The 288,358-nt window shown below is 47.6% G+C and overlaps 2 protein-coding genes and 1 pseudogene across 2 annotated transcripts in view; 1 reads left to right on the top strand and 2 right to left on the bottom strand.

The window, feature by feature from the left end:
- LOC140399244 (hemicentin-1-like) overlaps window positions 1–54,872 on the bottom strand; it is a 492,970-nt gene extending 438,098 nt beyond the window's left edge. Inside the window, 2 exon segments of the mRNA XM_072488667.1 lie at window positions 22,229–22,299; window positions 54,582–54,872. Coding sequence (XP_072344768.1) covers window positions 22,229–22,299; window positions 54,582–54,819 — 309 coding nt within the window. The 5' untranslated portion in view covers window positions 54,820–54,872.
- LOC140398846 (ornithine decarboxylase antizyme 2-like) lies at window positions 2,804–4,470 on the top strand (annotated as a pseudogene).
- A 29,227-nt stretch (window positions 54,873–84,099) lies between the features above and the next one.
- LOC140399243 (neuronal calcium sensor 1) lies at window positions 84,100–277,955 on the bottom strand. The gene is made up of 9 exons (XM_072488666.1): window positions 277,852–277,955; window positions 269,602–270,379; window positions 206,478–206,502; window positions 100,932–101,070; window positions 97,707–97,785; window positions 96,357–96,445; window positions 95,212–95,289; window positions 94,410–94,533; window positions 84,100–92,655 (listed from the first exon to the last, which is right to left on the bottom strand). Exons 2-8 carry the CDS (start codon window positions 269,663–269,665, stop codon window positions 94,435–94,437), a joined length of 573 nt encoding a protein of 190 aa, XP_072344767.1. The 5' UTR covers window positions 269,666–270,379; window positions 277,852–277,955; the 3' UTR covers window positions 84,100–92,655; window positions 94,410–94,434.
- Window positions 277,956–288,358: the final 10,403 nt, after the last annotated feature.

The raw sequence follows: 288,358 nt of genomic DNA, 5'->3' as shown, positions 1-288,358 counted from the left end.
CCCCCCCCCCCCCCCATTGAGCACCCTCTCTCCCCATTGAGTGCCTTTCATTCCTTAAACATTCACTCCCTCCATCATTGACGAACTGTGGCAGCAATGTGTGTATCATCCACATGGTGCACTCCAGTAGCTCACCAGGGCACTTTTAACAGCACCTTCCAAACAAGCAACCTCGACCACTCAGGAGGACAAGGACAGCAGATGCATGGGAACATCTGCAAGTTCCCCTGTTATGGTTTTTGTTGTAGCCGCAAAGAGAAAGAATCAGAGGTGATGCACGTCGAGCTCGTATAACACAGTGCAAGGGGGTTATTGACAAGATGCTGCTCGAACAGGAACAATGGTGAACTCCGCAAAAGATCGCGAAACGTTCGGATGATGTCATTGCACTACACCAGCCAATAGTGTTACTCTGTTACATAAAACCCCTCCCTCTTTAATCTTTTAGTGTCCCCGGAATTTTTGCTTAATCAAATACTTGAACACAGATCCAACACATTTTTCCATAACTAACATTGTTATGTTACAGATACATGTGTACATCAGCAAGACAGTCCCTTGCGTGGACATCTGTCTCGTTTTGACAGAACACAACATTCAGGAACTTGGCTCTTATGGGTACTAGGAGTGTCTTCCTGTTCACTGGTCAGTGTTACATCTGGTGAAAGCAACTCAAGAACTGTCTCTGGGTGTGTGGGTGATTCTGTCGTAACAAATTCTGTAATTTTGGCAGTTGTAGTCCTCAAGTCGTGCATAATAATCTAATAATAATATTTATTATTGTCACGAGCAGGTTTACTTAACACTGCAATGAAGTTACTATGAAAATCCCCCAGTTGCCACACTCCGGCGCCTGTTCGGGTACACAGAGGGAGAATTCAGAATGTCCAATTCACCTAACAAGCACGTCTTTCGGGACTTGTGGGAGGAAACCGGAGCACCCGGAGGAAAACCACGCAGACACAGGGAGAACATGCGGACTCCACGCAGATACTGACCGAAGCGGGAATCGAATCTGGGACCCTGAAGCTGTGAGGCAGCAGTGCTAACCACTGTGCTATCGTGCCGCCCTTGTCACTATCCGTACTCTCTGTGGTGAAAACATCTGGTGCAGATTCTGTACTCTCGCTACGTGCAGCCGATAATTGGTCAGTGTGCCGACGCCAAATTCGTTCTTTGTCAGATTGTACAATATATGCAATCGGATCCGTTTTGGCCAATACAATTGAGTCTATTTTTCTGCTGAAGTGTAATTTGTCTTTGGTCAAAGACTCTGCTTTTGGAATGTTGTTCCCTTCTAGCCACTTGCATCTGATGTTGTTGCCTGACTGACCATCTCTGAAGTTGAAGGGGGGAGGCAAAAGGTCGAACTTCTTCCACCTTAGGTTGAATAGCACAGGGTATGAACGCTCTTTCAAGTAATTCAGCATGCTGTCGACCTTTATCTTGAGTTTCACTTTGACCTCAATCATGGGTCCAAGTGACTCCTCAAATACCTTCGCACACTTTCTCAAAAGTGGTTAAAGATCATTCATAGAATCAGCAAGTTAGTTCACGAAGGCCCGGTTTGGCTTAATCTTCCTTAAGCAAGATCTCCTGAACAATGCTGAAAAGTTTCCTTGAACAATGTGAAGAGGCAACTCCACTTTCCCTTCAGCGGCACGATCACCTCGGTCTATATCCCCAAGTCCACATCAGATGGTTGCAATGACAGATACTTAAATTACTGACGGTATATCGATTCAGATATAAGTGATACTGCAGCAGTTCTATCCACTTCCACCTTACTAGGGGTTCGCATTTAATTTTAGATAGACCCTTGTACTGCTAGAATCCTGGGCTTAAATTCCTTCCACTGACTTGACACTTTGGTACTTGGTGATTCTTCATTTGGATCACTTAATGGTAAACTCGTCCTGTATCCTGTAGACTGTGCCGTATTTTCCTTGTTACATGGCACGGGGGTGGCACAGTGGTAAGCACTGTTGCCTCACAATGCCAGGGCCCCAGGTTCAATTCCGGCTTCGGGTGACTGTCTGCGTGGAGTTTGCACGTTCTCCCTGTGTCTGTTGTGGGTTTCCGCTGGGAGTTCCGGTTTCCTCCCACAGTCCAAAGATATGCAGGTTAAGCGGATTGGCCATACTAAATTGCCCCTTAATGTCCAAAAGGTTACATGGGGTTACTGGGTTAAGGGAATGTGTTGGGGTCTTGGGCCAAGATGCTCGTTCAGAGGATCGGTGCAGACTCGATGGGTCAAATGGCGTCCTTCTGTATTGTAGGGATTCTATGAACAGACGTTCTATGAACTTCTTTTGTGATGATGAAGGTTGACGTGACAACACGCCTTGGCAATGTGACCAACTTTACCACAATATTTGCATTTGTTCTCCTCGCTCCAGCCATCTCTAGCCACATGTCCACTTGGTTGCAGCGATGGTGTGGTAGTTTCTTGGTGAAGCTGCTTCTCACAGACTCCATCTTACGGACTATAACTCGAATTCCAATCAGCGAAGCTTCTCTCGCAGCAAGTTCCATTGATGCTGCGATTTCTATCGCAAACCTTAGGGTAAATGCAACTTCAGTCAGCAATTTCACTTCAGGACAATGTTCTTTGGCAAATTGAGGGATAGCCTTAAAGATACCAACACACCAATTATTGCAAATAACACCTAGAAATCCCCAAATGGAGGAAAACGGCAATTGCACAATTATGAGGAAGATGTTATTTTTTTTTACAATTACTGTTACAGTCAAATTTTCAAGGAACGGCTGAAGGTTCTGGAAGGTGGAGAGGCCACTGGCAGCATAACCCACCCAGCGAGCGGGCTCCGTCTGCGGCCGGATGGTGAGAAGCTCTGTCGAATGGATACTCAACAGCCACTACTTCGGAAAAGAAAGAGACAAAAGCCCAGCTTCCGCCATGATAAATACCCAGGAGAGTAGTATTCCTGCTTTGAGTGGTACATCTCAGCAACAGTACTGCAGGCACCTCATTCCAATGCCTCTGTGGTGCTCCTGATGCACCTCATCCGTCAGTGAAGATCCCGGGTGGGCGAGGAAATGGGAGGGATCACACTCTTACAGCTTTCTTACGCACAGATGAGTAGCTAACTAGCTCCCGGCAAATGGAAAGCAACATACTTCCATTTTCAATACAAATTAACAGACTCCAAGGTCTCCAAATGGGATGCAGTTTTCTCCAATAAGAATGTCTTTGTGGAAATTCCTGATGGTGTTTTGGCAGAAGGAAGCAAAGAAGGATTAACTGCGCTGTTAGAATTTGCTGAGGAGAAGATGCAGGGGGAATATTGTTATGGGCCAGGGTTTAGAGAACCCCAAAGTGTATCATGGAGTTCACCTGACCCACAACTTTTAATAGATTGTGGTATGGGGAGCACACGGCCCACTCTACAGGTGTGGTACAGCAGAAATGGAAAAGTATATTTCAAAGCAAAACAATGTTTATTCTGTGAACTCAAGTTAACCTTTTTAAAACATACAGTGAACATCTTAGCAACCATTAATTCAAATACATCCCCCAAAGAATACAACACTAAGTATTGCTTAATAACTTCCCAAACATCATTCAGAAGACTTTAAAAAAATCTTTAAACAGAAGCACATCAGGTTAAAGTCACTACTGCGAGCAGTTATTAGTTTTAAATCACCAAAGGATCGATTTACATTCTTTAGATTAGAGAGGGAGACTCTAATACACTTTCTGGCTGTGACTGCACCTATCCAGCTCTGAAAGTGAAACTAAAACACACCCTACAGCCTAAAACAAAAGTAAAAAGCTGACAGACAGCCCAGCTCCACCCACTCTCTGACATCACTGCAGTAATAAACACCCATTTCTTAAAGGTACTCTCACTACAGATACTTATATGCACACCCATTTATAAACACCCATTTCTTAAAGGTACTCTCAAATAACAATGCGTATTTGTCTGCTTCTACAAGAACAGAGAGGATCGAGCTTCCGAGGACGTTTAGCTTCATGGGCTTTGAGATTGTGAGACCAGGCCATCCCTCGGTTCCAGCTCGGCCTGATGTCCTGTTCATGGGGTACTCTATTGATCAGTCATTGTCTGAGGAGAAGTAGTCAGCCACATTGTGGAACACTTTATTCTTTCCCACTTTTTATCGTAGCACTATTGGGAGAGGGTTGTCCTTAGTATAAAATGCTGTGTAATGCCATAGCTATGGCTTGTAAAAGGTGCAGATTTTCGTTGTATTTTGCGTCAGCAAACTTTGATCATCTTGCCTAGATGTTCTGTAGGCAATCTGGGCTGAATTCAGCTTGGATTGATACGGAGCAGGAATAGTTTGTCTCAAATTACAAAATTGTCAAGATTTTCTTTTGTCATTTGTTTCTTGAACTGTGTGACTATAGTCATTGCTGTTTACAGAAAATGTTTGAAAGCCTGTGAATTCTTTTCACATACAGTGGTTTTTATGTACCTTCTAGAAAGCTGTTTAAAAAAAAAGTATTTCAAATTTAAAAAAAATAAAATTTGCAAGGAACTGATTGGAATAATTAGTCTTAATTTGATATCATTTCCTTAAGTGATTTTAAATCATATTGCACCAAGTATTTAAACATTTTCTTCCTAATTACCATCCGTTTTTAACATTTTCTCCGAAGGCATTAAATAATAACAGGAAGTATATATTTATCCCTTCCCCCGATATGAACTTTACAATCCTAAGTGGCGATGAGGTCAGAGTCCAGGAGGAACCATTTTGATGTTGCTCACAAAAGTCACCCACACTGCAGCAGTATTCCATTGGCTGTGGTGCGCTTATGGATGCCACGAGGTCATGAGAGGCGCTATCTCAATGCAATCTCTTTGTTCCTTTATTTGCTTTCGGATATCCCCACCCCAAAGTAGCTCAACTCTGCTTCACGGCATGGACTGGGACAACGGTGGGAATGTTACCACCCGCCTCAGAGCACCAACTTCGCAGCACCATTTACTTAACTCAACCCCTCTCCGATTAAACCCGGCAGTGGACTGAGCCCTCAGGAGTGATAGCTCTCCATCAGCAAAGACATGGTCACAAAATGTATTGACTTCCCGAGAAAGGTGAACGATATTTCAGCCGGTGGTTCAGGATCTTTCCCATCCCGTCAACCACTTGGGGAACAGAAATATTTCCGCGGAGCCTGTTCAAATGCTACACCGTCAACACGGGTTCCTGGGACGGATTTGCCAACTGTGTTTTCTTACCCCTGAACTCTAAGGGCTCGGTGAGACATGTAGCTCAGACTCAACTCATTGATGGAATCCCAGGTGTTGACAGTCTGCCAGGCATCCTATTGGGGCACCAATAGTTTGTGGCAACTCACCATCTCCTGAAGATAGTACTTTCATAACACTCTTGTAATTGTTGGGGGATATAACATTCTGATTGAAGTTCCCCTGTGGGCTTGACTGGTGGGTGCACCACTTAGTGCAGAATTCAGCAACACGGATGACCATAAAACGGCGAGCGGAAGTAGGCCATTCGGCCCATCAGGTCTGCTCCGCCATTCAATGAGATCATGACTGATCCGATGTGATAATCCTCAACTCCACATTCCAGCCTTACCCCCATAACCCTCGATTTCCTTACTGATTAAGAATCCGTGATTAGATCCTCAAGATATGCTGAGTTATTTGACCTCAATTACAGCACGGATGCTGTAAGTGGCCTCGGTATCCCTGGATTAGTGAAGGAATAGGAAATCACTCAGAATATTACATGTTGCTGAACCTTGCTGCAGGTCAGGGATTCAGGAAAATAAATCAATCACAGGCGTATTTACAAATGAATGTAGCTGCAAAATCACAGCCACTACTCACGATGCACAAAGGTTTGTTCCACGACAGGAGACTTCCATTTGGGATAACATCTGCACCTCCTCTATTTCAGAGGTCCACGAACCAAATTCCGAGTGGGCTATGTAAACCGTGGCAAAACATCTGCAGTCACACACTTCGGCCAACATGTTGCTTAAAGACATTTAGAGTACCCAATTCATTTTTTCCAATTAGGGTCCAATTTAGCATGGCCAATCCACCTACCCTGCACATCTTTGGGTTGTGGGGGCGAGACCCACGCAAACACGGGCAAAGACATTTACCCAGGTACTCTGTCGTATTGAAACCAACAAGAAACCAGAGGCTGAATTCTCCGCACCCCGACGGCGAAATCGCAGCCGGCACAGGTGGCGGAGAATGCATGTTCCCGCAAGAAATCGGGCCCGGTTCACCGATTCTGCAGGCCCCGAAAAGCGGTGAACTCGGGGAGTACGCCGTGCCACCTGGGACCTACCTGGGGCCATTGCCAGAGGCCCACTCAGCTATTCTCCGCCCCCCGACCGACCAAAGTCCCAGCGGCGTGCAACTAATGTGCTCCAGCCAGTCGGGATACTCGAGTGGCGGTTGCGGACTCGGCCCACGGCCGCCCTGGTCGGGATGGGCCGATTGGAGGCTGGGGGGGGGGGGGGGCTTTATAGGCGGCCGGGGAATGCCTGTGCGGGGGTTGAGGGTCGGGCACTCGGCCAATCGGGGGGTTTCTTTTGTGGGTCTAGCTCCGCAGTCAGAGTCCGCCGTGAAGCACGGCGCGGACGCTGGAGGCCGTCGCCGTGCGCTTCTGCGGCCTCTGACCTGGACGTGCGGGGCCGCATCTGCAGCAAAAACTGCAAGATCTACTCCAGGTCCCTGCTAGCCCCCTGCAGGGCTATGAATTTGTGTCCCTTTGATGCCAGGTTTTCTGGCGTAAAACTCTACCGTTTTGATGCTGGCATGGGGACGTAGTCGCAATAATGAAGAATCCAGCCCCACATGACGGATTCTGATGAAACAGTCGTAATTTTATTAATCAAATATCTAAAGTATGCAAATTCGTTGAACACTGACTCCAATACTTCTGTCTATTTGCCCAAGACCTTTCCAGTAATACTTCCCGTATTCTGCACAAACTTGGACGATTCTGGCCAAGTTGGCAGGCTGTAGAAGTTTGTCACTCTCTCTGCAACAGCCGACTCTCTAGTTAGAGTGTCTGTCAGTCTTGGATGGAGATTTCTTGGTCAATGGAATGGATGAGAGAGAGAGATTCAAGGTCAGCCTCCAGAATATATATATACGTTGCTGGTATTTTCTAGAAAGTTCTGTCGTGTCCTCCAATCCAGGTGCAGCCCTTAATTGGTTTCGATCTGTCCCGGAACGTTGCCCTTTTCTTCCGCCCAGGTGCCGTTATGTCCGGAGAGAGGGTCCAGATGCAAATGCCTCCTTTGTCTCTGCTAACATTATGTATGTCCTGTGCCCCATCAGAGCATGTCCGTTATGATGCTTCCAGTCAGCACCTGATTGCTGAGGTCAAGTGGGGCTGGGCTCTGTCTGGTTTTGCAAGACTGTGTACTTCAGCAGACTTCGGGCAAGTCTGCTTTTATATCCCATCATCCACCTTGGTTGGCCAACTTTTAGGCTAAATGTCCTGGCAGCCATTTGGCTTCAGCTACATTGTGTACAATGTTACCTGGATGACATTCCCATCACCAGCTCAAGTGAACAAGAGCACTTGAAGAACTTGGAACTTGCACTGGAATGTCTACAAAATCAAAAAGTGTGATTCTTTTCAAGACATCCACAAACTACTTGGGTCTCATCATTGGTAAAGATGGCTTGCATAAGGAATCGAAAAGATAACAGAAATCTTGGAAGCACCACGTCCTCAAAATGTGACGCAACTGAGGTCCCTTAGACTTGAAGCCCTTATACACTTTATTATGTGTCAAACAGGCCTGACACTGGACAAAATAATTAGAATTAAGCTCAGCTCTCACTATTGTACTGATGTCATCATTAATTAACAGCGCACTTCCAATGGCAGCCATGGAGTAGTAGGTCGCACATTTAATAGCTCCCGGCTGTAACGGACTTTTGGATCTTTTTCCCCTGTTTTGAGATGGGCCAAGAAAGAATGGAGCAGCAAGTGGGAGAGCTGTGAGTTGCGCATCTATCAGGACCTGGGAGCGGAATTGGCCTAGAGGCGAGCTGGGTTCAATCGGGCAAAATCGACCCTCTTTAAGGAGGGGGTGAAGTTCGGGATGCTGTACCCAGCCCACCTGTGGGTCACACATGAGGAACGGGACTTCTACTTTGAAACGCCAGATGAAGTATGGACCTTTATTAAAGAAATGAAGCTGGAGGCGAATTAAAAGACACTTAAGCCTTGGAGAAGTACTGTGGTGGCGATTTGTGGTGCTGGATTGTATAAATTTAAGAAGCTCTATGTGAGATAATGGGCTGTGTTGATGGTTCAAGATTGCTTTGTCTTGCAGGGACCTTGTTAGAGGCGGGGCAGGGGCTTTGAATTTGGTTCTGCTTTTTGGGTGACTATTTTTCTAAAGTGACTGTTTCTTTGCTGTTTTGCTGATGTTTGTTTACTGGGGAATGTGATGCTTTTAAAATGTTTATTCATGTGGGGGGGTAGAGATGAAAAAACAGGGAGACAGACTGCTTGGTGCCAGGGGCCGGAGCTACCGAGTCAGCATGGGTCAGCTGACTCTCGGAAGCGCAGTGGGGGGTGAGCAGGTGTTAATCTGGAGCTTGACTTCGGGGATTGGGTTTCTAGTGTTGTTGCTAGGGAGGGTGAGCTGCTTTGCTGACAGGGGAGGAACTGTTACTAGGGGACAAATGGGAGGTCGGGAATGCCAGCAGCCAAGTGGGGACTCGAGGAAGTGGAGGGCGCGAGCTCAAGGTTGGCCTAAAAAGGGTGATGGCTAGTCGGCAGGGGGGGGTTGGAAGCCCCCCGTCCAGGCTGATCACATGGAACGTGAGAGGACTGAATGGGCCGGTCAAGAGGGCTCACGTATTCGCGCATTTGAGGAAGCTGAAGGCGGAAGTGGCAATGCTACAAGAGACACACCTAAAGGTTACAGACCAGATGGGATTGAGGAAGGGGTGGGTCAGCCAAGTGTTCCACTCAGGACTGGATTCGAAGTAGCGATCTTGATCAGCAAACGAGTGGCATTCGCGGCGGGGAGAATCGTGTCAGACAAGGGGGAGGTACATAATGGTGAGTGGGAAGCTGGAAGGGGTGAGGTTGGTACTTGTGAACATATATGCTCCGAATTGGAACGACGTGGAATTTATGAGGTGGGTGTTAGGTAAGATCCCAGACTTAGAGTCACATAACCTGATCATGGGAGGGGACTTCAACTCAGTCATTGATCCGGAATTGGACCAGTCAATATCCAGGACAGGGAGGCCGGCTGCGACAAAGGAATTGAATGGTTTTATGGAACAGATGGGGGAAGCAGACCCATGGAGGTTTGCACGGCCGAGGACAAAGGAGTTTTCCTTTTTTTCACATGTCCACAAGGTATACTCTCGCATTGACTTTTTTGTTCTGAGCAGGGTGCTAATACCGGGGGTGGTGGATACGGAGTACTCGACAATTACAGTGTCAGATCATGCCCCGCATTGGGTGGATCTACGGGTTAGTGTGGAGAGAGGGCAACGCCCGCAGTGGAGACTGGAAGTGGGGTTTTTAGCGGACAAAGCGATCTGTGGGCGGGTTAACAAGTCCATCCAGAATTACCTGGAAACAAATGATACGGGGGAGGTCTCTGCAGCGACGGTCTGGGAAGCTTTGAAGGCAGTGGTCAGAGGGGAATTTATCTCGATACGGGCCCACAGAGAAACGGTGGAACGGGCTCAGAGGGATAGGTTAGTGGAGGAGATATTCCAGGTGGACAGGAGATACTCGGAGGCCCTGGACACGGGGCTACTGAGGGAGCGGCGGAGGTTACCGGTGGAGTTTGGGCTGTTGACCACAGGGAAAGCAGTGGAACAGTTGAGGAAGGCAAGGGGGGTGATCTATCAGTATGGGGAAAAGGCAAGCAGAATGTTGGCCACCAGCTCAGGAAAAGAGAGGCAGCCAGGGAGATAGGGAGAGTAAAGAGTAGAGATGGTAATACTGTCCTGGACCCAGCAGGGGTGAACGAGGTGTTTAAGGACTTTTATAGTACATTATATGAGTCGCAACCCCTGGCTGGGGTGGAGGGGATGAGGCAATTTCTGGATCAGTTGAGGTTCCCGAGGGTGGAGGAGGACCTGGTGGAGGGGCTGGGAGCCTCAATGGAAATAATCAAGGGGCTGGAGGGCATGCAGTTGGGCAAGGCCCCGGGGCCTGACGGCTACCCAGTGGGATTCTAGAAGACGTTTTCAGAGATATTCAGCCCACTGCTGGTGAGGACATTTAACGAAGCAAGAGAGAAGGGAGTCCTCCCCCAACAATGTCGCAGGCCTCGATTTCATTGATCCTGAAACGGGAGAAGGATCCGGAGCAATGCGGGTCATACAGGCCGATTTCTCGACTGAAGGTGGACGCCAAACTGCTGGCTAAGATACTGGCCACAAGGATAGAGGATTGTGTCCCAGGGGTGATAGGGGAAGACCAGACGGGATTTGTAAAGGGCAGGCAACTCAAGGCCAATGTTCAACGGCTTCTAAATGTTATTATGATGCCCTCAGAAGGAGAGGAGGTAGAGGTGGTGGTAGCGATGGATGCAGAGAAGGCTTTTGATCGGGTGGAGTGGAATTACCTGTGGGAGGCGCTGGGAAGGTTTGGGTTTGGTGAGGACTCTATTGACTGGGTGCGGTTGCTCTATCAGGCACCAGTAGCGAGTGTGCGTCCGAACCAGCTGAGGTTGGGGTACTTTAAACTACACCAAGGGACGAGGCAAGGTTGCCCCCTCTCCACGTTACTGTTTACTCTGGCCATAGAGCCATTGGCCATGACGTTAAGAGCCGTTAGGAACTGGAGAGGGCTGGTTCGGGGTGGGTGGAGCACCGGGTCTCGCTTCACGCAGATGACCTGCTCTTGTACATTTCGGACCCGATGGAGGGGATGGGGGAAGTAATGTGAATCTTGGGGGAATTTGGCAATTTTTCGGGGTATAAATTGAACATGGGGAATAGCAAGATGTTTGCGATCCAGGCAAGAGGACAGGAGAAGAGGCTGGGAGAGCTGCCGCTTAGAATGGTAGGGAAGAGCTTTCGGTATCAAGGTGGCCCGAGAATGGGAGGCACTGCACAAGTTAAACCTATCCTGGTTGGTAGAACAAATGGAAGGGGACTTTAAGAGATGGGACATGCTCCCGTTATCACTGGCGAGGAGGGTACAGACCGTGAAAATGACGGTCCTCCCCAGATTTCTGTTTGACTTTCAGTGCCTCCCATCTTCAGCCCTCAGGCCTTTTTCAAGCGGGTGAATAAGATTATTTCGGGCTTTGTGTGGGCGAGTAAAATCCCGCGAGTGAAGAGAGTGTGGCTGGAGCGCAGTCGGGGGGAGGGTGGGTTGGCGCTGCCGAACTTCTGCAATTACTACTGGGCGGCTAATATAGCCATGATTAGGAAGTGGGTAGTGGGGGAGGGGTCGGCATGGGAGCAGATGGAGGCAGCGTCAGGTAAAGACACAAGTTTGGGAGCATTGGTAACGGCACCTCTGCCATTCTCGCCGGCTCGATACTCCACAAGTCCGGTGGTAGTGGCGGCTCTGAGGATCTGGGGGCAATGGAGAAGATATAAGAGAGGGGAAGGAGCATCGATTTGGACCCCGATTTATAATAATCACAGGTTTGTACCGGGTAGGCTAGATGGCGGGTTCCGGAGTTGGCAGAGGGCAAGAATTGGAAGGATGGGGGATCTATTTCTAGACGGGAGCTTTCCCAGCTTGAAAGCTTTGGAGGATAAATTTAAATTGCCAGCAGGGAATGGCTTTAGGTATTTGCAGGTGCGAGACTTCCTAGGAAAACAGGTGGCAGCTTTTCCGCTGCTGCCGCCACAGTGGATACAGGATAACGTAGGTTCCAGTACCTGGGTGGGAGAGGGGAAGGTATCGGATATTTACCAGGAGCTTTCGGAGGTGGAGGAAACTCCGGTGGAGGAGCTTACGGGCAAGTGGGAGGACGAGCTCGGAGGAGAGATAGAGGCGGGTCTCTGGGCAGATGCCCTAAGCAGGGTCAATACCTCCTCATCATGTGCCAGCCTCAGCCTGATACAATTTAAAGTAGTCCACAGGGCACACATGAGCACGTTTTTCAGGGTAGAAATAGGTGTGCGAGGTGCGCGGGAAGCACAGCAAACCATGTCCACCTGTTTTGGGCATGCCCGAAGCTTGGAGGGTTTTGCTCAGGCAATGTCCACGGTACTAAAAACACGGGTGGTGCCGAGTCCAGTGGTAGCGATCTTTGGAGTGTCGGAAGAGCCCGGAGTTCAGGGAGCAAAAGAGGCCGACGTCCTGGCCTTTGCCTCCTTGGTAGCCCGGGTACGGATCTTGTTAATGTGGACGGACTGGAAGCCCCCGAGTGTAGAGACCTGGGTTAGTGACATGGCTGGGTTTCTCAGTCTCGAGAAAATAAAGTTCGCCTTAAGAGGGTCAATGTTAGGGTTCACCGGGAGGCGGCAGCCGTTCGTCAACTTCCTTGGGGAAAATTAAAATGTCAGCAGATGCAGTATTCCGGGGGGGGGGGGGGGCGGGGGGGGGTGTTATATGGTTGAGGTGTGTGAAGATTGGGCTGGGGGGGGGAAATGTTTATTTTACCATGTTGATGTCATTGTTTATGTTACTGTTATAAACATTTTCAAATACCTCAGTAAAATATTATTTTCTTTAAAAATGAATTAACAGCGCTACCCTTTCTCCTTCTCCCAGCTTCCTATCCTTCCAAAACATTGAGTACCCTTGAATATTCAGATTCCCGCCTTGGTCACCTTGCAGCCACATAGTTATCAGGTCACACATATTTATTTCCATTCGGGCTGTCAATTCATCAATTCTGGTATGACTACTACCTGCATTCAGATACAAAGCCTTCAATTCCATTTTCTTACTATTTGTGCCAACTCTGGCCTTATCTGTGATACACTCTTAAATGTGTACATCCTGACCCTTCCTGCCAAGCTCCCATTACCATTACCCTTATCACTACCATGTTCGATTACCTTAGCCTTGTCTTTTAATCCAGCATATCTTCTCTCATGTGATCCCTCCCCCTCACACTATTCAGTTTAAAGTCCTCTCTACCACTCCAATATACAACTGGGCAGATCACTGGTCCAAGTGGGTTTCAGGTGAAGCCCATCCCAACAGCACGGCTTCCAACTTTCTCCGTACTGGTGCGAGTGCCTCGTGAATCAAAACCCATTTCTTCCCCCAATCAATCTTTGAGTCACACATTCAACTCCCTAATCTCACCAATTACTATCCTATGCCAATTTCCTCACGGGTCGATGCAGGTTTTTTAATTTGGCCCCTCGTTGCTCATATTCCCCAAGCCGAACCTCATTCTTAGTCCTATCTTTGTCATTGGTACCGACGTGAACCACGACCTCTGCATCTTCCCTCGTGCACTGCAGGTTCCTGTCCAGCCCTGAAACGCTGGTACTGGGCAGGAAACACAGCCTCCTGGACTCTTGCTCTCGGCTACAGAGAACTGTATCCCCCCCCCAGTCTATACTGTCCCCAATATATTCCTATTAACCCCCCCCCCCCGCCTATTTGAATGCTTTCCTGTACCATGGAACCATTTGCGTTTACTCATCCAATCCGCAGTCCCCATTCTCATCCATCCAAACTGCAGGATTGTAGAATCTGATGAACAATTGCAAGGGGCGTGTGGGGCTCCACTCTTCCTGATCCCCTTACCTGACTGACTTGCAGTCACACCCTGCTGTCCTCCCTTACCAAATCAGAAGACCCTAGCCTAAGAGGTGCAACTGCATTCTGGATAAAAGTATCCAGGTAACTAACCCCCTCCCCGATGCGTTGCAATGTCCACATCTCCGCCTCCAGCTCGCTGACTCCGAGTCAAAACTCCTCGATCCTTCTGCACTGTAAATTCTATGATAATCTATGATTAATCTAGGACAAAGGTTCGGCACAACATCGTGGGCCGAAGGGCCTGTTCTGTGCTGTATTTTTCTATGTTCTATAGTATTCCTTCCTTTCTCGATATCTTGCTATCGGTACTGAAGGTGACACTAACGTGATGATTCCAACTCTTCCGAGTTCAGACTCTTACACCGAGCATCTCATAGTGCTTAAATCAGATTGGTTAAAGAGACACGCCATTGCTTGACCTGTTGACACTGGTCCCAGGTCACCCATGGAGGGCAGTGTGCCATTTCCATCGCAAGTGTGAATTCTCCCAGAAATTAAACAGTCTGTTGAACATACAGGGGTTGTTATTCATCGCAGGTTATATTAGGTTCAAGCCCATGGCTGGGATTTGCATATTATAGAACGATTACGAAGGGGGAGTTGCAAGTGGACAGGGTGGTGAAGAAGGCATTCACCATGCTAGGTTTTATTGGTCACAATATTGAATACAGGAGTTGGGACGTCTTGTTGATGGTGTACAAGACTTTGGTAAGACCACACTTGGAATACTGTGCTCAGTTCTGGTCACCCTATTCTAGGAAGGATATTGTTAAACTAGAAAGAGCGCAGAAGAGATTTACGAGGATGCTACCAGGACTTGATGGTCTGAGTTAGAAGGAGAGGCTGGGACTTTTTTCCCTGGAGCGTAGAAGGCTTAGCGGTGATCGTATAGAGGTCTATAAAATAATGAGGAGCATAGGTAAAGGTAGATAGTCAACCTCTTTTCCCAAAAGTAGAGAAGTCTAGAACTAGAGGGCATAGGTTTAAGAGGGGACAGGTACAAAAGAGACAAGAGGGGAAGTTTTTTCCACAGAGGGTGGTGAGCATCTGGAACGAGCTGCCAGAGAGGCGGGTACATTTTCTGTCTTTAAAAAGGTTAGACAGGGCCAGCACGGTGGCGCAGTGGTAGCACTGCAGTCTCACGGCGCCGAGGTCCCAGGTTCGATCCCGGCCCTGGGTCCCTGTCCGTGTGGAGTTTGCACATTCTCCCTGTGTTTGCGTAGGTTTCGCCCCCTCAACCCAAAGATGTGCAGGCTAGGTGGATTGGCCAGGCTAAATTGTCCCTTAATGGGAAAAAATTAATTGGGTACTCTAAATTTTAAAAAGTTAGACAGTTACATGGGCAGGCGGTGTATAGAGAGATATGGGCCAAATGTGGCAAGTAGGACTAGCTTAGTGATAGAAACTGGGCAGCATGGACAAGCTGGGCCGAAGGGCCTGTTTCCATGCTGTAAACATCTGGGACTCGATGAACACACGTCAGCCCCTTCTCTCCATCATGGCTGGAACGTAACGCTTTTTTATTTTAATTATCCCACCCATTTCTAGGGGTTTGTATTTCATTCTTTCCTCTGAATCTTTGCAGTGTGAAGTTCTTGGCTGCTAACAGGATGAAGCAAGGAAATCTCCCTGTGCTGTGGTCCCATTATAGTGAAAATAGAATTCAGCCTCTTTCAGAAATGACTCCACCACATGTTGAGAATTTATTGCAGCTGTGTGGTTTGGGAGTCAATGTACAATAATGAAATTACTTAAAAATGTTCCCTGTACAGGAAAAAAGCAAGTATGAGCCAGCCTGTAATGTTATTTCCTAACTTTTAAAACAAATGTACAACTCATCCCTTTGATATGTAGCAGCCTTTCCCGAAACTTCAGTTTGTTAGGTTTGACTTGGATTTCCCTTGCATACTCGAGCCAGGGGGCAGCTCTTCAGCACAGAGTCCAGACTCGGAAGGTCAACCAGGTGAGGCCATCGTAACCGAGCCCTTTCCTGTCCTCGCCCACTATCCACAGGCGTCGCTGACATGTCATTAGGAATGGGAACCCTGGCTGCTGATTTCTCCTCCAGGTCCCCTGTGACCCTCTCTCACACAGAGATTAACTAACGCAGCATGGGCCAGGGTTTGAACCGAGATCCTTCTCCTCTGTGCCACGGCAGCCACTGCAGTTACTGAATTAACTACTGCAGCAGAAATTCACAGTCAACGGAAAGACCCTAAGGAGCAGAATGCTCCCCCCACCCCCCCCAGCCCTTCCCCCAGCCCTTCCCCCATTCCCCCCCCCCACCCCTTCCCCCAGCCCTTCCCCCATTCCCCCCCCCCCCCCCCCCCCACCCCTTCCCCCAGCCCTCCACAGGCTGCTCCTGCTGCTACCTGTGTTACACGAGGTTACAAAGACAGAGAGGGACAGTAATTGTCTGCTGCCACTGCCTGTATATCCCCTCGTCATCCCTTCCCCAGCATCAGCCCCAGTCCTTGGCGAAATGAAAAGGCAGCAAACAAGCACGATGAGCAGAGCTGGCGATTCCCTCAGGCAGCCTTCTGTCTTCGGAAACAATAGTCTGCGCCAGGTTGATCAACAGTTTGTTAAACATTACCTGGTGTTGCGTGAGAGCCCCTCTCTGGCATGGCCTGGGGGCCCCCTCTCTGGCATGGCCTAGGGGCCCGCTCTCTGGCATGGCACAGGGAGCCCCGCTCTGGCATGGCCTCGGGGCTCCCTCTCTGGCATGGCCTGGGGGCCCCATCTCTGGCATGGCCTGGGGGCCCCATCTCTGGCATGGCCTGGGGGCCCCCTCTCTGGCATGGTCTGGGGGCCCCGTCTCTGGCATGGCCTAGGGGCCCCCTCTCTGGCATGGCACAGGGAGCCCCGCTCTGGCATGGCCTGGGGGCTCCCTCTCTGGCATGGCCTGGGGGCCCCATCTCTGGCATGGCCTGGGGGCCCCATCTCGGGCATGGCCTGGGGGCCCCCTCTCTGGCATGGCCTGGGGACCCCCTCTCTGGCATGGCCTGGGGACCCCCTCTCTGGCATGGCCTGGGGGCCCCCTCTCTGGCATGGCCTGGGGGCCCCCTCTCTGGCATGGTGCGGGGCCCCCTCTCTGGCATGGCCTGGGGGCCCCCTCTCTGGCATGGCCTGGGGGCCCCCTCTCTGGCATGGCCTGGGGGCCCCCTCTCTGGCATGGCCTGGGGGCCCCCTCTCTGGCATGGCCTGGAGGCCCCCTCTCTGGCATGGCCTGGAGGCCCCCTCTCTGGCATGGTGCCGGGCCCCTCTCTGGCATGGCCTGGAGACCCCCTCTCTGGCATGGCACAGGGAGCCCCACTCTGGCATGGCCTGGAGGCCCCCTCTCTGGCATGGCCTGGAGACCCCCTCTCTGGCATGGCCTGGAGGCCCCCTCTCTGGCATGGCTGGGGCCCCCTCTCTGGCATGGCTGGGGCCCCCTCTCTGGCATGGCCTGGAGGCCCCCTCTCTGGCATGGCACAGGGAGCCCCTCTCTGGCATGGCCTGGAGGCCCCCTCTCTGGCATGGTCTGGAGGCCCCCTCTCTGGCATGGCCTGGAGGCCCCCTCTCTGGCATGGCCTGGAGACCCCCTCTCTGGCATGGCACAGGGAGCCCCTCTCTGGCATGGCCTGGAGACCCCCTCTCTGGCATGGCACAGGGAGCCCCTCTCTGGCATGGCCTGGAGGCCCCCTCTCTGGCATGGCCTGGAGGCCCCCTCTCTGGCATGGCCTGGAGGCCCCCTCTCTGGCATGGCCTGGAGGCCCCCTCTCTGGCATGGCCTGGAGGCCCCCTCTCTGGCATGGCCTGGAGGCCCCTCTCTGGCATGGCCTGGAGGCCCCCTCTCTGGCATGGCCTGGAGACCCCCTCTCTGGCATGGCCTGGAGGCCCCCTCTCTGGCATGGCCTGGAGGCCCCCTCTCTGGCATGGCACAGGGAGCCCCTCTCTGGCATGGCCTGGAGGCCCCCTCTCTGGCATGGTCTGGAGGCCCCCTCTCTGGCATGACCTGGAGGCCCCCTCTCTGGCATGGCCTGGAGGCCCCCTCTCTGGCATGGCCTGGAGGCCCCCTCTCTGGCATGGCCTGGAGGCCCCCTCTCTGGCATGGCCTGGGGGGCCCCACTCTGGCATCGCACAGGGAGCCCCGTATTGCAGTCTCTCCCACTGTCCCAACAAAACGTCAACCTTCCGAGGGCCTGGCCTTTGGCAGCTCCCTCCCAGTTGTTGTGTCTATCATCTTCATATCACTCGCAGGTAGAGGTGATAAATAGATCTCAGGCCAGATGCTGACGTATTAAATTGGAGGCAAATCCTTTTCTTATTAGTCGGTTTATTCACAGAGTGCAGCATTAGATTTCACTCCTACCTACCAACACCCTGTTTCCCAGCAGTTCCTCTTTATACTTATTAAAAAATAAAACAATAATCAAGAAACTAAACAAAAACGACACGGGGTAACAATCCCTGGTGGGGTACGATAACTTAAATAAAGCGTCAAAAGGAAACTTAATTAGATTAAAATATAATTCCCGGGGTTGATGATGCCCCCCAGCCCCTGCTGCACCCATCGGCCGTGCAAGCCTGCCAGGGGATGCCACATGCTCCTTGTCCAGGGCAGCCCGACCGCGAACACAAGTCCCTCTTTACGCTTGCTCAAGATGCCTAATTAATTAACACCGTCCCCCTGTTTATCCTACACCTTCTCGATTAAAATTAACATCACATTAATAGGCAAAATACAATCTAATATTGCCGTTTTAACATTTATCTCCAACATCATCTCTCTAACAAAACCTCACCAATTTGAAATGTTATTTTAATAAGGTCGTGAAGGAGTCCACATTGAGCAGTTCAAAGAAATCTAGTTTTTTATATAAATTTAGAGTACCCAATTAATATTTTCAAATTAAGGGACAATTTAGCGTGTTCAATCCACCTACCTTTCAAATCTTTTGGGTTGTGGGGGTGAAACCCACGCAGACACAGGGAGAATGTGCAAACTCCACACGGACAGTGACCCAGAGCCGGGATCGAGCCTGGGACCTCGGTGCTGTGAGACTGCAGTGCGACCACTGTGCCATCGTACTGCCCGGCAAAGAAACCGAGTTTATTTAGAATAACTATTATATGCACCACACGATAGATCCCTACTGGGTCTGCTTTGCCAGTGCCAAACTGGCCAGCTTTATATACCATAAAACTATACACTGTTTACAGGTCCCCGCCCGCTTAACGGGGGAGCTTGTATTCTGCAAGGTTCACAGGGAAGTGAATTGTTCACGTCCGGTAAGACCCCTGAGGTTATAAGTTACTAACTATATTTCTCTCCACACAAATGCTGTCAGATCTTCTCAGCGCTCTCCAGCATCTGCCGTTTTATTTGCTGTTGCTCAGAGCTCATCTGTTTTATTGATCCTTCAATGTTCTTACAGAGAATATACAGCAGAGTAACGATGCATGAGCCCATGCGGCATTTATTACTCTCCTCCAATTGCCTCATCTCAGCCTTTCAGTCAATCTTTCCAGTGAGTCCCACTTCTCTCATTGCCTTGAAGAAGTAACTAAGATACAGACATATCAACGAGGGGCAGGAGTAGGGCCAAACTGGGCAACAAAGAGGATTCCTGGGGCTTAACTGCATCCCAGCGCTCAAAAGGAAATTGTGCTGGAACTGTGTGCGGATTGTCATTACGGGAGAGACGGTACTGAGCGGAATTTAATTCGACCATCCATAAGAGACAGCGTTAGCTCCAGAGTCAGACAGCAGAGACTGTGGGGCCCAAAGTCAATCGTCTGTTAAAGCCAATGACACCTGCATTAACTCTTTCAGTAGTTTCCCCATTAATGATTGGCCTCACAAAGATTCCTTTTTAATCTGCAGATAAAGAATCCTTTTGAGGGTTTGAGCCGTTGTTTGTCCAATTCTGATGAGGCAGGGGGATTGTACCCTTCTTCCAAAAAAAAAAATCCCAATTCGAGCTCAACCTCAAAGTAGCCAGAAGCTCAATCCCCAATCTCACAGCAGCAGGTTCAAATCCCAGAACAAGCACTCACATTCCCGGGAGAATGTTAGCATTGCACAGCAAGTCAGATAGTGGCTGAAAACAAGTGTAATACTTTCAATGTGACCCTTTATAAATAGGGGCATAGAGTTCAAGAGCAAGGAAGTTACGTTAACATTTTAGTAGACACTGGTTTGGAATGAACTGTGCCAAGTTCTGAGCACCACAGTTTAGACAGGGGAAGCACAGTAGCACAAGTGGATAGCACTGTGGCTTCACAGTGCCAGGGTCCCATGTTCGATTCCCCGCTGGGTCACTGTCTGTGCGGAGTCTGCACGTTCTCCCAGTGTCTGCGTGGGTTTCCTCCGGGTGCTCCGGTTTCCTCCCACAAGTCCCGAAAGACGTGCTTGTTAGGGCATTTGGACATTCTGAATTCTCCCTCAATGTAGCCGAACAGGCGCTAGAATGTGGTGAGTAGGGGATTTTCACAGTAACGTTATTGCCGTGTTAATGTAAGCCTACTTGTGACAATAAAGATTATTATTATTAATATCCTACATCAGTGACTATCCTACCCCTCACTGTGGTAAGTACACATGCCAACCAGAAAAGCAGGAACAGCTGCAAACACAGCAACCCCCCCCCCCACCTGACACAGCACTCCCCCCAGCTGACGCAGCCCCCCACCCCCCACCTGACACAGCACTCCCCCCCAGCTGACGCAGCCCCCCACCCCCCACCTGACACAGCACTCCCCCCAGCTGACGCAGCCCCCCACCCCCCAGCTGACACAGCACTCCCCCCCCCCCCAACCCCTTGTTAGGGATTAGTTACTATTAACTTTTTTAAACTGTGGGTGGCACGTGGCACAGTGGTTAGCACCGTGGCCTATGGCGCTGAGGACCCAGGTTCGAATCCCGGCTCTGGGTCACTGTCCGTGTGAAGTTTGCACATTCTCCCAGTGTCTGCATGGGTTTCACCTCCACAACCCAAAGATGTGCAGGTTAAGTGGATTGGCCACGCTAAATTTCCCCTTAATTGAAAAAATATTATAATATTATGGTACTCTAAATTTTTTTAAAAATAAAAAACAAAATAATTTTTTTAAATTTGTCACCTCTGTAGCAGCAGATAATCCATAACTGGGAGAAGCAAAACAAGTCCTTTCAACTGATTATTGTTCTTTTTCTAAAAGCAAAATTGCCTGATTGCAAACTGGGGTCGTTTGAAACCAATCAGACTGCCTGTGGAGTCATTCTTTTCAGACCTGTAAGAAGCAAAGTTCTAAATACTCCCCCCGTCAGGCTGGCGAATTAATCTTGGGACCATGGTTCAAAGAGTTATTCTCAAAACAGTGCATTCCAGGTCATTTTGCCAACACAATCTCTCCCGTGTACTTTGCACTGGGTTCCACGAGAAGCTTCGATGTAGCAGAGTGGCAGGGGTTGGTAAGGTGGGATTGGAGAACGGGACTCGTGACAAAACGCCATCACTCCTGCTTGGTCGTCACCACGCTCTGCTGCTGGTGACCTGCGGAACTGGCACGTGAACACTGACAGCATGTCAAACGCCATCTCCTGCAAATCGAAGACTTCCTGATGAGCTTCTGCATTGAGTCCTGGACGTACACTTTGGCTCCTTGACAACTGTATGAATAAAAGAGTGGACCTGTTTCTGGGGGGGAAGGGAGCGTTTGGCCTACTTGAAATCGATATCACGAGAGGGAATGGGAAGAGGTTTGCACCACTGGAACTCTGCAGATCTGGTGTGAAAGGCAATTTGTGAATACATTTCTCGTCACATCACATTTACATTTCAAAAGCTCCCACTTTTGGGGTGGTGGTGGGTCATTCTGAGATTATGAAAAACACTAAAATAAACACGCAAGTTCTTCTTTTCATCCATTTGAATGCTCTCACCAATTTCACTCATTCACTATTTGCAAAGGACAATACAATTTGAGGTGCCTGTTGGTCCATGTGGTAGTCACCACTAGTAGTATATTACATGTATTATGGCACTGCCCATATATTAGAGGTACACGGGTAAATCCCTGCCTGCTGGCTCCGCCCAGTAGGCGGGGTATAAATGTGTGTGCTCGTCGTGCTGCAGCCATTCTGGTTCCAGCTACAGGAGGCACAACATCTTGCTCAATAAAGCCTCGATTGTTCCACCATTCTCGTCTTTGTGGTAATTGATAGTGCATCAGTCCACTGCAAATCAAATAAATGCAACGTCTCAACCAATCCAACCTTGATGTGGAGATGCCGGCGTTGGACTGAGGTGAGCACAGTAAGAAGTCTTACAACACCAGGTTAAAGTCCAACAGGTTTGTTTCGAATCACTAGCTTTCGGAGCACTGCTCATTCACCCGAGGAAGGAGCAGTGCTCCGAAAGCTAGTGTTTGAAACAAACCTGTTGGAATCCAACCTTGAGAATTGTTGATGTATTGTTAACAGCTATCGATTCACTAGGGCCAGCGTTCAAGGGGTGACATTCAAAGCATAGTCGTCACTAACCTGCACGTACAGATCCCGGAGTTCCCTCTGAAATTTCTTCGGATCCGAGGTGACAGTAACAGGGCCAATCTCTGCAGAAGGGGAAAGTAGAACAATTAACCCAGCCCATTGTCCACAAACTCACCTTACCAAGAGCGGTGAATCTCGTGTGCACTGAAGTATTAAGCCACCTGAAGGGAGTTTTCTCCTAACCACCTTCCCACACAGAGTGATGCACTAAAGGCAGGCTTCCATCTGTTGTCATAGCTGGTAATTCCAGGAACAGGTGGCTAGTCTGTCACCAGAGGCTTATAGCTTGAAGGGGGGCCGCTCCACGCCAAGTGCGGCTGTCACAGAGTCTCCCCCACTCTTACTGCCAGCAATTGGTGTTGTTGGAAGGATTATGAACCCACCTTTCTTGGTATTAAGTCCTGGGGTGGCACTGGAACCCGGTGCTCCTGGCTCACAGGCAGGGACGCTGCACTGCACCACAAGACCTCTTTTCCCCCTAATGCTGGATACAAAGTAATGCCTTGCGTTGATGCGCTGAAATTAGAATTTCAGATGTTGTATAATGCTCTTTCAGTAATTTACCCTGCCAAAGGCATTTGTGTTCAACAGAAATCCATGCTTTGATCCCCAACGAAACCTAAAGCAAGGATGTCACTCTGGGGCAACAGAATACTTTCTCTTACTGTTACAAACCATTGATCTTTCAGTCGGCACTGGCAGGTGTTGGCTTGGGGTCCCCATAGTCTCCTCAAATCACCTCCCCTGTACCCCTCTCCCACCTACCCCCCCCCCCCCCCCCCCACCCCAGCCTCAGCGAAGCAGTGGTATACCAGGGTGCCAGTAGTATACCAGGGTGCCAGTCCCTCCAACCACACACTGGGTATCTTGCCATCTCTCTATCTTGTTCCAGATTTGACACCATTTTGAGGAGTGTGCCCCTGCCCACTGGGTTAAGTTGCTATGTTTCACGTTCTCCTGCAGCCATCAGGTAAGATGCATTCATTACCAGAGCTAGATTGGAATGAGAATGGCCAACATCTGACACAACTGCATCAGAACAGGTCCCCCCCACTCCCAGTCTCAAATTAAAATGCTTACTAGAAACAGCCAAGATTTTGACAGTAGATCTCTCCGATCTGGAGTGCCAGCGCAGTGCCGTCAAAGTAGTTTAATCTTGATCACATATATATCATGTCATTTTAACTGGAAGGCTTTTGGTATGAAATCGTAGCATTAGTAATTCTACTGTCAATAATGGGCGGCACAGTGGTTAGCACTGTAGCTTCACAGCACCAGGGTCCCAGGTTCTATTCCTGGCTCGGGTCATTGTCTGTGCAGAGTCTGCACACTCTCCCCGTGTCTGCGTGGGTTTCCTCCGGGCGCTCCGGTTTCCTCCCACAAGTCGCGAAAGACGTGCTTGTTAGGTGAATTGGACATTCCGATTCTCCCTCGGTGTACCCGAACAGGCGCCGGAGTGTGGCGCCTAGGGGATTTTCACATAACTTCATCGCAGCTTTAATGTAAGCCTACTTGTGACACTAATAAAGATTATTATTAATGCCAGGTCTGATGTCACTGCCCCTTTAAGCCATCCGCAAACAGGCTGAACTGATTTCAATTAAAACACAAACATTTCACACAACAGCGTCCCCAAAAGATGCTCCCCAAGCAGGAAGCAAACAGAGCCACAGCACTCTGCTATCCACACGGATTGTGAGCATGTATTTTTAAATGTCCCGCGTAATGTGCCTTTAAGGGATAGCCGCATGTCATCACTCGGAGGGAAGTGTGTCGTGTGATCCAGTTTCAGTTTCCCGTGTGAGCAGAACACAGCACACACAGCTCTGCTGCTGATGTCTCCAAGCTTTTTATCCATTCATAAATGTTCTTGAGTGTCTAACTTAAATAAATGAACCCACAACATGTTCACCCAATCCCTTATGAGTGATTGGTGGCTTTATATCATAACAAAAACACCACTCTTCCATCATGAGATACCTCTGGCACCTTACCCAACATTCACCATGTGTGGGTCCCAGACTGTGTGCAGCATCAATAGTGGGACAGGGGGCATCACAATCCTATCCTTACTCACAGTCAATGATTTCTCGGTCAATGATTCAGGCCTCTGGCAGAAATCAGCTAATTCAGCAGAGAGCAAGGACTGAACCAAGCAGGGTGTGGCTTCACCCCACTCTGGGTTCTGCCTCATGTCTAGTTTCAAACAGAACCCCTATCATCCAAATATAACATTTACATTTGCTCCACAACCACCCTGGTGACCACCCCCCTCCCCCCCCCCCGACTGAAGTTGCCCGTCCACGCCAAACCATGCAGAATCTCTAGCACGGAGAGGTTTTTCTTTCAGCAGTACGGCCCTCTTTCTATGTTCTTAATTCCCTGTCAGCTTAAGTATAAAGCGCAGCTTTAAACATCGTTCAGGCTGAAAAAGGAAAATGATTCACTGGTGGGTAAGCTGAGCTCAGCACTTTTAAATGCTTATAGATCATAATGCGAGCTCCCGTGAGATGGAGCTCCTGCTATTTCTGGGAGGGCGACGTTGGGACCTGTAAAAATCTTGAGGCTTCACATGGTTTCCGTTTGAAAGGGAGGCAAAACATATCAACGCCTCATGGAAGCAAACGTGACAATCGCAGCTCCACGGTTACCCCATTGTCATGTTGAGCACGTATGTACACACTTCAGGAAGCTCAGGTCTGGTGCGGAGGGAACAGACTGGTTTTGGTCGAGAAGGAAAAAGACTTGCATTTATATAGCGCCTTTCACAACTACCTGCTGTCTCAAAGCACTTTACAGCCGATGAAGGACTTTTGAGGTGGAAGTGTAAAGTCGCCACAGTCCCAGATGACCATAGGCTGCTTTTCCCTTTGAGGGGTCAGAGCTGACTGGTGATGGTTTAACCCGAGGGTTACCACAACCTCAGGCGAGGGAAAGGTTGAGAAGGTGGGGTCTTCATGAATAACCTCAGCTGGTACGGGAATTGAACCCGCGCTGCTGGCCTCGCTCTGCGTCATGTTTTAAAATTCATTTATGGGATGCGGGCTTCGCTGGTTAGGCCAGCATTTATTGCCCATCCCCAATTGCGCTTCAGAAGGTGGTAGTGGTGAGTTGCTTTCTTGAACTGCTGCAGTCCTTCAGGTGTAGGTATATTCACTGTGCTGTTAGGGAGGGAGTTCCAGGATTTTGAACCAGCGACAGCGAAGGAACGAGGATATATTTCCGAGTCAGGATGGTGAATGACTTGAAGGGGAACCTCCAGGTGGTGGGGTTCCCGGCTACCTGCTGCTCTTGTCTTTCTAGATGGTCATGGGTTTGGAAGGTGCTGTTTAAGGAACCTTGGTTAGTTACTGCAGTGCATCTTGTAGATGGTACACACGGCTGACACTGTTCGTCAGTGGTGGTGGATTGGAATGTTTGTGGAAGGGGAGCAATCAAGCGGGGCTGCTTTGTCCTGGATGGTGTTGAGCTTCTTGAGTGTTGTTGGAGCTGCGCTCATCCAGGCAAGTGGAGAGTATTCCAATACACTCCTGACTTGTGCCTTGTAGATGGTAAACAGGCTTTTGGGGGGGGGGGGGGGGGGGGGGTCAGGAGGTGAGTTACTCACCATATGATTCCTAGCCTTTGACCTGCTCTGGTAGCCACAGCATTGATATGGCTAGTCCAGTTCAGTTTCTGATCAATGGTAACCCCCAGGATGCTGATTGTGGTGGATTCAGCGATGGTAATGCCACTGAATGTCAAGGGGCTGTAGTCAGATCCTCTCTTGTAGGAGATAGTCTTTGCCTGGCACTGGTGTGGCACAAATGTAACTTGCCACTTGCCAGCCCGAGCCTGCATATTGTCCAGGTCTTGCAGCATTTGGACATGGGCTGCTTAATTATCTGAGGAGTTGCGAATGGTGCTGAACATTGTGCAGTCATCAGCGAACATCCCACTCTGACATTATGATGGAAGGGAGGTCATTGATGAAGCAGCTGAAGATGGTTGGGTCGAGGACACGACCCTGAGGAACTCCTGCAGTGACGTCCTGGAGCGGAGATGATGATTGACCTACAACCACCACAACCATTTTCCTTTGTGCCAGATATGACTCCAACCAGTGGAGAGTTTTCCCTCGATTCCCATTGACTCCAGTTTAGCTAGGGCTCCTTGAGCCCGGCCAGGTGGTAGAAGTGTCAGTAGGGGAGCATTTCGGGAACAGTGACCACAATTCAGTAAGTTTTAAAGTGTTTGTGGACAAGGATAAGAGTGGACCTAGGGTGCTAAATTCGGGGAAGGCTAATTATAACAATATTAGGCGGGAACTGAAGAACCTCGATTGGGGGCGGATGTGTGAGGGTAAACCAACGTCTGACATGTAGGAGGCTTTCAAATGTCAGTCGAAATGAATTCAGGACCGGCATGTTCCTGTGTGGAAGAAGGATAAATATGGCAAATTTCAGGAACCTTGGATAACGAGAGATATTGTAGGTCTCGTCAAAAAGAAAAAGGAGGTATTTGTCAGGGCTAGAAGGCTGGGAACAGACGAAGCCTGTGTGGAATATAAGGAAAGTAGGAAGGAACTTAGGAAAGGAGTCAGGAGGGCTAAAAGGGGTCATGAAAATTCATTGGCAAATAGGATTAAGGAAAATCTCAAGGCTTTTTACATGTACATAAAAAGCAAGAGGGTAGCCAGGGAAAGGGTTGGCCCACTGAAGGACACGGGAGGGAATCTACATGTGGAGCCAGAGGATATGGATGAGGTACTAAATGAATACTTTGCATCAGTATTCACCAAAGAGAAGGAATTGGTGGATGTTGAGTCTGGCGTAGGGTGTGTAGATAGCCTGGGTTACATTGAGATCCAAAAAGACGAGGGGCGAGATTCTCCGGACCCCCGCTGGGTCGGAGAATCGCCGGGGGCTGGCGTGAATCCCGCCCCCGCCGGTTGCCGAAGTCTCCGGCACCGGAGATTCGGCGGGGGCGGGAATCGCGCCGCGCCGGTTGGCGGGCCCCCCCGCTCGATTCTCCGGCCCGGATGGGCCGAAGTCCCGCCGCTAAAATGCCTGTCCCGCCGGCGTAGATTAAACCACCTACCTTACCGGCGGGACAAGGTGGCGCGGGCGGGCTCCGGGGTCCTGGGGGGGGCGCGGGGCGATCTGGCCCCGGGGGGTGCCCCCACGGTGGCCTGGCCTGCGATCGGGGCCCACCGATCCGCGGGCGATCCTGTGCCGTGGCGGCACTCTTTCCCTTCCGCCTCCGCCACGGTCTCCACCATGGCGGAGGCAGAAGAGACTCCCTCCACTGCGCACGCGTGGGAATGCCGTCAGCGGCAGCTGATGCTCCCACGCATGCGCCGCCCGGAGATGTCATTTCCGCGCCAGCTGGCGGGGCACAAAAGGCCTTTTCCGCCAGCTGGCGGGGCAGAAATTCGTCCGGCGCGGGCCTAGCCCCTTAAGGTTGGGGCTCGGCCCCCAAAGATGCGGAGCATTCTGCACCTTTGGGGCAGCGCGATGCCCGTCTGATTTGAGCCGTTTTGGGCGCCAGTCGGCGGACATCGCGCCGTTTCCGGAGAATTTTGCCCGAGGTGTGGCGCATCTTGAAAAATATTAAGGTGGAAAAGTCCCCAGGGCCTGATGGGATCTACCCCAGAATACTAAAGGAGGCAAGAGAGGAAATTGTTGAGGCCTTGACAGAAATCTTTGGGTCTTCACTGTCTTCAGGTGATGTTCCGGAGGACTGGAGAATAGCCAACTTTGTTCCTTTGTTTAAGAAGGGTAGCAAGGATAATCCAGGGAACTACAGGCCTGTGAGCCTTACGTCAGTGGTAGGGAAATTACTGGAGAGAATTCTTCGAGACAGGATCTACTCCCATTTGGAAGCAAGTGGACGTATTAGCGAGAGGCAGCAGAGTTTTTCGAGGAGGTCACAAAGATGATTGATGCAGGTAGGGCAGTGGATGTTGTCTATATGGACTTTGACAAGGTCCCTCATGGCAGACTGGTACAAAAGGTGAAATCACACGGGATCAGAGGTGAGCTGGCAAGATGGATACAGAACTGGCTAGGTCATAGAAGGCAGAGAGTAGCAATTGAAGGGTGCTTTTCTGATTAGAAGGCTGTGACTAGTGGTGTTCCGCAAGGATCAGTGCTGGGACCTTTGCTGTACGTAGTATATATAAATGATTTGGAGGAAAATGTAACTGGTCTGATTAGTAAGTTTGCGGACGACACAAATGTTGGTGGAATTGCGGATAGCGATGAGGACTGTCAGAGGATACAGCAGAATTTAGATTATTTGGAGACATGGGCGGAGAGATGGCAGATGGAGTTTAATCCGGATAAATATGAGGTCATGCAGTTTGAAAGGTCTCATACAGGTAGGGAATATACAGTGAATGGTAGAACCTCAAGAATATTGACAGTCAGTGAGATCTAGGTGTACAGGTCCACAGGTCACTGAAAGGGGCAACGCAAGTGGAGAAGGTAGTCAAGAAGGCATACGGCGTACATAGACATAGAATATACGTGCAGAAGGAGGCCATTCAGCCGATCGAGTATGCACCTAAGCCCTCATTTCCACCCTATCCCCGTAACGCAATAACCCTTCCTAACCTTTTTGGTCACTAAGGGCAATTTATCATGGCCAATCCATCTAACCTGCACGTCTTTGGACTGTGGGAGGAAACCGGAGCACCAGGAGGAAACCCACGCAGACACGGGGAGAACGTGCAGACTCCGCACAGACAGTGACCCAAGCCGGGAATCAAACCTGGGACCCTGGCGTTGTGAAGCCACAGTGCTATCCACTTGTGCTACCGTGCTAGCCTTCATTGGCCAGGGCATTGAGTATAAAAATTGGCAAGTCATGTTGCAGTTGTATAGAACCTTAGTTAGGCCACACTTGGAGTACAGTGTTCAATTCTGGTCGCCACACTACCAGAAGGATGTGGAGGCTTTAGAGAGGGTGCAGAAGAGATTTACCAGAATGTTGCCTGGTATGGAGGGCATTAGCTGTGAGGAGAGATTGAATAAACTCGGTGAAGGAGGTTGAGGGGCGACTTGATAGAGGTCTATAAAATTATGAGGGGCATAGACAGAGTGAATAGTCAGAGACTTTTTCCCAGGGTAGAGGGGTCAATTACTAGGGGGCATAGGTTTAAGGTGCGAGGGGCAAGGTTTAGAGGAGATGTGCGAGGCACGTTTTTTACACAGACGGTAGTGGGTGCCTGGAACTCGCTGCCGGAGGAGGTGGTGGAAGCAGGGACGATAGTGACGTTTAAGGGGCATCTTGACAAATACATGAATAGGATGGGAATAGAGGGATACGGACCCAGGAAGTGTAGAGGATTTTAGTTCAGACGGGCAGCATGGTCGGCACGGATTTGGAGGGCCGAAGAGTCTGTTCCTGTGCTGTACATTTCTTTGTTCATACTCGGTCACAAACCAACTGTCCAGCAAACCGAGCTAAACCGACCCCTAACCTTTGAGGTGTAGTCACTATGCAGCAGCCCAGTCCACTTCCATACACAGCAGCTTGATCATGACCAGGTCATCTGTTTTTTGTGCTGCTGATTGAGGGGCAAATATTGGTCAGGACACCGGGAATAAGATGCCTGATCCTCTTTGAAAAAAAGCCATAAGATCTTTTACATCCACTTGAGGGGGCGGACAGGGCCTGAGCTTAACGTTTCCACAGAAAGATAACACCTCCGACAATGCAGCTCTCTTTCAGTAAATGCATCGGAGTGTGAGCCTTGACTCTTGTGCTCAAGTCTGAGAGTGGGACTTGAACCCTCAACCCTCGGAATCAAAGACAAGAGTGGAGCCACAGCTGACACAAGTGGGTATATCTCATTATCAACTGCTTGACCAACCAGCAGATCAACATGACAACACATATCGAGTTGGGAATTCAAAAGAATGAACGATGGTGGAGGGAAGCAGTGGTTTTTGTCGAGCTTCATCCCGAGCAGCTCTAAGAAGCAGGACTCTGCTCTACGGGCTGTTCTCAGGGACGCACACCGAGGCAAACATCAACTGCTGCTGGAGGATCATCGACTTGGTGAAAGATGTTCTTTGGTCTGCCCCGAGATTTGTTGGTCTTCCAGCGCAAAGAATTGTCCCAGACCGAGTGTTGCAGATTGGCGCATTCCAAAGCTCAGGACTACGTGCTGAGGGACGCACTGAATCTTGGGGCAGTTACTGCGGAGGCTCAATGGGGGAAGGTCGCCGTCTAAGGCCTTTCAACTTTAGCATACCCAGTGTAGGGGACCAGGCTGTGTGACTCACATCGAATGTATACGGACAACTTAAATACCTTTGCACCATTTATAATGACCACTTTGAAAAGGCTGTATTTTATTTTGACTGTATTGAAGCACCTCAGAGTGCAACATGCTCTACATAGAAAAGCTAAATGTTATTGCACTTAGGGTGATGGCCATTTTGTAAAGTTTGTAAAGTTCATACAGATATTTTACGAATAAAGTATATTTTTGCAAAAGAAAGTTCTTCTTTTTTTTAAACTCCAAGACTGCTTTACTTCGATGTGAACCCTGGAGGTTTCCAGACATTACAGACAATCAAGTGTGCACCGAGAGAATAATAGAAAGATTTGATTCTTGGGAGTGACTGGACAGCTAATATGCTATTTTCTTTAGTCTTTCAAGTGATGTGGGCTTGGCGGCAAGGCCAACATTTGCTGCCCACTCCGAATTGCCTTTGAACTGAGAGGATCGCGAGGCTATTTCAGGGGGCAGTTTGCCGCGGAGTCACATCATTTCCTTCCCTAACGGTCACCGGTGAACCAGATGGGTTTTATGACAATCTACGATAAGTTGTCATGGTTACCATTACGGAGACTAGCAATTACCTCCGGGTGTTATTAATCAAATTTAAATTCCACGAGCTGCCCCGGTGGGATTATAACCCGTGTGCCCAGAGTATTACGTGTCCAGTGACATTACCACGAGGCCACCTTCTCCCTCTTGAGCCTTGCTGAAGAGAAATTTGCACGAAGGGTAGAGGAAGTGACAAGTGCACTGGTCACCAATTAATGGTTAGATGGGAAAGCCTCTCTCCGAGGCAATGGAGGCCAACGATCCCCAGTGCGAGAGAGCAGCTGAACAAAACTGAGGTTAGAATGAACACACTTCTCTTTTGTAGAGCTTGAATGCTGATCAGAGCAGCCACTAAACATTAAACGAATCCCTCACATCACACAACAAACAGGTCTAATCACCCAGCAAGGCATGAACAAAGAACAAAGAACAATACAGCACAGGAAGAGGTCCTTCGGCCCTCCAAGCCAGTACCGGGTGTCATGATAACGCCCTTGGCCAAAACCCTCGGCACTTCCTAGTGCCCTATGCCTCTATATCCATCCAATCCATGTATTTGTCGATATGCCTTTTGAACGCCGTTAATGTGTCTCCCCTGGCAGCGCATTCCTGGCACTCATCATCTTCTGTGTAAAAAAATCCTGCCTCACACCTCTCCTCTAAACTTTGCCCCACGGACCTTAAACTAGGACCCCTAGTGACTGCATGGAATACATCCACAGACTATTGAAGCTTTATCTTGTAACCCTGTCACTGGGATAATATTCGGCGTCTGAAGAATGAAAAAACAAGTGTTGCTGCTGTTCAACCGGCCAGTGCCCTCGAAAATGCCGACTTTCCATTTGAGCAAAGTTAGAGAAAATGGAGTGTTAACATTAAATGCACAATTAGGTTTTGCATTTCCGGCACTAAGGTAGTTATTTATAATTGAAGGAACAATTCTACGCAGCAATGCGCTCATAATTTTCATAGTTTTTTCCCCCAAATTGTTTTCATAATTTTTTTCCAACATTGATTCCTGTTTAAGATATTTCCCATGCCAATTTTCACCTCCCATTTCTTCTCCTGAAGCTCTGGATTTGATTCCACAATGGGTGGACAACCTCCGGCTGTTCATCCAAATCCCATTATTCATGTTTGAGCCCAGAGACAGACTGTTAAACTGTGGGAGACAAGCTCATCCTGTCTTGGCCCACACATGTCCACATTTTCACTAAGGTAAACCAGATAACATTCAGTAGCAGCAACAGTGGTTCACCTCCCCTCCCCCCCCCCCCCCCCAACTCCCCCCATCCCCACCCCCTCACTCCCCCCCACCCCCACCCTGGCACCAGCCATGTTAAACCAGGTGCATGAAGGTCAACTGTAGGGGCCCAGCCATCACTAACCTTACAAAGCACAGGCGAGGTTACCTGCTGAATGGGCTCAGTTATTCCTAATAAGCACACTGAGGGAGCTGGTTTTCTTACATACATGGTTTTATTTCCTCCTCACGCCTTCAGGTCTTCTGAAGACCCTATTTCCCAGATGAAAAGACAAGACAAGGCAGGTAAATCGCCCAGGATTCAGCCAGTCACAATTTAACTTATTTTTGTCCCCTGCTTTCCTGTTGGGAAGACAGTCGATTTTCCTCACCACCCCCTTCCCAGTAACCCCACCCCCACCCCAAAAGGGAAAACCAGTAAAAACTCGGTAATGACTGGGACTGGTCTGAACTGGTCTCGACCATGACTGGTACTGGTCTGAACTGGTCTTGGATATGACTGGTACTGGTCTGAACTGGTCTTGGATATGACTGGTATTGGTCTGAACTGGTCTTGGATATGACTGGTGCTGGTCTGAAGTAGTCTTGGCTGTAGTGATATCACTCACGATTGTGCTGTAATTTTAGCACAAGTTTAGCACACTGGGCTAATTCGCTGGCTTTTAAAGCAGACCAAGGCAGGCCAGCAGCACGGTTCAATTCCCGTACCAGCCTCCCCGAACAGGTGCTGGAATGTGGCGACTAGGGGCTTTTCACAGTAACTTCATTTGAAGCCTACTTGTGACAATAAGCAATTTTTATTTCATTTTCATAATTCACCGACTGACCACTCGGAGACTCATTAGTAAATAAGTAAATGTTAGAGTCAAGTGACCTCAGACTGACTAGGGAGCGGCGGGATAGTGGTTATGCATATTCATACTGTTATTCATCTCTTGTTTTGTATATATTTGATCCACAGTTAATGGTAATAAATCATTTATAGTTTTAGCTACAAGTGTTCTTGTAATATAAATCAGGCCATTCGTCAAGAACATTACATTGGCCATGACTAGTCTTGGCCTGAACTGGCCTTGGTCATGACAGGTACTGGTCAGAACTGGTCGTGCCCATGACTGGTACTGGTCTGAACTGGTCTTGGCCATGACTGGTACTGGTCTGAACTGGTCTTGGCCATGACTGGTACTGGTCTGAACTGGTCTTGGCCATGACTGGTACTGGTCTGAACTGGTCTTGGCCATGATTGGTACTGGTCTGAACTGGTCTTGGCCATGACTGGTACTGGTCTGAACTGGTCTTGGCCATGACTGGTACTGGGCTGAACTGGTCTTGGCCATGATTGGTACTGGTCTGATCTGGTCTTGGCCATGATTGGTACTGGTCTTGGCCATGATTGGTACTGGTCTGAACTGATCTTGGCCATGACTGGTACTGGTCTGAACTGGTCTTGCCGATGACTAGTACTGGTCAGAACTGGTCGTGCCCATGACTGGTACTGGTCTGAACTGGTCTTGGCCATGACTGGTACTGGTCTGAACTGGTCTTGGCCATGACTGGTACTGGTCTGAACTGGTCTTGGCCATGACTGGTACTGGTCTGAACTGGTCTTGGCCATGATTGGTACTGGTCTGAACTGGTCTTGGCCATGACTGGTACTGGTCTGAACTGGTCTTGGCCATGACTGGTACTGGGCTGAACTGGTCTTGGCCATGATTGGTACTGGTCTGATCTGGTCTTGGCCATGATTGGTACTGGTCTGAACTGGTCTTGGCCATGATTGGTACTGGTCTGAACTGATCTTGGCCATGACTGGTACTGGTCTGAACTGGTCTTGGCCATGACTGGTACTGGTCTGATCTGGTCTTGGCCATGATTGGTACTGGTCTTGGCCATGACTGGTACTGGTCTGAACTGGTCTTGGCCATGACTGGTACTGGTCTGAACTGGTCTTGGCCATGACTGGTACTAGTCTGAACTGGTCTTGGCCATGACTGGTACTGGTCTGAACTGGTCTTGGCCATGACTGGTACTAGTCTGAACTGGTCTTGCCGATGACTAGTACTGGTCAGAACTGGTCGTGCCCATGACTGGTACTGGTCTGAACTGGTCTTGGCCATGACTGGTACTGGTCTTGGCCATGACTGGTACTAGTCTGAACTGGTCTTGGCCATGATTGGTACTGGTCTGGACTGGTCTTGGCCATGACTGGTACTAGTCTGAACTGGTCTTGGCCGTGATTGGTACTGGTCTGGACTGGTCTTGGCCATGACTCGTACTGGTCTGAACTGGTCTTTTATACATTCAAATGGAACTTCAGTTCAAATCAGTACCAATCATTTCGAGGTTTTATTGGATATGCCTTCTGCAACCCCCCCCCCCAACAACTCTATTCTTGTTAGAAGCCTCTCATAGTTATACCTGCATCATGTAATAATGAGTTATAACACCCTCTCTGTTATAAGCTTCATTCTGAGGGTCTTACTTACGAGACTGTTCATTCCAAGTCTGTCACATTTTGAATGTTGAGCGTCATAACCTGCCTGCTTACCACTGGCTGGGGACTAATGGCAATCCCACAATCCTTAGGGAGTACGAGCTTCCCCATTGAGGGGGGGGGGGGGGGGGGGGGGGCAGAGTAATCATTAGCAGACTCCCTGCATAAATAAAGCTGGCCAGTATGGAACCAGCTAGAGAGGAGTGAGCAGCAAGAGAGTTACTGCTGCTGTTGTATATATGTAATTGTAAATAGCTGTTATTTCTTTCGATTCTACAACTTGTGCTGGATTCTTCGTGGCCCTCACAAAACTGGCGACGAGGTGGATTTTATTTGCATCTCCCCGAGCAGAGAGGGCAGTATAACAGAATGGCCAGCCAGTACAGTACATAATCCTCCCTACTGGAAACGAGAGGAGATGAGGGCGGGGTAAAGCTCAGCTGTGAAGTGCTCCATCGTGGAACAGCTCATGAACACACTCACCGTGATCAGCCAATTGGGTGGTGAGGGAGACGGCAGAGTCACAGCAAAGCAATGCTCAGTCCCTTCGGAAAAGATAGGGAAGGAGGGAGCATAATGACTGCGTGTCACGGGCCTAAGTTAAGTAGCAGGGTAGGCATGATTTAGGCAGGGGGCAGGGTTGAATCTGGTGTATAACATGTCACTGGGGTTAATGTTTGTCTGTTTGCCAGAGGAAGTCTAGACAGGCAAATCAGCACCACAGGCATGCTCTCTGCAGCAAACAGAGCTCCCAGTCTCATCCACGCAATGCAAACCATTAAATGGACACCAGGTGTTTCCCTAACAAGGAAGGACAGCAACAAAAATCAGATCAAACATCGAGAGAGTAAAATCAAGGAGAACTGAGAGAAAGACGGATAATACATCAAAGGAATCCTGTCTTACATCAGCATGACCCAAAACACTGGAGGGCTGAGGAAAAAAGTGACGGTATAAAATATGTCCGTGTGCAGTAATTCACATGACCAATCATCTAAGGCAGCTGACAGCCTCCTCCTCTTATTTGTGTCCCTATTTTGTTTTTGCTGGAGCCTTATCCCTCAAATTACCAACTTTTCCCCAGTAAACAGGATTTCTCCTTCCCCTCCCACTTATAATGTAAGTATTGACTAAATTGCTCTAAGATTTTCTTGCAGCAGACATGACAATGTTAGCGGATTCTCTCTGCCGCTAAGACTGGGGTCTCAGAGTTTCACTGGCTGGGGATCAGTGCACTGGTTACAGCTCCTACCGTATAGCGGGAAGCTTGTCTCTACAGTGTACACACACACACACACTGAACCAGTGAGGGGATACCTATCTCCAGCTATCGGACTGAGGCGAGTGGGCGTAAACCAAACATGAGAGCCACAGAGTTTTACAGCCCAGAAAGAGCCGCTTTGGCCCATCGTGTCTGCACCCGGCCATCAAGCACCTATTGGCTTCTCAGCAGGGAGTTCAGAGGAAGGATGGCTCTCTCTCTCGTTCTCTCTCTCCCTCCTTCTCCCTGTCCTTTTCCAGCGCTCTCCCCATTGAGTACTCAATCTCAGCCACAGCAAGTCCAAGAGCACTGGGGACCATCATGCAAAGGAGAAGAAACACTGAAGGTAAAAAGTACAGAGAGCGAATGAAAGAAGAAGAGTCTCAAGCCCATCCTGCCCTCCACCCTATCATGGAGTTCCCCTTTTCATCTTCCCATCATCTCACCTTTTCCCCCCCCATCTGATTTTGCTTGGCTCCGATCACAAACCTGGAACATTAACTCGGTTTCTCGCCCCACTGATGCTGCCTGACCTGCTGGGTACTTCCAGCACTTTTGTTTTTAGATTGAGCACGTGCACCCAGGGCACTTTGCAGACGCTCGCAGTTACGAACAAGGCTTTGATCCAATCCTGCTCTCCTCTCCGGAATCAGAATTGCTGTTTGTGCTGCCACCTTCTCCAGTGTCCAGTAACTATGAATTACTCGTGGCTTCCAAAGAACGAATAACTGATTAAATTTCTATACAATTTAAGAATGCTTTGAAGTAATTGCTGTAAAAGAGACATGCTGTCAAAGTTTTTCATTTTGCACTCATCAGGGCAGACACAAGAATATCAAATTTCAAAGCGAGAAACTATTTATAATGCATGACAAAGTGATGCTAATTGGTTGCCAAGTGAACTCTGATTGGTTGAGATGTTGCTATTGAGAACGTAGCTTCAACAGCATGTCTCTTTTTGCAACAATATTTAAGTTCTGTATTATTAAGTGACTTTGAAATAATTAGGGAAGTATGTCGTGCCTCATCTCAGATTGAATTTCTGCTTGCATAGAGATTTTTAAATACCCCAAACCAATCTGTGGACCTAGTGGACATGGACAACCATATAATTAGTTTTATCCTTATACCCAACAAGATGCGTTTACACCAAGGTGTTCCTCCTCTCCCTTGACCCCTTTAAGACACTAGCACCCTGGGGCGTAGTCCCACAGCTGTCAGGCACCTGCAGTATTTCTTCAGAATGCCCACTCTACAGAGCACTAGACCACTGGTCTGCGGCGCCTGTTTGACCATGGGGTGATCACAGCCAACTAACAGCCTTGTTGGAGCCTTTGCAAAGAGCTTTAGGTGTTTCAAATAGATGCATCTTTGAAATGGGCTGCCTCACTCCACAGTGCACATACTCGGGAGTGAGAAAGGTCCAACACCAGGGAGGAGGGAACGTGAATCAGGAAGCGACAAAGTGGGAGCAGAGAGGCAGCACAGGCTGGAATGTGAAATAAATGGGGAGCTATGAGGAATTGCTGAGTGTGTTTAATATTGTCGATATGATCCCCAACCCCAGCCCAAAGAAGCTCAGTCAGCTCGGCACATCCTGCAAACTGACACAGTAAAATGGGATGGCGTAGAGGGAACAGAATGTGATACATCACAGGAGAAATGTTTATTAAACAACAGGCGGCCAGCAGGAGGCTCAACCCCCTCAATGTCTGGAATATATCACTCTGGTCGGCAGAAAGTCAGTGAGCTGTAATCCCAGTCCTTTCACGGAATGTCACTAGGTTTTGGCGGTAGGGGGGTGGAGTTGGGAGAGGGAATATCAGGGTGGGAAGGGTGGTCGAGGGTAATCACTATTTCAGTGAACGAGGGAAGACCCCAAGATGATAATCAAGCAATTGAGGCCCATTGAGATCATGCAACAAAGAGAGGGAGAAAGAGCGAGACCGGCTCCTGACCCAGAGTGAGACCGGGTTCTGTTCCAGAGCGAGACCGGGTTCAGACCCAGAGCGAGACCGGCTCCTGACCCAGAGTGAGACCGGGTTCTGTTCCAGAGCGAGACTGGGTTCTGACCCAGAGCGAGACTGGGTTCCGTCCCAGAGCGAGGCCGGCTCCTGATCCCGGAGGGAGACCAGCACCTGATCCAGAGCGAGACCGGGTTCTGTCGCAGAGCAAGACCGGGTTCTGTCCCAGAGCGAGACCGGGTTCTGTCCCAGATCGAGACCGGGTTCTGTCCCAGAGCGAGACCGGGTTCTGTCCCAGAGCGAGACAGGATTCTGTCCCAGAGCGAGAAAGGGTTCTGTCCCAGAACGAGACCGGGTTCTGTCCCAGAGCGAGACCGGGTTCTGTCCCAGAGCGAGACCGGGTTCTGTCCCAGAGCGAGACCGGGTTCTGCCCCAGAGCGAGACCGGGTTCTGTCCCAGAGTGAGACAGGATTCTGTCCCAGAGCGAGACTGGGTTCTGTCCCAGAGCGAGACCGGGTTCTGTCCCAGAGCGAGACCGGGTTCTGTCCCAGAGCGAGACCGGGTTCTGTCCCAGAGCGAGACCGGGTTCTGTCCCAGATCGAGACCGGGTTCTGTCCCAGAGCGAGACCGGGTTCTGTCCCAGAGCGAGACCGGGTTCTGTCGCAGAGCGAGACCGAGTTCTGACCCAGAGCGAAATCGGGTTCTGTACCAGAGCGAGACCGGGTTCTGTCCCAGAGCGAGACCAGGATCTGACCCAGAGCGAGACCGGGTTCTATCGCAGAGCAAGACCGGGTTCTGTCCCAGAGCGAGACCGGGTTCTGACCCAGAGCGAAACCGGGTTCTGTACCAGAGCGAGACCGGATTCTGTTCCAGAGCGAGACCGGGTTCAGACCCAGAGCGAGACCGGCTCCTGACCCAGAGAGAGACCGGGTTCTGTTCCAGAGCGAGACTGGGTTCTGACCCAGAGCGAGACTGGGTTCCGTCCCAGAGCGAGGCCGGCTCCTGATTCCGGAGGGAGACCAGCACCTGATCCAGAGCGAGACCGGGTTCTGTCCCAGAGCAAGACTGGGTTCTGTCCCAGAGGGAGACCAGCTCCTGACCCAGAGCGAGACCGGGTTCTGTCGCAGAGCGAGACCGGGTTCTGTCCCAGAGCGAGACCGGGTTCTGACCCAGAGTGAGACCGGGGCTGTCCCAGAGCGAGACCGGGTTCTGTCCCAGAGTGAGACCGGGTTCTGTCCCAGAGGGAGACCGGCTCCTGACCCGGAACGAGACCGGGTTCTGTCCCAGAGCGAGACCGGGTTCTGTCCCAGAGCGAGACCGGGTTCTGTCCCAGAGCGAGACCGGGTTCTGTCCCAGAGCGAGACCGGGTTCTCTCCCAGAGCAAGATCGGGTTCTGTCCCAGAGGGAGACCAGCTCCTGACCCAGAGCGAGACCGGGTTCTGTCCCAGAGCGAGACCGGGTTCTGACCCAGAGCGACACCGGGTTCTGTCCCAGAGCGAGACCGGGTTCTGTCCCAGAGCGAGACCGGGTTCTGACCCAGAGCGAAACCGGGTTCTGAACCAGAGCGAAACCGGGTTCTGACCCAGAGCGAAACCGGGTTCTGACCCAGAGCGAGACCGGGTTCTGTCCCAGAGCGAGACCAGGATCTGACCCAGAGCGAGACCAGGATCTGACCCAGAGCGAGACCGGGTTCTGTCGCAGAGCGAGACCGGGTTCTGTCGCAGAGCGAGACCGAGTTCTGACCCAGAGCGAAACCGGGTTCTGTACCAGAGCGAGACCGGGTTCTGTCCCAGAGCGAGACCAGGATCTGACCCAGAGCGAGACCGGGTTCTGTCGCAGAGCAAGACCGGGTTCTGTCCCAGAGCGAGACCGGGTTCTGACCCAGAGCGAAACCGGGTTCTGTCACAGAGCGAGACCGGGTTCTGTCCCAGAGCGAGACCGGGTTCTGACCCAGAGCGAGACCGGGTTCTGACCCAGAGCGAAACCGGGTTCTGTCCCAGAGCGAGACCGGGTTCTGTCCCGAAGCGAGACCAGGTTCTGTCCCAGAGCGAGACCAGGATCTGACCCAGAGCGAGACCGGGTTCTGCCCCAGAGCGAGACCGGGTTCTGTCCCAAAGCGAGACCGGGTTCTGTCCCAGAGCGAGACCGGGTTCTGTCCCAGAGCGAGACCAGGATCTGACCCAGAGCGAGACCGGGTTCTGTCCCAGAGCGAGACAGGATTCTGTCCCAGAGCGAGACAGGGTTCTGTCCCAGAGCGAGAAAGGGTTCTGTCCCAGAACGAGACCGGGTTCTGTCCCAGAGCGAGACCGGGTTCTGTCCCAGAGCGAGACCGGGTTCTGCCCCAGAGCGAGACCGGGTTCTGTCCCAGAGTGAGACAGGACTCTGTCCCAGAGCGAGACTGGGTTCTGTCCCAGAGCGAGACCGGGTTCTGTCCCAGAGCGAGACCGGGTTCTGTCCCAGAGCGAGACCGGGTTCTGTCCCAGATCGAGACCGGGTTCTGTCCCAGAGCGAGACCGGGTTCTGTCGCAGAGCGAGACCGAGTTCTGACCCAGAGCGAAACCGGGTTCTGTACCAGAGCGAGACCGGGTTCTGTCCCAGAGCGAGACCAGGATCTGATCCAGAGCAAGACTGGGTTCTGTCGCAGAGCAAGACCGGGTTCTGTCCCAGAGCGAGACCGGGTTCTGACCCAGAGCGAAACCGGGTTCTGTACCAGAGCGAGACCGGGTTCTGTCCCAGAGCGAGACCAGGATCTGACCCAGAGCGAGACCGGGTTCTGTCGCAGAGCAAGACCGGGTTCTGTCCCAGAGCGAGACCGGGTTCTGTCCCAGAGCGAGACCAGGATCTGACCCAGAGCGAGACCGGGTTCTGTCCCAGAGCGAGACAGGATTCTGTCCCAGAGCGAGACTGGGTTCTGTCCCAGAGCGAGAAAGGGTTCTGTCCCAGAACGAGACCGGGTTCTGTCCCAGAGCGAGACCGGGTTCTGTCCCAGAGCGAGACCGGGATCTGACCCAGAGCGAGACCAGCTCCTCTATCAGAGCGAGACTGGCTCCTGTCGCAGAGCGAGACCAGCTCCTCTATCAGAGTGAGACAGGGTTCTGTCGCAGAGCGAGACCAGATTCTGACCCAGAATGAGACCGGGTTCTGTCCCAGAGCGATACCAAGTTCTGTCCCAGAGCGAGACCGGGTTCTGTCCCAGAGGGAGACCGGGTTCTGTCCCAGAGCGAGACCGGCTCCTCTCCCAGAGCGAGACCGGGTTCTATCCCGGCTTCTCGCCCAGCGCAAGACCGGGTTCTGTCCCAGAGCGAGACCGGCTCCTCTCCCAGAGCGAGACCGGGTTCTATCCCGGCTCCTCGCCCAGAGCAAGACCGGGTTCTGTCCCAGATCCAGACCGGATTCTGACCCATAGCGAGATCGGGTTCTGTCCCAGAGCGAGACCGGCTACTCTCCCAGAGCGATACCGGCTCCTGACCCAGAGTGAGACCGGGTTCTGTTCCAGAGCGAGACTGGGTTCTGTCCCAGAGCGAGACCGGCTCCTCTCCCAGAGCGAGACCGGTTCCTGACCCAGAGTGAGACCGGGTTCTGTTCCAGAGCGAGACCGGCTCCTGACCCAGAGCGAGACCGGGTTCTGTCCCAGAGCGAGACCGGCTCCTCTCCCAAACCAAGACCGGCCCCTGACCAAGAGTGAGACTGGATTCTGTTCCAGAGCGAGACCGGGATCGGTCCCAGAGCGAGACCGGGATCTGACCTAGAGCGAGACCGGCTCCTGACCCAGAGCGAGACATGATTCCGTCCCAGAGCGAGACCGGCTCCTGACCCAGAGTGAGACCGGGTTCTATCCCAGTGCGAGACCGGCTCCTCTCCCAGAGCGATACCGAGTTCTGTCCCAGAGGGAGACCGGGTTCTGTCCCAGCGCGAGACCGGCTCCTCTCCCAGAGCAAGACCGGCTCCTCTCCCAGAGCGAGACCGGCTCCTCTCCCAGAGCGAGACCGGGTTCTGTCCCAGAGCAAGACCAGGTTCTGTCCCAGAGCGAGACCGGGTTCTGTCCCAGAGGGAGACCGGGTTCTGTCCCAGAGCGAGACCGGCTCCTCTCCCAGAGCGAGACCGGGTTCTATCCCGGCTCCTCTACCAGAGCAAGACTGGGTTCTGTCCCAGATCCAGACCGGATTCTGACCCATAGCGAGATCGGGTTCTGTCCCAGAGCGAGACCGGCTACTCTCCCAGAGCGATACCGGCTCCTGACCCAGAGTGAGACCGGGTTCTGTCCCAGAGCGAGACCGGGTTCTGTCCCAGAGCGAGACCGGCTCCTCTCCCAGAGCGAGACCGGTTCCTGACCCAGAGTGAGACCGGGTTCTGTTCCAGAGCGAGACCGGCTCCTGACCCAGAGCGAGACCGGCTCCTGACCCAGAGCGAGACCGGGTTCTGTCCCAGAGCGAGACCGGCTCTTCTCCCAGACCGAGACCGGCCCCTGACCCAGAGTGAGACTGGATTCTGTTCCAGAGCGAGACCGGGATCGGTCCCAGAGCGAGACCGGGATCTGACCCAGAGTGAGACCGGCTCCTGACCCAGAGCGAGACCGGGTTCTGTCCCAGAGCGAGACCGGCTCTTCTCCCAGACCGAGACCGGCCCCTGACCCAGAGTGAGACTGGATTCTGTTCCAGAGCGAGACCGGGATCGGTCCCAGAGCGAGACCGGGATCTGACCTAGAGCGAGACCGGCTCCTGACCCAGAGCGAGACATGGTTCCGTCCCAGAGCGAGACCGGCTCCTGACCCAGAGTGAGACCGGGTTCTATCCCAGTGCGAGACCGGCTCCTCTCCCAGAGCGATACCGAGTTCTGTCCCAGAGCAAGACCGGGTTCTGTCCCAGAGCAAGACCGGCTCCTCTCCCAGAGCGAGACCGGGTTCTGTCCCAGAGCGAGAACGGCTCCTCGCCCAGAACGAGACCGGGTTCTGTCCCATAGCGAGATCGAGTTCTGTCCCAGAGCGAGGCCGGCTCCAGACCCAGAGCGAGACCGGGTTCTGTCCCAGAGCGAGACCGGGATCTGTCCCATAGCGAGACCGGGTTCGGTCCCAGAGCGAGACCGGGATCTGACCCAGAGCGAGACCGGGTTCTGACCCAGAGCGAGACCGGGTTTTGTCCCAGAGCGAGATCGGGTTCTGTCCCAGAGCGAGATCGGGTTCTGCCCCTGAGCGAGACCGGGTTCTGACCCAGAGCGAGACCGGGTTCTCTCCCAGACCGAGACCGGATTCTGTCCCACACACCCCCATTCCCACACTGCCCCCCCTTCCAACACTGCCCCCCCTTCCAACACTGCCCCCCCATTCCCACACAGCCCCCCATTCACACACTGCCCCCCATTCACACACTGCCCCCCCTTCCCAGTGCCCCCCCTTCCCACACTGCCCCCCTTCCCACACTGCCCCCCTTTCCCACACTGCCCCCCCTTCCCACACTGCCCCCCCTTCCCAGTGCCCCCCTTCCCACACTGCCCCCCCTTCCCACACTGCCCCCCTTCCCACACTGCCCCCCCTTCCCACACTGTCCCCCCCTTCCCACACTGTCCCCCCCTTCCCACACTGCCCCACCCCATTCCCACACTGCCCCGCCCCATTCCCACACTGCCCCGCCCCATTCCCACTGTCCCGCCCCATTCCCACACTGCCCCGCCCCTTTCCCACACTGCCCCCCCATTCCCACACGGCCCCCCATTCCCACACTCCCCCCCCATTCCCACACTCCCCCCCCATTCCCACACTGCCCCCCTTCCCACATTGCGCCCTTCCCACACTGCCCCCTTCCCACACTGCCCCCTTCCCACACTGCCCCCTTCCCACACTGCCCCCCATTCCCACACTGCGCCCCATTCCCACACTGCCCGCCATTCCCACAGTGCCCCACATTACCCCGCCCCATTCCCACTGCCCCGCCCCATTCCCACACTGCCCCCATTCCCACACTGCCCCCCCATTCCCACACTGCCCCCCTATCCCACACTGCCCCCCCATTCCCACTCTGCCCCCCATTCCCACACTGCCCCCATTCCCACACTGCCCCCCATTCCCACACTGCCCCCCATTCCCACACTGCCCCCCATTCCCATACTGCCGCCCCTATCCCACACTGCCCCCCATTCCCACACTGCCGCCCCATTCCCACACTGCCGCCCCATTCCCACACTGCCCCCCTATCCCACACTGCCCCCTATCCCACACTGCCCCCATTCCCACACTGCCCCCCATTCCCACACTGCCCCCCATTCCCACACTGCCCCCCATTCCCACACTGCCGCCCCATTCCCACACTGCCCCCCTATCCCACACTGCCCCCCATTCCCACACTGCCCCCCATTCCCACACTGCCCCCCTATCCCACACTGCCCCCCATTCCCACACTGCCCCCCATTCCCACTCTGCCCCCCATTCCCAAACTGCCCCCCATTCCCACACTGCCCCCCATTCCCACACTGCCCCCCATTCCCACACTGCCGCCCCATTCCCACTCTGCCCCCCATTCCCACACTGCCCCCCTATCCCACACTGCCCCCCATTCCCACTCTGCCCCCCATTCCCACACTGCCCCCCATTCCCACACTGCCCCCCATTCCCACACTGCCCCCCCATTCCCACACTGCCCCCCATTCCCCCACTGCCCCCCTATCTCACGCTGCCAGCACCTGATTTGTAGCCTTTCTGTTTCCAGCTCTTCACATCCAGATCCAGGTACTTTTTAAATGAGTTGAGTATTTCATGCTCAACCCTCAACTTAGGCCATGAATTCCAGATGTGCGCCACTAAGTGAAAATGTTTTTTTGTTAAAACCCCCTCTAATCCTTCTGCCAATCCCCTGAAATCAATGCTCCCTGGTACCTGACCAATCAGCTCGGGGGAAACATGTCTTTCCTGTCTCAGTCCCTCATAATTGTATCCATTTCAATCAGGCCACACCTCAGTTCCTCCGCTCTAAGGATAACAACTCTCTCCTATCCAATCTCTCCTCATCGCTGAAATTTTCAATCCGTGGCAACGCTCTTGTGAACCTCCTCCTCAATCGCTCCAAATCACTTCTGCCCTTCCATCCAATCTTCAGCCAACTCCATTGAGAGGTTGAAGCTACTTGTGATTGATGACGAACTGTAAATGGAGATACGCCGTCGGAGACGCCGATGTGAGCTGTCATCCTGATAACCCTGCCCTGAGTTATCAGTCACCTCTCAGCTTGCACCCAAGGCTCTCCGCACTGCACCATGCACAAGGTTAAACGGCATCAGGCTTGCATCGCCTGAAAGATCAAGGACGGGGATCTCCGGTTCTGAGAGTATGTTGACGCCAACGCAGAATTTGTGGACTTTTACACCAGGAAACCGGTAGCCGCACCTGGACCGATTCCGCTAACGTTGAGGGGCTGGCACCGGGGCCGCGTGGAACATAATGGAAAACGGTGCGGGACTCGCCGGGTCCGTGATTGGCACTCGGGAGGCTGACAAGTTGCAGCCGCACATCCACATTACACACACTCATCCCAGCCAACAAGAGGTCATTGGTTGCGCTGGAGCGCTCCCATTCGGCTGATGGGTCGGCCGGGGTCAGAGGACACCCAGGGAGGTGCCCCTGGGGGGGGGGGGGGGACCTGTACGACCCGTGGCACCAGGTTCAAAGCGGGCTGCCAGCGGCGTGCGCAGCTGCACAGCTGCCTTGCCGGTTGCGTCAATGGTGTTCCTTGCCCATCCAGCCCGACCCCACAGCCCACCTCCTGGCCACCCACCACTCCCCCTCGGCCCTGGCAGAAGCCCCCCCCCCCCCGGCCAGCGGCACAACTGTCAGCAAACTATGGCAATGTTGGACACTTTCCGTGCCCCCCATCGGAGGCGGAGAATGGCGGCGGCCCCGGAGAATACCGGTTGGGCCCGCTAATGATGTGCAAACGGTGTCTACTGTACGTGCGCTCCGGAACGCATTGACGCCGCTGTCGCGGTGCTGGAGCGTTGCGATTTGGCGTCAAATCGATGCCTGTCGTGATTCCGGCATCGGAACTAATTCTCCGCCCAATCGGCTTTCCCGATTTTGCCGCTGGCTAAAGGAGAATTCCTCCCCAAATCCCTTGGTTGCTTCCTGCGTCGAGATAGATATACAAGAACAATACAGCACAGGAACACGCCCTTCGGCCCTCCAAGCCTGTACCGGAATATTCTCCCATTCGAATTTCCTCCTCTGCAGTGCACACATTCTGAGGGGCTGAAGGAGAGGCCTCTGTGACTCAGGGGTCCATCTGCTGAATCTGTTCCCAACCAGATCATCGCTCAGCAACAGCGCAGGAATCTGTCCTTGTTCAAGCCTCCAGTACAAGACACAGATGTGCCTCTTTACTAATGTTTTACTGGTTCAAAGTTGAATCACGGCACTCATGCTGTCATCCTCCATTTTAAAATGGGAGGGTCCTGGCAATCTTCGGACATGGCAAGGTATCGTAGCTCAGGATGATGGGACAATGGACACGAGCCCAGTTTGCTTCTGGAGGTCGCAAATGAGAAATGATGACCATTCCAGCTGTTCTAAAGTTCAAATCGAGGTCAGGGCTGTGGCTGAGTCCACAATCAACACTTTGGGCCTATACCAGAATTGAGCACATACATCTCGTTAGAATTTTAACTGTAGAAAATCATCGCAGAGCGCTTCACCCAGGGAAAAACTCCAGACCAGGCCACAGGAGGAGCGATTACCAGAGAAGGCCAAATGGAGGCCTGAGGTGGCTTTTTCGAAAGAGGAGGGAGGGAGAGAGGTTTACACAGTGAACTCCAGTCAGTGGATCTGAGGTAAGTGCTATTGTTAGTGTTCCTTTAAAAAACTGGGGGAACTTTTATTCAATTAATTTCATGTTGATTGATGACAAATGTCACCCTAAATCGGCAATTCTGAAGTTGTAACCACACGACCGAACCAATGAGATTGGATGTTTTCATATAAAACAAAAATGCTTATGCGATCTCTCCTAATTTACATAGAATTTACAGTGCAGAAGGAGGTCATTCGGCCCATCGAGTCTGCACGGCTCTTGGAAAGAGCGCCCTACCCAAGGTCAACACCTTCATCCTATCCCCATAACCCAGTAACCCCACCCAACCCCACCCAACACTAAGGGCAATTTTGGGCACTTAGGGCAATTTATCATGGCCAATCCACCTAACCTGCACATCTTTGGACTGTGGGAGAAAACCGGAGCACCCGGAGGAAACCCACGCACACACGGGGAGAACGTGCAGACTCCACACAGACAGTGACCCAAGCCGGAATCGAACCTGGGACCCTGGAGCTGTGAAGCAATTGTGCTATCCACAATGCTACCATGCTGCCCCACCTGTACCTGTTTATGGCTGGACTGACACAGAGATGTCACTATCCCAGATCCAAATTCAAGTGGAGTTACACAATCCCAGAGTCTCACTTCCCATGCGTTAATATACTTGGGAGTCAGGCATCTGGACTATACTACCGGGGTCATGTTCGCAAAGTCACGGAAGCTTTACCAGGATGTTGCCTGGTCTGGAGGGTGTTAGCTATGCGAAGAGGCTCAATAGACCCTGACTGTTTCCATTGGAATGATGGAAGTTGAGGGACGACCTGATAGAGGTCTACAAGATTAGGATGGGCATGGATAGAGTGGATGGGCAGGCACTCTTTCCCAGGGTGGAACATAGAACATACAGAGCAGAAGGAGGCCATTCGGCCCATCGAGTCTGCACCGGCCCACTTAAGCCCTCACTTCCACCCTATCCCTGTAACCCAATAACCCCTCCTAACCTTTTTTGGTCACTAAGGGCAATTTATCATGGCCAATCCACCTAACCTGCACGTCTTTGGTCTGTGGGAGGAAACCGGAGCACCCGGAGGAAACCCACGCACACACGGGGAGAACGTGCAGACTCCGCACAGACAGTGACCCAGCGGGGAATCGAACCTGGGACCCTGGCGTTGTGAAGCCACAGTGCTATCCACTTGTGCTACGTGCTGCTGACTTGTTGATGGAGGGGTCAGTCACCAGGGGGCATAGGTGTAAGGTCCGTGGGGCAAAGTTTGGAGGAGTTATGCGAGGCAACTTTTTTTATGCAGAGGGTGGTGAGTGCCTGGAACGCGTTGCCAGGGGAGGTTGTGGAAGCAGACACATTAACGGCTTTCAAAAGGTGTCTCGACAAACACATGGATAGGATGGGTATAGAGGGATACGGCACAAGGAAGTGCTGAGGGTTTTGGCCAAGGTTGTCATCATGACCGGTATTTTGCTTTTATTTGCCTCCATTTTTTATTCTGGTCACATCAGGAAGATGTTTGTAATCCATTTAGATCATAAAAGAAACCACTGTCCCAGATGACCATAGGTTACTTTTCCCTTTGCGGGGGGGGGGAAGAGATTCCGGCACCTTCTCGTACCAGCCTCCCCGAACAGACGCCGGAATGTGGCGACTAGGGGCTCTTCACAGTAACTTCATTTGAAGCCTACTTGTGACAAGAAGCGATTTTCATTTCATTTTCATTTCAAGAGCTGACTGGTGATGATTTAACCTGAGGATCACCAGACCCTCGGGCGAGGGGCAAGGTTAAGTAGACTGGACCTTCCCGAATAAGCTCAGCCGGTACAGGGACTGAACCCGCGCTGCTGGCCTCGCTCGGCATTACAAACCAGCGGTCCAGCCAACCGAGCTAATGTTGCTGGAATATTGACCAAGATTCTGGAGAGAGCTACCCTGCTCTTCTTTGAACCGTGCCCTGGCGTCTTTTCCATCCAAACCGAGGGAGTATAGAGACCTCAGTCTACCCTCACAAAGACAAGCACCTCCAACAGTGCAGCATCCCTCTCTTCTGCACTGGAGAGTCAGCCTAGATAAGGGTCTTTCAAAAAGTGTGGGTCGTGACTCACGTGTAGGTGTGTGTAGGTGTGTGTGTGTGTGTAAGCGTGTGTGTGTATATAGGTGGGTGTGTGTGTGTGTATAGGTGTGTGTGTGTGTGTGTGTGTGGGCGTAGGTGTGTGTGTGTAGATGAGTGTGTAGGTGTCTGTCGGTGTGTGTAGGTAGGTGTGCGTAGGTGTGTGCGCGCGCAGGTGTGTGGGTGTGCATGTGTAGGTGTATGTGTAGGTGTGTGTGTGGGTGGGTGTGTGGGTGTAGGTGGGGTGTAGGTGTAGGTGTGTGAGTGTGTGTAGGTGTGTGTGTGGGTGTGTAGGTGTGTGTGTACAGGGGTGTGTGTGTGTGTAGGTGTGTGTGTGGATGTGTAGGTGTGTGTCTGTAGGGTGTGTATGTGTGTGTATAGGTGTGTGTGTAGGTGTGTGTGTGTACGTGTGTGTACGTGTGTGTAGGTGTGTGTAGGTGTGTGTAGGTGTGTGTAGGTGTGTGTGTGTAGGTGTGTGTGGGTGGGTGTAGGTAGGTGTGTGTGTAGGTGTGTGTGTGTAGGTGTGTGTGTGTATGTGTACGTGTGTGTAGGTGTGTGTGTGGGTGTGTGTAGGCGTGTGTGGGTGTGTGTGGGTGTGTGTAGGTAGGTGTGCGTAGGTGTGTGCGCGCGCAGGTGTGTGTGTAGGTGTGTGTGCAGGGGGGGGTGTAGGGGTGTGTGTGTGTGTGTAGGGGTGTGTGTGTGTGTAGGGTGTGTGTGTGTGTGTATAGGTGTGTGTGTGTGTGTGTGTGTGTGTGTAGGTGTCTGTGGGTGTGTGTGTAGGTAGGTCGCATAGGTGTGTGTGCGCGCAGGTGTGCGGGTATGCGGGTGTAGGTGTATGTGTAGGTGTGTGTAGGTAGGTGTGCGTAGGTGTGTGCGCGCGCAGGTGTGTGTGTGTGTGTAGGTGTGTGTGTGTGTGTGTAGGTGTGTGTGTGTGTGTGTAGGTGTGTGTGTGTGTGTGTAGGTGTGTGTGTGTGTAGGGGTGTGTGTGTGTAGGGGGGTGTGTGTGTAGGGGGGGGTGTGTGTGTAGGGGTGTGTGTGAAGGTGTGTGTGTGTGTAGGTGTGTATGTAGGTGTGTGTGTAGGTGTATGTGTGTAGGTGTGGGTGTGTAAGTGTGTGTAGGTGTGTGTGTGTGTAGACGTGTAGGTGTGTGTGTGTGTAGACGTGTAGGTGTGTGTGTAGATGTGTGTGTGGGTGTGTGTATAAGTAGGTGTGTGTGTAGGTGTGTGTGTGTGTAGGTGTGTGTGTGTAGGTGTGTGTGTGTGTAGGTGTGTGTGTGTGTAGGTGTGTGTGTGTAGGTGTGTGTGTTTGTGTAGGTGTGTGTGTGTAGGTGTGTGTGTGTGTAGGTGTGTGTGTGTGTAGGTGTGTGTGTGTGTAGGTGTGTGTGTGTGTGTAGGTGTGAGTGTAATGTCTCCATGCAGACAAATAGCTTGAGAATCTTCTGCAGATCTTCTTGCAATGTGGTTGCTGCTCAGGGACCAGGAGAGACGGCCTGGAGGCACTTTCCGTGGGAGGGAATCGGCTGCTAATGCAGCAAGAACTACATCATTGGAGAGACAACAGCCTCACAAAGTGACAGCGATGGCATGTCCTCTGGTTGGGGAGACATGAACAGATCGCGATGTCACAATTGAATGGCTGAGAAAACGTTTTTCAATGTCCTATTTGTCTGATTGATGACAACCAGAACAGTTAATTTGTTAGTTGTCTGTGGGTCAGTTGTGGCATTGTCAGCATTGGTCAATATTGCTGAAATTGAATAAACTTGCATCAAACAATTGTATTTAAGCCCATTATACATCAAGATTTTAATATCTCTAACTTGAGATTTCTGGCTGGTTTATTTACAAGAACCACATCGGGCTCTCTCCCAATGATATTTGTTCTCCTCTCCTCAATCTTCTTCTCTCACTTCTGGTTTCCCTCGAGGCAGTGTCCCACGATGAAAGCCGGTTCACAATTGTTGGCAGCTCTCCAGTACCTCTCATAAGCAGATATCCTTCATCAGCGCAGGTTCAATTCCCACACCAGCCTCCCCGAACAGGCGCCGGAATGTGGCGACTAGGGGCTTTTCACAGTAACTTCATTGAAGCCGACTTGCGACAATAAGCGATTATTATTATCTGGCCTAAACGATGCGCCTGTCTTGGGATCATTGCCTTTCTGACAGGCACCAGGTGATACCTTTGCCGAGTTGCCTCGGACAACACACCGGTCTCCTGGTTCCTTCCTCAACAATTTACTCCCTCGCAGATCCCAGGTAAGAACCTTCCAGACCCGCCCAACTTCAAAACTTCCATTTTGATGGCAAACATTAGATCTTGGGAGTTACAGGACGGTGATCGCAATGATTACCAACACGGTGCAGTGTGAAGACGTGTCTGGGCAATTATCAATCAGCAGTTTTTAAAATGAAAATGCAGAGCAACAGGGGGTATAATGAACACGAATACGCCCACCGCCATCTGCCTTTCCAATCTCCGGGACAGGGGACACCCAGAGTACCATTTCATAGCTACACTAGTGTTACCCAAGGTCATTGTTCAGTTCGAAGGTATCCTCCACTTGGAACTCACCAGCTTCACAGCTTCTAGTGGGAGAGGTTCCGCTCCACTAAGGAGCCCCCTAAAGTTCAAAGTTCAGCTGTTCCCTCATCCGCCCCCCCCCCCCCCACCCGCCAACCGCCCCCCACGGCCCCAACCCACCCATGCAATGACTGAAGGAATTTTTTTTAAAAAACAGATTCCAACATCTGCTACACATTTCACTTTAAATGAATCAAATCTAATTGAATTGAAAAGAATCTTGCTTTCCTGTAACTGGACCTGGCTGAATTCACTGTCACTCCATTTCTCAATATTATTTCTTTCTGATCTCCTCTGTCTTCTCTCTTTCCAACAAAAAAGTATCCGCGATCTGTCATTTTCTCGAATTGAATTCACATTCTTCCCGGTTTCCCGCTTCATTATATTGCATCCCCTCACCCTGACGTATTATTACATTAAGTGGAGCACTCGCCTCCCACCACCTCCCCCCCTCCCTCCACCCCCCCCCTCCCTTCCCCCCCTCCCCCAGGGGGCTCACAGGCAAAATCTCGCCTCCCCGATTGCATGCAATCACCAGGCTTATGCTGAATGTGTTCAGTAACCTCAGCCAGACAGGCAGCCCCACGGGGTTAGGAAGGGGGAATATTAGACACGGCTCCTGTTCCTGATTATTATCGAGAGAGGAGCAGCTGGAAGGGCAGTGTGTTAGGAACATTCCCTCTCCACCCCCACCACCACAGCTCACCTATTTACCTGAACCCCTGCTGTTTCTATTACCATTTAAATTTTAAAGGACAACATGAATATCAAGAGAACAAACTGGTCAGCAGTGTCCCTGGAAAGATAATCCAACAGGAGACAGCACAGTCAGAGGACACAACAGGAGACAGCACAGTCAGAGGACACAACAGGAGACAGCACAGTCAGAGGACACAACAGGAGACAGCACAGTCAGAGGACACAACAGGAGACAGCACAGTCAGCGGACCCAACAGGAGACAGCACAGTCAGAGAACACAACAGGAGACAGCACAGTCAGAGGACCCAACAGGAGACAGCACAGTCAGGGGACCCAACATGAGGCTGCACAGTCAGAGAACCCAACAGGAGGCAGCACAGTCAGAGGACCCAACAGGAGGCAGCACAGTCAGAGGACCCAACAGGAGGCAGCACAGTCACAGAACCCAACAGGAGGCAGCACAGTCAGAGGACCCAACAGGAGACAGCACAGTCAGAGTGGGAGGAGATATTTAATTATCCCTCTTGTGGGCACTTTTATAAGTTTTTTCTAATCCTTTGCTTTCTTTCTTATTAAAAAAAAATATAGGATAACTTTTCTCTTTTTCCATCTGTCTCCAATCATTCTGCAGCCAGGCTGAAGCAGGGTGGGCACCACGGTAGCACAGTGGTTAGCACTATGGCTTCACGGCACCAGGGTCCCAGGTTCGATTCCCGCTTAGGTCACTGTCTGTGCGGAGTCTGCACATTCTCCCCGGGTCTGCGTGGATTTCCTCCGGGTGCTCCGGTTTCCTCCCACAAGTCCCGAAAAACGTGCTGTTCGGTGAATTGATCATTCTGAATTCTCCCTCAGTGTACCCGAACAGGCGCCAGAGTGTGGCGACTAGGGGATTTTCACAGTGACTTCATTGCAGTGTTAATGTAAGCCACTTGTGACACTAATAAAGATTATTAAAACTCTCACTCACTCACTTCCCTCCTCTTCCACATACCCTCCTTCTCTTAAGAATTCCCTCTCTCACCATCTCACACTCTCTCTCTCCCTCTCTCTCTCTCTCTCACAACCTCATTCCCTCACATCATTCAGACTCGGGCTGATTAAGTGGCAACCAACATCGGTGCCGCACAAGTGTCAGGCAATGACCATCTCCAATAAGAGAGACATTCACCATTACCATCACTGAATCCCCAACTTTTAACATCCTGGGGGAGCGTTGATCAGAAACTGAACTGGACAAGTCATATCAATACTCTGGCTACCAGAGCGGGTCAGAGTTCGGGACTTCTGCAATGAGTAACTCACCTCCTGACTCCCCAAAGTTTGTCCACCATCTCCGAGGCACAATTCAGGAGTGTAATGGAATACTCTCCACTTGTCTGGCTGAGTGCAGCTCCAACAACACTCAAGAAGCTCGACACCATCCAGGACAAAGCAACCCCGCTTAATCGGCACCCCATTCAAACCCTCCAGCACTGACAAACGGTAGTGGATGTGTGTACCATCTACAAGATGCACTGCAGGAACTCACTGAGGCTTCTTTGATAGCACCTTCCAAACCCACAGACATGACCATGTAGAAGGACAAAAGCAGCAAACACATGGGAACGATTGCCTGAGAGTTCCGCTCCAAGCTGCTCATCATCCTGACTGGGAAATATATCGCCGACACTTCACTGTCGCTGGGTCAACATCCTGGAACTCCTTCCCTAACAGCACTGTGGGTGTACCTACACTGCATGGACTGCAGCGGTTCAAGAAGGCTGCTCACCACCACCACCTTCTGAGGGGTAATTAGGGATGGGCAATAAATACTCTCCCAGCCTGATGCTCACATTCCATGAAAAAAAAATATCCTCTCTCTCACCTGCCTTCCTACTGCCTTGCACTCAACCACTTACCCACCCTCCCTCACTCTCTCCCTTGCTCGCCCTCTTGTTCAATCTTCCTCTCCCACTCCCTCTCTCCTCTCCGCACGCTCTCTCTTTCACACCCCCCATCTATCGCTCTCTCATTTTCACCCCCTCCATCTCTCTTTTTCACTCCCTCCATCTCTATTTTTCACCCCCTCCATCTCTCTTTTTCACTCCCTCCATCTCTCTTTTTCACCCTCTCCATTTCTTTTTTTCATCACCTCCATCTCTCTCTTTTTCACTACCACTATCTCGCCCTCACCTTTCTCACCTCTCTTTCTCCCCCTCTCTCTTTCACCCCTCTGTCTCCCTCTCCGCTCTCTCTTTCTCACCTCATCTCTCCCCCCCCCCCCCCCCCTGTCTTTCACCTTCTCTATCTCTTTTTCACCCCTCTCTCTCTCATCCTCTGCCTCTTTGATCCCCACTCACTCACCTGGGTCATGGAAAGGTACCAGGGCGAAGTTGCTGACAGGAGTCCCGGCTCTGCCCAGTGTGCTCTCCAGGATTTTCGCTGCTCCTTCCATCACCTGGAGCAGGTCATCGTACATTGAGCCGGTCACATCAAAGACAAAGGCCAGGGTGGAGCTGGCCAGTGTCCCTGGGAGGCAGCACAGGGTGAGGGTCAGAGGGAGAGCCATCAGGAGGCTCCAGCTGGGGGAATGCAGCCTCATTGACACAGGCACAGCTCCTCTGTCACTCTCGCAAAGTGCGGCTCCTCCAGACTCTCTCCAAATAACTTTCCCCAAAAACTTCTGCAAACCTTCTGCCCCCCCAGAGCGACTGCGCCGCGGTCCTAACGCCCGCTCTGTTAGCCCACCCGAGCCCATTGACTGAGTGGCAATGATTGGCTGGGAGGCCGATGAAGGAGAGTCAGAGAGAAGGAAAGTGACAGGACGAGATGGAGAAACAGAAAAAAGGAGGGAATGAATCAGAAAGCCTGAGAGAGAGGGAGGGAGAGGAAAAGAAGGCAGGAGTTAATGGGGGGAGGGGGTGACAAAACAAAAGTACTGCATTTATGTAGCACCTTCTCTGACTCCCTCAGTACTGACCCTCTGACAGTGCAGCACTCCCTCAGTACTGACCCTCTGACAGTGCAGCACTCCCTCAGTACTGACCCTCTGACAGCGCAGCACTCCCTCAGTACTGACCCTCTGCCAATGCAGGACTCCCTCAGTACTGATCTCTGACAGTGCAGCACTCCCACAGTACTGACCCTCTGACAGTGCAGCACTCCCTCAGTACTGATCTCTGACAGTGCAGCACTCCCTCAGTACTGACCCTCTGACAGTACAACACTCCCTCAGTACTGACCCTCTGACAGTGCAGCACTCCCACAGTACTGACCCTCTGACAGTGTGGCACTCCCTCAGTACTGACCCTCTGACAGTGCAGCACTCCCACAGTACTGACCCTCTGACAGTGCGGCACTCCCTCAGTACTGACCCTCTGACAGTGCAACACTCCCTCAGTACTGACCCTCTGACAGTGCAGCACTCCCACAGTACTGACCCTCTGACAGTGCGGCACTCACTCAGTACTGACCCTCTGACAGTGCAACACTCCCTCAGTACTGACCCTCTGACAGTGCAGCACTCCCACAGTACTGACCCTCTGACAGTGCGGCACTCCCTCAGTACTGACCCTCTGACAGTGCAACACTCCCTCAGTACTGACCCTCTGACAGCGCAGCACTCCCTCAATCCTGACCCTCTGACAGTGCCACACTCCCTCAGTCCTGACCCTCTGACAGTGCCACACTCCCTCAGTACTGACCCTCTGACAGTGTAGCACTCCCTCAGCACTGACACTCCGATAGTGCAGCACTCCCTCAGTACTGACCCTCTGACAGACCAGGGCTCCCTCAGTACTGACCCTCTGACAGTGCAGCACTCCCGCAGTACTGACACTCTCTGACTGTGCAGCACTCCCTCAGTACTGACCCTCTGACAGTGTGGCACTCCATCAGTACTGACCCTCTGACAGTGCAGCACTCCCTCAGTACTGACCCTCTGACAGTGCAGCACTCCCTCAGGACTGATTCTCTGACAGTGCGGCACCCCTGAGTACTGGCCCTCTGACAGTGCAGCACTCCCTCAGTACTGACCCTCTGACAGTGCAGCACTCCCTCAGTACTGACCACCTGACAGCGCAGCACTCACTCAGTACTGACCCTCTGACAGTGCAGCACTCCCTCAGTACTGACTCTCTGACAGCGCAGTGCTCCCTCAGTACTGACCCTCTGACAGTGCGGCACTCCATCTGTACTGACCCTCTGACAGTGCAGTACTCCCTCAGTACTGACCCTCTGACAGTGCGGCACTCCCTCAGTACCGACTCTCTGACAGTGCAGCACTCCCTCAGGACTGATCCCCTGACAGTGCGGCACTCCCTCAGTACCGACTCTCTGACAGTGCAGCACTCCCTCAGTACTGACCCTCTGACAGTGCAGCACTCCCACAGTACTGACCCTCTGACAGTGCGGCACTCCCTCAGTACTGACCCTCTGAAAGTGCAACACTCCCTCAGTACTGACCCTCTGACAGCGCAGCACTCCCTCAGTACTGACCCTCTGACAGTGCAGCACTCACTCAGTACTGACCCTCTGACAGTGCAGCACTCCCTCAGTACCGACTCTCTGACAGTGCAGCACTCCCTCAGTACTGACCACCTGACAGCGCAGCACTCACTCAGTACTGACCCTCTGACAGTGCAGCATTCCCTCAGTACTGACTCTCTGACAGCGCAGTGCTCCCTCAGCACTGACCCTCTGACAGTGCAGCACTCCCACAGTACTGACCCTCTGACAGTGCGGCACTCACTCAGTACTGACCCTCTGACAGTGCAACACTCCCTCAGTACTGACCCTCTGACAGTGCAGCACTCCCACAGTACTGACCCTCTGACAGTGCGGCACTCCCTCAGTACTGACCCTCTGACAGTGCAACACTCCCTCAGTACTGACCCTCTGACAGCGCAGCACTCCCTCAATCCTGACCCTCTGACAGTGCCACACTCCCTCAGTCCTGACCCTCTGACAGTGCCACACTCCCTCAGTACTGACCCTCTGACAGTGTAGCACTCCCTCAGCACTGACACTCCGATAGTGCAGCACTCCCTCAGTACTGACCCTCTGACAGACCAGAGCTCCCTCAGTACTGACCCTCTGACAGTGCAGCACTCCCGCAGTACTGACACTCTCTGACTGTGCAGCACTCCCTCAGTACTGACCCTCTGACAGTGTGGCACTCCATCAGTACTGACCCTCTGACAGTGCAGCACTCCCTCAGTACTGACCCTCTGACAGTGCAGCACTCCCTCAGGACTGATTCTCTGACAGTGCGGCACCCCTGAGTACTGGCCCTCTGACAGTGCAGCACTCCCTCAGTACTGACCCTCTGACAGTGCAGCACTCCCTCAGTACTGACCACCTGACAGCGCAGCACTCACTCAGTACTGACCCTCTGACAGTGCAGCATTCCCTCAGTACTGACTCTCTGACAGCGCAGTGCTCCCTCAGTACTGACCCTCTGACAGTGCGGCACTCCATCTGTACTGACCCTCTGACAGTGCAGTACTCCCTCAGTACTGACCCTCTGACAGTGCGGCACTCCCTCAGTACCGACTCTCTGACAGTGCAGCACTCCCTCAGGACTGATCCCCTGACAGTGCGGCACTCCCTCAGTACCGACTCTCTGACAGTGCAGCACTCCCTCAGTACTGACCCTCTGACAGTGCAGCACTCCCACAGTACTGACCCTCTGACAGTGCGGCACTCCCTCAGTACTGACCCTCTGACAGTGCAACACTCCCTCAGTACTGACCCTCTGACAGCGCAGCACTCCCTCAGTACTGACCCTCTGACAGTGCAGCACTCACTCAGTACTGACCCTCTGACAGTGCAGCACTCCCTCAGTACCGACTCTCTGACAGTGCAGCACTCCCTCAGTACTGACCACCTGACAGCGCAGCACTCACTCAGTACTGACCCTCAGACAGTGCAGCATTCCCTCAGTACTGACTCTCTGACAGCGCAGTGCTCCCTCAGCACTGACCCTCTGACAGTGCGGCACTCCCTCAGTACTGACCGTCTGACAGTGCGGCACTCCATCTGTACTGACCCTCTGACAGTGCAGTACTCCCTCAGTACTGGCCCTCTGACAGTGCGGCACTCCCTCAGTACCGACTCTCTGACAGTGCAGCACTCCCTCAGGACTGATCCCCTGACAGTGCGGCACTCCCTCAGTACCGACTCTCTGACAGTGCAGCACTCCCTCAGTACTGACCCTCTGACAGTGCAGCACTCCCTCAGTACTGACCCTCTGACAGTGCGGCACTCCCTCAGTAACTGACCCTCTGACAGTGCGGCACTCCCTCAGTACTGACCCTCCGAGAGTGCAGCACTCCCTCAGTACTGGCCCTCTGACAGGGCAGCACTCCCTCAGTACTGACCCTCTGACAGTGTAGCACTCCCTCAGTATTGACATTCCGATAGTGCAGCGCTCCCTCAGTACTGACCCTCTCTGACAGTGCAGCACTCCCTCAGTACTGACCTTCTGACAGTGCGGCGCTCCCACAGTACTGACCCTCTGACAGTGCGGCACTCCCTCAGTACTGACCCTCTGACAGTGCTGCACTCCCTCAGTACTGACCTTCTGACAGTACAGCACTCCCTCAGCACTGACCCTCTGACAGTGCGGCACTCCCTCAGTACTGACCGTCTGACAGTGCGGCACTCCATCTGTACTGACCCTCTGACAGTGCAGTACTCCCTCAGTACTGGCCCTCTGACAGTGCGGCACTCCCTCAGTACCGACTCTCTGACAGTGCAGCACTCCCTCAGGACTGATCCCCTGACAGTGCGGCACTCCCTCAGTACCGACTCTCTGACAGTGCAGCACTCCCTCAGTACTGACCCTCTGACAGTGCAGCACTCCCTCAGTACTGACCCTCTGACAGTGCGGCACTCCCTCAGTAACTGACCCTCTGACAGTGCGGCACTCCCTCAGTACTGACCCTCCGAGAGTGCAGCACTCCCTCAGTACTGGCCCTCTGACAGGGCAGCACTCCCTCAGTACTGACCCTCTGACAGTGTAGCACTCCCTCAGTATTGACATTCCGATAGTGCAGCGCTCCCTCAGTACTGACCCTCTCTGACAGTGCAGCACTCCCTCAGTACTGACCTTCTGACAGTGCGGCGCTCCCACAGTACTGACCCTCTGACAGTGCGGCACTCCCTCAGTACTGACCCTCTGACAGTGCTGCACTCCCTCAGTACTGACCTTCTGACAGTACAGCACTCCCTCAGAACTGACCCTCTGACAGTGCTGCACTCCCTCAGTACTGACCTTCTGACAGTGCTGCACTCCCTCAGTACTGACCTTCTGACAGTACAGCACTCCCTCAGTACTGACCCTCTCTGACAGTGCAGCACTCCCTCAGTACTGACCCTCTGACAGTGCGGCACTCCCTCAGTAACTGACTCTCTGACAGTGCGGTACTCACTCAGTACTGACCCTCTGACAGTGCGGAACTCCCTCAGCACTGATCCTCTGACAATGCAGCACTCCCTCAGAACTGACCCTCAGACAGTGCAGCACTCCCTCAGTACTGACCCTTTGACAGTGCAGCACTCCCTCAGTGCTAACCCTCTGACAGTGCAGTGCTCCCTCAGCACTGCCCCTCTGACAGTGCACCACTCCCTCAGTAAAACATTCCGATAGTGCAGCACTCCCTCAGTACTGACCTTCTGACAGTGCAGCTCTCCCTCAATACTGACCCTCTGACAGTGCCACACTCCCTCAGTACTGACCCTCTGACAGTGCAGCACTCCCTCAGTAATGACCCTCTGACAGTGCAGCACTCCCTCAGTACTGACCCTCTGATAGTGCAGCTCTCCCTCAGTACTGACCTTCTGACAGTGCAGCTCTCCCTCAATACTGACCCTCTGACAGTGCCACACTCCCTCAGTACTGACCCTCTGACAGTGCAGCACTCCCTCAGTACTGACCCTCTGACAGTGCAGCACTCCCTCAGTACTGACTCCCTGACAGTGCAGCACTCCCTCAGTACTGACCCACTGACAGTGCAGCACTCCCTCAGTACTGACCCTCTGACAGTGCAGCACTCCCTCAGTGTTGACCCTCTGACAGTGCGGCACTCCCTCAGTAGTGACCCTCTGACAGTGCGGCACTCCCTCAGCACTGACCCTTTGACAGTGCAGCTCTCCCTCAGTACTTACCCTCTGACAGTGCGGCACTCCCTCAGTATCGACCCTCTGACAGTGCGGCACTCCCTCAGTAGTGACCCTCGGACAGTGCGGCACACCCTCAGTACTGACTTTCTGACAGTGCAGCACTCCCTCAGGACTGACCCTCCGAGAGTGCGGCACCCCTGAGTACTGGCCCTCTGACAGTACAGCACTCCCTCAATCCTGACCCTCAAACAGTGCAGCACTCCCTCAGTACTGACCCTCTGACAGTGCAGCACTCCCTCAGTACTGACTCCCTGACAGTGCAGCACTCCCTCAGTACTGACCCTCTGACAGTGCAGCACTCCCTCAGTGTTGACCCTCTGACAGTGCGGCACTCCCTCAGTAGTGACCCTCTGACAGTGCGGCACTCCCTCAGCACTGACCCTTTGACAGTGCAGCTCTCCCTCAGTACTTACCCTCTGACAGTGCGGCACTCCCTCAGTATCGACCCTCTGACAGTGCGGCACTCCCTCAGTAGTGACCCTCGGACAGTGCGGCACACCCTCAGTACTGACTTTCTGACAGTGCAGCACTCCCTCAGGACTGACCCTCCGAGAGTGCGGCACCCCTGAGTACTGGCCCTCTGACAGTACAGCACTCCCTCAATCCTGACCCTCAAACAGTGCAGCACTCCCTCAGTACTGACCCTCTGATAGTGCAGCACCCCCCCTCAGTACTGACGCTCTGACAGTGCGGCACTCCCTCAGGACTGACCCTCTGACAGTGCGGCACTCCCTCAGGACTGACCCTCTGACAGTGCGGCACCCCTGAGTACTGGCCCTCTGACTGTACAGCACTCCCTCAGTACTGAACCTCTGACAGTGCCACACTCCCTCAGTCCTGACCCTCTGACAGTGTAGCACTCCCTCAGCACTGACACTCCGATAGTGCAGCACTCCCTCAGTACTGACCCTCTGACAGACCAGGGCGCCCTCAGTACTGACCCTCTGACAGTGCAGCACTCCCGCAGTACTGACCATCTCTGACAGTGCAGCGCTCCCTCAGTACTGACCCTCTGACAGTGTGGCACTCCATCAGTACTGACCCTCTGACAGTGCGGCACTCCCTCAGTCCTGACTCTCTGACAGTGCGGCACTCCCTCAGTACTGGCCCTCTGACAGTACAGCACTCCCTCAATCCTGACCCTCTGACAGTGCCACACTCCCTCAGTCCTGACCCTCTGACAGTGCCACACTCCCTCAGTACTGACCCTCTGACAGTGTAGCACTCCCTCAGCACTGACACTCCGATAGTGCAGCACTCCCTCAGTACTGACCCTCTGACAGACCAGGGCTCCCTCAGTACTGACCCTCTGACAGTGCAGCACTCCCGCAGTACTGACACTCTCTGACTGTGCAGCACTCCCTCAGTACTGACCCTCTAACAGTGTGGCACTCCATCAGTACTGACCCTGTGACAGTGCAGCACTCCCTCAGTAGTGACTCTCTGACAGTGTGGCATTCCATCAGTACTGACCCTCTGACAGTGCAGCACACTCTCAGTACTGACCCTCTGACAGTACAGCACTCCCTCAGTACTGACCCTCGGATAGTGTGGGACTCCCTCAATACTGACCCTCGGATAGTGTAGCACACCCTCAGTACTGACCCTCTGACAGTGCAGCTCTCCCTCAGTACTGACCCTCTGACAGTGCAGCAGTCCCTCAGTACTGACCCTCTGACAGTGCAGCACTCCCTCAGTACTGACCCTCTGACAGTGCAGCACGCCCTCAGTACTGACCCTCTGACAGCGCAGCACTCCCTCAGTACTGACCCTCTAACAATGCAGCACTCCCTCAGCACTGACCCTCTGACAGTGCAGCACTCCCTCAGTACTGACCCTCGGACAGTGCCGCACTCCTCTCAATTCCATTAGATCGTAACTGTCTAGCACCTCAACTCCATTCAGCTATCCTTGTCCCATATCCTACGAAATATTTACTCAACATTATCCCATTATGAAATGAATTGAAAAATGAAACTGGCGTATTGTCACAAGTAGGCTTCAAATGAAGTTACTGTGAAAAGCTCCTAGTCGCCACATTCCGGCGCCTGCTCGGGGAGGCTGGTACGGGAATTGAACCGTGCTGCTGGCCTGCCTTGGTCTGCTTTCGAAGCCAGCGATTTAGCCCTGTGCTAAACCAGCCCCTCTGACAGAGCAGCACACTCTCAGTACTGACCCTCGGACAGTACAGCACTCCCTCAGTACTGACCCTCTGACAGTGCGGCGCTCCCTCAGTACTGACCCTCTGACAGTGCAGCACTCCCTCAGTACTGAGCCTCTGACAGTGCAGCACTCCCTCAGTACTGACCCTCTGACAGTGCAGCACTCCCTCAGTACTGACCCTCTGACAGTGCAGCACTCCCTCAGTACTGACCCTCTGACAGTGCAGCACTCCCTCAGTACTGACCCTCTGACAGTGCAGCACTCCCTCAGTACTGACCCTCTGACAGTGCAGCACTCCCTCAGTACTGACCCTCTGACAGTGCAGCACTCCCTCAGTACTGACCCTCTGACAGTGCGGCACTCCCTCAGTACTGACCCTCTGACAGTGCAGCACTGCCTCAGTACTGACTCTCTGACAATACAGCACTCCCTCAGTACTGACCCTCTGACAGTGCGGCACTCCCTCAGTACTGACCCTCGGACAATGTCGGACTCCCTCAATATGAAAAATCTAATTGGTGCTGAATCCACTGTCTTTTGGGGAGGGAGTGCCAGATTTTCACTGCCCTTTACTGGGGTTCACTTATCCGCTCACAGGTGTTAATGCCCTCAGGGGCAGACTGGACAAAGCTGGGTGTAGCCCCAACCTGCTCAGGTGGCTGTAAACGGGCAAAAGGAGGAATGTTCAGCAGGTCGGACAGGATTTGTGGAGGGAGAAACAGAGTTCATGTTTGGTCGGTCGGTAAATCCGATTTATTAAATCTGTTTCTCCCTCCACAGATGCTGCCTGACCTGCTGAGTATTTCCTTTCCCACACTTTCTGTTTCCGAGTTCCAGCATCCACAGTATTTTGCTTTGGGTCCTATATATAAGTGGATGTTATTTATGTTTATTTGAGCATATAAACCCCTGGTGAATATAACAAATCAAATCTGTTCCATCGGAATAAAACTGCCCTGCGCATCTAGCTGCACCACAAAGATAATTAGCGATCGACCCCTCAAAGATCATTATCGATTCTCTTCATTCCATTCTAAATGTTCTTTCTTTCCTGAAAGATATTTGGTGCAGTTGTGAAAAACCCTCTGATTTGATTGATTGAGGAATAAATTGCTTGATTATTGCTGCTACCATTCGAGAGGTGCGGGATGGGCATTGAATGACGAACTGGCTCCCTGAAGAAGTGTCAAACACACTGCTTATCCCTGTTCTGCTATTAACGCATTCTGATCTCTTAAAGTGCCACTGTCAGCGCCTTTCTTAGCTACGTTTATGGCTGGTTTGTGATGCAGAGCGAGGCCAGCAGTGTGGGTTCAATTCCCATACTGGCTGAGGTTATTCATGAAGGCCCCGCCTTCTCAACCTTGCCCCTCGCCTGAGGTGTGGTGACCCTCGGGTTAAACCACCAGTCAGCTCTCCCTCTTAAAGGGAAAAGCAGCCTACGGTCACCTGGGACTGTGGTAACTTTACTTTCCCGCCGTTTACATTCCCTTGGTTTAGCACAGGGCTAAATCGCTGGCTTTGAAAGCAGACCAAGGCAGGCCAGCAGCACGGTTCAATTCCCGTAACAGCCTCCCCAAACAGGCGCCGGAATGTGGCGACTGGGGGCTTTTCACAGTAACTTCATTGAAGCCTACTTGTGACAATAAGCGATTTTCATTTCATTTTCCTTTGTCTTTTTGTCCACAACTTCATTGTTAATCTCTACCTATTGTTGGCCCTCTACCCAGCCCCCACTGCTACACACCCAGCAGCAGCCCCCCCCCCCCCCCCCCCCCGCACCTCCCCCCTCTCCCTCTCACACACATTTCCAGTTCTCTCCAGCTTTGACAAAGAGTCATCCAGACTCGAAACGTGAGCTCCGTTCTCTCTCCACAGATGCTGTCAGACCTGCTGAGATTATCCAGCATTTTCTGATTTTGTTTCAAGTTCTTTGGGATTGTCACAGAAAACAAAGGGCTGGTAGGGTGGGGGTGGGAGGGGGGAGGGGGCGCGGGGGGGGGGGGGGGGGGTCGTCAGTCTGCAAATCCAGCACCACGGAGCCATTCTTGGGGGCAATGGAAAAATCCCCTGTTTTGCCACTCCGCCGCCGAGAGTACTTAACCCAACTGAGGGAGCCGTATAAAACCGAGCCATTGTTGAAGGGTTCATGATGTGTTAAACCCAAGAGGCCACTTCTGTTCACTGACAGAGAAACTTGCCAGATTTCAGTCTGCACACCAGAAAACACCTCCCTCTGCAGCTAAACGGCGTCTGGCTGGATTGTGCAACAATCATATTTTAAATTAAAATAATTTGCTGTGCCATTGGGTAATTCTCGCTGCCGCAGATCGTAGGAAGGAATATCATTTCATTTCTAGGTCTTTGCAGCTTAGTTAGTCACTGGAATAAATTTCAATTAATTCTGGAAGAGATGTTTGACTCTTTCACTGTTTTGTGGGGCATGTCAATGATTTCGCAATTGTTACACAGAAATAATGAAAAAAATCCCAAAGTACCAATTCCCTATGTGAACAGTCTATTTGCATGGGGAATTACCAGCGAGCTGTCAAGTGGTTATCCCATCAGAGGTTCCTGTAAGTGAAGCTTTTTCTGTTTACCTTCGTCTGTCAACTTAAGGGGGGGGGGGGGGGGGGGACATTTTTACTTTGGCTGGTAGGATTCGATCCTTTTGTTTGCGATTCCATTACATAGGCAGCAGGTGAGTAGGGCACATACCTATCACACACAGCTCCCAATATACTGAAGTGAACCATTAAAATGCTAACACTTTTGCTGCTGTGATGAACGGTTACTGTATTACTGTACCCTTATCATCATGTAAGGTGATGTCCCCTTTAAGACCGGGCTTGGAACCCTGGGGAACTCCGCCTCCGGCTCCGCCCACCTGGGAGTCGTATATAAGGGGCCGCCTTGTGGGCGGCACCCAGTTAGCACCCGTCTTGGCGCCAGGCTAGTTCTTAGCTTATTAAAGCCTTCTTTACCGTTTACTCTCTAAGCGGAGTTATTGAGGGTACAACAGCTGCTTTGAAATCAGGTTTTCCGAAATACTGTAAATATTTGTTCACTTGTTCTTGCTGATGTTTAATCTTACTGAACCAACAGGAACTTCAAAGTTTGAATTTGTTTTGGTCAGGATCCATTGCTCAGAGATCTTCTTCCTCTTGATCCAACGTGGACGTCTGGTGAGGAATCCTCTGGTTCTCCTGAGGCAGGGCCTGGGGATTGAGAGTTGCTTCCACCCGGGTTCGATGGGTTCTGAGATGGCTGGTAAGTCCAATGCACGGTCTGTGGGGTCAGTGAGGGGGCTTTAAAGGGTTGGGCGATGGGCTGTTTGCAGGTTTGTGCACAACCTCCAATACCTCAACCTCATCTCTGCATGTCCTGGTGAGGAATACATCTACCTCAGCTGTGTGACCACATTCCCCCTCAACTCCCCTTCTCCCCTTCCCCCTCCCCACCCCACCCTCACCATGTTTGTGCCATTGTTGTTTGGGTGCACCCTCCAGCCAAGCAGCTTATCCGACAATTGCAGGGTCTATGGAATGGAGTGAAAGCTTCGGTGAGCACCTTCAGAAGAGGAAGAAAGATGAGCTCATTCTGTACTCTCTGTAACTCCAATGACAGCTCCATAAAACAGCATGATTTCACCCCTGTCACAGCACACACAGGTATGCACATATGCACACACATGCATGCAGGTATGCAAACACACGCACATACACACATGCACACAGAGGTATGCACAGATACAGGTATGTAAACACATGCACACTCATGGGTATGCAAATGCACGCACATGCACATATGCACACTCTCGCAGATATGCACACACGCAGGTATGCAAACACATGCACGCACGCACATAGGTACACACACACGCAGGTAGGCAAACACATGCCCGCACGCACATAGGTACACACACACGCAGGTAGGCAAACACATGCACGCACGCACATAGGTACACACACACGCAGGTAGGCAAACACATGCCCGCACACACAGGTACACACATACGTAGGTATGCAAATAGGTATGCACACACCCTGATGAAAGGTAATTGATCTGAAACATTAAATTTGGTTTCTCTCTCCACAGATGCTGCCTGACCTGCTGAGTATTACCAGCATTTTCTATTTCTGTCCCACTGTTGTCCCCAGCATTCTAGAACTTCCTTCCTCTCAAGATTTCCTGTCCTTCTAAAATATTTCCGCTTTCGCCTCTGTGTATTTTTTCCCATTTCATACATGGACTCCCTATAGTGCAGAAGGAGGCCATTTGGCCCATCGAGTCTGCACCGACCCACTCAGGCCCTCACTTCCACCCTATCCCAATAAACTTTTTGGTCACTAAGGGCAATTCAACACAGCCAATCCACCTAACCTGCACGTCTTTGGACTGTGGGAGGAAACCGGAGCACCCGGAGGAAAACCACGCACACACGGGGAGAATGTGCAGACTCCGCACAGACAGTGACTCAGCGGGGAATTGGACCTGGGACCCTGGCGCTGTGAAGCCACAGGGCTATCCACTTGTGCTACCGTGCTGCCTGAGTGTGTGGTGGGGGCAGGATCAACTAGGCTTTCAAAAGGGAATTGAAGCATTATCTGCAAATGAAAAGTGGTTATGACGAGATGGGGGATTGGAGAGCTAGCACAGACAACAGCCTGAATGGCCTCCTTTTGTGCTGCAACCAATCTGTGATTCTGTGACTAATTTCATTACATTATTCTAGTTTAATTAGAGTTTGGCTTTAGTCTATTTTAGTGGTGCCCTCCTTAGATGTAGCACTCTCTGCTGGATTAGTCCAATCAGCCCATACCAGCCTCCCCGAACAGGCACCGGAATGTGGCGACTAACGGCTTTTCACAGTAACGTCATTTGAAGCCTACTTGTGACAATAAGCGATTTTAATTTCATTTCATAATTGGTGGGTGAAGGAGACTTAATTTAAGTTACTAAGTTTTCTTTAAAGTTTTGGTTTATTTTGTTCCAACAGGTCTGGGGCACTTAATTGGTAATGGTCATCAAAAGAGGTAGAGAGGAACAGATCAACTGAGCTGGTTGGGTTGGGAGGCACATGCTTGTAATGCGTATTGCTGCAAAGAAATGTTATAAATGTTTTTTTTTAAACTAGGATCCGCAGCCAGTGTCAGACATTCTCCATGGGAGAGCATTCACTGCAACAACTTGTTAAATTGTTCACAGGTTTCCCAGAAAACCTTTGGTGATGAATTTTGTTGACCATAAAACAAAGCATGGATTCGAAGAAAGGATTTCAGTGTAGGGTTCTGGGAGGCGTGGAGTCATTTACTCAGCTTGAAGCTCTCCTCTCTCACGCTGCCAGGATGGTAAATAAAAAGTCACATTGCGAGCAGAGCTCGTCTGCTGATGGAACAGTGTGTCAATGGGAGAAAACAAGCAATTATATTGTCTGTGAGGTGGAATCCTGTAGAATCATAGAATCCCTACAGTGCAGAAGGAGGCCATTCAGCCCATCAGTACTGGCCCTCTGAAAGAGCATCCTACACAAGCCCAATTCCCCACCCTATCCCCGTAACCCCACCTCGGGGCAATTTAGCCTGGCCAATCCACCTAACCGGCACATCTTTGGACTGTGGGAGGAAGCCGGAGCAGCCGGAGGAAACCCACGCAAACATGAGGAGAAAGTGCAAACTCCACGCAGGCAGTCACCCGAGGTGGGAATCGAATCCGGGCCCCTGGGACTGTGAGGCAGCAGTGCTGACCACTGCGCCACCGTGTGACTGATTTGTTCAGGAGCTGCCCCCAACTGAGAAGCAATTAAACAGAAGGTTCAAATGTTCCCTCCTCCACCGTGGTGCTAACCGTGCTCACTGTGTGCAGGGGTGACCAGTTTTGGGCAGACCGCCCCCGCTTATGCTACAACACGACGGTCTCTATTCTGATGGAGTCTTGCTGTGTATGCCGGGTCTGACCATCTGGATCTGTACCTCGGTTTCCTTTCCAGTGTTTATGCTCCAGCGGGACAGCTGAATGACAACCTGCTCTCTCAACCTGCAGGGTATGGGCCATTAAATGCAGTGAAAGCCCAGGATACTTCAATCAGTAACTTTTGTTCGTTCCCCATTTCCCAATCTTTGTCCGTGTTCTAGCTGGAGGCTCCACACACTAGCCTTCTGCAGTTTCTATCACCTTTTATATAAATAAAGCTCTATGTTTATGTGGGTGACTCTATGGGGTGTTTATAATTATTGCTAACGAGTGCTCGGTATCAAGGGATCTTTTGAAGTTAACCTGATACATTAGGAAATATCGGTTAGACCTGCTGGTAAAAGCGGCAATAGAAATAGATCACAGCTGTAAATTTGATAAATTATTTTATTCTACTTTTTGGTTTCTTTCATTTTAGAAAACATCAACATTTAATGCCTTATTTAATATAGCATCGTGTTTTATTTTAACTATATTTGTTGTCAAATTAATTAATTTAATGCTGAAAATAAAGACGTTAAAAGTTTCACCATGCGTCTGTCGTCACCAATACTCAAGTTCTGTGTGACCAAATGTCTCATTTATTTGTAGGAATAACTCAGAAGTGTTGAACAGGGACTTCTACAGGGGATGTGGATGAGTTTGCCTTTTCCCTTCTAACTTTCAACCCCTCTCCCCCCACACACCCTACCCTCCACCCCCCACCGCACCACCCCCAGTCCCCCACACTTTGGCTCCATGTGTCTCTGTCATTAATTCTGAACCGTCTTCCTCCCTTGTTCCGTCTCTTAACTCCATCTTATTTCACCCCCTCAACTTTAAAAAAAACCCACAGAAACGTCGCCTCCCTCCTTTTCATAAGAAACCTAAGGAATGGGAGCAGACACGGGGTCATCACAGGACCATCTCAAGCCTGCTCTGCTTCTCAACTAGATGGTGGCTGATATTCTATCCCTTGTCCACCTCTATCCCTATAGGCCTTGGTTCCCGGAGTGTCCGGGAATCTACTGATCTCGGACATGGAATATTCTGAAAGATTGGAGTTTGAGGATAGAAAATTCCTGATATTCACAACACTGAGCGAAGGAGGGGTTCATCTCAGTCCGGTAGCATTGTGGATAGCACAATTGCTTCACAGCTCCAGGGTCCCAGGTTCGATTCCGGCTTGGGTCACTGTCTGTGCGGAGTCTGCACATCCTCCCCATGTGTGCGTGGGTTTCCTCCGGGTGCTCCGGTTTCCTCCCACAGTCCAAAGATGTGTAGGTTAGGTGGATTGGCCATGATAAATTGCCCTTACTGTCCAAAATTGCCCTTAGTGTTGGGTGGGTTACTGGGTTGTGGGAATAGGGTGGAGGTGTTGACCTTGGGTAGGGTGCTCTTTCCAAGAGCCGGTGCAGACTCGATGGGCCGAATGGCCTCCTTCTGCACTGTAAATTCTATGAAAACAAAATTCTATGAAATGACCACACCTTTATTCTGGGACTGTGAACCTAGAATATAGGTTCTAGAATACTCTCCAGCCAGGGGAGACATCCTCCAAGTGTGGACCCTGTCAAACCCGTAAGAATTTTTCAACGCAAGCACTTATTCTTCTGAACTCCAGAGAATATAGGCCTGTCCACTCAATCTCAAACCATTCGGCAATCCCTTCATCCCAGTTCATTAAACCTGCATCGCGCTCCCTCGAATCTACCGGATCTGCTTCCTTAGGTAAGGAGACCAAAACTCCACTTCCATGTTTATCAAGATTTAAAGAATAACAAAGCTTGGTGTTAGCCAACCACTTCCTCCTGGTTTAGAATCCCCTTCTCTCAAAGAGTGGGGAATCTTTGGAATTCTTGATCCAAGGAAGCTGTGGAGGCCAAGTCCTTGAACATGTCAAGACTGAGATAGATAGGTTTGGAATTGGTCGGGGAATTAAGAGAGAAGGCGAGAGAGTGGACTTAGTGAGTGTTCGCCCACCCATGGTCTTATTAAATGGCAGAGAGGGCCTGAAGGACTGAATGGCCTCCTCCAGTTCCTATTTCTTACGGTCTTATGAGTTAAAGCACAGGTCGAGGCATCTGGCCTGTCAAGCTTATGCCAGATTTTGGTTAAGAGCTACTTAGCTAGTCCTACTCCCTCCGTCCTTTCCCTATTACCCTGCAAGTTTTCTGCTGTTTGTCCAATTCCCACTTAAAGGCAGCGCATTCCGAATCCGAGCCACTTGCTACGTACGAAGATTTTTCTCAGGTCATCAGTGTTTTTTCTGTCAATTGCTTTAAATCGGTGTTGCCTGGTTTTCTAATAATCTTTATTCTAATAATCTTTATTAGTGTCACAAGTAGGCTTACATTAACACTGCAATGAAGTTACTGTGAAAATCCCCTCGTCGCCACACTAGGCGCCTGTTCGGATACACTGGGGGAGAATTCAGAATGTCTAATTCATCTAACAGCAACATCTTCCTGTGCCAGTGAGAATAGTTTATATTGATTTAGGCCTGCTGGGAGATGCAGAGGAATGGCACTAGGTGGCACTAGATAGCTGTAACTATTCTATGATTCTACCCTGTCTAGACTCCTCATGATTTTGAACATCTGTCAGATCTCCTCTCAACCTTCCCTTCACCAGCTTCCCCGACCTGTCTTCCTAACTGAAGACCTTTTCCCTGTCAGGAAAGGTAACTCTTGATTTTTTTTCGTTGTCTCTCCTCATTGTTCCTAAAGAATTGTGCTCCATCTCCCCTTGGATTCTCCTCAAGTCTGCTGCCGCACTATCTTGTGATTCTTTGATTTCCAATTGGAATACAAAGGAAGAGAGACTGACTCTGACACATCATGTTTGTGAATCTGGGGAAGTGCCTTGATTTAGTTTTTTTTCCTTAATTCTTTCATGGGATGTGGATGTTGCTGGCAATGCCAACATTTGTTGCCCATCCTTAACCTGAGTAGCTTGCCAGGCCAATTCTGAGGGTAGTTATGAAATAACCACATTGCTCTGCATCTGGGGTCACATATAGGCCAGACAGGGTAAGGTTGGCAGATTTCTTTCCGTAAAGGACAGGAGTGTGAGTTAACCAGGTGTTTTTTCTTACAACAATCACTGGGACCAGCTTTTAAATTCCAGATTTGTTGATTAAACGTAAGGCTCACCAGCTACCTTAACCCATGTCCCCAGAGAATCAGCCTCTGGATTACTCGTCCAGGGACATTACCACTACAGCATCATCTGTGACGTTGTCATAGGACAGTCCAGACTTCATCAGTGACCTGTAAAGCAAGAAACATAATGGGGGCAATTTTCTGACCATGTTGCGCCTTCCACAAATCCCGCTATGTTGGGAAAATACCGGGTGAGCCCTGAAATGGGATTTGCGGCCGAGAACCAAACAGTTCACGGTATTCCTGAGTCCCAGCAGCAGGTTCTATAATCTGGTTCACGCCCTCACTGGAGGTGGACCAGGTTAGTATATCGAAACCTTCACTGCAATAAGCAGGATCTGTTTTAAGACGGATTCTACCGGCTCCTGCAATTTCCCCACCCCACCAGCACGGTGTGAGGCCGGCGCGGATCACCGCTGGTCTCCATAAACGGAGACCAGATGCGATGAACACGCCCTGTGGCGGGGGGGGGGGACATTCTACTCCCTGGGTGGTCAGGGCCACGGCACAGTGTGTCCTGGCTGGCAAGACCCGCGGCACCCCAACAGTGCCGGGGGCAGTGCCAAGGGGAGGGGCGGGGCCTGAGGGGTCCCCGATACCGGCAAATGATGTTGGGGAGGCAGTGGATCAGGCTGGTGATCAATGTTCAATGCGCCGGGGCGGGGGGGGGGGGGGGATGTGCCATCAATAAGGAGGTTGGAGTGGTGGGGGAATGTGCCATCAATAATTTGGGGGGGGGGAAATGTGCCATCAGTAAGGAGGTTGGGGGGGGTGCCATCAATAAGGAGGTTGGGGGGGGGGGTGCCATCAATAAGGAGATTGGGGGAGGGAATGTGCCATCAGTAAGGAGGTTGGGGGGGGGATGTGCCATCAATAAGGAGATTTGGGGGGGGAATGTGCCATCAACAAGGAGATTTTGGGGGGGAATGTGCCATCAGTAAGGAGGTTGGGGGGGAATGTGCCATCAATAAGGAGATTTTTTTTTTGGGGGGGGGGGAAATGTGCCATCAATAAGGAGATTTTTTTGGGGGGGGAATGTGCCATCAATAAGGAGATTTGGGGGGGGAATGTGCCATCAATAAGGAGGTTGGGGGGAATGTGCCATCAATAAGGAGATTGGGGGGGAATGTGCCATCAATAAGGAGATTGGGGGGAATGTGCCATCAATAAGGAGATTTGGGGGGGGAATGTGCCTCAGTAAGGAGGTTGGGGGGGGAATGTGCCATCAATAAGGAGATTGGGGGGGGGGAATGTGCCATCAATAAGGAGGTTGGGGGGGAATGTGCCATCAATAAGGAGGTTGGGGGGGAATGTGCCATCAATAAGGAGGTTGGGGAGGGGGGAATGTGCCATCAATAAGGAGATTGGGGGGGGAATGTGCCATCAATAAGGAGATTTGGGGGGTGAATGTGCCATCAGTAAGGAGGTTGGGGGGAATGTGCCATTAATAAGGAGATTGGGGGGGGAATGTGCCATCAGTAAGGAGGTTGGGGGGGGAATGTGCCATCAATAAGGAGGTTGGAGGGGGAATGTGCCATCAATAAGGAGGTTGGGGGGGGCTGGTGTCCGTTGGTTGGTTTGGGGGTGGTCTTTAATTTCACCTTGAATTCAGAGCATCCTTTAGAAATGGTACCCCGATCCCGGGGAAGCCAGGCTTGCCAGCGTGCTTCGGGCAGACCCCTCACAATGCCGCCACAAAACACTTTCATCAAAATGGCGGGAAGGTCTCGTCGGGAAATCCAGAGAACCACGACGGTTTTCTGACTGAACCGTTTTTGGGGGACAATCCTGCCCAATATAGAAAAAGACATCTCAAATTATAAATAAAATGCAGCTTTATTCACTGGTAATTCTCCCCTGTTCCTTATTCCTTCGTTAATATATACAGGAATTATTCGAGTTCAATGAACATTTTCATTCCCCAGATTGCGTATCCAATGTACGAGTGTTCCTGATTATCTGCTTGACCATTTGTGTCACTAACCCCTGCTGTGGTCCTGATTATTTTAAAAAGGGGGCGGGATTTTCACTGGGCTCCTCCACAATAATTTTATATAAATATATTTTTTAAATTAATTAAGACTACCCAATTAATTTTTTCCAATTAAGGGGCAATTTAGTGTGTTCATCCACCTAACCTGCACATCGTTGGGTTATGGGGGCAAAACCCACGCAGACACGGTGAGAATGTGCAAACTCCACACGGACAGTGACCCAGAGCCGGGATTGAACCTCGGACCTCGCCGCCGGTAACCCACTGCGCCACCGTGCTGCCCACATGATTTTATACAGATGTGCAACAACGTTTGGCTCATTGAAAAGAAACTATTACAAACAAAAGATTGTTTCAGATAAATATCTTGGGGCAGCACGGTGGCGCAGTGGGTTCGCATTGCTCCCTCACGGCGCCGAGGTCCCAGGTTCGATCCCGGCTCTGGGTCACTGTCCGTGCGGGGTTTACACATTCTCCCAGTGTTTGCGTGGGTTTCGCCCCCACATCCTAAAGATGTGCAGGGTAGGTGGATTGGCCATGCTAAATTGCCCCTTAATTGGAAAAAATGAATTGAGTACACTAAAAGATAAATATCTTGTTTGGTAAAGGGAATGGAGGCTGTCGGAGTTGAATCAATGAAAAAAAAGCTGATGGGAATGCTGACCTTTATCACTCGAGCAGTAGGGAGGTCAGGCTCCACCTGGACTGCTGCCTCGGTTTCAGACACTGCACTTCAGGACGTTTATATTGCTCTTGCAAAGAGTGCAGTGCAGATTCAGCTGGAGGATACCAGTCTTAGGAAGTTAAAGCCCGAGGACTTGGTACATAAGTTTGGCTTGTGTTGCGTTGAGTATAAGATTGAAGAGTGGCCCGTTGAGGTGTTTAAAAGGGGCGGCACGGTGATTAGCACTGCTGCCTCACAGCGCCAGGGACCCAGGTTCGATTCCGGCCTTGGATCACTGTCTGTGCGCAGTCTGCACGTTCTCCCCGTGTGTGTGGGGGTTTCCTCCCACGGTCCAACGATGTGCAGGTTAGGTGGATTGAAATTGCCCCTTAGTGTCCAAAGGCGAGGTGGGGTTACAGGGATGGGGTGACGGAGTGGGCCTGGGTCGGGTGCTCTTTCAGAGGGTCGGTGCAGACTGAGTTGCCTTCTTCACTAGGAATTCTATGTTAGTGGGTTAGCCCACTATTCAACAGGATTCAATAGGATAAATACAGAGAAACTATTCCCTCTGACAGGGGAATGGGGAACGAGGGGTTGGAATGTTCTGCTCGAACGTGTGGTAGAGGCAGGTCGAATTCGAACCTTCAAAGGGGAATTTGGCTGTTTTCTTTAGGAGGAAGAATGCGGGGAGAAGGCAGGGGGATGGTACTAAGATGCTCATTCAGAGAGTTGGCGCAGCCAAGATGGGCCAAAAAGTCTCTTTCTGCACTGAAACAATTCTTGTGACAATCTCAAAATTAGCAGTGGGCTGTTTGGCAGCAAAACATTAAAGCACTTTTCCACTGGAGGATAATGGACCTCTAGACCATAAGATATAGGAGCAGAATTAGGCCATTCGGCCCATCGAGTCTGCTCCGCCATTCAACCATAGCTGATATATTTCTCATCCCCATTCTCCTGCCTTCTCCCCATAACCCCTGATCCCCATATTAATCAAGAACCTATTAATCAAGGCCTAATTCTGCTCCTATATCTTAAGGTCTAGAGGTCCATTGACCATGGGGAACAAGTGGAGCTTTCAGGACAAATCAATGGTTCTTTTCTGTTAAGTTGGCTAAATGGAGTCGAGGTGTGAGTCGGTAAAGATTTAACTGAATGGCGAGCAAGTCTGTGGGGAAGAATATCCTCTTCCTCCGCACAGGTTCCAGAGTACAACTGAGGTGTGACAATGTTCTGGGGAAGGTGGTTGGGTGCTCGGTGATGGAGTTTAACTCAATCACCTTTAGAGGGCCAGGGAGTATTTATGCAGTACAGTGCCTCAGAGGATGAGGTAGGCTCAGATTGGGGTGAAGGTGCACATTCTGATGAACAGACTTGCCCAATGAGACGAATAGCCATCTTGTGTCTGTTGCATTTTCGGGAAGGTAGAACACAACGCTGCAAAACAGTGCACTTCCCAAATCTGGGAAGGAGGGGTGACCAGACCTGCCGCTGTGTGAGCTTTCCCTGTATTCACCGTGGCCATGGCAACAATGGGAGAGAGTCTTGGTCATCGGTCACTTCGGGAATTTCTCTTGCAGCTCCCCCGCCGCCACTTCCATGTTCGATTAGCTCCTCTATCCTTTCTTTTGATTAATGAATCATCAGGAGTGGCAGTGATCAGAACAGAGTGGGGAAAGGGACAGGTTTGATACAATCTCCGCTGACATCAGCAGGCTGGTGCTGGAATAGGTTGCCTGAAAGTCAGAAACATTCCTCTTGATCATTGACCACTGAATGGAGAGGTACAGACACCGGGGTTGGGGCAGTATTGAGCACGGGTTTAAGCAGCTTTATAGCGCACACTGTCTGGCCTCACACATGGAGAATGGTGGTTTCAACATTTGGTACCAGAGGTACCATACTGTTACCCGTTGTCACGGGAGTGTCCCTTTAAGAAATGTTTTTGTCTTATCACAAGGCTTCAGTGATGTCATTGTGTGGGTGGAGCTGGGCTGTGGCTCTGGGAGTTAGTTTTACTTTCGCTTTGATTTGGAGCTTGTTTGTGGCTCCGGGTTTTTGCTTTCGTTTTCACATTTGGCTGCCATACTCAGAAAGAGAATTATCTTGGCCTGTTTCTCCATCTTCAGTCTGAAAGCTGTTTCCCGATTACTTGATAACTTAAAAGTGATAACTGTTTTCTGGAAGGATTTCAAACCAGCTGTTTCGGAAAGGAAACAGGTGCATCCATACCAAGTCTTAAAGATAGTAAGAGTGTTGTGTGTTGGGCCACACCTTTCTGGTTTTGGGGATCTTGTTATTAAATTGGAACAGTTAAAGGGGGAAAGTTATTAAGGGTGATACATAGAGTACTGTAGCTGTGTGTGGTATTTATGTTTGTAGTGGATAAAAATGCTTACTGTGTGTGTTTATAAAAATGTTATCTAAATTCTTGGAATAAAGCTTGTTTTTGATTAAAAGTGCTGAAGGCCTTGGTTGAATAACACCTGAAAGACAGGCCCTTGGGCTCATCGTAAACAGTTGTAGGTCAGGTGAACTCCATGATATACTTTGGAATTTTCTAAAACCTGGCCCATAACACCGTGCAATCAACCCCCCGCCGTAGTGGGTACTTCCAGGTTGCAAAAGGAGAGTCGAAAAGAAATGAAATGTTTCTTAAGTGCTCTCTCTAACTAAACATAGAATTTCAGGTGAAATAATGTGTTCTGATACCAGTTACAGTGAGACGTCAGTGACCCCTATAGGAGAAGGGGGTTCAAATCCCAGCCTAAAACATCATTCAAATTCAGCTGATGTCTACAGGTCAACGCAGGGGGCTCTTAGGTAAGAGCACATTGTTAGAATTCTCAGGATGGGAAGGAAATTAAATCTCAAAATGTAGAGATATACTAAGACACTGTCAGGGGGTTGGGTGGGCGGGATAGAAATTGGATGCACCAATGAATAAAGCAGCTTGATTGGCTCGCCATCCACAAATATGTACTCCCTCCACTACCAGCGCACAGTGGCAGCCATCTACCAGCACACAGTGGCAGCCACCTACAAGGCGCACTGCAGCAGCCCGCCAAGCAGCCTTTGAATGCATCTTCCAAACCCGTGACCTCTACCACCTGGATGGACAAGGGCAGCTGGCACACGGGGACACCACCACCTGGAGGTTTCCCTCAAAGCCAGCCACCATCCTGACGTGGAAACATATCGCCACCGGAGTCAAAATCCGAGAATTTGTTTCCTAACAGCACTGTGGGTGTACCTACACCTCAGGGACTGTGGTGGTTCAGAAGTGGGAATGTTTGCTGCTAGTTGCACAGTGTTCTGTACCATTTGTGACTGCTGTGTTACTGAAGCAGCCTCTGTCCATGTGCAGCAAGACATGGACAAAATTCAGGCTTGGCTGGCAAGTGGCAAGAAGTGTTGGCGCCACAAATGCCAGGCACTAACCACTTGTAACAAGATAGAATCAAAGCATGTCCCCTTGACATTCGATATCATTATCTTTGCAGAGACCGTCGCATCAACATCCTAGAAGTTACCATTGACCAGAATCTTAACTGGATTAGCCGTATAAATACCGTTTATAAGAACAGGTCAGACTGCGGCAAATAACTCATCTCGACTCCCTAAAGCCTGTCTATCGTCTACATGGCACAAATCAGGGGTGTAACAGAATACTCTCCATTTATCTGGATGGAGTGTGATTCTGACACTCAAAACTCTTGACACCATCCAGGCCAGAGCAACTGCAAGATATGTGGTTAGCACTGCTGCCTCACGGCGCCAGAGACCCGGGTTTGATTCCGACCTTGGATCACTGTCTGCGTGGAATCTGCACGTTCTCCCCGTGTCTGCGTGGGTTTCCTCCGGGTGCTCCAGTTTCCTCCCACAGTCCAAAGATGTGCGCGTTAGGTGGATTGACCATGCTGACTTGCTCCTTCGTGTCCAATGGTTAGGTGTGGTTATGGGGATAGGGCAGAGGATTGCTCTTACAGAGAGTAGATTCAGACTCGATGGGCCAAATGGCTACTGTCTCCACTGTAGGGATTCTATAAAAATTCTCAGGCAGCTCACCTTCCCTAGGGGCAATTAAGGATGGGCCCAGCCAAGAAGCCCACATCCTATGAATGAGTTTTTAAAAAGCACAATGACCCAAAGATGATGAAAATACCAACACAATAACATGGCAAGAAAAGGTGGTTGTGAAAGTTCGTAGAGACACTCTGCCATCTGGTGGTCAATGTAGGATTTGCATTTATTGACAAATTACACTATTAGCATAAACAGTGATCATAGAATTTACAGTGCAGAAGGAGGCCATTCGGCCCATCGAGTCTGCACCAGCTCTTGGAAAGAGCACCCCACCCAAGGTCCACACCTCCACCCTATCCCCAGAACCCAGTAACCCCACCCAACAATTTTGGACACTATGGGCAATTTAGCATGGCCAATCCACCTAACCCGCACATCTTTGGACTGTGGGAGGAAACCGGAGCACCCGGAGGAAACCCACGCACACACGGGGAGGATGTGCAGACTCCGCACAGACAGTGACCCAAGCCGGAATCGAACCTGGGACCCTGGAGCTGTGAAGCATTTGTGCTATCCACAATGCTACCGTGCTGCCCCTTTTTTTTTTACCCTATCCCAGTAACCCCCACTAAACATTTTTCGGACACTAAGGGCAATTTAGTATGGCCAATCCACCTAACCCGCACATCTTTGGACTGTGGGAGGAAACCGGAGCACCCGGAGGAAACTCACGCAGAAACGGGGAGAACGTGCAGACTCCGCACAGACAGTGACCCAGCCGGGAATCAAACCTGGGACCCTGGAGCTGTGAAGCAACTGTGCTAACCACTATGCTACCGTGCTGCCCACCGTGATGTTTGCAGCACCCCCCCCCCCCCCCCCCCCCCGCCCCCCCGCCCAAACCAATACATCTACAGGCCTGAGGGAATTATGACTGCTGTTTTCAAAAATGAAAATAAATGTTAACTTGTAGTAAATGTTATGCAATGTCTAAATTTGGCAATAATGAATGAAAAGTAAATTGGTGATTTTTAGCCTCCAATCAATCATAGAACATAGAACATACAGTGCAGAAGGAGGCCATTCGGCCCATCGAGTCTGCACCGACCCACATTGGCACGCAACCCAATAACCCCTCCCAACCCTTATGGACACTACGGGTAATTTAGCATGGCCAATCCACCTAACCTGCACGTTTTTGGACTGTGGGAGGAAACCGGAGCACCCGGAGGAAACCCACGCAGACACGGGGAGAACGTGCAAACTCCGCACAGACAGTGACCCAGTGGGGAATCGAACCTGGGACCCTGGCGCTGTGAAGCCACAGTGCTAATCACTTGTGCTACCGTGCTGCAATCATTTTGACATGAGTGGGTGAAATAACTTCCTTTATATAGTGCCTTGAACATTAAAGTACTCCGATTGGATACCTCACAGAATATGGTTAAAGTGAATGGAAAGATGAAGAGAACGATCAAAAGACTGATTTACAGCAGGGCTTTTGAGTTTTGAACAGGGGAGACAGATCGGACAGCTCGAGAAATTGGGGTATAGGACTGCCAGAGGAGGAGAGGTCAACGTGGTAAGAATGGAGTGTCTCAGATAGATTGTGGTGGGATTTGAACCTGGGTCTCTGGGTTACTAGTCCAGTGACAAGGGTAAGGAAGGATTTAAAGACAAGGTTGAGAATTTTAAATCTGAGGTGACAAACGTTGATCAGCAAAGATAGCAGAGTTTCGGACAACTAGAACTTGTGGAGAATGGAATGTAGGTGTCTCCACCATTTGTTGCCCATGAACTGAGGGCCATTTAAGAGGGCAGTTAAGAGTCTATCTAGAGTCACAAGTTGACCAGACCAGGTAAGGAGGGCAGATTTCCTTCCCTAATGGAATTAGCGAACCAGGTGGGTTTTAATTCCAGAATTCAAATTTCACCATCTGTTGTGGTGGGATTTGAACCTGGATCTCAGGATTACTAGTCCAGTGACAAGACCATTGAGCCGCCACCACCACCTCCCCTCAGAGTGAACTCATTTAACAGATGAAAAGATTATATCAAGTAGTTAATGAACATGACAAAGGGACAATTTCACATTTTCTAAGCACAAATGGTTAGGGAATTGAGACAGGTATTGGGGAGTAAATAAATACAGAGGAATAAATCACATCAACATCCTGATTATTGAAATGTGTTGAGGTACTTTAACATGTTTTTGTTTGGAATGGGCACAAACAGTTTGGTAAATTAGTTCTTTCTTAAATCAGTTTTCAGCAATGGCGTCACCTCACAATGTCAGTGACAAAATCAACATCCTGGGGGATTATCATTGATCAGAAACTGAACTGGATCAGCCATATTAATACTGTGGCGACAAGGGCAGGTCAAAAGCTCGGAGTCCTACGGCGAGTAACTCAACTCCTGACTCCCCAAAGCCTGTCCACCATCTACAAAGCACAAGTCAGGAGTGTAATGGAATATTTTCCACTTACCTGGGTGAGTGCAGCTCCAACAACACTCAAGAAACTCAACACCATCGAGGACAAAACAGCCCACTTGATTGCTCCTCCTTCCACAAATATTCAAACCCTCCACCACCGATGAACAGTGGCAGCTGTGCGCAACATCTACAAGATGTACTGCAGTAACTCACCAAGGTTCCTTAGATTGCATCTTCTAAACCCACGACCATTACCATCTGGAAGAACAAGATGTGGAGATGCTGCCGTTGGACTGGGGTGAGCACAGTAAGTCTTACAACACCAGGTTAACATCCAACAGGTTTGTTTCAAATGACTAGCTTTCAGAGCACTGCTCCTTCTTCAGGTGAATGAAGAGGTATGTTCCAGATGTTTCTGGAACATACCTCTTCATTCGCCTGAGGAAGGAGCAGTGCTCTGAAAGCTAGTGATTTGAAACAAACCTGTTGGACGTTAACCTGGTGTTGTAAGACTTCTTACTGGAAGGACAAGAGTGTAGATGCCTGGGAACCCCACCTCCTGGAGGTTCCTCTCCAAGTCACTCACCACCCGGACTTGGAAATATATCGCCGTTCCTTCGCTGTCGCTGGGACAGAATCCTGGAACTCGCTCCTTGACAGCACAGTGGGTGTACCTACACCTCAAGGACTGCAGCGGTTCAAGAAGGCAATTCACCACCACCATCTGAAGGGCAACTAGGGATGGGCAATAAATGCTGGCCTAACCAGCGACGCCCACATCCCGTACATGAATTGAAAAAAAAACATATCAAATTAAATGATCGGAGTGGAGGCAGCACTGGTTTGCAAAACTAGAATTTTCTGAAGGAGGATTATTTGGTGAAACACTTCAACCCAAAGCACATTGAAGTTGTAGGATGCGTTAACAGAGATGGTATTTAAAGTGGCCGTGTGAATGGATTGAAAAGGCAATTGGATGAGTTTCTGGGGAGCGAAGGGATTCAGGGAAATATAATTAGAAGATGGACGAGCGAAAATTGAACGAGCAAAAAGGGATGGACTTGCCTTTTCCTGCCCCTAAAAATGTCTTATGCTCTTGCAAAGTGAATCTGTGCTTGATTACACCATGTGTTTCTGGGGAATATTACACTCTGTACACATTTCTAATGAAGTGCAGGCCATGATTCTGAATTTAGTGTTGCCGCAGATTAAGCATTATCTGGATTAGCGAGTGCTCATCAGTTTTAGCTGCTCAGACATCTTTAAGCGCAAAGGAAATCTTTTTAAGATACTAATCAGCTTAAAAAAATATCTGGCATCTCCGCTAACCCCCAAAAATTAATCATTTGCAGTTGGTTCCTCTGGTGTTTTACTGAAACCACTAACATCACACAGCCGGGATGGCGAGGTTTCAATTCAGACCCCGCCCCCCCAAAAAAACAGCTTTGAAATATTGACACCACCAAGGAAGGAAATTATATTTAAAGAAATTGGGAAATTAAATGCGCACCATTCACCGGTGACGCAATGAAATCTTAGTGAGCATCACATAAATTTGGTCTGTTAAAAGGAATCAAATACATTTAAGGCCACATGTTTACACGCTCCCACAAATATTTATCCTGCGGCGTATCAGAATCTGGACCCACAATTTTATCCAAAACCTTCAATAATTTTAACATCTCAATAAACTTCTTGGCAAGCTATTTTTAGCCATGGTCTGATCCAGTCCGATGTTGAGCTGATACATTTGGACCAGCAAAGATTGCACAAACAAGGTAGTTGTTGCAGTATTATTTACAACACTGGGAAGCCAGCCCTCAACCTACCCTCTCTCCAAAACGTCCTCAGCTTATACTGCTATCTTACCACACTCACTCGCCACCACGAATCCACCTAAATTATTTAATTTCTGCCAATGAACTCAGTCTGGCCACCACAGCGCAAAAGCATAACTCAAATGCGGCATGGTAGCACAGTGGCTAGCACTGTTGCTTCACAGCGCCAGGGTCCCAGGTTTGATTCCCAGCTTAGGTTGCTGTCTGAGCGGAGTCTGCACGTTCTCCTTGTGTCTGCGTGGGTTTCTTCCGGGTGCTCCGTTTTCCTCCCACAAGTCCCGAAAGAAGTGCTGTTAGGTAATTTGGACATTCTGAATTCGGTGTACCTGAACAGACGCCGGAATGTGGCGACTAGAGGCTTTTCACAGTAACTCCATTGCAGTGTTAATGTAAGTCTACTTGTGACAATAAAGATTATTATTATTACGCACAGTGATGTCATTCCAACATCTGGAGGAAGCTGGGAGAACCATGGAGTCGAAGTCCTATTAGGAATGGCATTATCACACTTACATTGAACCGCAGTAGACTGGGCCTCTTCTGTTTGACCACAGCTGACATTGGAGACCCATTGTTTGGATAAACAAGGTGTGGACTCTGCAGGGTGAACCCCTCACTCACTTACTTGTCAAGACTTCAAAATGTGGATTGTAGATGTAGAAGGAACTTGAGGTGAAGGAACAAAGGGGTTGGGAAAAGCAGTCAAAATAAAACTTCAAACTCCAACAATAGTGAATTTAAATTTGGGAGGGGGATACAAAAAACCTGAGTGATTACTGACAATGTGGTAGGACTTGCATCTTTGATGGTGGGCAATTTAAGGTTGGGTTATAGTGGCTTGGGCTTAAGAGTTAAGTCAGCGAATAGGGCTGTAAATGATAAACGGCAACTGCTAGGCATGTCCCAGTGAATTCTCCAACAAAACATGCTTGTGCAGTTTGACAGGAATGAATTGTTCAACACTTAATTGTGCTCCACAATGGAATGACCAATTTTCCATCCAGCCTGGTAAACTGCCAATCCAAAAGACCAGAGGTTCAAATTGCAGTTGATTGTTAATCAACTTGTCTCTCTGGTTGTCTCCTTCTTGGGTTTGTGTCAATATTTGTCTGATTATTCTCCTGTGAAGCACCTTGGCAGGTTTCACATTATAGGTGCCATAGAAACGAGAGTTGCTGTTGCCAAGTGCCTCTGACGAATTGGCGCATGATGACAAAAGCTGAAGTGGTCCACGGTACCATCAATAGTTCCACTGGGGTCGTCATTCTTGGCTGGCTCATAAGCAGACTGATCGGTTACACAGAGTTACAATGCAATTTCCATTCATACAGCTGTAACCAGTCATAGTGTAGATACTGTCTTATGAGAGGAGCATTGGCGGCAAAAGGTACCCCGTTCCGTGTGACTGTGGGGGAGGCAGTGGAAATATGCACACACAAAATATATAAAACTACCAGATACTTGTGATCACTCCTCCAAGATTTTATTGACCTTATTCTGATCAAATATTGCTGCATAACCAGTACTTCACGTATCACATGCAATACATTGCTCACAAATTCAGAGCTGAAACAGGTAAGACATAACTGGGACATGCAGTCGTACCGGACGAATAGAACTCGGCAACGTTAATGCGGATGGATTATGGGTTGCTTTTGGTCTATGGCACCACAGTCTCAGGTTTGGCCCATATGAGCAGGAAGCAGACAGTTACACACACATGCTTCCCTCGGGCAACAAAAGGGAAAACTTGTCTTTTTTTCAAAGGGATGGGGACCCCAATCCGCACATGATGTGTGTAGCATTTTCTTCCCTTCTCTCTTGTACAAATTTAAACTCTGAACTGGGGCGGGACTCCCCAAGTATCAGCAGCCCTCCATGATGGATAGATGGTCATCCTTCACAATTGCCAGTGGATTGTCCTACCACAGGTTATATCCCCGGCACATCCTTTCCGTGAGCAGTCACTTGACTGTGATGAGGATGGGAAATCCTGCCTGTTTCAAGGAATTCCAAATGCTGGCCCACTTAAAAGTCGACCAACTGAGCACAGGCAAAGATCAAATCTGGGCCATTTTGGTTCGAGTGCAACACTGAATCACAGAATACCACTGAGCATTGGTTGCAATCCCACTCGTTTGGGTTCTTACAGGCGAAAAGCAGTCAATGGTTAATGGTGTCTTCAGCGTGTATGTAGGATCAATGTATTGTAACCAAGTCAGACAACCCAAATCAAATAATGCTGCATTAAGTATTTTTACTCAGCCCTAGCACCGGAGAGGAAAAATGAAAATGAAAATCGCTTATTGTCACAAGTAGGCTTCAAATGAAGTTACTGTGAAAAGCCCCCAGTCGCCACATTCCGGCGCCTGTTCGGGGAGGCTGTTACAGGAATTGAACCGTGCTGCTGGCCTGCCTTGGTCTGCTTTCAAAGCCAGCGATAAAGCCCTGTGCTAAACAGCCCCTGTAGGAGCAGCTATTGTGATGAACAGACACGTATCCTAAGTTCTGGCCTTATTACTGACAAAACACAAAGGCTGGAACAGGAAGGAGATGGCAAACCTGACAGTTTTGACAATTGTTCGGTTAACAAATGAGGAAGCAGCTTTATGCTGGGCACTGTGCTTTATGAAACCGCCGATCGCAAAACTACCCCAGGATCAGGTGCCACTGGTTAAACTCACACCAAAATTTAACTCAAGTATACCTACATTTTGCAAACCTGAAGAGTTTTAAAGATGTCTCCTTGGGTTCACACTAAGTGGGTAAAAGAAACATGTCAAACTTGCTGCCTCTTTGTCGCTGCCGAGGTTGGCGGTGCACACGCGGGACATGGCAGGAGCACATGGGAAGGAGAGGTGGGGGAGAGGGAAGTGAAAATGATGAAAATCGACATGAACACACCGATCAGCTCACGAAGCGCAGTTCAATACCGACTTGCTGCTTAGAAGTGTCAGCTTAAAGTGTGCTCCCTCAGTGATGCGAGACCATAGCACAGAGAAGTTGCAAGCAGCAGCAACAAGTTCATCGATTGCTCATGCCAGGTAGCCCCAGAGAACATGGGGGCAGAAAGCTCCTGCCTAGAAACACATAGTGAAAGGCTAATTCCTAGTTTCCTCTCTTTCACCGGCTTTGATCTTGTGCCTCCATCCACACAGAGGTGAATACTGATCAAACCTAAGCCAGTGATCTTTGCAAACAAATGTTAAATCTGACTCGACATTTGGATCAGCGTGTCTAAATATATATAGGGGCTGTTTAGCACAGGGCTAAATCGCTGGCTTTGAAAGCGACCAAGGCAGGCCAATTGGTTCAATTCCCATAACAGCCTCCCCGAACAGGCGCCGGAATGTGGCGACTAGGGGCATTTCACAGTAACTTCATTGAAGCCTACTTGTGACAATAAGCGATTTTCATTTAATTTAATTTCATAGATAGATAGCAAGATGCCGTGCAGGCCTAAAAATCCTTTGCTTCCAAGATTTTAATTTTGACCAAACGGGAGCTTGGAAACTAATCAAGTCTGAAGTGCTCAGTTCATTTGCTTTAATAGAGGAACAACAGCATTAGCTGGAGCAAATGTGGTCCAATGTGGATCATCCAAAAAGAGTCAGAGAGGAACTATCCAAACTTATTCCGCAATTGGTTTAGGGTTTCACCTGGTTTTTCGGTTGGGTGCGGACGAAGTGAATATATTGTGATGCCCAAGGCATTGCGGTTGCATGGGTCAAACTCAATGACAATTGGCTGTTTCCCCCTCTGTGTTACTGTGGTGGGTAAGTTCATCGTTCTGCAGCACAGGAAAGGGCAAACTGGTCTTTGCCCGTTACGGCTGAAGAAAATCAAGCAGCGTGCAAAATGGGCTGGCTATCCACTATTGGCCGAGGCCAATTCACCACCCGTTTTGCCTCTTATTTTGGAAACTAATCCTTGATTCTCCAGCTCGCAGGCTGGCTGGTTATGCAAAGGGCATTACAGCAGGTAGTCTGACCACTGACTACAGCATCTTTCATGTGTGAAATGTGCTTGTGTGTACCCCCAAACTGACTACGTACACAAGACAGGCACAATCCATGTCAACGTCCAACACGATCATCAGAGAGTGGATTCACTGGCTCCAGCTGGGGGAGTGCATAAATGGAGTGTTCGATGACATGGGTTTCTTTTTCGTTTGGCAAAGGGATTTTTAAAAAAAACCTTCATTCACTCTGCTTGAATTGTACTTGATTATGGAGCAAAAAGACATTTTGGGAGCTGTGTACATCATGAACAACAGTGCAAAGGGTTTCAGCCATTTTACACTGGTTCAAACTGGCTCATCACTAATTTAGCATGGGGATCATTTTTTAAAAATAAATCTAAAGTGTTCAATTCTGTTTTTCCCCAATTAAGGGGCAATTTGGCGTGGCCAATCCACCTACGCCGCACAGCTTTGGATTGTGGGGACGAGACCCACGCAAACACGGGGAGAATGCGCAAACTCTAAACAGACAGTGACCCAGGGCCGGGATCGAACCCGTGTCCTCAGCGCCGTGAGGCAGCAGTGCTAACAACCGTGCCGCCCCCGCATGGGGATCATTTACAGTTCTTAAAGCCAACAACCTGAAAAGCAGGCAAAGCGGTTACATAGAATTTACAGTGCAGGAGGCCATTCGGCCCATCAAGTCTGCACTGGCCCTTGGAAAGAGCACCCTACCTAAGCCCACACCTTCACCCTATCCCCACACCTCCCTATCCCCGTAACCCCACCTAACCTTGCTTTTGGGCAAGGGCAATTTAGCATAGCCAATCTACCTAACATGCACATCTTTGGACTGTGGGAGGAAACCAGAGCACCCGGAGGAAACCCACACAGACACGGGGAGAACGTGCGGACTCCGCACAGACAGACAGTGACCCAAGCCGGGAATCGAACCTGGGACCCTGGAGCTGTGAAGCAACTGCGGTAACCACTGTGATACCGTGTTGCCCAGTTTTACATCTTTACAACTGGAAGAATAATACCTACCATGAATGGCTGAGGCAAAAGTAAAAATGAAGATCAGGGTGTCAATGAATTATTTAAAGACAGTCCTATTTTCAGGGTCCAACCAAGGTTAAAATCTCACCCCAAGCTAACTTCTGTAGACCGGATCCTATTGTGAAGCAGTACTGAGGGATGAGACGATTGTGAGGCAAAACACAATAAAATAAAACAAAAGACATCTGCTGATTGCAAGGACTAACCTTGTAAAAACAGTCCCTCCTCCCATATCCCCCTGCCTTCTTTGCCTAAATCCTTAAATCTGGACCCCCGACCAGTAACAGAATTAGCAAAAACAAAAGCTTCACTACCATGGCAGAAAAATCTGCCATTATCTTTTTGTTTAAATGGGGGGGGGGGGTAAATACACCATTGTCGCACGCAACACTCACGCATGTAGTCTTTGTGAATATTAGCTGGAAATGCAGACTACAGCAAAGAAAAAATGAAATTCCTGCTGCTTTCATCAAATGGAGATGCTCAACTGGCGTCACAAAATCACTGGGGGGGGGGGTTTAAACAGACACCAGGAAACCCAAGATTAGATTACAGCCTCAAAAATCACCTTGGGCATGCTCTGTGTCTGAGACTTATGGGGAGGGGAAATTCTATCGGATTTCTTTGGCACCAACAATGTGAATGGGCTGCCACTGTGCTCCTAATGGATGATGCTGTTTACACAGATAGGTAAATGACTGCAACAATGTCACCTCCATGGAAGATTCGGAACACTCTCCACCATTTACACACTACACCCAGTGTTTATCTAACATAGGTCTATCAAAATAGCTTTTCTTTTCAATCACGGAAATAACTGGTAGTTATAGAGTCCCTATCATCTCCTCGAGACTTCCCAACCCACTTCATAGTCACTTACTGACTTTTGAGATATAGTCACCATGATTATTAAAACAAACGCAGCAGTCAATTTGAAGATGCTTCTTGAGGGAGTGGTCAGGATATTAAGAGAACTCCCTGCAAATAATGCCGTGGGATCTTTTCTGTCCGCCTATATGTGCGCACAGAGGCTTCAACAAGTCATCTGAAAGTTGGGACCACCAACAAGGTAGCACTCCTTTGGAACGGCATTTGGCGAGGACAGGTTACACCTTGAATACGTGCCTCAGGTGTGCATGCGAGCGAGCGACTGAGCCGAATTGACTCTTGGAGAAATTGCAACTGAAAATATGCCAGAATTAATTGTTGGGAGTCAGGTGACTTGGCAATTTGTAAGATTATGAAAATCACTCAGGTGTGATAAACATCAGATATTGTCAAGTTTTATATTTTGTATTTTTGCAGCAGTATTACTAAATCTTAACTTAAAATGCTTAGACAGTATGTCTGCTGGAGCTGTGATTAAAAGTGAGATAGCCGTGATTTTTGCAGGTGAAGAGTTTTGCTGATACATATTAAAAGCCATTCTGCCTGTTTGCAGATAGAGAGCTGAAGTAATGCCACAACAGTTTTAGCTTGGCTAAACAAATCAAGGCACATCTTGCAACAAGAGACAAAAGAATGCTTTAAGTGTATCTGGTGTAGCTAATGGCAGGGGCCAGGTCATCTGGACAAAGGAGTTACTGCCAGGGCTCTAAGCTGAGCAGAAGATTTTCAGATTGGTCCCAAAATAAAAGGTTGCGCTCTCGAATGACTCTGCACCAAGATAAGCAAGTAAAGTCCGGTTTTAATGTTATACATGTGGCTTTGAAATATATGGGTTTTCCTAATTGAAATAAAGAGGCAGATTTCAGAAAGCAAGTTAAGATGCTGTAACTGTTAATTAGAAAACTATTTATTTGTTGCTAATGTGCTTAATTCTGTGTTCAAAGTAAAACCTGTTTTAATGTAAAAGCAGTCTACTGGTCAGTGTTGTATCACTCCTGTGGTCCAGTAACATTTCCTCACTATTTTACCAAATCCAATAATTGGGTTCTAATCCAAAATCGTAACCAAAGTTGGGGTTCTGGTATGGACCAGGATATTTATATTTTGCATATTTTGGAGGGTGGGCAGTTAAGGAGGAGACAATATAATAGCTCTTAGACTCAGAATCAGTCATTACAGCACTGAAATAGGCCATTTGGCCCATTGAGTCCATGCCGACCGTCTGTTGGTAAATCTGGTAAGTTCCATGCTCCACTCTATCCCCAGAACCCTGCAGGTTTATTTCCATAAAGTGTTCATCCAATTTCCTTTTGGAATCATTTCCACTTCCTTACGCCCATGCGATTCACCCCACCTGATCTTTTGGACTAGGCCAATCTCATTCATCCAAGTCCAGTATCTTTAAAACTGGAGCAGTACTTGCAACTCTTGAGAATTGGCCATTGAATGAGAAGACCATAACAGGCCTGCTCCCCTTCTGGCTAGACAGCTGGTTTGTGAAGCAGAGCAAGGCCAACAGCATGGGTTCAATTCTCAACCTTGCTCCTTGCCTGAGGTGTGGTGACCCTCGGGTTAAATCACCACCAGTCAACCCTCTCTCAAAAACGAGAACACAGCCTATGGCCCCCTGAGACTGTGGCGACTTTCATTTCACCATCATTTCAATTCAAACCCTTCCTCCCTTCTAGGTTTACCAACTCTGGGTGCACACATTCCTAAAGCTATCATGACGTCTGACAGCCCAGCCATGTCACACAGTTTTTATTTCCAATAATTTATTTTATAACTACCAAATGAAAATGTTCAAATAAAATCAAATATCTTGATGGCCCAATGATTTTTCTGCAAGGCTGCTTGCACTGGAGTTCATGAAATTATTCTGGAGGAGCTCAAAACAACCCTGGAGGCATGGCAATCCTACCCCATCCGCTTGCTTTGCATAATGAGATAACTAAAGCAGGTTGGAAGGTTATCAGCTGTTTAATTCTACACATGCACTGCTTGTCAAACATGCACAGCAGTTGCAAATAGCAAGAGATAAAGCAGAAAGGTACAGAGAAGATCCAGACAAAAACAGGAAATGTGTGCCACAGAAAATGGGAATAACACACACTAAATGAAAAAGTGAAATTTGTTGAGAAAAAAAATATATTGAAAGATAACCCTCAAACGTTTACCATGGACAAAGAACAGAAGAAAGTAAGATAAGAAAACAGATGAGACGAATTAAGATAAATGCTATGGCTTAAAGTTTAGGATTGGGGAAATAGTAAGAGGGAGAGGGGGACAAGAAGGAGAAAGTCCAGCAGAGAGACGAGGCGTTACCACTTTTTAAAATGCTTCCTCTGGGCCTGCCAAAAGCAAGAGTGCATGACATGCAGCAAGAGCTGTTCGTTGCATTTTAGAACTGGACTTGCCTGGATTGCTGGAATTTGCAATCATGTGTTAAGTGAGCATTGTGAATCACAGCATGGAACCAAACAACATGTCATTAGCAAAGCAATTTAAAAATATCAAAAATATAACAAGTAACAGTCTGCATTGTAAACCACAAAATATCACTTCATGCAGCAGTTAGAATCACATTTCTATTTTTAAAATTTTAAAATATTAAATGCAATAACAAAAACCAAATCAAGGGTAAAAAAAAAAACCTCCAAAACAAATGATGCACTGTAAAGGGAGTACACTAAATGCATCAATCTAGGTTTTAGAGAAATTCTAGAATTTTGAAAGGACCAGTAATTCTATATTGATAATGCTCTGTGCATATTCAAGTCAATTATGTCCAACCCAGGACTGTTAAACAACAATGTAAATTGCAAGTAGTTACTCCCTTACTGCACGTGTGTTGTCAGTACGTAGGATTTCCTTAACTATTGATACCAACAGGACATTCATCATTTCACAAATTGGGAAAAATTGATTTCTTTTTGAATTCAAGAATGGGCACCTTATGTGCAATGTGCAAAAAAAAAAAATGATGGCGGAGAGGTTAGCGTAGCCATGGGTGTGACTCACAAGTTCTGGCTTGTGTGCGTAGCACTGTGCCGATCATTCACATACTATAGCAAAATTAACTCTGGATCATGATGAAATACAATCTCATAAACGATGCAGTTCAGATCAGCTACAAACTCTTTGCATTAGGAGCATCCATGATTATGTTATGTGCCATCACGATTGGACCATGGTCAGCCCATTTCAGGGCATTCTTCTGCTGACCAAGAAAAAAAATGAAATGATGAGAACCCCAACTGTATAAAGTAGATAAAGCAACAGGCAAGCGTGTATTGCGAGGGCACAAGATTAAACAACAAACAGCTTTAATCCCAGCTTTGTGTATGTACCAGAATCATTTGTTGTATTATTGCCCTATAATGCATTCCCATCTGCACATTATCTTGCGTTAAAACAATCTGTGAGAAGACATTAAATCGAGAAACTATTGCAACTTGGAAACCATTTGCAATGATAGGTGATTGGGTCAGTTATGGTACAACACTTTGATATCCACAATACCTTCAAGTCTGACTTAATGGTTGCAAGATACAAGTACAGTTTTGAAAGCTAACCTTTTCTTTGCCTCAAAATAAAAGACAAGACAAGAACGCAATGCAATTTCATGATTAAATAAATAAATATACATGATAAACCACTTTTCACTTAAAAGCACGAAACACGCACAAAATCCTCACTTTGCAGAACTTTGCCGTTAACATTTTCTGACAGTATAAGGTTTCTTTTGTTTTGTTTGTTTAAAACGCTAATCGAGGTCGGCCAGGGCAGCCAAACCAAAATAATTCACAGCCAGAGCAATTTAATTCAGTCTAAAATCGTACAAAAAGGCAAATATCAATGCTCCTTTCGATCAAGTCTTTCCAAAAACAAAACTGAGGCGTGTGTCTACTGCAGAGTTCTCAAGTCTAAATAAAAATATTTTGGGCTCTTAAGCTGAGATTGGCAAATGGAGACAAGCAAAAGAGCTCAAGCTTGCACCCCCCCCGTGCACTCCTGTTCACATCTGGGTGAAGGTGAGCGGCTGCTGGACCATCGAGCTTCTGCACAGAACCGTTCAAATGGCACCAAAATGGTTCATCCTTGAGCCTCTGGAATGGAAGTGGATAAGTGGTCAGTGGATAGAACCACAATAGGCAGTTTTTTCGGCAATCATTTACAGGATAACTGGTGCCACCCTACAATCTCTCTTTCCGTGCTGATGCTGTCTGATGTTCTACAGATACTGGGTTCAATTCCTAATCTGCACTCAAGTTAATTGATCTTACCCAAGACCACAGCGGGCCTCTGAGTTTAGGAGAGAAAAAAAATCAGTTAGGCTTTCTGCTTTGACTGTAATCCAGTAGCTCCTGCTAGAATGTACAGGCATCTGAGCAGGACAGGATCAGAACAAAGTATAACCCCTCTAACCATCACCCAAACACTCACTATCCAAGTTTTAAATGTCTAAATCTGGGTTCTGAACATAAACTTTCTTTAAAAAATGCCTGGGAGTATTTTATTATTTGTTTGACAAAAAATAAATTTTAGTAGCCCACCATAACGGACTGCCAGCAAATGGAATCACAGTCTCTCTAAGGTCAACAATGAAGGGAGGTGGTCAAAAGTATACATCAAAAATCTTTATTATGTGCAAGTATAGAGGGCGGGATTCTCCCAACGGGAGTCTAAGTGCCGACGCCGGAGTAAAAACCAGAGTGTTTTACTCCGGCGTCCGTTCCCAGGCCCCTATTCTGGGGCCTCCATGGGGCTGGCAGGGGCATGTCGCGATTTGCGGGGGCGGGGCCTCGGCACGGCGTCAGAGACCCTGCGCCGCATAAAAGGCACGGCGCCTTGGGTCCCGCGCATGCGCAGTTGGGCAGGCGCCAACTAGCGCATGCGCAGTGGCCGTCCTCCCCCAGGCCGCCCCGCACAACAATGGCGCAGGGCTATAACATTGCCGGCGGAGGAAAGGAGGCCCGCCGACAGAGAGGCCGGCCTGCCGATCGGTGGACCCCCCGGTGAAGGGGGGAAACAAACAGCAGTTGCGGCTGGGGAAGGATCATTAATAACTCGGTGAAAGATGTTCTTTGGTCTGCCCTGAGATTCGTTGGTCTTCCAGCGCAAAGAATTGTCCCCGACCGAGTATTGCAGATTGGCGCATTCCAAAGCTCAGGACTACGTGCTGAGGGACGCACTGAATCTTGGGGCAGTTGCCGCGGAGGCTCAATGGGGGAAGGTCGCCGTCTAAGACCTTTCAATCATAGTGCACTGAGTGTAGGGGACAGGCTGAGTGACTCACATCGAATGTATACGGTGAATATTACATGCATCACAATTGTGTTGAAGCACCTCAAGAGTGCAATTTGATCTCGGTAGACAACTTAAAAACCTTTGCACCATTTATAATGGCCATTTTGAAATGTCTGTAATTTGTTTTGACTGTTTTGAAGCACCTCAGAGTGCAACATGCTCAATATAGTAAACCTAAATGTTACTTGCACTTTGGATGATGACCCATTTGTAATGCGTGTAACGTTCTTTCAGATATTTTACAAATAACATATTTTTGCACAAAAAATTCCTAAATCTATACTTTAAAGCGCAGCAGCATACTTAGAAGGGAGAACTGTAGTTCCGGTCAAGTATTTGATTTAATTGCAAGTCAATGTCCAAAATAGTTCCATTTATAATGCATCTAAATGTATTAACCAACATAATGTATTATACTGGCAGTTATCAAGGGGAGAATCCTAAGATCGTATCAGGAAGTGGTTCTGTGGTCATGTTGAAATATACATTAAAATCTTATAGCTGTTTTATGGATGACTTTCTGCAATTTGAGGCTATCACTACTGTAACTTACCATGGCACAAGGGAGGTTACAAGGACTATACTAGACCATCATATAGAGAAAGCGCTTGGACAATGGATGGATCTGCTTTCGATCCCTCTTGAAACTCCTGTAGGGTTAACTTGCCATCAGCATTCTGCAAAAAAGGTAACCAGAATTACTGAACTGCCATAAATAGAGGTACAACGTCAAGCTCCCAGAAACCAACTAAGTGCACGGCTAAGTTTTAAATGACAAAGACACTCTGGTGGTAATTTTCAACTTTTCCATTTGGGCAGTGCCTTGGCAGCATGGATGATGTAGGAAGGAACCAACAATTCTCATTCCATTCAATGGAATACCAATTGGATGTAAAGAACAGTTCAGCACAGGAACAGGCCCTTCAGCCCTCCAAGCCTGCGCCGATCACGATGCCTGTTTAAACTAAAACCTTCTGCACTTCCGGGGTCCTTATCCCTCTATTCCCATCCTATTCATGTATTTTCTTAAATGTCGCTATTGTCATCTGCTTCCATCACCTCCCCCAGCAGCGAGTTCCAGGCACTCACCACCCTCTGCGTAAAAGAACTTCCCTCGCACATCTCCTCTAAATTTTGCCTCTCGCACCTTAAACCTATATCCCCTAGTAATTAACTTTTCCCTGGGTTAAAGCTCCTGAATATCCACTTTAGTGCAAAGAAGCCAGATTCTAAAATGGACAGGCAGCCCATTCCACCTTACAGCCCAAGCTCCGAAGTTGAAAATTACCCCCCCTGTCTTTTTACATTAAGCCCATCACAATTTAAAATAATACAACAAAATCAAAACTTAGCACCTTGTCCATCATGGCAAAAATCCGATCCACCCGTTTCTCTGGTGTGTTCTCCTCTTCAGGAAGTTCCACTGTGTTTCCCTGAGGACCCAAAACATTTCATATTAAAAACGACAAGAACTTTAATAAACAGAAACAACTAACATTTTAAATAGCCCGAGCCAAGCACAAATCAGCTGGTATCAAACTTTTCTAAATGGGCCGGGAGCCAGGAAGCTCCAGGCTGTCTGTCTCACCAACATGCCCCCCAATGTTAAGGAGCTGGTCAGTATTACATCAGTACATAAAAGTCAAAGGATGCTGAAATGTTAATTTACACGAACGTGAACCGTGCAAATTTATATTTGGAGGTTAGTTTGAAGGAGGGACATAATAATTGCACACCTGTGGGCCAGTGGCGCAATAGATAATGCGCCTGACTACAGATCAGGAGATAATTGCACATCAACAGAAGGGTGCGAGACTCAGGACTGTGATTGTACCGGCAGAGAAACAAAGTCTGGGACTTCTACACTATTCTTGCTTCAAAAATGTGTCTTTAGTTCCTGTACATGGGCAGCATCCCTTGCAATCTGTAATCTATACCTCCTTACTCTGGTTTGACTGTTCAACTGGCCGGTCAGAGAATGACGTAAAATGTAACATTGCAAAGTTCCGCATGTCATCAACATTTTCTATTTTTAAAATACCAGAATACACCCCAACACGGGGAACATATTATTTTGCTAAGAACCAGGCATGAGCACACATTGGAGTTTCAAATCAGCCAGGTTGCAATTCAAAGAAACAATTCCCATTCTGAGCTGTGTGCTGGAAACAATCTGCAGAACAGCATCTTGCTTATACCTGTAAATCCCTCAGCCTGCCACTTACATTCAGCACTTTAGATTTACTAAAGTAGATTCCGAAGAGGAAAGGCAAGTGCAGCTCAGGAAGTGGAAAACAAAGCTTCCAATCCAGAAGCAAACAGCCAGCATTTAAAAAGCAATTTTAGGCATAGTACAATTTATTTTGTGTACATGGTTATGAAATATTGACTTAATTTTTTTTAAAAGATACACTTCCTTCGTAATCGAAAAACACGCTTTTATCAAAATTAATTACAAAATTGTACTGCAATTTATGTTAAGACTTTATAATTTCCTCACCACCATTTGATAAATGGCATCCACAATGTCCAGCATCTCATTCCTGGTGATGTAGCCATCATTATCTAGATCATACAGCTTAAAAGCCCCTGAAACAACATGTTAAACATTAATGCATATTCAAAATTGATGCTCCCAGGCATTCGAGTAAGCTTCTTTAATTATGCTTATTTTAATATTTCAACTAAGGTCTAAACCAAAGCTGACATTTTCTCCAGTACCACTACTATGTGAGGGACGATTAGACAAGAACACATTCAAATGAGGAAGAAAAACACATGGTCATTAGGAATTCAGTAACACATAATGAAAATCTGAAATGTTTATGTTAAATCTACTTAAACTGTGAAATGACACCACAGCAGATTTTCAGGTTATTTGTTGTGTATCGAGAACATTTTAAGTTGCAGAGTTGTTAGATCTGCCATTAGCCGGAGCTGTAGTTGATCTGTGATTGCCTGGGTACAATTGTAATGTAGTGCTTTGTTATTGCGCTAATAATCCAGAGATCTGGACGAATAAGCAAGGGGACATGAGCACAAGTCTCACCATGATGCTTTGAGAATTGGAGTAGATTAAAATAAAATCATAAAATAAATCAATAAATCTAACAGTTCACGGTTAGATTTTGAAAAAATGTAACTCAATCAGCCCCATATCCGTCAGCAAGGGAAAGCTGCCATCTTCACAGGGGTGGCATGGCAGCACAGTGGTTAGCACAGTTGCTTCACAGTGCCAGGGTCCCAGGTTCAATTCCCGGCTTGGGTCAATGTGCAGAGTCTGCACGTTATCCCGGTGTCTGCGTGGGTTCCCTCCGGCTGCTCCGTTTTCCTCCCTCAGTCCAAAGATATGCAGGTTAGGCGAATTGGCCAGGATAAAGTGCCCTGTGTGTCCAAAAAAAGGTTAGGTGGGGTTACTGGGTTATGGGAATAGGGTGGATGCGTGTGCTTAAGTAGGGAGTTCTTTCCAAGCGCTGGTGCAGACACGATGGGCCGAATGGCCTCCTTTTGCACTGTAAAGAAAAAATTCTAAGATTCACCCTGTCTGATCTAGATGTGACTCCAGTCCCCCAGCAACATGGCTGACTCTTAATTGCATCAAACAGCTCTCAGGGAATCTAGGAATGAGCAATAAATGCTGAGATTAAAATTTAAAAATATCTGACAAAGGATGCAAAAGGCAGAGGAATATTCCCAAAACGTAGCACTAAATTTAAAAGCATGAAAAGCTACACATTTGTTCAATTGTGCGTATACAACGAGCACTGAGAATTGAAGATGGCGATGAAGTGTGACAGAAATGGAAACGAAACAAAATGGACACAAGGCCTGAGACAACGGAGTTACTTACATCGCAGTTTTTCATCCAGAGTCCCTCTTGAAGTTACTGACAATGCTTGGATAAACTCAGAGAATTCAATCTTCCCATCCTGAAAATCCATTCAAAAAGTAATCTTCATCAATTCACTTGTAAGTACTTTTGATTTTCAGCTTTGTCCCACTGCTATTGCGTTTGTCCCAGATTCAGAAGATTGAGAGTTCAGATCCTACCCCAGGACTTCGGTTTATAATCTAGGCTGGCACTGGTGCTGCATTGTGCCGCTATTCGAATGAAATGTTTAACTGAGATCCCGTCATCTCTCTTAAAATGGTTGTGAAAGATCACATGGCACTATTCAAAGAAGAGCAAGAGAATTCCCCCAGTGTCCTGGCCAGGGATTCTCCATCCACTGTGAAACCAAAACAGATGAACTGGCCATTTATCTAGATGCTTGTGGCATCTCGCATTCAAATTGGTTGCCCTGTTTCCCAAACAGATCAAGTGACAACACTTCAAAACGTAATTTGAATGTATTGTGTTTTGGGAGGAGTGGAGGATGTAAATTAATGCTTATACTTTTCTCTCAAGAATTTTCCAAAGACATGTCACCTGAATTCCGAGTCCTGGGAACGCTGACTAGAGTGGTAGTTTGGAGGCCCAGTTGGCTGAATGGTAGATCTCAGCCTCGGAGGGAGTTGTGAACTGAGGTCCAGTTGTGGCGGCAGGAATTGAAAACAAAGAAGTGAGCCACAGCTGCTCTCTTAATCAATGGAGATTTGAGGTCCACGTGTTATAATACCGTGGGAACGAAAAGAGCTCATTTTTATTGATCTAAAAAAAATAACCCACAGAAATTTCCATGTGCTTTGGGTCACTGTTAAGAAGCCCTTTGAAGTTGTAGCCTTAGCCTCGTTGATCGCACGAAGGCGGATCCTGTTAGGGTGGAGGTCAACCTCTCCACCCTGTGTCCTGGCTGGAATTCTTGATGCTTGAAAAGGTCAAATTTGAACTGAGGGGAAGGGTGGAGGGGGTTCTACAAGTCATGGGCATTATTCATTATGCACTTTCGAGAATTGGATTACATCGAACATTAGGGGGGTGCTGGGAGGGTTGGGGGGAGGGGGATTGTATGTGTTAATGGTGACTATGGGTGATTCCGGATTCCTTTTTGTCATTTGTTTATGTTAACATGCGGGCTAATGTTTGGGAGTTTGGTGGGAGGATGAGGTCGTTGTTATTGATATGGGGATTGACATTACATTCAATACGGATTATTGTTTACTGCTGGGTGTAAATTTGGGACAAAAAGTGAAAAAGGAGAATAAAAAAAAAAAAAAATTCAAAAAGAAGCCATTTGAAGTTACCTGCGAGAATGTCTCAAAACCCCGAAGGATAATTTGAAACGCTTCTTAGAGGCATATGTTTGTTTGGAATAATGTAAGGAACTATGTACAACCCAGTGAGGAACCAGACAAGTCATTGTATAAACAATTAATAACAAATATTTAATCATGAAAAAATATACAAAAGACTGATACACACTATGACTTAAGCTATGTTATGTGAAGTTACCTCTTGTTCCCAAAATATATCCACGTTTCGTGGACTAACTGAGACATTCCTTTTCCCAAGCAACGCCCAATTTTAGTAACTCTATAGGTCAAATCCAGTTAATAGTTACCACGCAATACCGCTTATGTGGCCCAAGTCTGGGAAAACATCTCTTCCTGATTCAGCGAAGGCATGAAACTGTGATTTTCAGAGTAGAATATCTGTAATCTGCCGTGGCTCCAACTATTAGATAGAACGGGCCTACATGGCTCAGATCACAGATGAAAATGGCCTGCCTGACTGTTGGGTGGAGAACTAGCCTGCTTCCCCAATGAGGGTGCTTGCAGTTATATTGATCAGTCTCTTTGATATTCTTTTCTGTGTAATCTACTGTCTACCCCTCTCAAATTCCAGGCACGCTGATCTTTGGTAAACGTTTCTGATATGGCCATTCACACCTCAATGTCTCTAGACTCCTGCTAATCTTGTTACTTTTCTGTTATTTTACTTCCATCTCAAATTCACTGTTAATCTCGTTAACTTCCCACGTTCCTGACAGTTACCAGGGTTTTTTTTAATGATGTAGATTATCATAGAATTTACAGTGCAGAAGGAGGCCATTCGGCCCATCGAGTCTGCACCGGCTCTTGGAAAGAGCACCCTACCCAAGGTCAACACCGCCACCCTATCCCCATAACCCAGTAAGCCCACCCAACACTAAGGGCAATTTTGGACACTAAGGGCAATTTATCATGGCCAATCCACCTAACCTGCACATCTTTGGACTGTGGGAGGAAACCGGAGCACCCGGAGGAAACCCACGCACACACGGGGAGGATGTGCAGACTCCGCACAGACAGTGACCCAAGCCGGAATCGAACCTGGGACCCTGGAGCTGTGAAGCAATTGTGCTATCCACAAGGCTACCGTGGTGCCCCCGTGGTGTACTATATGATGCTGTGCCCAAAGCTAAATCAAGCAAATCTCACCTTAAGCAGTTGCTTTACTTGAAACATATTCTCTTGTGCAAAGAAAGTATTCAATCACTATGACCAATCACCTCGGATTTTCTGGGGCCATCCTGTCATTTGGTCTTCTCTCCCATGTCAGACCTTCCCAGGCTGTGTTTTGTCGCTGACTTTGGATATCTCAGCAGAGCTTTTTGTTTTTGCATACGCGCAGGCTCGGCAGGTTCTCGGTTTGTGCTCCGGGGTGGATCCAGCAAACGGCGGCATGAGAATCAGGGTGCGGATGCTCTGAAGGCTTCAGCATCATCACCACCTCCCTTCCCACACATTCGGTGGCACGCCCCTCACCCCCACATATCCGTTGGCACCTGCACAGTGAAGTATCCCTTATTTGTTCGACCAGAGATTTGGTCACCCTTGTCACCATCTGCGCATAGCCATATAAAACCAGACCTCCATTCCTACAAACATCCATTTAGCTCACTTCTAAACACCTTAATTGGCACATTAATGTTTTAGTTGACAGTCTGTTTCATATATCCATTAGCCTGTGAAGAAAAATCACCTCCTACCAATCTGAGATCCTGCATGTAGCATGTAAATTTTGAGGACATGCATTTTAGCTAAGCTTGAAGTGTGCCCATTATTAAACATCCAATCTGCCTCTGTTATGAAACGCCACTAAAGGTACAATTATTTTACATCAGTAGAACAAGTTGGAGAACAAACTACTCACTTTATTTTCATCAAAGACATTGAAGACAAATGTAGCAAACTTGGTTGGGTCTCCACAGGGAAAGAATTGTTTGTAGATTTTCTGAAAGCCTGCTGCATCAAGCTGTCCACTGGGACAGTCTTTAATGAAACCTTTATACCTGTAAGACAAAATATTAATGAAGGTTATTTCACCAGTAAACATAAATTAATACTGCATACTTCAAATAAACATTTAATTCCAGGATTAAACATTTAATTCCAGGATTAAAGTAAAGTTGCATGTGTAAAATAGCTTTGTAAATAATTGAATCATAAATGGTTACAGCACAAGAGGTGGCCATTTGGCCAGTCTTGCCTTTGGCAGCTCTCTGCAAGAGCTACACACCAATTCTGTAGCCCTGAAAATGTTCTCTCTTCAGATAATTTTCCAATTCGCTTTTGAAAGTCTCGATTGAACCGGTCTCCACCGCACGTGCAGGCTGTACTTTCCAAATCCTAACTACTTGCTGGGAAACAAAGTCTTTCCCCGTGTCACCTCTGGGTCTTTTGCCCATCACCTTGGGCTGGATTCTCCGGTCCCCCAGCCGCGTGCTTCTCGTCGGCGCGCCGTTCACTGGCGGTGGGATTCTCTCTTCCTGCCACTTGCCAATGGGATTTCCCATTGAAGGCACCCCACTGCCAGGAAACCTGCGGGCAGGGGTGCCTTACTGCCGGGAAAAGAGAATCCCAACAAGCAGAGAATTCCAGCCCTTGTGTCTGTATCCTCTGGTGCTTCAGCTTTTCTCTCTAGCTACACTGCCCAGACCCCTTCATCAATCATAAAATGTTAATGCACTTTCTTGAACAATGTACAAGTTTACGTTAAGGATGGAAAGGGATAAGTATACACCGCAGGGCAAGAGTTATAGCTGGGGGAAGGGAAATTATGATGCCATTAGACGTGACTTGGGGGGGGATAAGGTGGAGAAGTAGGCTGCAAGTGTTGGACACACTGGATAAGTGGAGCTTGTTCAAGGATCAGCTACTGCGTGTTCTTGATAAGTATGTACCGGTCAGGCAGGGAGGAAGGTGCCGAGCGAGGGAACCGTGGTTTACCAAAGAAGTGGAATCTCTTGTTAAGAGGAAGAAGGAGGCCTATGTGAAGATGAGGTGTGAAGTTTCAGTTGAGGCGATGGATAGTTACAAGGTAGCGAGGAAGGATCTAAAGAGAGAGCTAAGACGAGCAAGGAGGGGACATGAGAAGTATTTGGCAGGAAGGATCAAGGAAAACCCAAAAGCTTTCTATAGGTATGTCAGGAATAAGCGAATGACTAGGGAAAGAGTAGGACCAGTCAAGGACAGGGATGGGAAGTTGTGTGTAGAGTCTGAAGAGATAGGCGAGATACTAAATGAATATTTTTCGTCAGTATTCACTCAGGAAAAAGATAATGTTGTGGAGGAGAATGCTGAGCTCCAGGTAAATAGATTAGATGGCATTGAGGTACATAGGGAAGAGGCAATTCTGGACAGGCTGAAAATAGATAAGTCCCCGGGGCCTGATGGGATTTATCCTAGGATTCTCTGGGAGGCCAGGGAAGAGATTGCTGGACCATTGGCTTTGATTTTTATGTCATCATTGGCTACAGGAATAGTGCCAGAGGACTGGAGGATAGCAAATGTGGTCCCTTTGTTCAAAAAGGGGAGCAGAGACAACCCAGGCAACTATAGACCGGTGAGCCTCAGGTCTGTAGTGGGTAAAGTCTTGGAGGGGATTCTCAGAGACAAGATTTACAATCATCTAGATAGGAATAATATGATCAGGGGTAGTCACCATGGCTTTGTGAAGGGTAGATCATGCCTCACAAACCTTATCGAGTTCTTTGAGAAGGTGACTGAACAGGTAGACGAGGGTAGAGCAGTTGATGTGGTGTATATGGATTTCAGCAAAGCGTTTGATAAGGTTCCCCACGGTAGGCTATTGCAGAAAATACGGAGGCTGGGGATTGAGGGTGATTTAGAGATATGAATCAGAAATTGGCTAGCTGAAAGAAGACAGAGGGTGGTGGTTGATGGGAAATGTTCAGAATGGAGTTCAGTCACAAGTGGAGTACCACAAGGATCTGTTCTGGGGCCGTTGCTGTTTGTCATTTTTATCAATGACCTAGAGGAAGGCGCAGAAGGGTGGGTGAGTAAATTTGCAGACGATACTAAAGTCGGTGGTGTTGTCGATAGTGTGGAAGGAAGTAGCAGGTTACAGAGGGATATAGATAAGCTGCAGAGCTGGGCTGAGAGGTGGCAAATGGAGTTTAATGTAGAGAAGTGTGAGGTGATTCACTTTGGAAGGAATAACAGGAATGCGGAATATTTGGCTAATGGTAAAGTTCTTGGAAGTGTGGATGAGCAGAGGGATCTAGGTGTCCATGTACATAGATCCCTGAAAGTTGCCACCCAGGTTGATAGGGTGGTGAAGAAGGCCTATGGAGTGTTGGCCTTTATTGGTAGAGGGATTGAGTTCCGGAGTCAGGAGGACATGTTGCAGCTGTACAGAACTCTGGTACGGCCGCATTTGGAGTATTGCGTACAGTTCTGGTCACCGCATTATAGGAAGGACGTGGAGGCTTTGGAGCGGGTGCAGAGGAGATTTACCAGGATGTTGCCTGGTATGGAGGGAAAATCTTATGAGGAAAGGCTGATGGACTTGAGGTTGTTTTCGTTGGAGAGAAGAAGGTTAAGAGGAGACTTAATAGAGGCATACAAAATGATCAGGGGGTTGGATAGGGTGGACAGTGAGATCCTTCTCCCGCGGATGGAAATGGCTGGCACGAGGGGACATAACTTTAAACTGAGGGGTAATAGATATAGGACAGAGGTCAGAGGTAGGTTCTTTACGCAAAGCGTAGTGAGGCCGTGGAATGCCCTACCTGCTACAGTAGTGAACTCGCCAACATTGAGGGCATTTAAAAGTTTATTGGATAAACATATGGATGATAATGGTATAGTGTAGGTTAGATGGCTTTTGTTTTGGTGCAACATCGAGGGCCAAAGGGCCTGTACTGCGCTGCATTGTTCTATGTTCTATGTTCTATAAACAAACGTACAATCTGCAATTTGATAACTGGATGGCCCAAGGCCAAAACTGATGTGACTGCATTAAATAACTGTCCCCCTCAAATCACACCAACAAATATACAGTCCAAATGATAAAATCTATCAAAGAAATCATTCTATACTATTTAGTGCTGTTATTGATGAGGCCACACGGTAACGTCTCCGTAATCAGAATATCACAAAATGAGAACATCCTTCAGGGCCATTTGATCTAACCCAGAATATAATTTCACCACATTCCCACCACACTGCCTTTTCTTAAAGGACCGGAGTATCTTCACTTCTATGGAGTGCAAAGCATGAGGCCCTGCCAATTCCCAGCAGAAAATTATCGGGTGATGTGAAAATGTAGGTACTACTCAGTTCCAGACATGATTAAATGGCCATTAAATGTCATTCGGCCCATCAGGTCAGCACCGACCCTCCGAAAGAGCACTCTAACTAGGCCCATTCCCCCGCCCTACCTGCAACCCCATTCACTGATAGTGGCCAATCCACTTAACCTGCACATCTTTGGACACCAAGGGGCAATTCAGCATGGCCAATCTGTGGGAGGGAACCAGAGGAAACCCACGCAGACACGGGGAGAAAGTGCAAACTCCACATGCAGACAGTCACCCAAGGCCGGAACCGAACCCAGGCCTGTGGCGCTGTGAGGCAGCAGTGCTAACCACTGTTTTGTTTTAGCATTTTGTTGGAGTGAATTTCTACCAATAGCATTTATTGGATCGCCCGACTGATACTGAAAACCAGAGTATGTGTATTGCTGATAAATGTATACCTGACCCCAACGCCGAACTCCAAAGAACCAACCTTCATTATTTTGCCTTACACCTCAGAATAGAATCAGTGTTGTACTTCCCAGTGTAAAGCTAGGAAGGGTGCCGGGTCGATCTACGATCTGCACCGAGTTGGCTGATCTCAGCTGTGGGGTAGGAGGGAAGGTGCAAATGGCCTCCGCTCACTGCGGATAATAACGGGCAGGGATTTCTAGCCAGATTACTGCTGTGGGACTCCTGCTGAAAGGTGGGTGTGTCTGTGTACTCTTTGGCTGCCAGAAGAAGATAGGCTGGCTGGTAACACCACGATGGCCAAATTGCCAAAACCACTAATCGCACACTATACACTTGTAATGATGACCTGTAATTACCAGAGGTCAGCGAGTACTCTGGGAACAATACTTAGACAAGAAGCAATGGTTTGGGGAGGCTGAGGGCCTGCAGTAACGCCAAGAAAAACATTTTTATAAACTTTGGACGGTAAAGCTGAATGAGTTTGATCCATGCCATGAAAAGTTGCCAAAAGTCAAATAACATTATAAACAAGATACAAAAGAAGAAACTGTGATGGCTTTGATGCCATTGAAAGGGGCAATGGTGGAGGAAGAACAAAAAAGAAGCTCTGGGATGGGCAGAGATTCAATGACAAAAATGTCAGGGAACAAAAAGCAAAGGGAGTAGTAATGGTTTCAGGAAAGAAACAAGAGGGCTTGTCCAGAGTCAGGGGGCGAGATTCTCCACTCCCGCGCCGGTTGGGAGAATCACCTGGGCCGCCAAAATTTCCCGGGACGCCGGTCCGACGCCCTCCCGCGATTCTCCCAGGCGGCGGGAACGGCCCCGTTGAGTTCCGCGGGCCGCAGACTGTAGAATTGCCGGAGACACCCAAAATGGCGATTCTCCGGCACCCCCGCTATTCTCAGGCCCGGATGGGCCGAGCGGCCAGGCCAAAACGGCGGGTTCCCCCCGGCGCCGTCCACACCTGGTTGCTGCCGTTGGGAAAAGCGCGGGAACGCTGGGGGGAGGGGGGGCCTGCTGGGGTGGGAGGGAGGATCCTTCACCGGGGGTACCTCAAATGTGGCATGGCCCGCGATCGGTGCCCACCGATCGTCGGGCCGTCCTCTCTGAAGGAGGACCTCCTTCCTTCCGCGGCCTCGCAAGATCCATCCGCCATCTTCTTGCAGTGCGGACTCAGAGGACGGCAACCACGCATGCGTGGGTGACGCCAGTTATGCGGCGCGGCCGCGTCATCTATGCGGCGCCGCCTTTACGCGGTGACAAGGCCTGGCGCGTGTATGACGCGGCCCCGATCCTAGCCCATTGTCGGGGCCTGAATCGGTCAGGATAGGGGCCGTTTCGCACCGTCGTGAACCTCAACAGCGTTCACGACAGCGTGGGCACTTCGGCGCGGGAGTGGAGAATCCCGCCCAGGGTGTATGGCAGAATAACAAACCACTCTGTCCAGAAGCAAAAACAAGAAAAACAAGATTCAGGCTGGCACATGGTAAATAGGCAGCATCAAAATGGGGGACAGGTCACGGTCTGCAGCAAGTGCCTATTCCGAAGATGAGATGCTGTTTCTCAAGCTTGCATTGCCCTTCAGTGGAACACTGAAATGGGAGTGCGGTGAATTACAATGGCAAGCAACTGGAAGCTGGGGCCATGCTTGTGGACTGGGCAGAGGTGTTCCGCAAAGCAGACATTCAACCTGCAGTTGGTTCTCCCCAGTGGAGGGGAATGCATTGTGAGTAGCAAATACAATGTACTAAAAAGAGTTCAAGTAATTTGCTGCTTCACCGAGGAGGAGTGCTGGGGGTCTTGGATGATGAGAAGAGGTTAGATGTTACACATCCTGCAATTGCATGGGATGGGATGGGAAGGTGCTGTGTGCAAGTGAGGAGTTGTTTTTGTTTTGGGGGGGGGGGGGGGGGGGGGGGGGGCGGTACAGAGAAACTGTGATTGAGGAACGGCCCAGGGTGTCATGGAGGGAACAGTCCCTTTGGAATATTGGCAGTGGAGGGGAGGGGAAGATGTGTAAGATGATGGCATTATAAAGGTGGTGGCAGAAATGGCAGTGGATGATCATTTGAATGTGGAGGCTAGTGGGGTGGAAAGTGAGGACAAGAGAACCCTATCGCGGCTCTGGGAAGGAGGCAACGAGGTGAAAGCAGATGCAGGGAATGAGTCAGAATTGTGGGCCCTGTCAACCACCATGTTGAGCTCTTCGACAGTCACCTTTGCACTCATTTCTTTCATCAGGTGTTCTCCTTCCCTCCCTCCTGCCCAGCCAGCAGCCCCTTTCGCCTGCCTCCAGTATTCTCCCCCCAGATAGAAGTTGTAAATTCTTATTATAGGTAAGATAAATATTTATTTTTAAAAGCTCAATAGTTTTCCCTTGAAAACAATGGGTCCTTTCCCCTGAAAACTTGTCAAATGAGGAGCTTGTCGTATGAGGAGCGGTTGAGGACTCGGGTCTGTACTCATTGGAGCTTAGAGGATATGGGGGATCATATTTAAAATTACAGGATACTGAGAGGCCAAGATAGAGTGGATGTGGAGTAGATTTCTTCACCAGTAGGAAAAACTAGAAGCCGAGATCACAGCCTCAGGGTGAAGGGACGATCCTTTAAAACTGAGATGAGGAGGAATTTCTTCAACCAGAGGTGAATCTGTGGAACTCATTGACGCCGAAGGCTGTGGAAGCCAAATCACTGAGTCTTTAAGACGGAGATAGACAGGTTCTTGATTGATAAGGGGATCAGGGGTTATGGGGAGAATGCAGGAGAATGGGGATGAGAAACATATCAGCCATGATTGAATGGCGGAGCAGACTCGATGGGCCAAATGGCCCAATTCTGCTCCTACGTCTTATGGTCTAGAGCAATGATTTTGGACATGGTTTCATTGGATTTCTAAACATGCACAGGCGTCATAGCAGAACTCTAACCTAGAGCTTAGTGGACTAGACAGCTGGTTTGTGATGCAGAACGAGGCCAGCAGCATGGGTTCAATTTCCGTACCAGCTTACCCGAACAGGCGCCGGAATGTGGCGACTAGGGGCTTTTCACAGTAACTTCATACTTGTGACAATAAAAGATTATTATTATCGTCACTCAGCATCCACATGAAGACTTTCCACTAGGACAGTGGGTACAGCAGCAAGAACCTAGCAGAATTTTCCCTTCCAGACTCCAAGGATACGAAGATAAATTCTATCGTTTCAACAGCTGCCTATTGCCTAGTTAGCATAGCTCACTAGAATGAGAACATTTAGCCATTGTTGCTGGTGGAAGCAATGACGGTTTAAAATTAAACTAAATATACTATACAGGAAAATACTTTGCAATCTCAAAGTGACACTCATTCTCCCATTCTTCTTTTGAGTATTATTCCACGAGCTGACAGACCTGCTGAGCATTAACCAGGCAATATCACGGTAATTAAATGTAGCAACACAGGAGAATTAGAAATTGGACCTTAAAAATAGTTACATGGCCAATTTAAAAAAAAACACTAAAGCTATTTCATTGCATTCAAGAAAATCGAAGGCATTTAAATGCACTCAGGTATTTCAAAAGGACATGCAATCAAATTATCTATCAACTAAAAATGATTTTGCAACTGATTTGATTTTTTTTTTTACAGAATGATGAAAGGAGCTTTTCTTCGAGCTTATGAATCTCTGGTGATGAGATAGCAACTGAAACAAAAAAAAAACATTCATTCAAGAGGGCAATGAACAAAACACAGACGACTGTCTGGGGAATAGCACGCTACTGTCTGCACACAGACACCGCAATTGTGGGACCAACAGAAAAGTTGTTTCCATTGAACACAAAACAGAATGGACAGAACCCGAAAGGCAGGGACAGAAATGCAGGTTTACTGGTCAGATTTCTAGGCCTACGTTAGGCGCAGCTGGCATCAGCTGTAAACACAAGGTGGAAAACAGAATAATTAACAGCTGCCAGGGAGTTTCAACTCAGTCAATCAAAATGGGCAGATCTGATGGCCACAACTAGAAAAGGACTTAATTTTCTGTCAAGCAAGTCACCAGAACTCCTCCAGAAAGGTTAATGTTGATTTTAATCGTCATGGATACTGATCTTTGTTTATATAAATGTGTCCCTGTGCACATATACCATAAATATCAGTTGCCAGAGCTTTCAGTTATGTTGGGAATGTAGAACAGGCACTATTTGATCAGCCCCAACTGATTTTCCATAGAGGTTTGTGCCTGCATACACTCCAAATGGCGCACTTAACGCTGTGTTATGACTTGCTTGTTATGTTTTTCCCGCAATGTTCACTTATTACGTTTAACAGTAGACACACACACACACACTCTCATCTTTAGTCCGTTTAACAGCATGTGGTATTGTTTCTGCTCCCTAGCTTCAGTTCCCAGATCAATTCCTTGAGGCGACTTTATAAATAAGCCTTCTATATATTCCCTTCCCTGGACCACTGTGTTCTCAGCGGCTAAATTTTATATTTCAGCAGTTTAAATGCAAGTTTAAAGTTTATTCAACGCTGTTATCTGCCATTCTGGACCCTGCTTCTCCCTTTAAGTACAGAGGAAATAGGATCAGAAATAGGCTGTTCAGTTCATCAAACCTGCTCCAGAATTCAATAAGGCCAAAGCCTAATCTCTGAAATCAATTTAATCTTTCCTCATAGCCATTTCTTCTCTCAGTGCCCCAGAATCTACTGATATCAAGCTTGAATATAGTCAACATCTGAGCATCCATGGCCCTCTGGGATAGAGAATTAGAAAGATTCACAACCTTTTGAGTGAGCAAATGTCTCCTCATATCGGTGATGAATGGCTGACTCTCTGATCCTGTCCAGCCTTCATTATGTTACTGGGCTTGGCATCAACAGAAATAGAACTCTGATTTTTCTTTTTTTGGAAAATATTTTTCTTCAAGTTTTTGATATTTTAATCTTTTAAACACACATGGCAAAGAAAAAACACAAACCCCCACCCTGGATCCTCAACCAAACACCCCATTTGCCCCCACCCCCTGCAGCCTCCCTGAATAGCTGACAGTAACCAGCTCCTGGATTGTAATCCCTCACTCCCCCCCACCCCCAGAGCAACTTTCACCTTTTCCAGATACAAAAGCTCCATTAGATCCCCCAGCCACACCGAGGCACAGGGTGGAACAACTGATCTCCACCCCGCGTGCAGTCAGCAAGATAAAGGCTAAAACATCTGCCTTCACACCCCCCCCCCCCCAACCCGGCAGCTCTGGCATTACCGACACCCCAAATATGGTCTCCATGGGACTGGGCTCCGAATCCACTTGCAAGGTCACCAACATGATGCTGATGAACGACCTGCAAAATGTCTCCAAATTTGGCCAGGAACAGAACATATGCGCGTGATTGGCTGGGCCCCCCCTCACAACACTCACTAGTATCCTCCACGTCTTCAAACAACCCGCTCATCCTCGAATTCGCCGGTGCGCTCGGTGTACCAACTTTCGCTGTATCAACCCCAGCCATGCACATGAGGTTCAGGCATTCACCCTCCACAGCACAATCACTCCTCCAACGCCATCACCAGCTCCTCCTTCCACTTGGCCTTTAACCCCTCCAGAGATGCCATATCCTCCCACAAAATCCTGCTGAGATCCACATTATCAATAATGTGTCTCCAGATCTTCATGCATCAACACGTATTGCTCTTTTCACAGGCACAGATCCTGTTATTGCAGCTTCACTGGGGTCCAGTGCCATCTTGTACCTTGCTGGTTTGCTCATTCTTCATGTCCAAGCCCATGCAGCGAATTCCAGCAAGTTATTCAATAGAATCTTCTCCTGCCCGCCAGCATGCAGACTTCAATCGCACTGGATAGCTTTCAGGAGACAGCACTCTGCCTGGCCTTTTCATCCTGCATCTCGAAATGTGTCTGACTGAAATGGTGGCACACCTTTGTCATTTGGCTAGATTTTGTGATAGACAAAATCCATTTCTGTCCCATATAAAAGACTTGCATTTATGTCGTACCCTTCATGACCTCAGCACATTCCAACGTGCTATGCAGCCAATGAAGAAATTTTGAAGTGTGCTCATGGTTAGAGGAAACACAGCAACACATTTGCACACTGCAACATTCCACAAAGAGCAGTGGAATAATGACCAAGCAATCTGTCTTAGTGGTGTTGGTCAAGATGTAGAAACAGGTCGGGTTACTATGGAGAACTCTCCCATGCTTCTTCATAATAGTGCCAATAGCCCAGCTGAATGGGTAGAATGCAGTTTAACATCCCATTAAAACAAGCACCGGCAACTCTACAGCATTCGCTCAGCCCCGCTTTGGAATGCCAGCCTAAAGTTAGTGCTCGACTCTCTGGGATAGCACTACAAACTTCGGTCTTACTCACTGAGCCATGACTAATGAATAGTCTGATAACAGGGGATTATGGGTTTGATGGGTGCGTTCACCAACCTGGATCAGAATACCAGTGTTCAGTGTCTCTATCCTTCAGATACCGAGCACTAGGCTGGAGTAAATAAAGTCGAGAGCTTGAACTATTCTGCAAATGGAATTGGTTTTGTCACTGAAAACAACCAACGCCAAAGGCAAGGTGAAAATGTTAGAGTTACCATACAGTAGGCAAAATGCAGTCACACTCGTGCAGGATCTACACTTGAAAAACGTTTTCCAACCACTTTAAATTAACACGGCTTTGGGATTATATTCAGCATTTTAGTGAGGCTACATTAAAAATAACTGCAAAATGCTACTCCAGAAAGAACTTCCCTCCGAGGTTTAAACAAGCAATCTGTTACTGCATTATATTCATTACATCCACGCATTAGAAACTGGAAATCCACAGGCCACCTTGCTGCCGAGCTTTGGTCGTGTATCTAAAAATCATCATTAAGGCAACTGGGACTTGTACCTGCAGATGCTGCAGAACTTGCTTTAACCACAAGGGGGAAACACTTTGCAGCTTATTGAAAGCCTCGCATGACAAGAAACCAGTTAACTTAAAATTTCTGGACACATCTCTGAAAATAGCCTGAAACCTGAGCGCTGTGTCGCAATTAGATCATCAACAAAGTACCAAAAAAAGATCATTCTACTGGTAGCCAATCAGATATTGTGTAAACTAATCAGCAATTGCTCAATAACTACATGTTAATTACATTACATTTTTCTTGAGCAAACCTGATCAGTATTCAGGCAATTGTTAATGGAATAACACATTCTCTGCATAAATATTCAATTCTCAAACCATTGTAACCAATGATCCTAAATTAGAACACAAACTAATTAGGGTGAGTAGATGGAAGTGGTAATATTTCATTCTATTCCCACACTACATGCGCCGAGACAGATGTGGCACTTTAAACACTTCAGAAAATCTGTATACATCCTGCAGAACAATGGATTCTTTTAATTAATAAATCAGAATGAAGGCGCACTTCATCATTGACAGAACTCATGTTCTACAGCACCATAAGCAGTGTACTTTTGTTTTTCTTTTTTTTAAATATAAATTTAGAGTATCCAATTCATTTTTTCCAATTAAGGGGCAATTTAACGTGGCCAATCCACCTACCCTGCACGTCTTTTGGGTTGTGGGGGCGAAACCCACGCAAACACGGGGAGAATGTGCAAACTCCACACGGACAGTGACCCAGAGCCGGGATCGAACCTGGGACCTCGGTGCCGTGAGGCAATTGTGCTAACCGCTGTGCCACCGTGCTGCCCTGTGCTTTTTATAATTTATGCACATTACCATAGAGGTTGACACGCTATCATTGTATAGTAAGTGTGGCACAATATGGAGACATAAACTGCAGAACGCTGCTACTGATTTTGGAGTGTGGCACTGTATCCAAGCTCCAATAGCAGCACACTATCACTGCAGATTGAACATGTTCCTCAGTCCATCCATATTCAACCACGTATTTCTGCAGTACACTGAGTGCTGCACTACACAAACGACAGGATTTATACAGATGAGGAAAGCCATTAAAATCCGAAAGGCCTTAAACCACAGATTCCTATTATTTCTTAAATGATCCCAGGGTTCTCACTTCCATTGCTCGATCTTGCAATGATCACTCTTTTTGTGAAGGATTTCCTGATACAAGTGCTAAATCTTGCCCTGATTAGTTTGAGCCCGTGGCCTTCCTCATCTTTTTCTTACAATTTCTTTCTATTAATTTTTCAGATTAATCTTTTTCCAATCTCTGAACTATCTCATATATCTCATTACTTGTCAGACTTCTCCAGTAACCAAAAGGCGAACCCAAGGTTGGGCTTTGGCCTGGATTATCATCTTCGAGGTGGGTAGTGGGAGTTGGGTAAAATTCCAAGCTCAGCCTGCCCGCCTTGGGAGAAAGTGTCCGCAAAGGCAGAATCTTCATTGCCTGGTGCGGAGGTGGGCTGCTTAAAGGCCAACCTCGGTGCTGTGTGACTTATACCCAGTTAAAATAAAAACGCCAAGAACAGCATGACCCTTCAGCCTTCATCCCTCATTTTCCAAATACGGTTCATGCCACCTTATTCCCCCAAGGACCTCCCAAAAAACCTCATGTCCCATATGCTAGGCTATGACTGTACCAGCCAGCTCTATAGCCAGCCATCCCTCCCATACCGAACCATGGAAATTCCATGTCCACTGACGCACTCTACAGAGTCTTCAATCAATGAACCATACAGTGTATAATGGAATGTATAAAAAAAGCTTCAAAAGAGTAACTAATTTATAACATGTTCCTATTTTGGAAGAAAAATTTGCACTGCAAGCTAATAAAATAGTCAATCATCCAGGGCCTTTAAAATATCAATAATAAAAACCACAAACCCCTGAACCACTTAATTTGCATAAACTAACATGAAATTGAGAGCAGAAATCAGAGTCTGAGCTGTCAAACAATATTTTCTCTGGAGCACAGGTGTTTTCGTATTCTAATGGTTGTCTGTGCTCTCAGCCAAGCCTATAAACGTTTGATCGACAGTTCAAGCTCTCTATGTCAATTTCACTATGTTTGTGTGTGCAAGCCAAGTGATTTCAAAGGTGTTTGATTATGTTATTGTTACTTTAAAGGGTCTGGATGATTGCCACTTTTATTTGCTTGTATGAAATTACTATTTTTCAACATAGGATAAAGTTACAAATGAATACTTGAAAAAAAAGTTTTTGTTCCCATTAACACTAGAGGGTTCCTTGTTTCAAGACAGCATATAGTGGGTCAATGGGCATGGAAGTGCCATAACTTAGCATAGGGAACATGAAGGGCCACTGGAGATGGGCACAAGGGCAGAGCTTGGTATACGGGCATGAGAAGGACCTACTGGTTTCTCATGCAGAATAAGGTTCATGACGTCTGAGGGGCAGTGAACCATGACTCTCTTAAAAGCCTGGCCCGACTCCATGAAAATTGCAGAGTAGGAGATACTCATTTGCACAATGGAGCCAGTCAGGTTGGGTGTGCCAGATGTAGGCTTTTGACAGTAACCAGCCCACACCCTTTCAAAGGAATCCTGAAAATCAGATAACAGGGAATGGAATTGGGAATCCCAGAATTGGGACCCACCCTTTTTGAAGAGCTCCAGGCGCGATAAATCAGCCTTTATCTCAATAAGTGAGGAAGTAATGCTTCAATTATACATGGCCGTGGTCAATCTCCATTTTGAGTACTGTGTTCAGCTTTTATACTGCACCTCAGGAAAAGATATTGCAAGGGACACAGCACAGAATAATATCAGGGCTTCAAGTGTCACATTGGAACCTGTTTCATAAATTTAGTTGACATCTTTTTGAGTTTAGTCGGTTGGCTTATGATCTAATTAATAGGTTTGAAACGAAGAACAATTTTGATTGGGTTGAAATGGAGAAATGATTTCCTCTGGTAGGGGAATCCAGAATAAAGGCATTGGGCAGGATTCTCCGACCCCCCTCCGGGTCGGAGAATCGCCGGGGGGCAGCGTGAATCCCGCCCCTGCCGAATTCTCCGGCGCCAGAGATTCGGCAGGGGCGGGAATCGCGCCGATTGGCGCCCCCCCACCCCCCCGCCAATTCTCCGGCCCACGATGGGCCGAAGTCCCGTTGCTGTTATGCCAGTCCCACCAGCGGGAATTAAACCACCTCTCTTACCGACGGTGACCTGGCTCGCGATCGTGGCCTACCAATCCGCGGGCGGGCCTGTGCCGTGGGGGCACTCTTTTCCCTCCGCCCGGGCCATAGCCTCCGCCATGGCCGACGCGGAAGTGACCCCCCCTGCGCATGCGCGGGGATGACATCAGCAGCCACTGACGGTCCCGCGCATGGGCGGACTTCCGCCGACAGGCGGAGTCCCTTCGGCCCCGGCTGGCGTGGCACCAAAGGCCTTTCCCGTCGGCCGGAGGCCAACCACTCCGGCGCAGGCCTAGCCCCTCAAGGTGAGGGCTTGGCCCCTAAATGTGCGGAGAAATCCGCACCTATGGGGCGGCCCGACGCCGGAGTGGTTCCCGCCACTCCATCCCGCCGGGACCCCCCGTCCCGCTGGGGAGGGGAGAATCCCGGCCCTTGTCATTAAAATAGAACTGTATCTAAATAGGACAAAAATCAGGAAGAATTATTTTGCATGAAGGTCAGTGGTAAGCCAGAGTTCTCTCCCAGCAAAATTCTTTGGATCCTGGGCTAATTGGAATTTTCTAAACTGAACAACAAATATTTGCTTGATCAGATCTGGCTCTTCGATGCTGAAGTTGAACTGAGGTAATGATCAGTCACAATCCAACAGGCTCAAAGAGATTAAAAGACTTTATCTGCTGCTATCTCAGGCTGAAAAATCCAGGTTTCTCCAGTCTTTTCTCATAACTCAGAACCATGACATTTGGGATTAGCCTTATTGCCCTTCTCACTGCTGCTTGCAGCACTTTAATGTCTCCTTGGGGGTCTCGGTGATCTGAACTGGACACAGTACTCGTGCTGTAGTCCGATTGGAGCATGGTGTAATCATATTACACATTATTTGCCTGGGCCTGTCATGGCCTTGTAATTGAAGAGTGTGGGTTTTGTTGATTGCTATTCTGAACACAGTGCTCAGCACTGCTGATTTATTTTATGCATGACACTCCACCACTGTACACACGAGCTCTCCACTGGTGCCCTATACAATCTCAAATAGTAAGAGACGGCTACTGTATGCATCACTACATATAATTCATTACAAATAATATGCATTATGCAAAGTGGGACAAAGAACAACAAAGAAAAAAGAAATGTACAGCACAGGAACAGGCCCTTCGGCCCTCCAAGCCCGTGCCGACCATGCTGCCCGACTAAACTATAATCTTCTACACTTCCTGGGTCCGTATCCCTCTATTCACATCCTATTCATGTATTTGTCAAGATGCCTCTTAAACGTCACTATCGTCCCTGCTTCCACCACCTCCTCCGGCAGCGAGTTCCAGGCACCCACTACCGTCTGTGTAAAAAACGTGCCTCGCACATCTCCTCTAAACCTTGCCCCTCTAAACCTTGCCACCTTAAACCTATGCCCCCTAGTAATTGACCCCTCTACCCTGGGGAAAAGCCTCTGACTATCCACTCTGTCTATGCCCCTCATAATTTTATAGACCTCTATCAGGTCTCCCCTCAACCTCCTTCGTTCCAGTGAGAACAAACCGAGTTTATTCGACCGCTCCTCATAGCTAATGCCCTCCATACCAGGCAACATTCTGGTAAATCTCTTCTGCACCCTCTCTAAAGCCGCCACATCCTTCTGGTAGTGTGGTGACCAGAATTGAACACTATACTCCAAGTGTGGCCTAACTAAGGTTCCATACAGCTGCAACATGACTTGCCAATTCTTATACTCAATGCCCCGGCCAATGAAGGCAAGCATGCCGTATGCCTTCTTGACTACCTTCTCCACCTGTGTTGCCCCTTTCAATGACCTGTGGACTGTACTCCTAGATCTCTTTGACTTTCAATACTCTTGCGGGTTCTACCATTCACTGTATATTCCCTACCTGCATTAGACCTTCCAAAATGCATTACCTCACATTTGTCCGGATTAAACTCCATCTGCCATCTCTCCGCCCAAGTCTCCAAACAATCTAAATCCTGCTGTATCCTCTGACAGTCCTCGTCGCTATCCGCAATTCCACCAACCTTTGTGTCGTCTGCAAACTTACTAATCAGACCAGTTACATTTTCCTCCAAATCATTTATATATACTACAAAGAGCAAAGATCCCAGCACTGATCCCTGTGGAACACCACTGGTCACAGCCCTCCAATTAGAAAAGCATCCTTCCATTGCTACTCTCTGCCTTCTATGACCTAGCCAGTTCTGTATCCACCTTGCCAGCTCACCCCTGATCCCGTGTGACTTCACCTTTTGTACTAGTCTACCATGAGGGACCTTGCCAAAGGCCTTACTGAAGTCCATATAGACAACATCCACTGCCCTACCTGCATCAATCATCTTAGTGACCTCCTCGAAAAACTCTATCAAGTTAGTGAGACACGACCTCCCCTTCACAAAACCATGCTGCCTCTCACTAATACGTCCATTTGCTTCCAAATGGGAGTAGATCCTGTCTCGAAGAATCCTCTCCAGTAATTTCCCTACCACTGAAGTAAGGCTCACCGGCCTATAGTTCCCTGGATTATCCTTGCTACCCTTCTTAAACAGAGGAACAACATTGGCTATTCTCCAGTCCTCCGGGACATCACCTGAAGACAGTGAGGAGCCAAAGATTTCTGTCAAGGCCTCAGCAATTTCCTCTCCAGCCTCCTTCAGTATTCTGGGGTAGATCCCATCAGGCCCTGGGGACTTATCTACCGTAATATTTTTTAAGACACCCAGCACCTCGTCTTTTTGGATCTCAATGTGACCCAGGCTATCTACACACCCTTCTCCAGACTCAACATCTACCAATTTCTTCTCTTTGGTGAATACTGATGCAAAGTATTCATTTAGTACCTCGCCCATTTCCTCTGGCTCCACACATAGATTCCCTTGCCTATCCTTCAGTGGGCCAACCCTTTCCCTGGCTACCCTCTTGCTTTTTATGTACGTCTAAAAAGCCTTGGGATTTTCCTTAACCCTATTTGCCAATGACTTTTCGTGACCCCTTCTAGCCCTCCTGACTCCTTGCTGAAGTTCCTTCGTACTTTCCTTATATTCCACGCAGGCTTCGTCTGTTCCCAGCCTTTTAGCCCTGACAAATGCCTCCTTTTTCTTTTTGACGAGGCCTACAATATCTCTCGTTATCCAAGGTTCCCGAAAATTGCCGTATTTATCCTTCTTCCTCACAGGAACATGCCGGTCCTGAATTCCTTTCAACTGACACTTGAAAGCCTCCCACATGTCAGATGTTGATTTGCCCTCAAACATCCGCCCCCAATCTATGTTCTTCAGTTCCCGCCTAATATTGTTATAATTAGCCTTCCCCCAATTTAGCACATTCATCCTAGGACCACTCTTATCCTTGTCCACCAGTACTTTAAAACTTACTGAATTGTGGTCACTGTTCCCGAAATGCTCCCCTACTGAAACATCTACCACCTGGCCGGGCTCATTCCCCAATACCAGGTCCAGTACCGCCCCTTCCCTAGTTGGACTGTCTACATATTGTTTTAAGAAGCCCTCCTGGATGCTCCTTACAAACTCCGCCCCGTCTAAGCCCCTGGCACTAAGTGAGTCCCAGTCAATATTGGGGAAGTTGAGGTCTCCCATCACCACAACCCTGTTGTTTTTACTCTTTTCCAAAATCTGTCTACCTAACTGCTCCTCTATCTCCCGCTGGCTGTTGGGAGGCCTGTAGTAAACCCCCAACATTGTGACTGCACCCTTCTTATTCCTGATCTCTACCCATATAGCCTCACTGCCCTCTGAGGTGTCCTCCCGCAGTACAGCTGTGATATTCTCCCGAACCAGTAGCGCAACTCCGCCTCCCCTTTTACATCCCCCTCTATCCCGCCTGAAACATCTAAATCCTGGAACGTTTAGCTGCCAATCCAGCCCTTCCCTCAACCAGGTCTCTGTAATGGCAACATCATAGTACCAAGTACTAATCCAAGCTCTAAGTTCATCTGCCTTACCCGTAATACTTCTTGCATTAAAACATATGCACTTCAGGCCACCAGACCCGGTGTTCAGCAACTTCTCCCTGTCTGCTCTGCCTCAGAGCCCCACTGTCCCTATTCCCTAGTTCTCCCTCAATGCTCTCACCTTCTGACCTATTGCTCCCGTGCCCACCCCCCTGCCATACTAGTTTAAACCCTCCCGTGTGACACTAGCAAACCTCGCGGCCAGGATATTTATGCCTCTCCGGTTTAGATGCAACCCGTCCATCTTTACAGGTCACACCTGCCCCGGAAGAGCTCCCAGTGGTCCAGATAACGGAAACCCTCCCTCCTACACCAGCTGTTTAGCCACGTGTTTAGCTGCTCTATCTTCCTATTTCTAGCCTCACTGGCACGTGGCACAGGGAGTAATCCCGAGATCCCAGGACACTTCACTGTAGCTTGGGAATGCTAAAAGTACTTTACTTTTAAACATTCTAAATCACAGTAATTGTCAAACTGATCACTACCTAAAACCGGAAATATTATGGAACCAGCGACCGAGGAGATGAGGGGGGATTTAAATTTTTTTTTTCCCGAGATCTAGATCAGAGGGTTTTCAATACTTTTGATCTAGATGACATGCAGTTTTCTTCACTCACACCTGGGGCGGGATTCTCTGACCCCCCGCTGGGTCGGAGAATCGCCGGGGGCAGGCATGAATCCCGCCCCCGCCGGTTGTCAAATTCTCCGGCACCGGATATTCGGCACCCGCCCCCCCGGCGATTCTCCGACCCGCGATGGGCCGAAGTCCCGCTGCTGGAATGCCAGTCCCGTCGGCGAGAATCAAACCACCTCTCTTACCGGCGGGACTAGGCGGCACGGGGGGGGGGGGGGGGGGGGGGGGGGCGCGCGCGCGCTCCGGGGTCCTGGGGGGGGGCGGGCGGGGCAATCTGGCCCCCACGGTGGCCTGGCCCGTGATCGGGGCCCACCGATCCGCGGGCGGGCCTGTGCCGTGGGGGCTTTCTTTTCCCTCCATGTCGGCCACAGCTTTCACTATGGCTGACGCGCAAGAGACACCCCCCCCCGCGCATGCGCGGGGATGACGACAGCAGCCGCTGACGCTCCCGCGCATGCACGGAGTTCCACCGCCTGGCGAAGTCCTTTCGGCCCCGGCTGGCGTGGCGCCAAAGGCCTTTCCCACCGGCCGGCGGCGCGTCAACCACTCCGGCACGGGTCTAGCCCCTCAAGGTGAGGGCTTAGCCCTTAAATCCGCACCTTTGGGGCGGCCCTGGTTTATCTGTATGAGAATAACTTGGATCAATGCATAATAGTTAATGTTTCGGGTTGAATATCACTTCTTCGAAGAGGAGTCATATCAGACCAGAATCGTCCGCTGTTTCTCTCGGTGCAGATGCTGCTATTGCATTATGCAAAGTGGGACACTTCACTGGAGCTTGGGAATGCTAAAAGTACTGTACATTTTCAGCACTTCGGAGTTTTTTTCCAGATTTCTAGCACCCACAGTATTTTGCTTTTATTACACAATAAATAGATGGTTTCAAATATCCATGATTTCTACCATGAGAGCTTAAAAACAGAGATTTAAAATAGGAAGAACAGGTTATATGTTCAATAGGCATCTCCTTTTTATATAAATAAATGTCAATTTCATCAATTCCTTCATGCCCAGAGTTCCAGATACTCTCTTTTTTAATATAAAAATGTATTCAACACTTCTGCTCAGTACTGTTGCCAAGCCCTGGCTAGCTTGGTCTACACAAGTCTGCAGAGAATTCATTATCTCTATTTTATTGGATCCGAGGGAAATAAATAAAGGTAGCTTGATACTATCGGACTGTTTGACCTTAGGGGTGGCAGCAAAGCATCCATCACCCTTGGATATTCTCCTCGCAATCGATAGGTGCACCATCGGTCCACTGCCGACAAAGCAAATTTTCATCAATCCAAGAGGCAAAGACTGAGAAAAATTTGAGTCAAGGACAATCTTTTTTTTGTTTTCGGAATACTGTGCTCATTTATTCTCCTCTACCTACTTTAATTAACACCAACACTTTTCAGTTTTTCTTTCGTCCCTTGTTTGGCAGTGGTTTTTGCAGATATACAAGCATTTAAAAAAAAAATCCGAAGTCTATGCTAGCGTTCTATTTTAAATAAATGGCGAGGCAAGGAAAGACGGTAAGAACATAGTAACCAGCAGGTCACTGTTATAATATCCACTCATGTATATAATGAGATGCAGACAGGCAATGATTGACACACAGGATGACCTGTAAGCACACAACACAATGCAGCCAATCACCAGACAGGACACCACCACTATAAAGCCAGAGGGCACTAGGTTTCCCGCTCTCACGGGACCCAGCCACTGGGACAGTCAGAGTCCACGAGCTAGCAAGTGCAAACACCATGCGGTAGCTAGTAAGTCTGGTCGGGCTACTACAAGGTCTCCAGTCAGTTCAGTATAGTGTCGACCCACAGCTGAATATGTATATCAATTCTATCGTTGAATAAAACAGTGTTGGATCTTCTCCAGTATTAGACGTCTGTTTCTAGCTTCCCTGCATCGAGTGCAGTCCACATCGAACCTACCTGCTGAACACATCAGTCACAACTGTACGCACAAAGATTCTGAGAAAATGAATATCTTGAATATTTGACAAAAATTGCTTGCAATGTTAGGGTGATCTGGAATGGATAAAATAGTGTCTCCCAAACTCGAGTGCATGTTGCTTACATGGACTTCAGTAAAGCCTTTGACAAGGTGCCTCATGGCAGACTGGTACAAAAGGTGAAGTCACACGGGATCAGAGGTGAGGTGGTAAGATGGATACAGAACTGGCTCGGTCACAGAAGGCAAAAGGTAGCAGCAGAAGGGTGTTTTTCTGAATGGAAGGTTGTGACTAGTGGTGTTCCACAGGGATCTATACTTGGGCCTCTGTCATTTGTAGTGTACATAAACGACTTGGAGGAAAATGTAGCCGGTCTGATTAGTAAGTTCACGGATGACACCAAGTTTGGTGGAGTGGCAGATAGTGTTGAGGATTATTAGAAGATATAGCAGGAAACAGATAGGTTGGCGACTTGGGCAGAGAAATGGCAAATGGAGTTTAATCCGGACAAATGTGAGGTAATGAGGTAGGTATAAAATAGAGGGGAAATATATGGCAAAACATTTAGGAATATAGAAAGTCAGAGAGATCTGGGCATGCATGTCCACAGATCTTTGAAGGTGGCAACACAAGTGGACAAGGTAGTCAAGAAAGCATAAGAAATGCTTGCCTTCATTGGACGGGGCATCGAGTATAAAAACTGGCAAGTCATGCTACAGTTGTATAGAACCTCGGTAAGGTGCAATTTAGCGTGGCCAATCCACCTACCCTGCACATCTTTGGGTTGTGGGGGCGAAACCCACGCAAACACGGGGAGAATGTGCAAACTCCACACGGACAGTGACCCAGGGTCGGGATCGAAACTGGGACCTCGGCGCCATGAGGCAGCAGCACTAGCCACTGCGCCACCATGCTGCCCTATATCACTATTTCAAGACAGATGTTTACCCATTTACTTCCAACATATCAACTCACATACCCGACAACAGAATATCAGCATTTGTCCTAGATCACCAGTACATCAGGGCTAGATTTCAAAATTCCATAAAATAATAATTCCAAAAGCCATGGAGAACTATAGTCTTCATCAGAAGATGAACATATCACCTCAACTTGCGCGATTTGCCTCATCATGCATTTGAAGCCAGGATTCAACCTAACCTAACCGTGGCATATTAAGGGGCAATTGAGCATAGCCAATCCACCTAACTGGCACATCTTTAGACTTTGGGTCCAGATTTGTAACTTTAGAGTTTCCATGCTTATTCTCCTATCTCTCGATCCTTCAACATATCATTGTGACATCTTCCTTAAAACACAAGGCTTGAAAATTGGGTTTGTTCAAAAATAAAAGTGGGTGTGCCAGGGGTGTTAGGAGTGGACCAGATTGGGTTGGTGAAAGGGCACAGCTGAGAGCGGATGAACGGAGGCTGCTTAATGTTGTGATGCCCTCGGTGGGCTGAGAAGTGGAAGTGGTGTGGCAATGGATGCGGAGAAGGCATTCGATCAGGTTAAATGGGTGTATCTGTTTGAGGTTAATTCGGGTTTGGGCAGGGATTTGTGGATTGGGTTTGACTGCTGGACAAGGTGTCTACGGTTAGTGTCCAGACAAACAAGGTTAGTTCAAATTACTTTGGGCTATACTGGGAGAGAAGGCAGGGGTACCCGCTCTCCCCGAGTGATAGAACAGTTGGCAATAGTACAAAGAAAAGTACAGCACAGGAACAGGCCCTTCGGCCCTCCAAGCCCGTGCCGGCCATGCTGCCCGACTAAACTACAATCTTCTACACTTCCTGGGTCCATATCCCTCTATTCCCATCCTATTCATGTATTTGTCAAGATGCCCCTTAAATGTCACTATCGTCCCTGCTTCCACCACCTCCTCCGGTAGCGAGTTCCATTCACCCACTACCCTCTGTGTAGTGCTTAGAGGGTGGAGGGGTATAAGCTGACTATGAGGCTGCGATTGGGGGGGAATGCAGGGAGGGAGGGCTTTTTTTTTACCTGTTGCTGCAGTTGGCTTTTGTATTTCCGTGAATGTGTATATACTAAAAATGCCTTCAATAAAATGCTTTTTTTTTTTTATAAAAGTGTTTCCATGGGTTCACTGATTAATGCTGTATAGTTTCATATGATGCATGGAATAAAAGTGAACATGCAATAGTAATGAGAAATGCACATGAATCCATGTGGAGAATACAGACATATGAAGTAAAGCAGGGACAGAATCGGCAAACCAGTGTAAATTATGAAAAAGAGGAATGAAGGAGCAGGAGAAAGGGAGCTGCACAGGCAGAAAGTAAAGGTCAAAAACACTGACGAGCCAGTGGAAAAACACACAGACTAGCCATAAAATGCAACAGAAATACAACACACTGAAGGATGACTAAATGATCAACTGGGTGATATAATCACTTATGATTCAGGCGCCGCTTTGTTCATTTTGCTGTAGCTGAACAGCCCAGATGCAAAGAAACATTTGGAGTGCCAGAAAAGAGCTTTGTAGGTTGGTAATGTAATTTAATGTAAAGTGCTACTGCAGGAGCGGTAGACGAAGGGCGAATTGTGCAACCGAATTGTAAAATTATGTAACTCACCAATACAAATTAATTTGTGCTTTCATGAAGACGGAGGGTGATCTGCCTTTAAAGTAAACTGTCAAACACGCGTCCATGAAAAACAAGTCTTTAGAAACATGATAAAATTAAACACAATATTTTAAAAACATGAAGAGACAGCGCTCTAAATGAGCCCACATTAAGGACATCATAACACATTAGAAAAAGGAGCACAATTGTGCTTTGCTGAGTTTCATTAATGAGGGAGACACAACCAATGTACCCTCTCCTTTTTTTCTGCTGTGGGTTAACGGTTTGTTTAAGTGTGCTGTTCCTTTAGATTTCAATGCACAGTAACTTAAGGGGTTGGCTTGTGTGCAGGAGCTTTCAGGTTGCCCTGTGGTCATGGAGCCCAAGAGGAAATATTGGACACAACATATTTATGGTTTTCATTACACACAAGAGGTGCTGTAACTTACTGTGGTGGTATGTATTAGGGGTAGTACAGTACTTGTGAAGCCGAGAGACTATTGGCAGACAGACACTGGGTCCTGGTTGGATCTGCCGCCTGCTGGCTCCACCCAGCAAGGCGGAGTATAAGAGCCCAGGTTCTCCCAGCAGCCGCATTCTGTAACTGAGCTGCTGGGGAACAAGTCTTGCTTAATAAAGCCTCGATTGACTTCATCACTTCTCGACTTGTGAGTAATTGTTGCGCTACACTTACATTAAAAACTTCAAATCATTGATGGGCAAGAAAATTCCAGCGAATCATATCTGATGTAAGGTGCACCGAGTCCTAGAATAGTATAGTATAGGAGGCAGCCACTCGGTCCATAGAGTTTGGGCCAACTGTTCGAAGAGCAATCCAGTTCGTCCCTGCTCTTTTCTCTCCATCAAGTACCGACACAATTCCCTTTTCAAGGCTCCTTCAGAAACAGCACCCACCAACCTATCAGACAGTGCATTCCAAAATCTAGCCCCCTTTGTCCAAAAAGCTTTATTCTTGTGTTGCCTGTTATTTTTGCCAATTACCTTAAATCTCTGCCCTCTAGTTATTGATCCTGGTGACATCAGAAAGGTTTTCTCTTCACTTAGAGCCATAGAATTTCTACAGTGCAGAAGGAGGCCATTCGGCCCATCGAGTCTGCAACGACCCTCTGGAAGAGAACCCTACCTTGGTCCACTACCCTGCCCTATCCCCGTAACCCCAGCTAATCTTCCCTTCTTTGGACTATGGGAGGAAGCCGGAGCACGTGGAAGAAACCCATACAAACACGGGGAGAAAGTGAAAACTCCACACACACACCCAAGGTCGGAATTGAACCCGAGTCCCTGGCGCTCTGAGGTAAGACTGCCACCGTGTCGCCCCTTGCTCTTCCTAAACACTTGCTCTACTTAAACACGTCACACCTCTGTCAAATCTACCAGCTTCTCCAGTCTATCCAAGTACCTGAAGTCCTCACTGCTGGAACCCTCCAGTCTATCTCTTTGTGTCACAGTCTTCATATCCTTCTTAAATCCCCAGACCAAGAACTGCACATAATACTCAAGCTGGGGCTAAACTAGTGTTTTAAATCGAGTTAGCAGAACTCCCTGACTTATGCATTTTATGCTTTAATTTATAAATCCCAAGATCTGACATACTTGGTTTGTTCTGCCTCCAAAATCTGTGCATGAATATTTCCAGGTCTTTCTGTTCCTACACCCTGTTTAACATTGTACCATTTAGCTTACTTTGTCTCCCCTCACTCCTCCCATCAAAATACATCAACTCAGTATTTCATCTATTATATGTTCATCCATTCCACCAGTTTATGCCCATTACTATCGTCCACACTGATATCTACGCTTCCAAATTTTGTATCATCTGCAAATTTTAAAAATTGTCCTATCTAAGCTATTAATGTATATCGGAAACAGCAGTGTCGGAATACTGGACCTAGCTGACCGTTGTATGCATCCTTCCAATGCGAAATACTGGCGTTCACCACAACTCTCTTTTCATTCCCTTCAGCAGCTTTGTGTCCATCGTAATACTTCCCCTTATATACCTTGGGCTTCAATTTTGCTAACAAGCCTACTATGTGGTACTTTATCAAATATCTTTTTAAAGGCCTTTAAAAAGCTTCCCTACCACCAATATTAAAATGATTGGCCTGCCATTGGAGTCAGGTTTATCCTTCTCGCCTTACCTGATCAAGGGTGTAAAAACTATGTGCAATCCTCTGGCACCACCTTGTAGAAATGGAAGACTGCAGCCAGCACTTCCACCATTTTTACCCTTTATTTCTCTCCGCAACCGAGCAGCTTCACTATCCTATCAGGCAAATTATTCAGTTTTAAAACTACCAGCCTGTCTCGTACCTCCATTGTCTATTTTTATTGCATTCAGTATATCAACAACATCCTAGTTTACCATAGAGTTGGCAAGGTCCACTTTTTTTTGATTTGATTTATTGTCACATGTACCGGAGTACAGTGAAAAGTATTTTTCTGCGTCCGAGAGAACGTACACAGTAGGCAAAGAGAATAATCAACAGGCAACATTGACAAATGGTACATCGACAAACAGTGATTGGTTACAATGTGGAACAAGGGGCCAAACAAAGCAAATACATGAGCAAGAGCAGCATAGGGCGTCGTGAATAGTGTTCTTACAGGGAACAGATCAGTCCGAGGGGGAGTCGTTGAGGAGTCTTGTAGCTGTGGGGAAGAAGCTGTTCCCATGTCTGGATGTGCGGGTCTTCAGACGTCTGGTACCTTCTGTCTGATGGAAGGGTCTGGAAGAAGGTAATGCCTGTGTGTGATGGGTCTCTGATAATGCTGTCTGCCTTCCTGAGGCAGCGGGAGGTGTAGACAGAATCAATGTGGGGGTGGCAAGCTTATGTGATGCGCTGGGCTGAGTTCACCACACTGCAGTTTCTTGCGATCTAGGACCGAGCGGTTGCCATACCAGGCTGTGATGCAGCTGGACAGGATGCTCTCTATCGCACATCAGACATGCCAAATTTCTTTAGCTTCTGTAGGAAGTAGAGACGTTGCTGGGCTTTCTTGACAGCTGCATCAACGTGAGTGGACCAGGACAGACTGTTGGTGATAGTGACCCCCAGGAACTTAAAGCTATTGACCATCTCCACTTCGGTGCCATTGATGCAGACTGGAGTGTGTGTCGTGCTGCTCTTCCTGAAGTCGATCAGTTCCTTGGTCTTTCCAACATTTAGAGAGAGGTTGTTTTCGGTACACCATGCAACCAAGTGATTTATCTCCCTCCTGTAGACTGATTCATCGTTGTTTGAGATATGGCCCACCACAGTACAAACAGGTGCAAACTCATAGATTGAGTTGGAGTTAAATCTTGCCACACAGTCATGTGTGTATAGGGAGTACAGTAGAGGACTGAGCACACATCCTTGCGGGGCCCCGGTATTGAGGACTAATGTGGAGGAGGTGCTGTTGTCTATCCTGACAGATTGCGGTCTGTTGGTGAGGAAGTCAAGGATCCAGCTGCACAGGGAGGGGTCAAGTCCAAGATTACAGAGTTTGGTTATTAGTCTTGTCGGGATAATGGTGTTGAAGGCGGACTGTAGTCGATGAACAGAAGTCTTACATAGGTTTCCTTGTTGTCGAGGTGGTCTAGTGTTGATTGTAGAGCCAGGAAGATAGCATCTGCTGTGGACTGGTTGCGGTGATAGGCAAACTGCAATGGATCAAGACCATCTGGGAGGCTGGTAGTGATCCGGCTCATGACTAGCCGCTCGAAGCATTTCATGATAACAGGCGTCAGGACTACGGTCGGTAGTCGTTGAGACAGGCTACGTTGTTCTTCTTTGGTACTGGTATTATGGTGGTCTGCTTGAAGGAGGTGGGGACCTCAGAGCGGAGGAGTGAGGTGTTGAAGATATCTGCGAATACACTCGCCAGCTGGTCTGCGCAGGCTCCAAGTCCGTCGGGGCCCGTCGCTTTCCGCGGATTCACTTTCAAGAAGGCAGCTCTTACCTCTGAGGCTGTAATTGCGGTAAACAAAATGCAACGTACTGCGTCTTCACCAACCAATCTCCATTTTGGGCTCTAACCAGCCCCATCCACCACTGACTGCCCTTTTTATATATTACATTATATATGATGTAATAACCCCCACAAGGCCCACAGGGTTACCCTGATTGATCTCCCTGTGGGACTTGTGAAGTACGAGCTTCCCCAGTAGTGGGTGGAGGCCCGCCCAGTTGAGACTTATTAGAACTTGGTATAAAGGCCAGCCCGGACAGGGAGCGACAAGTTGGTCGGCCCAACTGGACTGAATTCTAAATATATTCGCTGCCGTGGACAGACCTTTTGTGACCATAAATAAATCACCGTACTTTTTTAAATTTTAGAGTACCCAATTCATTTTTTCTAATTAAGGTGCAATTTAGCGTGGCCAATCCACCTACCCTGCACATCTTTTGGGTTGTGGGGGCAAGACCCACGCAAACACGGGGAGAATGTGCAAACTCCACACGGACAGTGACCCAGAGCCGGGATCGAACCTGGGACCTCGGCGCCGTGAGGCAGCAGCACTAACCACTCAGCTTCCTGGGTCTTAATATATGACAAATTTGTATTGGATCAATGAGGTCTTTAAATTTCAACTCAATCAGAAACCATATCGTTTATTTAAAATTGCACAATGGAAATATAATGTAAATGTTTCTATACGATTTGTTATCCATTGTTTACTCAATCGATAACCAATTTTAAATAACACAATTAGAAAATTGCTATGTCAGGCTTGCATTATGCATATACTCAGCATGATAGATCAGTAGCAGAATTGTGTGGACAGTGAACTGCCATTTAGTTCTGTGCACAACTACTTTACAAGCTGTAGTCTTCACCAACTCTTTTTTTTAAATTACATAAATCTCCATATTCAACTTGTTGAAAACTATTTTGCTTTAATGGTTGCATTCTGCACTTGACTCTGAAAGGAATGATTTTAAATAAAGTGCAGATCAAAAGTGCCCATCATGTTGCTTAAAATGTTGCAACCACTAGATCAATACTGAGACAGAATGGACCAGAATTTGTGCGATCTAACCAAATCGGAACAGAATCCCGGGATTTGTGCGTTTAGCCAAGTGTTTCCTGGAGCTTGCAGAGAAACACCATGCTATTTACCGGGACTCTGGTTCGATTGGGGGCCTCAGCAGGGAACTCCCCGACGAGGCCGCACCTAGTCCCGTTTCCTGCACTGAGAAGCTCTGCTTGCCGGTCTACAGAATTATGAGGGGTATAGACAGAGTGGATAGTCAGAGGCTTTTTCCCAGGGTAGAGGGGTCAATTACTAGGGGGCATAGGTTTAAGGTGCGAGGGGCAAGGTTTAGAGGAGATGTGCGAGGCAAGTTTTTTTACACAGAGGGTAGTGGGTGCCTGGAACTCGCTGCCGGAGGTGGTGGAAGCAGGGACGATAGTGACGTTTAAGAGGCATCTTGACAAATACATGAATAGGATGGGAAGAGGGATACGGACCCAGGAAGTGTAGAAGATTTTAGTTTAGACGGGCAGCATGGTCGGCACAGGCTTGGAGGGCCGAAGGGCCTGTTCCTGTGCTGTACTTTTCTTTGTTCTTTGCAGGGAGAGATCGGAACGCCCAATCTCGTGACCCCCCCCCCCCCTCCACAATGTGACCCCCCGAACTCACCTCCAAAGTCCCAACTCATCTATAATGGGGTCCTTGGGGGGGCCCCCCACACCCCACCCGCGCAGGGCATCCCTAGGCCGAAGCATGGCACTTCCCCTGCCAGCTGGCACTGCCAGTGTCCAGGTGGCACCAGCAGAGCCTGGGTTCCACTTGACCCAGAGGGCAAGCACCAGGGGGCCTCCGATCCTCTGGGAGACCCCCACAAGTGCAGTTCCATCTGGTCCCTGTTTGTGGAGACCAATACTGAACAGCGCTTGCTAGAGGTCTCCAAGGCGAAGGGATTAGATCCCAATGCCTTGGGTACCTCAGGGACATGCATATTAGAGTGAGACTACCTGACTCGCTTTAATATGCAAATTTGCAAAATAATGACCCCACTCACAATGGGCAGGATTCAGATCACGGTATCTCGCAGGATCTAGGTGTGGGATCTTCTGGCAACTACCGGCCACGCCTATGCCTTTGGGGTTCAACGCGGCTGGTAGATTGCACCCATGGCATCTTTTTTAATGCCCCATTTATTAAATTCTTTCTTCACTCATTGGCTCAACATTTTTTTGCATTGCAAAACACTGGATGAGCAAGTTGACAATGAGGGTGATAAGGTCACTGGGGCATCTGGGACCTTGGTGAATGAGGGGATCACACCTATCTCTTTAAACAATGAGATTCAAAGTTAGAAAAAGTTAGATACAGATGAGAAAGAAAAGGGACATATGATCATAAGAACAGGAGTAGGCAATTCAGCCCCTCGAGCTTGTCCTGTCCTGTCATTCAATGAGATAATTGCTGATCTGTGGCCTAATTCCATATACCTGTCTTTGACCCATATCCTTTAATATCATAGAATCCACAGTGCAGAAGGAGGCCATTCGGCCCATTGAGTCTGCACCAGCTCTTAGAAAGAGCACCCCACTCAAGCCCACACTTCTACCGTATTCCTGTAACCCAGTAACCCCACCCAAGCTTTTCAGACACAAAGGGGCAATTTAGCATGGTCAATCCACCTAACCTGCACATCTTTGGACTGTGGGAGGAAATCGGAGCACTGGGAGGGCACCCGGAGGAAACCCACACAGACACGGGGAGAAGGTGCAGACTCCGCACAGGCAGTGACCCAAGCCGGGAATCGACCCCGAGCCCCTGGAGCTGTGAAGCAACTGTGCTAACCACTATGCTACTGTGCTGCCCATCTTTGCTGAACAAAAATCTATCCATCTCAGATTTAATATTAACTTTTCTAGCTGCAACACCTGCTTGTGAGAGAGAGCTCCAAACCTCTACCATCCTTTATGTGAAGAAACACTTCCTAGCATCTCTCCAGAACGGTCTGTTTCTAAATTTCAGACTAAAGGAAGATCGAATGAAGAGAGAATTTGAAAAAAAGTAGTTAAAATTCTTCTGCTAAAAATTTTATCTGAGGAACAATTTATGCAGGAATGAGACTTAATCCTCATTTGTTCCTTTTTGGGCTGAAGAGATTGAGTGGCACTGCAGGAAAATAGATAGAGTCATACAGGAACTTATTGTAGTCGAATACTGCTTTAGATTTCTGCAGCAAATTTAATTTGATTTTTCAGTGTAAATGCAGGAAGTATTTGAAACTCATGGGGAGGTTATCAGCAAACTCCCGCTTCCATAAGGCTAATCATCGAATTTACAGTGGAGAAGGAGGCCATTCGGCCCATCGAGCCTGCACCAGCCCTTACAAGGAGCACCCTACTGAAGCCCATGTATCTACCCTATCCCCGTAACCCCCGCTTAACATTTTTTGGATACGAAAGGCAATTTAGCATGGCCAATCCACCTGACCACACATCTTTGGACTGTGGGAGGAAACCGGAGCACCCGGAAGAAACCCACGCAGACACGGGGAGAACGTGCAGTCTCCGCACAGACAGTGACCCAGCCGGGAATCGAACCTGGGACCCTAGCACTGTGAAGCAACTGTGCTAACCACTATGCTACCTTGTTGATACTAATAGAACATAGAACGATACAGCGCAGTACAGGCCCTTCGGCGCACGATGTTGCACCGACATGGGAAGTCAAAAAACAAAAGCCATCTAACATACACTATGCCATTATCATCCATATGCTTATCCAATAAACTTTTAAATGCCCTCAATGTTGGCGAGTTCACTACTGTTGCAGGTAGGGCATTCCACGGCCTCACCACTCTTTGCGTAAAGAACCTACCTCTGTCCTATATCTATTACCCCTCAGTTTAAGGCTATGTCCCCTCGTGCTAGCCATTTCCATCCACGGGAGAAGGCGCTCACTGTCCACCCTATCTAACCCCCTGATCATTTTGTATGCCTCTATTAAGTCTCCTCTTAACCTTCTTCTCTCTAACGAAAACAACCTCAAATCCATCAGCCTTTCCTCATAAGATTTTCCCTCCATACCAGGCAACATCCTGGTAAATCTCCTCTGCACCCGCTCCAAAGCTTCCACGTCCTTCCTATAATGCGGTGACCAGAACTGTACGCAATACTCCAAATGCGGCCGTACCAGAGTTTTGTACAGCTGCAACATGACCTCATGACTCCGGAACTCAATCCCTCTACCAATAAAGGCCAACGCTCCATAGGCCTTCTTCACAACCCTATCAACCTGGGTGGCAACTTTCAGGGATCTATGTACATGGACACCTAGATCCCTCTGCTCATCCACACTTCCAAGAACTTTACCGTTAGCCAAATATTCCGCATTCCTGTTATTCCTTCCAAAGTGAATCACCTCACACTTCTCCACATTAAACTCCATTTGCCACCTCTCAGCCCAGCTCTGCAGCTTATCTACGTCCCTCTGTAACCTGCTACATCCTTCCGCACTGTCGACAACACCACCGACTTTAGTGTCGTCTGCAAATTTACTCACCCACCCTTCTGCGCCCTCCTCTAGGTCATTGATAAAAATGACAAACAGCAACGGCCCCAGAACAGATCCTTGTGGTACGCCACTTGAACTCCATTCTGAACATTTCCCATCAACCACCACCCTCTGTCTTCTTTCAGCTAGCCAATTTCTGATCCACATCTCTAAATCACCCTCAATCCCCAGCCTCCGTATTTTCTGCAATAGCCTACCGTGGGGAACCTTATCAAACGCTTTACTGAAATCTATATACACCACATCAACTGCTCTACCCTCGTCTACCTGTTCAGTCACCTTCTCAAAGAACTCAATAAGGTTTGTGAGGCATGACCTACCCTTCACAAAGCCATGCTGACTATCCCTGATCATATTATTCCTATCTAGATGATTATAAATCTTGTCTCTTATAATCCCCTCCAAGACTTTACCCACAACAGACGTGAGGCTCACCGGTCTATAGTTGCTGGGGTTGTCTCTACTCTCCTTCTTGAACAAAGGGACCACATTTGCTATCCTCCAGTCCTCTGGCACTATTCCTGTAGCCAATGATGACATAAAAGTCAAAGCCAAAGGCTCAGCAATCTCTTCCCTGGCTTCCCAGAGAATCCTAGGATAAATCGCATCAGGCCCCGGGGACTTATCTATTTTCAGCCTGTCCAGAATTGCCAACACCTCTTCCCTACGTACCTCAATGCCATCTATTCTAATAGCCTGGGTCTCAGCATTCTCCTCCACCTCATTATCTTTTTCCTGAGTGAATACTGACGAAAAATATTCATTTAGTATCTCGCCTATCTCTTCAGACTCTACACACAACTTCCCATCCCTGTCCTTGACTGGTCCTACTCTTTCCCTAGTCATTCGCTTATTCCTGATATACCTATAGAAAGCTTTTGGGTTTTCCTTGATCCTACCTGCCAAATACTTCTCATGTCCCCTCCTTGCTCGTCTTAGCTCTCTCTTTAGATCCTTCCTCGCTACCTTGTAACTATCAAGCGCCCCAACTGAAACTTCTCTCCTCATCGTCACAGAGGCCTCCTTCTTCTTCTTAACAAGAGATTCCACTTCTTTGGTAAACCACGGTTCCCTCGCTCGACGCCTTCCTCCCTGCCTGACCGGTACGTACTTATCAAGAACACGCAGTAGCTGTTCCTTAAACAAGCTCCACATATCCAGTGTGCCCAACACTTGCAGCCTACTTCTCCAACCTATCCCCCCCCAAGTCATGTCTAATGGCATCATAATTGCCCTTCCCCCAGCTATAACTCTTGCCCTGCGGGGTATACTTATCCCTTTCCATCACTAACGTAAACGTCACCGAATTGTGGTCACTGTCCCCAAAGTGCTCACCTACCTCCAAATCTAACACCTGGCCTGATTCATTACCCAAAACCAAATCCAATGTGGCCTCTCTTCTTGTTGGCCTGCCAACATATTGTGTCAGGAAACCCTCCTGCACACATTGTACAAAAAACGACCCATCTCATGTACTCTAACTATATCTTTTCCAGTCAATATTTGGAAAGTTAAAGTCTCCCATAATAACTACCCTGTTACTTTCGCTCTTATCCAGAATCATCTTCGCAATCCTTTCCTCTACATCCCTAGAACTATTTGGAGGCCTATAGAAAACTCCCAACAGGGTGACCTCTCCTTTCCTGTTTCTAACCTCAGCCCATACTACCTCGGAACAAGAGTCCCCATCTAGCATCCTCTCCGCCACCGTAATACTGTTTTTGACTAGCAGCGCCACACCTCCCCCTCTTTTGGCTCCTTCTCTGAGCTTACTAAAAAACACCTAAACCCCGGAACCTGCAACAACCATTCCTGTCCCTGCTCTATCCATGTCTCCGAAATGGCCACAACATCGAAGTCCCAGGCACCAACCCATGCTGCCAGTTCCCCTACCTTATTTCGTATACTCCTGGCATTGAAGTAGACACACTTCAAACCACCGACCTGAACACTGGCCCCCTCCTGCGAAGTCAATTCTGTGCTCCTGACCTCTATACTCTCAATCGCTCGTACCCTAAAACTACAATCCAGGTTCCCATGCCCCTGCTGCATTAGTTTAAACCCCCCCAAAGAGCACTAGCAAATCTCCCCCCCAGGATATTTGTGCCCCTCAGGTTCAGATGTAGACCATCCTGTCTGTAGAGATCCCACCTTCCCCAGAAAGAGTCCCAGTTATCCAGAAATCTGAATCCTTCCCGCCTGCACCATCCCTGTACCACGTGTTTAATTGCTCTCTTTCCCTATTGTTGGAGCAGTGCAAGTTATCCAGAAGCCGGTGACAATTCATGGCACACATCTAAGACACGCGAGAGGATGCATCCTCTCATGGAGGTATTAGAGCTGGGGGGGGGGGGGGGGGTTAAAATGACGGCAGAAATGAAGACATTGGTGTCTCAGAGAGTTATTCGTCCTCGAGGTTCTGTTCCACAAAGAACAGCGGAGGCTGGGTTATTGAATATAGTCAAGGCTGAAGTATTCTGATTTTTGATTGTCATGGGGCTCACTATGTCTTTGGGAGACAGGCTGGGAAATGAAGTTAAGGCCACAAGCATATCAGCCATGATCTTATTGAATGGCCCAGCAGGACCGATGGGCTGAATGGCCTGTTCCTATTCCTTTTTCTTGTGTTGCGCATCAAACTAACCATATAATAATATAATAATAATCTTTGTCACAAGTAGGTTTACATTAACATGGCAATGAATTACTGTGAAAAGCCCCTAGTCGTCACATTACTGCGCTTGTTTGGGTACACAAGAGGGAGAATTCAGAATGTTCAAATGACCTAACAGTACGTCTTTTGGGACTTGTGGGAGGAAGCTCACGCAGACAGGGGGAGAACTTGCAAACTCCGCACAGACAGTGACGCAAGCTGGGAATCGAACCTGGGACCCTGTAGCTGTGAAGCAACAGTGCTACCGTGCTGCCCATTACGTTCCCAGTATAGCCCTACGGGAACGGTTCACAATATACTATTTCCATTCTCTATGTATGTATTGGTTTCAGACAGTTTGGAAACAATGACTGTCAAAGTATTCATCATCACAATGAAAACATTTGCACAAGTGAATGAACAATTATTCTAATGTTGTTATTGCGCGGTTATAAAATAATCACAGCTGATTGCAGGAAACAATAGAAGACAGTTTTGAGGAAAAAAATGTTTCCATTCGTTGTAAGCGTCAAAACAAACGATTCGTAGCACAGATTAGATAAAAACTAAGCTCGATCTACGTTGCCCAAATATGGAACTTTAACCTTCAAACCATAACAACCTACTCTGCACCAGTACAACACTTCCGTTTCAATCCTCTTAGTAACCTGTATGAGCAAGACTAACAAGCACTTTTAAATTATGGGGAGGTTTCTTGAGAAGGGAACTGAGATTGCTCAACTCATTTCAGTTAAGATTGAGCTGAGAGAGAGCGAAATCATCCCGCCTGAATAGTCAATGTTGTAACTTAGTGCATCACAGTCCTCTTCCCAAATCTTAATGTCAAAAACAAAATTTTCCTTCTATTTATTTTAGAATATTGCTGTGAATACAAATCCAATCTAGTTGTGGACCAGTAACTTTTGTTTATGGTAGACAAAGTTTCAGGACCCAGGTATTTACCAAGAGAATAAAGCCACAAGATACACAGGCCTTGTGCAAACAAAATGAACTTTACAATGTCAGAAAAGTAAAGCAATTTACAATATCTGTCTCATACTCTAACATTCGGAATTAACATGAGGTATACATGATTACAGGGAAACTGTGGTCGGACACACTCATTGCACAATACATGGCAGATGCGACCAAGACATTTCCCACGGATTTTTCAGCAACCCACCGACATCCATATCCATTGAGTTACACAATCTCATTACAATTCTGTCTCCCATCTGAGGAATTGCAAGTCTTCACTTTTCCCTTTCAAAGATCGAACCTCAGAATCTCGGCCAAAAGTCGCTCTGACTCGGAATGCCTCAACAACTGCTCACCTTCCAGGGATTCCTAAGTCTGCACTCCAGCACTAACTCACAGACATAGCCCCAGCTCTTCAGCCATACCAAGCAGAACACCACTGGTCCAAAATGTTTCCTTTGCCCCAATAGCCTATGGCACGGTGTCACCGACCTTCCGCTGCCTTTTAGCGGTCCAGATCTTCTCCCAAGTCTTTAGGACTTGAAGGCTTGGGAGGACTTGGCATTTCTGACCACCGCTCAGAAATCAAGTCGGTTCCTATTTCTTGACAAGTGTCGTTCATGACCTCAGGACATTCCAAAACATCTCACAGCCAATAAGCTACTTTTGAAGTGTAGATAGGAGACACAGCAGCCTGTTTCAGTAAACACCATCCTACCAATAGCATAATGACCGGGTAATATATTTTAGTGATGTTGGTTGTTGGATAAATGTAGGCCAGCACTATTAATTTGTCAGATAAGAGTTAAGGGATCTTTCAAATCCACTCAAATCTGCAGTTTAACATCTCATCCAAAAGGCAGTATGGCACTCACTCAATACTGCACTGAAGTGTCAGCCTAGATTATGTGCTCAAGTCTCTGGAGTGCGATTTGAATTCAAATGACTGATTCAGAAGCGAAAGTGCTACCACTCTATGTATCAAGAAGCAGCTAAGGCAATGGAAACTGCAACGGCTATTGGCCATAACAACATTCTGGGTACAGCATTGAAGATTTTCATTCTCGAATCAGCTGCATCCATAGCCAGTACATCTACAACACTGGCATCTATTTGACAATGTGGAAAATTGCCTCAGTATGTCATGAGCATAAAAAGCAGGATAAATCCAACCCAGCCATTTACCACCCCATCAAGGCAGCACGGTGATGCAGTGGCTAGCATTGCTGCCTCACGGCACTGAGGTCCCAGGTTCGATCCCGGCTCTGGGTCACTGTCACAGGACATTGCTAAGGGAGTTCCTCAGAGTAGTGTCCTAGGCCCAGCCATTTTCAGCTGTTTCATCAATGATCTTCCTTCCATCTTGGGGTCAGAAGTGGGGATGCTCAGGGATGATTCCACAATGTTCAGCACCATTTGCAACTCCTGGGATACTGAAGCACTCTATGTCCACATGTAGCAAGACTTCGACAATATTCAGGCTGGTCTGATAAGTGGCAAGTCACATTTGCAACACGCAAGTTCCAGGAAAAGATCATCTTCAGTTAGAGAGAATCTAACCAGCTCCCCTTGACATTCATTGGCATTACCATAGATATACTGGACATTCAGCAGCAAGTAACTTGCTTCCTAACTCCCCTATGTCTGTCCACCATCTGCAAGACAGAAGTCAGGGGTGCAATGGAACAACACTCAAGAAATGAGGTACTATCCAGGACAAGGCAGCCCATTTGTTTGACACTTCATTCACCACCTTATCCATTGACTCCCTTCACCACTGGCACACAGTGCAATGCAGCAACTCATCAAGTCTCTTTCGACAGCACCTTCCAAACTCACAATCTCTACCAATAAGAAGGACAAAGGCATATGAACAGCACCGCCTCCAAGTTGCCCTCCACGTACACACCATCCTCACCTGAAACTGGGCCCAATTTCTGGAAATCCCACCCTAACAGCACTGCGGGTGTACCTACAACACATGGACTGCAGCGGTTCAAGAGGAAAGCTCACGACCACCTTCTGAAAGGCAATTAGGGATGGGCAACAAATGTTGGCTTAGCCAGCGACCCACACATCCTGTGAATGAATATATAATAAAAATATACACATCGGGACTCTTACAGTTCCACGCATTGTAAGATTAGCTGTACAGCAACCTCATAAATCGGGCCCAGGTCATTTGTTCACCATGCAAGCTTGGTTCTAAAATAGGGTGCAAAAGAGTCATCCTGTGAGGTAATGGTTACCTTGATCAGATCATTTTGCGCTGTATATCAAGTAAACTCATGAATGGGTTCAAGGCCCTGAAAAGTGCCTGGTCTACCTCGGATTGCAAGGTAGCTCAAAAGCTTGAGCAACAGGTGAAGCTAGCCGTTTCATGCTGCCACTATGCTTGCTGCAGTTTTACAGGGCCTTGGTGAGACCAGTGCCTTGTGTGCACTTTGGTCTCCTAGTTTGACGGTGTCCAGACCAATTCCCAGGATGGCAGGACTGACATATGAAGAAAGACTGGATCGACTGGGCTTGTACTCACTGGAGTTCAGAAGAATGAGAGGGGATGTCACAGAAACATATAAATAATGGATGAGCCATTCAGGACTGAGATGAGGAAGAACTTCTTTCAGAGTTGTGAACTTGTGGCATTCTTCACAACAAAAAGCTATTGGGGCCAGTTCATTGGATATATTCAAGAGGGGGTTGAACTTGGCACTTGCGGCTAAAGGGATCACGGGATATGGAGAGAAAGCGGGAGTTGGATACTGAATTTGCATGATCAGCTTGATCACAATGCAGGCTTGAAGGGACGATTGGCCTACTCCTGCACCTATTTTCTATGTTTCTATGCAGTAGCAACACAAGTGCTATTCAACAATAGCAGGATGCTACCATCAAGCCAAAAAGACCTCCTGCCTATCACACAAATGAGGAATGTGGTATATGAATTTCAGTGCCAGTGTGATGCTAGGTATTTAGGTCGCATGCCCCAAAGGCTGGCAGATCATGTCAAACAGCACATTCCTTCCGCTGCTCGCAATGGGCAAGCTACAGTACCCAACTAACCTGTGGTTGCAAAGCTCAAAACATAGCGTCCACGTTAAATCGGTTTCCACGATTGCGCACCATTTGCTAAGTAATCCTCGGTGCACTAAGAATTATGCTGACAACCAATTTGAGATGGTCAGTCTGGCTCGCAATGTGGCACATGTGTGTGTATTGGAAGCTATGGATAGGAATCTACCGGGCCCTGCTCTTTGCAGACAGAAAGAACACATACACACATTTTACCGGTTTCAGCTAAACAACATAAGTGACAGCCATTTGCTGGTTCATTCCTCAGGGCAATATCGTGGCCAGTCGGAGTCAAGTTGCACGATTTAAATTTCAAACAATGCTTGGCAATTAACTGTTATTCACCATTAACTGGTGCATTCTCCATGGCAATGCCTTAACCAATTGGAATCCACTTGCCAACCAATTAGCACTCTCTTCTCAAACAGTATAAATTTGTTGATTTCCCTTATATTAGTATCCTTGCAAAGGCTCTGATGAGTGCAAGATGAAAACCTTCAACAAAAATGTCTTTTTTTCAGCAATACTCAGGTTTTGTATTACCAAATAACTATAAATAATAAAAAGTAATGGCTGACATGGACACTTTTCACTTTCCAATTTAAGACTCGGGCACGGTGGTGCAGTGGTTAGCACTGCTGCCTCCCGGCACAGAGGACCCGGGTTAGATCCCGATATGCAGTTTGTACGTTCTCCCCCTGCCTGCTTAGTCTCACCCCCACAAACCGAAGATGTGCAGGGTAGGTGGATTGGCCATGCCAAATTTCCCCTTAATTGGAAAAGTTTTTTAAAAATTAATGCCGCCAATCTACAGATTCATCTATCCTTCTTTGAAGCTTTTTTACCATGTCCTTAACCATAGTCAGAGGCTGGCTAGATCACAACTGGATAACTCGTAGGCGAACATCTATTCTACAATCTAAAGCAGTACAAAGTAGATTTGATATAGAGGTGCTGGGCTGACTCTGAACTTCTCATTTTGATCACTATAGTCATATAATTTAGGTATCTGTCTTTCTTTGTTCGAAAAACACTCCAATTCCTCTTTTATTTTTTTCTCCTGAAGGCACAAAGTCTTAACAGAGAATCATTTGAGACTTGCTAGCAGCCCATGGTACTGCATCCATTTGGTCATTCTTTGATGTTTTGTAAATCACAAGCAATCCACTACCTTGATCTGGAAATCAATAAAAACTCTACCATTGGAAGTCTGCAATCCTTATTTTGGCTGCTCACACAGAGAAAGATAAGAGACCAGGTTGGCAAAGGAGGTTTTTAAAAACAGGATGCTGCATAAGAAGTTCGGTTTTTTAAATATAAACAAAAGCTGGAAAAGCTTTTTGTCAAGCCCAGGAGGTCAGAAATGCATGAACGGTTAAAAGCAAATCTTGATTCCACAAACAATATGACCAACTGACGTGGGTAAACTGTGGGGTTTTCCTTTTGTATAATTTTGAGAAGAATATTTTACTTTTTTAATTAAGTTGCATCATGTGCAATTTTACTCATCAATTTGCATCAGATCCCATCACGCCAGGTACTTACTCGGACTGCCTTGAGAATAGATTGAAGCTGTACACCAGCAAGAAGTGTTCAGTTCAAATCAAACACCTGGATAATGCAAGTTAATATAGAGCAGTGAGAATCCATTCCTATCAAGGTAAAAATGCTCAGGCCACTTCTGGGAGAAAATGACAACACCGTACCAGTGAAGGGTATCTATTACAGATCTGAATCTGATCCTTTCCATCCCCCCGAAGTAGAAATCAGCTAATTGGGCACAGATTTCAGGATTAAAGAAGAGGCTGCCTGGTCAGCTTCGCTCAATGCAAAACAAAGGGATACATTTATCCACTGCACAGCGAGGCATTCACTCCAGCTTTATTTCACCGTCAATGCTGATAGTTTAAAAACCGGTAACAGGTCAAATAACACAAACCACAATTATAGGACTTAGCAATTGCCTCTGCATTACAGTATTAGTTACAAAGTAAAGTTTTGTTGGTGCCTTTAGGGCAACTAAATCTCATCCGAGACAAACGTATTTGGATACCTCCCCTGAGGGGCAACATTCCTGTCAAAGTCTCCAATCCAATTATGCATCTGCTGGCTCCAATAAGTAGTTATAATTCTTTCCTAAGCATGAAATTCTACACAATGCTTTCTAAAGAACTGTGAATTGATTTCAGATCTCATGTGTACAGAGCTTGGCGTGGTATCCTTAGAAGATTTTCACAGAGGAAAAAAAGTGAGACACCATCACAGACTCTGCAATAAGAACTATTACAACAGATTGCCAAATCTCTGCAATCCCAAAGAACACACAATTCCCACATGCAAACGCATCTGAAGTTGACCTTTTTTGACTGCGCCTTATAGGTCTGGCTGGTATATTGGACATCAGTAATGCAAAGGCAATTAGTGAAAGCTGACTCCGCACACAGATAAAGATCGGAGGGCTGCTGTGACTGGAAAACTCAATTTTCCAAGTGCAGACATTTCCTCCTCCACACACCGCAAATCCTGCTATGAAATCCACAGACATTAATTACATTTCTGCTGAGGATCTCAAGGTTTCATCTGATTGAATTCAGTGAAGGAGGGAATAGCGAAAATTTAATTAATCCGTAGCACAAACAGAATCTATTGAAGGAACAGTAATTTTGTAAATTGAGTAGGCTGGGTGGGGCTAATTCACTAAATTACATTTCCTCTCGTTTTTCCTTTAATGTCCTTGTGATTTTTATTGCTTTTGCTCCTTTGGCTTTGGCAGGACTATGGCTACAGGGTCAGTCTCTGAATGTTAGGAATAGGCTGTAATTCAGAGTCAGCTGCAATTGAACTTTGATCCCCAGGTGACAGGTCAGTGCTTGCACGCCTTAAATGTAAATACAGAGCTGTGCTGTCAGCTGGAAAATATTGCACGCTTTGAGTAATTGGGTAGCAGCACTTGGAATCTCAAAACATCAAGAAAGATTCTACTTAAGTTGTGTCCAATTGGTCCCCAAACACTTTAAAGCCCATTTCAACACGTCAAGCTTCAGAGACTTAAGATGGCCTCCATTACATTTCAAAGCAGCAGTATAATCACATCCAAAATTACCTTCACTGATTCACATCTCCGAATAAAAATGAGGTGAAGCAAAAAAACGGTGAAGCTGCTTGGCATGCTTGCAAAGTTCAAAGCAAACAAGCCTCATGGATGGACTTTTAAATTCTAGGCTATAATAATCTTTATCGTCACAAGTAGGCTTACATTAACACTGCAATGAAGTTACTGTGAAAACCCCCAAGCTGCCACACTCCGGCGCCTGTTCGGGTACACTGAGGGAGAATTCACAATGTCCAATTACAAAGGCAATGGATATGACTTGTGTAGTGGAGATTCCACGAGGTGGTAACCAGTTTCAAGAACAGTAACAAAACTGACTCAGTTGAATGTAAAAAGCTGAACTATCAGGAGCAGACTTGATTCCTACGTGAAAGTAATCTGGCAAATAGCAGTCAACATGATTCAGAAGAGGACGATAATGGCTGACCAATGTCTTTTCAGGGGGAAAACATGAATCAAGAAACAGGCTGAGGGTTAGAAAGCAACACTTACTTACTGGAGGAGTGATGTTAGGGCAGGTGGCAGGAGTGCTGTAAGGATTAGTGTTGGGTTGTAACTGGCTGTGCAAGGCATGTCTGTTAGCACGCCACTGAACCAATGAAAAGCAGTTTAAGATGCAGCTTGCTGCTGTGATGTGGGACCAGTAAGATCATCATGGGTAACGCTAGTATGAGATGAATGAGCATCATGGCAGTAGAAGGATCTGGTATCTAAAGGGTTAACAAGAGACTGAGTACAGTGCCACCTGCACGGTTATGTAAGGAAGTACATCAACTAGAACTAGGGCCAGGCTAGAGATGGGTAGCCATGTGGAAGAAACTATCATGGTGTCTGATGTGTTGGGTACTCTGCTACACAGACGAACCAACACGGTTGCGAATGGTACAACTCAGTTTTATTACTAACATTTATTTACAGTGGTAAACTGGTTACGGAGGTTCGATCATAACCCTAGAATCTGTGGACCTATTCCTAATACTATCTTGTGGTGGCACTCAGCACATGGTGGATGTCTGAGTGGCTTGCTACGAGCTCTGTGCCGAGCTGTCTCCTGCTGGAATGCTCAGGAAGTGTCGTGTTCCCTGTTTTGTACTGTGTATGCTCTTGCCTGTGGTGTTGTGTGTGTGTTGATTGGTCCGTTGATCTGTCCATCAGTATGTATGTGTTTGTGCTATGATGTTTACCTAAATATCATGACACCCCCCCTTTTTTACAAGAACATGTGCCTATGTGGTTATAAATAGAGATGTGTACTGAGTGCAGCTGAATGTGTGTGTGCGTGCAATATCTACAGCATGTACATGGTGCTAAACTATATACAAGGGGCGATGTCGGGTGCGACATAACAACGAGGTTGTACCATAAACAAAGAACGGGGAAATGTTGAACAACAAAAACAAACTCCTGTAACGACAAGGAAGAACAGAAACATATTAACACAGTGGTATTCTGAGTTCAATGTACAAACAGGCTCATAAGTCCAGTCTAGTAGGTGGGCGACGAATTCGGGTTGACCGTTAGGGTGGCACACCATTCATCACCCGGATTGACAGTGTTCACTTGCAACAGCTGGTGAGTCCTGGCTGGAGACATCCGGTTCCCATCAATGACCGCAACACGGAAGGCGTCCCAGTCGTCTGTGTCACTGGTCTGGATATTGTCTGGCAACGACTCGTAGTAAGGAGGCTGAATGGTCCGCACATCCCTGCGAGGTTGTCGGAATTGGGAAACATTGGCAGGTTGAGCTGCTCAACAGCAGACAGCGTAGTGGCCCACCTTGCCACAGCGGAGGCATTGTCGGTTTCTTGCGGGACATTGCCGCTTTAAATGTGCGGCTCCGCAGTTGGTGGATGTCTGAGTGGCTTGCTATGAGCTCTGTGCCCTGAGCTGTCTCCTGCTGGAATGCTCAGGGAGTGTTGTGTTCCCTGTTTTGTACTGTGTATGCTCTTGCCTGTGATTGGCTGTGGTGTTGTGTGTTTTGATTGGTCCTCAGTATGTATGTATGTTTCTGCTATGATGTTTACCTAAATATCATGACAGTGTCCTCTCCATACCTACTGCAAATTTGTACATAGATCAATATTGTAAATAAAGATTGCCTTCTAACTTATATGAGCTGCTTCAAGCATAGTGACAATAGGCTATAACATGATAACAGCAGTTGAATCCAATCATCATCTATAGCTAGATTGTAAAATCTAAATTTTAAAAATCACTTGGAGAAACCCTGGAAGATGCCTGAAGTGGAATGCTCATCTTTACAAATTAAAACACGAATAGGCACAAATCACGGAGGCTTATAGGAAGGCCAATCACAGCATTCCAGGCTGTTGAGAATGCCTGTGCTTCAGGATGTACTGGGCAAGGCACTGGATATTCATTTCTAAAAGCCAAAATCTTCCACAATTAAACTTCCAATTTCGACCTTTTCTCGGTACACAAGGGGTGACGTTTCATTGAACTTCAAGCACTCAATGAACCGTCAGCCATGACAAGGAACTTGTGCAAAGAGCTGTGCAACAGCATGCAACCAATATTTCACTGAATATTTCGCTGAATAAAGTGTTCCAGAAAACAAGTCGATAGCTCACTTGACAGTAGAGTTAAAATGAAAACTCTGAAGATTGCAAGTCTGAAATAAAACAAAAAATGCAGAATATTTCTGAGTAGCAGTTGGACATTTCTAACCAGGTAAGTCCCAATTGACATTTTACCCTCTCCTTTCTTGTTTAGTTGAATTGTTTATTAAATATCATCCATAACTTTCTAATTGTAGCTCCGAAAAGGACCAGAAAACTATACTATAAAAAATAATTAGGATCAATAAATTTCAATTCTCGGGTTGCTAGTCCAGATTACTATTAAATGCTGTTTGGATGCTTATTTAATTGCTTTATTGCAACACTTGATCAATACACAATTATTTTATTGCACGCTTTGTTCAGTACAGCTGCCCAATATGTACCAAGTGGCGCAGGTCTTGGTGAGGAATGATGTCAAACTCTCTTCAATGTAAGAAATGGTGAACAATATTGGGGAATCTAAAACAGGGAATTGTGGAAATAAAAATACATTAGTCTTGATAAACAAAAGTACATTCCTGTGATTCTGTAATTTTAAAGGTGGTAGCACTCATTCTCCCAAGTCAGGAGGTTGAGTCCCGGACCCCCTCCAAAGGCTTTAACGTATCATAGAATTTACAGAGCAGAAAGAGGCCATTCAGCTCATCGAGTCTGCACCAGCTCTTGGAAAGAGCACCCTACTTAAGCCCATGCCTCCACCCTAACCCCAACCTAACCTTTTGGGCACTAAAGTGTAATTTAGCATGACCAATCCACCAAACCTGCACATCTTTGGACTGTGGGAGGAAACCGGAGCACCCGGGAGGAAACCCACGCAGACATGGAAAAAAGTACAAACTCCACACAGTCACCCGAGGCCGGAATTGAACCCGGGACCTTGGAGGTGTGAGGCAGCACTGATAACCACTGTGCCACCATATAACCTAGGCTGACAACATAACTGTAACTTCGGAAGAGCTGGCTTTCAGCTGAAACATTAAAGTGAATCCATCCATCTGTTTCCACAGGCAAATGCAAGATATCCCACAATACTACTCGTCATAAGGGAGAGGTGAGAGCTCTCCAGTGTCCTAGCTAACTTTTGCCCTCAACTGACATCACTAAAACAGATTATAGGACCACAAGATATAGGAACAGAATTAGGCCATTTGGCCCATCAAGTCTGCTCCACCATTCGGTCATGGCGGATATTTTTCCCCATTCTCCTGCCTTCTCCCAATAACCCGATCCACTTTAAAAAAAATTAAATTTAGAGTACCCAATTATTTTTTCCAATTAAGGGGCAATTAGCATGGCCAATTCGCCTAGCTTGCACATCTTTGGGTTGTGGGGTGAAACCCACGCAGACACGGGGAGAACGTGCAAACTCCACACGGACAGTGACCCAGGGCCGGGATTCGAACCCGGGTCCTCAGCGCCATAGGCAGCAATGCTAACCACTGCGACACCGTGCTGCCCCTTATTAACCAAGAACACCAGACAGGGCTACAAACCAAGAGCTGGAAGGTGGAATTAGAATAGGTATTCCTTACGTCAGATCTAGGTGCAGGTGTAGGCAATTTAGCCTCTCGAGCCTGCTCCACCATTCAATACGATCACGGCTGATCTCATTATGGCCTCAACTCCACCGTCCTGCCCGTTCTCCATAACCCTTCAACCCATTACTAATTAAAAATCTGTCTAACTCTTCCTTAAGTTTACTCATTGTCCCAGCATCCACCACACTCTAGGGTAGCGAATTCCACAGATTCACAACCCTTTGGGAGAAGTAGTGTGTCCTCATCTCGGTTTTAAATTTGCAACCTCTTATCCTGAGACCATGACCTCTCGTTCCAGAAATGCCCAATGAAGCATCCACGCCACGTCGACTTTATCCATACCATTTATCATCTTATATACCTCAATTTGATAACCCCTCATTTTTCTAAACTCTAGAGAGTTGTGGTGATATGCCTGTGCACAGTTTTGTCGATAGTTAGTAATGTGACCTCCAACCAGCTGGTGGTGTCAGACATCCTTCATGTGACTTGAGATACCCGTCAGTTGGTAGTAGGACGTACAAGAGGATAGTCAGTTAGATTAGTTCCAGGAGAATTCACTGAATTCATCGCGTAGTTATTGTCTGTATAGTAATCTGTTAGTTATCTTTTCCACGTGTTTGTTAATAAATCATCTTTCCAGTTAAACAACTAGATGTTTTATGTACTTCATTACAATGGCCATATCACAGAACACACCAAGAGTATATGCCAAAACTGCTCAATCTCTCGTCATACGACAAAACCCTCGACTCTGGATGCAATCTAGTGAACCTCCTCTGAACTGCCTCCAATGCTACATCTTTCCTCAAATATGGGGGCCAAAACTATGCACAATACTCCAGGTGCAGTGTCATCAATGCCTTGTATAGTTGCAACAACATTTCTTCCCTTTATACTCAATTCCTTTAGCTATACACGGTGCGAAGGGCAGGAAAGATAAATGAGGTGTTCAAGACCTTCTATGAGGAACTGTATAGATCTCAACCCCCAGAGGGAGAGGAGGGGATGCGGCAGTTCCTGGACCAATTGAGGTTCCCGAAAGTGGAGGAGCGGGGGGTGGTAGGCCTGGGGGCACCGATTGGGGTGGACGAGGTTATTAAGGGACTGGGAAGCATGCAAGCAGGGAAGGCCCCAGGACCAGACGGGTTCCCGGTGGAGTATTACAGAAAATATGTGGAATTGTTGGCCCCGTTGATGGCGAGGACGTTCAATGAGGCCAGGGAAGGGGGGACTCTACCCCCGACGATGTCGGAGGCGACGATATCGCTAATTTTGAAGAGGGACAAAGATCCGTTGCAGTGCGGGTCATATAGACCTATTTCACTATTGAACATGGACACCAAATTGCTGGCAAAGGTACTGGCATCGAGGATAGAGGACTGTGTCCCGGGGGTGGTGCACGAAGACCAGACAGGGTTCGTAAAAGGGAGACAACTGAATGTTAACGTGCGACGACTATGAGGGGTGATAATGATGCCCCCAGTGGAGGGGGAGGCAGAGATAGTGGCGGCAATGGACGCAGAGAAGGCATTTGATAGGGTGGAGTGGGAGTATTTATGGGAAGTGTTAAGGAGGTTTGGGTTTGGGAACGGGTTTATTAGCTGGGTTAGACTTCTTTATGGGGCTCCAACGGCAAGCGTAGTTACAGGTCGACATAGATCGGAGTATTTCCGACTATATAGGGGAACAAGACAGGGATGCCCGCTGTCTCCATTGTTGTTCGCGTTGGCAATTGAACCTCTGGCCATGGCGTTGAGAGACTCCAGGAAATGGAGAGGGGTGATTAGAGGGGGAGAAGAACACCGAGTCTCGTTATACGCAGATGACCTATTGTTATACGTGTCGGACCCAGCGGGGGGGGGGGATGATAGAGGTTATGCAAATTTTGAGGGGGTTCGGGGATTTCTCGGGATATAGGGTAAACATGGGGAAGAGTGAATTATTTGTGATACATCCAGGGAACCAGAGTAGAGAGATAGAAGGCTTGCCTCTAAGGAAAGTGGAAAGAAACTTCCGATACCTGGGGATTCAGATCGCTAGGAGGTGGGGAACCTTGCACAGACTTAATCTGACACGGTTGGTAGAACAAATGGAGGAGGACTTCAAGAGGTGGGACATGCAGCCTCTATCGCTGGCGGGCAGGGTGCAAGCAATTAAGATGATGGTCCTCCCGAGGTTCTTATTTGTATTTCAATGTCTCCCTATACTAATCACCAGGACCTTTTTGAATAAAATAGACAGGAGCATCACGAGCTTCGTGTGGGCAGGGAAAGTTCCGAGAGTAAGGAGGGGGTTCCTTCAGCGTAGTAGGGACAGAGGAGGATTGGCACTACCGAACTTGGGCGATTATTATTGGGCCGCTAATGTGGCAATGATACGTAAATGGATGATGGAGGGTGAGGGAGCGGCGTGGAAAAGACTGGAGAGAAAGTCCTGTAAAGGGACGAGTTTAGAGGCGCTGGTGACGGCGCCGCTACCGATCTCACCTAAAAAGTTTACCACGAACCCGGTGGTGGCGGCAACATTGAATATCTGGGGACAGTGGAGGCGACAGAGGGGTGCGGGGAGCCCTGGTGGGGTCCCCAATCAGGAACAACCATAGGTTCGCCCCAGGAAGAATGGATGGAGGATTTCAGAGCTGGTACCAGTTGGGAATTAGGAGGGTGGGAGATTTATTTATAGATGGGACTTTTGCGAGCTTGGGAGCATTGGAAGAAAAGTATAAGTTGCCCCGGGAAAATTTCTTGAGATATATGCAGGTGAGGGAGTTTACTAGACAACAGGTGAGGGAATTTCCGTTGCTCCCGACACAGGGGATACAGGACAGGGTGCTTTCAGGGGTGTGGGTCGGAGAGGGCAAGGTGTCAGAGATTTACAGAGAGATGAGGGAAGAGGGGGAGGAGTCGGTGGGCGAACTAAAAGGAAAGTGGGAAGAAGAACTAGGGGAGGAGATACAGGAGGGTATGTGGGCTGATGCCCTAAGCAGGGTAAATTCCTCTTCCTCATGTGCCAGGCTTAGCCTGATTCAATTCAAGGTGCCACATAGAGCACACATAACGGGGGCAAGATTGAGCAGGTTCTTTGGAGTGGAGGACAAATGTGGGAGGTGTGGCGGGAGCCCGGCAAACCACGCACATATGTTTTGGGCGTGCCCGGCACTGGAAGGGTATTGGAAGGGAGTGACGGGAGTGATTTCGCGGGTGGTGAAGGCCCGGGTCAAACCAGGCTGGGGGTTAGCTCTATTTGGAGTTGCGGAAGAGCCGGGAGTGCAGGAGGCGAAAGAGGCCGACGTTGTGGCCCTTGCGTCCCTAGTAGCCCGGCGCAGGATCCTACTCATGTGGAAGGAGGCGAAACCCCCCCGGACTGGAGGCCTGGGTAAATGATATGGCGGGGTTCATTAAACTGGAGCAGATAAAGTTTGCCCTGACAGGATCGGCTCAAGGGTTCACCAGGCGGTGGCAGCCATTTCTCGACTACCTAGGGGAACGTTAGAGGGAAGACAGATGACCAGCAGCAGCAACCCAGGGGGAAGGGGGGGGGGTTAGTTTAGTTTAGGTCAAAGATAAAGGGGTTTTGTTACTTGTGTATTGTTAAAAAATTCTGCATTGTTATTGTTGCGTTTGCTTTGTAAGAGGGGAAAAATTGTTGTTTGGGAAAAAAATTTCAATAAAACATATTTAAAAAAAAAAAAATTCCTTTAGCTATAAATGCCAACATTCCATTCACTTTCTTTATTACCTGTTACACCTGCATACTTGTTTTCTGTGACTCGTGCACAAGGACATCCAGATCCCTCTGCACCGGAGCACCAAGAAATCTCTCCCCATTTAGATAATGAGTTGCTGTCCTATTTTTCCGACCAAAATGCATGACCTCACATTTATCAATGTTAAACTCCACCTGCCACACTCTCCTAACCAATCTATATCCATTTGTAAGGTTCTCATTTCCTCATTGCAACTTACTGTCCCACCTATTTATCTCCATATTCACAAGTCCTTGCTTTGTGCAAACTGGCTGTTGCTTTTCCCTAGCACATTAATGTTTACACTTACTGCATTGGACTTATGCCATGTTCAAAGGTGTGTGGAAGGTGTCACATGAACACAATTTTGTTCTTTTTATCCTAAATTATGATAGCGTTTCTTGAAAATACTGTACACCACCATTTCTATCATGGCAAATCCAACTCAAGAATAGAACACCAAAAGCAGCTGTCACCATTCAAACTTTTAAAAAATATATATATTTATTCAAGTTTTTTAACACAATTTTTCTCCCTTGCAAACAATAACCGCCCCCCCCCCCCCCCCCCCACCGTAACAAAATAACCATCGCACAGAGCAAGATATATACATGGTGAAATGATATGTTTACATAGCTTTATATACTGGCTCTCTCCCGCACGTGCCAGTTTCCCCAACCCTTCATGTTATCTCTTGCTCATCCACCCTCCCGGGCAATCTCCACCCACCCCCCCCCCCCCCCCCCCAAGGACATCCCCCCCCCCTAGGTTGCTGCTGCCCGACCTTCCTCTAACGCTCCGCGAGATAGTCTAGGAACGGTTGCCACCGCCTGTAGAACCCCTGCGCAGACCCTCTCAAGGCAAACTTAATCCTCTCCAGCTTTATGAACCCAGCCATGTAGTTTATCCAGGCCTCCACGCTGGGGGGCTTCGCCTCCTTCCACATTAGCAAGATCCTTCGCCAGGCTACTAGGGACGCAAAGGCCAGAATGCCGGCCTCTTTCGCCTCCTGCACTCCCGGCTCGTCCACTACTCCAAATAGTGCTAGCCCCCCAGCTTGGCTTGACCCGGACTTCACCACCTGAGATATTGCTCCCGCCACTCCTCTCCAGAACCCCTCCAGTGCCGGGCATGACCAAAACATATGGACATGGTTCGCCGGGCTCCCTGAGCACCTTCCACATCTGTCCTCCATCCCAAATAACCTACTAAACCTCGCCCCCGTCAAGTGCGCTCTGTGAACCACCTTAAATTGTATCAGGCTGAGCCTGGCACACGAGGAGGAGGAATTAACCCTACCTAGGGCATCAGCCCACAAACCTTCCTCGATCTCCACCCCCAGCTCCTCCTCCCATTTACCCTTCAGCTCCTCTACCAGCGCTTCCCCCTCTTCTTCCAACTCCTGGTGTATTGCCGACACCTTACCCTCCCGGACCCATACACCCGAGATCACCCTGTCTTGAATTTCTTGTGCCGCGAGCAACGGAAATTCCCTCATCTGTCGCCTCACAAACGCCCTCACCTGCATATATCTAAAGTCATTTCCCGGGGGTATCTCGAACTTCTCCTCCAGTGCCCCTAGGCTCGCAAACGTCCCGTCAATGAACAGGTCCCCCATTCTTCTAATCCCCACCCGATGCCAGCTCTGAAACTCCCCGTCCATCTTCCCCGGGACAAACCGGTGGTTACCCCTGATCAGGGACCACACCGAGGCTCCCATTGCACCCCTGTGCCATCTCCACTGGCTCCAGACCTTAGCGTTGCCGCCACCACCGGGCCCGTGGTGTACCTTGTCGGCGAGAGCTGCAGCGGTGCCGTCACCAACGCCCGCAGGCTCGTTCCTTTACAGGACGCCCTCTCCCTCCATCACCCACTTGCGGATCATCGCCACATTTGCTGCCCAGTAGTAGCTCCCTAGGTTTGGCAGCGCCAACCCTCCTCGGTCCCTACTGCGTCCCAGGAACCCTCTCCTTACCCTCGGGGTCCTATTCGCCCACACAAACCCCATTATACTCCTACCTACTCTCTTGAAAAAGGCCTTGGTGATCACGATGGGAAGGCACTGAAACACAAACAGAAACCTCGGAAGGACCACCATTTTGACCGACTGCACTCTACCCGCTAGCGAGAGCGGTAACATGTCCCATCTTTTGAAGTCCTCCTCCATTTGCTCCACCAACCTCGCCAGATTCAGTTTATGTAGGGCCCCCAACTCCTGGCTATCTGGATCCCCAGATACCGAAAGCTCCCCTCCGCCCTCCTCAGCGGTAGGTCCCCTATCCCTCTTTCTTGGTCCCCTGCCTGTAATACAAAGAGCTCACTCTTCCCTACATTGAGGTTATAGCCCGAAAACTCCCCAAACTCCCTCAGAGTCTGCATGACCTCCACCATCCCCTCCATTGGATCCGCCACGTACAGCAACAGGTCATCCGCATAAAGCGACACCCGATGCTCTTCTCCCCCTTGAACCAGCCCCCTCCATTTATTAGACTCCCTCAGTGACATGGCCAAGAGGTCGATCGTCAATGCAAACAACAGGGGGGACAGGGGGCACCCCTGCCTCGTCCCTCGGTACAGCCAAAAGTACTCCGACCTCCGCCGGTTCACCACCGGGAGGCTCTGTAAAGGAGCTTAACCCAACTGGTAAACCCTCCCCCGAACCCAAACCTACGCAGCACCTCCCAGAGGTACTCCCACTCTACTCGGTCAAAGGCCTTCTCCGCGTCCACAGCTGCCACTATCTCCGCTTCTCCCTCCTCCGATGGCATCATTATCACGTTTAAGAGCCGCCGCACATTAGTGTTTAATTGCCTGCCCTTTACGAATCCCGTCTGGTCCTCGTGGATCACCCCCGGGACACAGTCCTCGATCCTCGTGGCCAGCACTTTTGCCAGCAACTTTGCATCCACATTGAGGAGCGAGATCGGCCTGTACGATCCACATTGCAGTGGGTCCTTGTCTCGCTTTAGGATCAAAGAAATTGTCGCTTCCGACATTGTCGGGGGCAGGGTCCCCTCCTCTCTTGCGTCATTAAAGGCCCTCACTAGTAGCGTGCCAACAGGTCTACGTACTTCCTGTAGAACTCCACCAGGAACCCGTCCGGTCAAGGGGCCTTCCCAGCCTGCATACTCCCCAAACCCTTGCTCAGCTCCTCCAACCCAATTGGTGCCCCCAAACCAGCTACCTCTTGCTCCTCCACCCTCAGGAATCTCAGTTGGTCTAGGAATCGTCTCATCCACTCTTCCCCCGCTGGGGGCTGGGATCTGTACAGATCTTCATAGAAGGCCTTAAATACCTTGCTTATTTTCGTCGCACTCCGAACCGTGGCTCCCCTTCCATCTTTTACTCCCCCTATTTCCCTCGCTGCCACCCTCCTATGGAGCTGGTGTGCCAGCATCCGAATAGCCTTTTCCCCATACTCGTAGGTCGCCCCCTGCGCCTTCCTCCACTGTGCCTCCGCCTTCCCTGTGGTCAACAGGTCAAACTCCGTCTGGAGCCGTCGTCTTTCCCCAAGTAATCTCTCCTCCGGGGCCTCGGCGTATCTCCTGTCCACTCTCAAATTCTCCTCCACTAACCTCTCCCTTTCCATGCTCTCTGTCTTCTCCCTATGAGCCCTGATGGAGATTAACTCTCCCCTGATCACCGCCTTCAGCACCTCCCATACCACCCCCACCCGCACCTCCCCGTTGTCGTTGGCCTCCAAGTACCTTTCGATACACCCCCTCACCTTCCCACACACCACCTCATCTGCCAGCAGTCCCACATCCAGCCGCCACTGCGGGCGTTGGTCCCTCTCCTCTCCCAGCTCCAGTTCCACCCAGTGCTGGGCGTGATCCGAAACGGCTATGGCCGAATATTCCGTCCCCTCCACCCTCGGGATGAGCGCCCTGCCCAGAACAAAAAAATCTATCCGGGAGTAGGCTTTGTGCACATGGGAGAAAAAAGAAAATTTCCTGGCCTGCGGCCTTGCAAACCTCCATGGGTCCACTCCCCCCATCTGATGCATAAACCCCCTAAGCACCTTGGCCGCCGCCGGCCTCTTTCCAGTCCTTGATCTGGAGCGGTCCAGTGCTGGGTCCAACGCTGTATTGAAGTCCCCTCCCATTATCAGGCCTCCTACCTCCAGGTCCAGAATGTGCCCCAACATGCGCTTCATGAATCCAGCATCATCCCAGTTCGGGGCATATACATTTACCAACACCACCCACGTCCCTTGCAACCTACCGCTCACCATCACATATCGACCTCCATTATCCACTACGATAGTCTTGGCCTCTAATGACACCCGCTTCCCCACCAATATTGCCACCCTTCTATTCTTCGCGTTCAGTCCCGAGTGGAATACCTGTCCTACCCATCCCTTTCTTTACCTGACCTGGTCCGCCACCTTCAGATGTGTCTCTTGGAGCATGACCACATCTGCCTTCAGTCCCTTTAAGTGCGCGAACACTCGGGCCCTCTTCACCGGCCCATTCAGGCCCCTCACGTTCCACGTTATCGGCCAGACAGGAGGGGCGCACGCACGCACACACGCACGCGCACGCCCCCCACCCCCCGCCAGATCCTTTTCTAGGCCAGTCCCGTGTCCGCACCTCCCTCACCCTCCAGTCCCCCAGCCGGGGGACCCCCGCCCCGACCACTTCTTCTATGTCCCATTCCCTTTCGGCCAGTGCAGCAACCCTTCCCCACCCCCCACCCCCCCTTCCCCCCGCCAGACCCGTCTAGCTTTTTTGCTCCCCCCATATCACTCCCGTAAGTCAGTTGACTCCTGCTGACCCCGGCTTCCCACGCCGTCCCATTGACCTCCCCGTGTGGGAGTGTCCCAATCAGTATGCGTTCCTTCGTTCCCCTTCCCACGTGTGGGAAAAACCCCGCGCTTTCCAAAGCCCGCCCCCTCTGGCGCAGCTCCTGTCGCGGCCTTGTCTCTCTCCCCCAGCCCATGTAACATTTCCTGCGCGTGATTGACCCCCTATATACAACAACCATCACACATCAAACCTCAAACATCCCCCCCACCCTCACAAACCCTCGGTTAGAGTCCAACTTTTCGGTTTGTATGAAGGTCCACGCCTCTTCAGGCGTTTCAAAATAATAGTGTTGGTCCTTGTATGTGACCCACAGTCGCGCTGGCTGCAACATGCCGAATTTCACTCCTTTCCGGTGCAACACCGCTTTGGCCCCGGTTGAAACCCGCTCTCCGCTTTGCAACCTCCGTACTCCAGTCCGGGTATATTCAGATCTCTGCATTGTCCCACTTACTGCTCCGCTCCTTGTTGGCCCATTTCAGGACCCCCTCTCTGTCCGTGAACCGGTGAAATCTCACCACCATCGCCCTTGGCGGCTCATTTGCCTTGGGCCTCCTCGCCAACACCCGGTATGCCCCGTCCAGCTCCAGCGACCTCGAAGGGGCCTCCGTGCCCATCATCGCCCCGAGCATCGGCCCCCTCCACTCCTTCAGGGAGACCCAGGATCAGCAGATTCTTTCTCCTCGACCTGTTCTCCAGGTCTTCACGTCTTCCCGCCCACCTCTTGTGTAGCGCCTCGTGCTGATCCACTCTCATCGCCAGGCCCAAGAGCTCGTCCTCATTCTCACTGACTCTTTTCTGTACCTCCTGGATCTTTACCTCGTGGGCCTTCTGGGTCATCCCTAGTCCTTCAATTGCCGACAGCAGAGGCGCCAGCATCTCCTTCCGCAGCTCTTGATGAACTCCTGCAGCTCCGGCCCGCACTCCGCTTTGTCCCCAACTGCCGCCATTTTGTTTTTTTCCCCTCGCTTCTCCCGCTGCTCCAATGCCGCTTTTCTGGCCGTTTCACTTCTGGTCCGGTCCATAAAAGTTGGAGGGGGAACTCTCTCGTCCCTTCCCCACGGGTTGTCTTCGAAGAAAATTCCGTTGGGGCTCCTCTAAGCCCGAAAGTGTAATAGCGGGAGCTGCCGAATCGTGCGGCTTAGCTCCGCATAGCCGCAACCGGAAGTCTTGTCCACCATTCAAACTTTTGAGTACTTGTCCACAGAAAGTTACTTCTCAGTGTTATATTTTTAAAAGCTCAAAGTCATTTGAAAATGCGCATAAAAACTAAATAGTGACACGATAACTTGGGTCTGTTGGAACTAGATGAGCTATTATTCTATCCTAGTGGCTCTTGACAAATGTCCTGTGGGAGGGATGGAACATATCTTCCTGGTGAGCTTTGTGTGAAGGAATTAGGGGTGATAGCTGAATTGATCAACAGCACTCCTGGCCGACTCACCAGAAATTCTGCTGCCACAGTTTGGAGACACGATGCAAGGATGTAAGGTAGCTCGCGTGGTGTTCTTCATTTTCAACAATACACAATACACTTTGCTCTGTATGTACGCATTATGAAATAAAGCAGCTTCAAAATTCCTATCGGGTCTCATCTAATGATAGCTCAGTTTCGAATCCAGGAGATTGAAGCAGCATTCACAGGGTCAGAGCACAAAAGGATGCAGTTACTACAATCTCACGTTGTGCTGTTGCACAAATAGCAAGGGCAGTGCAATTCAGCTCTCACAATAGCAAAAGGCATAATAGCAGATGCTGGGAATCTGAAATATAAACAAAAAGTGCTGGAAACACTCAGCAGGTCAAGTAGCGTCTGGAGGAGAAAAATCTGTTAACGTTTCTTTTTTGTGTTGTTGGCCTGGTGGGTAGTTCCAGCATTTTCCTATTTTTCTTCCAAAGTACCAAGGTGCTAATTAAATGAGTAACTGATGCAACTGAGCCAGAGAGCATTAAAAGAGACCAGGATTTGTGAAAAGTCCAATGACTGAAAACTACAAGGTAAAGCAGGCCACAAAAGATATGTGCGACCTTCACCAAAAAATAAATGTAGGTAAAGAAAGGTAGGGGAAGGGCAGCACGGTGGCACAGTGGTTAGCTCCTGAGTTTGATCCTGGCCCTGGGTCACTGTCCGTGTGGGTATCGCCCCCACAACCCAAAGATGTGCAGGGTAGGTGGATTGGCCAGGGGAAGATAACGACAAAACTCCAAAAATGAACAAAGATCACCCAACCCATTGCCTGTTGTTACAATACCAACTGTAGTTTAAGGACAAATGTGTAACGCCCACAGGTCGCTGGCGTCTCAGTATGGTACAAGACCCAACGTGGAGCAGTCAGTATCTCAGAGCACATTGTGCAAAATTTGCAGAGAATTACAGAGAAAAAAGACATAATAAAACATGCGTGCTTTAAGGTTGATGATAGAAGCTTTCACAATAGACCTGAGTGTAGAAGGTAGCACCCAGTGTATACAAAGCTATAAAGTCATTTATTTTGGAAAGTCACAGGTTCGATTACAGTTTATACTGGGTTACGTGACAAATGTAGGAATTCCTTGTATCTTTTATATCTGTTGTAGTAATGTTTTTAAAAACCCGAGTTCAGGTGTATATATTATTAAAGAATCTAGGTTAAGGTATCCAAACTCTGTGGCTGCAAAAGGTGCAATTAAGATATTGTAAAAGTGAGATCATCATTCATTCCAACCATGTATATTGTTTGCCTATATAGGGCTAATGGAATTTTGTTTATACAAAAAAGGTTCCCTGTTTTAGATAATTGAGAAGTTGTGGTTAGCTTTAGTAAGATGGTCGTAGCCCAGTTAGTGGGATAGATATGATGTAATTAATGAGAGAAGCAAGGTTTGTAGCTGGTAGTTTAGCTTTTAGATTTTTCTCAGAGCTTGAAGCTGAGCAGGTGCTTTTACCAAAGGCTGTCAGGTTAAACAGTAACCTCCCAAAGACAGCAGTACTTACAGCTGGTGTCTGAAAGGATTTCCCTCTATCTTCAAGTAGTCTTTCAAGAAAGTTCTATTCAAGTGTACAGCAAGTAACCTTGTGTTTGCTAACTTTATTTGTAAGTGGCTTTTGACCGGTGATGGCTTTTGATTAATTGGATATAGAGAAGGTATCAGTTAGAAGTTAATTGCCTTTTATCGTTAAGAATTGTTTAACTGTTAATTGTAAGCTATTTTCCGAACAAATGTTGGAGTCTGATGCAGGATCTTAACAGTTATCTGATGCCAACTACAGCAGCTCAGTCACAATAATTGATTTTCGCATACCCGGACCAAGGACATCTCAAGTTAGCTTGGGTTTCCAGTTCTGATGTCTCATCTGTTCAAACATTGATATGTGGGTGCAAAGTGAGAACATTACTGGGTTTTGCTGTGATGGCCTAGCGTGAAACAGCCTTTGATTCAAAATGAAATATTGGATGGGGGTCAGAGAGCATACACGAGTAAAGGGTGAAGGAGAAGGGCTGAAAAAAAGATTAAATGCAATGCTTGATTGCTGCCCTCTGCCAAGTATTGTGGAAAGTCTTAACTCATTCCTGAAACCTCTTCCATTTGAATCATTTCATCTCAATGTCACATTGCTCAAAATACTCTCAGTAGCCACAATCCAAGTTTGGAAGAATAAAAATAATATTGCAGTCAGTGTTAACCATTGCTCGAGTGGACATTTCATGCAACCATTATTATTATTAAAATTGTACCAACTGCATTGAGATTGATGCAAAGGCAAGTTGATATAAACATTTGATATAAATAAACTTTGATCAAGATACTGAACCACACTTCACCACAAGGAAATGATAAATATTCTTGCTTCAGCGTTGAACCATAAAAATTGTACGACTTCAAATAATTCCTTCATGTGTACAGTGCGAGACAGTAACACAATAACTCTTTAATTAAATTAGAATTGGTTAGCTCCACCCTTTCCTTTCCAGCCCCCAAAGGCTTCATTGCTTTCTATTATGCATTTATAAACATATATATTTCTAATCACTCCTTTAAGATATCATCGTTGATTGAAATTACAATTTCATCCATCTGGTGTTGTCTAGGTAGGTTGAAATGCGCTTTGTCAGATGCTGAAAAAGCATCTCAATTGCCAAAAAGATGTATTTATTATTCAACACTCAGTAGTATGGGTTTGACAACCAAAATCCCATCACCTGCAAATCTCCACTGAAATTTTAATCAATCTTTCAAATCCTAGTTGGGATATAAAGTCTGAAAATCAATTTTCAGGAGAGGATGGGAGCTCTTTCCTCAACAAAAGCCTTCAAAATGTAAGAAGCAGCTTTAATTATTTTCTAATTAGCTAATACTATTGACGTGCAGTTACTTCAATTAATAATTGAATACGGTGGTCTAAAGATTAGGAAATTAAACTGTTGTTTGCAAAACACTTGATCCCAGCTGAATAATTTCTTTGAGCAAGGTGTTTTTAGTCTCAAGCTGTATTCACCACAATTCATAAAGGACAGCTGCAGAATGGAGCCATGAAACTAAGGCATCCATCTTCTTACTCTATTGGCAAAACGCATTTCTGAGAGCCTAAATTTGAAAAGACGCAAACAGTTTCTACATATCCACATTTTGTTTGGACAGTATACACTGCTCACACTCAATGCCAAGAATTACACAATGAAACACATCCTCTAATACTTTGCACATCATCTCCTCTCAATATGCCATACATGCTCCCGAAAGATAGGCAACACATCATGGCCTGGCTCCCACTTTCAAATGTACTCGCGATCATTCGAACAGCAGTTAGCCATTTATGTCAGCTCTTCCATTTTGGTCTAAATATTATTATTTTTTTTTTAAATAATATTTTATTGAAAATTTTTGGTCAACCAACACAGTACATTGTGCATCCTTTACACAACATTATAACAATACAGATAATAATGACCTTTTTTATTTAAACAAGAACAAAAGAAAACAACAACAAATAAATAAATATTAAATAACAAAAAATAAAAACTAGCCCTAATTGGCAATTGCCTTGTCTCAGGCCACCCCCCCCCCCCCCCACCCCCCACCCCCCAAGCCCTGGGCTGCTGCTGCTGCCTTCTTTGTTCTCCCCTATCTATCTTTCCGCAAGATATTCGACGAACGGTTGCCACCGCCTAGTAAACCCTTGAGCCGACCCCCTTAGGACGAACTTAATCCGCTCTAACTTTATGAACCCCGCCATATCATTTATCCAGGTCTCCACCCCCGGGGGCTTGGCTTCTTTCCACATTAGCAATATTCTGCGCCGGGCTACTAGGGACGCAAAGGCCAAAACATCGGCCTCTTTCGCCTCCTGCACTCCCGGCTCTTGTGCAACCCCAAATATAGCCAACCCCCAGCTTGGTTCGACCCGGACTCCTACTACTTTCGAAAGCACCTTTGTCACCCCCATCCAAAACCCCTGTAGTGCCGGGCATGACCAAAACATATGGGTATGATTCGCTGGGCTTCTCGAGCACCTCACACACCTATCCTCCACCCCAAAAAATTTACTGAGCCGTGTTCCAGTCATATGTGCCCTGTGTAATACCTTAAACTGAATCAGGCTTAGCCTGGCGCACGAGGACGACGAGTTTACCCTGTTTAGGGCATCTGCCCACATCCCCTCCTCAATCTCCTCCCCTAGCTCTTCTTCCCATTTCCCTTTTAGTTCGTCCATCACAGTCTCCCCTTCGTCTCTCATTTCCCTATATATATCCGACACCTTACCGTCCCCCACCCATTTCTTTGAGATGACTCTGTCCTGCACCTCTTGTGTCGGGAGCTGCGGGAATTCCCTCACCTGCTGCCTCGCAAAAGCCCTCAATTGCATATACCTGAATGCATTCCCTTGGGGCAACCCATATTTCTCGGTCAGCGCTCCCAGACTCGCAAACTTCCCATCCACAAATAGATCTTTCAATTGCGTTATACCTGCTCTTTGCCACATTCCATATCCCCCATCCATTCCCCCCGGGGCAAACCTATGGTTGTTTCTTATCGGGGACCCCCCCAGTGCTCCGGTCTTTCCCCTATGTCGTCTCCACTGTCCCCAAATCTTCAGTGTAGCTACCACCACCGGACTCGTGGTATAGTTCCTTGGTGAGAACGGCAATGGGGCTGTCACCATAGCCTGCAGGCTGGTCCCCCTACAGGACGCCCTCTCTAATCTCTTCCACGCCGCTCCTTCCTCCTCTCCCATCCACTTACTCACCATTGAAATATTAGCGGCCCAATAATACTCACTTAGGCTCGGTAGTGCCAGCCCCCCCCTATCCCTACTACGCTGTAAGAATACCTTCCTCACTCTCGGAGTCTTCCCGGCCCAAACAAAACCCATAATACTCTTTTCTATCCTTTTGAAAAAAGCCTTCGTGATCACCACCGGGAGACACTGAAACACAAAAAGGAATCTCGGGAGGACCACCATCTTAACTGCCTGCACCCTCCCTGCCATTGACAATGCTACCATGTCCCATCTCTTGAAATCTTCCTCCATCTGTTCCACCAACCGCGTCAAATTTAGCCTGTGCAATGTGCCCCAATTCTTAGCTACCTGGATCCCCAGGTAACGAAAGTCTCTTGTTACCTTCCTCAACGGTAGGTCTTCTATTTCTCTACTCTGCTCCCCTGGATGCACCACAAACAGCTCACTCTTTCCCATGTTCAATTTATACCCTGAAAAATCCCCAAACTCCCCAAGTATCCGCATTATTTCTGGCATCCCCTCCGCTGGATCCGCCACATATAGTAGCAGATCATCCGCATATAAAGATACCCGGTGTTCTTCTCCTCCCCTAAGTATTCCCCTCCATCCCTTGGAACCTCTCAGCGCTATCGCCAGGGGCTCAATCGCCAGTGCAAACAGTAATGGGGACAGAGGACATCCCTGCCTTGTCCCTCTATGGAGCCGAAAATATGCCGATCCCCGTCCATTCGTGACCACACTCGCCACTGGGGCCCTATACAACAGCTGCACCCATCTAACATACCCCTCTCCGAACCCAAATCTCCTCAACACCTCCCACAGATAATCCCACTCTACTCTATCAAATGCTTTCTCGGCATCCATCGCCACTACTATCTCCGTTTCACCCTCTGGTGGGGCCATCATCATTACCCCTAACAACCACCGTATGTTCGTGTTCAGCTGTCTCCCCTTCACAAACCCAGTTTGGTCCTCATGAACCACCCCCGGGACACATTCCTCTATTCTCATTGCCATTACCTTGGCCAAGACCTTGGCATCTACATTGAGGAGGGAGATTGGTCTGTAGGACCCGCATTGTAGCGGATCCTTTTCCTTCTTTAAAAGAAGCGATATCGTTGCTTCTGACATAGTCGGGGGCAATTGTCCCCTTTCCTTTGCCTCGTTGAAGGTCCTCGTCAGTAGCGGGGCGAGCAAGTCCAAATATTTTCTGTAAAATTCAACTGGGAATCCGTCCGGTCCCGGGGCCTTTCCCGTCTGCATGTTCCTAATTCCTTTCACCACTTCTTCTACCGTGATCTGTGCTCCCAATCCCATCCTTTCCTGCTCTTCCACCTTGGGAATTTCCAGCCGATCCAAAAACTCCATCATTCTCTCCCTCCCATCCGGGGGTTGAGCTTCATACAATTTTTTATAAAATGTCTTAAACACTTCATTCACTCTCTCCGCTCCCCGCTCCGTCTCTCCATCTTCGTCTCTCACCCCCCCTATTTCCCTCGCTGCTCCCCTTTTCCTCAATTGGTGTGCCAGCAATCTGCTCGCCTTCTCTCCATATTCATACTGTACACCCTGCGCCTTCCTCCATTGTGCCTCTGCAGTGCCTGTGGTCAGCAAGTCAAATTCCACATGCAGCCTTTGCCTTTCCCTATACAGTCCCTCCTCTGGTGCTTCCGCATACTGTCTGTCCACCCTCAAAAGTTCTTGCAACAACCGCTCCCGTTCCTTACTCTCCTGCTTCCCTTTATGTGTCCTTATTGATATCAGCTCCCCCCTAACCACCGCCTTCAACGCCTCCCAGACCACTCACACCTGAACCTCCCCATTGTCATTGAGTTCCAAGTACTTTTCAATGCATCCCCTCACCCTTAAGCACACCCCCTCATCCGCCATTAGTCCCATATCCATTCTCCAGGGTGGACGCCCTCTTGTTTCCTCCCCTATCTCCAAGTCTACCCAGTGTGGGGCATGATCCGAAATGGCTATAGCCGTATATTCCGTTCCCCTCACCCTCGGGATCAATGCCCTACCCAACACAAAAAAGTCTATGCGTGAATAGACTTTATGGACATAGGAGAAAAACGAGAACTCCTTACTCCTAGGTCTACTGAATCTCCACGGGTCCACCCCTCCCATCTGCTCCATAAAATCCTTAAGCACCTTGGCTGCTGCCGGCCTCCTACCAGTCCTGGACTTCGACCTATCCAGCCTTGGTTCCAACACCGTGTTAAAGTCTCCCCCCATTATCAGCTTTCCGGTCTCTAGGTCTGGGATGCGTCCTAGCATTCGCCTCATAAAATTGGCATCGTCCCAATTCGGGGCATACACGTTTACCAACACCACCATCTCTCCCTGTAATTTGCCACTCACCATCACGTATCTGCCCCCGTTATCCGCCACTATAGTCTTTGCCTCGAACATTACCCGCTTCCCCACTAATATAACCACCCCCCTGTTTTTCGCATCCAGCCCCGAATGGAACACCTGCCCTACCCATCCTTTGCGCAACCTAACCTGATCTATCAGTTTCAGGTGCGTTTCCTGTACCATGACCACATCTGCTTTAAGTTTCTTAAGGTGTGCGAGTACTCGTGCCCTCTTTATCGGCCCGTTAAGCCCCCTCACGTTCCACGTGATCAGCCGAGTTGGGGGGCTTCCCACCCCCCCCCCCCCTTGCCGGTTAGCCATCATCTTTTTCCAGCTTCTCGCCCAGTTCCCACGCGGCTGTATTTCTCCCAGACGGTGCCCCCCCGCCCATCCTTTCCCGCACCCACTCCCCCCCTTCCCCAGCAGCAGCAACCCAGTAATTCCCCCCCCCCCCCCCCCCCCGCTAGACCCCCCGCTAGCGTAATTACTCCCCCCATGTTGCTCCCAGAAGTCAGCAAACTCTGGCTGACCTCGGCTTCCCCCCGTGATCACGGCTCGCCCCGTGCGGCGCCCCCTCCTTCCTGCTTCTCTATTCCCGCCATAATTATCATAGCGCGGGAACCAAGCCCGCGCCTCTCCTTCGGCCCCGCCTCCCATGGCCAACACCCCATCTCCTCTCCCTCCCCACCTCCCCCCATCACCACCTGTGGGAGAAAGAAAAGTTACCATACCGCAGGATTAATCATACAATCCCTCTTCGCCCCCCCCCCCCACTCGTCCCACCACTTTGTCCAAACGTTCATTTTCGTAGTCCAATCATTCCAATTTTTCTTCTACAATAAAAGTCCACGCTTCATCCGCCGTCTCAAAGTCGTGGTGCCTCCCTTGATATGTGACCCACAGTCTTGCCGGTTGCAGCATTCCAAACTTTATCTTTTTTTTGTGAAGTACCGCTTTGGCCCGATTAAAGCTCGCCCTCCTTCTCGCCACCTCCGCACTCCAATCTTGATAGACGCGAATCACCGCGTTCTCCCATTTACTACACCGAGTTTTCTTCGCCCATCTAAGGACCATTTCTCTATCCTTAAAGCGGAGAAATCTCACCACTATGGCTCTGGGAGCTTCTCCTGCTCTCGGTCCTCGCACCATAACTCGGTATGCTCCCTCCACCTCCAACGGACCCGTCGGGGCCTCCACTCCCATTAACGAGTGCAGCATCGTGCTCACATATGCCCCGACGTCCGCCCCCTCCACACCTTCAGGAAGGCCAAGAATCCTCAAGTTGTTCCTCCTTGCGTTATTTTCCAGTGCCTCCAACCTCTCCACAGATCGTTTCTGGTGTGCCTCCTGTATCTCCGACTTCACCACCAGGCCCTGTATGTCGTTTTCATTCTCTGCTGCTTTCGCCTTCACGACCCGAAGCTCCTGCTCCTGGGTCTTTTGTTCCTCTTTCAGCCCTTCAATCGCCTGTAATATCGGGGCCAACAACTCTTTCTTCATTTCCTTTTTAATCTCCTCCACGCAGCGTTTCAAAAACTCTTGTTGTTCAGGGCCCCATATGAAACTGCCACCTTCCGACGCCATCTTGGTTTCTGCTTGCCTTCCTTGCCGTTGTTCCAAAGGATCCGCTGCAATCCGGCCACTTTCCTCTCCTTTTTCCATCCGTGTCCAGGGGGAACACCCTTCTGGTTTACCGCACGGTGTTTTCAGCCGTTAAAATTGCCGTTGGGGCTCCTATCAAGAGCCCAAAAGTCCGTTTCACAGGGAGCTGCCGAAACGTGCGACTCAGCTGGTCATCGCCGCACCCGGAAGTGGTCTAAATATTATTGATTGTGGCGTATAAATCAACTTTTGAAGCCGGGAAAAATCCTTCCAAAAATGGGTAATGACTTATATGCCAAGTGTCACGACACTCTGGGTTAGTGCACAGCCAATCCCAGCCCCACCTGACCCCAAGTCACAACGCATATGAAATTAGATTTTGTTAAAATACCCAAGGTCCTTGGATGAGCCCAATAACTTACAGTCACCAGGTTCATAACTTTAAACACAAGTCACCTTTTAATATGTGCAGTATTATAATTAAACGGTGAGAAAATGTAACATCTACCACCCCCTTTCCAACTCAGGCCACTCTCTATACACACACACACACACACACACACACACACACACACACACACACACACACACACACACACACACACACACACACACACACACACACACACACACACACACACACACACACACACACACACACACACACACACACACACACACACACACACACACACACACACACACAAACAACAGAGGGGAAAAGATGGTGGAAAGGGAAATGAAAATATTAATAAAAATAAAAGGATAAGGATCTTTGATGCACTGGAATGACTTCCAAGTGGTGTCTTTCTTAAGTTCAGGCTCTTGTTTTGATACTTCTTCCTTCTAGGCTTGAGATGGTTTCTCTGACAAAGTTGACTACCTTCTCTTCAAACTCAGTATCGTTTCAGATTCACAGCAAAGGATGTCAGGTACCTCACTGCTTTCAGAACAATGGAGTAGTTCTTTCACTTCAGCAAGCACTTTGGGGCAGCACGCTAGCACAGTGGTTAGCACAGTTGCTTCACAGCTCCAGGGTCGCAGGTTTGATTCCGGCTTGGGTCACTGTCTGTGCGGAGTCTGCACATCCTCCCAGTGTGTGCGTGGGTTTCCTCCGGGTGCTCCGGTTTCCTCCCACAGTCCAAAGATGTGCAGGTTAGGTAGATTGGCCATGCTAAATTGCCCTTAAGTGTCCAAAAAGGTTGGGTGGGGTTACTGGGATAGGGTGGAGGTGGGGTGTTCTTTCCAGGGGCCGGTGCGGACTCGATGGGCCAAATGGCCTCCTTCTGCATTGTAAATTCTATGATTCCAAGCAGGAGAGAGAGCGAGAGACAGCAAGAGTTCCTTTCACTTCCACGGTCTCAACACTTCAGCTAAGTTCGCTCAGAAAGTACCATGCAGGAACCAATCACTGATTGTTGTCAGGGGAACCCTGTCCCTGGCCAACCCACTGACTGCCAGTTAACCAATCGAACAGACTCCCTCCAAAGCTGGTACCTAATATCCACTCGGTGCCAAAGAGTCTGGCTTCTCTTTCCCAAAATATAAAGGCTGGGAACACAATGTCCTGGCAAGCAGAATGTTTCAATTTGAGTCCTCTGCTTAAAGTCACATCCCAATTAGGAGTCCACGGACCATAATAATAAATTAAAATAAAAGAAATGGGAACAAAGGAAAGACAGAGGAAGGACTCTTGCATAAGTGAAAAAAAGGGAACCGCCGTTATCTGTCTAGGTGGTTGCCATTTTGAAATGTGAAAGATACACCATGACACTCGTTCATTCAAATTAAATCATTTTAACCCATTTCATTAAATTAACTAATTTTATACGGATACCTTTATAACCACAATGATTTTTTTTTAAACCATCAAAATCATATCAGAATCTGATGGAGTCACTAGATTAATCAAAACCTGGATATGATCTGTCTCGGAGTATACAAGCAATAGATTGACAAACCCCAGTTACCTGTGGAGAAGATATGTGACCTATTGTACTGCTACAGTCCAGGTGATGAAGGTGCTCCCACAATGTTGTTAGGGCATCAGAAGGGGAGGAGTTACAGTCAGGAAATTAAAACCAAACATTACATCAGGATCTGAGAAAATCACCCAATTTATTATAACCTGAATATTATTGGATTTTGAACATGGAAGGAGAAAGCACCGTTCACAGTGGGCAGAAACCTTACACGTGTTGTGTGTGTGGACGAGGCTCCAGCCGATCATCTGACCTGTCAAACCATAAATGCAGTCACAATGAGGAGAAACCGTGGAAATGTTTGGACTGTGGAAAGAGATTCATTTACCCGTCAGCGTTGGAAAAACATTGGCGCAGTCACACCGGGGAGAGGCCGTTCACCTGCTCCGACTGTGGGAAGGGGTTCATGCAGTCATCACAACTGCTGACCCACCAGCGCGTTCACACGATTGAGAGACCTTTTAAATGTCCAGACTGCGGAAAGAGCTTTAAAAGCTCTGGGAACCTGGTGACCCATCAACGTGTCCACACTGACGAGAGACCGTTCAGGTGTTCTCAGTGTGGGACTGGGTTCAGGCAATCTTGTCATCTCACTGTACACCAACGAGTTCACACTGGGGAGAGGCTGTTCACCTGTTCTGATTGCGGGAAGGGATTCTCTCAATCTTCAATCGTGCTGAGACACCAGCGGGTTCACAAAGGGGAGAGGCCGTTCACCTGCTCCCAATGTGGAAAGGGATTCACTCAGACATCCCACTTGCTGACACACCAACAAGTTCACAATGGGGAGAGACATTAATCTGCCCTCAATGTTGGAAGAGATGTGATCACCCATCACAACTGCTTAAGGGCCGCACGGTAGCATTGTGGATAGCACAATTGCTTCACAGCTCCAGGGTCCCAGATTCGATTCCCGGCTTGGGTCACTGTCTGTGTGGAGTCTGCACATTCTCCCCGTTTGTGCGTGGGTTTCCTCCGGGTGCTCCGGTTTCCTCCCACAGTCCAAAGATGTGCGGGTTAGGTGGATTGGCCATGATAAATTGCCCTAAGTGTCCAAAATTGCCCTTAGTGTTGGGCATGGTTACTGAGTTATGGGGATAGGGTGGAGGTGTGGAGGTTGGGTAGGGTGCTCTTTACAAGAGCCGGTGCAGACTCGATGGGCCGAATGGCCTCCTTCTGCACTGTAAACTCTATGAAATTCATCGAGTAACTTTAACCAGGATTCCATTCTGGATCAGATTTGGCACTTTTGGTTTCAGAATCATCTTTCCACAATAAATCATCTTCCTCTCCATCCACTGATTTGGTTATTCCACATTTTCTGAATGATCTGACGACTGTTTACACATTAAAAGCATCTCACCATTTTTTTTCTTATAAATTTAGAGTACCCAATTCATTTTTCCCCAATTAAGGGGCAATTTAGTGTGATCAAGCCACCTACCCTGCACATTTTTGGTTTGAGGGGGCGAAACCCATGCAAACACGGGGAGAATGTGCAAACTTCACACGGACAGTGACCCAGAGCCGGGATCGAACCTGGGACCTCTGTGGCGTGGGGCAGCAGTGCTAACCACTGCGCCATCGTGCTGCCCCAAGGCATCTCACCATTTGATGACGAAACTACGCAAAAAAATCAAGCAACGCAGCACACCTATTTCCACTCTTTGCAAGGGTTTTTTTCTCCGTTAATAAGAACAAAGAACAAAGAAATGTACAGCACAGGAACAGGCCCTTCGTCCCTCCAAGCCCGTGCCGACCATGCTGCCCGACTAAACTACAATCTTCTACACTTCCTGGGTCTGTATCCCTCTATTCCCATCCTATTCATGTTTTTGTCAAGATGCCCCTTAAATGTCACTATCGTCCCTGCTTCCACCACCTCCTCCGGTAGCGAGTTCCAGGCACCCACTACCCTCTGCGTAAAAAACTTGCCTCGTACATCTACTCTAAACCTTGCCCCGCTCACCTTAAATCTATGCCCCATAGTAATTGACCCCTCTACCCCGGGGAAAAGCCTCTGACTATCCACAGGCTGTGAGAAGATGAGATTCACAGTGGTGGTACTAGTCTGCTTGGGCCACAAAACAAAATGAAAACCTATGGTAATTCCAAACATAAAAACATGCCAAAACTCAGGTTCGCTGGTGGAGATTTTGTGCATGTTTATGACAATAGTTGGATGGATGAGGATGGAGCGATGTTGTCGTATATGTGTGGAGAAGGCATCCTGGTAGACTACGCAAAGATTGCAACTTATTTGTGACTATCCACTCTATGCCCCTCATAATTTTGTAGACCTCTATCAGGTCTCCCCTCAACCTCCTTTGTTCCAGTGAGAACAAACCGAGTTTATTCAACCGCTCCTCATAGCTAATGCCCTCCATACCAGGCAACATTCTGGTAAATCTCCTCTGCACCCTCTCTAAAGCCTCCACATCCTTTTGGTAGTGTGGTGACCAGAATTGAACACTATACTCCAAGTGTGGCCTAACTAAGGTTCTGTACAGCTGCAACATGACTTGCCAATTCTTATACTCAATGCCCCGGCCAATGAAGGCAAGCATGCCTTATGCCTTCTTGATTACCTTCTCCACCTGTGTTGCCCCTTTCAATGACCTGTGGACCTGTACTCCTAGATCTCTTTGACTTTCAATACTCTTGAGGGTTCTACCATTCACTGTATATTCCCTACCTGCATTAGACCTTCCAAAATGCATCACCTCACATTTGTCCGGATTAAACTATCTGCCATCTCTCCGCCCAAGTCTCCAAACTATCTAAATCCTGCTGTATCCTCCGACAGTCCTCATCGCTATCCGCAATTCCACCAACCTTTGTGTCGTCTGCAAACTTACTAATCAGACCAGTTACATTTTCCTCCAAATCATTTATATATACTACAAAGAGCAAAGGTCCCAGCACTGATCCCTGTGGAACACCACTGGTCACAGCCCTCCAATTAGAAAAGCACCCTTCCATTGATCGACTATTTCATTCATTCAGCATGAACACCATCCTAGAGTGCCTTGTTGATGAATAATGGATGTCAGACGCCCGACATAACTGCAATGTGGATGTTATTTCTTCATCAGGTACCTCTTGATCTCATCAGTTATATGGGATGTGGGCATGCTCCACACAAATAAGTTGCAATCTTTGCGTAGTCTACCAGGATGCCTTCTCCACACATATACGACAACGTCGCTCCATCCTCATCCATCCAACTATTGTCATAAACATGCACAAAATCTCCGCCAGGGAGCCGGAGTTTCGGCATGTTTTTATGTTTGGAATTACCATAGGTTTTCATTTTGTTTTGTGGCCCAAGCAGACTAGTACCACCACTGTGAATCTCATCTTCTCACACCCTGTGGTTTTCACTAGAACTGTTTTCGAAGCTTTCCAGTCCACAGTTCCACTGCTAGACAGATCAAAATTGAGGGGTCTTTCATCCATGTTGCTGATGTGACAGTCTAGGTCCTTTTTGCCACTGTGTGATGTTGAATCGATGGAAACAGGTCATTTTGGGGTTGACTCTTTTGGTATTCTCCGAGCGATCTTGGTCTTCCTGCTGCAACACTCGACACTTTTGTTCCATAAAGCAGCGAAACAAACCAACCACTGCTCTGCAATCTGGGCTGGACTCGGGGCCTGATTTGGCCCACTGAAGCGCATGTACACATGGTATTTCTGATGTCGTAACTGTTCCGAGGGCCCTTTCTCCTATATGCTTCCCAAGGTCAGGCCATTATCGGATCTTGCCCTCAACACTCACAAGGTCGGGCAGCATGGTGGCGCAGTGGGTTAGCCCTGCTGCCTCACAGAGCCGAGGTCCCAGGTTCAATCCCGGCTCTGGGTCACTGTCCGTGGGGAGTTTGCACATTCTCCCCGTGTTTGGGTGGGTTTCGCCCCCACAATGCAAAGATGTGCAAGATAGGTGGATTGGCCACGCAAAATTGCCTCTTAATTGGAAAAAATGAATTGGGTACACTAAATTTTTTTTAAAACACTCACAGGGCCTTTGAACAAAGACCTCTTCTCACATCGTCTCTACCGAGTAGCACTCCACTCCGTATGCTTCACTGATGCCTCTATGTATCTACATCTTCCCAAAATGGAACAAAGTCCCCGAGCGATCGCGTTTAGCAACATGTTTCCGGCACTCTGTGCTGAGAAATACATGGCTATTCAACGCAACTCATCTTGGACATCATCTTCCATTCTTGCACCAGTTTTTCACAAAAAACAAATTCCCTCTTTGCAGCACAACTATTTGACAAATTAGCCTCTGAATCAGAACTTTCAGCTTGAAACCAGCTTTGTACTTCATTTTTTTCCCCAGAGGACCTATTTCTATTCATCGGTTGCCATGCGCAGTCTGCTGTGTGTGGCCGTGTTTTTAACGCCTGTGCATCTTCTTGCTAAGACAGCCCATATCACCTGCATGATCCCCTGCACCAGTTTATAACGTGAGTAAACATTCATTTTGGAGGTGAAAAATTGAGGCCAACTGCTAATGCAAGGGGTAACATTTCTTAGCAGGAAAGTGGGGGTCAACTTGTGTTGAGTATGGGCCCAAATGTGGTGCAGCAAAAATGGGATGTTTCATTCACTGTGTCTATTTATACTCCACAATCTACGGTATTCCTATCACTTGCTGCCACAGGGCAAATTCCACTGCAACTATGGAAAAAGAGTCTGATTTGGTTTAAGCCTGTGGTAGGAGGCTACTGGATTTTTTTCTGCTGCATTATGGAATGTGAAACCCCAGTATTAACAAGAATCGTGAAAACTAATCAGTTGCCTGGAGGTGATTTTTGGTCACACACCTTTGTTCAAGGTTACTTATCGAGCTGCACGTTGCTCTTTTTATTGTCAGCTTTGTTGGATGGTTTGTCAACTTACCTGCATTGTGTAGGTTGGCATGTTATAATCAAAACACTGTTCGCTACACATTGTTCTCTTGAGTACAGCACTTGCTATTGACTATGGATGCACTGGGGTTCACAGCCCTCCACGAACTTGCTCCAATGAATATTCCTTTGTAGGACATTTTTGAAAATGAGATGGGCACGTTATTATTTAACTGCAGATGCATCACCTCAGATTCTGTCCTCATTTGATGCCAGCATATGCATGCTTCCTGAAATGAGTCACTGAATAGATCAGTGGCCGGACCTTAATGAATATTTTTCCCTTCCATACCTGAAGGTACTGAGGCTAGCTGTGACTTTGCCCTGAATAAGATCATCAAATTCTACACAGATCAAAGATCAGCCCTGGCACCAGCCTGACCTGCATAGTTTTTATACTGTATCATCTGCTACATTACCCACTCAATCAAGAAAGATTTGTTTTCTAAAAGTTCAATAGCCTAAAAGGAACTTACCATCAAGGTTAGCTGAAAACAGCACATCCTCAAAGGATCTTTAGCAATCCATCTGCACAGACTCACATGTATGGATGAGACCGACTGAGAATGAAAGCAAAGTTGTAGAGAACGAAAATACTCACTCTACAAGCCAAGCACTCAAAGCAAAACAGCCAAGTGTAGCCTCAGAAAGTTAAATGTTGTCTGGTCTCAGGCAGGTCATCAGGGCAGCACGGTAGCACAGTGGTTATCACTGTTGCTTCACAGCTCCAGGGTCCCAGGTTCGATTCCCAGCTTGGGTCACTGTCTATGCAGAGTCTGCACGTTCTTCCCATGTCTGCGTGGGTTTCCTCCGGGTGCTCCGGTTTCCCCTCAGTCCAAAGATGTGCGGGTCAGGTGGATTAGCCATGATAAATTGCTCGTGTCCAAAATGGTTAGGTGGGGTTACTGGTTTAAGGGGATAGGGTGGAGGCGTGAGCTTGGGTGGTGTGCACTTTCTAAGGGCCAGTGCAGACTCGATGGGCCGAATGGCCTCCTTCTGCACTGTAAATTCTATGTGCCCCTGTTTCTAAACAGGAAAATATTATTTCCAAAAAAAATCTATCACTCTACACCCTCCTGCAAGCACAGAATAATGACACCAGCAGTCTCTGAACCCCTTAAAAAATTCACTGTAATAGCAAACCCACAAGAATAGACAGCCTAATCACTCAGCTGTTAGGTTGCTTGTTCACTTGAGACAATTTTAACACAATACACTGGAAATCAAATTAACACACTACCACTAAAGAGGCTATCATTTCTGAACTATCTTCACAGACAGTCAGAGGCAACGTGCACAATTCTAAATTTATACATCAAATCATGTTAACTCAGGGAACCATAAATATTTGTGGCAAGTCACACCTGTGTTACACGCCAATTATATGTTAGTTTGCAGATACCACAGTCGCCAATCATGTGTTGAAATTATTCCTGCACTGTTAGTCGTGTAAACAACGAGAGTAAAACAAAGAACAAAACCAATGCTTTCTCATACATTTACCTTACCACAAGCTTGAGCTAATCAAATGGGATACTGAAGAGATTGATAGATTTCTAGATATTAAAGATATCAAGGAGTATGGGGCTCGTGTGGGAAAATAGCGTGTAGGTGGAAGATTAGTCATGATCGAGTAGTTGAATGGTGGAACCTAAGGTAGGGGCTGAATGGCCTGCTCCAATTTTATAAGTCAGCTTGATTGATTGGTAACCCTCTTGCCTCTGAATCAGAACACTGTGGGTAAAGCGGACTGCAGGACTTCAGCACAATTTAAGTGCAGTACCAAAGGAGTATTTTGCAGACGATGCCAGCTTGGGGATGAAATGTTGATGATTGTTCAGCTGCACATAGAAGCACCATTGGCGCGGCCCACTGAAAAGCAAAAGCATTCTCTTGGTGTTCTAGCCCAAAATGTATTCTTCAACCAACAGATTAACCAGCCATTTATTTCATTTCTGTTTGTGGCAATAAACTATTTACTACATTTGGCTACATAACAGTGACTGCACTTCAAAAGTAATTTATTAGCTGCAAAATGCTTTGTGATGTGAAGACATGAAAAGTGCAATGAAAACACTCGGGTCGCGATCTAATGGAAAAGTTTCCAAGTGTTGTTTGCGGCGAGTTTTGCTGGGAGTTTCTCCCCGGCTCTGACGGCGAGGTCCCCGCCTCTATCGAATCACACTTAGTTATTTTTTGGGGCCCTGGGGAGTTTCTCACCCGTTAAGCCCACACTCATTATTTTCATCACCGGAGAGCTGAACACACTGGCCAGGCCATTTGGAAAGGGTGCCCTGATCTCTAATGGTCCCCCACACACACACCACTCACATGGGCACCAGCCCACCCCCCACCCCCATCCTAGGTGAGGCCTCCCCCTTTTCAACCCTTCCCACGCCTCTTTTGTGCACCCCCCCCCCCACCCACCTTCCAGGCCCCCCACTCTTCCGGAGCCTCCTTCATACCCATCCTGCACCCCTTCTCCACCTTTCATACCTCTCCTCCACCCTCCTTTCAGAGGCATGGCCCTCTTCGGTCCTGGCACTGTCTCCCTTGCAGTGCTCCTGCCGGCTTTGCAGTGCCTCCCTGGGCACGGGCGCGGGGGGGTCAAACACCATGGAGAACTTTGTCCAGCAGAATGCCAGTTCCTGTCGGAGATGCACGCAGAAACGCACTCTATTGTTGTAGCCGTGGGTGAGATCTTGCTGTGACTGAGGGAAGGCACAGAGAGTACCCAGAGTAAGGAGAGGTGGCAGCTGCGTACCCATGGGGCCTCCACTCAAGACATTTTGAGGGTATCAGATTCCCCCTCGCCTGTGACCCCCTTCAGTTCTATCCACTGCCCACAGAGTGAGCAGCTGCCCTGCAAAAGAGCCAAGTAAACCAGGATCCTGCACGCCTCCAGTCTCCAGAGGTTGCCCAACAAGGGCATCCAAGACAACTGGTCAGCAGGCTGCTCCTCCCCTCTCCCCTCCCCTCTCTCTCCCCCACCCCCCGCTGCTTATGTTGGGGGAGCACCGAGAAGAAGTTATAAGGAACACCAGATTTAGAGGATATGATTATTAATGTTTTGACACTTCCACTTTAATGAGTCTTTATGCTCTTCATACGCTGATCTGTTGAAAGGCCTTGGCATTGTCAGTACTACATGCTGGGGTTCCAGTTGAGTTAACGTGGCGGATTTCCGGGTGCGGCTATGCAGAGCTAAGTCGTATGTTCGGCAGCCCCGCTTGGAACGGACTTTTGGGCTCTTTACAGGGCCCCAACGGCATTTTTTCGACATTTCCTGGTGTGGGAAGAAGACTGCAACATTCCCCCGACAATGTCCCCCAGGAATGGTATGTCTCTTGGTTACCAGACCCGGCAGAAACAGTAAAAGATTTGGCCGGAGCTGCAGGAAAGACAAAAGCCTCTTCCAGCATGCAGGCGGGGGAAGGGCTAGCTTAAAGGCTTCAAGCTGACTTGAGGGCCTTTATTAAAGGTGAATTCTAGCTGCAGAGGGAACAACTGGGAAAAGATCTCACCAAGGCCATTGAAGAAGCGGGGACGAGGCTTCCGGTGGCGGCCATGGAAGAGTAGGTCGCGCATTCGGCAGCGCCCGTCTGGAACGGACTCTCAGACCTTTTTCAGGAGTTTCCACAGACCTTTTGGGGCAGATTGGTGAAGCAAACACTGCCAAAAGGATTCCCTCTCGAGACTTCCGGTTGCGGCTATGCGGAGCTAAGCCGCACATTCGGCGTCTCCCGCAGAAACTGACTTTGGGGCTCTTTTCAGGGCCCCCAACTGAACTCTTTCGACGTTTCCCAGTGTGGGAAGGAGTTAATAACAGCTCCCCGTCAGTATATGGCTTTAACTAGGAGCAGGGCGACAAAAAAGGTGATGGTGGACCTGAAGAAGTGAGGGAAGAAGGACAAAATGGCGGCGGGCGGAGACCAGGCAGCGTGGAGGCAGTGGGCGGAGGAGCAACAGGAGGGTATCCAGCGCTGCCTCAGAGAGATTAAAACGGACCTGCTACAGCCGATGAAGGCTTCTATTGATAAGCTGCTGGAGACACAGGCAGCCCAGGGGGTGGCGATCCGAGAGGCTCGACAAAATATCTCTGACAATGAGGACAAGATCTTAGGCCTGGCGGTAAAGGTGGAGGCGCACGAGGCACTCCACAAGAAATGGCAGGAGCGGTTCGAGGAGATGGAGAATTGGTCGAGGCGGAATAATCTGCGGATTCTGGACCTCCCGGAGTCTCCGGAGGCGGCGTGGGCCTTTGTTCAGGCCGAGAAGCTGGACACAGACTGAGGGTCGGGATGGGCGATTGGGGACTGCGGTGGATATGTCATGCCTATTTTTTGTTCGGGGGGGGGCTTTGCATTGTTTTGGGTTTCTTTTTCTCTGTGTTTTTCTCTTTTGGGTTGGGGAGGGTGGATAGGGCGGGTTGGGCACTGTTTTGGTTGGTGGCAGGGCCTGGTAGGTGGAGAGTGCGGGCTTTTTTCCCGCGCCGAAGACTGGGGGAGGGGCGGGGAAGCGAGGATTGTTTCCCGCGCTTAGAACGAAGGGTGGAGGGGGAGAGCTTGTGGATGGGGAGCGGGAGAGGAGGGTGTGCCACACAATGGGAGGAGTCGAAGGGGAGGCGGGAGTGGCCAGGGTCAGCATGAGTCAGCTGACTTGCGGAAGTGCAATGGGGGGAGTAAACCAGCTAGGATGGGTCCTAGCCGCGGGGGGGGGCGTGGGAATCGAGTTGCTGCTGCTAAGGTCAAGGAGGAGCTGGAGCGAGTTGGGGGAGGGGGGGTGGTCGAGACGGGGGTATGCCGCTGTGGGGAACGGTGTGGGGTGCGGGCGCGTGGCTGGCCGAGGAGGGGTCACGGCTAGTCGGCGGGGGAGGAGGGCGGGTAGCCCCCTGATCCGGCTGATAACCTGGAATGTAAGGGGACTGAATGGGCCGGTTAAGCGGGCCCGCGTGTTCGCGCACCTGAAGGGGCTCAATGCGGATGTGGTTATGCTCCAGGAGACACACCTGAAGGTGGCAGACCAGGTATGACTGAGGAAAGGGTGGGTAGGTCAGGTGTTTCACTCGGGGCTACATGCCAAAAATCATGGGGTGGCGATCTTGGTGGGAAAGAAGGTGTCATTCGAGGCGTCGAGCATTGTGGCAGATAATGGCGGTAGGTACATAATGGTAAATGGTAAGTTGCAGGGAGGGAGGGTGGTACTGGTCAATGTGTATGCTCCGAACTGGGACGATGCGGGTTTTATGCGGCATATGTCGGGTCGGATCCCAGACTTGGAAGCGGGGGGCCTGATAATGGGGGGAGACTTTAACACGGTGTTGGATCCGGCACTGGATCGCTCCAGGTCTAGGACGGGTAGGAAGCCGGTGGCGGCTAGAGTGCTGAGGGGATTTATGGACCAGATGGGAGGGGTGGACCCTTGGAGATTTGCAAGGCCGGGGGCGAGGGAATTTTCATTCTTCTCACACGTCCACAAGGCTTATTCTCGAATCGACTTTTTCATTTTGAGTAGGGCGCTGATAGCGAGAGTAGAGGATACCGAGTATTCGGCAATAGCCATTTCGGACCACGCCCCGCATTGGGTGGACTTGGAGATGGGGAGGAGAGGGACCAGCGCCCGCTGTGGCGCTTGGAGGTGGGGCTGTTGGCGGACGAGGAGGTAAGCGAGCGGGTCCGAGGAAGTATAGAGAGATACCTGGAGACTAAGGACAACGGGGAGGTCCGAGTGGGGATGGTATGGGAGGCACTGAAGGCGGTGGTGAGGGGAGAGCTGATCTCCATTAGGGCCCACAAGGAGCGGAGGGAGCGGGGAGAGAGGGTGAGGCTGGTGGGGGAGATGGTGAGGGTAGACAGGAGGTATGCGGAGGTGCCCGAGGAAGGACTGTTGAGGAAGAGGCACAGCCTCCAGGCCGAATTCGACCTGGTCACAACCAGGAAGGCGGGGGTGCAGTGGAGGAAGGCCCAGGGGGCGGTCTACGAGTATGGGGGAAAAGGCAAGCCGGATGCTGGCACATCAGTTTTGGAAGCGGGACGCAGCTAGGGAGATCGGGGGAGTTAAGGACAGGGGAGGGAGCGTGGTGCGGAGTGGGGTTGGCATCAATGGGGTCTTCAGGGACTTCGATGAGGAATTGTACCGATCCGAGCCCCCACCGGAGGAGGGAGGGATGGGCCGTTTCCTGGACCAATTGAGGTTTCCAAAGATGGAAGAGGGACTGGTGGCGGGACTGGGGGGCCCCGATTGGGCTGGAGGAGCTGATCAAAGGGATAGGAAGCATGCAGGCGGGGAAGGCACTGGGGCCGGACGGTTTCCCGGTCGGGTTTTATAAAAAATATATGGGCCTGTTGGGCCGGCTGTTAGTTAGGACCTTCAATGAGGCAGGGGGGGGGGGGGCTTTACCCCCGACGATGTCCCGGGCACTGATCTCCTTGATCCTGAAGCGGGACAAGGATCCCCTGCAATGTGGGTCTTACAGACCGATTTCCTTGCTAAATGTAGATGCCAAGGTCCTTGAGAAGGTCTTAGCCACGAGGATTGAGGATTGTGTGCCGCAGATCATCCATGAAGACAAGACGGGGTTTGTGAAGACAGTTGAACGCAAATGTGCGGAGGATTTTGAACGTTATCATGATGCCGGCGAGGGAGGGGGAGGCGGAGATAGTGGTGGCGATGGACGCTGAGAAAGCCTTCGATAGGGTAGAGTGGGGGTACCTGTGGGAGGTGCTGAAGAGGTTCGGGTTTGGGGAGGGGTTTGTCAGGTGGGTTAGGCTGTTGTATGACGTCGCGATGGCGAGTGTGGCCACAAATAGGAGGAGGTCCAAGTACTTTCGGTTGCACCGAGGGACGAGACAGGGGTTTCCCCTGTCCCCCCTGCACTGGCGATTGAACCCCTGGCTATGGCACTGAGAGATGGGGGTGGCCAGGAGCTGGGGGGCCCTGCATCGGCTTAACTTTACAAGGCTGGTGGAGCAAATGGAGGAGGAGTTCAAGAGGTGGGACGCGTTGCCGCTGTCCTTGGCAGGTGGGGTGCAGTCAATCAAAATGACGGTGCTCCCAAGGTTTTTGTTCCTGTTCCAGTGCCTCCCCATGTTTATCCCGAAGGCTTTTTTCAGGCGGGTTAACAGGAGCATAATGGGGTTTGTGTGGGCGCGAGGGACTCCGAGGGTGAGAAGGGTGTTCCTGGAGCGGAGTAGAGATAGGGGGGGCTGGCGCTGCCCAACCTCTGTGGGTACTACTGGGCCGCCAATGCGACGATGGTGTGCAAGTGGGTGATGGAGGGGGAGGGGGCTGCATGGAAGAGGCTGGAGACGGCGTCCTGCGTGGGTACGAGTCTGGGGGCGCAGGCAACGGCGCCGCTGCCGCTCCCTCCAAGGAGGTATACCACGAGCCCGGTGTTGGTGGCGGCCCTCAAAATTTGGGGGCAGTGGAGGCGGCATAGGGGGGAAGTTGGGGCCTCGGCGTGGATCCCATTATGGGGGAACCACCGGTTCGCCCCAGGAAGAACATGTGGAGGGTTTTCGGGGTTGCACAGGGCAGGGATACAAAAGTTGGGGGACCTGTTTGTGGACGGGAAGTTCGCGAGCTTGGGTGAGCTGGAGGAGAAGTACGGGCCACCCCCGGGGAACACCTTCAGGTACTTACAGAAAAGGGCGTTTGCCAGACGGCAGGTGGTGGAATTCCCACGGCTATGCAGGTGATGCAGGAGGAGGAGGAGGCCTCGCTGGTGGAGTTGAAAGGTAAGTGGGAGGAAGAGTTGGGAGAGGAGAGCGAAGAGGGCACGTGGGTAGATGCCCTAGGGAGGTTGAATTCTTCCTCTTCATGCGCGAGGCTCAGCCTCATACAGTTTAAGGTGCTGCACAGGGCACACATGACCGGGACAAGGATGAGCCGGTTCTTTGGGGGTGAGGACAGGTGTGTTAGGTCCTCAGGGAGTCCAGCAAATCACACCCATATGTTCTGGGCATGCCCAGCGCTGGAGGAATTTTGGAAGGGCGTAGCGAGGACGGTGTCGAGGGTGGTAGGATCCAGGGTGAGACCGCGCTTGGAGCTCGCAATATTTGGGGTGGCAGAGGAGCCGGGAGTGCTGGAGGCAAAAGAGGCCGGAATTCTGGCCTTTGCGTCCCTGGTAGCCCGGCGAAGGATTCTCCTTCAGTGGAAAGTGCGAGGCCCCCAAGCGTGGAATCCTGGTTCAGCGATATGGCAGGGTTCATTAAATTGGAGATGGTGAAATTCGCCTTGAGAAGGTCAGTACAAGGGTGCTTTAGGCGGTGGCAACCGTTCTTAGACTTTCTGGCAGAACATTGGTCAATGGCAGCAGCAGCATCTCGGGGGGGGGGGGTTTACTTTATTTTTGTTTATGTTATTTACACTGGAGTGTCTGTGGGGGTGTATCCACCTGTTGTGCAAAGTCAGGGTGTTAATGTTAATTTATTGTTTATGTACGGGGGGGGGGGGGGGGGGGGTTCCTGGGCCCACGGTCACTGGAAGTCATCATCTTCACCAATCCAGACCTGTCTATGCCACGTTAGTCAGGACATGTTCTAGACTGGTGTCGCTACCACGTCGACGCTACCACCAATAAAGCACAACCGCGCCTATACTTCCTCAGGAAACTAAGGAAATTCGGCATGTCCACATTAACCCTTACCAACTTTTACAAATGCACCATAGAAAGTATCCTATCGGGCCGCATCACAGCCTGGTATGGCAACTGCTCGGCCCAGGACCGCAAGAAACTTCAGAGATTCATGAACACCGCCCAGTCCATCACACGAACCTGCCTCCCATCCATGGACTCCATCTACACCTCCCGCTGCCTGGGGAAAGCGGGCAGTATAATCAAAGATCCCTCCCACCCGGCTTACTCACTCTTCCAACTTCTTCCATCGGGCAGGAGATACAAAAGTCTGAGAACACCCACGAACAGACTCAAAAACAGCTTCTTACCCGCTGTTACCAGACTCTTAAATGACCCTCTTATGGACTGACCTCATTAACACTACACCCTGTATGCTTCATCCCCCAGCCGGTGCTTACGTAGTTACATTGTATACCTTGTGTTGCCCTATTATGTATTTTCTTTTATTCCCTTTTCTTCCCATGTACTTAATGATCTGTTGAGCTGCTCACAGAAAAGTACATTTCACTGTACCTCGGTACACGTGACAATAAACAAATCCATTCCAATCCAACCCCCACTAGCAGTGCAGATAGAGTGTGGCAATTCCGGTTGGGCAAGTATACAAAATAGCTTCATCCTGGCCTCTGGCAGGAATGGTGACCTGCCATGACGGGATGGGGTGAACGTTACAACCGGTGATTTTTCAGCTCCCACCGCATTCTTTTCCCCGTGCCTTCGCCCGGGATTAGATCTGCTGCTGTGACTGGAGAAACCTAGCCCCAGAATGTGAGCGAGACTGAGAAAGATGGAGGATGCAGAAATGGAAGATAGATGGATGGGTGTCAAGCTTCTTCAAGGTTACTAGAGCTGCACTCAACCAGGCAAGAAAAAACTATCCAATCACTCTCCAGATTTGGGACCTTGTAGATGGAAGAAAGGTTTTGGGAAGTCAAGAGATGAATCATTCACTGCAGAAAACCCAACTTCTGATCTGCTCTTGCAGCTACAGTGCTTAAGTGGCTGGTCCAGTTAAGTTTTTGATCAATGTGACCCAATTTGACAATGAGTGAATGTCAAAGAGGGTGGTTAGGTTTTCTCTTGTTGGAGATGGTCATTGTCTGGCACTTGTGCAATGCAATTGCGACCTGCCAGGCCAGATGACGATGATGGCAGATTTCCTTCCATGAAGGATATTAGTCAACCAGATGGGTTTTTAACCACATGTTCACCGTCACTGCTATTAACATTTCATTCTGGATTTGTTTAACTGACTGAGTTTAAACTTTCCAGCTGCTGTAGTGCGGTTTGAACTTGTGTTTCTTGATCATTAGAGGAGGTCTCTGGATTCCTGTTTGGTAGCACAACCACCATGCTGCTACCCTCCTGAATTGGGGCCATATGTACTTAAGCCTCTGTCAATGAGGTATGTAACATATTCCAAGGAATTAATTCTCCATTCAATACTTTCTAAGCATAGAGCAGAAACCGCCCCACAGAGCACAGCCAAAAATAACTCGGTGTCTTAGTAAAATCAAAGTACTGTGCCACTGCACTGGCATTTTGCATTCCTAACCCAACATATTATTTGACTAATTTAAAATATATTAAAAACAACCACTACATAATTCATCTGGGTCAGGCAATTCACAAATAAATGTCTCAGCTGTTTTGGTAGAAACATTCTTATCCAATAAAGGGAAATCAATAAAACTCAAACCTCTGGATCATAAAAAGTAAATTATGAGTCTGTGCCATCACACTCCAACTCAGTCAGCTGTTTGTTGCACCAAGGGCATTTGGCTTTAGATCAAAACTACTCGATGTTTGTGCACAGACTCTATGGCAGCTCTCAATGGCCGTCGTGAGATACTGGCTATTGGTGCATCCATTGGTGAAACTATGTTTTTCCTTGATGGGTCCCTCGTGTGTTTATATTACGATCTTCTGAGATTACACCCTTAAGATAATCCACATATTACTGAAAAATAGACAGTGATTTTAAAATGTTGCCATTTTCCCCCTAGGTTCAGAATTGGGGGAGAGGCAGAGGATCGACACGGCAGTGCAATTTAGGGGGAGATGGTAATGGTCAAGTCGCTGGACGAGTAATCCAAAGACCCAGTTCTTGCTCAGGGGGCACATATTCAAAGCTCACAATGACAATTGGTGGAATTTAAATGCAATTAATAAATCTGGAATAAAGACATTCATAAAGCCTATGCTATAATCGTAGGAAAATACCATCTAGTTTACTATGTCCTTTCAGGAAGGAAATGTGCCAAGTATGAGGCAGCAACTGGACCATGTGGGAGCAATGTGTCCTCTCGATTGTGGGTAAGACCTTGGTCATCAGGCGTCAGTGGTGCTGGATGTGGCGCAGGTCTGGTCCATATCCCGATCCTGGGCTGCAGCAGTCACCCCGAACCATCTTTAAGTTCATCTGGAGATCAAAGATGGATTGTGTCCGAAGGGTCACCATGTACAAATCTCTGGTTAAGGGAGGGAAAAATGTACCGAATGCCGCCCTCATCCTGATGGGCAGCTGTGTAGATGCATCAAGCTGTGTGTAGATCTTCGGTATGCATCCACCAAGTACCACTACATACTGAGGTTCTACCTGTCCCCGGTGTTGTGGAAGAGGGTCTGGCCATGTTGTCGTGGAAAGTCTCAAGTAGTTGGACCATGTCACATCACCTGTCCCTCACGGAATGATTTGAGCAAGGCAACACCTTTGACCACAAGGCGATCAAGCAGTGGTCTGCACATAATGTCCTAGAGGCCCTGAGGGAAACGGAGAAGCTGGATCATGTTGGATGGTTCCAAGAGCAGACTGTCAGTCACCTGGCAGAATGCCTCCTCAGCAGAACTTTCTAACAAGCACCATGACCTAGCTTGGCTGGTGAGGGGGCCACTCTCCATCAGATCCTTCATGCATTGGTGTAGTGGTTAGAGGACCTGGGTTCTACCCCGGCCCGTGTCACTGTGCGGAGTTAGCACATTCTCAGAGTGTCTGCGTGCGTTTCACCCCCACAACCCAAAGATGTGCCAGTTAAGTGGATTGGTGACACTAAATTGGGCTCTGTGCTCTACAGGCTATTCCCAGGGACACACACAGAGAAAAACATCAACAGCTTCTGGAGTTCCATCAACTCGAGAAAGACTCTCTTTGGTCTGTCGAAACTTGTTGATCTTGCAGTGCAGAGTATTGTCCTCGGCTGAGTGTTGCAGACTGGCACATTCCAAGGTCCAGGGCCACGTGCTGAGGGACGCACTCACGCTTGGGGCAGCCTCTGCCAAAGCGCAATGGGTAAAGGCCAGTGTGTGAGGCCTTCCAAACAATGTACACGAGAGGCTGGATACCGTATAAAATCCCTTGGACTGGCAGCTTAAACCTAACTGTATGTAACTGGTGCAGAGTGCAACATGACCCGATGTATATAGTTTAAAAAGAATTGTACTCTCTGTAGTGAAGATAATGAAACGTTTGTAATGTTCTCATTACTGAATTGAAGCAGCTCAGAGCGCATCGGGATCTCTGGAGAAAATGTGAATACCATTGCACTTTCCGTTATGACAATTTGAAATGTTTTGCAATGTTGCTTTCGGAGATTTTATCAATAAAGTATATTTTTGCAAAAAGAAAATTAGGGATGAGCAACAAATGCTGGCCTTGCCAGAGACACCCATGAAAGAATACAGAACATAATATTTGGCGACATTCTTTACTGCCTTGGTTTCAAATTCATCTTCCTTTTCTCATCTATTTCCAGTGGCAAGCCTCGGCAATCTCAAATATTAAACATATAAATTTACCAATGCGAGTTACTAGACAGTGACAGGAGCAGAAACTTGGCTGATTTTACTCCTCTCACTTGGCAATGGATACGACCCACAATTCTACCATTCTCGACCAAAATCCCAACTGAAATCAGTTGTCCCAACTTAAAACAACAATCATTGTGGAACAGACTTTTTTTTTCCATTGTATTAATTTAGAGTACCCAATTATTTTTTTTTCAATTAAGGGGCAATTTAGCGTGGCCAATCCACCTAACCTGCACACCTTTTTGGGTTGTGGGAGTGAAACCCACGCAGACACGGGGAGAATGCGCAAACTCCACACGGACAGTGACCCAGGGCCGGGATTCGAACCCGGGTTCTCAGCGCCGTAGTCCCAGTGTTAACTACTGCGACCCCATGCTGTCCGGAACACAGATTATTAACATGGCTGCTGCAAATCATAGGACCTTTGGCATTTTGAACTCCAGACAGTCTCAAGTAAAAACCTTATTAAATATGGCCATTCACAACCATCCATGGAATTCACACATCCTTTCGTTTAAGGTGGGCCACCAACAAAATTCCTACAGTATTCAATCCAGCCGTCTTTCAGTTTCACTATGAACAAAGGAAACATCGCAACTCAATGGGGCTTGAACTTCCTCAGAGTGGCAGGCAGCATTGGATTGCCACTCTATGCCCAATTACTGACGTGACATTTATTTCCCAGCCTGTCCCGCCTAGCCTTCTGACTTAGTGCAGGCGAGATGCACGCTGTGCACCGATGCCCAGCATCGAAGTGTGGGAGAGTTGAAGTGAAGAGGCCACTACCCTTTTTTATGGCACTTTCACAGGAACCTCATTGCAGTGTTAATGTAAGCCTACTTATGACACTAATAAAAATTATTATTGTTACTAGCAGTAGGCAAGTTTAAAAGTCCATTGAAATTGACAGGCCAGGTGGAAAGTAAGTGGATAGGATTGTGGAGGTGGAATCGGAGGTCAGGTCAGGATGTTTGGGGAGGGGAGATGGAATTGGAGATCAGATTGGAGGTTGTGGGTGTCGGGAAGTCCCATGGGGGGAGGGGGGTCGGTCTGAGACTGTACAATAGTTACTAAAAAGTTAGAAGAGGTTTTAATTCTTCTAACTTTTTCTGGGTTACTAACTATTGGTGCAACTCAGTCAGAAAGAATCATCTGAAGTTGGCTATTTAAGACCATAAGACATAGGAGCAGAATTAGGCCACTCGGCCCATCGAGTCTGCTCCGCCATTCAATCATGGCTGATATTTTATCATCCCCATTCTCCTGCCTTCTCCCCATAAGCCCTGATCCCCTTATTGATCAAAAACCTATCTAACTCTGTCTTAAAGACACTCCGTGAATTGCCCTCCACAACCTTCTGCGGCAAAGAGTTCCACAGATTCACCACCCTCTGGCTGAAGAAATTCCTCCTCATTTCTGTTCTAAAGGATCATCCCTTTAGTCTGAGATGGTGTCCTCACGTTCTATTTTTTCCTACAAGTGGAAACATCCTCTCCACATCCACTTTATCCAGGCCTCGCAATATCTTGTAAGTTTCAATAAGATCCCCCCTCTCATCCTTCTAAACTCCAACAGGTACAAACCCAGTGTCCTCAAACGTTCCTCACGTTAAATGGCGTGTTCGGATGGTTCGTAGCCACGGGAAGTTTGCGCTTCTGGACAATTGCCATGCAAACCTTCCTTGGGGTTATCCGAGGGAGTTCCCCAACTCATTTTTGGGGTTTCTCCATTACGACACCAGGCAGCTTGGAAATTGCAGCCCAATGTTAAATGAATGCAAATGGGTTCCCATTAACTTTCCAATGTATTACTCTGATATTATTGTATTCCCTCATCCAAACTAGACGGGGTGAATTTCAAGGTGTCAAACAACATAGGGGGGGCAATTCTCCGAGCCCCGAGCCGGAGAATTGGAGCAACCGCGCCACAACGCCCCGACGCCGGCGCCGATTCTCCGAGGTGCGGTTTTTACTCCAGCGTCGGCACTTAGACTCCCGTTGGGAGAATCCCGCCCGGTATGTGTATTCAACACACTATCCTTTCTTGGAAAAAGGATTTTGAGCTAAGTCACATAGTGGGTAAGCCATTTTGTTTTAAAAATTAAAGCAAAAGGCTGTTCTGCAGACTAGATTTCCATCAGAAAACCATTGAACAAGCTGCGACTTATCTAGGTAGCCAAGGTAATAAACAGCAATACAATGGGAGAAGTGGGAGAAGGACGAGCCACCGTCCTATTCAAACCCAAAACCCTTCCCCCCACACCACCAAACATGTTTCAACTGGAGCTTGCCCCAGTACCAACCTCCTGGAAATTTGGCTGTAAGAAGTTTGCAGCTAACTGAAAATCATCTGCTTTCCAACACACCAACGAAAACATTACATCATCGAAGAAACTACAGGCATGCCATGAAAGAGACTAAGACAATCATAAATTGTAATTGGAGGGTGGCATGTGGCGCAGTGGTTAGCACTGGGACTGCGGCACTGAGGACCCGGGTTCGAATCCCGGCCCTGGGTCACATTCCGTGTGGAGTTTGCACATTCTCCCCTTGTCTGCCCCCACAACCCAAAGATGTGCAGGTTAGGTGGATTAGCCACACTAAATTGCCCATGAATTGGGGAAAAAAATAATTGGGTACTCTAAAAAAAAATTTAAAGTGTAATTGTATTGTTTAACCTTCATCTGTAGCTCATCATTGTTTGTAATGGTGTGAGTGAAGAAGTGAGTGTGACATCGCATTTTAAATACCCGAGGTACATGTGTAACAATAAATAATGTTTATTTAAGCTCACAAAGCTTGCTGGGGTCATTTAAATTGTGACAATCACTCTGAGGGAAAGAAAATACACAACTCTTCATATACAAACATATTGATCACAGGCAACAAAAAAGAACACACAAATTCTGTCTGTGACAGTGCATATATCCACGATGGCACAAACAACCAAATTAGGAAATACATTTATTACTGGATCCATCAGAGGATTCAAAATGTCATTGATAAAGAACTCACTAAATAAAAATGTGTCTCATTATAAGACGACTATTTTGTAGATACAAAACCTCTGAGATATGATAGAAAGACATTGGCAAGCTAATAAATCATCCCGGAGGAACGAAGTACTTCTTTCAAAATGGAGTCTAATCAATTCATTCAAACTGAGGAACTCCAGACACCCCAACCTGTAGCAGCCACACTCTTTGTGATAGTCTATTCTATATAAATAAATAATAATAATAATAATAATAATAGCTTATTGTCACAAGTAGGCTTCAATTAAGTTACTGTGAAAAGTCCCTAGTCGCCACATTCCGGCGCCTGTTCGGGGATTGGAACTGGCTAGTTTTGAATTTATTCTTATTTTTTCATTATGAAATGAAATGAAAATCGCTTATTGTCACAAGTAGGCTTCAATGAAGTTGCTGTGAAAAGCCCCTAGTCACCACATTCCAGCGCCTGTTCGGGGAGGCTGGTACGGGAATTGAACCGTGCTGCTGGCCTGCCTTGGTCTGCTTTCAAAGCCAGCGATTTAGCGAATGGTAAATTTGACTCGATTCACCAGAACTAAAGGTCATAAATATAACAAACACTGAAAATCCAATTGGTAACTCAGGAGAATTTTCTTTACCCAGACAGTGGCTGGAAGTGTGGAACTCACGACTACAAGGCGTTGTTGAAGTAAATAGCACAAATGTGTGTACGGGAAGCAAAATAAAGACTCAAGGGGAAAATTGACAGGTGGATAGGGTTACAAAAAGTGGGGTAAGAGGGATGTTCATGCGGTGCGGATTAGCTGGGTCAAATGGTCTGTTTTCTACATTGTATGTAGCATCACAAATATCTTCGTGAAGAAACAATGAATCTCCCAACCCCCGATCAATTAATAATCATCACACACACAATTTATCACAGATTCATTACATTGAAATGCATTTTCAATAGGTTTGCAAGTATGATTTTTTACATTTCATTGCCCAAGAAACTTGGGGGACAAATTAAGTTCATTTAAAAATGGCAGAACCCAATGCCACCCATAATCCATTTACAAGGATGGGACCAGGATTACAATCACGGTGGTTGAACGGGTAGGAACTTTTCTCTTTAGAAAATAGAATACTTAGGGATGATAGGACACATCTCTTTATAATTATGAATGAGTTGAACATGGTAGATTGTTTTAACTCGTGGAAAAATCCAAAACATATGGCCATAAACAAAAGATAGTTACTGATATGTCCAACTGGGAAACAAAGATAAATTTCTAGTTGGAATGTGAAATTTGCTACGAGGATGTGGTCCAGCCAAATAGATTAGATGCTTTACAAAGGAAATGACACAAGTAGACGAAAGAAAAGTAAGGATATGCTGAAAGGCTGAAGTGGGATAGCTGGAATGGGTGGACACTCTTTTCTGTCACAAGTAGGCTTACATTAACACTGCAATGAAGTTGCTGTGAAAAGCCCCTAGTCGCCACACTCAGGCGCCTGTTTGGGTACACAGAGGGGGAATTCAGAATGTCCAGTTCACCTAACAAGCACGTCTTTCGGGACTTGTGGGAGGAAACCGGAGCTCCCGGAGGAAACCCACGCAGACACGGGCAGAACGTGCAGACTCCACACAGACTGTGACCCAAGCCAGGAATCGAACCCGGGTCCCTGGCGCTGTGAAGCAACAGTGTTAACCACTGTGCTGTCCTTACAGAGTATAAAAACCAGCATAGATGAATTAGGCTGAATGGCCAGGTTCAGTGTTGTGCATTTGACCTAATTCCATATAAGCTCTCGTTGTACCTCCAGAATAATTCACTTCAACACCTTTTATGACCCTGAAATTTATACAACAGCGGCACTAAAATGGATTTTCTGCTCGTAATAATCTAAATAAAAATATATGGAGCAATAAACATTGTTGCAGCACTGGAGTTAAAAGGAGAAATGCACAGAACCTACTCCGCTTTTAATTAAACAAAAATATCTGATCACAAGTAGAGTCCATTATTTTTAAAGTATCAATTATGCACACTGTAATGTCCAATGCACATCAACACCGACAGCCAATCTTCAATGTGGGTTTTCCCTATATTTACATCAAAACAGGCTGGCAGTCATAATTAGACTAATCACAGGATCTCAAGGTCATGCCATCTCACAGATCCTATATCTGTCCAACTGCCCATCAAAGAAATGTACAGCAGACGAGGAGGCCATTCAGACCGTCACATCTGTGTTGGCCCTTTGAAAGACCAGCCATGCTGAATTTCACATCGACGATTTTTGTGCATAACCCTTAAGGAGCTCCTGTTTAAAGTGATTTAGGAAATCCGTCTCTGCCACAATGTTTCAGATCCTGACAAATCTGAGTGAAACATTTCTCCTCATCTCCACTTCCAAAACTTTGGCCAATGACTTTGAATCTATGTCTTCAGCTATTGACGCACAGTCATTTTCAAAGTCAAGGTCGTGACCCTGGAACTCGCTGCCTCATAGTGCGGTAGAATCGGAGTCATTAAATGGTTTCAAGGAGGAGATATATATATTTCTGATTTTAAAAACAGGTTAAAGGGATAGGGGGAACAGGTAGGGAGGTGGATTTGAGACCTGATAAATCTGGATTCGGTTTCCTTCCCAATCTGCAATCCCACTACGCCCAGACCCATCTCAGAATATTTTCTTTGTCCTGGAACTTGTGCACACACACAAGCACTGCCAGCGGCGGCTCCCTGCTCATGGCTTCTGCCTTCTTCAGCACCTTCTCGTTCAACAACCTGCTCAGTGTCCTCGCGACATAGCCCGTTGCACCCGTTCTCCGGTATGCCCACGGTCTTCAAATTTTGCCGTCTGGACCCGTTTTCCTGGTCCTCCACCTTTGCTTGCAGCATCTTACACATATCCCCCAGGATCGCCATCTCCGCTTCCAAAATCACAATCCGGCCACTCTGGTCAGACACCACCTTCTCCACCTACTGAATTGTCACCCCCTGCACCCCCAAGTTCTTCTACACCTGTTCCAAAATCCCACAAAGAGGTGCCACTGCCCCTTCAATTGCCTTTGACCAGTCACTCTGCATTTCTTTACGCTGCTGCCGAAATGCATCCTTAATGAAGCTCATCAACTGCTCCATTGGCAGCTTTCCAGTCGACAGCGACCCTGCCCCCTCCACTATTTTTACAATTGATGTTGCGCCACGAGTCTCCAAGAACTCCTTAGCCTGGGCTCTCACTGCCTTCTGTCGAGTTTGGTAACCCACAGACATGCCCATTCGGGGAGGGGGGGGTACTAATTCCCCTCCACACATCTTTTCCGCCCACATTCCCCAAATTTTGGGGAGAAGGGGCCAAAACCAACGCCTTTCAGCAGGAGCCACCATGTGTGTAACCACTCATTCCATGGCTGCCACTGAAAGTCCACTGGCACCCCATTTCAACGTGGGTTTTCACTTTACAACGCCACGCCAGCACGTTCACACTTGCGCATGATATTCTCTGCTGCCCTTCTGTATAACTGGCAGGTCAAACCACCTTTATCAGGTTGAAAATTTGATATTCTGTTCAAGTTTTGCTGACACAACAGTGAGTTTTTAATGCTTATACGGTTTAGGTTATATTTAATAAGCATTATTAAGCGCTCAGACTCTCATAGCTCAAGGGAGATCAATGGCTTCATTATATCCCCCCCCGCTAACCGGGGAACTGGTGCTCAGGCGTGCAGGCATCAACAGTCTCCTCAGCAACATGACAGGGCAAGAATTGAGAGCATTTAACACCGCCGGGAACCTTATGAGCTATTTCCGACCTTGTTTCAAGAACCAATCCCCCATTTTATACATTGTTCCTATGGGAAAATCGGTTCTAACTTACAACATTTCATTAGTTTTCAGGAACCAATTGTGTCGAAGGACCGAGGACTGCCTGTAAGGAAAAAACATATTGGTGGCCAAAGTGGGGGAGAGTGTTTAGAAATTGGTGCCACAGTGCCACCCAGTGCCCAAAGTCTGCAACTGTGAACATAACAGTCCATAGGAAAACAGCCATTATATTTACAAACAGTTCTAACATTTTAAACTTGGACCTAGGAGTTGCTAAACGTTATACTGGGGCAATGGGTGCACATCACTTAAGTTTATAGACTTGCAGAGAGGAATTTTAAAAAGTGGCAATAAGGTGCCCCCATCCTGGCAGGCTATTTAACAGGCTATTATTAAAAGTGCTCTGCAGCAGGGGACGTGTATTATAGAATGTGAATAGGAGGCTGCAAGAGGTTAATATCCTCCAAGAATTTCTATACGATGGAGAAATTTGGACCAAGAGTTGGACTAAGATAATATCAGTTATGTTTTCAAGTATAGCCTTTAAAGCAAAATCACAGGGCGATGCAGCATTTTGGACCTATTTGATGCAATCTTGCTTTAATTAATGTTGTGACACATTGTGTTTACAGAATGTAAACTTCCAGAAAGGCACAAGTGTTTAAGACTATCAATTAGGATGGTTCACAAGTAGCCCTGACATCATGGACTAATTACTTTTGCATGTAGAATCAGCTTTGAGGCAATGAGGTTTCTAAAGATATGATCATCAGTATTCCTTCCCATTAGGATATAACGAGTGTTCATTTAATATGCTCAGTTTGGCTGAATAGATGGCATCAGTTTCCCCATCAAGAGGGTGGCACTTTACTCAAATTGCTAACCTTAATTGACCAATCCTCAGCACAGAGATGGCAGAGGGATCAATGACTACTTCTGGAGAAACAATATAAACTAGTCAGGGAAGCTGAGGCTGCCAATCTTGGATGGAAACACAGTGTGCAACAGAAGAAGTTAGCTTAGGGGCAGCAAGTTTTATTTAGACTACGGCAGAGTTTCATACTTATATTATTTTATGGTACAGTGGATAAATCTCAACGTGAAACGTATTCCAGATCTCTGTGAAATAAACGGCCTATTGGTTTACAACTGTGTGTCACAAGAATACTTGTGAAGATCGATGGGGTCCATATCACAAAGCCCACGTCACTCCATCACTTAACCAGATTCTGACAACAATAATGGTCTGCAGATGATAGGGGAAGCCGGATCTACTTAAGGGAATGACAGATGCTGCCAAACACTATTGTAGACCCTTGAAAGATGTATAAAGTGGTAACAATTTAATCAAGAAAATTTGATGGAAAATGATTCATTTTATGTTCCTTAATTAAGTGTTCCTCAGCCCACTAGAATTTCAATCAGCTGAAAGATTGAGGTTGATTTATGCAGCAATGAGAACACCAAGTAAAATGTGGGTAGACTGGAGAGATCAACAGGTTAGTGAGGCATAGAAGCAGAATTTCCATCTATCAGGTTTCACTCTCCGACCAACCAGCTATTATCCACTTTAAAAGGATCTGGATAACCTGTTAATCGATCAGGTTGCTCCAGAGAAATGCATTAAGGAACAATCAATTTTTAGCTTAACTCTCCCTTATAAAATAATCACCCTGTTTATCTACATCCAAGATAAATGGCTTTTTTTTTTGTATTTAAATGGAAATAGCACAGGTTTTCGCACCCATCATTTTCTTTCTCCATCTCGTATATCTTCCATCCATTCTGTCTCTCATAGTTACATAGAGTTCAGCACAGAAACGGGGTATTGGGCCCAGCAGATGCAGGCTGGTCTTTATGCTGCACATGCCTCCCCTCGCCATTCTTCATCTAATCCACCTTCCATTTCTTTCTCTCTCATTTGATTATCTAGCTTTCCCTTCAAAGTATTTATGTTATTTGTCTCAACTACGCCTTGCGTTAGGGAGTTCCCCATTCTCAACATTCTCTAGGACAGTGTTTTTCAAACTTTTTTGCCAGAGACCCATTTTTACCAACTGGCCATCCTTCACGAACCACGTCAGGTGATCTCTGCAACCCACCATTTTCAGTTATCTTTAACATGACAAGTAAGCCTGCTTGGTCCTCACAATCTCACTTGCTTTGTTATTCAATGTTACATTTCTGATAATGACTTCAATTGATGATTTAAGATCTCACCGCATCCGTTGAAAAAAATAAAGAGGTTTGTCCTCGAACTCGCCATGCTGAGTCTTCAAATGCCTTTGACATTGAGGGTTTTAAACTGTTATTTGCCAGTGCTTCCTTGCATATAACACACATGAACTTTGAATCCCAGTTTGCAGTGGCACAATTAATAACCCATACCTCAAGTAATCAACTTTATGCTGTTTTGTTCTTATTTCCAGATTTTTCTTCATGGGTCGTTTACCAGCGGCGCTGGAATTCATGCCAGCGCTGCTGGCAGCTGCAAAATGGAGTAATCTCTCTCGCGCCCAGAACACGTGATGTCAGTGTAACGTGCTCTCTGCCACCGCTCCAGGCAGGAAGACTCCAGCAATTAAAAAATAATAATAAATTCTGCTCCTGAGTCAGTGCACTGACGTCAGAGGGAGGCGCTCTTCCCCCCTGGGCTCCGGCCTCTGTATTGCTGAGGGGGCGCACACGTGTGGAACGGCCAGCATTCTGAAAGCCAGTTGCAGCCGGCCTTTTTAAAAGTTGGTCACGTCATCGGGCACTTCTTCCTGCGATCAGGAACGACGGCGCATGGCTCCGTGATCAGGAACGCCGCAACGTGCTGTAAAAACAGGTTCCGGGCAACACAATTTGAAAAACACTGGTCTAGATCATGGTGCAGATATGGTTGGAAACATCTTGGGGTCAACATGACACAATGGTTGTGAAAAGTCTTGTTCAGCCCCAACAGTTCAAGGAGTTGAAGATTAGCGAGCAAGAATTGTTGTAGGGATTGAAGATCAATTAATATTACCTGGAGAATATTTATAATCATCCATTACTGGATATTGGACAAGCTGTCATTTCGAGACTGCGGAAAGGTAGAGAGAGGTGGTGATGAGGTACAGCTTTGTGCCATCAGCATACCTGTGAGAAGTAACTCTGCACTTTTGGCGATGTTGCCGCGGGGTCCCATGTAGTTCTGAAATATGAGATCCATGAATAGATCCTTGGGAGATGCCAGAGGTAATGAAGCGGGAACAGGAAGGGAAGACATAGCTCTTGATGCACTAATTATAATTAGTTAGGTAAGAATGGAGCCTGTCATACACAGTCCCACCTAGCTGGATGATGGAGGAGGATCGCTGATAGAGGATGGTGTGGTCAACCATGTCAAAGACAGCAAACAGATAAAAAAGAGGGACAGTGGATAACAGTCACAGGATGTCTTTGTGATTTTATGAGGACCATTTCAGTACTGTGACCCAGGATGGAAAGCTGATTGGAGGGGTTCAAACAAAAAGCTGCTGGAAATATGAGCATGGATGTGGGACGCAGCAACACATTCAAGGACTTTGGAGTGGAAAGGAAAGTCGGATATGGGATGGTTATTTTGCAAGAAGGTCAAGGAGCAGAGGGAATATGAATACACGACTCAGAGATAAACAAACCATCTCTCGACTAGTCCTGTTACTCAGCACTACTACTGAATCTGGCTTCATCTAATCGGGAATGAAGGATCACATTCTTATTCCACAGGTGATCTGCATTTACCTTTTATTTCACAAGAGGGTACTGTACACCGGGGAGAGAAAATTAATAACTAGGAGGCATTATGAAACCAGTCAGAACACCGTTGAAAAGCCATCTTCGGCCCTTTCAATCCACTCCACATGATATCACTGTCGCTGGATCAAAATCCTGGAAATCCCTCTCATTGTGGTGTACCTACAGCACACAAACTAAAGCGGTTTAAAGAGGGAAATTCACCACCATCTTCTCCAAGGCACGGTGGCACAGTGGTTAGTACTGCTGCCTCAAAGCACCAGGGACCCGGGTTTGATTCTGACCTTGTGTTATTACCTGGGTGGAATTTGCACATTCTCCCCAAGTCTGCGTGGGTTTCCTCTGGGTGCTCCAGTTTCCTCCCACAATCCAAAGATGTGTAGCTTAGGTGGATCAGCCATGCTAAATTGCCGAGGGTGGGATTGCAAGGATAGGGCGGGGACTGGGCCCAAGTAGGGTGGTCTTTCGAAAGGTCAGTGCAGACTCGATTTGCCAACGCCTCCTTCTGCACTGCCTCCTTTTATGATTCTCGAGGGCAATTAGAAATGGGCAATAAATATACTGGCCGAGCCAACACCCACATTTCGTGAAAGAATCAAACATTTTCAAGTTGAGACAATAGTAATGCACATTTCTGGCAAACTTTAAATAAGCTGAGCATTTTGGAAAAAACTACTTTGAACATCTTAAATGGATCCAACTCAGTCTTTTAACTAGCTACACTGTTTAATAGGCTCCATATACAACACTGCAATCTACATATATATAAATATATATATATATAGGTGTTCAGATCTTTTCCATTAACATATCTTTAATCACAGTTGAATATTTGATCAGAAGATCAGGGGTTTTAAATACAGAAAAGGTGGCAAAACTCATCAGCTTTGATGATGACCTTTATAATGTGCATAGATTCTTTGCAAAAAGTTCCTTCAGGTCCCTTGTTGCAGGTATTCCTGTCTGAGATCTTTATGAATACCTTTATCACTAAACCAATTTTCCATAGGTAGCAGATTCATTCATCATTTCCAAATCAAAACCATCAAACTAGAATCACGGACTGGAGGCCATTCAGCCGGTTGTGTCTGTGCTAGCGATCTAAGGGAACAATTCACCGAGCATGACTCCCCTGCCTTTTCCTCATTGTCCTGCATATTGTGCTTTTTTGGATAATGATCCAATTCTCGTTTGAAAGTTACCTTTGAGCCTGCCTCCACCACACTCTCAGACAGTGCATTCCAGATCCTAACCACTCGCTGAGTGAACCTACCTCCACCACACTCTCAGACAGTGCATTCCAGATCCTAACCACTCGCTGAGTGAACCTGCCTCCACCACACTCTCAGACAGTGCATTCCACATCCTAACCACTCACTGTGTGAATCTGCCTCCATCACACTCTCAGACAGTGCATTCCAGATCCTAACCACTCACCGTGTGAATCTGCCTCCACCACACTCTCAGGCACTGCATTCCACATCCTAACCACTCGCTGAGTGAACCTGCCTCCACCACACTCTCAGACAGTGCATTCCAGATCTTAACCACTCGCTGAGTGAACCTGCCTCCACCACACTCTCAAACAGTGCATTCCACATCCTAACCACTCACTGTGTGAATCTGCCTCCACCACACTCTCAGAGAGGGCATTCCAGATTCTAACCACTCACTGAGTGAAAATGTTTTTCCTCATGTAACCATTACTTCTTTGGCCAATCATCTTAAATCTGTGTCCTCTGGTTCTTGATCCTTTCACAATTCGGAGCAGTTTCACCTCCATGATTTTGAATACTTTGGTCAAATCTCCTCTCAACCTTCATTTCTCCAAGTAGAAAATCTCCACCTTCTCCAATCTATCTATGCAGTCAACGTTCCTCATTTCTGGAAGCATTCTTGTGAATCTTCTTTGCACCCTCTCTCAGGCTTTCACATCCTCACCTGAATTATATATAATTACACTGTTTCTCAAGATCAGTCAATTGAACTACCCATAAAACTCAATAATGCTAATATATTTTAAAACTGAAATTTCTCAAAATCCAATGTGTGAAACTAGAGGTGCAAGGTAAATTGAATTTTGTTCCAGTCGTGCAGTGATAATGATTAAAATTTAGATAATTTTCCCTTCACAACATTTGGGACATCACATTACCAGGCCGAATTTATTTATGCAGCATGCAGGCAGTAACGTAACCCAAGTACCAACCCCAGAGGATCTTTATCAGTGGCAGTGGTGTGAGTGTGACAAAAGACAAGTTTCCCAGACTCTCAGTAACCTTCCATTTTCTAATTTGCTTTTGCTGCTTTCCATCACATTCCACCCAACAACTACTCCAATTATTTAGCAGGGTGTCGTGGCTTGGCCAGTAGTAAATATTTAAAGCGGGTCTGCAGAGTTCCTGTTTTTTTTTACTTTTTAAAATTTCAGGTATATACCAAAAAAAAGTGCTCTTCAGGTTACCTTCATTCCTAATCATTACCTAACGATCACTGGTGGAAGGTTGGCTGGGTCACTGAGTAACTACAGGATGATGGTCCGCTTGCGTACACCACCGCCACCACTCCCGGTTGAATGGCACACAATTTGCAGTGGAAGTTCATATGATGTCTGTGAAATTATACCCCAGTCAATGCCTTCAGGAGAAGAGCAGAAAGCAACAGACAGAAAGGCGAGGGAATTATATGTTAAATGACTAATTTTACCAATTATTTTACGTGAAGAGTAGAGCAGATATTTGCAATTACAATGAGCTTCCTCACATGGTGCTTATATAACACAAAACCTATACAAGTTCCATACAAAGCAACTAGCTCCAAGCTGAGACATTTCAGTAAAATTAGTTATACTTGTCAATCTACCACAATGTTGTATCAGAGCTGTCAAGACCGTAATCTTCACATGAAGTGGGTATTTACAGGACAGGAGATGATAGAACAGGTTGCAGAGCCATGATTTCATCCCATTTTAAAATAATTCATGCCCTGTTTTTATTTTTACATATATAATTTCTACATTCACAAACAAAATAAACTTAGTGGTTAGTACTGCTGCCTCACGGCGCCGAGAACCCGGGTTCAATCCCAGCCCCGGGTCACTGTGCGTGTGGGGTTTGCACATTCTCCCCATGTTTGCGTGGGTTTCAAGCCAAAGATGTGCAAGGTAGGTGAATTGGCCACGCTAAATTGCCCCTTAATTGGAAAAAAAATGAATTGGGTTCTTCCAATTTTTTTTTTTTTTAAAGCCTATATAATCTTTTCATGCTGTTATTCTATTCTTGCACTAATGAAAATAATAATGGGCAGAAGGGTATTATTATAGCACAACTAGTTTATACAGGTAGGTTCCTTTATAAATACGGCTGTGAAAGTTTAAAGTGGAAAATGTTGGGAGAGATTGCCCAGATGTACAATTTACTGAGCACACACAAGAACAGAAGTAGTTGGAGCAGGAAAAGGCCATTTGGCCCTTTGAGCCTGCTCCACCATTCAATACTATCATGGTCGATCTTGGGCTTCAATGTCATTCTCCCATGACCCAAATGACGACTGCAGCCTGTTGACCATTTTAGTTCATTCCCCATCTTCTGCTGCTCACTGACAGCACAGAACGGCACCATTTGGATTCTCCATTGAGATTATTACAGATTCCTAATGATAATCGTTTAAAGTTCTCTCAATTCGGGAACCACTCCTTTAGATTGGAAAATTACACATCTCTATTTAATAAAGGTGAGAGGCGGAAACCAGGGAATTATAGACCCATTAAAACATCTGTTATCTGGAAATTATGTCCATGAGGCAGGTCTCATGAATGAAATGACTTCAAACACTTCACGAGGAGAGGTAGAAGACAAAGAAGCGAGTTTAGGACTAGGGTAGGGGGAGCATTCATGGAGGTTTGTCCAGGGGAGGGGCGAATTGAAGAGAGGGACATCGCAGATATGGCTGATTTCAATCTTGGTGACAAAGTACTCCATGAACTTTCACACTTACTGGAGGGAGAGAGGGTGTAGCAGACAGGGAAGAAAGTCAAAGAAGACAGTTCGCAATCGAGACAAGAAACGGGAGGCTGGATTCTCTGCCCCGCTGCGCCACATTTCCGTTTTACCCCGCCGGCGGGATGCTCCGTCACGCCAGCTAGTCAATGGGATTTCCCATTGTGGGGCAGCCCCATGCCGTCGGGAAACCCCCGGGCTGCCGGCAAAGCGGAGCATCTCACCGCCGGAGAACCCAACCCAGGGGGGTAGCCTTTCATTCCAGGACGATCCTGGAATTATGAGCAATTTTAGCGGATGACAACAGGACCTGGGAGTACTTAATGTGATCTAGCCAGATCTGGCGGTGGGTGGCTAAATCATAATCTCTCAAGTCTGTGTCTTTTAGACTTGAGGGAGCAGATATGAAGGCAGTACCCAGGGAAATGGTCAGGGTGAGAGAGGGTAATTGTTTTATTAGAATCTCAGGCATGACAAGTGAAGCTGAGGGTGGAGTTGAGTAAATCAGCGCAAATGTAATGTTGAAATGTCTTTACTTTAAACACAAATCTGAAGATTTTAGATTGGAAGAGGCTCGGAAGGATGCTGGAATTTCTTGAGCACAAATTTGACAGTTATGCAACAGAGTCACTTTTTAATAGGAATCCTTTAGTACGGTCAGCTTTGCTTCACAGATTTTGTGAACCAAAACAATACAATTGCATTGAACTCTGGATCAGGGTAACACAAAACAGTAAAACAAAAACTTCCTGAACAATTTTGATGTGTAACAGATGGCTGCAATGGTAAATGGACACAAATCAACACAATCTCCAACTGGGAGTTACCCTCCACTTGAAAAAACATAGGAGAAAGATTGGTCAATAGGCTTGCAGTAAAATAATGTCTTTCTTCCAAACCTGTCGCTCTGCACTTCAGGTGAAATGAAATTCATTGCAAACCAGAATAATTAAAATGTTTCAACAACATGAAGTTGAACGTCCTATTTATTGGTGTCACTAAACTGCAGTGACAAGTAGTTGATTTCCATTTCACCACCTCAAAACTACTCAACTGCAATTAATTCAGAGGAAAGCACATTTCAGGTCATTTTGCCTCTGGTTGTTACGGTTCTTAATGATCTCATTGAAAGCCATCACATTTTCTCTCCTTCCTCACCATACAACACAAGTGAGCAAACAGATCCCTACAATAAAACTGTTGCTTTTCAACTTCATGTCAGTTCACAACTTGTTATGTCAGTTAACGTGCTGTGTCAGCTTGAACAATCGTTCTTGTATGCCAGATTTTTTGTGACAAAGATAATCAGATCATTAATTTTGACGATGCCATGGCACATTGTGCATTACTAAAGGGCTCCTTCTGATAAAACAACACAATTCCAGCATTCAGTTCCGGTTACCACACATGTTGGATAACCCCCTTTATTGTCACAAGCAGGCTTACATTAACACCACAATGAAGTTACTGTGAAAAGCCCCTAGTCTCCACATTCCGGCGCCTGTTCAGGTACACTGAGGGAGAATTCAGAATGTCCAAATTACTCAACAGCACGTGTTTCGGGGCTTGTGGGAGGAAACTGGAGCACTGGAGTGGTTAGCACTGCTGCTTCACAGCGCCAGAGGCCCGGGTTCGATTCTCGGCTTGGGTCACTGTCTGTGTAGAGTCTGCACGTTCTCCCTGTGTCTGCGTGGGTTTCTTCCGGGTTCTCTGGTTTCATCCTACAAGTCCCGCAAGACGTGCTTGTTAGGCGAATTGGACATTCTGAATTCTCCCTCCGTGTACCCGAACAGGTGCCGTAGTGTGGCAACTAGGGGATTTTCACAGTAACTTCATTGCACTGTTAACGCAAGCCTACTTGTATAAAAATTATTATGAACTAAACTTGCAGATTTATGGGGGATTGGTATGGATTGAATGAGCTGAATGGTCTCCTTCTGTGCCCTAAATGACTCTGAGGCTACCACAGGTTCTTTGAAACTGTTCAGACAACAAAAGCAATGCAAGTCCTAGAAGGTACCACAGCTACCAATGCCCTTACACCTTCACCTCCAAGCGTAGGCCATTACATAACAAACAGCAACAGAAAACTTAACTGATACTCTTCTCCATGAAAACCAATTGTATTTAATCTCAACCCATCCTGTGGGAGATCAGCTTATTTAGCAAAGACAATGGATCAGACATTGAAGTATTTAACCTCCATAGCTGAAGCTACCAGCTTGGCTTAACCAACCAAACCAAACTGGGAAAACTGCTGCAAGCATTGCTCATCTACTATTGGGAACATCCAACTGGATGCAACAAACTTGTAACAGTGCTGGCGTTTATTATAATTTTGGAAGCACGAACAAACACACTGTTCTGACAAGAAAGCACAAAACGACTAAAAGCTTCGACTACAAAAGCTCGGCTCTAAAATCAAACATTTGTGGGAAGAAAAGCAAAAATGCTTAATGAGGTTTTCTAAATTCTGACAAAATGGCTATGAACTAAACTGAGACCTTTGTTCGTAACTCCAAGGTATTAACGGTTAGTCAGGAGATGAAAGTGCCACCTGCACGCTTCACTCAGCAAGAACTGTGCCACCTCACTGCACAATCATAATGTAATGGGTTGAACAACATGAAACTAAATGTCAATTGGAGCCAGATTTAATTAAACCTGGTCATCTCTGCATTAATCTTCTGAAATGTTCACCTCAATGTCCTCATGCACATCTATCAGTCATTCTACAGTTGGTGCACATTCCTCATCACAGAATATTTTCCACCGGTAGGACTTTCCAAGATGAGATGGAAGTGTTACCTCCAATCCTCTGTAACATGAACCTTTTTCCCTCCTGACCACACGGACATTACTTTCTTGGGGCAGCAATGGTCAACCTGGATACTCTCTCCAAAGCCTCTTCCCCCCCCCCCCGCCCCCCCAAAAAAACAAGTTGGGTGGTGGTCTCACCAAACACGCCCCCCCCCCCCCCTTGCGGGGTGAGCGATCGGCTCATGACCCTATGGCTCACCCAGGCCCAGAAACAGCACATCACAGCCGTCAGTGCCTACTCCCCAACCCTAGATGCACCAGACGAGACAAAAGAGGCATTCTATTCCAGCCTTGACCAATCGCTGTCCCGCATTCCAAAGGGAGACCAGCTGATTCTCCACAGAGACTTCAATGCTACAGTCGGGAAGGACGCAACACTTTGGAAAGATGTGTTAGGCAGGGAAGGCATGGGGGGAAAAAAACATCAACGGAGTCCTCCTCCTGACAAAATGTTTAGAACATGACCTGGTCATCCCACACACCCTGTTCCGCCAGAGGGACAAGGAGAAGGCCTCATGGCAACACCCCTGCTCCAAGCACTGGTATCTCACAGACTGTTGCATTGTCCGGGCGAGGGATCGCACATCTCCCGCATCACCCGCGCGACGAGCGGAACCAACGACAGCTGGACTGACCACTGATTAATCCGCTCTACCGCCTCTATCACCCTGGCCCCAAACCGGCACAGGCAGAGAAAACTGTGCTGCAAGAGACTCGCTGTCACTGGACTCAAAGACCCCAAGAATAAAAAGCTACTCAGCTGGCGCCTCAACTAACCTGGCGACAACCAACGAGCCAGAGCCACAATGTCCACAATGCCTGATCCACCTTAAAAGCCACCATAGTCAGCACCTGTGAGGAGACGCTCGGGCTCTCGACCAGGAAATACCAAGACTGGTTCGATGAGAACGATCAGGAGATCCAGGATCTCCTTGGCAGCAAGCGAAAGGCATTCCTGAACTGGCAGCTCCACCAAAACCTAAGTGAGAAGAAACAAGCCTACATGGGCAGCACGACTCATCAAAGACAGAGAGGCAGTCAACGCCTGCTGGAGAGAGCAATTAGAGGACCTCCTCAACTAAGACACAGCCTTCGACTCAATCGTCCTCGATGCCATGCCATAACATGCTACCCGCCACGATCTCAGCACAACCCCAGCTTGCCATGAGGTCGAAAAAGCCATCTGACAGCTGAGGAACAACAAGGAACGCAAATGGGATCACCGCAGAAGTATTAAAATACGGCGGAGGTGCGCTCTTGACAAGAATCCATGACTTCATCACCCTTGTCTGGAAGGAGGAGGGCATGCCAGATGATCTGTGTTGTCTTAATTGTGACTATCTTCAAGAAAGGAGACAGGTTCAACTGCAGAAATTACAGAGGGATTTCGCTACTCCCCGCCACAGGAAAGGTCATCGCAAGAATACACCTCAACTGCCTCCTTCGAGTGGTTGAAAAATTCCTCCAGTCTCATTACGGCTTCCGCCCACCAGGAGGCTCAATGGACATGATCAGTGCACGGCAAGTCCAGGAAAAGTGCAGAGAGCAGCATCAACCTCTGTACATGGCCTTCTTTGATCTTGCATAGGCGTCGTCAATCGTGAGGGATTGTGGAGCATCCTCCTCAAATTCAGCTGCGCCCAGAAATTCGGCACCATTCTCTGCCTGCTCCATGATAACATGCAAGCAGTGATCCTCACCAACGGAACCACCAAAGACACAATGTGCGCGCAAACTGGAGTCAAACAGGGCTGTGTCATCACAGCAACGCTCTTCTCCATCTTCCTCGCAGCAACACGCCACCCCGTCATCCTGAAGCGGAGCTAACCTACTAGGCAACCGGGAAACGGTTCAATCTCCAAAAACTCCAGGCCAGAACAAAGACCACCTTAGCCTCTATCATCAAGTGCAGTACACAGGCGACGACTTTTTGTGCGTGCATTCAGGAGCAGAGCTGCAAACCATCGTCGACGCATTCACTGAGGCATATCATAGAATGGGCCTCAGGCTAAACATTCGGAAAACAAAGGTTCCCTACCAGCTCACTCCTGCCCACAAAACTGTCGTCCCCCCCCCCAACCAAGGTCCACAGTGAGCCCTTGGATAATGGGATCATTTCCCATACTTCGAGAGCCTCCCCTCGGTGCGAGCAGACATCGTTCGACATCCAGCATCTACTCCAATGTGCCAGTGCAGTCTTCGGACAGCTGAGGAACAGAGTATTCGAAGACCAAGACCTCAAACCCAGCACCAAGCTCATAGTCTACAGTACAGCTGTGGTCCCCGCCCAACTGTATCCATCAGAAACATGGACAGCGGACACCTCAAATCCTTGGAGAGATGTCACCAACGCTGCCTCCGCAAAATCCTGCAAATCCACTGGCAGGATAGGCGTACCAACCTGAGCGTCCTCTCCCAGCCCAGCTGCAATGGGTGAGCCACATTGCCCGCATACTTGACACAAAACAAGTGCTCCGCAATGGCAAGCGATCACTAGGAGGTCAGAGGAACGCTGCAAGGACACTCTGAAAGCCTCCCTAAATAAATACAACAGCCTCATCGACACGTGGGAATCGCTTGCCTTAGAATGCACAAGCTGGAGGAAAAGCATCCACGAAGGTGCTAGTCACCTCGAGCGTCGAAGGGTGAAGCATGCGGAGGCCAAGAGTAAACAGCAGAAGGAGAGTGTAAAATCCAGTCTCACCATCCACCTCATCAAGCAGTACCTACCATACCTATGGCAGAGTCTGCAGATCCAGGATCGGACTTTTCAACCACCTCAGGACCCACCTCCCCGGAGTGGAAGCAAGTCATGCTCGTCGCGGGCGGACTGCGCAAGAAGAGGAGTTCAAATTCCAATGACACTGTTCGTAGTTTGGGCAGCACACCACAAAGATAACTTGTCACTCATGTCCAAATAACGTTGAAAAAGAAGCATTATAAAAACGAAACTTTTATCTTGAATACTGTTAAGTTTCTGATTCTGTAACAGTGGTATCAAAACCGGAGTTGCTGATATCAAAGAAGCAGTCACATATAAACAGCTCTATACAAATTTCTATGCTCATTTTGTGCTCAGCGATGATAAAGATGTTAGCTTTGGGCAATTTTCCTTTTAAGGCACCCAGTAAAATCAGATGCAGCACACTTACTGAAAAAAATTACCACAACTCCAACTATGAATGGCATCCCTTGTTCACCGATGTGCTTTTTCTCCCCCCATCAGTGACAAAACTGACAACCTTTGAGAAAGACTGGTCAACAAAATGGCATGACCTATATCCACCGGTACCTGGCTTGAGACAGCCCAAATGTAAGATATATTCTGCTACATCACATAAGAATCCCATTCTATATAGAAAGTGAGTGTCAGCCAGAGGCGATCAGATCAGAGTTCAACTCTGCTCCTTCTCAAGCGAGCATTTCCCGGAGTATTTAGCAAATTTAAATGTCGCCACAGTCCCAGAGGACCATAGGCTGCTCTCCCCTTAGAGAGCTGACTGGTGGTGATTTAACCTGAGGGTCACCATACCTCAGGTGAGGGACAAGGTTGAGACGGCGAGGCCTTCATGAATAACCTCAGTCAGTACGGGAATTGAATCCGTGCTGTTGGCGTCGCTCCGCATCACAAACTAGCTATCCAGTCAGTCGAGAGATGTCAGTAGCAGAAACACTGACTGATTTTTCCCATTCCAGGGGCGCGATTCTCTGCTCCCGCGCCGGATGGGAGAATCGCCTGGGTCGCCAAATTTCCCCGCGATGCCGGTCCGACGCCCTCCCGCGATTCACGGAAGCGGCCAGATCGGCACAATCGCCCGAGACAGCCAAAATGGCGATTCACCGGTACCCCCGCGATTCTCCGGCCCGGATGGGCCGAGTGGCCTGCCCAAAATGGTGGGTTCCCCACGGTGCCGTCCACACCTGGTCGCTGCCGGCGGGAACAGCGCAGGAACGCTGGGGGGGGCGGCGCGCGGGGGGGCCTCAAATGGGGTCTGGCCCACGATCGGTGCCCACCGATCGTCGGGCCGGCCTCTCTGAAGGAGGACCTCCTTTCTTCCGCAGCCCCGCAAGGTCCGTCAGACATCTTCTTGCGGGGCGGACTCAGAGAAGACGGCAACCGCGCATGCGCAGGTGACGCCAGTTATGCGGCGCCAAGGCCTGCCGCGCGTAAATGACGTGGCACCTCTCCTAGCCCATTATCGGGCCCTGAATCGGTCAGGATAGGGGCCGTTTCACGCCGTCGTGAACCTCGACGGCGCGAACACTCTGCCTCCATTTCGGAGAATCCCGCCCCTTATACCCTGTACTGCATTGGTATTTGAAGTGTTCCAACAATCACACCGGCTCAGCTCAATTAGCTCAGCACAATCAAGTTAGAAAACCCAAGACCGTCCCAATCCACAATCTGGAGAACCACAGCAGGAGAGGCATTCTGATTGGACTTGTACATTTGACAAAGAAAATTTGTTTCCTCTTTAAAAGATTAGGAACACTGGACTCACCACTGTTGAACTTCTTTCTCAGTAACTGCAAAAGAAAAAAAAGTTTGTCAGATTTAACAAATAGACTATATTGTACGTACACACATACATATATGGAATCTGATAGCCAAATACCTCTTTCCTGTCACATGCCAAGGAATATTTCCTTCATACTGCTCATATCTTTGTCATATTGTTACTTTTAATTGTAAAAGAGAAAGATAACATTTTAAACCATGAAATATTGATTGCTGATCAGCTGCAGTTACTTTTTTGGGGGTAGAAGTTGGCATTTTACACATTAGCCCATGCATGGCAATTGCAAATTCTGTAAATTAGAACATGTATGTAGGCCTACGAAATGCTATTGCATTGAAAACGCATCAAGGTAGACTCATCAATGCTTAAGCTTCACAAAGGCCCAAATTTCCATCACATGTACGAGAAAGATCGTGGGAAGAAAACAGTGATTTTCCTTCAGACCTTGTGGAAAAATTTCAAGCTATTGCAAATATATATTAGTATCCTCTGCAGTTAATTTAGTTTGTTCAATTCCTTTAATATGTTTGATACAGGTATCACAATGGCACCAACACACTCTCCTTCCTGCCTAGTTCCTGTTGACTCATAGAATCATAGAATTACTGCAGTGCAGAAGGATGCCATTCGGCCCATCAAGTCTGCACCAACCCTCTCTGAAAGAGCAGCTGGGCCCAACCCCTGTTCTATCTCTATAACCCCACCTAACCTTTTTGGACATTAAGGGGCAATTTAGCATGGCCAATCCACCTAATCTGCACATATTTGGACTGTGGGAGGAAACTGGAGCATCCGGAGGAAACCCACGCAGACACGGGGAGAACGTGCAAACTCCAAACAGGCACCCGAGGTTGGAATCGAACACCGGTCCCTGCCGTTATGAAGCAGCAATGCTAACCACTGTGCTGCCATCTCACTTCCTCAACTAGCTCATCCTGGCAGCCACTTCCCACCCTGGTTTGTATGAAGAAAAAGAAAATAAATTCCAATTACATTTTTAAATTGCAGAACTATGGAGAAACCCATACTACAGGATACCAAAACTGAACGGAGTAAACCTAACCGTGCTGTGGAAGTACCTTCATTATACAGACTGCAGAGGTTGAGGAAGAAAGCCCACCATCACCTTCTCAAGGTCAACTCAGGGTGGCCAAAAACACGGCCTTACCAATTCCAAGTGAAAAAGAGAGTGAGCTTGATGAACTCAGAAGTAGCAATTATGTAATCTGAAACTTAGGTTTTTAACGACTGAATGTTATGAGCGGGGACCAGGTTAGCATATTTCTCAGGTTTAGGAGGTACACACCCCAGTTGAGATTGTGTAAGGGAAAGGAATAACCTCAACAAAAGCAATGCAATTTTTGGTTTTTATTAACACACAGAGTTGCGAGTGACCAAGAAAAATGTTATCAGTTGCAGGATTTATTATTTTTGCCAGCAGTAGATACATTAATATATAGTGATGGGCATTAAGCTTCCACAACTGAACCATAATTTAAAATGCAATTAGATCCTGGATTTTTTCACTGCGCGGTACAGGGAAGAGGACAACCTTATTTATAACTGGGTTCACTCTTGGCATATGTCACATCACCATTGTGGAGGGACTGGGGAAGAACAGAAAAAAGCTCAAATGGGGGGGGGGGGGGGGAAGAAATCAACGGAATTAGATGGACATATTGAAATAAACTATTTAAATCTCTGCTCTTCAATTGAATGAATCCCGATCCAATTTTGCAAGTTATAGTCTGACATTTCAAATTGTTGAACTGCCAAACGCTCACAATGTTTATGTTCAAGAAAACAAAATGACTGTCAAGACAGCCATTGTGCAAATGTCATTCTTATTCTTAATTACCTAAAACTCGTTTTTATTTTTTCTTCTTCAATGAGGGAAAGAAAAGCAGAAAAAAAGCCAGTGAAATAAAATGAAGTGAAACATCACCCCAATTGTAATTTTTTTTGCCTCTGACTCCTGGCTGAGGCAAGAATGTATTTATTTGAGAAAAAAGTGATTTTCTTTTTCATAAAGTCTGCTTATTGTGGTTTTCAATTTTTTCTCTATGTATTTTATTCCAAACATTATCAAATTCTTACATACAAAGCCCTAACTATAATCATACAAACCATTTGCCATTTTTATTTTAACAAAGTAACAGCAACAACCCTAAATCCCCTATTCCTCCCCCCCTCAGCCCCACTACCCTATCTCCCTTATCCCCTCCCCTCCTAACCCTCCTGCCCCATCCCCCTAAATGCTGGCCACGAACAGGTCCTTAAAGAAAGTGATGAACAGCATCCACCTGGAATGGAACCTTTCTTCCGACCCTCAGGGTATATTTAATAATTTTCAATCGCAGGAATTCTGCCATGTCACTCAACCATGCCGAGGCCCTGGGTGGCACCGCCGACCCCCATCTGCCTCCGAGCTACCAAGGAGGCAACGGCCAAGATGTCAGCCTTTCCCCCCTCAAGGAGCTCCGGGGAGTCTGACACCCCAAAGATAGCCACCAGCGGATATGGCTCTAATTTGGCCCCAATGATCTCCGACATGATCTCAAAAAATGAGACCAAGAACCCAACTAACTTGGGGCAGGACCAGACCATGTGTGACTGATTCGCAGCCCCCCCCTGAATAATGCTCACACCTGTCCTCCATCTCACCAAAGAACCCACTCATATACGTCTTAGTTAAGTGCACTCTGTGTGCCACTTTTCCAAGATGGCGCCGGAGCGAGACGACTCTCAGAGCTCTCCCCAACAGATCCACTTTTTACTTAACTTATACTCGTTCTAATCTTTAAAAAATTAATTCTAAAACTAACATTATTACTAACCTCTCTCTTTTAGATTATGTATTTTCTTTTATTCCCTTTTCTTCCCATGTACTTAATGATCTGTTGAGCTGCTTGCAGAAAAATACTTTTCACTGTACCTCGGTTCACGTGACAATAAACAAATCCAATCCAATCCACTTTAAATTGTATCAGGCTCAACCTAGCTCAGGAGGAAGCTCATTCTATGAAGGATCTCACTCCACATCCCTCCCTCTAGCCCTAGCTATAATTCCCACTTCTCCCTCATCTCTTCTAGTGAAGGTTTCCCCATCTCCAGCAAACACATATATATCGGGGATCTTCCCTTGCCCCATCGCATCCCGTGATAGCATCCCATCTATCAGTGTATGTCTCGGCAACTGGGGGAATGAGGTCAAATCTTTATCAATAAAGTTCCTCACCTGCAAATACCTGAATGCACTCGCCCTCGGAGTTAAAATTTCTCCTCCATCTCCTCTAGACTCGCAAACCTACCTTCCACAAGTAGGTCCCTGAACCTCTCAACCCCTCTTCTCCTCCCGATCCTGTACATTGTGTCCAGCCTTGACAGTGCAAACTGATGATTACCACAGACTGGTGACAGTAAAGCCATGTCCTCCAGTCTAAAATGTTTCTGAACTGGTTCCAAATTCTTAAAGATGCCACTGCTACCGGGCTCAAGAGTTTAGCCGGGGAAAACGGAAAACACCCTCAGACACAACCCTCCTCCATCCCTAAACACCTAAACTGCATCTTTGCTAGCTTGGAAGACAGCCTCCCCAGATTTGTCCCCTTCCCCAGAGAATTTACCGGGAACATCTCGCTCTTGCTCATACTCAACCTGTACCCTGAAAAGAACTTCAACAGTTCCATGGTTTCTCCCATACCTGTGAGAGGATCAGAAAGTATAACAAATCATCTGCGTTAAGGCCGCCCCCCCCCCCCCCCCCCCCAAAATACCTTTCCATTCCCTTGACAATCTAAGCGCAATAACCAATAGTTCAATCTCTAGCGCGAACAATAGTGGAGAGAGCAGACATCCCGGTTTCATGCCCGTGTTGTTGGAAATGGTCCGGACACTAGTCGTGGAGGCATGATATAGCAGCTTCACCCAGGAAATAAAAGTAGGACCAAACCCAGATCGCCCCAAGACCTCGAAGAAGTAGCTCCACTCTACACGGTCAAAGGCCTTCTCCGCATCCATGGAGATGATTACCTCCGGCACCTGCTCCACAGAGGGCGACATGACCACATTCAAAAACCTCCTGATGTTGGACTACAACTATCCAGACAAATCCTGTCTGGTCCTTAGAGATCACTTCTGGTGAGACTTCCGGGTGCGGCGATGACCAGCTGAGTCGCACGTTTCGGCAGCTCCCTGTGAAACGGACTTTTGGGCTCTTGATAGGAGCCCCAACGGCAATTTTAACGGCTAAAAACACCGTGCGGTAAACCAGGAGGGTGTTCCCCCTGGACACGGATGGAAAAAGGAGAGGAAAGTGGCCGGATTGCAGCAGATCCTTTGGAACAACGGCAAGGAAGGCAAGCAAAAACCAAGATGGCGTCGGAAGGTGGCAGTTTCATATGGGGCCCTGAACAACAAGAGTTCTTGAAATGCTGCGTGGAGGAGATAAAAAAGGAAATGAAGAAAGAGTTGTTGGCCCCGATACTACAGGCGATCGAAGGGCTAAAGGAGGAACAAAAGACCCAGGAGCAGGAGCTTCGGGTCGTGAAGGCGAAAGCAGCCGAGAATGAGAACGATATACAGGGCCTGGTGGTGAAGTCGGAGATACAGGAGGCACACCAGAAACGATGTGTGGAGAGGTTGGAGGCACTGGAAAACAACGCAAGGAGGAACAACCTGAGGATTCTTGGCCTTCCTGAAGGTGTGGAGGGGGCGGACGTCGGGGCATATGTGAGCACGATGCTGCATTCGTTAATGGGAGCGGAGGCCCCGACGGGTCCGTTGGAGGTGGAGGGAGCGTACCGAGTTATGGTGCGAGGATCGAGAGCAGGAGAAACTCCCAGAGCCATAGTGGTGAGATTCCTCCGTTTTAAGGATAGAGAAATGGTCCTTAGATGGGCGAAGAAAACTCGGTGCAGTAAATGGGAGAACGCGGTGATCCGCGTTTATCAAGACTGGAGTGCGGAGGTGGCGAGAAGGAGGGCGAGCTTTAATCGGGCCAAGGCGGTACTTCACAAAAGGAAGATAAAATTTGGAATGCTGCAACCGGCAAGACTGTGGGTCACATATCAAGGGATGCACCACTACTTTGAGACGGCGGATGAAGCGTGGACTTTTATTGTAGAAGAAAAACTGGAATGAGTGGAGTATGAAAAAGAACGTTTGGACAAAGTGGTGGGGCGAATGGGGGGGGCGAAGAGGGGTTTTATGTTCTAATCCTGCGGTATGGTAACTTTTCTTTCTCCCACAGGTGGTGATGGGGGGAGGTGGGGAGGGAGAGGAGATGGGGCGTTGGCCATGGGAGGCGGGGCCGAGGGAGAGGCGCGGGCTTGGTTCCCGCGCTATGATAATTATGGCGGGAATAGAGAAGCAGGAAGGAGGGGGCGTCGCACGGTGCGAGCCGTGGTCACGGGGGGAAGCCGAGGTCAGCCAGAGTTTGCTGACTTCTGGGAGCAACATGGGGGGAGTAATTACGCTAGCGGGGGGGTCTAGCGGGGGGGGGTGGGAGGGGGGAATTACTGGGTTGCTGCTGCTGGGGAAAGGGGGGAGTGGGTACGGGAGAGGATGGGCGGGGGGGCACCGCCTGGGGGTGATACAGCTGCGTGGGAACTGGGTGAGAAGCTGGAAAAAGATGATGGCTAACCGGCAAGGGGGGGGGGGGTGGGGGGGGGGGGGGGGTGGGAAGCCCCCCAACTCGGCTGATCACGTGGAACGTGAGAGGGCTCAACGGGCCGATAAAGAGGGCACGAGTACTCGCACACCTTAAGAAACTTAAAGCAGATGTGGTTATGTTACAGGAAACGCACCTGAAACTGATAGACCAGGTTAGGCTGCGTAAAGGATGGGTGGGGCAGGTGTTCCATTCGGGGCTGGATGCGAAAAACAGGGGGGTGGCTATATTAGTGGGGAAGCGGGTAATGTTCGAGGCAAAGACTATAGTGGTGGATAACGGGGGCAGATACGTGATGGTGAGTGGCAAATTACAGGGAGAGATGGTGGTTTTGGTAAACGTGTATGCCCCGAACTGGGATGATGCCAACTTTATGAGGCGAATGCTAGGACGCATCCCGGACCTAGAGACGGGAAAGCTGATAATGGGGGGAGACTTTAACACGGTGTTGGAACCAAGGCTGGATAGGTCGAAGTCCAGGACTGGTAGGAGGCCGGCAGCAGCCAAGGTGCTTAAGGATTTTATGGAGCAGATGGGAGGTGTGGACCCGTGGAGATTCAGTAGACCGAGGAGTAAGGAGTTCTCGTTTTTCTCCTATGTCCATAAAGTCTATTCGCGCATAGACTTTTTTGTGTTGGGTAGGGCATTGATCCCGAAGGTGAGGGGAACGGAATATACGGCTATAGCCATTTCGGATCATGCCCCACACTGGGTAGACTTGGAGATAGGGGAGGAAACAGGAGGGCGCCCACCCTGGAGAATGGACATGGGACTAATGGCGGATGAGGGGGTGTGCCTCAGGGTGAGGGGATGTATTGAAAAGTACTTGGAACTCAATGACAATGGGGAGGTTCAGGTGGGAGTGGTCTGGGAGGCGTTGAAGGCGGTGGTTAGGGGGGAGCTGATATCAATAAGGGCACATAAAGGGAAGCAGGAGAGTAAGGAACGGGAGCGGTTGCTGCAAGAACTTTTGAGGGTGGACAGACAATATGCGGAAGCACCGGAGGAGGGACTGTACAGGGAAAGGCAAAGGCTGCATGTGGAATTTGACTTGCTGACTACAGGCACTGCAGAGGCACAATGGAGGAAGGCGCAGGGTGTACAGTATGAATATGGGGAGAAGGCGAGCAGATTGCTGGCACACCAATTGAGGAAAAGGGGAGCAGCGAGGGAAATAGGGGGAGTGAGGGATGAGGAAGGAGAGATGGAGCGGGGGGCGGAGAGAGTGAATGAAGTGTTCAAGACATTTTCTAAAAAATTGTATGAAGCTCAACCCCCGGATGGGAGGGAGAGAATGATGGATTTTTTGGATCGGCTGGAAATTCCCAAGGTGGAAGAGCAGGAAAGGGTGGGACTGGGAGCACAGATTACGGTAGAAGAAGTGGTGAAAGGAATTAGGAACATGCAGACGGGAAAGGCCCCGGGACCGGACGGATTCCCAGTTGAATTTTACAGAAAGTATTTGGACTTGCTCGCCCCGGTACTGACGAGGACCTTTAACGAGGCAAAGGAAAGGGGACAACTGCCCCCGACTATGTCTGAAGCAACGATATCGCTTCTCTTAAAGAAGGAAAAGGATCCGCTACAATGCGGGTCCTACAGACCAATTTCCCTCCTAAATGTGGATGCCAAGGTCCTGGCCAAGGTAATGGCAATGAGAATAGAGGAATGTGTCCCGGGGGTGGTTCACGAGGACCAAACTGGGTTTGTGAAGGGGAGACAGCTGAACACGAATATACGGAGGCTGTTAGGGGTAATGATGATGGCCCCACCAGAGGGTGAAACGGAGATAGTAGTGGCGATGGATGCCGAGAAAGCATTTGATAGAGTGGAATGGGATTATCTGTGGGAGGTGTTGAGGAGATTTGGTTTTGGAGAGGGGTATGTTAGATGGGTGCAGCTGTTGTATAGGGCCCCAGTGGCGAGTGTGGTCACGAATGGACGGGGATCGGCATATTTTCGGCTCCATAGAGGGACAAGGCAGGGATGTCCTCTGTCCCCATTACTGTTTGCACTGGCGATTGAGCCCCTGGCGATAGCGCTGAGAGGTTCCAAGAGATGGAGGGGAATACTTAGGGGAGGAGAAGAACACCGGGTATCTTTATATGCGGATGATCTGCTACTATATGTGGCGGATCCGGCGGAGGGGTGCCAGAAATAATGCGGATACTTGGGGAGTTTGGGGATTTTTCAGGGTATAAATTGAACATGGGGAAGAGTGAGCTGTTTGTGGTGCATCCAGGGGAGCAGAGTAGAGAAATAGAAGACCTACCGTTGAGGAAGGTAACAAGAGACTTTCGTTACCTGGGGATCCAGATAGCTAAGAATTGGGGCACATTGCACAGGCTAAATTTAACGCGGCTGGTGGAACAGATGGAGGAAGATTTCAAGAGATGGGATATGGTAGCACTGTCAATGGCAGGGAGGGTGCAGGCGGTTAAGATGGTGGTCCTCCCGAGATTCCTCTTTGTGTTTCAGTGCCTCCCGGTGGTGATCACGAAGGCTTTTTTTAAAAGGATAGAAAAGAGCATCATGGGTTTTGTTTGGGCCGGGAAGACTCCGAGAGTGAGGAAGGGATTCTTACAGCGTAGTAGGGATAGGGGGGGGCTGGCATTACCGAGCCTAAGTGAGTATTATTGGGCCGCTAATATTTCAATGGTGAGTAAGTGGATGGGAGAGGAGGAGGGAGCGGCGTGGAAGAGATTAGAGAGGGCGTCCTGTAGGGGGACCAGCCTGCAGGCTATGGTGACAGCCCCATTGCCGTTCTCACCGAGGAACTACACCACGAGCCCGGTGGTGGTAGCTACACTGAAGATTTGGGGACAGTGGAGACGACATAGGGGAAAGACCGGAGCATTGGGGGGGTCCCCGATAAGAAACAACCATAGGTTTGCCCCGGGGGGAATGGATGGGGGATATGGAATGTGCCAAAGAGCAGGAATAACGCAACTGAAAGATCTATTTGTGGACGGGAAGTTCGCAAGTCTGGGAGCGCTGACCGAGAAATATGGGTTGCCCCAAGGGAATGCATTCAGGTACATGCAATTGAGGGCTTTTGCGAGGCAACAGGTGAGGGAATTCCCGCAGCTCCCGACACAAGAGGTGCAGGACAGAGTCATCTCAAAGAAATGGGTGGGGGATGGTAAGGTGTCGGATATATATAGGGAAATGAGGGACGAAGGGGAGACTATGGTGGACGAACTAAAAGGGAAATGGGAAGAAGAGCTAGGGGAGGAGATCGAGGAGGGGCTGTGGGCAGATGCCCTAAACAGGGTAAACTCGTCGTCCTCGTGCGCCAGGCTAAGCCTGATTCAGTTTAAGGTATTACACAGGGCACATATGACTGGAACACGGTTCAGTAAATTTTTTGGGGTGGAGGATAGGTGTGCGAGGTGCTCGAGAAGCCCAGCGAATCATACCCATATGTTTTGGTCATGCCCGGCACTACAGGGGTTTTGGGTGGGGGTGACAAAGGCGCTTTCAAAAGTAGTAGGAGTCCGGGTCGAACCAAGCTGGGGGTTGGCTATATTTGGGGTTGCACAAGAGCCGGGAGTGCAGGAGGCGAGAGAGGCCGATGTTTTGGCCTTTGCGTCCCTAGTAGCCCGGCGCAGGATATTGCTAATGTGGAAAGAAGCCAAGCCCCCGGGGGTGGAGACCTGGATAAATGATATGGCGGGGTTCATAAAGCTAGAGCGGATTAAGTTCGTCCTAAGGGGGTCGGCTCAAGGGTTCACCAGGCGGTGGCAACCGTTCGTCGAATATCTTGCGGAAAGATAGATGGGGGAAAAAAGAAGGCAGCAGCAGCAGCCCAGGACTGGGGGGGGTGGGGGGGGGGGGGGGGGGATAGCCTGTGACAAGGCAGTTGCCAATTAGGGCTAGTTTTCATTTTTGTTATTTAATATTTATTTATTTGTTGTTTTTTGTTTATATTAAAAAAAAAAAAGGTCATTATTATCTGTATTGTTATAATGTTGTGTAAAGGATGCACAATGTACTGTGTTGGTTGACCAAAAATTTTCAATAAAATATTTATTAAAAAAAAAAGAGATCACTTCTGGTAGACACCCCTCCAAACGTTTCGCCAGAACCTTAGTTAGTATTTTCGCATTAGTGTTTAATAGTGAAATAGGCCTATAACACCCACACTCAAGGGGGTCTTTGTCCTTTTTCGGGATTAGAGAAATCGAGATCTGCGTCAGCAAGGCAGGCAGGACCCCTCAGCAGAGTCATTGAACATTCCCAGTAAGTGCAGTGCCAACAAGGCCACGAACTGTTGTAAAATACGGCCAGAAAACCATCCGGCCCCGGTGCTTTCCTTGATTGCATGGAACCAATTCAGTCTACAACGTCCTCCAACCCCAACGGTGACTCCAGCCCCTCCCCCTCTTCCCCATTTCTACCACTGGGAAGTCCAATCTGCCCAACAATCGCTCCATCTCCGAGCCATCTTCCGGTGGATCAGGCTTGTATAGTCCTCTGATCACAGCCTTCAACGCTTCCCAGAATGTGGGAATATTGGCAGCCAGTTCTCAATCTCGGGAATATCTCTCATCACCTCACCAAAAATACCGGGCACGACCAGTGTCTCTCTGGTCCCCCTTTTCCCACCTGAATTCCTCAGGATGGATGACAGGCCATGCAACGGAAACTGAACTGTATGGAGGCGGGCATCCACCAGAGGCAGTGCTTTATCTGCAACAAGAACCTTCTTGTGCGTCACCACCACCTCCATAAAGGCACCTCACAACTCACGAAATTGGACTTGACCATCCTGCATCGCAGAGCCACGACTATCAGATCGATCACCTTCATGGCTAGCAGCCTTCATCCGTCGGTGTGCACTGTATCACCAGGGTGGGAAATCTCTCAAAGGCAACTGCACCACCAAAGGCCCCACCCCAACTCCCTCCAGCCACCACAAATCAACAAGGATTAAACCATATTGTCTCAACTTAGAAGTGCTGGAACATTGGCCAATGAATCTCAGTACATAGTAAAAGCCATGTAAGCTGAAAAAAAACTTGAGAGATGTGCACGTGGCAGAAAAAATGAGCAGAGCCTGAGCTTGCGAAAACGCAGCTGCTCCTGCACTCACATCACGTGACCTCCAGAAAAAGGTGAAAGTTTGAACCCGCAAGCAAAGAGTAGGTTTGTATAAATTGTATGCATGTAATTAACCTTCATGGTAGGTTCAAGAACAAGGTGTGGACCAACGTGAGGGAAGAGAAATGACCATCGCCCTCCAAATCAGTTCCTTCTAAATTTCAATCATACAAGAGGACATACATTCATGTTTTCTTTTGTATCCAAGAGAGAAAGCAGGAGCCTACGGGTTTAGAGGTGAGGGTGAAAGGGCAAGAGAGACACTTGACATTGGAGAAAAGGATCTAGTGGTTACTTTTAGTCTTGGGGCTAATCCAAGGGTAATGAATTTCTTTTTAGCAGATGAAAGTGCAATTCTCTACATCATGAAATGGTCCAGTTAGATCTGGTGATCATGCGTCAGCCCGTATCGAGCAGGAGGGGAAAACAATTATGTAACCGTATTTTTCCTCTCCATTATCATTGTAGGAACACACTGTGCCTCGGTCAATGGTTCCAAATAGTAACATGGCTAAGATTGACAAATTAGCTATTTGGCTTTAATTGAAGCTGTATTCAACTTCTCTGGCCCTTCAACGGCAGCAGCTAATAGTTCATCCTTTGGTATTTAAAGGGACAATATAATTTTCTCTATTCAAATGTTTAAACTGTAACTATCAGAAGTATTGAAATATTCTGTTTTATAGGAACATAATACACTACACGTATTAAATAGAACCATTTGGAATGGAGATGTTTATTGTTTGGTTGTAGGACCTGACAGAAGCATGCTAACAATGGTCTTTGCCTCCATCTAGCAGCAGTTTGCCATCAGTCTTCAGGTCATTTTTTGTACCGAAGCCCAGTAATTCACATGGGCAGATGAGCAGGGCTTATTCCCACAGCTGCCTCTCAGCAGAGATATTCTACACAGATTTATTTTTGGATATCTTAGCTGTCTGTTCCTCTCAACATAGGAACAGTGGATACCACAGATAAATCTAGAAACTCAGGAGATAGGTAGGGGCAACATTGGAAATAAATGCTCCTGCATTCATCAGCTTTTTCAGCCCATTTAACCAACCTTTCCATCCTATCAATCGGTCAGTATTTTACTAATTTCTGCAACTGTGGAAGTAATGCACAAGTCTATAATAACAATCTAACTTATTTTCTTCAGCCGTCCTTTGCATTTTATCATTTAAAACCGTGTTATTCAAACCTTTTTGCCCGGGACCCATTTTTATCAACCGGCCATCCTTCGCGACCCACGCCGGCCGCCCTTCGCGACCCACGCCGGCCGCCCTTCGTGACCCACCATTTTTTTTACCTTTAATGCGAGAGGTGAGCCTGGGCTTAAATTCTATAGTCTAGAGTAGTGAAGAAAAATAAATGACCAAATTGAAACAGGCATTATTCTCTCAGGACTCTACAGAGCAGATACAGAATGAAAGTCTTCCTCAGATGGGTGGTTTACGGCCTGGGGATATAGTCTGCAAATTACAATGCGACAATTTTAGACATAGATGAGGAGGAATAACTTAACTCAAAGTATTGTGAATCATTCTAATCTCTAAAATTCACTATCAAAGAGATAGTCTCAGCCATTGAGCATATTGATAGTTGCAGGCTCAGCCATTGAGCATATTCAAGGCAGATGCAGGAAGACCGAATTGAATTTTTAAAAAAATCTTCTCCTGGGTCAGCATGCTGACGTCAGGAGGAGGCGGTGTTTCTCTCTGGGCTCCGGGAATGCGCACTGATGAGTAGGCACGCATGCGCAGCGTGCCTCCATTTTTAAAGCCACTCGCAGCCGGCATTTTTAAAAGGTGTCTGCTGCGCCCGTTGTGCCCGAATTGCCGCGATCGGGAACACCGCGATGGATGGTTCCGTGACCCTCCGACACCTGCCCGCGAACCAACCGCTGGTTGCGACTCCCATTTTGAAAATGCCTGATTTAAAGTAATCAGTCACCAGCAAAAATCACTGCCAAATTAATTCCCCCAGTTTCCACCTCTTTTCTGCCGCAGAAGGTGGTGCAATCTAATCCTATCCCTCATGTGTTGGGAATGACCACATGGCATTTGACCGTGGAATGCATTATCGCTGAATCCAATATTATCCTAATTTTGTGGCTTGGTGTGGGTGGAGATCTCAAGTAACCTAATTGCAATTAGGCAAGTTGCGGAGGACATTTGCAACACCCCAGTGCATGTATCTGGCACATCACCATGGGTTGAACACACTGGAAGTCAAGGATGTTCAACTGCCAGTGGAATATGTGGATGCCAGGATTTGGTTCTGTGAGATTGGGCTGTGTGGGAGGGCCTACACAGCTGCGGCTCCTGGACAGAGAATGGCACTGATACATGGAACAAATCACACTATGATGGACAGATCATTTCTACGACAAAGTTCTGGACATGCTAACGCTTTTGAAGTCTTATCCACCTTTTCTGTTGGGGTGCTACCGTGTGTTTGTTTCTTGGTGAAAGTAAACTGATATAGCTTTATATTGGCACCAATATGGAATGGTGGCGTTTCCTTGTTGTTTGACCATTAGTGTGATATGTGGAATGCTACTTAGCTGATTTTCAAATCTTTGTTACTGTTGACCGTTTAGAATATAGAATAGAATTTACAGTGCAGAAGGAGGCCATTCAGCCCATCGAGTCTGCACAGGCCTATGGAAAGATCACCCTGTCTAAGCCCACACCTCCACCCTATCCCCGTAACCCAGTAACCCCATCTAACCATTTTGGACACTCAGGGCAATTTAGCATGGCCAATCCACCTATCCTGCACATCTGGAGACTGTGGGAGGAAACCGGAGCACCCGGAAGAAACCCACGCAGACACGGGGAGAACATGCAGACTCCGCACAGACAGTGAACCAAATCGGGAATCGAACCTGGGACCCTGGAGCTATGAAGCCACTGTGCTACCGTGCCACCCTGGTAGAAGTAATAAACAAAATATTCTCAACAAGTCCCAAAATGTCAGTTTGACTTGTTCGGGGTCGAGATTGAAAGTTCAGCCCCAATGTAGAACTTTAGTACATGATCTAGGATGAGGTTGCAGTACAATTCTCACATTCTGGTTCAAACATTCTGGAACAACTGAAAACAAGCCCTGAAAATGTATGTTGCCTTTTAACATACTGCACATTACATGGATATTTGTTTAATACATTTTTGTGGTGGGGCTGTGAGGAATGAAAAATGATAGATCCAGATGCTTGCAAGTGAATTATGAGATTAAAGAGTGATATCAGGATTGTACTGACAGATTAAGATAAAATAATTGTTTCCGTGCAATGGCAAATAAGAAACTGATATTAAAATTGTGGGGGGGGTATGGCCCAAATTTAAAACAAAAGCGGGCAACACGGTGGTTAGCACTGCTGCATCACAACGCCAGGGACCAGGGTTCAGCCTTGGGCGACTGTGGAGTTTGCACATTCTTTGTGTGCCGGCTTGGGTTTCCTCTGGATGCTCCCATTTCCACCCACAGTCCCAAGATGTGCAGGTTCGGTGGATTGACCGTGGTAAATTGACCCTTGGTGTCCAAAAGGTTAGGTGGGGTTATGGGGATAGGGCTTGGTAGGGTGCTCTTTCAGAGGGTCGATGCAGACTCGATGGGCCAAATAGCCTCCTTTTGCTCTGTATGGATTCTATGAATCTGGAAGACTCCAGGGGAATAGTAATCAGAAATGCAGCTGCAACAAATGAATCTATCTAGTTACCAAAGAAAAGGAACCTGCATTCAGCTCCTTTAGCACAAGGTTTCAGAGCCCACATCAATTACTGAGCACAATACAGCGCTGACAATTTATGGGAATTTGGTTAGTCACACACTTTTTGAGAAAGAATAAAGTATAGGATTATGAGAATTCAAAATACAGCACTGCTGCCTGTCTCTGCATTAGATAGCAAAGGTCAGGAAATTATGTAGCTATCATTTTAAAAATATGCTACTGTCTACGTAAGAGTTCTGTCTCAATTTTGACATTTATACAATTCAATTCATAGGATTATTACCTTAGGATTTCAATGGAGTTTTGACAGAGAGTTGCCAGGTTCTTATTTATAATCCTCCGACTCTTAAAATAGAATAAGTCATGTCTTCCAAACCTCCATTGACAACCGGATCCAAAGCTTCCATTCGAACCAACTGCCTATCCATTTTATGGAAATGTCTCCTCCACTTTACATGACAGATCCTTTATGACAGCTCCAGCCGAGATTGGAAGTGCTCAACATTAGAAAAATTGCCTGGGCAAACTTACATTCTGCAACACAATGTGCTTTGCCAATGATAATGGTAAAATTTTATAAGATATTTCTCCCTTCTGTCAAATTTTGTTCAGTCCCAGATACACAAGTGTCTCCACTTCCAAATAAATAGTTTTTTTTCAGATGTACATAGATCGTAATAATTATTTTCAGCTTGCCTTCTTCTAAGTTTTCCTTCCTCCTTTCTCTTAACATACGAGTGTTGCTACATATCTCCCTACCTTCACTGGGAGCAGAGGTTCAAAATAATGACCAAGTAGCTTTAAATGGTGAAGGAACAAAATGTAGACCCAAGCTGAGCAGGCTCCTTCATCGGCGTTCATGACTGTGGCTAATTTCTGTTGCTCCCGTTATTTCTAAGCAAAATAAAATTCCTAGGATTTAGTTTCATTGCTTTGTGAAATCAGAAATTTTCACGTTAAATAAGAATACTTTGGAAATATCAAGCAGACTTACATACCTTATTACAATAACCCAACCAAACCAAATTGCTTCAAACATAAAAGCACTGGCAACATACCAGAAGATTGTGAGGCAGTGGGATTAGTTTTAGATTTCACTCACAAAGCGGACAGTTGATAATAAGCTGTAGGACTTCTTTCTGCCCTGTATCGAAATTCTGGAACTCACAGGAACATACAGAATAAGATTAGAAGTAGGCCATTCGGCCCCTCGAGCCTGCCGCGCTATTCAATAAGCTCACGGCTGATCGGTTTCTATTTCAAGTTCTACATTCCCATCTACCTTCGATAACCTTAGATTGTTAGGCAACGGAATCGATCTACCTCCGCCTTAAAAATATTCAGTGACCCCACCTTCACCGCCTTCTGAGGCAGAGAGTGTACTAAAGTCTCTCAATCTTCTGTGAGAAAAAATTCTCCTCATCTCTGTCTTATAAGGGCCACACCTAACTTTAAAACCGAGTTCTGGACTTACCCACAAGAGGAAACATCCTTCCCATGTCCACCTTGTAAAAAACATTCAGGATCTTACATACTTCAATCAAGTCACTCCTCACTTTTCTAAACTCCAGTGGAAAAGAGCCTGTCTGCCTCACCTTTCCTCATAAGGCAACCTGCTCATTCCAGGTGCCATCTCCCTCCCTAATAGGACTGTGGGTGTATCTACAACACATGGACTGCAGCAAGTCAAGAAGGCAGCTCATCATCACTTTCTCCAGAGCAATTAGGGATGGCAATAAATGCTGGCCGAGTCAGCGACATCCACATCCCATGAATAAATTTTAAAAGTTGAAATTCTACAGTACTTACTCAGCTTTTATCTTTCGCAAAATTACAGAACTACTTAGTGATAATCACCTGAATTACTGAAACATCCACATCCCAAAAAGAATAATTATTGTTGCTTTAAGCTCTCTACAGAGGCGGGATTCTCCCGTACCCGGCGGAGCGGGGGGTCCCGGCGGGATGGAGTGGCGTGAACCACTCCGGCGTCGGGCCGCCCCAAAGGTGCGGAATCCTCCGCACCTTTCGGGGCTAGGCCCGCCCCAGAGTGCATGGCGCCCCGCCGGACAACATGGAAAGCCTTTGGCGCCGCGCCAGCCGGGGCCGAAGGGACTCCACCGGCCGGCCAGATCGCCACGCGCCCCCCCAGGACCCCGGAGCCCGCCCGTGCCGCCAGGTCCCGCCGGTAAGGGACCTAGTCCAATTTACGCCGGGGGGACCTGCATAGAACGAGCGGGACTTCGGTCCATCGGGGGCTGCGAGCGGCCGCCAACCGGCGCGGCGCGATTCCCGCCCCTGCCAATTCTCCCGCCCAAGATGTCAAATATGTGAGAGATATACGGGAACATGGGCCCAGCAGACTGCCCTTGCCAGGTGGCTTATAAAAGAGTCATCGATGTTTACCTTGTTTTTTTTAAATCCTTGAGCTATGTGAAGCAACAGAAATTTTTAAAAAGTCAACAACAAAACATCTGTCAGCCCAACGAGCTTGTCTTTCAAAGACTTCCAGCCTCGGATCTGACTTCGAAAAAAATTATTCCCCAAGATATCAGTAACACCAGCAAAACAACATTTATTGCCCATCTTTAATTGTCCTGAGGGTATTAAGAGTCAACCACAGTGTGCACACGCCAGACTGGGTAGCGTGGCCTGTCCCTTCCCAGAACGACAATAATAAACCAATTGTCGAGCTGTTAAAAGACAACTCAATAGATTTGATGGCAATTGTTTCTGTTATTAGGTCACTGGTACGACCCCAGTTGATGTTATAACTGAACAGGAAGAGTCCAGAATGGAACCCTGGCTCAAAAGACTGTAGGCAGAAATCCGTTCCTGAGATTAAGTGTTGATGCTGGGGCAGGAGTCACGGATTCCTACGACAGCAAAACTGGTGCCGCACGTGACCAATTCAGCAACTGTTGAGGAGCTTGCACCGACGCCACATGGAACACAATCGATTCTAATGAGAAACGGTGCTGGATTCACGATTGACACTCAGGAGGCTGACAAGCTGCAGTCGCATATACACACTTCACCCCGAAAGCACACCAGCCCAGCCAACAAGATGGCAGTGTGGAGAACGGCACCAAGGTTCATGGACTTTGAGCTCGAGATGCTGCTGGACACAGTGGAGAAAAATCCAGCCAACCCTGTACCCCAGTCTGGGAAAGAGGCTACCAGCCACTGCTGTTCGCTGTGCCTGGGCACAGATGGCAGAGGCCATCAGCGCCACAAGCAACACCATCCGGACCGGCCAGCAATGCTGGAAGAAGCTGCACGACCTCCTCAGGGCGACCAAGGTGAGAGGCAGCACTATGCCCCTGGCACCAACAAACTATGACCCCACCATGGCCACTCTTTCCCCCTCCACTCCCACCCACACTCACACACAAACCAGGAGGGCAGCCAAAGCCCTACCCTGCACCACATGGCCCAAGCCGGGTGCCCTGGCCACTGAAGCCACCAGCTACCCATCCCTTGGGCTGCATGTGTCGGACTGTGTAACACTGTGATTTCTGGTGTGTGTCCCAATTGCCCCCCCCCCCCCCCCCCCCCAGGAGAAGGCGGACCATAACCGCCAGACCATTACTCCATGGTATGGCCTTTCTTCGAGCAAGGCCGAGACAGATGTTCCCTCTCGCCTTCTAAGCCAACTGCTTCGAGCACAGTGGTGAGAGCTGCCTTCTCTCTCACTACCTCTCCCCAACTGCAATCAAATTAACTATACTAAAACTTAAAAGCTTCTCTACGTTACAAGGCCCCAGCTGATAAGCAACCACTGCTGACTTATTTGCTCTCAACACCGTAGTTCTTGCTAACATTATGGGCCAGGGTTTAGAGAACCCCAAAGTATATCATGGAGTTCACCTGACCCACAACGTTTAATAGATTTTGGTTATGGGGAGCACAAGGGCCCACTTTACAGGTGTGATGCAACAGAGATCTAAAGTATTTTTAAACAAAAACAATGTTTATTCTATGAATTTAGTTAACACTTTATAAACACAGTAAACATCTTATCAACTACAAACACTGATACTTTCCCAAATACAATATTCTATAGGTAACCCTTAGTAACTTTCCTAACAACATCCATAAGCCCAAGACACTTTTTAACAAAGTCAGCAGGTTTAAATTATCTACAGAAACAGGTATTACTTTGAAATTTGAAATCGTCAATGAGCTGAAGACATTCTTTAGCTTGAAGAGAGAAAGATCAATACACACATCTGCTTGGTTCACATGCAGCTCTCCATCTCTGAAAACAAAACTAAACACACTGCAGCTGCCAGCTCAAAACGAAAGTAAAAGCAGAGCCAGAGGTCAGCTCCACCCACACAATGACATCACTGCAGCCATTTTATGAAACACACGTTTCTTAAAGGGATACTCACATGACACGAAGCATAACAGAGACACAGTAGAGCTGACCCAACCCCAAATCATACAAACACCCGTTGTCCAGCATGAATGTAACTCTGGGTTTTACCCTTCCAGGCACAGAAACATGAAATTAAACCCACTTAAAACTATACCTTATTTCTAATGTTTACTAACACAATTATAAATCCCATAAAACTCAGTTTTCCGAACGGTCACCAAATACCACCAAGTTCAATTTCACAGTTTACCATGGTGGTATTTGAACTCGTGACCTCTGGATTGCTGTTTCAGGAGCCTAACCACATCGCACGTGTACTTGAACATTACAGGTGAAATTCTCTTACTTTGAGACAAAGTCCCGTGGCAGGTGCAGAAACATGGGAGTGTTTCCCACTGTGGCGTCCGGCGGGAAACCGCACCTGATCTTTCAGCCCTGACCTCACTAATTATGCACCAGGGTGTCTTACGCCATCCTCAGTGATAGGGCCAGCCTGGATGAAACGTAGTCCGCCATCATGTCCAGGCCCCATACTGAAAAGGTGTCCAACATTACTGACCCATCATTGAAGGAGGAAGTGGACCACCTGAAAATGAAAATAGATCTCCAGGAGCACTTGGACCAGAAGATGGAAATCTTGAGAATGAAGATGGATACCTGGGGCATTCTGAGGCTAGAAGATGCACTCCTCCAGGAGTACCTAATCTGGAAGGTCCACCTGCAAATGCCATCCGACATGACCCACTGCTGAGGTGTCTCATGTGGCCTCCAACTTGAACTCCGAATGCAACCCAGGCATTGTTCGGGTGAATCCTGACATCTGCACATCACGTTGTTCCGAATGTGTTTTATGTCTGCATGTTTTCCCACCGGCAATGCAGAGACATTGGCATGGGGGACGGGCCTTCATTTGTATCCCATTAACAGGTCTAAACGAGATTTACGCCGGCCTCTGGTAGGTTTTCTGACCCACCGTGGCAAGCACCAGCAGTAGATCGTGCTGTAAATTCAGCCAGTGTGAAACCAATTTCTGGGCCTCCCGCCATATTCTCCTGAATATGGAGTTCACCTGACCCACAACGTTTAATAGATTTTGGTTATGGGGAGCACCATCGAGGGTTTGGGAGAATTCCAACATACATTTTCAACTCCGCCAAGGTGGATCAATTTGTAAACCACTCCAAATGTTTGTCTTATTGTCCTTTGTAAAAATCAGTTTAAATGTACTTTTTAACTATTAAAACCATAGGAATGTTACCGCACAGAAGGAGGTTATTCGGCCCATCTTGTTCCTGCCAGCCCGAGGGCATCCAGGTGTCCTTCCTAATCCCAGCTTCCTGCCCTCGGCCCATAGTCCATAGTCACTGCACGTTAACTTACAGCACTTAATGTGCAAATCCAAGTACTTTTTAAGAACAGTTTAGGAGCTATGCCCCCACCGCCAACTCGAACAGCAAATTCCAAACACCCATTACCCTCTGTGAAATACGTCCATGTCCTCTCCATACATTCTGCCACTTATCTTGAATCTATGTCCCCTGGTTCTAGAATTCTCCGTCAAGGGGAACTATTTTATCCTGCCCACTCTATCTCTTCCTCTCATAATTTTGTAGACCTCAATCAAGTTACCCTCCAGCCTTCTGTGTTCTAAATCTATATCCCACTGGTTTAAATTACTAACTAGTATCAACTTGAAATACAGAAAATATTTAAGGTACAAGTTAATATCTCTCTTATAACTGGGTCTTTCAAACTATATGGCTGACAGCACAGAATGATTTCCTGAGTATGGAAAGGTCCTTATAGTCTAATTGCAGAGAGACACATTTTTTAGGATAATCTATCAAGCAGCTGGAATAAGGAGATTAAAATTAAAATTAAAGCATTTTGTTGTGAATCTATTCCAAAAGGCATTCGATGAAGTGCCACATATAAAGTTATTGTACAAGGTACAAGGCTCATGGTGTTGGGAGGAAATATTAGCTTAGATAAAAGATTGGATAGCTAACAGGAACCAGAGAATCAGGATAAATGTACCATTTTTCAAGTTGGCAAATTGCGACTAGTGGAGTGACGCAAGGATCAGTATTGGGGCCTCAACTATTGATGATCAAATTAATGACTTGGATGAAGGGACAGACTTTACTGCAGCCAAATGTGATGATACAAAAATAGGTCAGAAAAAGAGTTGAGAGGATACAAAGAGTCTGTAAAAGGAAATAGGTAGGTTAAGTAAGTGGCAAAGGATTGCCAAGTAGAGTATGTGGGAAAAAATAGTCGTCCACTTTGGCAGAAAGAATAGAAAAGCAGAACATGATTCAAATGGTGAGAGAATGCAGAGACAGCATGGAATTGTAGCCTGATGTAAGAAAGTTACTAATGCTAAATGGAATATGTTCCCATTTTCGGCATCCAGTATTAACATACAGCACAATGCTGATCTGCATCAGGCTAAAATTCCAAGAATTCAATCCCAAAAAAGCAACTTCTTGATTAAGGTTAATTGGGATTGTGGTTTCTTGCACATGCTTTAATTGGCAAGTTGGGAAAAGCTTTGTGCTATGTATCTATGGCTACTGAGTTAAACCTTTCCACATTAATGGCACTTAAGGCCTTTACAGTCAGTGAATCAGTCCATTCCTTTCACACATTAGTCTGGACTGGATTCAAAACGAGCCCACTGAGACACCTAACTCTTTAAATTATTGATGACAACCATGCAAGGCCTATTAATTTGGATTTTGAAAAAAACTTTCTTGGCATTTCGGTGGCCATTTTCTTTAGGGCCATGTTTATGTTGCAGTTTGTTGTCAACACATCACATGCTTGCAGTGAAAGGATATTAACCGCACTGAAGAGCAACTTACTAAGAATTTTATTCGAGAGCGATCAGACCAAGCAGCTGTAATAAAAGCTTGTTATCGTGTCTGTACTTGCCATAAATAACGTTTAACACAGGGTGGATATTATTACTGATGGTCCATTTTGTTTGACAAAGGGTTTGCTTTGTTCCAAACAGAAATTGACAAGATTTTGATTTTTAAAGATGCATTTCAAAAGGTTCTTTTTGCATCCAAAAAATTGAAGTCTTACACACTATTTCAAGTAGTTTTTAGTGAGGAGGATGATACTTAGCTGCATTGCTAACAGATGGTTCAGAAGAACACCAACAGCTGGGTTCAACTCCCAATCCAGCTGAGGTAGACTTGGGGCCTGCCTCTTCACTCGGCCCCTGAGAGTGGAAGGCAATGGCACTGACAATAACTGCAAAGTAAACAGCTCAGGGTGGAAGGTTCAGCAAACAATGATGATGCTGACGAGACTTATTTTTTGTTCAATAAAAGCTGATCAAGCTAAGGAATGCCGTGCTTGCATAATTTACCATGTTGATTATTAGCTGCATGAACCAGGTAGGACGTAACTCAACTGGATTCAGTATACAGCCTCCTACTGAATCATGACATTTGCATTTATCAAGTGTACTGATGAATGGAGTGATGATAACAGGATGTAGAGTAGTCAGACACAATTGGAAGATTAGAAAGGTTGGTAAATTATCATTTGAAGGGTCAATTTCAAGAAGGGATTTTTCTATTGTTCGGTAAACAGGCTGGATAAATGCAAGATCACCTAAACCACAAGGGGAAAGGTTCTTTTTTATAAACACAGTTGGCAGTTAGGACACAACATGAGCAACTAAAAAAGTCCCAGAATGAACCTATAAACTCCAAAAGGATGCTGATATTAAAAATGGGAATGGGAAATGGACAAGGGAGCACACTTGGTGGATAGTTCTTTCAGAAAGCAATATCAAATAGACATTTAAGCAGCAGAATGACGGTCATGAAATCGGAGGAGATAGGCCACGTGTTAATGGTATACAGAGAGAGGTTGACCTTTCATACTTCTATTGCAATACCCCATGGGATCCAAGCTAAGAAGCAAAATGGAAGATACGCACCATGTGTAAGGATCTCATGTTAAAGGAGTTTGGGTACATTTTTGTAACTGTTAGTTCACAGCACAAAAAGACCCTTGGTTTAGCAAAAATCCACAAGCTTGGTACAGTTAAAGGGATAACTAACACAGCAAATAAAAACTGTGAATAGATCTGTATTGCATTGCTCACACACAAAGGAGTAAGCTTTATAACAAAAAGAGAGTTTATGCTATATAGGGAACAATATCAGGGCCACTGATTTACTGTAAATGAACAAGTCAAATTCAATTTTTATTATAAGATATTCGAGGATTTTTCCTGGTGCTCTGGGAATTGAACACCACAAGTCCATCCATTATTCTGTCACTTCTGGTTGATGCATAAATGCTAGAAGCAAAGGAAAATGTTCCAGTAATTCACGTATTGAAAGGTACTGATGATGCAGTCTGGGAAACTGAAAATACGTGTTCAGACTGCACAATCTGTATTCTGAGACCAGTGCCATAGTTCTGGGTAAAAAAATCTAAGTCTCGGCTTTTGCGAAAAGCTGCCACCAAGTTAAAGCTTTCAATGAAAGCATTAAAAGACATAAATGTGATCATGCAACTGTGAAAGATTTTTTAGTTTGTTCAGACACAGATGTTGCTGTTATTGAGAAAAAGGGGCGGTGAATTTTTATTTCTGAAAGAAGGCGAGGAGGTTTGATAGAAGAACACCTTTAGTCGAGGAAATAGGGGAAACTGTTTCTGACAGGAGGTCAGTGACGAAAGCACTCAGATTCAGGTTGATTGGAAAAAAGAAACAGAGGCGACATCAGGATTTCTTTTTCTTAATTTGTTGTGATCTGGAACCCAATGCCTGAGAGGATTGCGGAAGCAGATTCAATAGTAACTTTCTGAAGGGAACTGGAAAATAATGGAAGGGAAAGAATTTGCAGGGAAATGGGAAGGAGAATAAATATAAATAAATAATCTTTATCGTCACAAGTAGACTTACATTAACACTGCAATGAAGTTACTGTGAAAAGCCCCTAGTCGCCACATTCCGGCGCCTGTTCGTGTACACAGAAGGAGAATTCAGAATTTTCAGCTGTATCTCTCCAGTAACCATACCAACAAACTGATGTTCTCGAATGGTCGCAGTTCCAAACCAAAACGCTCAATTAGAATCTGTGGATTTAACGCAACTAAATATATCAGTGGAACAAGGGATCCATCATGGATGAGAGTCCTGCCAAACTAGCTAAAACTGCTCGATTCGCCAAATTATATGCAAACAGTGGATTTTGGCAGTTGCCTCTGAACAAAAAATGCAAACTGCTGATTACTTCCATAATGCCATACGGTCATTATTGCCTTAATAGATTACTATCTGGAATTGCTTCTGCTCCAGGAATAATCCAGAGAACAAGGTCTCAGAATCTAGATGGCATGGAAGGAGTAATGTATTGCCGTGCCTTCATTGTCGCTGAGTCAATATCCTGGAACTTTCTCCGGAACAGCACTGTGGGGTGTACATACACCACACAGACTGCAGCAGTTCAGGAAGGCAACTCACCATCACCTTCGAGGGTAATTAGGGATGGGCAATAAATGCCTAGCCAGCGACATCCAAATCCCAATAATGAATGTTTAAAAATTGCCATATAGATGACATATTTGCACATGGTTTCATGGGAAAAGTGCATGACTGGAGAGCAAGAGCAGTCCTGTAAGCTCTGCAGGATGCAGGTTTGACAATGAATGACAAATGTGAATTTGCAAAACCTATGATTAAATCTTTAGGGCACATTGTCCAACCCTCAGGAATAACAGCTGACCCACAGAAAACAAAGGTGGTTACAGGATTTTCACAACCCAGGAAGATCACAGAGCTAAAGAAATTCCTAGGAATGGTCAACCAAGTAGGCAAGCACAACAATAGAAATGCTCCTCAACCAAGACCTTACAGGATTGAGACGGAAAGAGAAATATAAGGAGAAACTGAAGCACCTTAATATCCTTGGAAAGAAAGCCAATATCACCTTGGGTATGCTATTCGGATCCGGAAGGAGATAAAAAAAGAAGACAAGGCAAAGCTCTATAACCATCATACGGAGTGAGTGTGCAGGATGTCCTTGATCTCAGAATCAAATCAGATCAAGATCAGGGAGATTGCTCAAGGCACCTCAAGAGATGAATCCTGTGAAGTCTGAGATTGTTTGGCGGGAAGGGATGTGGGACGATGTATATCATTGAGATAAAAGGCAACACGGTGGCGCAGTGGTTAGCACTACTGTCTCACGGCGCCAATGTCCCAGGTTCGATCTCAGCTCTGGGTCACTGTCCGTGTGGAGTTTGCACATCCTTTGCGTGGTTTTGTCCCCACAGCCCAAAGATGTGCAGGTTAGGTAGATTGGCCACGCTAAATTGTCCCTTAATTCGAAAAAATGAATTGGGCACTCTAAATTTCGATTTAAAAAATCATGGAGATAAAGAGTTGGGGGAAGGTGGAGAGAGAGAGAGAGAGAGAGAGAGAGAGAGATGTTGAGCAAATGGTTATCAGAAGCACCTGATGCTGATATATGCATGGTGCAATGGCATGGATCTGGAGAGAGAACTGGAGAGAGGTGAGATCCAGTCTCAGGCAAGGCTCCCAAGATGTAAATAGAGCTGTAAATAAATAATATTGGTTTTAATGGACTACAGTCTTGAGTAGCTTACTTGAGAATAGACAAACCCCATCTATACCACGAACACATGACATAACAATGAGTAGATGCTATAGAAAAATTTTAAACTTCCTCTCAACAATTCCTTGCAGTCGATTTCGGCGGGAGAATCAGCTGGTGAGTCAGTTTCAGCGGGAGCAGTGCGGAAGTGGTTGCTGGGAGGTAAGTCTGTCCTTTAAAAGCACTTGTCTTTGCAGGGGCAGGCCAGTCGATTTCGGCGTGAGAACAGCTGGTGAGTCAGTTTCAACGGGAGCAGTGCGGAAGTGGTTGCTGGGAGGTAAGTCTGTCCTTTAAAAGCACTTGTCTTTGCAGGGGCAGGCCAGTCGATTTTGGCGGGAGTGGAGCTGGCTGGTTAGTCAATTTCAGCAGGAGCTGAGAAATTTTTTTTTTTTTTTTTAAATTAGTGTTTTAGGCGGGAACAGGAAGTCGACCCGCGGACGTCTGGGAAGACCCTCAGCAATAAATTCTGGTGGAGAGGAAACCCGAGACACTACATGTGTAGTGTCTCCCACCTGCCCTCCTCCTCTAACCTAATAATAAAACCCATTGGTCTGAGGTAAGTACCATATTTTATTATATTATTATTATTTTTTATAAAAAATTTAATTTAGTTGTTAGCCAGATCTTGGTAGAAAGTTAGAGGAATGGCAGGGAAGGGAGTGCAATGTTCCTCCTGCAGGATGTTTGAGGTGAGGGATGCAGTTAGTGTCCCTGCTGATTTTACCTGCAGGAAGTGCTGCCATCTCCAGCTCCTCCAAGACCGAGTTAGGGAACTGGAGCTGGAGTTGGAAGAACTTCGGATCATTCGGGAGGCAGAAAGGGTCATAGATAGCAGCTTCAGGGAATTAGTTACACCAAAGATTGGAGATAGATGGGTAACTGTAAGAGGGACTGGGAAAAAGCAGTCAGTGCAGGGATCCCCTGCGGTCGTTCCCCTGAGAAACAAGTATACCGCTTTGGATAATTGTGGGGGGGACGACTTACCAGGGGTAAGCCAAGGGGTACGGGCCTCTGGCACGGAGTCTGTCCCTGTTGCTTAGAAGGGAAGGGGGGAGAGGAGCAGAGCATTAGTAATTGGGGACTCTATAGTCAGGGGCACAGATAGGAGATTTTGTGGGAGCGTGAGAGACTCACGTTTGGTATGTTGCCTCCCAGGTGCAAGGGTACGTGATGTCTCGGATCGTGTTTTCCGGGTCCTTAGGGGGGAGGGGGAGCAGCCCCAAGTCGTGGTCCACATTGGCCCTAACGACATAGGTAGGAAAGGGGACAAGGATGTCAGGCAGGCTTTCAGGGAGCTAGGATGGAAGCTCAGAACTAGAACAAACAGAGTTGTTATCTCTGGGTTGTTGCCCGTGCCACGTGATAGTGAGATGAGGAATAGGGAGAGAGAGCATTTAAACACGTGGCTACAGGGATGGTGCAGGCGGGAGGGATTCAGATTTCTGGATAACTAGGGCTCTTTCTGGGGAAGGTGGGACCTCTACAGACAGGATGGTCTACATCTGAACCCGAGGGGCACAAATATCCTGGGGGGGAGATTTGTTAGTGCTCTTTGGGGGGCTTTAAACTAATGCAGCAGGGGCATGGGAACCTGGATTGTAGTTTTAGGGTAAGGGAGAATGAGAGTATAGAGGTCAGGAGCACAGATTTGACGTCGCAGGAGGGGGCCAGTGTTCAGGTAGGTGGTTTGAAGTGTGTCTACTTCAATGCCAGGAGTATACGAAACAAGGTAGGGGAACTGGCAGCATGGGTTGGTACCTGGGACTTCGATGTTGTGGCCATTTCAGAGACATGGATAGAGCAGGGACAGGAATGGATGTTGCAGGTTCCGGGGTTTAGGTGTTTAGGTGTTTTAGTAAGCTCAGAGAAGGAGACAAAAGAGGGGGAGGTGTGGCGCTGCTAGTCAAGAGCAGTATTACGGTGGCGGAGAGGATGCTAGATGGGGACTCTTCTTCCGAGGTAGTATGGACTGAAGTTAGAAACAGGAAAGGAGAGGTCACCCTGTTGGGAGTTTTTTTATAGGCCTCCTAATAGTTCTAGGGATGTAGAGGAAAGGATGGCGAAGATGATTCTGGATAAGAGCGAAAGTAACAGGGTAGTTATTATGGGAGACTTTAACTTTCCAAATATTGACTGGAAAAGATATAGTTCGAGTACAATAGATGGGTCGTTTTTTGTACAGTGTGTGCAGGAGGGTTTCCTGAAACAATATGTTGACAGGCCAACAAGAGGCGAGGCCACATTGGATTTGGTTTTGGGTAATGAACCAGTCCAGGTGTTAGATTTGGAGGTAGGAGAGCACTTTGGGGACAGTGACCACAATTCGGTGACGTTTACGTTAATGATGGAAAGGGATAAGTATACACCGCAGGGCAAGAGTTATAGCTGGGGGAAGGGCAATTATGATGCCATTAGACGTGACTTGGGGGGGATAAGGTGGAGAAGTAGGCTGCAAGGGTTGGGCACACTGGATAAGTGGGGCTTGTTCAAGGATCAGCTACTGTGTGTTCTTGATAAGTATGTACCGGTCAGACAGGGAGGAAGGCGTCGAGCGAGGGAACCGTGGTTTACCAAGGAAGTGGAATCTCTTGTTAAGAGGAAGGAGGCCTATGTGAAGATGAGGTGTGAAGTTTCGGTTGGGGCGATGGATAGTTACAAGGTAGCGAGGAAGGATCTAAAGAGAGAGCTAAGACGAGCAAGGAGGGGACATGAGAAGTATTTGGCAGGAAGGATCAAGGAAAATCCAAAAGCTTTCTATAGGTATGTCAGGAATAAGCGAATGACTAGGGAAAGAGTAGGACCAGTCAAGGACAGGGATGGGAAATTGTGTGTGGAGTCTGAAGAGATAGGCGAGATACTAAATGAATATTTTTCGTCAGTATTCACTCAGGAAAAAGATAATGTTGTGGAGGAGAATGCTGAGCCCCAGGCTAATAGAATAGATGGCATTGAGGTACGTAGGGAAGAGGTGTTGGCAATTCTGGACAGGCTGAAAATAGATAAGTCCCCGGGGCCTGATGGGATTTATCCTAGGATTCTCTGGGAGGCCAGGGAAGAGATTGCTGGACCTTTGGCTTTGATTTTTATGTCATCATTGGCTACAGGAATAGTGCCAGAGGACTGGAGGACAGCAAATGTGGTCCCTTTGTTCAAAAAGGGGAGCAGAGACAACCCCGGCAACTATAGACCGGTGAGCCTCACGTCTGTAGTGGGTAAAGTCTTGGAGGGGATTATAAGAGACAAGATTTATAATCATCTAGATAGGAATAATATGATCAGGGATAATCAGCATGGCTTTGTGAAGGGTAGGTCATGCCTCACAAACCTTATTGAGTTCTTTGAGAAGGTGACTGAACAGGTAGACGAGGGTAGAGCAGTTGATGTGGTGTATATGGATTTCAGCAAAGCGTTTGATAAGGTTCCCCACGGTAGGCTATTGCAAAAAATACGGAGGCTGGGGATTGAGGGTGATTTAGAGATGTGGATCAGAAATTGGCTAGCTGAAAGAAGACAGAGGGTGGTGGTTGATGGGAAATGTTCAGAATGGAGTACAGTCACAAGTGGAGTACCACAAGGATCTGTTCTGGGGCCGTTGCTGTTTGTCATTTTTATCAATGACCTAGAGGAAGGCGCAGAAGGGTGGGTGAGTAAATTTGCAGACGATACTAAAGTCGGTGGTGTTGTCGATAGTGTGGAAGGATGTAGCAGGTTACAGAGGGATATAGATAAGCTGCAGAGCTGGGCTGAGAGGTGGCAAATGGAGTTTAATGTAGAGAAGTGTGAGGTGATTCACTTTGGAAGGAATAACAGGAATGCGGAATATTTGGCTAATGGTAAAGTTCTTGAAAGTGTGGATGAGCAGAGGGATCTAGGTGTCCATGTACATAGATCCCTGAAAGTTGCCACCCAGGTTGATAGGGTTGTGAAGAAGGCCTATGGAGTGTTGGCCTTTATTGGTAGAGGGATTGAGTTCCGGAGTCGGGAGGTCATGTTGCAGCTGTACAGAACTCTGGTACGGCCGCATTTGGAGTATTGCGTACAGTTCTGGTCACCGCATTATAGGAAGGACGTGGAGGCTTTGGAGCGAGTGCAGAGGAGATTTACCAGGATGTTGCCTGGTATGGAGGGAAAATCTTATGAGGAAAGGCTGATGGACTTGAGGTTGTTTTCGTTGGAGAGAAGAAGGTTAAGAGGAGACTTAATAAAGGCATACAAAATGATCAGGGGGTTGGATAGGGTGGACAGTGAGAGCCTTCTCCCGCGGATGGATATGGCTGGCACGAGGGGACATAACTTTAAACTGAGGGGTAACAGATATAGGACAGAGGTCAGAGGTAGGTTCTTTACGCAAAGAGTAGTGAGGCCGTGGAATGCCCTACCTGCTACAGTAGTGAACTCGCCAACATTGAGGGCATTTAAAAGTTTATTGGATAAACATATGGATGATAATGGCATAGTGTAGGTTAGATGGCTTTTGTTTCGGTGCAACATCGTGGGCCGAAGGGCCTGTACTGCGCTGTATTGTTCTATGTTCTATGTTCAACATGCATCAGGTTGGTGAATGCCAGAAATTTACTAACAAATTTAAAAAGCTAAATTCTAATTAATTTTAGCTTCTGGTGTATAGGGAATATTGTTCAAGGTACACTCTCAATACTAAAGGTCGATCACCCTGCAACTCCGTATTGCATTTTTATTTTAAAATATTTGTAAAAGATTGCAGAAAAATGTAACGAGCTAACATTTTATAATTATAGACACAGAGTAACCTGCCATTTTACATTCCTCAGGATCTCACCGGTATAATGCCAGCTGGTCTCCTTGATCCTGTCACCATACATTGTTACCTAATTACAGTAATTGGATCCCAAAGAGAACCATATGCTTTCCGATTGAATATTGAAATCAATCTGTAAACACCTCTGCAAGTGTCCCCACTGAGACACTCGGCGCCGGGGGAGGGGGCGGCTCGAAGGTGGGGTGACATAACAAAACATCCTTGCCTAAATGTCACCATCAGTAGCTTACAAAAGCTAAATTGTCAGATAGTTGTTTTACAAATGGCAATCGGTCTTGGTAAAACAAATGGGGTAGAATTGCAGGTGCTCCTGCAAACACTCAATCCTGCCACACATGTGGTTACCTTTTTAAGTGTTGGAGCAGGTAATTTCTCGTCACTTCTCCAGATTGTCACCTTGAATTTTCCTATTTTCTCGATCAATTTATCTCATTGTGCGCAATTCTCTACAAGTAAATAAGCAACAGCAACAAGCTGACTATAGGTTTCCTTGATAGACAACGACACTAATACTGTCACCCAGTTCAAGATTCTGTGCTCAGTTCCCTCTCAGTCTGAATTAACTGTCTTGGTGGAATTTTAACTCTCACATTCTGGATTATTTGTTTGGGCCTCTGAATTACTAGTCCAGTAACATAACCACTACATGATCTTGTCTTTTATCTCTGTCTTTGCCATGGATGCTAACAGTCCTTTTGATTCTCATTTGAGATCAGCCAGTGAGAGTTTAATCCGGAGCAGCATCAAGTGACGTTATGCAGAAAGTACAACCACGTCACGGACTGTGCTCCACTGTTACAAAGCAAACGTCAAAAGACTGGTGCTGTATGTGACCCTACTTGAAGTCTGTTAATAGTAAAACTGGACAGCTAACCTTCCCACTGCATTCTTAACCACCTCAACTAAACTCAATTTGCCTCCATTACAAACTGGAACTACACAAGTCCACACAGCTAATTTCATTATTAGCCACAATTTCAATGTTTAGCTCTTACATTTTTTTTAATTCGTTCATGGGATGTGGGCATCGCTGGTTGGGGTGGGTCAGCATTTGTTGTCCATCCCAGAGGGCATTTAAGAGTCAACCACATTGCTATGGGTCTGGAGTCACATTAAGGCCAGACCAGGTAAGGATGACAGATTTCCCTCCCTAAAGACGTGAGTGAACCAGATGGGGTTTTACAACAATTGACAATGTTTTCATGGTCGTTATCAGACTTTTAATTCCAGATTTTTTTTATTGAATTCAAATTCTACCATCTGCCCTGGTGGGATTCGAACCCATGTTTACACAGCATTACCCTGGGTCTCTGGATTACCAGTCCAGTGACAATACCACTACGCCACTGCCTCCCTTTAAGGAAAATAATTACTACATTGAATAGTCAGCTTCGATCAGGGACAAAACTCAATTAGCAATTCAAGACAAGATGAGACAATAGGCATCGTTTGGCCTCTTCTAAAATGCTCCACAATTTAGGCAAACAAAACTATAGCCACAGGACAATCACCATTTATTTAACTCCCTCCATGCACCACATAGAATTTCCAGTGTCAAAGGAGGCCATTTAGCCCATCTGATCTGCACTGGCCCCGGGAAAGAGTATCCTACCTAAGCCGACACTTCCACCCCATCCCCGTAACCCAGCAACCCCACTTATCCTTTTTTTCCCACACTAAGGGCAATTTATCACGGCCAATCCACCTAACCTGCACATCTTTGGACAGTGGGAGGAAACCGGAGCACCCGGAGGAAACCCATGCCCATCAAACCCACATCCCCATCAAAATCTCTTTTTACAGGATTTTGCCAACGAAAATATACCTGATCCAGTAATCCTCCTCAGATTTACAAATCTTTTCATAGTTACTCTCAACAAACTATATGAATAAAATATTTTGTAATCGATTAAACATATTCCTTTCACAGATTTTCACAGCTTCAGTAAAAACTCAGGATGATCCGACTAACTCAATTCATGAAAGGTGTCATGTGAGAGTACCTTCAAGAAATGGATGTTTAAGCAATGTACCTTTAAGAAATGGAGCTAATCATATTACTGAAGTGATGTCAGAGGGTGGTGGAGAGCTGAGCTCACTTCTGCTTTTGGTTTCAGTTTGAGAAGGCAGCTGGGAGTGTCTGTGTGTTTTGCTGAGAGCTGCAGGAAGAAACCCAGAGCTGGTCTGTTGATTTCTGCAAATTCAAAGACTATAAATATATTGAATGTAACCTAATGTCTATTTTTGAAGGTTTGAAGTCTTTTGGATGTTTAAAGGAACAGTTTGAAAGATTATTTAGTGTTGTAGTCTTTGGGAGTTATCTTTGAAGTAATGGGTGTTAAGATATTCAATGTTTGTTTTTAAAAGGTTAACTTGAGTTCATAGAATAAACATTGTTTTGTTTTAAAAACCATTTGTCCATAATTGCTGTATCACACCTGGAGAGTATGCAGTGTGCTTCCCACACCACAATCTATTAAAAGTTGTGGGTCGGTTGAACTCCATGAAACACTTTGGGGTTCTGTAAACCCGGACCCATAACAAAGGGACCGTTTCTTAGGTACTGGTGTTCTGTACTCACCTCTTTTTATTCTACTGTGGGGTGTGAGCTTTGCTGGCAAGAGTTGCCCATCACCAATTGCCCCTTGAGAAGGAGACAATGAGCTACCTTCTTGAATTGCTGCAGCCCACCTGGTGTAGGGACACCCAGAATGCTGCCAGGAAGGGAGTCCCCGGTTTTTGACCCAGTGAAGGAACGATGATGTCATTCCAAATCAGAATGGCGTGTTATTTGGAGGTTAACTAGCATGCGGTGGTGTTCCCATGCGTCTGCTGCCCTTGTTCTTCTAGGTGGTAGAGTTTGCGGGTTCGGAAGGTGTTGCCGAAAGAAGTCTGGCAAATTGCTGTAGTTCATTTTTTAACAAGGTACTGATTGTTTCCACTGTGTGCTCGTGGTAAAGGGAGATCATTTTAAAGAAAAAGGAAAATACATTTTCTAAAAAATGCTGTCTATGTAACTGGGTGATAAGCCAATACAGTCTTTTCAGTTTGGACAACTGTGATTGTATTCAGCTCAGATGGCAGGGCAACTGTTGGCAGGCTATACCAATGAACAGTTTCAACCCACTTTCACATCCCTTCCCAAAGCACAAAACAACTCTCCCCATCTCATTTGGTCAACCAGGATAACTGGCGTGAGGAAATGCAAACATAAAATTAGTGCCGTTCTGGGCTTGGAGGGAAGGCTCATTAAATACTGCAGTACATAGTCCCATAATTCCTTGCACTTTAATCAATGCTAAATGCTTAAATTGAGAAAATAACCTATTCCCGAATGCCCATCCCTCACAATAAAGACGACAAAACTCTGCAATGTTTTTACCATAGCTGGGAAAAATTATAATATAAATTGGATGACTTCAATCTAATTTCCAGACAAAAGCAACACTGCATGTGCCCAAGCAGAATCAAAGGTAACACAACAGAAATGATTATCGCTGACATTGTAAGAATAAAGGCTGGAATCATTATCTCAGAGTAGGTAATACCTCAATATTATTCTGAAAGGCAAGGTATTCCAACAGCAAACATATTGATTGCGACCCTTGCCCTCCCATGGGAAACAGTGTGAAGCTGGTGCAATGCTGCAAGCTTTTCTTTTTAGGAAGGCACAAGTAAAATTACCTGAGCCTGTTTGGGCAGTGTTATCATGTGATTGCGATGAAGATTCAGGAAAAAGTAATAAACAGAAAATTACAATTTCTAAAATGTATTTTTGTGATGACAAATAATTCATAGACACAGACAAAGCACTTGGCTTTTATGAATGAACAGTCACACCACAAACTGCAGATCAATTGGGCCGTTAAATTCTAGGCTGGACATAATGCTTAAATTGAGAAAATAACCTATTCCACACAATAAAGACAACAAAACTCTGCAATGTTTTTAGCATAGCTGGGAAAAATTATAATATAAATTGGATGACTTCAAAAATTCTAAACAGATTCCTACAAATTATTTTCCAAGTGCAAGATTATCACATCATCTGGATCTTACTAACAGTAATATTTTCATTAGAAAATATCTATTTTGGTCAATAATGATTCATTTAATTTGTCACATAATCCTAATTATTATAAACAGAAATCAACTGAAGTGTGTCAGCTCTCTATAGAATGAGATTTCTGCTTTGCAACTGGAGGGTGCGGGATCGGAGAAGTCTAAACTCACTTGTGACTTTTATTTCCAGAATCATGCTGCAGTAACATTGCGGGCGCAGAGATGTATCTGAACCGACAATTCCACATAGAATACCCTTTCCACCGTAAATTAATCCAGCGTCAAAGTTCATTTCATAAGTGCAAGGAGGAAACTCAATGCAAAACACCAACTAGAACAGGTTTTAATGCTTTAAAAATATATAGAACTGGAAATGCAACAGTAAATGTGCATATATTGACTCTTTTTAACGATATTGAGCCACAAAAATAACTGGGGCATTTAAAAATAATTTTGATTGAATAATTACGTTAAATTTTGCCACCTATAAAAGTCCGAATGCAATGGAGACTCCAGGAAACAATAATCACACAATTCCTCATGGAGGAAGGAGTGAGGTACATGATCCTGGCACATCACTGGTTACAGAACAGCACTGACCAATGTCTGGAAGTTGTTCAGTTGAGAGCAAGTAAAAATGAATGTTAAAGATTTATAATTTATTTTGCAACTTAGTACAATTTGCATTTCAAATATACGTTTCTGTGCTACACATTTTATGTAATAAGCAACCACGGCAGAAGTTGCATTTTATTATCCCTGTAAACGTTTTTTGAAAATTCCATGCGAGATCATTAATTGCATACGAGATCATTAATTTCAAACAATAATCATAGAATTTGCAGTGCAGGAAGAGGCAATTCGGCCCATTGAGTCTGCACTGGCCCTTGGAACGAGCACCCCCTTAAGCCCACACCTCCACCCCAGCTCCGCAACCCAGTAGCCCCAGCGAACCTATTTTTGAACACTAAGGGCAATTTAGCATAGCCAATCCACCTAACCTGCACATCTTTGGACTGTGGGAGGAAGCAGGAGCCCTCCGGAGGAAATCCACGCAGACACAGGGAGGATGTGCAGATTCTGCACAGACAGCGACCCAAGCCGGAATCGAACCTGGGACCCTGGTGCTGTGAAGACACAGTGCTAATCATTGTGCTACCGTGCTGCCAATAGATAATGCAATTTATTGCAATTCATAGAATTTACAGATTATCATAGAATTTACAGTGCAGAAGGAAGCCACCCGGCCCATCGAGTCTGCACCGGCTCTTGGAAAGAGCACCCCACCCAAGGTCAACACCTCCACCCTATCCCCATAACCCAACAACCATACCAAACACTAAGGGCAATTTTGGAAACTAAGGGCAATTTATCATGGCCAATCTACCCAACCTGCACATCTTTGGACTGTGGGAGGAAACTGGAGCACCCGGAGGAAACCCACGCACACATGGGGAGGATGTGCAGACTCCGCAGACAGTGACCCAAGCAGGAATCGAACCGGAGACCCTGGAGCTGTGAAGCAATTGTGCTAACCACTATGCTACCGTGCTGCCCAATTCAATTGTAACATTTTCTTTCTCCATGCACCCCATCCTCATTCTTTAGCTGGGTTTTGTGTTGAACGTCCATTATATCTATATTTCCCTTCAAAAAAGTAATTAAAGGATAGAGTTTTAAATTAAAGGAGAAAGATTACAAATAGCCATTTGGTGGTACAGAACCCGAATACTGCTGAAAAAAGAGATATGTCGAACCTTTTTATCTTGCGCTCATCAGGTCACTTTGCAAGAATCCCAGTGTAAGGGGAAAACAACAATTTTACTATATGAAAAGAGAATGCTGATTGGTTAGCGAGTGGACTCTGATTGATAGAAGTGTTGCCATGGAGAATGCACCAGTTGATTGTGACTGACAGTTAACTGCCAAGCATTTTGAAATTTAAACTAAACAGCTTAATCATGATTGGTCAAGGGCAGGAAGGAGGGGGCATCGCACGGTGCGAGCCGAGGTCACGGGGGGAAGCAGAGGTCGGCCAGAGTCTGCTGACTTCTGGGAGCAACATGGGGGGTGTAACTACGCTAGTGGGGGATCTAGCGGGGGGGGGTGGGAGGGGGGAATTATTGGGCTGCTGCTGCTGGGGAGAGGGGGGAGCTGGTATGGGGTGGGATGGGCGGGGGGGCACCGCCTGGGGGGGACACAGCTGCGTGGGAACCGGGTGAGGAGCTGGAAAAAGGGGATGGCTAATCGACAAGGGGGGGGGGTAAAAAGCCCCCCAACCCGGCTGATCACGTGGAACGTGAGAGGGCTGAACGGGCCGATAAAGAGGGCACGGGTACTCGCACACCTTAAGAAACTTAAGGCAGACGTGGTTATGTTACAGGAAACGCACTTGAAACTGATAGACCAGGTGAGACTACGCAAAGGTTGGGTGGGGCAGGTGTTCCATTCGGGGCTAGATGCGAAAAACAGGGGGGTGGCTATATTAGTGGGGAAGCGGGTAATGTTTGAGGCAAAGACTATAGTGGCGGATAGCGGGGGCAGATACGTGATGGTGAGTGGCAAACGACAGGGGGAGACGGTGGTTTTGGTAAACGTATATGCCCCGAACTGGGATGATGCCAATTTTACGAGGCGTATGCTAGGACGCATCCCGGACCTAGAGGTGGGAAAGTTGGTAATGGGGGGAGATTTCAATACGGTGTTGGAACCAGGGCTGGACAGGTCGAGGTCCAGGACTGGAAGGAGGCCGGCAGCAGCCAAGGTGCTTAAAGATTTTATGGAGCAGATGGGAGGAGTAGACCCGTGGAGATTTAGCAGACCTAGGAGTAAGGAGTTTTCGTTTTTCTCCTATGTCCACAAAGTCTATTCGCGAATAGAGTTTTTTGTTTTGGGAAGGGCGTTGATCCCGAAGGTGAGGGGAACGGAGTATACGGCTATAGCCATTTCGGATCACGCTCCACATTGGGTGGACTTAGAGATAGGGGAGGAAACAGAAGGGCGCCCACCCTGGAGAATGGACATGGGACTAATGGCAGATGAGGGGGGGTGTCTAAGGGTGAGGGGGTGCATTGAAAAGTACTTGGAACTCAATGACAATGGGGAGGTCCAGGTGGGAGTGGTCTGGGAGGCGCTGAAGGCAGTGGTTAGAGGGGAGCTGATATCAATAAGGGCACATAAAGGAAAGCAGGAGAGTAGGGAACGGGAGCGGTTGCTGCAAGAACTTCTGAGGGTGGACAGGCAATATGCGGAGGCACCGGAGGAGGGACTGCACAGGGAAAGGCAAAGGCTACACGTAGAATTTGACTTGCTGACAACGGGTACTGCAGAGGCACAGTGGAGGAAGGCACAGGGTGTACAGTACGAATATGGGGAGAAGGCGAGCAGGTTGCTGGCCCACCAATTGAGGAAAAGGGGAGCAGCGAGGGAAATAGGGGGAGTGAGGGATGAGGAAGGAGAGATGGAGCGGGGAGCGGAGAGAGTGAATGGAGTGTTCAAGGTATTTTATAAAAAATTATACGAAGCTCAACCCTCGGATGGGAGGGAGAGAATGATGGGCTTTCTGGACCGGCTGGAATTTCCCAAGGTGGAGGAGCAGGAAAGGGTGGGACTGGGAGCACAGATTGAAATAGAGGAAGTAGTGAAAGGAATTAGGAGCATGCAGGCGGGGAAGGCTCCGGGACCGGATGGATTCCCAGTTGAATTTTACAGGAAATATGTGGACTTGCTCGCCCCGCTACTGATGAGGACCTTTAATGAGGCCAAGGAAAGGGGACAGCTGCCCCCGACTATGTCTGAGGCAACGATATCGCTTCTCCTAAAGAAGGAAAAGGACCCGCTGCAATGCGGGTCCTATAGACCTATTTCCCTCCTAAATGTAGACGCTAAGATTCTGGCCAAGGTAATGGCAATGAGGATAGAGGATTGTGTCCCGAGGGTGGTCCATGAGGACCAAACTGGGTTTGTGAAGGGGAGACAGCTGAATACGAATATACGGAGGCTGTTAGGGGTAATGATGATGCCCCCACCAGAGGGGGAAGCGGAGATAGTGGTGGCGATGGATGCCGAGAAAGCATTTGATAGAGTGGAGTGGGATTATTTGTGGGAGGTGCTGAGGAGATTTGGTTTTGGAGATGAGTATGTTGGATGGGTGCAGCTGTTGTATAGGGCCCCAGTGGCGAGTGTGGTCACGAATGGACGGGGATCTGCATACTTTCGGCTCCATAGAGGGACAAGGCAGGGATGCCCTCTGTCCCCATTACTGTTTGCACTGGCGATTGAGCCCCTGGCAATAGCATTGAGGGGTTCCAAGAAGTGGATGGGAGTACTTAGAGGAGGAGAAGAACACCGGGTATCTCTGTATGCGGATGATTTGTTGTTATATGTAGCGGACCCGGCGGAGGGGATGCCAGAGATAATGCGGACACTTCGGGAGTTTGGAGAATTCTCAGGATATAAACTGAACATGGGGAAAAGTGAGTTGTTTGTGGTGCATCCAGGGGAGCAGAGCAGAGAAATAGAGGACTTTCCGCTGAGGAAGGTAACAAGGGACTTTTGTTACTTGGGGATCCAGATAGCCAAGAATTGGGGTACATTGCATAGGTTAAATTTAACGCGATTGGTGGAACAAATGGAGGAGGACTTCAAGAGATGGGACATGGTATCCCTGTCACTGGCAGGGAGGGTGCAGGCAGTTAAAATGGTAGTCCTCCCGAGATTCCTCTTTGTGTTTCAGTGCCTCCCGGTGGTGATCACGAAGGCTTTTTTCAAAAGGATCGAAAAGAGTATCATGAGTTTTGTGTGGGCCGGGAAGACCCCGAGAGTGAGGAAGGGATTCTTACAGCGTAGTAGGGATAGGGGGGGGCTGGCACTACCGAGCCTAAGTGAGTACTACTGTGCCGCCAATATCTCAATGGTGAGTAAGTGGATGGGGGAAGAGGAGGGAGCGGCGTGGAAGAGATTGGAGAGGGCGTCCTGTAGGGGGACTAGCCTACAAGCTATGGTGACGGCCCCATTGCCGTTCTCACCGAAGAAATACACCACAAGCCCGGTGGTGGTGGCGACTTTGAAAATTTGGGGACAGTGGAGACGGCATAGGGGAAAGACGGGAGCCTTGGTGGGGTCCCCGATAAGAAACAACCATAGGTTTGCCCCGGGCAGAATGGATGGGGGATTTGGAATATGGCAAAGAGCAGGAGTAACGCAACTGAAAGATCTGTTTGTGGATGGGAAGTTCGCAAGTCTGGGAGCGCTGACCGAGAAATATGGGTTGCCCCAAGGGAATGCATTCCGGTATATGCAACTGAGGGCTTTTGCGAGGCAGCAGGTGAGGGAATTCCCGCAGCTCCCGACGCATGAGGTGCAGGACAGAGTAATCTCAAAGACATGGGTGGGGGACGGTAAGGTGTCAGATATATATAGGGAAATGAGGGACGAGGGGGAGATCATGGTAGATGAGCTGAAAGGGAAATGGGAAGAAGAGCTGGGGGAGGAGATTGAGGAGGGGCTGTGGGCGGATGCCCTAAGTAGGGTAAACCCATCGTCCTCGTGTGCCAGGCTAAGCCTGATTCAATTTAAGGTGTTACACAGGGCGCATATGACTGGAGCACGGCTCAGTAAATTTTTGGGGGTAGAGGATAGGTGTGCGAGATGCTCGAGAAGCCCAGCGAATCACACCCACATGTTCTGGTCATGTCCGGCACTACAAGGGTTCTGGGTGGGGGTGACAAAGGTGCTTTCGAAAGTAGTGGGGGTCCAGGTCGAACCAAGCTGGGGGTTGGCTATATTTGGGGTTGCACAAGAGCCGGGAGTGCAGGAGGCGAGAGAGGTCGATGTTTTGGCCTTTGCGTCCCTAGTAGCCCGGCGCAGGATACTGTTATAGAATCATAGAAGTTTACAGCATGGAAACAGGCCCTTCGCCCAACCAGTCCATGCCGCCCAGTTTTTACCATTAAGCTAGTCCCAGTTGCCCGCACTTGGCCCATAACCCTCTATACCCATCTTACCCATGTAACCATCTAAATGCTTTTTGAAAGACACAATTGTACCCGCCTCTACTACTACCTCTGGCAGCCCATTCCAGACACTCACTACCCTCTGAGTGAAGAAATTGCCCCTCTGGGCCCTTCTGAATCTCTCCCCTCTCACCTTAAACCTATGCCCTCTAGTTTTAGACTCCCCTACCTTTGGGAAAAGATGTTGACTATCTACCTTATCTATGCCCCTCATTATTTTATAGACCTCTATAAGATCACCCCTAAGCCTCCTACGCTCCAGGGAAAAAAGTCCCAGTCTATCCAGCCTCTCCTTATAACTCAAACCATCAAGTCCCGGCAACATCCTAGTAAATCTTTTCTGCACTCTTTCTAGTTTAATAATATCCTTTCTATAATAGGGTGACCAGAACTGCACACAGTATTCCAAGTGTGGCCGTACCAATGTCTTGTACAACTTCAACAAGACGTCCCAACTCCTATATTCAATGTTCTGACCAATGAAACCAAGCATGCCGAATACCTTCTTCACCACCCTGTCCACCTGCGACTCCACCTTCAAGGAGCTATGAACCTGTACTCCTAGATCTCTTTGTTCTATAACTCTCCCCAACGCCATACCATTAACTGAGTAGGTCCTGGCCTGATTCGATCTGCCAAAATGCATCACCTCACATTTATCTAAATTAAACTCCATCTGCCATTCGTCGGCCCACTGGCCTAATTGATCAAGATCCCGTTGCAATCCTAGATAACCTTCTTCACTATCCACTGTGCCACCAATCTTGGTGTCATCTGCAAACTTACTAACCATGCCTCCTAAATTCTCATCCAAATCATTAATATAAATCACAAATAACAGTGGACCCAGCACCGATCCCTGAGGCACACCACTGGTCACAGGCCTCCAGTTTGAAAAACAACCCTCTACAACCACCCTCTGCCTTCTGTCGTCCAGCCAATTTTGAATCCAATTGGCAACCTCACCCTGGATCCCGTGAGCTTTAACCTTCTGCAACAACCTACCATGCGGTACCTTGTCAAAGGCTTTGCTAAAGTCCATGTAGACAACGTCTACTGCACTGCCCTCATCTACCTTCTTGGTCACTCCCTCAAAAAACTCAATCAAATTTGTGAGACATGATTTTCCACGCACAAAGCCATGCTGACTGCCCCGAATCAGTCCTTGCCTCTCTAAATGCTTGTAGATCCTGTCTCTCAGAATACCTTCTAGCAACTTACCTACTACAGACGTTAGGCTCACCGGTCTGTAGTTCCCAGGCTTTTCCCTGCTGCCCTTCTTAAACAAGGGCACAACATTCGCCACTCTCCAATCTTCAGGCACCTCACCTGTGGCTGCCGATGATTCAAATATCTCGGTTAGGGGACCCGCAATTTCCTCCCTAGCCTCCCACAACATCCTGGGATACATTTCATCAGGTCCCGGGGATTTATCTACCTTGATGCGCTTTAAGACTTCCAGCACCTCCTCCTCTGTAATATGCACACTTCTCAAGACATCACTATTTATTTCCCTTAGTTTCCTAACATCCATGCCTTTCTCCACCGTGAATACCGATGAGAAATATTCATTCAGGATCTCACCCAACTCTTGTGGCTCTGTTGATGTGGAAGGAAGCCAAGCCCCCGGGGGTGGAGACCTGGATAAATGACATGGCAGGGTTTATAAAGCTGGAACGGATTAAGTTCGTCCTAAGGGGATCGGCTCAAGGGTTCACCAGGCGGTGGCAACCGTTCGTCGAATACCTCACAGAAAGATAGAGGGAATGGAAAAGAAGAAGGCAGCAGCAGCAGCCGGGGGGGGGGGGGGGGGGGAGAAACCAGAAGGAGTCTCAGGGTTATTAATATAGATGTATAATATGTATAGGTCGTTGCTATAAATAATTGTATATTGGATTGTTAAACCATATTTTTGGAGAGTGTTTATCTGAGACAAGGCAGTTGCCATTTAGTTTTAGTTTTCTTTTTTGTTATATATTATTTATTCTTTGTTTATAAAACAGGTCATTGTTATTTATACTGTTATATTATTGTGTAAAGGATACACAATGTACTGTGATGGTTGACCAAAAATTTTCAAAAAAATATTCTTTAAAAAAAAGATTGGTCAAGGCATTGCCCTGAGGGAATGAATCAGTTAATGACTGGCACTTTATATTGTTTAGCTGAAACTGGCTCAGTGTGTACAGGTTCTTTCTATTCTACAAAGCATAGGGTCCTATATAGTACGGTGCAGTCCACAGCCGTGCTTGTAAACCTCAAACAGTGCCCAGCAATAGATACGATTCTGCGATTGAACAACATTGTGAATAATCCTCAGCATGTTAAAAATTACTAATTTCAGATGGTCAGTCAGGTTTGCAGTGAACAGTCAGTCACCAACTGGTGCATTCTCTATGGCAGTGTTTTTCAAACTTTCTTCCGCGGACCCATTTTTACCAACCGGCCAACCTTCACGACCCACACGGCCGACCTCCGCGGGCCATACCAGCCGATCTCCGCGACCCATACCGGCCAACCTTTGCGACCCATGCCAGCCGACCTTCGCAACCCACGCCGCCAACCTTCGTGGCCCACGACGACCGACCTTCGTGGCCCACGTCGGCCGACCTTCGTAGCCCACGCCGGCCGACCTGCGCAACCCACCATTTTCTCTTATCTTGTTTGTTGCTGACAAAAATGGAGGAAATGGTTTTGGGTCCCTTTGGCCCCCCCGAACTTGTATTAAAAAAACATTTTTTTAAGTCCGCGAGCGTATAAATAAAATGTGGCCGCACTGCGCATGCGTGCCCGATCATCGGTGCACGTATACGCACTGATGATCAGGCACACATGTGCAGTGCGGCCACTTGTGCAAGTGGCCTTTTTGAAGGCCACTTGCAGCCGACGTAGTTAAAAGCCGGCTGCTGCGATCGTGAGCGCTGCGACGGACGGCTCCGCGACCCTCCCGACACCCACCCGCGCCCACCCACGGGTCGCACCTCCCGAGTTTGACAATGTCTGCTCTGTGGCAATGTCTCTACCAATCACAAGTCCACTTGGCAAATGAGCTTCGTTCTCTTCTCAGAGTATAAATTGCTGTTTTCACTTTATACTAGTATTCTTGCGAAGTGCCCTGATGAGTGCAAGATAAAAAGTTTTGACATGTCTTTTTCTTTCAGCAACACAAAAGTTACAATTGAATTGCATGCCTTTAAGAGCCACAAATTTGGAATAAGATGAGAAAATTGGGCTAACTTTGAAAAGAGAAACCAGTGGGGTGTTCTGAAAGACGTCTACAAGACTGCTCACAGTATGGAACAGGTAAAACCAGAAAATCATTTAAAATCGCAAGATTACATCAAATTCACAGATTGAAACTAGTAGCGGGTGAAATGTTGGCCTGATATCAGGAAATTTTCTTCAGAGTGATTAATGCACAGAATGGACTCCGAGACAGTTGTAGAAACAAAGCCCTAGACCAATATAAGAAACAACTGGATTAACAGAGGAGAAAAGTTGTTTCGAAAAAATCCAAAAAGTTGAGCTAGAATCTAACAAATTTGATTTATCCATGATTATTCTGTGAATTGGGCATAATTTATTTTATTTGTTCTTGGGATAGGAGCATCACTGGCAATGCCAGCATTTATTGCAAATCCTAATTGCCCTTGAGAGGTTGGCGGTGAGCCACCTCCTTGAACCACTGCAATACATCAAGTATATGGTAGGAAGGGAGCTCCAGTATTTTGATCCATTGACAGTGAAGGAAAGGTGATATATCCAAGAAAGGATGGCGTGTGGCTTGGAGGGGAATCTGCAGTTGGTGGTGTTCCCATGCATCCGCTACCCTTTTCTTTTAGATGGTAGAAGTCACAGGTGTGGAATGTGTCATTGATGGAGCCTTGTCATGTCACTGTAATGCATCTTGTAGATCAGGCATTGCCAAACTCGGGGGCACGACCCGCGGGTGGGTCGCAGGCGGGTGTCGGGAGAGTCCGGAACCGTCTGTCGCAGCGCTCCCGATCGCACAAATCGGCACGCAACAGCCGGCTTTTAGTAATGCCAGCTGCGAGCAGCCTTCAAAGTGGCCAGGAACAGATGAAGAAAATTCGGCCACAATGCGCACGGGTGCCCGATCATCACAGGCACGCATGCGCACTGCGGCATTTGTTTCTTTATAGTCACAGCCATTTTTTATCAAGTTCGGGGGCCAAAGAGACCATTGAGGCCAAAGGGACCCAAACCATTTCCTCCATTTTTGTCAGCAACAAACAAGGTAAGAGAAAATGGTGGGTCGCGCAGGTTGGCCGTCGTGGGTTGCGAAGGTCGGCCGACGTGGGTCGCGACGGTTGGCCGGTTGGTAAAAATGGGTCCCCGGAAAAAAAGTTTGAAAATGTTGTAGATGGTACATACTGCTGCCACTGTGCGCCAATCAAGGAGGTGACAAATGTTTACGGTAGTAGATGATGCTGAACAAGTGGGCTGGTTTGGCTTGAACGATGTTGAGCTTCTTGCGAGGTGTTCCAGCTGCACTCAACCAGGCAAGGGAAGAGTATTCCATCACACTCCTGACGTGTCTTTTGGTTGATGGACAGGCTTTGGGAAGTCAGGAGGTGAGGCTGAATTCCTAGCCTTTGACCTGTTCTTATAGCTAAAGTATTTACATAGCTGATCCAGTTACGTTTCTGGTAAATGGTGACCCCAGAATGTTGAAGGTTGAATATCATGGGGAGATGGTTAATTCTTTCTTGTTGAAGATGGGACATTGTCTGGCACTTCTGTGGCATGAATGTTACTTGTCACTTATCAGCTCAAGTCTGAATGTTGCCCAGCACTTGTTACCGGTGTGTTTTGTTATGCTCTTGACGCAGCATAAGCTGCTTCCTTGATGTGCACTCTGACAAAGGAAGGTTCAGACTTGGAGATAGCTTTAACACGTTTATTAAACTATTAACAATTCTCCTACTTGAATTCACTTACTGTTAATCCTGCTACAGCTACTCAGACTGACGAACCAGTCTGCTACAATCCATGTGGTGGGTGTGATGTTCAATCAACCCTGTGTCTGTACTCACTGAGCGTCTCCACTGGAAAGAAGATCATGTGTGTTGTGTCCTTTTTATATGGGTTGGTGTAATGCCATCCTGTGGTTGTGTCACCTCTGTGTGTGTCGTGAATGCCCATTGGTCGTGTCCTATCTTACTGACCTATTGTTTGACTGTCTGTGTGTCATGTCTCTGGTGCTCCCTCTAATGTCTAGCTAGGTATAGTGTATGTACATTAACCCTTTGTGTACACAGTGATGTATATCACCACACTGTGGACATGGATTGCTTCATTATTTGAAGAATTGAAAATGGTACTGAACACTGTGCAATACATTTGCAGACATCCCCGCACTGATAAAGCAGCTGAAGATGATTGGGCATCGGACACCATCCTGAGGATCTCCTGCAGTATTAAACTTGGGCTTGTATTTACACACACATCAGACACCATTCCTCCCCAAAATAGCTGGTTTCAAAATAGAATGACATTCATCAGGTCAGAAGTGTCTCCTCTTAGCTGAGGTTGTTGCTTTGCAGGTCACAGAAATGAGTGCAGACTTGTTTCATTGGGCAGAAAAAATAAAATCAAAATTGTTATCTCTAGTGTTGACAAAACTTGTATTGGAAATATTCAACAAGACCAGGTTCCAATTAGTTTAGACAAAGCTACCATTCATTAATAAGTCAGCTTTCAGTCCCCAGTCAATTTCTGGAAAGCACAAAAATGCTGGAAATCAATGAAGGTCGATTTAGCTTTTGAACACCTTCTGCCGTATTCTATCGATCATGTTGCAAGGACAGAATGTACAAAGTTAAGTACAAAGTTAAGTACAAAGTTATTTTCCTCTGCATCACTGATAAAGCACAGTGGACATCTCCCAGGACAGTGCTAAATGTTAGAATACACCTCAGGCCAGGTTTCATTTGTTTAGCACATTTAAGCTTCTGCATCATTTTTTAACCTTTTCAACACTCAAGTAGCATGTTTGCGATTTCTGCCTACATGGCTTCATCACTATAATTACAGTTTCACTCTCCTCAGCAATTATCTCACATCCCCTCCGATCCCTAAAGGCACCAACCGTTTACAATTAAAATCTATCCACCACCAACGTCCCCCCCCCCCCCCCCCCCCTCCCCCTCCCCCCTGGTTTGCTGCTGCTGCTGACCTCCACTTAGCGTTTCGCAGGTTGCCACCACCTGGAGAACCCCTGCAAGGACCCTCGCAAGGCAAACTTTATCTTCTCCAACCTGAGAAATCCCGGCATGTCACTGACCCAAGCCTCTACACTTGGGGGTTTCGCGTCCCTCGACATTAACAAGAGCCGCCTCCGGGCTACCAAGAAGGCAAAGGCCAGAACTCCGGCCTCTTTCGACTCCTGCATTCCCGGATCATCTGACACTCCAAATATCGCTATCCCCCAGCTCGGTTTTACCCAAGTGTCCAAGACCTTGGACATAGCCTTTGCAAAATTCTGTAAGTGCTGGGCATGCCCAAAACATACGGACAGGGTTTGCTGGGCCCCCTGAGCACCTCACACACCTGGCCTTCACCCCAAAGAACTTACTCATTCTCGCCACTGTCATATGCGCCCGGTGCTCCACCTTAAACTGAATCAGGCTACGCCTGGCGCAAGATGAGGAGGAATTGACCCTGCCCAGGGCGTCAGCCCACAGGCCCTCATCCAGCTCCTCCTCCCACTTGCCCTTCAGCTCTTCCACCGAGGCCTCCTCCGCCTCCTGCAGCTCCTGGTATATGTCCGATACCTTGCCATCCCTTACCCACCCGCCCGAGACCACCCTGTCCTGTATCCTCCGGGCAGGTAACAATGGAAACTCCCCCACCTTCTTTTTCACGAATGCCCGAACCTGCATGTACCTAAAGGTATTCCCTGGGGGCACCCCAAATTTCTCCTCCAGTGCCCTCAGACTAGCAAAAGTCCCATCAATAAACAAGTCCCCCATCCTTTTGATACCCGCTCTGTGCCAGCTTAGGAACCCACCATCTAGTCTACCTGGAACGAACCTATCGGGGTCCAGACTGAAGCCCTTGCCTCCCCCCTGTGCCGTGTCCACTGCCCCCAGATCCTCAATGTCGCCGCCACCACCGGGCTCGTGGTGTAGTGTCGGCGGGAGCGGCAGCGGAGCCGTTATCAATGCCCCCAGGCTAGTATCCCTGCAAGACGCCACCTCCAACCGCTTCCATGCACCCCCCCCCCTTTCCTCTACTACCCACTTCCGAATCATGGATATATTCGCTGCCCAATAATAGCTGCAAAAGTTTGGCAGCGCCAGCCTACCCACACCCCAACTGCGCTCTAAGAACAGTCTCTTAACACGCGGGGTCTTATTTGCCCACACAAATCCCGTAATAATCCGGTTTACCCGCTTGAAAAAGGACTTGGGGATGAGGATGGGAAGGCACTGGAAGACGAACAAGAACCTGGGGAGGACTGTCATCTTTACGGACTGCACCCTGCCCGCCAGGGTAAGCGGCAGCATGTCCCACCTCCTAAAGTCCTCCTCCATCTGATCCACCAGCCGCGCTAAATTGAGCTTGTGCAGGGCATCCCAACTCTTAGCCACCTGAATGCCCAAGTAGCGAAAGCTCCTCTCCATCATCTTAAGCGATAGCTCTCCCAGTCTCTTTTCCTGGCCCCTCGCATGTATCACAAAAAGCTCGCTTTTCCCAACATTCAGCTTATACCCCGAAAAGTCCCCGAAATCTCTAAGAATCTGCACGATCTCCCCCATCCCCTCCACCGGATCCGCAATGCACAGGAGCAGGTCATCCGCATACAGTGAAACCCGATGCTCCTCTCCCCCCTCCCCGAAACAGCCCCCTCCAGTTTCTGGACCCCCTCAACGCCATGGCCAGCGGCTCGATTGTCAGGGCAAACAGCAGGGGGGAGGGCAAACAGCAGGGGGGGACAGGGGACACCCCTGCCTCGTTCCTTGATGTAACCTAAAGTACTCCGACCGTAGCCGGTCCGTCGACAAACTCGCTACCGGGGCCTGATACAACAATTTGACCCACCCGATAAATTCCTCTCCAAACCCAAATCTGCCAACACTTCCCACAGGTACTCCCACTCCACCCGATCGAAGGCTTTCTCCGTGTCCATTGCCGCCACCACTTCTGCATCCCCCCTTCTGAGGGCATCATGATCACACTCAGGAGCCTCCGCACATTCATTTTCAACAGCCTGCCCTTCACAAACCCAGTCTGATCCTCATTGATCACTCCCGGGACCCAGTCCTCAATCCGAGTGGCCAAGATCTTGGCCAACAGTTTGGCATCTACATTAAGGAGCGAAATCGGCCTAAAGGAGCCACATTGCAACGGGTCCTTATCTCGCTAAGGATAAGCGAGACCCGAGCCTGCGACATCGTCGGGGGAAGGGTTCCCTTTTCCTGAGCCTCAATGAAAGTTCTCAACAATGGCGGACCAAACAGCTTTGAGAATTTCCTGTAAAATTCTACGGGATACCCATCCGGTCCCGAGGCCTTGCCCGACTGCATACCCTCCAACCCCTTAACCAATTCCTCCATCTCAATCGGGGCCCGCAATCCCTCTACCCGTCCCTCCTCCACCTGTGGAAACCTCAGTTGGTCCAGGAACTGCCTCATCCCCCCCACCCCACCCCCTTCCGGGGGTTCTGACTCATACAATTTGCCATAAAGGTCCTTGCAGACCTCATTGATCCTTGCCGAGCTCAGCACCGTGTTACCCCCCTATCTCTAATTCCCCCAATCTCCCTGGCCGCCTCTCTCTCCTGCAGTTGATGTGCCAGCATCCTGCTTGCCTTCTCCCCATACTCATACACCGCTCCTTGTACCTTCCTCAACTGAGCCTCAGCTTTCCCCGTGGTAAGGTCAAACTCCGCCTGCAGACTCTGGCGCTCTTTTAACAACCCCTCCTCGGGGGATTCTGCGTACTTCCTGTCCACCCCAAGTATCTCCCCCACCAACCTCTCCCTCCTCTCCCTGTGGGCCCTGACTGAAATGAGCTCCCCCCTGATAACTGCCTTCAGCACCTCCCAGACCACACTCACTGAAGCCTCCCCGTATCATTGGTCTCCACATAGCTTTGGATACACCACCGAATCTGCCCACAGATCTCCTCATCCGGCAATAGTCCCACGTCCATTCTCCACAGAGGGCGTTGGCCTCTCTCCTCCCCCAGCCCCCCCAACTCTACCCAGTGCGGGGCATGGTCTGAGATCGCAATGGCCGAATAGTCCACCCCCTCCATTCTCGGGATTAGCGCCCTACCTACCACAAAAAAAAAACAATCCGCGTGCACCCCCCCCCCCCAAGCATTACCAAACTGCTAGACTCCAAATCCGGAATCCTACTCAACATCCGCTTCATGAACCCTGCACCGTCCCAGTTCAGAGCATTCACATTCACTAGCACCACCCGGGCCCCCTGCAACTCACCATAACATAACGACCCCCCTTTATCCGCCACTATACCCGCCGCCTTAAATGCCACCTGCTTGCTCACCAAAATTGCGACCCCCCTGGTCTTCGCATCCAGCCCTGAGTGGAAAACCTGCCCCACCCAACCCTTCCTCAGCCTGGTTTGATCCGCGATCTTCAGATGCGTTTCTTGTAGCATGGTCTGCCTTTAGCCCCCTTAAGTGCGAAAACACACGGGCCCTCTTGACCAGCCCATTCAGGCCTCTCACGTTCCACATGATCAGCCTGGTCGGGGGGCTAATTATCCCCCCCCCGCCGACTAGCCATCTCTTTTTTTAGGCCAGCCACGTGCCCGCGCCTCCCGCACACTCCAGCCCCCTCAGCCGGAGGCTCCCCGTCCCGACTCTCCCCTTTAAAATCGATTCTCCTTCAGTCAGCGAAGCAGCATCCCAGCCCCCCCCCTTAAACCTCCCCCCCCCATTGCACTCCCGCAAGTCAGCTGACTAGTGCTGACCCCGGCCGCTCCCGCCTCCACCTCCAATCCCACTGTCGGCTCCACTTACGAGTCTCCAACCCCCCACCCCGCCCCACCTAAGTGAGGTAAAGAGAGTCATCGTCGTCCCCTACACCCAGTGTGTACAGAGAAAGAAGGAAAAAAAACAAGGCACAATACTCTCAAACCCCCTAGCTTCGGGTATTGCCCCCACCATTGAGCGGATAAACCGCTCTCCCTGTCTGGGCAAACCCCACCACCTGTGACGCAGCGCTTCCCAACTGCGACCTCGCCCAAAGCCTCTACGACCCAGGGCAACGGGGGAAACAAAAACACAAGAGAACACGGGGAAAACCCCAACATAACGCCGCCCCACCCCCCAGCCTCCACCACCCCACCAGCAACCCCCAAAACATACTACAGTCCATTAGCTCGAGTCCAGCTTCTCTTGATAAAAGTTCACGCCTCGGCCGGCGTATCAAAATAGTGATGCCGGTCCTGATATGCAACCAACAGCCTCGCCGGCTGTAACAGCCCGAACTTCACCCCTTATGCTGTGGTGGACCGTCTTAGCCCGGTTGAATCCCGCACGCTTCTTGGCCAGCTCTGCACTCACAGTCCTGATAAATACGGATCTCGGTGTTCTCCCACTTGCTGCTCCGCTCCTTCTTCGCCCATCGCAGGACACACCTTATCGGTGAAGCGGTGGAATCTTACCACCATAGCTCTCGGCGGCACGTTCGCCATCAGCCTCCTTGCCAGGACTCTGTGCGCCCCATCCAGCTCCAGGGGCCGCGGGTAAGCCCTGCGCCCATCAGCGTACCCAGCATCGTGGTCACATACGCCCCACCATCCGACCCCTCCACGCCTTCAGGGAGACCCAGAATCCGCAGGGTCTGCCTCCTTGGCCTATTCTACAGGTCCTCCAGCTTCTCCTGCCATTTTTTATGCAGCGCCTCCACTCTAACCACCAGGCCCAAAATCTCATCCTCGTTATCAAAGGCCTTCTGCTGCATCTCCTTTATCACCGTCCCCTGCATCTTTTGAGTTTCCACCAGTCTCTCAATCGACGCCTTCATAGGGGCCAATATCTCCGCCATTAACTCCACCAAGCAGCTTCTCAAAAACTCCTGCTGCTCCCGTGACCACTGGGCCCACGCTGCCTGATCCCCGCCAGCCGCCATCTTGTTTTTTCACGCCCATTCTCCTCTCTTCTCCAAAGCCGCTTTTTTGACTGCCCCACTCCTGGTCCACTCCATACAGCACTGGGGGACCCTCATTGTTTCCTTCCCACACCGGGAATCGCCGTCAAAGTGCCACTGGAGCTCCGTAAAAGGGCCGAAAAGTCCGTTATCGGCGGGTGCTGCCGACCATGCGACCTACCTAGGCATAGCCGCAACCAGAAGTCCTCAGCCCGTTTCTTCGACCCTAATCCCAGTAAACTGTTGACCAGCCAACTTTCCTCCCTGACTCTCATGTTAGAGGATATTGTTAATAATTCCCTTTAGTAGGCTGCTGCCCCCTACCCTTCAAATTTTCTGCCATCACCCCTCTCAAACTAACCACCTTTAAACCCTGTGTTCGTAAATTATTGTCCCATTTCCAAATGCCTTCCCTTACCATTCCAAAGTCCTGAACATGCTGTCGCCTTTCAAATCCCTGCCCATCTTTGCAGCAACTTTGAAACTCTTCAATTAGGTTTCCGCCCTTGTCACAGTACTGGAATGGCCCTCCACGTTATACATGATTTGCTATGTGACTGTGGACTTTGTAAACTTTCAATCATTTTTCTCAACCTCTCTGTACACTGACACGTTGAACCAGACTATCCTTCTCCGATGCCACTCCTCTGTCACTCTGTTCCATTCTTATCTATCCATTCGTAGTCAGAGAATCACCTGCAATATTTTTAAATATTCATTTACGGGATGTGGGCATCACTGGCCAGGATATATTGCCCAGCCCTAGTTGCCCTTCCATAGATGGTGGTGAGCTGCCTTTTTGAACCGCTGCAGTTCCCTAGGTGTGGGTACACCACAGTAGTTAGGTAAGGAATTCCACAATTTTGACCCAGTGACAGTGAAGGAAGCATTGTTGTAGATGGGGTGGTCGTGGGTTTGGAAGGTGCTGCCGAAGCAGTGGCTTCTCCTTCCATACTGCTATCTCTGGAGGCTCAGGATCTATCCTTAGCCCATTTCTATTTCTCATCTACATGCTGCCCCTCAGTTTTGCCAACCAAAGTGAATAACCTCACATTACCCCAATTGCACTCCATCTGCCACCTTCTTGCCTGCTCACTTAACATGTTAATATCCGTTTGCCGTTTCTCTCAGTCCTCTTCAGATCTTACTTACCCACCAAGCTTTGCACATTAGCAAACCTGGGATGCACTGGGTGCCTTCTATGCCATAACTATAAATTGTAAATAACGATGGTCCTAGCACTCAACATTGTGGCACGCCGTTAGTAACAGCCTGAAAATGACCAGTTTATTCCCACTCTTTTCTGTCATTTAACCAATCCTCTATCCAGGCAAAACATATTAGTCACAACCCCATGAGCCCCATCTTACGTAACAACCTTATTGAGTGCCTTTTAAAAATTGAAATATACTACATTAACTTGTTCCCTTTATCTGCACTGCTAGTTACATCCTCAAAACACTAACTGACTTGTCAAACACCATTTCCCTACCAGAAAACCATGCTGACTCCGCCTAATGATATGCTTTTCTATGTGTCCACTGTTACCACTTCCTTAATGATGGACTCCAGCATTCCTGATAACAACTAACTGGCCAGTAGTTATCCTGTTTTCCCTCTCCCTTGTTTCTTGAATAGTAGTGTTGCATTTGCTCCCTTCCAATCCAATGGAACTGTTCCAGAATCTAGATCATAGAATCCCCATGTCTGCGTGGGTTTCCTCCGGGTGCTCTGGTTTCCTCCCACAGTCCAAAGACGTGCAGGTTAGGTGGATTGGCCATGGTAAATTGCCCTTAGTGACCAAAAAGGTTAGGAGGGGTTACTGGGTTAAGCGGATAGGGTGGAAGTGAGGACTTAAGTGGGTCGGTGCGGACTCGATGGGCCGAATGGCCTCCTTCTGCACTGTATGTTCTATGTTCAGAGTGAGCTCGATAGGGAGCTCTGCTGAGTTTCAGCCATGGCTCAGCTGGTAGCAAGCTGAGTGAAGTCCCACTCCTGCTTGGGGACAAGAATCAAGGCTGATGCTCCAGTTCCATACTACGGGTGTGCTTTGCTGTCACAGTGCTATCTTTTGGATGAGAAGTTAAACCACGGCCCTCATTTGTCTGCTTGGGTGGAATGTACAGATCCTGCGGCATTACTCAGAGGTAAAGCACTTCTCCCTGGCAACCGGGCCAATACTCATCCCTCAATCGACATCATAAAACAGATTATCTGGTCAATATCGTGCTATTGCGGGAGCTTGCTGCGCACAATTGGTCCACTCCGTACATTACAAAGTGACTTCACTTCAAATAGACTGCCTGTAAAGCGCTTTGAAACATCCAGTGGTTGTGAAAAGCAATTGAGATATGGCTACTGTAAATTAAAATTATTTTGCAAAAATAAAGTTGATTCATTATTCTGCAATTACTGAATTAAACGATGATCATGCTCACAAAATGGATTTTTAAGTGTACACATCCAAACTTTCACATTTTTCACATTAGATGCCAACTGTGTATTTCCAGTATTTTTTTTAAACTTTTATTTTCACCTGCTTGACTATAATCACTGGAGGCAGTACATCTATATTAGATTTTACATAATACGATTTATCACTATATTGCAATATTGTAATACATGACATATCTCTCAATCCAATCTAGAAATAAAGCCAGAGGGCATGTGAAAACAACTGTTCTTCCTTTGCTTCTGCATGTTGGTTGCTAAAAGGCTTATGAAATATGGGATTAGCATATAGCCCTCAACCAAGCTGATGCGATGGATAGCATGAAGCTATAACAACAGGAATGTCTATATTTTCAGAAAATTGCAAACACTCTTATATTGGTTTTTATGATGGAGCAGAAATTGCTCTGCGATTGGCAGCCAGAAAAGCTGCTTGCCGTGCAGGAGCATCTGAAATTATTTACGCTGCACCCATTAGTTAGGCCCAGAGACAGGGCCTCGAATCAGAACATCAGTTCACTCCATTACTGACTCCAAAAGATGGCACAAGTGCTTCCCTCAAATGGAGGCAAAGAAGAAAATGGCAAATCATACTGTCTGCTTGTATTCCATCATCATTCACCTCATGTTAAGAGCTACATTAAGAAAGGAGCAAGTTGAAACAAAAGAAAAATAAAATCATGCACTATACTTTGAGGTAGAAGGTTCGTGCTTCCTGTGGCACTCTGTCTCACTAATTGAGCTGTACCAGCTATATCTCTCAGTAAGGTTATCAGTATTGAACAACCTATCCTTATATTTTTCTGGTATACTTTTCAATGGAGTAACTTTTCTTGACTATTCAGGTGGCTATCAAGCACACACCTCACTTCAGCTGGTGGATAGGCTTTGAGTGGTCAGGTGATAAGTCACTCAGAGCAGGCTTGCCCTGGCATTGTACGTCTGAAATTGGTGTGGTTTGTCCAGTTCAACCACTGGCAACGGTGAGGTGAATGGATGTGAGCTCAGCAATGGTGCTGCATCTCAAGATAAGCAGAATATTGCTAATTTGTTTCTTGTGCGAGATGGTCATCTAGCATTTATGCTATTTTTTATTCCTTTATGGGACCTGGACATCACTGGCAATGCCTGGAATTTTATTGCCAGTACTAATTATCCTTGAAAAGGTAGTGGTGAGATGCTTTCTTGAACTGCTGTAGTCCATGTGGTAGGAGGACATCCACAGTGCTGTTAGGAAGGAAGTTCCAGGATTTTGTCCCAGCAACAACAACTGATCAGTGATATATTTCCAAGTCAGGATGGTTTAGAGGGGAACTTGCAAGTGGAGGGGTTCCCATGGATCTTCTGCCCTTGTCCTTAACAGAGGTAGAGTTCATGGGTTTGGAAGGGAGTTCGAAGGAGCCTTGATGAGTTCCTGTAATGCACCTTGGAGATGGTACACACTGTTTCCACTGTGCATCAATGGTGGAGGGAGTAAATGTTTACAGTGGCAATTGGGGTGCCAATCAAGCAGGCTACGTTTTCCTGGATGGTGTTGAGCTTCTTGATGTTGTTGGAGATGCACTCATCCAGGCAAGTGGAGATTATTCCCTCACACACCTGGCGCCTTGTAGATGGTGGACAGGCTTTGCAGTCTCAAGAGGCGAGTTACTCTCAGCAGAATTCCCAGCCTCTGACCTGCTCTTGTAGCCAGTGTATATAGCTGGCCCAGTTCAGTTTCAGGTCAGCGGTAACCCATTAACCCATGTTGAATGGGAGGGGGATTCCATGATGGTAATGCCATTGAATATCATGGGGAGATGGTTGAATTCTCATTTTTTGGATACCATTATTGCCTGGCACTTGTGTGGTGTGAATGTTACTTACCAATTATCAGCCCAAGCCAGAATATGGTTCAGGTCATGCTGCATATGAGCACAAACGGTGTCAGTATCTGAGGAATCATAAATGGTCCTGAACAGGCGGCATGGTGGCGCAGTGGTTAGCACTGCTACCTACGGCGCTAAAGGTGCGGGTTCGATCCCGGCCCCAGGTCACTGTCCATGTGGAGTTTGCACATTCTCCCCATGTCTATATGGGTTTCACCAACAAAACCAAAAAATGTGCAGGGTAGGTGGATTGGCCACACTAAATTGCCCCTTAATTGGAAAAAAAAAAATTGGGTACTCTAAATTTAAATGGTCCTGAACATTGTGCATCATCAGCATGCAATCACCACTTCCAACCTTCTGATGGAGGGAAGGTCATTGATGAAGCAGCTGAAGATGGTTGGACCCAACACCGTATCCTGTGGAATTCCTGCAGAGATGTCCCAGGATTAACATGTCTGACCGTCAACAACCACGACCAACAAGGCAGACTATTTTCTGAATGGCCATAAATTAGGAGAAGGGAATGTGCGAGACCTGGGTGTCCTCGTACACCAGTCACTGAAGGTAACCATGCAAGTGCAGCAGGCGGTAAAGAAGGCAAATGGTATGCTGGCCTTCATTGCGAGAGGATTAGAGTACATGAGCAGGGATGTCGTGCTGCAGTTATACAGGGCCTTGGTGAGGCCATACCTGAAATATCATGTGCAGTTTTGGTCTCCTTATCTGAGGAAGGATGTTCTTGCTCAAGAGAGAGTGCAGCAAAGGTTTACCATGCTGATTCCTTGGGTGGCGGAACTGACGTACGAGGATAGATTGAATCAGTTAGGATTGTATTCGCTGGTGTTCAGAAGAATTGTGGGGGGAATCTAATAGAAACCTATAAAATTCCAGGACTAGACAGGGTAGATGCAGAAAGGATGTTCCCGATGGTGGGTGTGTCCAGAACCAAGAGTCCCGGTCTGAGTATACAGGATAGGCCATTTAGGACCGAGATGAGGAGAAATTTCTTCACCCAGAGTGGTGAGCCTGTGGAATTCGTTACCACAGGAAATAGTTGAGGTCAAAACATTGTATATTTTCAAGAAGCAGTTACATATAACACTTGGGGCAAAGGGAATCAAAGGATATTTGCGCGGGGGGGGAAGCAATGTTCGGCTAGAGTTGGATGATCAGCCAAGATCATAATGAATAGTGGAAGGGCCGAATGGCCTCATCCTATTTTCTATGTTAACCATCTTCCTTTGTGCTAGGTATGATTCCCAACCAGTGGTTGTTTGTGGAATTGCTTAGCTCTTTCCATGTTATGTCGCTTTCACTGTTTGGCATGCAAGTAGACCAATGTTGCAGCTTCACCAGGCTGATACCTTATTTGTAGGATTCCCTGTTGCTGCTCCTGGCATGACCTCCTGCAATTTTCATTGAACCAGGGTTGATCCCCACCGCCCCTCGCCCATCAACCTTGATGCTAATGGTCGAACAGGGGATATGCCGGGCCATTTAGTTAGATTGTGGTCAAGTTAAATTCTGCTACTGCTGGTGATCCACAGCGCCTCATGAATGTCCAGCTGAGTTTTGCCAGACCTGTTCAAAAGCTACCTCATTTAGCATGGTAGCAGTGCGCCACGACACAACCCAATAGATGGTATCTTCAATGTGAAGATAGGACTTGAGGACTGTGCAGTGGTCATTCCTAACAATAGTCACGGAAGATGCATCTGCGATATGTCGATTGGTGAGAATGAAATCAAAGGTTTTTCTCTCGTTGATTCCCTTACCACCTGCCGCATAGCCGTTTAGTAATTACCCTCTAGGACTCCGCCAACTTGGTCTGCATCTCTTGGCGATAGATAGACCCACCGAAATTACATGGTGTACCCTAGCCACCCTCCGTGGTATTCAATGTGGAGGAGTACTGATTTACCAGCTCCAACAGTGTGGAATGTGGTAATCAGCAGGTATTCTTGCCCAGGGTCAACTTCCTACTCTGAGACCTCATGGGGTCCAGAGGTTGCGAACTCTCATCCTATTTATACCATTGTGCTGCCACTTCTGATGGGTTTATTCTGTTGGTGGTACTAGATATAGATGGTGATCGTGGTGTCTGTACGTCATCTGCAAGGTGTGATTCCAGAGTATGACCATGTCAGGCTGTTCCTTGACTGGTCTGTGAGACAGCTCTCCCACTTTTAGCATAAGCCACCAGTTACTGATTGTACAGATGTACTGGTGCTGGAGGGTGTGCAGAGGAGATTCACTAGATTAATCCCAGAGTTGAGGAGGTTGGATTACGAGGAGGGGTTGAGTAGACTGGCACTGTACTCGTAGGAATTTAGAAGGATGCATGGGATCTTATAGAAACATATAAAATTATGAAGGGATCGATATGATAGATGCGGGAGGTTATTTCCACTGGCAGGTGAAAGCAGAACTAGGGGACATAGCCTCAAAATAAGGGGAAGTAGATTTAGGACGGAGTTTAGGAGGAACTTCTTCACCCAAAGGGTTGTGAATCTATGGAATTCCCTGCCCACTGAAGCAGTTGAGGCACCTTCATTGAATGATTTCAAGTTAAAGATAGATAGTTTTTTGAAGAATAAAGGAATAAAGGGTTATGGTGTTCGAGCGGGAAAGTGGAGCTGAGTCCACAAAAGATCAGCTGTGATCTCATTGAATGGCGGAGCAGGCTCGAGGAGCCAGATGGCCTACTCCTCCTCTTAGTTCTTATGTTAGCAAAGAAGACTTTGCAGGGTCAACTGGTCGAGTTTTCCATTATTGTTTCCAGTAGCTAGGGCGATTGCTCGTCATTTCAGAGGGCAGTTAAGAGTCAACTACATTGCTGTGTATCTGGAGTCACATGAAGCCTTTTAATACCAGATTTATTCATTGAATTTATGGTGGGATTCAAACCACTAACCCGAGCATTAGACTTGGCCTCTGGACTACTCGTGACACTATGCCACTCCCTCCCCCATGACAAATATTACCTGCCATTTGTCAGCCCAAACTGAATGGTCGGAATGAGGGTTCTCCTTTTGCCGCTTTTCGTTGGGGTTCCTTGGTGCAATACTAGGCTGAATGTTGCCATGAAATCAAAGGTAACTACTTTCTTTCTAGCCTGGTCCTCAGCTCATGCCTATGATTATATTCATGGCATAATGAGATCTGGAGCCACGGTATTCCGAAGGAAACCAAACTACATTAGTGAGTAGGCAATTTTAGAGTATCAGTTAACTGCACTTCTCCCATGATTTCACTGACAAGTGGAAGTAGCAAGCAGCTTAGATACGATTTGTGGATAGAATATGCTTCTGTAACTCTTTAACCTCGTCAGGCAGACACCAGTGGCACAGTTTGGCTGGGGACTAGCTAATCCGGTGCCCAGTCCTCAATGTATAGCCAGAGTGTTGTCAAGACCACAGCTTTTATTGTGTCCATTGCACTTAATCATTTATTAAAGTAGTGGAGTATTGATGATGGTGGGTGCTGAGGAAGTCAAGTAGCATCATCCACCTGACACTTCTGATGCAAGACCTGCAAACACTTCAGCTCTGCTTCACACACATTTGCTTTTAAAGATGGAGGATATTCAGGAAGCCTCTTCCTTGGAGGGGATGCCTGAGATAATGCAGACATTCAGGGAGTTTGGGGAATTTTTGGGGTACAAATTGAATATGGGTAAGAGTGAGTTGTTTGTGGTGCATCCAGGGGAGCAGAGCAGGCGAATAGATGACTTACCGCGGAGGAAGGTAACAAGAGATTTCCGGTACTTAGGGATTCAGATAGCCAGGAGTTGGGGAACCTTACATAGGCTTAATTTAACAAGATTGGTGGAACAGATGGAGGAGGATTTTAAGAGATGGGACATGGTGCCCCTGTCACTGGTGGGTAGGGTGCAGGTGGTCAAAATGGTAGTCCTCCCGAGATTCCTCTTTGTGTTTCAGTGCCTTCCGGTGATGGTCACAAAGGCTTTTTTCAAGAGAATTGAGAAAAGTGTCATGAGTTTTGTGTGGGCCGGGAAGACCCCGAGAGTGAGGAGGGGGTTCTTGCAGCGTAGCAGGGATAGGGGGAGGCTGGCACTACCGAGCCTAAGTGAATACTACTGGGCCCTCAATATCTCAATGGTGTGTAAGTGGATGGGAGAAGGGGAGGGAGCGGCGTGGAAGAGATTGGAGATGGCGTCCTGCAAGGGAACCAGCCTACAAGCAATGGTGACAGCGCCGTTGCCGTTCTCCCCGAAGAAATACACCACAAGTCCAGTGGTGGTGGCAACACTAAAGATTTGGGGGTAGTGGAGACGACATAGGGGAAGGAAGGGAGCCTCGGTGCGGTCCCCGATAAGAAATAACCATAGGTTTGTCCGGGGGAGAATGGATGGGGGATTTGGAGCATGGCAGAGAGCTGGGGTTGTGCAACTGAGAGATCTGTTCGTAGACGGGACGTTTGCGAGTCTGGGAGCACTGACGGAAAAATATGGGTTGCCCCAAGGGAATGAATTTTGATACATGCAACTGAGGGCTTTTGCAAGGCAGCAGGCGAGGGAATTCCCGCAGCTCACGATGCAGGAGATTCAAGATAGAGTGATCTCAGGGACATGGGTGGGGGATGGTAGGGTGTCGGATATATACAGGGAAATGAGGGACGAGGGGGAGATCATGGTGGATGAGCTGAAGGGGAAATGGGAAGAAGAGCTGGGGGAAGAGATTGAGGAGGGGCTGTGGGCTGATGCCCTACGTAGGGTAAACTCGTCGTCCTCGTGCGCCAGGCGAAGCCTGATACAATTCAAGGTTTTACACAGGGCGCATATGACCGGAGCAAGGCTCAGTAAATTTTTCGGGGTAGAGGATAGGTGTGGGAGATGCTCGAGAAGCCCAGAAAACCACACCCACATGTTTTGGTCATGCCCGGCACTGCAGGGGTTCTGGGTGGGGGTGGCAAAGGTGCTTTCGAAGATGGTGGGGGTCCAGGTCGAGCCAGGCTGGGGGTTGGCTATATTTGGGGTTGCAGAAGAGCCGGGAGTGCAGGAGGCGAAAGAGGCTGATGTCTTGGCCTTTGCGTCCCTAGTAGCCCGGCGAAGGATATTGCTTATGTGGAAGGAAGCCAAACCCCCGGGCGTGGAGACCTGGATAAATGACATGGCAGGGTTTATAAAACTAGAACGGATAAAGTTCGCACTAAGGGGTTCGGCTCAAGGGGGGGGGGGCCTGGGCGGGTCCTCAGGGATGTTTGTGTATAGATATTTGTACCAGGTTATGCATATTGGATTGCTTGATTTTATTTTTGGAGAGTTATTATTTTTGATATGGCAGTTGCCATTTAGTTTATATATTATTTATTTATTTGTTAAAACAGCCACTGTTATTTATACTGTTTTATTGTTGTAAAAAGGAAAACTTTTGTATTGTTTTGTTTGGCCAAAAAATTTTGAATAAAATATATATATTTTTTAAAAGGAAGCCTCTTCCTCCTGTTAGTTGCCAAGTTGTCCACCATTCAGTAGGTTTCAGGATGGCTCAGCTCTGTCTACGACCTGCTGCACTGTGTTTAGCATGCAGTTCTCCTTTTGCCGCAGCTTCACAAATTTCATACATTAGGTCTGGTGCGGCATTTCTAACTCTGCAATTAAGGGTTGGTTTCCTGGCTTAATGATGGAGTAAGGTCGGAGGTTAGATTGTATAATATTCTGATGCCAAAACCCATAACCATCCCACCCACGCGCTATTAAATTTGTCATTTCGCCTCACCACCCAGTCTTCACAAGGACTGTATAGCACTCAACATTATTAATGGTCTCAGATAGTCAGGCCCGCAACAGGTAGGTTGGTGAGGGCAATGGCAGAACCTTATTTACACATGTTGATTTAAGTCCAGTCTGGGAGCAATGTCAGACTCCACCAGCATGGTTAGTGGTGGCAGAGCCAAGCTGCATTTAGTACTGGACCTACATGGGGATGGAGGAGTCTGGCTGAAATCCTATGATTATAACCATGTCAAGTTGTTCCTTGGTGAGGAGGACTTTTGCTGGGTTTACAAGGACTTGCTGATCCCCAACCATTTCCAGTGGGATTCACCATTAGACTAGAATGGGCAAGGTTGACAGACATATAATGAATCAGTAGAGCTTTCAACAACAATCTGGAAGCTTTGTTGTTTTTGATGAGATATCTCAAATTGAGATTTTTATAATTCCATTTTACAATTTGCCACGATGGGATTGGAACTTGGACTAATAGCCCAGAGTTTACAATGGACAGAATTAAGTTGAGACCACAATCAGATCAGCCATGATCTTATCAAATGGCAGAGCAGATTCGAGTGATCAAAGGGCCGACTCCTGCTTCTAATGTTCTCAGTTCATATGTAACAACATAACCATAAGGCTACTTCACTCATGCAGTACAGGATTCATCATAAACTCAGTTGCGTGGGCAGACTACAAAGATGTTTTCCATCTTCAAATGTGCAATCTTTGCTAATACCCCGATGCATGACAGTGGATGTCAGTGGGATCACCACTCAGATGAGGAATAAAAAAAGAGGATCTGTTTGCATGTTTGAGGTTACATTAAAGAGTCCTTGTTTACATTCCATAACAGTGTTCTCGAGCATTAATTCCTTCCTCTCCAATAACAGCAAAACAGAATTAGGTGGTCATTGATGCCACTGTTGTTTGTGGGAAATAGCGGGTACAGCACGGCTACAAATCTTACACAATGTCACATTTATCACCAAATCAACAACCTTTAAATGGAGTGACTCAACTTTGTGGCATGACAAGCACTAAAAAATAATATCGAAGGCAGACTATCTGGAGCATGAGGAACCAGGGTCGAGAGCCACAATGTTAGCAATAATTAATCAGAGACATTTCCCAGCATGAAAAGACTGCACAAAAATACACAATTTTATAACTAACTTGTATCCAACCACTCTGCAGCATGACTTAGATTAACTTTATTCAGCAGTTATGTGGAGAGAAAAGCAGGAGGAATCACACAGGATTCTTCCCCAATAGGAGTCTATTTTTTGTCAAATGAAGAGCAAATAATCGCAGCTCTCGCGTGCCCCTTCTCGGACTGTGTCAGCTGGGCAATGGCAAGTTCTGTGCTACTTGTCCTAAAATGCAGTCTAAATTGCACGGCACAAGGGCAAGGGGAAGAAAACACTGAAATTGAAAGATAAACATCGGTTCATAGCTCACATTTTTCTTTAATACTTACAGTATGTTTTCCTTGTCAGCTCCTCCACAACTTCAGGCTTCAGCTTACTGTTGGACTTGCCCATTGCAGCAACTTAACACATGAGCAAATGTATTTTTTGTTAAAGTAATATTGAAGTTTCAGGAAATCAGAGATTCAAAATAGGTCAGAAATATTATTAATGGCGAGCTGGAGTTAGTTCTTGAAATGAAATAGTCTCAGGATGCCTCCTGTGTACTCTCTGCGTAATGTTCCACAGCTGTGGTTTCCTTGGTGATGGTTTAATAATGGCCTGTTTGTCACTCCACCACAGGCTTGATAAGCAGCCCAAAATGTCAAAATTCAGACTTTTAATTTCACACTAAAATTCAAAATTTTAGTTTCTTCAAAATCACTCTCAGAGAAGCTTTTCTTGGGTGAGAAATGTGGCTAGCCACTGTCCCTACTTGCAACAATTGTTTGCTTAATTTAGCCCCTTGGGAGGTGGGTGTTCTCAGTATTCCTTTGGTGTGAAGTGTTGACAGTCGCTGACCCCCGGATGCAATGACAGTTGTTGCTCAATTTAGCCCCAATTGGGAGTTGTGGTGTTTTCAGCGTTTTTGTCTTTTGTATCTTCTGGATTGAGTCAATTTAATGAGTTGTTTTATTCCATTCTATTTTTAGAAACTGATGATGCACTTTAAACAGTTCAGGCGTGATCACAGCATTACAGTACTGCATATGGTCAACTCTCTCAATGCGTTGGTGTCCTGGGTTACAGTGCATGGAACAGCTAATCAATGGCACAATCCTTGGAGCTCTGGAAGAAACAAAATAGCACAGGTATTTTACACAATGATATTATCCACTTCACAAGGTTTCAAATCAATCTTTATTGCAATTGAGCTGAAAAGGATCCATTAACAGGACACCTCATGTTTCCTAAACTAAGCAGGTGATCACACTGCCTGAACCAGATTGCGTTGATGGCTCAGCTAGATAAAACAGTGATCAAGTTAGCTGTTCTCCAACCATACTACATTTGTTGATCTCAGCTGGGGTACTAGTATGGTGCTACAATTGATGCCAATACCACGGTTTTAGAAAGGGAAAAATGGACTAGAATTCTGACTCCTGTTTGCTTTCCTTTCTGGAAGAGTACAGATATATATGCTGGATTAGGACACAAGTTGATTCAGTGATGAAGCCCCATGATGAACAGTTAACTAAAGTTTGCCATTAAAACATTTCGGAGAGTAAATCAGTGTAATACATATGAAGACATTGCAAGACACAATGCTATAATCATTTCTGCACATTAGTTTTTGACATTATAAAATGCTTACAGCACAAAAGGAAGCCATTCAGGCAGTTTTGGCTGTGCCACTCTCGAAGAGCTCCTCAGCTGGTCACATTCATGCATTTCCCCATATCTCTGCAAGCTTCTCTCAAAAACATTATCCACTTCCCTCTTGAAAGACAATTAAATCTTCTACCATCACTCCCCTCTCAGGCACTGTGTTCCTATCCACTTACGGAGTAGAGAAGTTACTTCACATTTCACCTCTGGTTATTTTGCCAATCACCTTAAATTGGTGTCCTCTGTGGCGGTTCCTACACCCCTGAGAGAAGGAATTCCCGTTCTTTTCGCTGGTCCACAAAACATACTCAAGGAGAGACTTCTTTGCAATGGGGAAAGTGGTGTTTCCAGGAATACTAAGAGCGGAATATTCCGCAATAGTTATCTCTGACCACGCTCCAGATTACATGGATGTGAGGTTGGAGACGGCCCGTGCCCAGCACCCCACATGGAGGTTGGCCACGAACCTTTTGGCCAATAAGGTCTTCTGCCAGAAAATATCACAAGCCATGGGCATGTTACAAATAACCGGAACGTTGGTTCTCACCAACCATGTTCTGGGAGGCACTGAAGGTGGTGATCACGGGAGAGATTATAGCCTACAAGGCACGGAGAGATAGAGAATAGAGGGAGGCCACGCAAAAACTGATCGACTCCATTCTGGAGGTCGCCAGAAAATACTCCGAGGCCCTGACTGTAGAGCTTCTGGCGGAGGGGGAAAAGCTGCAGATGGACTTTAACCCTGCTATCCACCAGAAAAGCAGTGCACCAACACGGGGGACCTTCGATGGACAAGGAGAAAAGGCTGGCAACCTACTGGCTAGCTGAGAAAGCAGGCAGCCACGATAGAGATAGCGAATGTGAGGGATAGCAGAGGCAGGCTGGTGATCTACCGAGGGCTATACACCTCCGAACCCCCCTGACGGGGACACGGAGGTGAAACGGTTCCTCAATGGACTGCACATGCCAATCATGGGGGACAATAGGCGGGGGGTTGGGGGGGGGGGGGGGGAGAGCTGGAAGCACCAATAGGACTGACAGAGATCATGGAGAGCCTCCATGCAGGCGGTGAAGGCGCCGGGACCCGACATGTTCCTGGCGGACACATAAGAATATCGCACCAGCCCTGGCCCCACACATACGGGACATGTTCGCAGCTCGCTAGCAAGGGGCACCCGGCTTCCTACGCTAACATGGGCCACGATATCACTGATACCCAAAAAAGACAAGGACCCGACGGAATGTGGATCATATCGACCCATTCCACTGCTTAATGTAGTGGCGAAGATACTCGCGAAAGTCCTGGCCAAGAGACTGGAGAACTGCGTACCGGAGGTGGTCGGAGAGGACCAGATGGGCCTGCCGAATCTACAGTACTACCACTGGGCGGCCACAGCCAAGAGGGTGATGGGATAGATACGAGAACCAAACATAAAACAGGGATGTTGGAGGAGTCCTCCTGCAAGGGAACGTCCCTCCAAGCCCTCACCGCTGCAGTGGTCCCATCCCCCACCCCACCCCCATCAAAGTACACATCCGGCCCAATGGTGGTAGCCACACTGAAAACGTGGAACCAAATGAGGCAGCATTTCGGTCTAACCGCGATGTCCTCCGTGGCCCCCATCTGCGCTAACCACAAATTCCCGCCAGCCATGCTGGACGTCACCTTTAAAAAACTGGAGACAGATCCCCTTTAAATAGGGGACAGACTCACGACCTTGGACAAGCTGACAGAGGACTTGGACCTGCCAACAGGACAGGAGCTCAGGCACCTCCAAATTAAACACTTTCTCCGCAAGGAGATGACAAAGTACCCCAGGGCCCTGAGAGACAAGTGATTAGGAAAGCAAATGGAATGTTGTTTATTGAGGGGGAATGGAATATATAAGTACGGAAGTTTTGCTGCAGCTGCTGGAGAGACCACATCTGGAGTATTGGGTCAGTTTTGGCCATCTCAATTAAGAAACAATATAATCAAACTAGAACTCAGAAGGTCCACTCGACTAAACGTTGGAATGGCAGTGGGCGGCACAGTGGCTAGCACTGTTACCTCACAGCTCCAGGGTCCTGGGTTCAATTCCGGCCTCGACTGTGATCTTTGCACGTTCTCACCGTGTCTGCATGGGTTTCCTCCAGGTGCTCCGGTTTCCTCCTACAGCCCAACGATGTGCAGGTTAGGTGGATTGGCCATGCTGAATTGCCCCTTGGTGTCCAAAAGGTTAGGAGGGGTTACTGAGGTACAGGGAGGGTTTAAGTAGGGCATCTTTTCCAAGGGCCGGTGCAGACTCAATGGGCCGAATGGCCTCCTTCTGCACTGTAAATTCTATGATGACGTGGTATTCTTATGAAGAAAGTTACATAGTTCGCTTGCATCCATTGAAATTCAGAATAATGAGAGGTGATCATATTGAAACATTAAGATCCTGAAGGGACTTGACAGCGTGGATGCTGAAAGGAAGCTTCCCCTTATGAGAGAGACTAGAACTTGGGGACACAGCTTAAAAATAAGGGGGTCTCCCATTTAAGATGGAGATTAGGAGAATATTTTTCTTGGCGGGCCGTTAGTTTGTGGAATTCTCTCCCCCAGACAGCAGTGGACGCAGTCATTGAATATGTTTAAGGCTGAATTACACAGATTCTTGATTGACAAGAGAGCAAAGCGTTTAGCAGGTAGATGGAAAATAGAATTGAGGCCACAATCAATTTACCCACAATCTTATCAAATGGAGGAGCAAGTTCAAAAGGTTGATTTGCCTACCCTATTCCTAATTCTATGTATGATGCCTTTTTTTTTTTTTAATTATAAAGTCCAGGATCCATGTGCCTTATTAACTTTTCTCAACCTGCTCTGTCCACAGTTTGGGCACATATACCTGCAGGTTCCCTTTGTTCCTGCACCCCCTTTAGGATAGTATGCTTTATTTCATATTGCCTTGCCTCATCCTTCCGACCAAAACCTATCACACCAAATGTACAACTTTACATTACGTCTTTTTTAAAGAACTGTGCTGGAAAAAGTTTGAAGAGATTGCAGGTATAGGGTGGGGCAGAGCAAGGAAAAATCTAAACTGTACACAGAATTTGCTACATTTGGGAGACAGGGAATCAGGAGGAAAGTGGTGAACAAATAAATTAAACTATATCGGAAAAGAATATGCGTTATAAAGTTTTCGACAAGCTGAATCATGTCTTGGGAGGTTTGGGGATCAGTGAAGGTGTTCAGGATGTCAATCCAATAAAAGCGCAGATAACAGCTACGGCAAAGATATGGTGAAATATTGCAACGGTGGAAACATAGTGTCTTGTTAATCAATAATATGCGGTTTGGAACTCAGCTTCTTATGCACTGAGGTTGTGCAGGGAGGAAGAGGAAGATTTAGGTGCAAGATTTTTTTTTCAAATAGAAGGTGATATGGCTGAAGCACTAGCAGGAATCCCTATTCTGATCACGAAGCAGCAATGCCTGTTCTAAATGTTTGTGGTGTGGGCACCAGGGGAAGAAACATGCCTGCAGCAATAAGCTGTTAATGACACTCCTATTCCATGAAAACCACATGAATACCACTTTGTCCCAATATATCGCCTCCATCAAAGCTGCACAGGTAAAAGAAGAAAACTTGAAAAAATGGTGTGCAGACCAACTACCCAATCTGCAATATACATTGCTTTGCTGAAATCATAATGTGCAATGCAGTCAAGTGAATTTGATTTATCACAGACTCCACTGAAAATAAATTTGGCAGCAGTTTCTCAATGCTCCATGGTTTTTCATCCAATTTTTCCTCTCCCTTTGTGTGTTGACCCCCACCACCATGGTGTGGATGCATGGACACAACTTGTCCTTCTAGATTTTGCACAATGAGTTCTGGTTGGTTAATTGATTGCAGGGAATACAACATAACCACACTGAATCCAGTTCTAGTTCAGCATTCACCCATTTCCATTCAGACCGGTGTAGTTCACAGGAGTGAAAAGCCCGATATATTTTCTCCTCGATAAGTAACAGGCACTTGGTCAGCTTTTGAGCTTTGGCCAATTCTTGAATGACTCGAGTTTTACCATAGAACCACCGAACATGTGAATATCTACCCAGAGGCTTCACAACCAGACAGTGCCAGCAAATATCTTGTCTCAGTTCAGTGATCTTTCCAACATATTCCCAAATAGCAAAGCCTGCGTGCAGCGTGGTGACTCCACCAGTTCAACACATGCCGTACACACAGTGGAATATGAAAGCATTGTAAATACTGCAGAGACCCCTAGGGTGAGCACTTCACCGTTACACCAATTTTAACTTCTGGGATTCCCCTTGACTTACAGATTTCAAACCGGCTTTTTGGAATCACAGTAGACAATAGAACTTTCAACCAATTCACACGATCCCTGCAAATTCTTAATTTGCACAGTTTTATTACAATATTATATATATATATATATATAAATAAATAATCATATCAACAGAAAAATAAATCAAACATTTATGGGGCTGCACCCAACCCAACACAGTCAATCATGTAATGTTAGTAATATGGATCTGATATCATCCCTACATTGTTGGCATTGACGGGTTCAATTCAAATACATGGCCAAATAGCATGGAACAGAAACAAAATTTCCAATTAAAATCGCTGTTTAAATGAGGCTGAATTAAGTTTTGATGAAATAAAGTGCAACACAAAAGCATAATACCACCAGAATTATAAACAGAAAATGCTGGAAACACTCAATGTCTTCGTTCAAAAAACATTTGCAGGGGCAGCACAGTGAGGCACTGCTCCCTCATGGCGCTGAGGTCCCAGGTTCGAACCCGGCCCTGAGTCACTATCCGTGTAGAGTTTGCACATTCTCTCCGTGTTTGCATGGGTCTCACCCCCACAACCCAAAGATGTGCAGGGTAGGTGGATTGGCCTGGTTAAATTGCCCCTTAATTGGAAAAAAAGAATTGGGTACTCTAAATTTAAAAAACAAGTTTGCAGGCAGAACACCTTTTACATAGAAAAACACCCCCTAGTATTCCACAGTAGCTTAAATTTACAAGAATCTGTTCTTTAAATCGCTATTGCTGTTGACTGTAAGTAAAGTCACCATAGTCCCAGATGACGATAGGCTGGTTCCCCCTTTGAGGGGTCAGAGCTGACTTGTGATGGTTTAATCTGAGGAATCACCACACCTCAGGCAAGGGGCCAAGGTTGAGAAGGCGAGGCCTTCACGAATAACCTCAGCCAGTATGGGAATTGAACCCACGCAGTTGGCCTTGCTCTCTGCATCACAAACTAGCTGTCCAGTCAACTGAACCCGGTTTACTGTGATACCCCTTGCATTAGCATCTATGAATACAGAAATAGTTCTAACTCACTGCAGCAGCTTTCCAAAACAATATCCCGGAAATTTAATTGAAGTCATTTTGCAATGCAGCACTCCTGATTGATTGCTTGGTACATACTGACCATACAGCTGCAGAGAATGAAACACACCATACTCTCAACACAGTTAAGCCAGTAACTCAAAGAAGCGCTTGGTTTCAGCAGAGATAATATTGCACTTTACAAAATTTAATGTTCAATTGATCCTAATAGCTTATTTTAAGATCGAGTTGAAGACGTTTTCTTCATTAGATTTTTTTTCTTATGCAGTACTGGCGTAATAAGCCCCAAGTGCTATTTATTCCAGTTGAGAATGCTAACTATTTTGAGATATCTCGTTCCGAAAAAGGAGCCTTTATTTACATTTGCCACTCTGATCGTAAATCTGACTCCGGTCTTTTTGTGTTGCTGACAGCCCTGTGGCACAGGAGGTGCAGACAAAGAGAAAAACCCCGTCGCTACAGATGTCAACACGTCCCTCCCCATCACACCAGCCAGCTTAAAGCCAGAACCTGCAGTGAACAACAGCGAAGACCCCGAGAGGTAGATTGAAAACGAATAAAAAGATTTCGCACAGACACGTACACACACAGAGATGGGGGGGGAAGAGAGAAGAGAGAGAGGAGGAGGAATTAATCCCGAAATAGAAGGAGGGTGGAGGGGGAAGAGAACACAAACACACACACACTGCATGCGCCTACAGCCGGGAGAATAAAGTGCAACAGATGCAAGTTCGGATCCCGTTCATTCCAAGCCTTGTGGAAACCATCATCCAACAGCCACTGCGCTGGTCTAACGGACAGACACAAACCTCCACCCAGAGAAACACCAGCCAGGGGATTTTAGAAATAAATGTAGGGAATGCACGAGCACCCCCCACCCCCCACCCCCCCCCCCCCCCCGCGCCAAAGGCAGCACCAGCTAACTGGAGGTGGCCAGGGTTTGCACAGCTTAAATTTGCAAACTCCACCATCCAATATTTGGGTTTAAAATCCCCAGACCCACTGCCCCCCCCTCCCCCGCTTCGTAAGTTAAACCCGAGGCTGGGGGATGGGGTTTGGATGGAATACGTGCCACCCGGCAGGTTAGGAATTGTAGACTCCGAGCGATTGCACAGCAAACACCCCCAGAAGCACAGGGAATGGGGGGGGGGGGGGGGTGCTGGGGCTGGAGACCGACCCCGGGCCGCCTGGAGACCGACCCCGGGCCGCCTGGAGACCGAGCCGGAGACCTGACTCCCTGGATTTGTCTTGTTGTTGTCGAGTGGAAATGAAACGCACACCGATTCCCTTCCAACCCCCCGGGCAGCTTAAAAAAAGTTTCTAACATTTCAAAACTGCATCTTTAAAGAGGGAATCGGGAGGTTTTCTGTTTGTGCCGGGGGGGGGGGGGGGAAGAGACAGAGCCTCCCTCCCTCCATAGCAACCGCAAAGCCCCCCCCCCCCCGGGCGCGGGGCTCCCTCAGGTGTGTGTGTGGGGGGGGGGGGGGGGGGGACACCAATTTTAAATATAAACATGCGCGCTGGAGGCCGCACCCACTATTATCCTTCCCGCGGACCGGCCGCTCACCTCTCCGCCCGGCGCTCCCTCCCCTCCTCCTGTTTGAATGAAGCCCAGCCGCTTCTCCCGGAGCAACCGCAGCCGCCTGCGTCGCGGGGGCGTGGCCGTACGTCTGACGTCGACGCAAATCCATCCCGGACCATGACGTCACGTATCCCTCCCAGACCCTGACATCACAGATCCACCCCAGACCCTGACATCACGGATCAACCCCAGACCCTGACATCATGGATCCACCCCAGACCCTGACGTCACGGATCGACCCCAGACCCTGACATCAGAGATCCTCCCCAAACCTGACGTCACAAATCCATCCCGGACCCTGACGTCACGGATCCACCCCAGACCCTGATGTCACGGACCCGCCCAAGACTCTGACGTCACGAATCCCCCCAAGACTCTGATGTCATGGATCCACCCCAGACTCTGACATGAAGTATCCTTTCCTCATAGTTTTACAAAGTTTAAAAAAGTGTTCAGGTCTCTTGTCCAATATCCTAATGAATAATGGGGTCCGGTCCGGAATCTTACCATTAGGCTGAGGAACATCACAATTTTGTTGCACGATGGTACATATTTGTAACAGCTGGAACTCAGTCAGAGCAATGGTCCATCTTTGAGGCAGGGTAAAATGTGTTTAGTTTCAGGGAACACCTAAGAATGGAAGACAAACTAATCCCAAAGTTGATGTCCACATATTCCAAGTAGGAGTCAATGAATGGCGGCAAAATATCAAAGCCGAGCTAGTGTGCCTTCAAGGTACAACCCAACACAATATCAAACCTTCAACATGTCCAGTTCTTTGTGTTCTTTTTCCAAAAATATACTTTATTCATAACATTTGTAGAAGTAACACCTCAAATGTGACATTACATAAAGCACAATGCAGATTTTTTATCAATACAGTACATGAGGAGGCCCACTACAGTTACCATTTCAAGTTATATATACAATGTACATTTACATTTCATGTCACACATTCTTTGATACTTCCAGCTGAAAGATTGTTACTGTTCCTCAGTATGCTATGGTGAGGAGGCCTGAGCCAGTGTCCTTTCCACATTGAGATTATGTGGTGGCTGCCCCAAGCTTTATTGCATCCCTCAGCAAGGAATTGTGGACCTTGGAATGTGCTGGGCTGAAGCACCCAGTCATCAAAAGCTCTTTGCACTAAAAGACTCGCAAGCTTCAGGAAGGCCAAAGAGTGTCTTTCACTGAGTTGGTGGTTATCAAATAGCAGTTATAATATAATCATCTTTATTGTCACACGTAGGCTTACATTAACACTGCAATAAAAATGCAATGCAATGTGAAAATCCCCTAGTCACCACATTCCGGCGCCCACAGTGATATAACAGGATACAGAGTTGTCACACACAACTGGAAGGTGATTAGAAATGTTGGAAAATTATCATTTGAAGGGTCAATTTCAAGAAGGGATTTTTCTATTGTTCGGTAAACAAGCTGGATAAATGCAAGATCACCTAAAGCACAAGGGGAAAGATTCTTTTAAAAAAATAACAGTTGGCAGTTCGGACACAACATGGACAACTAAAAAGTCCTGGAATGAACCTATAATAGTTCCAAAAGGATGCTGACATTAAAAAATGGGAAATGGACAGGGGAGCACACTTGGTGGATAGTTCTTTCAGAAAGCTATATCAAATATAATACAATAATAATCTTTATTGTCACAAGTAGGCTTACATTAACACTGCAATGAAGTTACTGTGAAAAGCACCTAGTCGCCACATTCCGGCACCTGTTCAGGTACACAGAAGGAGAATTCAGAATGTCCAAATTACCTAACAGCACATCTTTCAGGACTTGTGGGAGGAAACTGGAGCACCCGGAGGAAACCCACGCAGACACGGGGGAGGACGGCAGACTCCACATAGACAGTGACCCAAGCTGGGAATTGAACCTGGGACCCTGGAGCTGTGAAGCAACAGTGCTTCCCACTGTACTACCGTGCTGTTGCTGCCCATACGTTAATCTCGGTTTCCAGGATCTGCTCGGGATAAACCTTGACAAGAACCATTTTGCAATCTCTTTCCAGACCTGCTTTGCAAAAGCACATTCTCATCCTGAAAAAAACTTTTTATAATATAATAATCTTTATTCGTGTCACAAGTAGGTTTACATTAACATGGTAATGAAGTTACTGTGAAAATCTCCTAGTCGCCACACTCCATTGCCTGTTCGGGTACACTGAGGGAGAATTCAGCATGTCCAATTCACCTGACAAGCACGTCTTTCGGGATGTGTGGGAGGAAATTTGACCAGCAAGATGTTGCATTATAGCTGAATTCCTCTGATAGCTGACTGTCTTTACCAAAACTCTGTACTCAGAAACCATTCTAAAGTTACCACCTTTGGACCCCTTCCAATTGCCCTGTATTACCCTTTCCATTCCACCTTCCTTTTTGTTATTTGAAATTGTTTCCCTAATTGTTTTTCCATTCTTCGTCTGACAGTAGTTCTTTTGTAACCTGACAATGTGAGCAGGATTTGTATGCCCAAATCTGGACAGCAAGTGCTGACTGTGGGGAGACAGAAATAATTAGGAACGTGACAAAAACTGGACATTCTAGTATTGTCAATCTAGCTGTCATCGACAGCAGAGCTTCCCTGATACTGATATGAAAGTAGCATTATGCCAGATGATGCAGTAATGCTCACATTCCCAGTTGAAGTCACTGTATTTTTTTAAAAACTAAAATCTTTTTTAAAATAATCTTTATTGTCACAAGTAGGCTTACATTAACACTGCAGTGAAGTTACTGTGAAAAGCCCCTAGTTGCCACATTCCGGCACCTGTTCGGGTACACAGAGGGAGAATTTAGAATATCCAATTCAACCACAGCACGTCTTTTGGGACTTGTGGGCGGGAACCGGAGGAAACCCACCCACGCAGACACGGGGAGAACGTGCAGACTCCGCACAGACAGTGACCCAAGCCGTGAATTGAACCCGGGACCGTGGAGCTATGAAGCAACTGTGCTAACCACTGTGCTACCGTGCCGTTTTAATTGCGAAAAAGAAAATGGAAGAGGTGAGGGGTTCAGAAACATTATTTTACCAACAATGTGATGCATTTAAAATGGCAACCTCAGTTCATAGTTATAGCTTATCATCTCACTTGCAAACTCCAGGAAAGAAGGCAAGTTTAATCAATAAGGAGAGGTCAGGTATCAAATTCTGTTGATTGTAGGGTCGGGGCAGACTGCAGGGGATCAGGAATTCCACAGGTCTGAGATACAGGATAAAAACAAAATGAGATAAGGAGACTGAATGGCTATTCTAAAGCTCAATAGTCTTGATGACGGCAACAAAATCCTTGGTAGAAATAGGTGGGGTTTTGTAAATTGGATTATTTCTTCAGCTAATGATCTCCTTCAACCAAAGTTCTGTGAACACAGTTATTAACAGATGTGAGACACATGAAAAATTACAAGAAAACAGCCCTGTACCACTAATTTGTGGTGTCTTCCCCTCTCCCAGCATCAACATTGCAAAATCATTTTGGAAATTTGAAAATTAACTTCCAACACGTACGCTGGATCCTCCAGCTTTGCCTCTGTCCCATCTGCTACCTCTGAGCCGCTGATTACTGGGAACAGTTCTGCTCACCATGTACTAAAGCTGCAGATTGGCCAAAAGCTTCTTACAACTTCACACAAACACAAACAAGGCTTGTATGGAACATTGTGTTTATTACGCGATAATTGTGCGGTGCCTGTGAATAGCCTGCTCCAGCACACAGCCAGCAATGGCAAAAAGTAAACTGGATCAAGAATTCCAAATTCAGTAGTCTTCATTTCGTTTATGGGGTTCAATGTCATCAGTGGGAATTCCTCAGTGTTGCATTTGATTTTATCTTTCTGTGGAAATTCTCTCTGTGCTGGTTATGAGGTTATGATAAGGGGTGACCATGTAATGCTGGGCAGACAAAGGCTTTCAGTGTCTGGTCCGCTGGAGAGAGGGGAACAATATTTCTGTGCCCCACTCCTGCTGACAATTGTTATGGGCCAGGGTTTAGAAAACTACAAAGTATATCATGGAGTTCACCTGACCTACAACTGTTTATTGGTTTTGGTTACAGGAGCACAAGGACCTACCTTTCAGGTGTTATTCAACAAAGTCCTTAAGTAATTTTAATCAAAAACAAAATTTATTCTACGAATTTAGTTAACATTTTTATAAATACACACAGTAAGCATTTTGATCAGCGACAACATAAATACCCCACACAGTTACAGTACTCTATATAAAATCCTTAATAAATTCCCCCTTAAACTGTTCCAATTTAATAACAAGATCCCATAAACCAGAAAACCCTTTTCAAAGGTGTGGCCAGGCACACAGCACTCAAGACCTGGTTTGGATGCTCTTGTGTCCTTTCCAAAATAGCAGGTTTGAATTTCTTCCAGAAAACAGTTACTTCTTTTCAAGTTATCAAGCAATCTGGAAACAGCTTTTAAAATGCAGATGGAGAAACAAACCTTCTTTCAACTTGTACAGGACACAACCAGTTGAAACTCAAAGCGAAAGTAAAACCAACTTCCAGAGCCACAGCCCAGCTCCCAGCTCATAATGACATCACTGAAGCCATGTGATAAGACAAAATCATTTCTTAAAGGGGCACTCCCATGACACAATGTATAAGTGTGGATGTTGGGTGAGATCAAAACTCACTCTCTAGACTTGCAAGAGGAAAATTACCACCTGGATGTACTCAAAGAGCAGGGTCAGCGATATTCAGAGAGATAGGGGAAAGAAATTACAGAATGGAACATGGCTGAAACTTCCAACATTTACATTCCAGAATAAGAACACAAGGACTGCTTTTAGACTGAACTCCATTCTCTTACAAAAGCAAGTTGCTCTATTCACAATTTATTTCCTTTCAATTGAAAGCTGGTGCTTTTCCATCTCATTGTAGTAGCGATTACAGCAGAAGGCTCCACATTTTGGCACAAAGTGCATTATTGGCCTATTACGAAGGAACAGGTTAAATGTCCACACATTAATTCAGCTGACAAATGCATTGTGTTTCCCAAAGATAATGTGTGGGAATTAATTGCAAGTTAGTCAGCGAGACTATAATAAAGTAATCCACAGCGTCCTTGCAAAATTGCACCATGATGTGCTGATGTCATAAATGTGACCTTAGGACAAAATGTTGTTCATTTACATTAGTAATAAGCTGACTTTATCTCCCATTCTCACTCCTCCTCTCCCAAAGGCACCAACACTTGCTGAGACAGTTCACAGTGGTTGACTCTAACCTGCTCAGAAATAGACTGCCAGCCATTCAGTTCTACCAAAATAAGACAGAAATGTCATCAGGGGCCTTCAGTGGTTAGCACAGCTGTCTCACAGCTCCAGGGTCTCAGGTTCAATTCCGGCCTTGGGTCACTGTCTGTGCGGAGTCTGCACGTTCTCCCCTTGTCTGCATGGGTTTCCTCCGGGTGCTCCGGTTTGCTCCCAGTCCAAACATGTGCAGGTTAGGTGGATTGGCCATGCTAAATTGGCCCTTAGTGTCCAAAGGTTAGTTGGGATTACCGGGTTATGGGAATAGGGTGGAGTCGTGGGCTTAAGCTTAAGTAGGGTGCTCTTTCCAAGGGCCAGTGCACATTCGATGAGCCGAATAGCCTCCTACTGCACTGTGAATTCTATGATTCTCACTGAACTGCGATCGTGGAGAAAGAATCAGAGTCATCAGTCATCATCATGGACTGAACTGCCCCGGTGTCCTTCAAAATATTAAGTTATTGGGCAGCACGGTGACGCAGTGGACAGCACTGCTGCCTCACGGCGCTGAGGTCCCAGGTTCGATCCTGGCTCTGGGTCACTGTCCGTGTGGAGTTTGCACATTCTCCCCGTATTTGCGTGGGTTTCGCCCCACAACCAAAGATGTGCAGACTAGGTAGATTGGCCACGCTAAATTGCCCCTTTAATTGGAAAAAATGAATTGGGCACTCTAAATTTTTTTTTTTAATATTAATTTGTTTTTGGGGCGGCACGGTGGCTCAGTAGTTAGCACTGCTGCCTCACAGGGTTCAACTCCGACCTTGGGTGACTGTCTGGAGTTTGCACATTCTACAAGTGTCTGCGTGAGTTTCCTTCGGGTGCTCCGGTTTCCTTTCACAGTCCAAAGATGTGCATATCAGGTTGTTTGGCCGTTCTAAACTGGCCCTTCGTGTGCAAAGATATGCAGGTTAGGTGGGGTTACAGGGAAAGGGCAGGAGAGTGGGTCTGGGTAGGGTGCTCTTTCAGAGGGTCGGTGCAGCTTCAATGGCCTCCTTCTGCACTGTAGGAATTCTATGGTTCAATTTTATTCTATGTCTACTCATTATGTTGGCGAAATAAGGGAATACTTTCAGACAAAACCCCCAGTAGCCTGATCATTTTAGTAATAGCCAAGGAAGAATTCCCTTGATTATACGGAGTTATAACTCCCTTTCTAGTAGACTGAGAGGATCATTTCTCACCTGAATTAATGCTATTGTTTTAACACCCATTTCATTTTTAGATACAGCTGTTGTTTTGATCTGGCAGGTGATAAGTGCCGGGCCATCCAAATCCCAAAGGGAAACTTGGCAAGCTATCACAACTCTTTTTTTTTTGTATTCTTACCATGAGTAGGTAATACGTACTTAAGTCAGAAGCCACAAATTACAGTAACCTTTGGGAGTTTTTAAATATTAAATTAAAACATTTATTAACAAAAGAAAACTTAAACCACACAAGAGTACACTTATAAATTAGTCTTACAGAACATTCTCCCCCAAATGATTCCCTACATGGTGAGACTCACAAATAAACACCCCTTTAGGAAACAGTCCCTTCAGAGATATTTAATCTATAAAACATTCCAGTAATATTACCATAAGGCAAACCCACTGTTACATGTCCGGAAGGCATGTCACAAGGCTTATCACTCCCTCCCACTTTGCTGTGTAAATTCAAGAAGCTTTGAAACAAAACCCTACTTTCTGAAAAAATAGACACTTTTCTGAGTTGGCTGTAAGCTGCCTCACTTTGTTTCTTCACAGTTCTTTCCCAACACTGAGCACACTCTGGGAGGTCATACATGACCACCCCTGGGCTCTCAATATCTCTCCTTAAGTAATTTCCCCCCTCTTTTATCTTGATTCCATTGTCCTTGTCCTTCTTTGAAATTTACCTTTCCTATAATATAAAAGTCTTCGGCAATAAAAGCATACATGTTTCTTTACATTACTTTTACCTTTGCACTATTAATTTTCTGGCCTTCTCCATAAAACTGGAGTCATTTCTATTTCACCAGCTTCCCTGTGGGTGAAGGCCTACTGCCCCCTAGTGGCTTATGTTATATCCATCCTCCAGAACTGCTGTTTCCTGTACCTTAGAAGCCATTTGGTCTTCCAAGTGTCACCTAAAAGATTTTGGGATGTTGTTTTGAAACTCTTCTACTCTCACGTTGCAAGATTTTGTTCTAACTCCAGTGATCTAAACATTTCTTTCTCCCAAGAAAATTCTACAAACGTTTCATTCGGTCTTTTCTTTGAAGTTCAAAATTTCAACCAACATGTTTCACGGAACAGTTTTTAAGCATTAAGTACCACAGTTTTCACCATCCCCCAAACCTGGGGATTGTTCTTCAAAAAGGCTAAAATACACAGCCATAGCTGACCTAAACATTTTGCAAGATTGGATTGGATTGGATTTGTTTATTGTCACTTGTACCAAGATACAGTGAAAAGTATTTTTCTGCGAGCAGCTCAACAGATCATTAAGTACAAGGGAAGAAAAGGGAATAAAAGAAAATACATAATAAGGCAACACAAGGTATACAATGTAACTACATAAGCACCGGCATCGGATGAAGCATACAGGGTGTAGTGTTAATGAGGACAGTCCATAACAGGGTCGGTTAGGAGTCTGGTAACAGCGGGGAAGAAGCTGTTTTTGAGTCTGTCCATGCGTGTTCTCAGACTTTTGTATCTCCTGCCCGATGGAAGAAGTTGGAACAATGAGTAAGCCAGGTGGGAGGGGTCTTTGATTATGCTGCCCGCTTTCCCAAGGCAGCGGGAGGTGTAGATGGGCTCAATGGATGGGAGGCAGGTTCGTGTGATGGGCTGGGCAGTGTTCACGACTCTCTGAAGTTTCTTGCGGTCCTGGGCCGAGCAGTTGCCATACCAGGCTGTGATGCAGCCCGATAGGATGCTTTCTATGGTGCACCTGTAAAAGTTGGTAAGGGTTAATGCGGACATGCCGAATTTCGTTAGTTTCCTGAGGAAGTATAGGCGCTGTTGTGCTTTCTTGGTGGTAGCGTCGACGTGGGTGGACCAGGACAGATTTTTGGAGATGTGCACCCCAAGGAATTTGAAACTGCTAACCATGACACCCCATGTGTCCTTTGAGCACTTTAATTTGTAGCCACCTTTTCAAATGGGATAAATTATCTCTCAATTTCACCTTCCATGAATTTAGCAAATAGGCAATGACTCTTTGTCATATCAAAACTCAGAATGGGTCTCGATTCCTCATTTGTACCTCTTGTGATAAATGCAGGAGATTTTTATATATATTGTAATATGTGTCTGTTGCATTGTTAAAAAACTTTAATAAATATATATATTTTTAAAAAATATCTGTCTGTTGCAATGTTATTAATAATAATAATAATTGCTTATTGTCATAAGTAGGCTTCAATGAAGTTACTGTGAAAAGCCCCTAGTCGCCACATTCCGGCACCTGTTCAGGGAGGCCGGTATGGGAATTGAACCCGCGCGGCTGGCCTTGTTCTGCATTACAAGCCAGCTGTTTAGCCCACTGTGCTAAACCTGCCCCTTAAAAGTACTTAAAGTGTCCAGATTATATGTCTGCTAAAGCTGTGATTAAGGGGTTAACAGTTAGGCAGGCTGTGATGTCACTCATGAGAGGGGCTGGGTCTATTTTTCATTTCATTTTTTTCAGCCCTGCTCTGTGTCTCTTTTTAGTTTCAATTTAGAGTCTGCTTTGGGTTGTGAGGAAAGGAGTTGTGTTTATCAGACTGGCTTCTGAAACCTCCTCTCCAAGGACTTTGTGAATAAATCTGTAAGCCACTGAGTGTTAATTTTATTAATAAGCGGCATTTGACCTGTCGGTGGATTTTGCTTAATTGCAATTTTAGACGTAGATGGGAAAGTGAACTAAAAGACCATTATTTATTTAAGAACTGTTTAGCTGTTAATTGAAAAGCTGTTCTTAGCCTTGGATGTTAATGGGGTTAATCCTGCATTAATAATAAAGTTTTGTTAATACAAAAGAAATCCCTATTTGTCAACGGAATCACTCATGAGGGTGAAGTATCCTTTCCTCACGGTTTCCAAATTGAAAAATTGTTGTGGTTTCTCATCCGGATTCCTAATATAAATTGGGGGTCTGGTCCGGTGCGGTAACAATCTAGACTCTCTTTCACCCCATAACCAAAGCTTTCCTCTAGCTAGTTCATACTGTCTGATATCTTCCTCTCTTTGAAACTCTTTCCTTTCTTTGTATCCTTCCACCCTTGCTAATAATAATAATCTTTAATAATAATATTAATTGTCACAAATAGGCTTACTTTAACACTGCAATGAAGTTAATGTGAAAAGCCCCCAGTCGCCACATTCCGGCGCCTGGTCGGGTGGGAGGGAGAATTCAGAATGTCCAAATTACCTAACAGCACGTCTTTTAGGATTTGTGGGAGGAAACAGGAGCACCTGGAGGAAACCCAGGCAGACATGGGGAGAATGTGCAGACTCCACACCAACAGTGACCCAAGCCGGGAATCGAACCTGGGACCCTGGAGCTTTGAAGCAACAGTGCTACCCACTGTGCTACCGTGCCGCCCATCTCTCTGGAATTCAATTTTAAGCTTTTGCGTTTCCATTTCTTTGTTCTTTCCCTTTCCCCTTTTTTGAGTGTTTCTTTTTTCCCATTTCAAGCTACTACATCTGCAACTTCTAGCCAACTCCACTGAATTTCTATCTGAATTAACGTTTCCTTCTTGCCCCTGCTTTTAATTCTAACGGTAACTTTTTTGCTAGTGAAATTCATCTCGCCTTGGTGACTTACTGCAAAACTTTCAGAGATAAATCTTCCCTTTCTAGAAAAGACAATGAGAAAGACATTCGACTTTTCAATCAGTAAAGTTCACCGTGGAAATCTTATGAAGCTTAACTTCAGTAAGCTCTGAGGTCTGCCGGGAGTTGAGGATCACAACTTCTGCTCTCAATAAATATGGTTTTCACAACGAACTGTAGTGATTCAAGTAGGTGGTTTACCTTCTCAGGGACAATTTAGGGATGGTTAATGAATGCTGGCCTTGCCAGTGAAGCCCACATCTATGAATGCATGTTTAACAAAACACATGTTTCTGGTTATCCGAGCAGTCAGTCTCTTAAAGAGAGCGAGGGAGCGAGTGTATGTGTGTGTACATGCATGTGTTCGTGTGTAGGAACAAAAAAGGAAACAAAAATAAACAAAATAATATATCTTAGAA

This window comes from Scyliorhinus torazame, chromosome 22 (assembly GCF_047496885.1).
Source record: "Scyliorhinus torazame isolate Kashiwa2021f chromosome 22, sScyTor2.1, whole genome shotgun sequence".
Lineage (NCBI taxonomy): Eukaryota > Metazoa > Chordata > Chondrichthyes > Carcharhiniformes > Scyliorhinidae > Scyliorhinus > Scyliorhinus torazame.
This window is presented reverse-complemented; position numbering and strand designations above follow the sequence as displayed.

What these genes read in the sequence shown, in the direction of transcription:
- LOC140399243 (XM_072488666.1), bottom strand. Translation starts at nt 269,665, where the DNA reads ATGGGCAAGTCCAACAGTAAGCTGAAGCCTGAAGTTGTGGAGGAGCTG. An exon ending in GCTGACAAGGAAAACATACT is followed by an intron (nt 206,503 to 269,601) that starts GTAAGTATTAAA and finishes TTTCTTTTGCAG; the next exon opens with TTACTGAGAAAGAAGTTCAA. An exon ending in ATGTCTTTGATGAAAATAAA is followed by an intron (nt 97,786 to 100,931) that starts GTGAGTAGTTTG and finishes ATGGATTTTCAG; the next exon opens with GATGGGAAGATTGAATTCTC.